At 38.7% G+C, this 288,358-nt stretch overlaps 1 protein-coding gene and 2 pseudogenes across 6 annotated transcripts; 1 reads left to right on the top strand and 2 right to left on the bottom strand.

Annotated features, from left to right (window-relative positions):
• Positions 1 to 42,757: 42,757 nt before the first annotated feature.
• On the bottom strand, positions 42,758 to 66,099 carry LOC122746867 (annotated as a pseudogene).
• A 4,294-nt stretch (positions 66,100 to 70,393) lies between these two features.
• LOC122746861 lies at positions 70,394 to 71,496 on the top strand (annotated as a pseudogene).
• Positions 71,497 to 119,921: 48,425 nt separating this feature from the next.
• On the bottom strand, positions 119,922 to 252,372 carry GCNT2 (glucosaminyl (N-acetyl) transferase 2 (I blood group)). Of its 6 annotated transcripts, XM_043965965.1 has the most exons (4): positions 199,651 to 200,030; positions 198,687 to 199,469; positions 129,900 to 129,992; positions 119,922 to 123,259 (listed from the first exon to the last, which is right to left on the bottom strand). In XM_043965965.1, the coding sequence occupies exons 2-4, from the start codon at positions 199,387 to 199,389 to the stop codon at positions 123,069 to 123,071; spliced, it is 987 nt and encodes a 328-aa protein (XP_043821900.1). In that variant the 5' UTR covers positions 199,390 to 199,469; positions 199,651 to 200,030; the 3' UTR covers positions 119,922 to 123,068. The 6 variants fall into 6 exon arrangements, with proteins under 6 accessions (XP_043821900.1, XP_043821891.1, XP_043821875.1 ...); XM_043965956.1 differs by lacking the exons at positions 198,687 to 199,469; positions 199,651 to 200,030 and adding an exon at positions 251,457 to 252,372; XM_043965940.1 differs by lacking the exons at positions 198,687 to 199,469; positions 199,651 to 200,030 and adding an exon at positions 223,956 to 225,275.
• Positions 252,373 to 288,358: the final 35,986 nt, after the last annotated feature.

The raw sequence follows: 288,358 nt of genomic DNA, 5'->3' as shown, positions 1-288,358 counted from the left end.
TGATAAGCAAAAGATTAAGAAGCTTCTTAATTAAATTATCAAAGCAGAGTTTATTTATAAAAATCAATGTAAAAGATAAGGGTAAAGAAATGCAAGTTATAGACCTGTCTGCTTTTAATATAATAAGGGCTTATGCTGCCTCTTGCCTGACAGTATGCTGCTTAGACTGGTTTGCCTCCAGGCCTCTCCAACTTTCACTCTTTTTCTCCTTCACTCCAGCTCCCCTGCCCTTTAATTGCTCTGCTCCTCTTTTCTAACTCTAAGCCCCCTTCACTTTGATAGCCCCCCTGCATCTTCTCTACTTGCTCTGTCAGTCCGCCTCCCTCAGAATTAACTTTCTATCTCAGGTGAAACCCGGGCTTGCTGCCCCTAGGGCCAGCCAAGCCCCGTGCTCCCTGTGCCAAGCTGGGGGCTGGGCGAAGCAAACCTGGTGTCTCTCCCATTTTTCCTGCGCCTCTCCACTGAGCACATGGCTTCCTCCTGCCTTGCCTGGGGCTTTTCATCCACACAGCTTAGCCCAGCTCAGAGGTCTCCTGCAGCTGAAGCAGAGGGGGAAGGGAAGCTCTGCTTGGGAAGCCTGAGGCTAATTTTTTTGGGGGGGGGCAATGGGGGTTAAGTGACTTGCCCAGGGTCACACAGCTAGTAAGTGTCTGAGGCCGGATTTGAACTCAGGTACTCCTGAATCCAGGGCCGGTGCTTTATCCATTGCGCCACCTAGCCGCCCTGAGGCTAATTTTAATGCCTACACAAGCAAAGACAACACAACAGAGTTCCATCTATGCACCCACAGAGACCCCTGCAATCTCCCTCCAGCCAACCACTCAACCCCTTCACCAGGCTGAGTTCCAGAAGCAGCTGCTACCTCAGCTGATTCCAAGGCTCTGGAGAGCAGATTCTCTAGGGCTAGGTCTGCATGGTGCAACCCTGATCTGCACTCCACTCTCACCCTGGTACTACAGACCTTTCCTGCTGACCTTCTTTTTTCGTTTTTTGTGGGGCAATGAGGGTTAAGTGACTTGCCCAGGGTCACATAGCTAGTAAGTATCAAGTGTCTGAGGCTGGATTTGAACTCAGGTCCTCCTGAATCCAGGACCAGTTCTCTATCTACTGTGTCACCTAGCTGTCCCCCCTGCTGACTTTCTAAGCCATCTTTGGCTGGAAAATTATCTCACCCCACCCTTTTGTGGATTCTGCTACTCCAGGAATTGTCTTATGGCATTATTTGAAGGGATTTGGAGGGATTTGTGGGAGAGTTCTGAAGAGTCACTGCCTGTCCTCTGCCATCTTGGCTCCACCCAGAAAGCTCAAGAACTTTTGAAATAGTGGTTCTTCTAGTTCAATGCTCTCAGTCATCACCCAAGGAAGCAACCCATATGGAGATGCAGGTTAGCAACGGCTCTCATAGGTGCTATGGTCACATATATTAAAGACCAGAAAGGAGAATTTTTGTCCCCACAGTCCTTGGCACTGTCAAATAGTTCAACATTAGATACTGACATGACTTTATCAGTGGAAAGAAATTAAAGAAGTATTACTATCTGCTGTTGCACCCTAAGGACCATGAGACATTTGTATATGACTTGAAGTTGAAATCTTCCGTGTGTGGTTTCCCCCATTAAAATATAAGCTTCTTGAGAGTAGAGACTGTCTTACTTTTCTGCTTGTATGCTTAATATTTAATACTGTGCCTTTCTCCTAGTAAGCCTTCAATCAATTATTAATTTATTAATAGGGGGAAAAGCCTTTACCTTGCTTTCTACAATTAATAGCATGACAATTCATATACTCTTAGGAGTGGTAGTAGTTCGACTTTTGTTGTTGTTTAGTGACTCTTTATGACCCCATTAGGGATTTTCATGGCAAAGATATTGGAATGGTTTGCCATTTCCTTCTCCAGTTCATTTTACAGATAAGGAAACTGAGGCAAACAGGGTAAAAAAGACTTGCCTGAGGTCACACAGCTAATAAGTATCTGAGGCCAGATTTGAACTCAGGTTTTCCTGACTCCAGGCCCAGTGCTCTATCTACTGTGCTACCTAAGATGTCCCAAATTTCTGCCAAAACCTGAGATCAAACCAGGTTTTTAGATGTTCAGTCTAATACTCTCTCAACCGAGCTATTTTGGCTGCAGACCAACTTAGTGTTACTTTAAGCATAAATGCCTGGGATCAGAGGCTCTCCTAAAATGAATTTGCAGGAGTAGCAGAAGAGAGAACTAGGCACCTGAAATAAGATGTGGACAATTTGTGAGGTGGAGGGCATAGGGAGAAAATGGGATAGACAGTGAAAATTTTGCTTACTTAAATCTTATTTTAGGATTATCTTGTCTAGCTTCTTTGTAAAAACATTGCTGATATGCCAACTGAACTAAAGATAAAGAAAAAATTCTGTTTTCAGAACATTCTCTAGCTGTCTGTGACTCTTAAGTATTAACACAAAAATCCACAACTACATTATATGAGATATATACAGTGTACTCTCTCTTTTTTTTCCTTTGGTGAGGCAATTGGGGTTAAGTGACTTGCCCAGGGTCACACAGCTAGTAAGTGTCTGAGGTTGGATTTGAACTCAGGGTCCTCCTGAATCCAGGGCCAGTGCTCTATCCACTACATCACCTAGCTGCCCCTATAGTGTACTCTCAAAAGAAAATCTCAGGTAAGTACAGAATATAATCTCAGAGGAAAATAACAGGTGGGGGAGGGATGGGAAACCTAAAAGATTATTTGCAGAAAGTGAGATTTTAGCTCAGTCTTGAAAGAAGCCAAGTAATCCAGGAGTCAAGGATGAGGAAGGAGAACATTTCAGGCATAGGACAGAGCAAGTGTAAAGGCATAGAAAGAAAAAATGGAAGTGTCATTTGTGAAGAATGACAACTAAGTCAATGCAGCATGATTCATAGTGTATAAAAGGAAGCAAAGTATAAACCATGGATATAATGTCAGATTTGGAGCTATGTTGGTTAATGTTGAATTTTTTTCTCAGTTATAAGGGATGGTTCTCTAGAAGAAAAGATAAAATGGGAGATTTAGGCACTGTAAAAACAAAATTTTATTTTCAAAAAGTTTTCATGAATGAAATTTTGACATCAAATTTTTTTTAAACTTTGTGTTCCAAATTCTCTCCCTCCCTTCTTCCCTCAATAACTCAAGCAATTCAATATAAGCTATACCTGAGCAGTCATGCAAAACATTTCTACGTTAGCCAAGTTGTGAAAGAAACCAGACAAAAACAAAACTTCAGAGAAAGGAACTTACAAAAAAATTATGCTTTCAATATGTATTCAGACACCATCAGTTCTCTCTCTGTAGATGGACTGGATTTTTCATAGGACCTTCAGAGTTGTCTTAGATGCTGAAAGTAACCAAATTCTTCACAGCAGATCATCTTACAGTATTGCTGTTATTTTGTATACAGTACATTTCACATTGCATCAGCTCATGTAGGTTTTTCTGGTTTTTTTCTGATAGTATCCTGTTCATCGTGGTTTTTTAAAATAGTAAACTACATTTATATAGTACTTTAAAGAGAGATTTCCTTACAATAAACCCATGAAGTTGGTTCTTGCAACAACAGTAATAGATAACATTTATATAGTACCTTATACCTGACAAAGAATTTTCTTTACAACAGCCCAGCAAAGTAAGTACCATATGTTTTATCAACATCAATCAATTCTCTTCATCATCAATCTATCCTCCTCCTCATCAATCAATCCCCAGTAGATGGGGATTTCTTAAGAAATTAAGCCATTGCTATTGTGAATTGCAAAGTTCACTGATAATTCTTAAGTAGAAAGAAATGCACATTGTCTCAATAAAAATCTGCAATGAAGGGAAACAGAGGCACAAAAGTCCAAGCATAATCTATTAGCAAGGCTCCAATTGCCCAGAATAGAGGTCAGTGGCCCCTCAGTGACCAAAGACACACCTTACAATCAAAGCAACTTTTTAATACAGTTTCGTGGTTACATAAGGTCCAGTGACACAAACTAAACTAAGACTAGTGATTGGTCCATAGTGATGCTGACTAGCAAAAAGAGGGGAGGATCCTTTAGAATCCATAATAAGAAAGAGAACAAAGAGTTGAACATTCTCTGGAAAGTCACAAACCGGATAGTCCTGCTTTACCAAAGAGACCCAATTGCTAGGAAAAACAGCTCCTGACCGGGTTGAATCATCTTCCGTCTTCTTTATGTCCCACAAGAGGCTGGTCTAGCCTCAATTGTATGCATAGTCTCTTGTGAAGTCTCTTACATAATTTTCTATGCAAAATAAACCCAAGTCTAAGCCCTAGAAATTGGTTTCAGTGATTACTAAAACTCTTAACTATTAAGCAATCAGTTACTATTAATCAATCATCAAAAGCCAATTTCACACTATATAAACAAGAATCAGCTTGTGGCAGTGGTTGTTCATGGAACTAGAAATATTGAAAAAGTTCTTGTTCTGTGATTTAGCTTTACTAGAGTGGCAGCAGAGAATGGTAGAAAGTCACAGGACCTGGGTTCGAATTCCATATCTCCTACCTGTTACTCATGTAACCTGGGTTACTTAAACTTTCAGGACCTCAGTTTCTTCATCTGTAAAAGAAGTAGTTTGTACCAGATGATTTATATGATCCCTTAAAGCTTTAGCATTCCCTGATACTAGGCTGCAAATAAAAGCATCATCATAGAAATAGCTTAATTTCTAGCAGCTCTTTTTTTTGGGGGGGGGTGGCAATGAGAGTTAAGTGACTTGCCCGGAGCCACACAGCTAGTGTCAAGTGTCTGAGGTTGGATTTGAACTCAGGTCCTTCTGAATCCAGGGCTGGTGCTTTATCCACTGCACCACCTAGCTGCCCTGAAATAGCTTAATTTCTAATAATAGTATTATCTAATCTAAGAAATTTCATCAACTTGTAATTTGTGTCCCCCTTTTGCACAATTGCATCTAACATTAGATAATTTTGGTTCCAGAAGTAAAAATGCAAATTTTTACTTACTAGGTAGCTATTATCATTCTAACAAAATTGGATTTTATTTTGAAGTTTGTAAAATTCCCTTTTTCAGTCAGTAGTAAAGAAAGACAGATTGTTGCTTTGGGGCTGCATTTCAAAAACATTCTCCCCTTGAAGTGCGAATTTAAACTGCATAACCATATTGTACAACCCCCAAATAAACACTGTTTATCATTGATGGTGCTTTCAATAGTTACAAGCTAAACAAAGATAAGAATATATTCCCAGATTTTCCCAGCAGGAACAGAAACATTTTGCTCTCTGGAGAGTCCTTAAAAATAAAGAGCCACTCCACATGAATGGCAGAAACCAATTTTGCCTTTAACTTCTGGGAAGCCTCAATCTTTCTTTTAGTATTATCATCACAACAGTAAGGTAAATGATAAAAAAAAAATGCATGCCTTTTATTGTAGAACTGGAGGCACTTTCATATGGATCTTATGTTATATGTTTATTATAATACTTTCCAAAGCATGTTCATATCCATTGTGTTCCCTTTAAAATATTTTCTCAAAGCTTATCCATATATACAATATACTATGGTTCTCTTTCAAAAGAGAGAAAAAATATTCAAGAACAATCTCTCAAATGATTTGTCCTTCTGAAAAGTACATCTGTTGGCAGGAAAGTAAAGTAATCACTGCTCCAACTATAATAATTACTGCCATTTGTGGGGAGGAAACTTCTTTAAGTAATGTTCTAATCTGTGGTGCATCATCCTTTGGTAAGATTGATATCTGACTAATAATCTAGCACTTTTCTTTTTTCAGAATCTTCCCAAGTTCACATAGTCTTGGAGTGGTAATGGTTTAAAGTCGAAACGATATCATAGAAGAAGCATACTATAGTGCAGAGGTGTCAAACATGACAGGTAGTTGCAACATTCCTAAGTGCAGCCAAACCAGATTAAAATGTAATTGGGGAATATTTAACAAAATAAATAAAAATATAATGAAACATAGATAATGTTAATATGTGATTTTCTAAGTCAACCTACACCTCCATGGTTCCATATGTACTGTTCAGTGGCCCATTTGTATTGGAGTTTGACACCACTGTGTGTAGTAACTGGGACACTGGACTTGGAGAACAAAGTATATAGGTTCAAATCTCTGCTCTGACACTAGCTATGTGATCCCTGGCAAGTTGCTTGATCTCTCTGTCTCAGTTTCATCATCTATAAAATGAGGAGGGTAGAGAAGATGTTCTTTAAAATTCCTTCCAGCTTGAAATATGATCCTGTTGTGAGAAAATAATGGGGTTTTGAGGATCCCAGAGCCCCCTCCCCCTTGAGGGCCTAACTGCCTGACCTCTTTAAAGGCCAGCTCGGAGTCAGAACAGAGACAATAGAGATTAAAACTACACCTACCAGAAAGCCTCTCTCCCAACCCCCAGGGTCTGTCCTCTGGACTCTGACCTCAGCATTGTAATGCTCATGGACCACCCTCAAGTCCAGTAAACCAATAGATTTGAATGATGCTAGCAGATTAGCTTGGAGCAGTGTGGAAGGGCCGCCTCTCCTCTGGACTGCAGGGAGCTTATGCTCTCTCCCGCTCTCTTGGCCTGGGATGCCAAAGGAGGCAGCCCACTCTCTCTCTCTTCCCTCTATCCTAGGTATGTAGGGCTTCTGAACTTTTGGAGCCATGTGCTCTCTCTTTGCTAACATTTAATATGATTTAATAAATGCTTAATGCCCAAAACTGATGCTAAAGCCTCTAATTTATAAGTAGCAATATATTAGAAACCTCAGCTAAGTTTCCTAAAACTTGGGACAGAGATAGACACCCCCATATAATTTCAAATGACACACTGTGATCCATTCCTTATCACCTGGGCCATTTCCAAGTGAATCTTGTATAATTTGAGGGAATGTTTTTATTATCTTCAAGTGGGTTTCCTGTACAAGCTAGCCTTGAAAAAATTAGTAATTTTATTTTCATTCTTCCTGTATGGCTATGTGACTTTTATATACTCTTGTACATTTACTGCTTCTGTGTTTTCTTTGAAAGACTTAGGAACTCTGATGATCACAATGACCAACCACAACTACAGAGGACTCATGATGAATAATGCTACCAATCTCCTGATGGATTTAGAGTACATAATGAGACACTTTTTTTTCTTGATGTGGCCAATGCAGAAATGTGTTTTGCTGTACAATACATGTTTATAACAAGTGGTTTGTTTTGTTTTGTTTTCTCATTGTGGAGGGGCAGTGAGATTGGAGGAAGAGAAAACAGATAGATCTTCATTTGAAAAAAAAAATTCCTTGAAAAAAATTTCACTCTTTGGGACATCTATCTATTATTTCTGATTCTGCACTTTTGAATGACACAGAGCTCCACAAAGCTATTTGTTATGAAAATTTTCGGGGTCTTTACTGGCTGCTGTTCAAATAATCCAAGACATGATACAGGCAGACAGGTAAGCTGTAGTTTATTTATTCACAGAAGTATGACACACACCCCATCAGTAGGTAATGGATATGTGTATGTGTTAACTTGGGAGATGACATATACACACCCACACACATGTGCTTATATACATATATGTGCATATATATACATGTGTGTATACATATATCATGCTAGCAACCTCCTGATAGCTGATGAATTCAAAGTATATATTGAGACTGTAAGGGGCTAAAACTTTAGCTATACTGTCTAAAATCTAATGAGTGGTCACCAATAAATTATAAGCTTTAGCAAGAGTATTTAAGTGTTTAAGTATTTATTAAAGAGTATTAGGATCAGAGAGAAAGGTAAAAATCTAACTATTTCTAAGACACCCCATCATCTGACCTGCCATGGTGAGGTCAGGAACCAAAAGAGAAAGAACCCCTCCACCAACATCCGCTTCCTACTTCCTGTCCTCCTCCCAGAAATGGGAGGCTCCTCAAGTTGATTGGCTGGTAGCCTTGATAGACAGTACCCACGAGCAAACGTCACTTCCTGACGCCAAGGACCCTGACCACATGGCTTGCCCTCAGACGCCTTCTCCTCATGGTAGAGCTTTACTACAGTAGCTCTCTAGCAGGTGGCGTCATTCCAATTGTTATAAGACATTGTTTTTGGAAATGGCCAATGTGGAAATATGTTTTGCGGTACTATACATGTTTATAACAGGGTGTGTGTGTGTGTGTGTGTGTGTGTGTGTGTGTGTGTGTGTGTGTGTTCTCAATGCAGGCATAGAAGTTGGAGGAAGGGAAGGTACATCTTCATTAGAAAAAAAAATTAGTTTGAAAAAAAGCTTCTGTTTGAGATACCTATCCAATATTTCTGGTTCTGTCCTAAGTGTAGGTATAGATGAACATATATATATATATATATGAGATCTGATTTTGAAGTTGTCTTTTCAGGATTGTTTTCATATTTTAATTTGTCTTCTTCAGTAACTTTTGTCTTTCAGTTCAACTTGGTCTATCTTTCTTTTCTTTTCTTTCTTTATTTCTTGCAGGGCAATGAGAGTTAAGTGACTTGTCCAGGGTCACACAGCTAGTAAGTATCAAGTGTCTGAGACAAGATGTGAACTCAGCTCCTCCTGAATCCAGGTCCGGTGCTTTATTCAGTGCTTTATTCACCTAGCTACCCCCAGAGAAAGGAAGAAAGAAAAAGACATACAGAATAAAATGGAGTTGGTTATGTCACTTCTTAACAGACCACTTTTGGCTCTTAATCCTCCTTTAACGCCTTAAAACACTTAAAGGTAAATATGATTCCCCTTCCTCCCCCAACCTTTTTTTCTCCAGATTAAGCACCCCCAGGTCCTTCAGTTAATATTCACGAAACATGAATTCAAAGCCCGTCTCTATTCTGGATGCTCTTTTCTGGATTCTCTTGAACTGTGATGGTCAGAGCCTAAAATAATGCATGTGGTCTGACCAGGGCAGACTACCTCCCATTCCTTAAATTATGCCTCTCTCGATGCAGCCTAGGATCTTATTGACTCTTTAGATAGCTATAACACACTGCTGACTTTTTTATTTTGTCATCCTCCAAACTGCCTCCCTCCTCTATATCTTTTTCAGAGTTGATAAGTGTGCCTCCTCCATATAGTACTTGTGAAGTTGATTTTTTTTAATCCAAATATAGAACTTAACATTTTGTCCCTATTGAATTTCATCATATTTCACCTAATGATGTGGCCATAAGATCATTTTGGATTTTGATTCTGCCATTCTCTGTGTTAAATAATCCTCCCAGCCTTTGAGTTATGTGAAAATTTAATGAATACACCATCAATGCTTTTATCCAAGTCATTGATAAAAATGTTAAGCAACAGGAGGCCAAGTGTGGATTTCTGGAGACCTCCTGCCATTTTTATACTAGTCCACTGGTAATTACAAGGACAGCTATGTGGCACAGTAGATAGAGCACTGGGGTTGGAATCAGGAAGTTCAGATCTGGCCTCAGACACTTACTAGCTGTGTGAACTTGGGCAAAGTCTAAGTAACCTGCTTGCCTCAGTTCCTCATCTATAAAATGAGCTGGAGAAAGAAATTTCAAACCATTTCAGTAACTCTGCCAAGAAAACCCCAAATGGGGTCATAAAGAGTTGGACATGACTGAAAAGTTGATTTGACCACAAAATTGATGACTATTCTTCAAGTTCATCTATTCTACTACTTATAAATAAAGTATGAGAAACTTTATTTTTAAAGAACTTTTCTAAAATCAAAGTAAATTGAGGGTAGCTAGGTGATTCAGTGGATAAAGCACTAGCCCTGAATTCAGGAGGACCTGAGTTCACATTTGGCCTCAGACACTTGACATTTATTAGCTGTGTGACCCTGGGCAAGTCACTTAACCCTCATTGCCCTGCCCCCCCCTCAAAAAAAAAGTTTATCATTCAAGATATAGGCTAGGAAAATGAACAGATAGAAAAAGATGGGAACCATAGAAAGTTTCTTTGGTGACAAAGAAGATCAAAATACACCCTCAGAAGTAGATAACAAAGTCAAAGCTCCTACATCCAAGAAAAATATGAATTGGTCTCAGGCCATAGAAGTGCTCAAAAAGGACTTTGAAAATAAAGTAACAGAGGTAGAAGGAAAAGAAAGAGAGGTAGAGGAAAAAATGGAAAGAGAAATTAGAGTGTTGCAGGAAAGTCATGAGAAAAAAGTCAACAGCTTGAAAAGCCAAATGGAAAAGCTCTCTAAAGAAAATAATTACTTCAGAATTAGGATTGAACAAATGGAAGCTAATGGCTTTATGAGAAATCAAGACAGAAAGCAAATCCAAATGAATAAAAAAGTAGAGGGCAATGTGAAATATCTTCTTGGAAAAACAACTGACCTAGAAAATAGATCCAGGAGAGATAATTTGAAAATTAATGGACTGCCTGAAAACCATGATCAAAAAAAGAGCTTAGACATCATCTTCCAAGAGATTGTCAGGGGAAATCTCCCTGATATTCTAGAAGCAGAAGGTAAAATAGAAATTGAAAGAATCCACTGATCCCCTCCTGAAAGAGATCCCAAAAGGAAAACTTCCAGGAATATTATAGCCAAATTCCAGAGCTCCCAGGTCAAGGAGAAAATACTAAAAGCATCCAGAAAGAAACAATTCAAATACTGTGGAGAAGTCAGGATAACACAAGATCTGGCAGCTTCTACATTAAAAGATTGGAGTACATGGAATATGATATTCCATAGGGCAAAGGAATTGGTATTACAACCAAAAATCACCTACCCAGTAAAACTGATTATAATATTACAGGGAGAAAAATGAGAGTTCAATGAAAAGGAGGATTTTTAGGTATTCATGAAGAAAAGACCTGAACTGAATAGAAAATTTGACTTTCAAATACAAGACCCTAGGGAAGTATAAAATGGTAAACAGGAAAAAGAAATCATGAGAAAGGTTAAAAGGTTAAATTGTTTACATTCCTACATGGGAAGATGATACTTGTAACTCATAAGGGAATTGCACTGGGAGAAAGGGAAAGGGAGAGGTGGAATGGAGTAAAGTATCTCACATAAAAGAAGCAAGGAGGGGCAGCTAGGTGGCAAAGTGGATAAAGCACCTGCCCTGGATTCAGGAATACCTGAGTTCAAATCCGGCCTCAAACACTTGACCCTTACTAGCTGTGTGACCCTGGGCAAGTCACTTAACCCTCATTTCCCCCCCCCAAAAAAAAGAAGCAAGGAAAAACTAATGGAGTAGAGGGGAAGATGAGAGGGAGCGGGGAAGTGAATGAGCCTTGTTCTCATCAGAATTGGGTCAAAGAGGGAATAACAGACACACTCAAGTGGGTATAGTAATATATCTTGCTCTGCAGGAAAGTGGGAGGGGAAAAAGATAAAGGGGGAGGAGTGAAGGAAAGGAGGGCAGATTGGGGGAGGGGCAGTCAGAAACAGAACACTTTTGAGGAGGGAAAGGGTAAAGGAAGATAGAAAATAGAGTAAATATCATAGGGAGCAAAGAGGATGGAGGGAAACATAAATAGTAACTGGGAAAAAATTTGAAGCAGACGCAAGAGCAATGTAAAATGGTGGTGGTGGTGGTGGTGGTACTTTGCTGTGCTATTGTGAAGGAAATTCTTTGTCAGGTATAAGGTACTATATAAATGTTAGCTATTATTGTTGTTGCAATAATCAACCTCATTGGTTTTTTGCAAGGAAATCTCCCTTTGATGTACTATATAAATGTAGTTTACTATAAAAAAAAGATGAACAGGATGCTATCAGAAAAACCTGGAAAGACTTACATGAACTGATGCTAAGTGAAATGTACTGTATACAAAATAACAGCAATATTGTAAGATGATCTGCTGAGAATGACTTAGTTATTTTCAGCAATGCAATGATCCAAGAACTGAGGGTATCTGAATACAGATGGAAGTATATTTTGTTGTTGTTTTTGGTTCCTTTTTCTAAAATTTTTTTGTCTGCTATGTTTTGCATGACTGCACATGTATAATATATTGAATTGTTTGAGTTCTTGGGGGGGATAGGGAAGAACGAAGAGAATTTGGAACACAAAGTTTTAAAAATTGGTGTTACAATTTGTTTTTACATGTAAGATGGGGAAAATTCTAAATAAATAAATAAAAGTTTAGCATTCCTACAGTATCCCCATCTCCCCTCCACAAGAGCTAGTTGTTAAACATTGACCAGCACATGTTTGTATCCACTCCAAGTGATGCTCCTGCTAGCCCTTCTTTGACTCTTTGTCTCTCTCCATCTGTCTCTCTCCCTCCCTCCCTCTGTCTGTCTCTCTTCCTCTCTTTCTCCCCATTCCATCTTTACAAGATTTCTGTCACATTCATATTTCTTCTCAGTTACCTGCCCTTAATTCCATATTTTGCAGTTAAAAAAAACCTAAATTGTTTAGGGATTTCCTTATGCACCCATATTGATCTCTTTAGGGAAATCTATTTTACTTCCTCGCTACAATCATTTCCCTTTGGGAGTGCAGAATTTCATTCTTAAGGATCTTAAAACTGAGTAGACTTTCCTTGAAGAATTTTTTTTTGGTGAGGCAATTGGGGTTAAGTAACTTGCCCAGGGTCACACAGCCAGTAAGTGTTAAGTGTCTGAGGCCGGATTTGAACTCAGGTCCTCCTGACTCCAGGGCCGGTGCTCTATCCACTGTGCCATCTAGCTGCCCCCCCTTGAAGAATTTTAGTCCTTAACATCCTTCCTACCTTTCCTTTGAACCTTTTGAAATCTGCTTTCTCCAAATCTAGAGTCCATATCAGACTATTCCAGGATTTCTTCTCCTCTAACATTAACATTAAGCAGAAGTATTCATTTCCTCCCAGGCTTCTGGTCATTTTCACTTTAGCACATATTTATCCTTACTAGAAAAATCAGATTCAGAACAGAATTTCCCTTTGTTGATTCCTCCATATTTTGAAGGATGAAATTACCATCAAAATGAATAAAAAATTATTAGCAGCTCTGCTTTTGGCAGGGAAAGTTCCAGCAGATGTCTGGATAAATGAAGTCCCCCATCCAGTCATGCCTCTGTGATAGGCTTGTTAATCTGTTTCCCAGACTTCTTATTTATTTACTTTCTGTCCATGTGCTCTATAGTATATTCCAGTGACAAAAATCTGGTTTTCATTCTACAGGTTCTCTCCATCATGATTCCCTACTTTGATGGCAGCTAGGTGGCACAGTGGATAAAGCACTGGCCCTGGATTCAGGAGGACCTGAGTTCAAATCCAGCCTCAGACACTTGACACTTAGTAGCTGTGTGACCCTGGGCAAGTCAATTAACCCTCGTTGCCCCACAGCAAAAAAAAAAAAATTCCCTACTTTGTTCCTGGATTTCTTCATATGAATATACTTCTCCCTACCCCACTTAATAGTATTTTATTTTCCCCAATTACATGTAAAGACAGTTTTCAACATTCTTTGTTTTTTAGTTTTCAACATTTGTTTTTATAAGATTTCTAGTTTTGAATTTTCTCCCTCCCTCCCCTCCCTCCACCCTCCCCAAGACAGCAAGTAATCTGATATAGGTTACATATGTACAATCACATTAAACATATTTCTGTGTTAGTCATGCTGTGAAAGAAGAATCAGAGCAAAAAAGAAAAACAGCACCAAAACCAAAAGAAAGAGTAGGGTTCAATGTACGTCCATATTATAGTGGTTTTTTTTTTTTTTTCTGGAGTTGGAAAGTATTTTCCATCATGAGTCCTTTGGAACTATCTTGTACCGTTGTATTGCTGAGAAGAATCAAGTCTATCACAGTAGATCAATACATAATGTCAACATTCATTTTTGTAAGATTTTGAGTTCCAATTTTTTCTTCCTCCTTTCCTACCCCTTTCCGAAGACAGCAAGCAATCTGATTTAGGTTATACAGTACAATCACGTTAAACATATTTCCACATTAGTCATGTTGTTGTGGTAAAAAATTATTTGTGGTAAAGATATATATCGGAAGTTTTAGCTGAATCATTTGAGAGATTGCGCATGCTACTGAAGTGGCTTTTGAAGGACCTCCTTTTTTGGGGAGGAGAATGCGAGGAACTTCCAGGACGTGGAAGTTAAAAGTGAGGGCAGGAATGGAAGTTCTCTCTCTCTGGCAGTGAACAGTGACAGAGCAGGATTGAAAGGAGTGCATGTGTTTTGGTGTTCGGTCTTTTCAGAGATTCGCGGTCTGGTGGGCAGTTTGGGATTCGGGCAGTTTGGGATTTGGTGAGTTTTATAAAGGAATAGACTAAGCTTAGATCTAAAATTATTCATTTGTATTTCTCCTTCCTTATTTCCCTAATTGGTTTCAGCTCTTGTTGTCTAATTAATTCCCAAGCAATAATAAAAAACTGACCCATCACAGATTAAAGCTCAGTGGCTCCTTTTTCTTAGGGAAAGTTAAAGGGGGAGATTAATGCTCCATATATCCAATTTGGCTCTCACATTGTGAAAGAAAAATCAGAACAAAAGGGAAAAACCATGTGGAAGAAAAAAACACAAAAGAAAAAAGCAAAAAAGTATGCCTCAATTTGCATTCAAACTCCATAGTTCTTTCTCTGGATGTGGTTAGCATTTTCCATCATGAGTTCTTTTGAATTGCCTTGCATCATTGTATCACTGAGAAGAGCTGTCTGTCATAACTGATCATCATGCAATATTGCTGTTACTGCATATAATATTCTCCTGGTTCTGTTCACTTCATTCAGCATCAGTTCATTTAAGTCTTTCCAGATTTTTCTGAAAGCATCCTGCTCATTTCTTACAGCACAATAGTATCCTATTACATTCATATAACACAACTTGTTCATCCAGTCCTCAATTGATGGGCATCCCTCGGTTTCCAATACTTTGCCACCCAAAAAAGAGTGCTATAAATAATGAATAGACTTTCTTAATAGAAAATACCACCCTGCCTTTTTATTTATTTCACTTATTTTGACTAAGGTATAACCATCCAAAGCCATGTTCTAGTTATAGGTTTCATTCCACCAAATCTCAGAAACTTCAAAAGTCAAAATTTCCTCCTTTTAAGACATTGAGTTGCTTTTCTTGTCACCTAAATTTGGAGAATTGTATACAGATGTTTGAAGCTAGGTGTTATACCACTGTCTCCTTTCTTGAATTGTGTTTCCTATGAGTTACTAGGTATCTCAATTGCTATCTGTTCATTATTATTACTCACATATGAAAGTGTGTATGTAGATGTATACATATATGTGTATATAGGTATGGTCTTCTCCATCCCCCATCCTCTTTAGTTTAAAGCTCTTTTGATTATATTCTGACAATTACATTCTCAGCAACCTTTGTTAGGCATATTCTGTCTCTTGCCAGGAATCTGTCATGCCTATATTTTAAACTGTGGTCCCAAAGTCCAAATCCCATCATCAGATAACTATATTTTTAAACCAGTTTTTCATGTTCAAAATCAAATTTTATTCAGCGTATCCCTTGTCTTGAATGTATGAGAGTGAGAAAACTATAACCTGTTCCTTTAGGATCTTCCATTTTTGCTCAATGCTTCATAATCTTTGGCAATGTTCTTTAGGTTTCTTTTGGCGGTACCATTTGTAACCCTATGAATCACTAGAAGTGGGTAGTTGTTATCCATTTTGATCAATCAGAGCAAGTTGACTGTGATGTCTTGGATACTTGCCCCAGGAAGACAACAGACCTCTACTGTGTTTCTCAGGGCAACAAATAACTGCCTCAGAACCTCTGAGCAGTGACTATTACTATTCTCAGCTTCTTTCTCAGATCCCCACTGAATGATCTGTCCCCTGATAGCTTCTAAGATATCATTTTTTAGTGGACAAGTACCTGCTTACTTAATCATCACCCAGTTTTCTCCTCTTGCCAGAAAAATCCTCAAATTTGTTTTTGTGCTCTCTGTTTCCTTCTCTTTTTTTCTTTGTGTAATTTTCTTCTACTTTCCAACCTCCTAAAAAGGGTCAAGTTTCCCTTCCTCCACCTCAGGTTATTTTTTATCTTATTGACACCTCACTCCTATGTCCTTTAGGAATGGTGCATTGCCCTACCAGCTTGGAGTGAGGAGATGCATTCCTTGAAGTAAGTAACTTCACATTTTTCTTCAGGAGGAAGATAACACCCACCCAGGTGGGGCAGTAATAAAAACATTGCACCCTTGATGCAAGTGACTGCACAATTCCCCTTGCTCTCCATACAGCTTGACTTGATCTGCCTGAGTATTTTCTTTCTTTTTAAACTGTTAAGAAAAATTATTAAGCCCTTTTGGTCTGAGTTGTAACAAGGGGCTGTGCTGGCAGCAAAACAGTAATGGGTTACTGGGTTTAGGCCCTCCTACTCCAGCTCTCTGGCTTCAACTCTAAGAACCGGCCAACTGTGCAACCATAACAGAATAGGCCATCTCCTTTACCAAGGACTTTCTGGCATTTTTGCTGTTGTTTTCAAGACAGTAGTGACTCTCCTCCAAACCACGCGCGCGCGCACACACACGAGTCCAACTACTTCTGCAGGTATAGCATTCAGGTAAATTACTGCTGATAAGCAGCACAAAAGCATAATGGATTGTAGAGTCCAACTTTGAAGGTGCTTTCTTTCTAGCAAGGTAACTGGTAATTGTCATCAGATATTTCTTTACCCAGGCCCCTAAATTCTTCTTTTAAAGATAAGTATAAAAAACAGGGGTTTTGGGAATGAGTAGCCAAGCACTCACAGACTGGGAGGTATTTTGCTGATAATCTTGCCTCTGGTGGTGCAGCTGGAGTGGCTTCTTTCTGTGTTATCTATTCCTTGAATTTTGCAAAAACTTGCTTGGCAGCTGATGTTGGGAAGTCTGACATGGAAAGAGAATGTAAAGGCCTGAGAAACTACCCCATGAAATCACCTAGTCTGATGGAATTTGTGGCTTATATTGACATTTTTTTTTTAGTGAGGCAATTGGGGTTAAGTGACTTGCCCAGGGTCACACAGCTAGTAAGTGTTAAATGTCTGAGGCCAGCTTTGAACTCAGGTACTCCTGACTCCAGGGCCAGTGCTCTATCCACTGTGCCACGTAGCTGCCTCTATATTGACATTTTAATGTTATAGTATAGGGCATTATTTTTTACAGCTTTGGAATCTGTTATACTACAAAAGGCATGCTTCTAGATGCTAAGAACACTTATATGGTTCTACATTGATTACATGATCGGTGGCTACTGTAGCAATCATAGTCTTCTATCTTTTTATAGCATTACTAGCATTACTACCAGTAGTATTACTTTCATATGACCAGATAAAGTAAAGTGTTGAATGATAATGCAGCCTGAGTCCAAAGGAGCTGATTTCATTTTCACCAGAACTACTGGAGGAAGATTGCTAAAGAGGAAGGCTACATAGCTTTCTTTTTAAAAAATAATAATAAACATTTTTAGTTAAAGTTTTGAGTTCCAAATTCTATCCCTCCTTCTCTACCTCCCTCTCCTTCCCTCTAGCTGAGGCAGTAAGCAATCAGATATGGGTCATACACTGCAGTTATGTAAACCATTACCATAGTGATCATTTTGTGTAAGAAAACTTGAATAAAAGAAAAAATGAAAGAAAGTGAAAAATAGCATTCTCCATTCTGTGTTCAATCAATATCCATTCTTTCTTCGGAGGTGAATAGTATCCTTAGTCCTTTGGGATTGTCTTGGATCATTGTATTGTTGAGCACAGTTAAGTCATTCAGAGTTCTTCATCAAGCAATATTGCTATCACTGTGCACAATGTTCTCCTGGTTCTGATCACTTCACTATACATCAGTTCATATAAATCTTTCCAGGCCTTTCTGAAATTATCCTGCTTGTCATTTCTTATAGCACAATAATATTCCATCACCGTCATATCCTACAGCTTGTTTAGCCATTCCCTAATTGATGGGCATTCCTTTGATTTCCAACTTTTAGCCACCACAAAAAGAGCTACTATAAATATTTCTGTGCAAATAGGTCCTTTTTTCTTTTTTGGGATGTCTTTGGGATATAAACCTAGCAGTGGTATTGCTGGATGCACAGTTTTATAGCCTTTTGGACATAATTCCAAATGCTGCATAACTTTCTTCAAGGGTACCTGTTAGAGGCATAGATAGAGTTTTTGTGCTTGTCGAGTATGATGAACTGGAAAAAGTAATCTAAGTATATCCTAACAAAAAAATTGGAAATTGGATATAGATCATGTGGCATACTTAACTATATTTAGCATTTTGGACCATTGACCATCAAGAAATTCCTGTTTCTAACTTTAAAATAGTACTTTATTCTTCTCCTCTTCATCCTCTTCCATGTCTTTTACCACTTTGAGGTAAGGTCATAGTAGAATCCTTGAGTCAATGAATATGGACATTTTAGTCCCTTTTAAAAAAAATTGTTTCCAAATTGGGTTCTAGAATAGTTGGATTAAATCTCAGCTTCACCAATACTGTATTAGTCTGCATATCTTTCCATAGTACCATGAAGAATCATACTGAAAATAATTCACTAAGAAGACATTTAATAGTTTGAAGACATGTACTAAAGCCCTTTATCAGGGTATGCAAGATTGGAGGAGAAGCATGAAACTGAGAAGAAAACATCTTCCATTCCTGAAATATTCTTTTCAAATCCCTCTTAAGTCTAGTGGAAAATATTCCTTTTCAAGCTTAATCATTCAAAAGATTTCTAGATTTCCCATTCTAGTACTACTGTTAAGGTTTGATATGAATATTCTCAGCCTCAGGGTTTTTTTTCTTTTTCTTCACTGACAAAGACATGCTTTATTTTTTAGCAAAGCTTCTCTCATGCAAAATAATATGTATAACATTTAGCATATAAGATTATAGAAGGAAAGTGGACTTTTCTTATTTAAATGCAACATTGGTACAATAGTAAGGTTTTTTTCTCTCAGAAAAAAATTTAATAACTGAATTTATGGGTTATCATTTTGGATTTTAAATTTTGCTTGAGGTGGTTGGACTTTACCTTAGATGACCACCTTCTGATTACTCAAATTACAACATGGAAGAAACCGATATGGCACTAGAGGGCTCCCTCATTCTCTGATATGGTTACCTATGAATTCTACTCCCCTGGGAAGGTTCCAGCTGAGGCTACACATTTGTGACTCAATGTACCACACAAGGTATATAGATTGTTAATAAATGTTGATTTATTTGAATCACCAGGTACAATCCTTAGAACCTATCTGGACCTGATTGTTTGTATTTTGAAGGAACTGCCATGACCACTTATCTGACAAATAAGACTTACTATACTAGGACCCAATTTCCCTTCAGCTACAAATTATTGAAATTCTTGAAACAAATATTCAGTACTTCTCCCCCTGTGATCTTTATAATAAAAATGTGCACTTCATCCAGGTGCCATAAATCTTAGATAACATGTTTCTAAAATGCAAAAAGAAAAAAAAGTGATATGGCACAAGAATTAAACATAAGAATGCACCTAGGATCCAAACTTCTAAACACTCTATCCAATCCATTCCAATCCAACAAACATGACTTCAATATTTATTCTATGGAAGGCGCAGGAATACAAAGTCAAATGGAAAAACAGTCCCTACCATCAAGGGACTTACATTGTCTTGGAGAACTTGAACTATAATTGGACAAATTCCCTTCCTCAATGGCATTTTAAAATTAAATTTATACTGGGAACTTTTTCTGATTCCAGAACTTTGAAAATAAGTCTGTTCTTAGGCACTTCAGAGTGCCCAAGAAATGTTCACTATCAGGAAACCACCCACATGTTAAGAACCACTGACTTGCTTTCATTTAACTGGGCTGTTACTCTTATCTAAGGGGTAACTTCTTGCCACAGCATCAGGAGTCAAATCTATTCTACACTTTCCACTTTATGAGTTTTTCTCATGAAACTGAAAGGAAAGAATTTGGTAATGTCTTTCCCCCTCCAGGCCCCCAAAATTATTTTTTGCTCAAAGAGGCTCAACACAAGAGAGAAATGTGAGGTTTTTCAAACCTTCCTTATTTTCACCCTTTTTCATTTCCCCAACATTTTGAAGAATTCAATACTATTTTTTTCTAGTGACAGATAATTTTTTTCTTTTTAATCACATGGCAACATTCTCACAAGAAATGTTGAAAATTCAAATATACAAATTAAAAAGTAGATGAATCTATTATAACTGTTTAAATAGGAAATCCTCACCTTCCCCCTCACCTAAATTATGTTGCAGTTAGATTTAGACATATCTAGTTAAATCTTGACAGACATCTGTATTTTTACACTTTGATCCAGACATTTTTGTAACTGCATGCTCTTCCCAAGGGAAAGATCAAGTAAATAGCAATTTCTGCCCCAGGCTCTCTCTCCCATTTTGTAACAGCACAAGTGTGGGTGAATTACTTACCAATGTTATCTTTTCTGAGAGTGTGGTTCTAAAATGCAGAAATGTGTTCTTGGACACATCTGAATGAAATGCAATGTCAAGACTATCTTAAGGGTTCTTCTATCAAACATTTGACTGGCTATGTATTGCCATAATCTTTTCCTAAACTGTTTCACACATAACGTGTTAAAATATGCTAGAATTAACAAATACTTTTTGAACAATTTAACATTATAATTGATTATATCCTGGTTTCTTTCAAGATCAAAGACTATTTTTCTTAGGATCCCCACATTCCTTGGTTTCAAGCTGGTTACCCAACAAGTCTCCATGCAGTGTATCAGAATCTATAGTCTGATGCACCTGTCTTAAAACATTGATGTGCTGGAAGATGTAATTTTTGGTAATGTGATTTTTTTTTAGATTTTCCTGGAATTTGGATTTTCTTTCTGTGGGCTAGTGATGGCAAGAAGTACAAGGAAGGGGGCAGCTAGATGGTGCAGTGGATAGAGCACCAGCCCTGGAGTCAGGAATACCTGAGTTCAAATCCGGCCTCAGACACTTAACATTTACTAGCTGTGTGACCCTGGGCAAGTCACTTAACCTCAATTACCACACACACACACACACACACACACACACACACACACACACACACGAAGTCTCCATACAACTGGAGACAGGGTGCTATGGTTCTTCTAGTCTGTATCTTGAGTTGGGTCTCTGCCAGCTGTTTGGGTAGTGTAGGGGCCTGCATTTTCAGATCATCTCATGAAAGTGACAGCATCTTAAAAGGCATGTGAGAATGGCAACACCAAAATTGGTCCCCAATCTTTAGGGCAGTGATGTTTCATCAGTTTCTTTGCTTTTCTAGGTCAGTGATTACTGCAATTTTTGAGCATTGTGATTTCTTAAGAGGAAGAAGGAAAGAGAAGCAAAAGAAGGAGAATCTGATACTTGTAGGCTAAGTTGGCAAATTTATGGGGCCTGATCACATAGCCTTGATTGGACTGTGGAAAAACACTTATCTGCGTATTTCCCAGAGCTCAGGAGATCATTCCATCACATGACATGAATTTCCAACACTCAACTTTCCTAAACCAGTCCACTTTTGTTCTGTACTTTATTTATTGGGGGTATGCTGCATCTATGATATGGGGAAGGGAATAAGCACTTATATAGCATCTACTATGTGCCAGGCACTGTGCTAGGTACATTTTTTTTTTGTGAGGCAATTGGGGTTAAGTGACTTGCCCAGGGTCACACAGCTATTAAGTGTTAAGTGTCTGAGACCAGATTTGAACTCAGGTCCTCCTGAATCCAGGGCCGGTGCTCTATCCACTGTGCCACCTAGCTGCCCCAGTGCTAAGTACTTTTACAAATATTATCTCATTTGATCCTCACAACAACCCTGGAGGTAGGTGTTATTATTATTATCCCCATTTTACATATGAGAAAACTGAAGCAGACAGTGGTTAAATGATTTGCCCAGGATTACAGCTAACAAGTGTCTAAGGCTTGGACTCAGGTCTTCCAGACTCCAGATCTAGCACTCTATATGCTGTGCCACTAGCTACTTCTGTGGATCAGTAGGAACTACCAGGGGCTAGAATAGTTTCCATTGCCCAGAGGGGGCGGGCGCAAAACATGTATCTGTATCAGACCATCCACTTATATTCTAATATCAGCTCCACTTTGGGCACATACTTTATACTGTAATGTGGATGTTTTCAATACAGATTGAGTAATTGGAAAATTAAATTTATGGCCTATAAAAAGTAAACAAAATAAGGAAGCATCATTGTTTATTCTAGATTCCTGTTTCTTTATTATTTCCTTTGAATTTGGAGTTGCTGAGGACCAAAGATACCAGCTCAACTGCACTGGAATTTTGCTTTGGTTTAGGGCTCTTTCTTGAAGCCACAGTTATAGACATTCCAAAAGAAGTGGGTATGTTTTAAGCTCAAATTTGTTGGCAAACATACTCAGTGACGTAGTCAGTCACTTTAAGATACCTGCTCCATAGACACAAATGCCTTGGACTTACTGGTCTGCAAGAGAAAGATGGCAAGAAGGTCAACAAAGGATGTGTTTTATTAAAGACAAGAAATGTAGCCCTCCACACAGCAAAACAGAGGTAGATGTTTTCCAGAATGGAATCAGTAGGGAGCAGCAGAAAGAACATGATATGGTGTTAGATGATGTGGATTTGAGCTCTGGCCCTGCTTATTGACTACCCATGCAAACTTGGGCAAGTCACCCCTCTGAGCCTCATTCTTTATGTCTGTACAGTAAATAGTCCCACCTTGCTTGTGCTTGTGGGAGAGTGAGACCCAGAGGCATGCCATATTTGAATTTATTCTCTTTATATTTATTCTATACAAGGTATCTCAAAAGCTGTAAGCTCTAATAGTTTAAAACTGCACTAAAACTTTTGGGACAGGGTGTGTTAATATCTATATCGATAGATAGATAGATAGATAGATAGATAGATAGATAGATAGATAGATAGATAGATGATAGATGATAGATAGATAGATAGATAGATAGATAGATAGATAGATAGATAGATAGATAGATAGATGTGTATACCTAAATATAGATGCAGGTACAGATACAGAATAACCATCTACCTGTCTGTTGTATTCCCCACTGGAATGTATGCTTCTTTGGAGTAGGGACTATTTAATTTATTGTATTTGTATCACTAGCACCTAGCTTAGCACCTACACATAATAGACTCAATATTTGTTGAGTCAATTGTTGATTGATTGATTGATGAGATCATAAATCTATCCAAGTATCCATGAAAGGGGACAACTTAATTAACATTCTACTTTGATGTTTCATCATGATAAGGAGGTGACCCTGGATTTCCAAGAATATGTCATTGTCATACTTTGAGCTGAAAAGGATTTTAAGGACAGGCCTTAATTGGTTTTGTGTTTCTACACAAAGTACTTCCTGATTCCCCCAGCTTCTAATGCTCTAATTTATAAATTCTCTTGTATTTGTTTTGTAGTACTTCATTTATTGATAGATATACATATTATTTCCCCTGATAGAATGTAAGTTCCTCAAAGAAAGGGATGTTTTTTCCCCCCATTTTTGTCTTCATTTCCCCCAGGGACTTAATTTATAGTACATACTGAGTGCTCAATAGATGCTTTCTCACTAATTTTGTCCAATAAATGTTTGTTGATCATTGCTCTCTAAGAACCATCCTACCTAAATCTGCAGATCATTACCAGAAGGTTGGACATTAGGTAATGATTCTGGGGGCCTATAGTACCTCATTAAGGGCTAGCCATTTTGTGGAATAGATTATTTTAATTCTAGGCAGGTTTTCCACTACTACACATGATAATTGTGGGCCACTTTTCTGCACCATTAATTGGCTCAACTCATGAAGATTCTCCTCAAATGTGAAGAGGTTGTAATCTGTGTTACTGAAATGATGATAGAACCAATGAAATCAGATCCTTTGAGTACTGAAGAAGGAAAGAGATGTGCACTTTATTTATTAATTTTTTTCCATTTGTTTTTTGGTTTTGTTTTGTGGGGCATTGAGGGTTAAGTGACTTGCCCAGAGTCACACAGCTAGTGTCAAGTGTCTGAGACCAGATTTGAACTCAGGTCCTCCTGAATTCAGGGCTGGTGTTTTATCCACTGTACCACTTAGCTGCCCACGAGATGTGCACTTTATAAAGTGAGGGGTAGGACCTAGGAAGGAAAATAGTGAAGATGATGAACAAGAGAATGACTGAAATGGTATAAGGGGTTGGGATCAAGTACACACATGGAAGGAATAGTTTTGGAAAGAAGAAAGAACTGAAGAAATAAAGATCTGCCCTTTGAGTTTTGCTTCTTTCTTGGCAAAAACAAAGGGAAAGAGCTTCAGAAACTGAAGGGGAAGATGGGAGGTATTTGAGTTGGAGATGAGGGATTCTGGCTTCTGAAAGGGCTGCACCTTAAAGATCATAAGGATATGTGGCCAGGACATTGTTAAAAGAATATTATGGTTTGGCAAAACCATAGCAAATCCATTTCATTGACAGCCTTGAGCCTTGTTCCCAAGTTCTTAAAATTGCCATTGGCTCATCCTTCAAGCATTTGGTTCATTCTATTTCTGTTATTTTTGGTTATACTAGTGAAATGGTTCTCAAAATTTTTGCTCTCAAGACCCCTTTATATTCTCAAAAATTATCTGAGGTCCTCAATGATTTTTACCAAATTAACCCAATAAAGTGTACCCAGCTCCCTTGTTTCCTTGACTTTCTTGCTTTATGTTAACTATATTCAAATTTACCATATTAGAAATTAACATGTCTTAATATTATTATTTTGAAAATAATTTGACATCATGGAACACCTGAAAGGGTCTTGGGGACCCCTAGTGGTCCCTAAACCACACTTTGAGAACTGCCGCTCTAGGGTATCCATCTGGCCTTGATACCTGTGTTCTGCTACTGCTGATGCTTTTGGCTATAATGAGTCTCCTGATTTAACTATGGTTGGACACCATTTTCTTCTTCATCCTAATTTTGATGCCTAGCTCCCTCCTCTAGATAGTGAACAATTGTCTCTGTCAGGAGTGTCTCTAGGCCATCAGCATGTTGTTGAGGTGTGACAAGAAATATGCGGTAGCTCTCACTGAATGCCCTAGATTTTTAGGAGGTTTCATGGTGCAGTGGATGGGAAAGTAGACTTGGAATCTCAGGACTGAGTTCAAATCCCAGCTCTGTTATTTTATTACCTATGTGACTTGAGGCAGACTTCCTGAGCTTTAGTTTCCTCATCTCTAAAATAAGGGATTGGGATAATACTTGCTGATGCCCTTTCCAGCTCTAAAATTATATGAGCTAAAGTGATTTTTGCAAAAATAATAGAGTGTAGGGCAGCTAGGTGGTGCAATGGATAAAGCACCAACTCTGGATTCAGGAGGACCTGAGTTCAAATCCAGCCTTAGACACTTGACACTTACTAGCTGTGTGACCCTGGGCAAGTCACTTAACCCTCATTGCTCCAGAAAAAAAAAAATAATGATAATGATAGGGGCAGCTAGATGGCGCAGTGGTTAAAGCACTGGCCCTGGATTCAGGAGTACCTGAGTTCAAAGCCGGCCTCAGACACTTGACACTTACTAGCTGTGTGACCCTGAGCAAGTCACTTAACCCCCATTGCCCCGCAAAAAAAAAATAATAATGATAATGATATTAAAGTGTATACCCATCTCTTCTGGCTCCTGAGCTGAGACTTTATTCTGTCAGCCCCCAAGAACATCACATACAGAAATGAACCTGTGTTGCATTGCAACCTGAAATCCCCTACCATCCATGACACTTCCATTCTACTAAGGAAATACCAACAGTCAAAGGAATGATGCAGTCATGTACTACCATTGCAGCCTTCCTCATAGTTTTCCTGGAAATTTCACTTTATAGCCGAGAGGCTGCCTTCCCCTGTTTCTTCTGGCATGGAACCAGGGACATCTGCAGTGTTGATAAAGGAGAGAAGCAGAAATAAGAACTAGCAAAAAAAAAAAAATCCCTCAAACAGAGATAATGTGCAAGATGGGATTCTCACCCTGAGGGCTTTCATTACTTATTTATCCTGTTTATTCTAATTTTCCTACATCTTTAAGCAGAGATGAAAGCCTGAGGAAGATCTGGAGGTTTGTGGGGTGAGCTTGGAGACCTCATCTTTACTTTTGCTTCATTCAGTTTCTTCATAATTTTTTTTTGCCTTTTCTTGGAGGGGGGAAGGGCAGTGAAGATTAAGTGACTTGCCCAAGGTCACACAGCTAGTAAGTGTCAAGTGTCTGAGGTCGGATTTGAACTCAGGTCTTCCTGAATCCAGGGCCGGTGCTTTATTCACTGTGCCACTTAGCTGCCCCCCAGTTTCTTCATAATTTAAAGAACTACCCTTCTAGGCCTAATGTTTGAAAGGGCTTGAATAGGGATTTGTTCAAGCTGTAGCCCCAGAATTGGAAACCCATAACAGAGACTTCTGCTGCACTTTTCAGAGTTTTTGTAATTTATTTTTCTAAAAAATAGCACACTAAGCATTTCATTTTTTAGAAAGTCAATATGACCATGAGACTTGGTCACAGGATGTTCATTTGGATTCTGACACAAAACCATATTTATAACCTCCGTGAACTTTAGTTTTCTTTTCTATAAAATGAGAGCCTTAGCCTAGATCATCTTTATTGATGTTCCTTCCAGCTTTCCTTAATTAGATAGAAATCTAGTATTTGTGTGTGTGTTCACCAATCATATCCTGCTCTTTATCCTATTTAAATAAGTGCAAAAAAAAGTGCTTCGTATCAAATGAGTAATTACTTGGTAAGATAGGTAAATGACAATTTATGGTTCTCTTTCTTATTAATTTGATTCCTTTGATAAATCAGGTTAGGGCTTAGCATTAGAATAAAATTCACTTGCAGTGAAGGCTTAGTTCCCTGAATGAAACTGCTAGAGGCCGGTTCACTTTCTTCTTTCTTTCTTTCTTTCTTTCTTTCTTTCTTTCTTTCTTTCTTTCTTTCTTTCTTTCTTTCTTTCTTTCTTTCTTTCTTTCTTTCTTTCTTTCCTTCCTTCCTTCCTTCCTTCCTTCCTTCCTTCCTTCCTTCCTTCCTTCCTTCCTTCCTTCCTTCCTTCCTTCCTTCCTTCCTTCCTTCTTTCTTTCTTCCTTCCTTCCTTCCTTTCTTTTTTTTTATGAGGCAATTGGGGTTAAGTGACTTGCCAGGGTCACACAGCTAGTAAGTGTTAAGTGTCTGAGGTTGGCTTTAAACTCAGGTCCTCTTGAATCCAGGGTCAGTGCTCTATCCACCGTGCCTTTTCTTTCTTTCTTTCTTTCTTTCTTTCTTTCTTTCTTTCTTTCTTTCTTTCTTTCTTTCTTTCTTTCTTTCTTTCTTTCTTTCTTCCTTCCTTCCTTCCTTCCTTCCTTCCTTCCTTCCTTCCTTCCTTCCTTCCTTCCTTCCTTCCTTCCTTCCTTTCTTTCTTTCTTTTTGATGAGTTCACTTTCTTAAAGAAGGGACTGTGGATTTGAGGAGTTAGCTATTTTCATATGATAAAATCATATAGACATTATTCAAAAAGGAAAGTGGGTATAGATAGTAGTAATAAAAATACTATAAAGGGATAAAATGTTCTGGATGCCCTTGGGCCAGGTGTAGATAAGGGGTTGAGGAGCAGAGGCCTCTCAAAAAGGAAGAAGTCTAGGGAGGGATTTAAGTAATGGTCATGAATCAGGGTTGGGTAGGGGTCCTGAGGTTGTGGAAAGTAGGCAATAATAGAAAAAGCAAACAAACTGAGTCCTTTGAGTAGGAGTGGAAGAGAAAATGCGGCAGCTTTGTAGATCCAAGAGGACAAGATCCAAAGGCAGGAATATGTAACAAAGTTCCTAAAGATATTAATGAGGACAGATGTTTTTGGGATAATTAAAGGAAATAAATAGCAAGGACCTATGTCATAGGCCAGGGAGTGAAGGAAGAAAAAATATATCTTAGTGACAGAGCAAAGGGTCCACAAGCTGTGACGAAGGAAGTGGCTATAATGTCAGTGTAGCTGAACCAGGAACTAAAGAGTTATATATGCAGGGTAGTTGTGAGGCTCCAGTGAGATAGAGGAGGTGAAGCACCTTGCAAACCTTAAAGTGTTATGTAAATGCCAGTTATCATTATCATTATTGTTGTTACTCTTATTAGCCTAGAGTCTTGGGCAGTTAAGTGGTGCATTGGATAGAACACCAGACCTAGAGTCAGGAAGACCTGAGGTCAAAATTGGCCTTAGACACTTAGTAGCTGTGTGACCCTGGGTAAGTCACTTAACCCTGTTTACCTCAATTTTCTCATCTGTAAAAGGAGCTGTAGAAAGAAATGGTAAAACACTCCAGTAACTCTGTCAAGAAAACCTCAAATGGGGTCACCAAAAATCAGATACTGCTATGACAACTGAACAACCAGCTTAGAGTTAGCAGGCCTCCAATCTGGTTATGACTTCATTCTCTGAACTTTTTAATACACTCCTGCTAAGCTCAAGCAAATTTATAGAGCAATACAGGTTTGTGCTAGTAAATGTTTGATATCATCTATATTGGTTTTTTTTTTTTAAGTGAGGCAATTGGGGTTAAGTGACTTGCCCAGGGTCACACAGCAAGTAAGTGTTAAGTGTCTGAGGCCGGATTTGAACTCAGGTACTCCTGACACCAGGGCTGGTGCTCTATCCACTGCGCCATCTAGCTGCCCCTTGATATCATCTATATTAATGGACTATAGCTGGGAAATGTATGTATATATGCTTTAAGTTTAAGCTGCTTTATTGACATTTTTTAAAAGTCTAGACAATAAACAAAACAATAAATCAAGCCCTGTTTTATAGTAATGCTGACTTTGGGGGTATAAATTCGGGCTATAAATGCTCACACTGAAAACTTAACAATTGGCTCTGCAAGCCAGTTAGAGCTGCTTCCTGCACACCCTTGTATATATGGGACCAAACTGAATAAAGAATCTCATGTGCTGGGGTTCAGAGAAACTGAACACAGGAAAGAGAAAGAAAAGGACTTAAGTTTTGAAGTAGGTTTTAAGAAGTAGGGTCATTGATATTAAAAAGGTTTGTGAAATGGTAACAGTTTTTAGCAGTCTAGGATTTGAGAAAACTTGAGTTATATTAAAAAAGGAATTTGAAAAATATTAATTGCACATGGGTAGGTTGAACTAATATAATAAAAATTACAATTCTATCTAAATTAATCTATTTATTCATTCTCTTACCAAACTATCAAAAATTATTTTATAGAGCTAGAAAAAATAATAACAACATTTATCTAGGGGAACAAAACCTCAAGTATATCAAGTGAATCAATGAAAAAATTCTAACTGTACCAGATCTCAAACTGTAATATAAAGTGATAATTATCAAGACAATTTGGTACTGGCTAAGAAATAGAGTGGTGGATTAGTGGAATAGAGTAGGTAAATATGACACTGTAGTAAATGACCATAGTAATCTAATATATGATAAACCCAAAGATACAAGCTTTTGGACCAAAAACTCATTATTTGGCAAAAACTGTTGGGAAAATTAGAAAACAATATGACAGAGACTAGGTATAGTTCAACATCTCTCACTGAATAACAAGATAAGGTAAAAATGGTACATGGGTTTACACATAAAGGATGATACCATAAGCAAATTAAGAGAGCATGGAATAGTTTCTCTAAGAATTTAGGACCAAAGAGGATATAGAAAGCATTAGAAAATGTAAAATAGACAATTTTGGCCCTGGTGCAGCTAGGTGGCACAGTAGATAGAGCACTGGCCCAGGATTCAGAAGGACCTGAGTTCAAAACCAGACTCAGACACTTGACACTTTGTAATGATTGGAATGATGCCACCTGCTGGAGACTTACTGTAGGAAAGCTCCGCCATGAGGAGAAGGTGCCCGACAACTTACTAGCTGTGTGACCCTGGGCAAGTCATTTAACCCTCATTGCCCCACAAAAAAAAATAGACAATTTTTATTATATAAAATTAAAAATGTTTTTGCACAAACAAAACCAATGCAACCAAAATTATAAGGAAAACAGAAAACTGGGAAAGAATTTTTGCAACAAGTATCTCTGATATTCATTTCTCAAATATGTAGAGAACCAAATCAAATTTATAAAAATATAAGTCATTCCCCAATTGATAAATTATAAAAGGATATGAACAGGCAGTTTTCAGATGAAGAAACCAAAGAGATGTATAGCCATATGAAAAAATTCTCTAATTTACTATTGATCAGAGAAATAAACATTAAAACAACTCTGAGGTACCACCTCACACCTATAAGAGTGGGTAATATGACAAAAAAAGAAAATATTGGATGTTGGAGGGGATATGGGAAAACTGGGACACTAATGTAATGTTGATTGAGTTGTGAACTGATCCAACAATTCTGGAGAACAATTTGGAATTATGTTCAAAGGGCTATGAAACTGCATTCCCTTTGATCCACTGCTAGGTCTATATCCCAAAGACATACCACCCCCCCAAAAGGGAAAAGTATCTATTTGTAGAAAAATATTCATAAAAGCTCTTTTGTGGTGGCTAAGAATTGGAAATAGAAGGGATGCATATCAATTGGGGTATGGTTAAACAAGCTGAGGTATGATTTTAATGGAATGTTATTATGCTATAAGAAATGATAAGCAGGATAATTTCACAAAAATCTGTAAAGACTTACATGAGCTGATGCATAGTGAAGCAAACAAAACCAGGAGAACATTGTCCACAGTAACAGCAGTATTGTTTGATGAAGAACTGTGAATGTCTTAGCTATTCTCAGCAATATGATGATCCAAGACAACCCCAAAGGACTAATGACAAAGCATACTATCTGCCTTCAGAGAAAGAACAGTTATTGGTTGAATACAAACTGAAGTATGCTATTTTTCACTTTCTTTCTTTCTTTTTTTCCTTTTATTTGAATCTTCTTATACAAAATAACTTATATGGAAACATTTTACATAATTGAATGTGTGTAACATATTTGATTGCTTACCATCTCAGGGAGGGTAAGGAGGGGAGGAAAAGAGGAAGAAATAGAATTTGGAACCCAAAACTTTAAATAAAAATGTAAAAAAAAATTGAAAAAAAGAAAAAAAAAAGAATTTCCTTATGATGAGGCCTGGCCTCAGGGTCTATGAACTAATTTCTCTGAGAACATTTCCCGCTCCCTCCCCAAATCTAAAAAATTGAGGCAGCAAGAAAAATTAAGCCTTTCTTTCTAAATAGTTCTGTCTTCCTGAAATTGGAATGCAGTTGAAGGAAACTGGGAGTAACTGATAAGACTTGAACTAGATTAAGAAAGGGTGTGTTGGGGTAGCTAGGTGGTGCAGTGATAGAGCACTGGCCCTGGACTCAGGAGGCCCTGAGTTCAAATCTGGCCTCAGACACTTGACACTTACTAGCTGAGTGACCCTGGGCAAGTCACTTAACCCCAATTGCCTTGCCAAAAAAAAAAAGGGGGTGCGTTAGGGAAAACAGCCAGCTAGAGATTCAAAGGAATCAATTAGCTCTAATGATGGGCCTATGGTAAGTACCACATTTTGAAAGGCCTGCCTGGATGCCTTCTCTCGCCATCTCCTTTTCCATTTTAAAATTGTTTGACGCCTAGTTGTACAAGGCACTATTCTTACAGCTTACAGGTTTCAAATTCTATGATTCAGTGATTATGTTCATAAGTACTTGAAGATAAAAAAACTACTGTAAGATTTTGTATTTGTGCGTACATATATATGTGTGTACACACATATGTATTATGTGCATACACATATGCATTATGTGCACACATGTGTATTATAGGCATGCACACATGTGTGCATGTACACACATACATGTATATGTGTATTCAGTGATGTGACAAAGTAGATAGTATGCTGACCCTGGACTAAGGAAGACCTGAGTTCAATTGTGACCTCAGACACTTACTGCCTATGTGACCCAGGGCAAGTGTTTGCCTCAATTTCCTCACCTATAAAGTGGGGATCTTAATAACAACTGCTCCCAGGGTTGCTGTGAGGATCAAATGAGATAATATTTGTAGAGCGCTTAGCACAGTGCCTGGCACATAGAGTTATATATATGTGAGAGAAATTATTATTTCTCTCTTGTATTAATAACTAATTATTGAATCAAGACCAAGGGTTTTTTTTCCCCCTTCTACTTTCTCATCAAGAAATAACCAGTGTGGGAAATCTTGAGCAAAAACTTATCTAGGTTAAGATCTAATCAGAAAGTAAAACAAATTCTAAGTTTAGGCTAATGGATGGATTCTTATTTATGGTGTTTGCTCAGACAGGTATGTGGAAATATGGATTCTCCTTTTTGTCAGACAGGTGATGTGGAAATTGATGTCTCTCTTTGACCAAGACTGGGGTCACCCAAGTGACATACCCCCAAGACCCTTACCATAATATAGTCTACTGTCTTTGTAATTCACTCTCTCATTAACTGTTAATCAGAGTTGGTTGCTGTACCCACTCTTTCCAAGGGCATATAAACTATGAGCCCACTGCCATGAGGGGTCTTTGGCATTTGAGAGTGTCACTGGCTTCTTTTTGATTAATAAACATATTAGACTTATTAATAAAATTATTAAATTACCTGGAAACTGTCTCTTGAACTTTTTAATCACCACAAATGTTAGCTTTATTATTTTCTATCATATCTATATAAAATTATTTTTACAAATAACATTACAATCTTTACAAAGTTATTTGCCAAAAAAACCCTTATAAATAAATATAATCTAGAAAGTTCTTTGGTTAATAAAGAGTTTAAGATGATGCCATTTCTCTCCTTGAATTTCTCTGAGAAGTCATTTTGCCCAGTAGAGTATAGTTGCACAAGTAGATTACCCATGCTTTCTGGACCAACTACTAGGTTTTAAGGTCAAGAGGCTTAAAAAAAGCCTGACTTCAAGAAAACCTTGCTCTACTATTTATTAACTTTGTGAGCAGACAGACACACACACAGAGATACACATATATTTGTGTATCTGTGTGTGTCTGTGTGCATTCTCTCTGGGCTTTAGTCTCCTGATGTGTGAATGTATGAAGTAGAAATTATAATACCTTTAATATTTGATGAAAAGGTCAAATGAAATAAATGTGGAAGGATTTTATAAATTTTAAAATTGCTATAGGAATACAAATTTTAATTATTGTAATAGTTATTATCTAATGATAAAGTAGAATATTTTATTCAAGAATGTGATGATCACATAGGATAGACAGGCATGATTGGCTGTGATCTGCATCATGTCAAAGAAAAACTCTGTACTTTGAGTTTGGGGCATAAATATGCCAGAAACAATTTTTATTAAATTAAATTATTCTAATCCTTAGCATCTCTGGTTAGAGAGAGAAACAAAAAATCCAAAGGGATGGTAAACTATCCTCCCTTTGAAAATCTTTCTCTGGAAAATGTGTTTTCTTTTTTCTTTCTTTCTTTTAATTTTTTCCAATTAAACAAAATCTGTCCCCCTTCTCCCCCACTTTTCCTCTCCCCTCACTGGGAAAAAAAAAGCCAAGCTCTTGTAATTCTCGTAACAAATTAGTATAGTGAAGTAAAACAAATTCCCACATTTGGCTAATACATTTTCAAGTTACAATTTCTAGCAATCCCAAACAATAGACAAAAATTGTGCAATAAAATTTTTTTTTTAAAGTTTAGGAAATCATTTCATTCATTAGACTTAACAATAGACATTAAAACATTTTGCACCCAGAAGAATCTAAACCATTCAATCTCTCTTTCACCACTCCCTCTAAGGCAGGGCTTCTTAAACTTTTTCCACATGCAACCCCTTTTCACCAGAGAAATTTTTTACACAACCCTGGTTATATAGGTTGTTGTTATTATTTGTCCTTCATTTTTTTTTTTTGGCAGGGTAATGAGGGTTAAGTGACTTGCCCAGAGTCACACGGTCACATGGCTAGTAAGTGTCAAATGTCTGAGGCCGAATTTGAACTCAGAGCCCCCTGAATCCAAGGCCAGTACTGTGCCACCTAGCTGCCCAGTTTGTCCTTCATTCTTTTTTTTTAAATAAAAGTTTTTTTTTTATTTTCCAGTTACATGTAGAGATAGCTTTCAGCATTTGTTTACATAAGATTTCCAATTTCAAATTTTTCTCCCTCCCTCCCTTCCCTCCCCCCCTCCCCCAGACAGCAGGCAATCTGATGTAGGTTATACATATATATATATACATATATATATGTGTGTGTGTGTGTGTGTGTGTGTGTGTATACTGTGAGATTTAAAATTGGATATTAGATCATAAATCTCCCCTACTTAACCTTTCCCTTAATTTATCTCCCAGACTAGTAAATGGAAGAAGCTTCTGGTTTTCTAGATAGACCTTTTATTGTTATGGTAGTCACAAGGTGATGTTGATTAGAAGGATAGGAAAGTAGAAACACAATACAAATCGTCTTAAGTCTAAGCTTAGTCTATATTCCTTATAAAAACTCACCAAAACCGAAGGCCACCTTTGGAGAGAGAGAGAGACCGTCTGTGCAGCACAGTCAGGAGACCAGCAGAGCAGGAAAAAGCCCCACTTCCGTTCTCTCCTTGTCTTTTAAGCTTGCACCCTGGAAGTCGAGTGCGTAACAGGCAGTCTGACGTGCGCAGCAGGCGGACTGGCGTAGCTCATGCCGTTGGTCTCCTCCCCAAAAGGGTGGTCCTTCAAAAACTGGAGTCTTTCAGTTATCCTAACCGACTGTTAAAAAACTTTCATATTTTTTTACCACAATACACATATACATATATACATATAGATATATATACACATACATATACATACACATATATACATACACACATATATACATACATACACACATAAATATACATCTACATAACAACAGTAAACATATTTCTGCATCAGTCATGCTATAAGAGAAGAATCAGAGCAATAAGGAAAAACCTCAAAATAGAAAAACAACAGCACCAAAAACAAAAGAAATAGGACCATGACATTAGGGTGATGTCATTACTTTGCACTGAATTGGATTTAAGTGAGGAAGGACTGTGTAAGAAAGGTCACCAACCTTACGCTCTCCTTCAGGACCATCTGGGTCCAATGACAAGATATACAGCAGGTCGACTGGGAATGGCCCCAGATGTTTAAGGCAATTGGGGTTAAGTGACTTGCCCAGGGTCACACAGCTAGTAAGCTTCTGAGGTGAAATTTGAACTTAGATCCTCCCAACTTCAGGGACAGTGCTCTGCCACCTAGATATAGGTATATGAAATAGGTATACAATTCAAACATTTACTGCCAAAATTTTCATGACTTCCACATTGAGTTACATGACCCCATATGGGTCACAATCCACAGTTTAAAAAGCTTTGCTTTAAGGATTCTTCTTTCAGCCTGTTCAAAGGTAAACCCAAGAAATACTTCTTATTTCTATTAGTTGAATTGATCAAAGATGACTTCTCTTAGCCTAATCTTCATCTGTTTTAGGAGGAGAAAAGGGATACTGTTCTAATGTGGATTAATCTAGGGCTTTCCTGCCATTGTTCATTAACTTCTTAATTTTATCTTCATGGAGAACAGTTTCTCCCAAAACTTTTAACTAGTTTTCTCTCAGACAGTGGTTAGTCCTTGAAATGTGTAAATGGTGACAAGGTTTTCTTCCTGCAGATAAGTCTGGAAAGGACTTTGGACTTTAAAAATATTTATTAATAATTTTAAAATAGGGAGCAGGAGGGACCTTAGTGTACTGCCACAATTGTTAAAAGGATGTTTCAAATTTATAGGATCTCAGATCCATCTGTTAATATTTGTTAAATACATGTGTCCTAAGGTATAAAAATAATATTGAAGTATAAACACTTCATCACAATTATCAAATTTTACTTCTCTCTCTTTTGGTTCCTTCCTCATACAGAAGTAAAAAGAAAGCACTCTGGAGGATAAAAATGTAAAATAATGCTTTCTCTTGAGGTAGTAGCCAAAGGAGAGAGGAATCAGAGAGCTGGCATTGAGATATATTGTAGTTGTTGAGTTGTTTTTCAGTTGTGTCTGACTCTTCATGGTCCCATTTGGAGTTTTCTTGGCAAAGATAATGGAGTGGTTTGCCATTTTCTTCTCCAGCTCATTTTACAGATAAGGAAACTGAGGCAAACAGGGCTAAGTGACTTGCCATGGTTTCAAAGCTAGTAAGTGTCTGAGACTGGATTTGAACTCAGGAAGGAGTCTTCCTGACTCCACACCTGATATGCTATGCACTGTGCCACCTAGCTGCCTCACTGAGACTTTAGCATCCTGGGAAAGTTCTGAGATGAGCAACCCTGAAAGCTGATTACAAAGCCAGAAGGACTTTTGATACCAAATAAGATTCTGATGAGTTGATAGTGAAAATTAATGATTCAATTCTATTAAACACACATTTATTTTAGATGAGGAATCTACTAAAGTGCACTGTCTTTAAAAGGGATCATCTATGCATTAAATCTTAAAATTGAAAAGGAAATTTAGAAGACCAGTGTTTTGCTAAATAATACAGGAGAATTCAAACAAAGAATATGCTCTATGAGTTAAAGTTAAGGTTAATCATGCTGATGAGATCTACATTTCATGAAACCTCTCCTACCATTTTCTAATCTCCCATTATGCCAGAAGTGAGGGTCCAGGGCATCTATGTCTCAAAGATAGTATCCAACGAGCCAAGCTTTAAAGACTTAGGGTACAGCTATACTGTGCAGATTGTGGGGCTGAAGTGTTTGCTAAGTCTTTGCTAAATACTCTTTATCAGAATATTTCTGTCCTTCCTGGTAATAAATTTTGGGTCACAGCAACTCATTGAACTGCTTACTGAGTTGTAAACAAAACAGCTTATTATCTGCACTGGTGAAGGAGGACCCAAAAGGATAAAATCATCAGTCTTTTGAAGTATGAAATCTATATGCCAAATTGTTTCTTCAATCCTTTAATAGATCTGTGATTTCATGAGTGAGGGGTGTCCTTCCACCAGGGCAGATTATGATTCTTGTCCGTGTTCTTCTATAAATCCTCCATAAAAGATCTACCCAATACCCTACAAGACCTCCTAAAGCCCCTTTAATATGTTGTGACTCTTATGGTAGCTTGGTATAGTAGCCAATTGTGTAGTCAAAATGATCTGAGTACAAGTCCTGTTTCTGGCACATACACACTTTGTGACTAACCCTTGGTACCTCTGGCAATTCTCTAAGACTGTAAATTACAGAATTGTTGCTGGGCTACATTGGTAGAGGGAGCTTCCTCACCAGAAGCTCCTTATCCAGTGAAATCATAGGTCTGAACCCGTGCAATACCTGAGTTATTCATTTCACTCTGGACCAGTGCTTGAGATGTTCAGTCATTCATAATATGTGACTAGACCATCTCTCTTCTAGTAACACATGTCCTCAGTGATTTGTCTAATGTCATTTATTGGGTGCAAGTTATTATTAGTTGAATGTTTTTGTTGAATCATTTCAGTCATATCTGGCTCTTTGTGACCTCATTAGAGGTTTTCTTGGCAAAGATACTGGAGTAGTTTGTCATTTCCTTCTCTAACTCATTTTACAAATGAGGAACTGAGGCAAACAAGCTGAAGTGACTTGCCAGAATCACATAGCTGGTAAGTATCTGAGACCAGATTTGAACTCATGAGGATAAGTGTTCTTGATTCAAAGCTCTATCCAGTGATCTATCCAACTGTACCACCTAGCTGCAGCCTTTTAACCATGTGTCTTTCCATTGCCCCCTGAATTCCCTGCAAATTGTATTCTGTTGAAATCATGTTGCAATGCAGAAGTGTCAAAATTGCTGTTAAGAGCCTGCAAGTATTTCAAAACTTCGATTGTCCAACCCAGATGAAAATGTAATTAAGATATCAAATGAGAGAGCATTACAGGATGTAAAATAGATAACTTTGCACAAACAAAACCAAGACAGCTAAGATTAGAAGGAAAGCAGAAAACTAGGGGGAAATTTTATAGCATATTTCTCAGAGAAAGGCCTCATCTCTCAGATATATAGAAAATTGAATCAAATTTACAAGAATGAGTCATTCCCCAATTGCTAAATGGTCAAAGGATATGAACAAGCAGTTTTCAGATGAAGAAACCAAAGAGATATCTGTCATATGAAAAAAATGCTCTAAATCACTATTGATTAGAGAAATACAAATTAAAACAATTCTGAGGTATCACCTTACAGCCATCAGATTGGCTAATATGACAGAAAAGGAAAATGATGAATGTTGGAGGGAATGTGGGAAAATGAGGACACTAATGCACTGTTGGTGGAGTTGTGAACTGATCCAACCATTCTAGAGAGCAATTTGGAACTACATCTGAAGGGAAATAAAACTGTGATGCCCTTTGACCCAGCAATAACAGTACTATGTCTATAACTCCAAAGAGATAAAAAAGGATAAGGATTTAAATGTGCAAAAAATATTTATAGCAGCTCTTTTTGTTGTGGCAAAGAATTGGAAATTGAGGGGATACCCATCAATTGCAGAATAGCTGAACAAATCGTGGCATATGAATGTAATGGGATACTATTGTGATATAAGAAATGATAAGCATGATGCTTTCAGAAAAACCTGGAAAGGCTTACATGAGCTGAAGCAAAGTAAAATAAGCAGAACCAGAATATTGTACACAGTAACAGCAATATTTTATAATTATCAGCTGTGAATGACTTAGCTATTTTCAGCAATACAAAGATTTAAGGCAGTTCTGAGGTACTATGATGAAAAATGCTATCCACCTCCAGAGAAAGAACTGATGGAATCTAAATACAGATCAAAGGACACCCTTTAAAAAAACATGCCTAATATGGAAATGTTTTGTACGATTACACATGTATAACCTTTATGAAGTCACTTACTTTCTCAATGGTGGGGGGAGGAGAGGGGAGGAGACAATTTGGAACTCAAAATTGAGGAAAAAAAGTCAGGTTGCTTTTATCCTCACATGTAATTGGAAAAAGTAAAATATTAAAACTTTAAAAAAAATATTTCACAGTTAAAAAAAATAGAACAGGGGCAGATAGGTGGTGCAGTGGATAGAGCACTGGCCCTGGATTCAGTAGGACCTGAGTTCAAATCTGATCTCAGACACTTGACACTTACTAGCTGTGTGACCCTAGGCAAGTCACTTAACCTCCTTGCCCCACCAAAACAAACGAATGAACGAATGAACGAATGAATAACAAATAAATGAATAAATAGATGAATGAATAAAAGGAAATATAATAGTTTTTATTTGAGGTTTTCTAAGTCAATGTGCCTTCATAGGGAACCATTTCCATTTGAATTTGATACCACTGGTAAGGGAGGAGGGAGGGAGAGTGAGGAAGAGAGAACACTCAGTTAGTTGGAATTGGTGAATTGTATCAAGTGACAAGGCATGCAGAAGAGAGTGTTCCACCAAATGTAGGAATAAACTGTGAATATTGAGGAGGACATCTTGTAGCAGAAGACCTAGCCTAAACAAGTGTTCTTTTCTCAATTTTTCCTGTCCATCTTTGGATACATAGACACTACATTATATAATCTCCTGTTTTGTTCATCAAACATATCCAGTAAGCTGAAATTTTTCTTCAACCACAAAGAAGTCAAGGGTTGGCTACAGATAGATATAAATGTAAATTTATAAACCTCTGCTTAAATGTTAGCAATTTTCCTAACTGAGGGCTTAGTGCAATTGTGCTGAAACCCATAACTTTTTGTCTAAAAGAAATTCCTTAAAGCTAAAGAGGAGGGAGCCACATGGACCCAAGGGGCCATTATATTTCCAACAGGCTTAAAAACAACTAGTTACTGTAACAGGGTTTTTTATACTTTGCTATGAGGAATCCCAGCGTGCTAATCATTTACACTGGCAACACTAGAGGAGAGGAGGGTGACTGTAGTTTCCCTTCAATAAGAAAAGATATTTTTTATTATGTTCTTTGCAAGTTCATGACCTGATGTGTTTTGAGGTTAATATTTATATATAATAGGCAAGTTTTGTTTGTTCTACAAATGGGTGCTTATCATATTATGTGTGTTGGGAATAAGTACAATTTATACTAAACCAAATTACCTATACATTTTTTTTTATCTTCAGTAACATTACATCCAAAAATTTGTAGCATACCTTACACTTGAAGAACACTACCATACTGTGGCACACCCTTTGAGAACCACTGTACTGAAGATACAAAGACAAAAAAAAAAAACCAAACAACAAAAAACCCAACCCACACCACAATTCCTGCTGACAAGGAAACACATTCAATACAATATAATCTGGTTTAGCAGGAAATCACAACAAGCTCACCACAGGATTATTTTCCCCTCAACTGTTTCTTGCTGATTTGTGAGATGATATTATGCAGTCTTCACTCATCCTTCTTTGAAATGTTTTGCAAATGTTTTTTACTCTAAACTAGTGTTTCTCTTGGCTGCTATGCCTCATTGCTTAGGAAGGAGATAAAATGGATGCTGGCTAAGGTAGTTCCTGGACTCTTTTTGCTTTCTCATTGTGGCAACTATTTAGTATTAGTTGAACTTTTTCAAGAAATCAGTTTCATTTTTTGTTGCAATATTCAGTGCTCACCACCTCTTTTACAGAATCTGTCAAAGCTGGTCCTTCAAAATTTTAGGGTCATCTCCATGCCAAGATGAGTTATTAGAGAAGGGTTTCTGTGTATTGTACATTTCATAAAAAGAAGGAAATGTTATGTGCCTTACAAACATTCTGGAATTTAAGACATTGTTTGGATTGCCAAGTTGTATCACACTGTTACTTCAAGATAGTAATGTATCCAAGTTTATAAGTTAAAAATGTAGATAAGGTTATAAAGTAACAGGTGAGTCAAATCCCTGTTGATTTTTGAAAACAAAATTGATAAATTCCTTTCAGATAGAAATAAATTTTCAACTAATAGGGAGATATATGTATGGTATGCCTTTCCTGAGAGTCACTGAGTGGTTCCTAGCTTCTTCTAGCTTGATAGCTGATAGCTCATTGCCTCTGAACCATATATCCCCCAAAGTAGCACATTCTGCTTGTCTTTCCTACCTTGGTCACCTTCTGCTCTTTTTCTAAGAACACCAATATAACAGGAGTATAGGGACCATATTGTATAAAGTGTTTGCTCCCTCCCGCCCCAACTTTGTGGTTTTAAAAAATATTCATTTATTAATTCATTCATTAGTTTGTTTTGTGATTATTATCATCATTGTCATCATCGTCGTTGCCGTAATCATCATCATCATCAAAGTTAGGTGACTCCACAAAGCATTCTCCACCCTCCCCAAACAAGACTGACCACCAAATGACCTAAGTGTTATGGTACCACTGTCTTCTTTGGATGGCGTTCTTTGAAAATTGAGAAGAGGGAGCCTCAGAGACACCCTCTCAAAAACAAACTTAATTAGATGAGTTTAGCACCAAAAGTAATCCTAACTTGTCTCCTTAAGAGATATGGTTAATCCAGGCCAGACTTCTTATTCGTTCTCACTGCTCCCAGTGAAAAACAGCCCAATGGAATACCCCATGAGTGTTTGCTGTCCTTCTATATCACACAAACCAAGAATACCTTCCTAAGAATAGAACCAAAGAGGCAGATCCCAAGTAAGGGGCACAGACTCATAGACCATATAAGAAAAAGTTGGGTTGTTAGAGTACTGGAGAGAGAGGTTTTCCTGAGAGCAGCAGCATTGCAGAACTGTCCATCAACAAATTTGCATGACTTCACATGACAGGCATTTTGTAGGTAGGAGCAGACAGGCAATCAATTAGCCTTTATTATATCCTTACTGTGCCAAATGCAGAGCTAAGTGCTATGGATATGAGTACAAGCCACAAGAAAGACAACACCTGCCTTCAAAGTGCTTATGTTGGTTGGTTGTTGGACTTTATTCTTGAAGAGAAGCAAAATGACATCAATATGTTAAAGTGAAGTTACAGTGTGTTCAACTGGCTGATAAGACCAATATGAGCTTGGAATGCTCTACCACAGGTCAGGCACAAATAATCCATGTGAACATTTGGATTGGATTCTCTAAATTCGCACATATCTGTTTTCTTTTGAGCTACTTTAATTCTGCTTTGCTCATAGAGAATAGCACCTTCTCTGATGAGGGCATGCCATGCTGGGTAGTCCTGTACCAGTGTCTCCCATGTCTTGCAATCAATTCCAAATTTCTTAAGAGAGACCTTGACAGTGTCTTTATATCACTTTTTCTGACCACCGTGTGAGTGCTTGCCTTCTTTGAGTTCTCCATAAAATAGTCTTTTAGGCAAGCATAAGTTTGGTATTCAAACAATGTGGCCAGCCCAATGGAGTTGTGCCTTCTGTAGTAGAATTAGAATGTTTGGCAGTTTAGTTTGAGAGAGGACCTCAGTGTATGGTATCTTATCTTGCCAGATGATATTAAGAATCTTCCTAATATAATTCAAATGGAAGCACTTCAGTTTCCTGGCACAGCACTTGTATACTGTCTAAATTTCACAGGCATACAACAATGAGGTCAGCACAACAGCTCTGTAGACTTTTGCTTTGGTAGTCAGTCTAATACCTCTTCTCTCCCACACTTTTCTTTGGAGCCTTCGAAGTGCTGAGCTAGCTCTGACAATGTGTCTGTCAACTTCATTGTCAATGTGTACGTGCCTGAAAAGTATACTGCCAAGGTAAGTGAACTTATGCACAGTATTCAAAACTTCAGAAGACAATACATAAAAAGAATCTGTCATTCTTGTTCGTGGGTAGAGGACCAATGACACTGGCAGAGGATGTCTTGACTTGTCCATGAATTGAATTTAAGTGAGGCAGAATTACACAAAGTCATCAGCCTCGCTATCTCCCCCCGAGTGGTCAAAGTTCAGTGGCAGGACAAAAGTCAAGACAACTGGTGCTGGCCCAGGATGCAGGAGATGACCTTGGTGTCTTCAATGCTCAACCAAGCTCTAAGAACTCCATAGCACCTCTTTCATTCACCTTCATGGAACAAATTGTTCTGTTCATTTCCCTGGGGTAAGTCTTCACATTTTGGGGGTAGACATCCTTTAACTCACTAACAGGTTTGAGTCCTATCAGTTGCAGAGAAAGTAGAGGAGGTTCTGAGACTGAAGAATTGTGGCAAAGTCAGAAGAGTTAGAAACACAACCAGGAGAGGGGAATGAATCATGACTGACCCATGCCTGGCTCCAAAATGGAGGGTCCTGGAAGGAACTCACCAATGGGAAAAGGGAGTCAACTGGGATGTTCTAAAGTGAGAAGGCCCCAGACATGGAGGAAAATTTCTGAGTGATAATGTCCTAGGCATTAAGGGAAGTTCTAAGGTGAGAATGCAGCTGAATCATGTTGGTGAATCTGGAGAGTCAGAAGCATAGCTAGGAGGGGAATGTAGTTCTCATATGCATACCTTTCTAACTAACAACCTCAAAAGAGTCAAGTGTGTGCCCAGACTAGAGTAATTAAAGCTGACTACACAAGATAAACAGATTGGAACAAAACCCAAAGTAGAAACCTATTGAAATAACCTAGAAACTTAAAGTTCTCACTCATCTATCCCACCCGCAGTCCACCTGGTGCATTGAGTGTCCCCAATGCAAACAATCTCATAGGCTTGTATTTCTGGGTCTGGTTGTGGGAACTCCTGCATGATTTCCACCATGACAGTAATTCAATGCCCTATGCACTGTCCTCCCCACCCCCAACCTGCCCCTCTCCAACTCCCTAAGAGGTGGAATCATTGATTCAGATCATCCAAGGAAAGGAACAGGAATCCAACTAAAAAGTATGTGTAGAACATGGTGTGTGTAGAGAAGAGAGTAGAATTGAACTGGCCAGAGGAGAAGCGACTTCTGTGACTGAGAGAAATGCTACTAGAAACATAACCGGGGTCAGTTAAATCTCCACAGAATTTACTCTAGGAATGGACTCAGCTCTTGGCTCCCACATTCTCCAACTCAAGGAGATCAAAGATGCTTAGCCTCGAGTATCTATATCAAAGAAAAGGAAATCAATACCATAGCAGTAGAAGGCAGTTGGGCCAAGAGTGAAGAGGGAAGGCAAAGACAAGCTACTAGGAATACAAGAAAAAAGACTGAAGGACAAAAAGGCCAAGAGAGCTAGCTAAAGCAAATAAACCAAAAGAGATATAAGGAAAATTATAAAAATTCAAAAGAAAGTCACCAAACAAATACATCATGAAAGAAAATAAACAAAGAATCTGTAATGAAAAAGAGTTTTATGAACTCACTAGAGATCATTTAACAAGAACAAGAAACTAAAGAATGGTTTAAAAAAGAAACGAATTAAAAATATACATTAGGGCAGAATTACTTAAGAAATCAAAGCATAAAATGGAGAATTAATAAAGAAATAAGGGAATAAATAACTGGGAGGTGGAGCCAAGATGGCAGAGGAAAGACATTAAACACACAGAGTTCCTGATACAATTACCCCCAAAACAGCAATAAAAGAACCCCTGGAGCAGAAAAACCCACAAAAATACAGGCTGAGATTATTTTCCAGCCATAGACAGATAAAAGGGAGCTATTCTGAGCTGTGAGTAAAATCCAACCCTGCAATTGTGCTGACAGAGACCCCAGGCATACCACATCAGAGGAACTTAACCCCCGAGTCTCTGAATCAGCTACAGCACCAGCATCTTCTGGAACTGAGCTTGCGGTCAGGTGAGAGGGCTGAACGGCTGACTGGGGGAGGGGGGGAAGTGCAGGGGTGTCAGCAGGACCTAAGGAGGAATTTGGTTGTCCCACCCCATCAGGGAACCAGGAAGAAATCCTGAGCAGCGGTAGGTCCAGGTCGGGGAGGGGCACAAGCTTGTCGAAGCTAAAAACCACCACAGTGCTCTCTCTGCTGGTTGGTTAACTAACAAGTTGGCTTGAGGTTATCTTCAGACCAGACAACAGGCCAGGTGAGAAAAAAAAACCTGCCCTCCCTCAAACCAAAATACATGGGACCCTCTGAAGCTTGGGACAGTAGTGTAGCCTAGAAGCAGGACCCCCTAGTGGGGAGTTATAAGTCAAATAAAAGATGGCAAGATGAGTAAGCAAAGAAAGTTTAGAACTATAGAAAGTTTCTTCAGCGACAAGGAAGATCAAGGCGCACCCTCAGAAGAAGATAACAATCTCAGGGCCCCTACATCCAAAGCTTCCAAGAACAATATGAACTGGTCTCAGGGCATGGAAGCTCTCAAAAGGGACTTTGAAGAGGGGCAGCTAGGTGGCGCAGTGGATAAAGCACCGGTCCTGGAATCAGGAGTACCTGAGTTCAAATCTGGCCTCAGACACTTAACACTCACTAGCTGTGTGACCCTGGGCAAGTCACTTAACCACAATTGCCTCACTAAAAAAAAAAAGGGGACTTTGAAGAGAAAGTAGGAGAGATAGAAGGAAGATTCAGAGAGGGGGGGAAAGAATGAAAAGAGAAATGAGCGATGCAGGAGAGTCATGAGAAAAAAGTCAATAGTTTGAAAAGTCAAATGGAAAAGGAGATTTAAAAAAAGTTGTCTAATGAAAATAATTGCCTAAGAATTAGGATTGAGCAAATGGAAGCTAGTGATTTTATGAGAAACCAAGACACGGTAAAGCAAATCCAATTGAACGAAAAAGTAGAGGGCAATGTGAAATATCTCTTTGGAAAAACAGCTGACCTGGAAAATAAATCCAGGAGAGATAATTTGAAAATTGTTGGACTACCTGAAAACCATGACCAAAATAAGAACTTAGATACCATCCTCCAAGAGATTGTCAGGGAAAATTGCCCTGATATTCTAGAAGCGGAAGCTAAAATAGAAATTGAAAGAAACCACCAATCACCTCCTGAAAGATATCCCAAAAGGAAAACCTCCAGGAATATTATAGCCAAATTCCAGAACTTCAAGGTCAAGGAGAAAATATTACAAGCAGCTAGAAAAAAGGAATTCAAATACTGTGGAGCTCCAATAAGGATAAAACAAGATCTAGCAGCATTTATATTAAAGGACCAGAGGGCATGGAATATGATATTCCAGAGGGCAAAGGAACTGAGACTACAGCCAAGAATCACATACCCAGCAAAGCTGAGTATAATCTTTCAGAGTAAAAAATGGGACTTCAATGAAAAAGAGGACTTTCAGGCATTTATGATGAAAAGACCTGAATAGAAAAATTGACTTTCAAATACAAGACCCTGGAGAAGCATAAAAAGGTAAACAGAAAAAAGAAATCATGAGGGACTTTAAAAGGTTAAACTGTTTACATTCATACATGAGAAAATAATACTTACAACTTGTAAGAACTTTTTCAGTAAGGAATACACAGAGGACACAGGTCTGAACTGAATATGAAGGGATGGTATTTGCAAAGCGTTTATTTTTGTGGATCCTTGTTCTTTGTAGAGCAAACAGGGTGGGTTGTCTTATGTTTGAGGCCGGATTTGGGCTCTGGTCTCCTGGGCCCAGGGCTGGCACTTTGTGCACTGTGCCACCTAGCTAACCCATGATAACATCTTTAAAATAGGGTTGAGGGATAGGAGGAATAGACTGGAAGGGAAGGGAAGGCGAGAGGTGGATTGGGGAGAGGTAGTTCACATGAAGGAAACAAGAAAAAAGCTTATGGAGGGGAGGGGAGGGGAAGAGGGGGAAGGAGTTGGGGAGTGAGGAAACCTTGCCATCATCAGAATTGGCTCAAAGAGGGAATAATAATATATTTTTGGGAAGAGTAATCTATTTAACTCTATAGGAAAGTAGGAGGGAAAGAGGATAAGGAGGGAAGGGTTAATGAAGGGTGGGTAGAGCGGGGGAGGGGGCAGTCAGTAGCAAAACACTTTTGAGGAGGAATAGGGCAAAAATAAGATAGAAAATAGAGTAAATATCATTGGAAGGGAATAGGATGTAGGGAAATTGTTATGATGATTGACTACAATGGCAAAACGTATGGTACCTACTCTGCTGGGCTATTGTGAAGAAAATTCTTTGTCAAGTTTAAGGTACTATATAAAAGTTATGATGAACAAAATGCTATCAGAAAAACCTGGAAATAGAATAAATAACTTAGAAGACATGATAAATAACTGCTCCAAAATAACAAAGGCTTTGAAAAAATAACTGGCAGATTAGGAACTCAAAAATAGAGAAGTGGGAAAAAATTGAGCAGAAGAAAAACAAACGTTAACTTTTAGTAGAATATGTGAGGTTCAACCATTATGGTAAGAAATTTAGGGTTATGCTAAAAAAAAGTTATTTTGATTCAGAGATTCCACTTCTGGGCATATGCCCCTAGTAGTTTGGTGACAGAAAGAAAAAATTTACATATATAGCAATATATTAATAGCGGTAATTTTGTAGTTGAAAAGAACTGAAAATATAGTGGGTTCTTATTAACTGTGGAGTGTCTAACTAGACTGAAATATATAAATATAATGGAATAGTGTTGTATCTAAAAAAATTACAAATGTGGGAAATTTGGAGAAACACATATGAATTGATATATATGAAAATATGTATATAAACCAATGCCAAGTAGGCACGTAGAACCAGGAAAACAATAAACAAAAAGAACTACAACGATGAAAATGGAAAGGTGTAATGGGATGCTGTGTGATTATAATGACCAAGTATGAACCTGGAAAAGAGATGGGAAAATGCACCTCTCTTCTTTCATTGGGTACACAACATTCCACACCCAGATATAGACAATGTGCTGATTAGTTTTGCTGAATTTTTAAAAAAATCTTTGTTGTAAGGATAGTTTTCCTGAGCAAAGGAAGGGGAGGGTATACTCAAAAATGGAAGTGGTATGTTAAAACAAAAGGCATCAACAAAACTTTTAAAAGCAAAATAAAAAATAACTTGTACAGTTGTGGGGCCTTTAAAATAAGGTGAGGAAAACAGAGGATAATGGATGGTAGGGGGTGGAGAAATAGTTAGGGATGTTTGTGTGTGGAGTGGTGGCAGGGAGAAAATGTTCTCATCTCAACAGACAATCAGTTTCACTTTGTTTTCAGTTTGTTGCTGCCACAAGTGCTGCTATTAATATTTTCCTAGACATGTATCATTGACCTCCCTTGGGGATATGACCAATAGTGGGATAACAAAGTCAAAGGGTATAGTAGAGTTTTTTTAGGTTTTTAGAGACATATTGATTTGCATTCCTGCATTCCTGTAGGTGTTAATTATCCTCTGAATTGAACCTGCATGCTCATGCATTCTCTGTTCCAGTATGTCTCTGCCCTTTTGGGATGGGTATAGCTTTTACTTGCTGTTTACGTTCCTGTTGTCTTCTGCCATGGCAACGGCCTGTGCTATTTTAGACTTCTGGGTTTGATGTGTGTTTTACCACAGACGAGCAATCTGTTGTCTGCAAGTCTGTGAAAGGGAGCTTTCTACCCTATATTATGATGATGATAAGCTACCATTGATATAGCATTTTAAGGTTTATGAAGTTTTACATACGTCATCTCATTTGATTCTTACAACAACCCTGTTATTATTCTCATTTTACAAATGAGGAAACTGAAGCAGACAGGTTAGGCAACTTGTCCAGGGTCACATACCTAATAAGTGCCTGAAGCTGCATTTGAACTGGGGTTGTCCTATGCAAACTCCTTCACCCAATCTACTTAATTTCAACCTAATATCATAGACAATGATAGAAGTTAAATTCTAATTTTTGTAACACTAAAAATCACATTCTGATCCTTATTCATGTCTATCATGCATTTTACATAGATACTATATATATTATACTGATGATTTTTGTTTTGAATTATTATATGTACATATTCCCTGGTATTAAAAAGTCCATATTTGTAATACTTATAAATTATTCATCATATTACCATCCCTTCTTTTTATATTTAGAATTTTACTTTCCAAATTATATGTAAAATACAAATTTTGGCATCAATTTTTTAAAAACTTTGTGTTCCAAATTCTCTTCCTCCTTCCCTCCCTTCCTCTCCCCCAAGAACTCAAGCAATTCAATATAAGTTGTTTTGGGTGGGGGGTTTGGGTGAGGCAACTGGGGTTAAGTGACTTGCCCAGGGTCACACAGCTAGTAAGTGTCAAGTGTCGGAGGTCGGATTTTAACTCAGGTCCTCCTGACTCCAGGGCTGGTGCTCTATCCACTGCGCCACCTAGTTGCCCCAATTCAATATAAGTAATACATCAGCAGTCATGCAAAACTTTTCCACATTAGCCAGGTTGTGAAAGGAAACCGACAAAAACAAAACTTCAGATAAAAGAACTAACAAAAAAAATTATGCTTCAATCTGTATTCAAATACCATCTGTTCTCTCTCTGTAGATGAATTGCATTTTTCATAAGACTTTCACAGTTGTCTTGGATCATTGCATTGCTGAAAATAACCAAGTCATTCACAGCAGATCATCTCACAATATTACTGTTATTTTGTATACAGTACATTTCACTTTGCATTAGCTCATGCAGGTTCTTTCAAGTCTTTCTGATAGCATCATGCTCATCATTTTATACTAAACTACATTTATATAGTACTTTAAAGACAGATTTCCTTACAAAAAAACATAAGGTTGATTCTTGCAACAACATTAATAGATAATATTTATATAGTAACTTATAGTTGACAAAGAATTTTCTTCACAATAGCCTAGCAAATTAAGTACCATACATTTTGCCATCATCATCAATCAATCATCATCCATCATTCTTCACCATCATCCTCAGTCCTCATCATTGTCAATCTATCCTCACCTTCTTCATTCAATCCTCATGATTATCAATCAGTCCTCATTATCAATCAATCCTCATCATTCATCATCATCTTATATTATTCTTGCCCCTGCTTCAAAAAATTTTCACAATTACTATTGTGAAACTATTTTTTAAATGTTTTCCTCCATTCTATTCCCTTCCCATGATATTTACTCTATTTTCTATCTTCTTTTACCCTATCCCTCCTCAGAAGTGTTTTGTTTCTGATTGCCCCCTCCCCTGCTCTGCCCTCCCTTCTTTCACCCCTTCCTCTTTATCCCCTTCCCCTCTTACTTACCTGCAGGGTTAGGTAGATTACTCCATCCAATTGAGTGTGTATGTTATTCCCTCATTGATGAGATTAAGGTCAACTCTGATGAGATTAAGGTATTTGAGCCAATTCTGATGAGAATAAGGCTCATATACTGGTACACTCCTCCCCCATCTCTCCCCTCACTCTATAAGGCCTTTCCTGCTTCTTTTACATGAGATTTCTCCCCATTCTACCTCTCCCTTTCCCCCTCCCCTAGTGCAATCCTCTCTCCCCCTCAGTTTTGCCATAAAGATGTCATTATGGGACAGCTAGGTGACACAGTGGACAAAGCGCCTGCCCTGGACCCAGGAGGACCCAAGCCCAAATCCAGCCTCAGACACAAGACACTCACCAACCCCACGACCTCAGGCATGCCAGGCAACCCCAACCACCCCACCCCCATCACCAACAAAAAAAAGATAAACAAAAAATAAATGCTTTACATATAGCATCCCTTCATAATCACTTACCACCTGTGCCCTCTGTCTAAATTTATTCCTATCACCTGCCCTAATACTGAGAAAGCTCTTATGAGTTAGACATATCATCTTTCCATGTAGGAATATAAACAGTTTAATTTTTTAACATCCCTCATGATTTCTTTTTCCTGTTTACCTTTTTATGCTTCTCTAGGGTCTTGCATTTGAAAATCAAATTTTCTATTCAGTTCAGGTCTTTTCATTATGAATATCTGAAAGTCCTCTTTTTCATTGAAGTCCCATTCCCCCCCCCCCTGAAAGATTATACACAGTTTTTGCTGGGTAGGTGATTTTTGGTCTTAGTTCTAATTCCTTTGCCCTCTGGAATATCATATTCTATGCCCTCTGATTATTTAATGTAGAAGCTACTAGATCCTGTGCTATTCTTACCGTGACTCCATGGTATTTGAATTATTTCTTTCTGGCTGCTAGCAATATTTTCTCCTTGACCTGGGAGCTCTGGAATTTGGCTATAATATTCCTGGAAGTTTTCCTTTTGGGATCTCTTTCAGGGGGTGATTGGTGAATTCTTTCAATTTCTATTTTACCTTCTGTTTCTAGAATATCAGGACAATTTTCCTTGACAATCTCTTTGAAGATGATGTCTAAGCTCTTTTTTTGATCATGGTTTTCAGGTAGTACAATAATTTTCAAATTCTCTCTACTGGATCTATTTTCCAGGTCAGCAGTTTTTCCAAGAAGATATTTCACATTGCCCTCTATTTTTTTATTCATTTGGATTTGCTTTATTGTGTCTTGGTTTCTCATAAAGTCATTAGTTTCCATTTATTCAATCCTAATTCTTAGGCACTGATTTTCTTCAGAGAGCTTTTCCATTTAGCTTTTCAAGCTATTGACGTTTTTCTCATGACTTTCCTTCATCACTCTCATTTCTCTTTCCATTTTTTCCTCTACGTCTCTAACTTTATCTTCAAAGACCTTTTTGAGTACCTCTATGCCCTGAGACCAATTCATATTTTTCTTGGAAGCTTTGGATGTAGGAGCCCTTACATTGCTATCCTCTTCTGAGGGTGCACCTCGATCTTCCTTGTCACTAAAAAATTTTCTATGATCCACATCTTTCTCCATCTACTCATCTTGCCTTCCTATTTCTTGACTTTTAACTCCTTCTTAAAGTGGGGTGCTGCTTCCAGGCTGCACTGTCTCAAGCTTCAGGGAGTCCCAGGTGGTATAATTTAAGGAGGGGCAGGTTCTTCGCTTGCCTGGCCAATGCTTGGTCTATAAATAATGCCAGGCTAACTTGCTAATTAACCAGGCAACAAAATTTCGTTTGCTATGGTTGTTAGCAACAATGAACCTGCACCCCTTCCCAACCTGAGCTGCCACCACTCAATATTTCTTCCTGTTTGGTAGAACAACTGAATTCCACCTCAGCTCCAGCAGAAACCACTTTAGTCTCCACACCCCCCACACCCACACCCAGCCAGCCGTTCAGCCCTCTCACCAGACCATGAGATTAATTCCAGATGACAATGGTGCTGCAGCTTATTTGGAGGCTCAGGGGTAAATTTCTTTGGTGCATCCTGCCTGGGGCTGGATCTCTGTTGGTGTGACTACAGGGTTGGGTTCTACTCCCACCCTAGCACAGCATCCCCCTCCTGCCAAACTGCTAAGTCTTCTTTGGCTGGAAAATTATCTCAGCTGTCCTTTCGTGGGTTCTGCTCCTCCAGGAATTGTCTTATGACTGTGTTTGGAGTTTTTTGGAGTAATTGTGTCAGGAGCTCTGAGTGCTTACTGCCTTTCCTCCACCATCTTAGCTCTACCACCCTATCCCTTCTTTTTCTTAATCATTCCCTGATTGTTGGTCATTTGTATAGCAATTTTTTAAAAAGAGTTAAAAGGAACCTAAGTAACCATCTTGTCCAATTCATTTTTTTTCTTGGTCCAGACCTTTGATTTCATTTTTCTAAGGAGCTCCCTCAGGAGGAATTTCCCTGATCAACTACTGAAGAGTACATTCTCTCTAATTTATATTTTTAGAGAATTACCTGGGGCATGAAAAAATTAAGTGACTTGGGGAAGTAATATGATTTACTGTTAAGAATATTGGGGGCAGTTAGGTGGCGCAGTGGATAGAGAACTGGCCCTGGAGTCAGGAGGGCCTGAGTTCAAATCCGGCCTCAGACACTTAACACTTACTAGCTGTGTGACCCTGGGCAAGTCACTTAACCCCAATTGCCTCACCAAAAAAAAAAAAAATTAAAAAAAAAAGAATATTGACTGGAGTCCGAGGATGTGTTCAAATCCCGTCTCTTTATGTTAACTACCTGTGTGACCTTGGATAAGTCAGTTGACTTCCTGAGTTTCAGTTCCTCATCAATAAAATGACTAGGTCACCTCTAGGTTCCTTTCAACTTTAGAGTAATGATCCTATGGCTCACTCAGGGTCAAATAGCCAGTATGTGATAGAAGCAATTCCTGAGTCCAGGTCTTCCTTGACTCCCTATCTACTAACCCATGTTGCATCTCAGCACTTTATATTTTATAAAAAGCATTCTTCTCCATGATCCTTTCAGGTGGGTAGTAAAAGTATTATCAGTTCCATTTTACAAATGAGAAAAACATTGACATCTAGCTCAAGGTCACCTAACTAATAAAGTGATATGGTGGAGCCAAAGTATCAAAGAAGCTCAGAATCTGAAGGGTTTTCATGGATTGAGTAATCCAATTTACACTTGAACCAAAATCTCCTCCACAACATCCTTAATAATTGCTTCTCCAGCATTTGTTTGAAGACCTCCAGCAGTGGGGAAATACACTGTCTCCCAAAGCAGTCCATTCTCCTTTTGGACAACTCTAAATGCCAATGACTATTTTAAGTCAGCATGATAAAGATGTCAGTAGTACCCAAATTAATTTACAAATTAATGAAATGCCAGGGTGGGCAGTAGGTGGCTCAGTGGATAAAGCACTGGCCCTGAATTCAGGAGGACCTGAGTTCAAATTCAGCCTCAGACACTTAACACAAGGTGTGTGACCCTGGGCAAGTCACTTAACCCTCATTGCTTGGCAAAAACAAACAAACAAAACCAAATTAATGAAATGCCAATAAAAATACCAGTGGGATATTTTGTAGAATTAGATGAAGTGACAACAATATGTATATATATGTATATATGTATGTATGTATGTACAAATTCTCGAGGGCTAGAGGATCTATGCTGAAAAGGACACATATCCTTTCTGTGCATTTCTATGCCTTTCTGCACGTATGCATTCTGTGCAGAACTATCAAAGATCCTGAGCCTTAGGATTCCACAAATACAAGAAGGACCCTTCTTCCAAAGACAGGTAGTTCTCTCCCCATCCCATGCCTGGCAAAGACCCACCTTCTGCTCCCTAAACCCTGCTTTGATGTATATGAATTGTTCCCCCTGGTACCTCTTTCTATACTTTTATCTCTGTCCACCTTTGCACTTCTGTAGCAATCCATGGTCCATCCACATCCTCCTCTGCCTCTGATTCCAATCTGCTCTCTGGAAATGCCACTTGATTGATGAGTTCCCCTTCTTCTCACATCTACTTGAGTTCATGGCTCCTTCTAGAAGATACTGAATCCCTGGCCACATTCTCTAGTATTTGGTGCTCCTTTCCTCAAAATCCCGCACCCCCACCCCCACTTCCACCCTAAACCAGAAGGAAAAGCAGGCATACTTCCTACTCCTTGCTGCTGCTTCCAATTCTACTCATAATTAGTTTAATCCTCTCCTAATTACATTATTCACTGAAGCAGATGTTAGTACATAAGCTATAATTATCTTGAGCCTTCAAAAAATCTTTACTTGACCCTGCTATTGTAGATAGCAAGATTTTTGCTGGCCAAAATGCTACACAAAAGCAACGGGTTTTGCAGTTGACAAATAAAAATAGTAAAGTCAGGTATGTGGGGTAGGTGGGTGGAGAACAAAGACTTTACCTCCTCAGTTTACCTTTTGTTACCTAAGTGTAAAAGTAAGTATAGGTTTAGTAAATAAATCAAATGATCTCACCCTATTTAAAATGTGTCAAGAAACTAAGCCTTAATACTTAAATAGGTAAGAATTAATTATAAGCTTAATACTAGGGGGTAAAGTCTTTGATCAGCTGGAGTAACCTTGCACAGAATGTGTGTTTGGCTGAGGACAGTTGGTCATGTTCTGTGATATATGAAATCACTCAGTTTCCAAGAGATTGGTGAAACTGGCAGAGGAGAGGAGAGAACATTCCAGCTAAATCTTTGATTCAGAAAGAATAGTTTGGAGGGTGAGGGGAGAGAGCAGAGTTCCTAGGCCTTCTCCCTTCCCCCTTGGACAAAGGAAAGCCTTGTAAGTTTTAAAGGGCCCAGAAAATTTTTAACTTACAATCTTCCTCTTGGCATCTTAGGAGTCTCTGGAACAGCTGACTGCAGGGTCCATTAGGTGCCAAGGAGAGACTGGATATAGCCCAGCAGAAAAAAAGCTACACTATACCTAAACGATATTAACACCTGCTGCTGCTACTACTACTACCACTACTACAAAAGGATTTCCAGGAAGTGTGTTGCTCCTTTACCACATCATATATGCTCTAAGCTTAAACCAACTTTTCTATGGTCTTTATATTGATAAGAGAATGTCACAGACTTTGGGGGATGTTTTATATCAACTGTACCAACCATACCACAGTATTTAAAATACCCCTTTCTAAATGCTAATTAATTCTGACTGACTAATTGATATCAATGGATAATCGTGGAGGGAAGCATGCTGCTTGTGAGATATGTGTTTTTTTATTGTTCAATCACTTCAATCATGACTGACTTTTCATAATCCCATTTGAGTGTTTTCTTGGCAAAGATACTGAAGTGGTTTGCCATTTCCTTCTACAACTCATTTTGCAGGTGAGGAAACTGAGGCAAACAGGGTAAAGTAACTTGCCTAGGGTCATATAGCTAGTAAGTATCTGGGGCTAGAGTTGTAATCAGTTCTTCCTGATTCTAGACCTGGAGCTTTATATACTTTGTCCCCTAATTGCCCCTGAGATATAAGATAGAGAATTAGAAAATCACCTCCCTAGCCCCTTATAGTTAGCCCTAAATCCCTGAGGTAGTATGTTAACCACCCTATGTGGACAGCCTAATAGTGGAAGTGAGCAATGGGAAAACTGAGTCTAAAGCCTACATAAGCTTGATAAATTTTGTTGAATTTGTCAAATTCATTTGCACATTAAGCCACAAAGGATCTTGGGAATTTCTAACCTTAAGCTAATTTTTTTTACTAGAATAGAGGGTTATATAATATCTACCCATACACAGAAATTTTTTAAAAAAGATTTCATCTTGGGGGCAGCTAGGTGGTGCAGTGGATAGAGTACTGGCCCTGGATTCAGGAGGACCTGAGTTCAAACCCTGCCTCAGACACTTGACACTTACTAGCTATGTGACCCTGGGCAAGTCACTTAACCCCAATTGCCTCACAGGAAAAAAAAAAAAGACTTCATCTCACTCTGGAGAAATTCTGCCCAATTTTTGTCAGTTAAGTATTTAACCACTTATGGTCTCACCAACTGGAGCTGAGACAATCAGCAGGTGGCCCTGAAGAGATACAGCCAAAAAGCTAACATAAGGGAGCAATTGCTCCCACATACTACATATCCAACAATCACCATGATACCTTCAGAGATCAGTGGAACAATGACTAGCAAAGGCTACTGTCAGGAAAATTTCTAAGTCTGAATGAGGAACAGAAACAACAAAGTCTCTAAGCCCTAGAAAATAGGTTTATTGAGGGAAGGCCACACAATAAAGCTGGTCATTAAGGGGTTGAACCTGAAAGATCAATGTAACTCAAGTTACCAAATCAATGGGTTTTTATACCCCTCCAGAGCTTGAATGCTTCTGTACAATACTAATTAAAAGTATCTAAAATTAAATCATCTTCTTAGGAAATGTAGAAACTGCCTATATGACAAATGTCAGCATTTTCCAATACTCATATCAGCCTTCTTGGGGCAACAGGGTCATAATTCTGCTGCATGACCCCTTCTAATCGAGTGTATCACTAGTGAGCTGCATGACCCCCTTGAGTCAAGCATAACACTTGTGGTTTCTAAAATATAATATTGCTGAATATTGTATCTTGTGATATTACTTAATGCTTGACATTGGAAAGTATCATCTGACATTATTAAGTAGTAAGAAGAGAGACTTAATCTGCTAATACAATTAAAATAAGATATCTAAATATAATAAACCACAATTTTTCAGTTAATATGCTGATTACTATCATAATTAAATCACTTTAAACTATATTAAATCTCTTATAACCAAGGGGTGGGGAAAATCTCACTCACTACCATGCCCAGCGGCTATCATAAGACCAGGAGAGCAATACCCAGAAAATACTGTACACCCAGAAGTAATCAGCAGTCAGCACAATATCAATGGGACCATCAGAATACAGCATACACTTGGGGCAGCTAGGTGGCGCAGTGGATAGAGCACCGGCCCTGGAGTCAGGAGTACCTGAGTTCAAATCCGGCCTCAGACAGTTAACACTTACTAGCTGTATGACCCTGGGCAAGTCACTTAACCCCAGTTGCCTCACCAAAAAAACCAAAAAACAAAACTCTTGCAATTTGACTTTTTGACCCCACCACTCATCAGAAATGGTTGTGTCCTAGTTAAACAATCACCTCCACACTATGAAATCCATTAGCCTTTTCTGAGTTCTCATTCTCTTGGACTTTGAAGTTTTTGATGCTGTTGATTACTCTTTCTTCTTGTATACTCTTTCCTTCCATAGCTTCTGCCACACTGCCTCCTTTTTATTCTTATTATCTTTCTGGCTGGGGCAGCTAGGTGGTACAGTGGATAGAGCACTGGTCCTGGAGTCAGGAGGACCTGAGTTCAAATCCGACCTCAGATACTAACCTTGATTGCCTCAAACATATGGGGCCATCTCTAGTCTTCCTCATGTATATCTTGCCACCGGACCCAGACGGCTCTGGAGGAGAGAGTGAGGTTGTTGACTATGCACAGCTCTCCTTCACTTAAATCCAGTTCACTGAAAGTCTTGACATCACCTTCATGATGCCATGGTCCTCTTTGAGAACAATCTTTTGGGGCCTTCTTATTCATTCTCCTTTGCTAGGTCATCATTCTCCTGTTACCCACTAAGTTTGAGTGTCCCCTAGTGCTCTCTCCTTGGCCTCTTTTCTCTCTACTCTCTTCCTTGGGGATCTCATCAGCTTCTTTGGGTACAATGATCAATGATCATTGATCAAAACAATGATCTTGATAGAAATATGAAGATGACTCCCAAGCATATATACCCAACCCTAATCTCTCCTGCACTTCAGCCCCACAATACATAGGCATCTCCTCTGGATGTCCTGATGGTATCATAAATTCCATTTCCAAAATAGAACTTTTTATATTTTCCCCAAACCAAGTTTTCCTATTTATGTTAATAGCATCACCACTAGGCTTGCAACCCTAGAGTCATCTTTGATTTTTCCTGACCATCAACCACTAGTTACAAATAGTGGTCAGGTATTATTGATCTTAACTCCATGCCTTTCCAAACCATCACCTTCTTTCTAAGCATGCAATTTCTACAGTCGTTCTGGTTCTTATTATCCCTTGCCCATACTATTGTATTAGGCTTCCAATTGGTTTTCCTCCTTCTAGTTTCCAGCTCTTCAATATATCTTCCACACAGGTTCCAAGCAGATATTCCTAAAACATAGATTTTACCATGCACACACTCTCCACACAAATCCAAAAATCTTTAATGACTCTATATTATTTCTAAGATAAAAACATAAACTTATCAGCTGGGCATAATCCACAATCTGGCTCCCACCTAACTTTGAAGTCTTATTTCAAATTACTCCCTTTTACACACTCTCCATCACAGTCAATCCAACCTATCAATACTCAACATCCCACGTTCGGCCTTTGTGTTTTTGCACAGGTTGTCGTCCCTATGTAGACTGCACTGCTTGCTCACTGGGATCTTGTGGAATCTCTAGATTCTTTTAATGGAGGGCCCAAATGTTACATCCTGTTCCCCACAGTTTTTATCACTCTCTCCCTCTTGAAATTCCTTTGTATTTCTTGTTTAAATGTATCCCCTTGGTAAAATGTAAGGCATTTTGAGGGCAAGGCCTATTTCATTTTTTTTATCTTTCTACTGGCAACCCCAGCACAATATCTTACATGTAATTGTTGTTGTTTGGTTGTATCCAATGGGGTCTTGGCAAATTTTACTGGAGTGGTTTGCCATTTCCTTCTCCAGCTCATTTTATAGATGAAGAACTGAAGTGAATAGAGGTTAAGTGACTTACCCAGGGTCATACAGCCACTAAGTGTCTGAAGTCAAATTTTAACTCAGATCTTTCTGATTCCAGGCCCAGTATTCTATCCACTACATTACATAGATGCCTTTTAAGTATGATAATTGCCATAAATACTTAATGAATGTTTGTTGAATTCAACTGAATCAAAATATGGCTTTTTTTGTCCATCTCTATCATGGCCAAGTTTCTTGTGAAATGATGTCACTTTGTAACTTTTGGATAACTCTTCTATCAGCCCGAGGAGCAACTATAAACCATTGATCTTTTAACTGCAACTTCCTTTTTGCTTCTGGATTAATTTAAAGCAAGAATGGGACTCTTGACATAATACAATTTTTCCAGCAATAAGTCAACTCTAGATTGAAGAGGGATCTCACATTTAGACAACCAATAGTTAAATTAATGTTTAAAGACAATCTAAACATTCTGATTCTTAGCACCCTCTGCTCCCTTTTCTACTATACAGCCATCCTTCACTGAAGGAAAAAGTCATACTGATCTGAGGGCTATTTTGTACTTCTCATTGTTTCATGGGCTGCTGTGGGCAGCAAATTAAATCAGCTAAATACCAGCCTACTACTGGTGGTGAGCCTGTTCATACTTAGCTAGGCCATTACTTCAGACAGCAAATATAATCTGTACCTGTAGCCTTTCCAGCATGGGGAATCAGAGCTTTTCTCTGCTGGCATAATTTTGAGAGTACAGAGTCATCTTCCTACCATCATGAGGCACCAGAGTGGAGTACATAAGAAATTATTAGACACAAAATAAAAGCATTTGGTTATAGAAAAATAATGATTCCATGCACAAAGCAATGCATCCTGAATAAAAAAGAAAGAAACAGCTTGGGGGGACAAAATCTTTGCTATAAACATTTTTAAGAAAAGTTTTAACATCAAAAATTGATAAAGAATTGACACAATTTTCTAAGTCATGATTATTTAATAGATAGATGCAAGTTGACAGTTTTGAAAAGCAATACAAATTATCAATAAACACTTGAAAAATTCTTTGAATTCTCTGCTAATTAGAGAAATATAAACTAAAACAACTCTTAGGTACTTCTTTCCACTGACTAATTAGGAAAAGATAGGTAGAATCAATAAAATTCAATGCTAGTTGGGTTGTGGAGAAACATTAACAAGTGATAGGATTGTGAAATGATGCAATCTTTTTGGAAAACGATAAGACATTATATAGTGAAAATTACAAACCTGTTCATACCCTGTGACCCAGTGATCCCATTAATAGAACTGTATCCCAAGAATATTATTGAAAAGTGTTTTACAAATCATTTATACAAAAAATGTTCCAACAACCATTATTCTTTTTGGGGGGGGGCAATGAGGGTTAAGTGACTTGCCCAGGGTCACACAGCTAGTAAGTGTCAGGCATCTGAGGCCAGATTTGAACTCAGGTCCTTCTGAATCCAGGGCTGGTGCTTTATCCACTGCACCACCTAGCTCACCCCAAGCATTATTCTTAATAACAAAAAAAAACCCTAAACAAAACCTATGTATCCAGTGGAGACTGGTTAAACAAACTCAGGTATGTGCATGTGTTATTAAACTATAAAAGATGGATAAGTGTGAATAATACAAAGAAATACAGGGAAAGCAAAACATTAATAATCATACCAATTACAACTATATAAACAAAATCTAGAAAAATGTACAGAAGTAAAAGTTCAGGAATAGACATGGAAACAAACAAAACAATTTAGTTATCATCTTGTTAAAAATTAACATACATTTGGGGCAGCTAGGTGGTGCAGTGGATAGAGGACCAACCCTAGAGTCAGGAGGACCTGAGTTCAAATCCGGCCTCAGACACTTGATACTTACTAGCTGTATGACCCTGGGCAAGTCACTTAACCCCAATTGCCTCCCCCCCACCACAAAATTAATTAATTAATTAACATACATTTATAAGGGGAGATCTCCTAGAGGGCACTGTACCTTGATTTTTGATGTAATAAGAATAATACATTAATATAACATTTAAAAATAAAGTTAATATGTTTATTTAAGAGTAAACTGTACATAACAAAAGGTCGGTTTCATTTAGACATTTTAAAATTCTTACTTGTGTATGTGAATATATTTATATTTATCATTGGTTATTCATTTTATACTTAGTTGGGTGGCACTGTGGATGGAATGCTGAACCTGAAGTCAGTAAGACTCATATTCCTGAGTTCAAATCTGGCCTTAGACACTTACTAGCTGTGTGACCCTTGGCAAGTCACTTAACCAAGTTTGCCTCAGTTTCCTTGACTGTAAAATGAGCTGGAGAAATAAATGAAAAACCATTCCACTATCTCTGCCAAGAAAACTCCAAATAGGGTTGCAAAGAGTCAGACATGACAAACAAGTGAAAAGCAAATTCAGTTTGTAATAAATAATGTTTTTAAAATTGAAGGTCCCTTCAAACTCTAAAGTAAGGGGAGTAGAGTTAAATTTGTCTTTTTTATCAGATATTCAGAGAGAACACCACAAACATCAACTTGATCTATAGATAAAAATGAGAAAAGAAGTCACACACACTTGGAATTTTATTTAGTGTCATCCAGAAATATTTATCCAGACTATAAGTGTCCTTAGACCATTGGAGCAAACCCGTGGCTCGTTCACTCCTAAAAACAAAATTGACAGACTTCCTTGTGAGGGCAACATAAGCAGAACCAAGGTAGATTGCTGGTTTTTGAGAAGGAAAAGACTTTAAAATTCAGGTCCTCATTCACTTTTATATTCTTTGTGGATATACTTTAACCTCTCAATATGATCCCAAGGCCTTGGAATATTTGGGGTAAAGTTTTTTCCTTTGAATTGTTTCAAATAGTCAGTTATTTCCTGTTTGGTTTTCAGGGAAATGCTGCCCACTGTTGTTGATTATATACTTCCACTGATGCTTGGGGGGGCGGTGCAAGGTCTTTCATGCAGTTCAGGTCAGTCTGAATTCTAGATATTCCACCATAGACAACTGCAAGGAAAGCACTGGAGAAGTAGCTCACCAATCTTCACACAGCATATTTAAATCTAGTTGGAACTTTTTCATCCACATGAAGACAGTAAACATTTTGGAGAATGTACACTGCCCTGAAGAGCCTTTCAAAAGTATTAAAATCTTTGTGTATGACCTTTATGTATGCTAAAGGAAATTCATTTTCTTCTTTGAATAGAGGGGTTGAAATATAGTGATTCTGAATCACATATTCCTTGCAAGGGACTTTACCAAATAATGATGTTAACACTTTGTGAAATGAGACCTTTCCTTCTATGGCTTCATTGCAAATGCCTTTTAGTATATGGGAATCTTTGGCTAATGCAGACCTCTGATCACCTTTCAGAAGACATAACTGTTTACTGTTACACAACAACCAATCTTGATCAGAGTAGCAAGGAGATAATACCTCCAAAATTTCATCCTTTTGAGTCCTTAAGAAAAGAAACACCCCTTTACAGTGACTGAGAAATTGTTAGTTCCACCTCTGGGAACTCTTGGATATGGCTTTTTCAACTGTATGCAGTTTTCCAGATTCCAAAGGTGCCGTTTGTTTGTTTGTTTATTTTTTTTTGCGGGGCAATGAGGGTTAAGTGACTTGCCCAGGGTCACACAGCTAGTAAGTGTCAAGTGGCTGAGGCCGGATTTGAACTCAGGTTCTCCTGAATCCAGGACCGGTGCTTTATCCATTGTACGACCTAGCTGCCCCACAAAGGTAACATGTTTTAAGCCCTGTTGGCACACTTTTGGTTCACTTCCTACTTCAATATCTGCTAAGTATTCTTCTCTTTCCTGATAGACATGCTATATATTCAGCTCTGCATGTGTAAGTCTGTGGTACCCACAAGCACCTGAACTGAATCCCTGTTATCCAATTACCATAGGAAAAACCAGGTGATTGAAATGAGCCAATTTCAGTATGGAAGAATACTTCTTCTGTTCCAGTACTTCCACTCTCACCTGTCAAGCTATTTATTCTGTTCTCCCTTTAATTTCATATTCCCCGCCCCCCCCATCTTATATTCCACAGTTCTCAAGTCCCTTAGGTCAGTACCTTTTAGAATATTTTGCTGGACCTTCTTACAATAATGATTCAGAAAATCCATTTAGCGATAATTTTAGCTGATTGGTTGTATTATGATAGAAAGCCTTATTAGCTGGTGAATGAACCTGCCTAGTGGATTTGGTTGTCTTGTATCCATGGCAACCAAGGTTGACTAGTCATTTCCTCTTGACAAATAATAGGATGTTTTCAACTTTCAACATCCAACTAGAGTATTGTCCTTGCTCTGTTCTGTTCTGTTCTGTTCTGTTCACAGGAATTAGTAATTTAATTGTGTTTTCACCTCTTTCTAAGCAAGTAATGGGAAACATTTTTGAAAACAGACATCAAGTGGGCATTTTTCTTGCTTTCTCCTATCCCTTCACAAATGTAAAGAAGCTGGTCACTCAATGGAAAAGGAGGTGAAATGAAGCCAAAGTCCAAAGATACACAATCAGCACAGCTCAATCATTGAACTAAAGTGTTGATTTATGTGATCTTTTTTAAAAAATATATTTTATTTTTTCCTATTGCATGTAAAAACCATGTTTAACATTCATTTTTTTAAATATTGAGGTCCACAATCTCTCTCTCCTTCCCTCCCCTCTCTCCTCCCTGAGACTGTAAGCGATTTGATATACGTTATACACAGCAATCCTGCCAAATATATATTCCATATTAGTCATGTTGTGAAAGAAAACACAAACCAAAAAATTCCACAAAAAATAAAGTGAAAAGTAATATGCTTCAATTTCCATTCAGATTCTATAAGTTCTTTCTCTGGAAGTGGATAAAATTTTTCATTGTGAGTCCTTTGGAATTTTGTTGGACCATTGTACGGCTGAGAATAGCTAAGTCATTCACATTGCTTATTGTAGAATATTGGTGTTATTGTGTATAATGTTCTCTTGGTTCTGCTTGTTTCACTTTGCATCAGTTCATGTAAGTCTTTCCAAGTTCTTCTGAAAGCATGTTGCCGGTCATTTCTTATTGCACAATAGTAATCCATTACAATCATATATCACAGCTTGTTCAGTCAATTCCCAATTCTTTGCCGCTACAAAAAGAGTTATTATAAATATTTTTCTTTCTTTCTTTCTTTCTTTTTGTGAGGCAATTGGGGTTAAGTGACTTGGCCAGGGTCACAAAGTCAGTAAGTGTCAATTGTCTGAGGCCAGATTTGAACTCAGGTACTCCTGACTCCAGGGCTGGTACTCTATCCACTGTACCACCTAGCTGCCCCACTATAAATGTTTTTGTGCCAATAGGTCCTTTTCCTTTTTTTAAAAAAATCTCTTTGGGATACAGAACTAGTAGAGGTATTTTGGGGTCAAAGGTCAAAGTTTTATAGCTCTTTGGACATAGTGCCAGATTGCTTTCCAGAATGGTTGGATCAGTTCACAACTTTGCCAATAATGCATTAGTGTCCCATTTTCCCACATCCCCTCCAACATTTTCCTTTTCTGTCATATTAGTCAATCTGATAGGTATAGGAGAAAGTAACATGGCAAATCTGGCATCACAGTGGGACTCAACGTCCCACTATTTCTCTGGATTTGTCTTGCTCATTCCAACCTGTTTTCACACCAGCAGGTCTAAGTTCCCAGGGATAGCTTACTACCATGGATTTCATTCTGACTTTCAGGGGCCTGGTAACCATGTTGAGGAAAAATTCAGTTCTTCCCCTGTTTCCTATTCTAGCTCTTGAGCCCCCATCCAATGCATTTTCTTTCTACAAAACCAGATATTCACAAAGTAAAATATCCACAAAGTGACTGATATTTGTACAAACAGCTATTCACAATAATGATACTTTGATATCTCAAACATACACTTAACAATAAAGCAAAAGAAATAATATTCTAAATACTAATATGTTAAAGCAAGTGGACAAATAATAAACTATCTCACAATTCACATATAAACCCAGATCATGCTCTACCACCAATGCACTTAATAGGATGAAGAGTGGGCACACATTTATAGCAACTTTACAGGGAAGCACAGGAGGGCAGGAAACTCAAGTGCTTAGAGTAACTGACAAGTCTGGCCTAATGACTGATGTCATTGGTCCATTCAAGAACACCTATTTTTCACGATGGCTTCTCTGTTCACTTCTTGACTGTTGATCCTCACTATTCTTCAGTTAGAGAAATCCCCTTCTTGCTGTAGCATTTGTAAGCTCTTTCAAGCAACTCTCATCTTTAAGGGGGCATTTAGATAGTTAGTTGTAAAAGGGAATAGCAGGTCTAAGGTATAGAACCGCAATGCTCATCAAACTGACTATTTCTGTGGACCAGACCAATTTCGGTCACATAGATGCTGTGTTGTCCAATCAGAATGGAGCTCAGATGACACTGAAAGGCAATACCTATCAGGGGCTCTGAGACTCCAAAATTCTCTCTTTTTGACCAAAGGCTGGAGCCTTCTATTAGCTGACTGCTTTCTACTGCCACAAAACTAAATAGCTTTTTCAATTCCCATCCCCACTATGTGTTTTCAATTCTTTCTGAGTCTTGGTTGACTAACATTTTACTTAAAGTAACAACTCCTCAAATTTCCCCTATCAAATTTATAATCCTTTTAAAATTGATACCTTCAATCTCCAAATATTTATATGATCTCTCATTTTTTTTTGGTATATACTTAAGTCATGGAACATACTAATACAAATCAGATGACATAGCATAATTCTTTGTAGGTCTGAAGTATTCATCATGGTCTTCCATCTCTTTGCTCCTTTACATTCACATGTCTCTAGATTTAAAAAAAAAAATTAAAAATCTTTCTTTGTCTTCATAATATTAAACTGTTCTCACACAAGCAAAGCATCATTCTATATTCTTCACAAAGAGGTTTGTCAGAAAGCTGTTTCTTCATATATATATTAGCAGCACATATTTTTTATTTTTAGGTTTTTTAATTAAAATGTTTTAATTGGTGAAAATTTATCATCTCTTCTCTTTCTCTCTCTTCCTTCCCCCTTTTCCTCCTCCTCCATAAGCTTGAGAAAGAAATAAAAACAAAACCCATGTTACAAAAATGTAAAGTGTGGAAATTTATTATGATTTGGGGACCCTGCCTTTGGGCTGAGATTAGAAAGCCTTAGGCCCTCAGGTTTTTTCTGTGGGGGAGGGGCACCAGCCCCTCCACTTCAGCTGAGCCAAAAAGCCCCGTGGGCTTTTCAGGACTCTAGGTCAGAAGGCTGGGGGAGGGGAAGCCCTAGATCCCTATGCCCTGAGGTAAGCTACCCCAGAGATCCCGGGCTCCGGCTTGTCCAGATGGGCCTCTGTTGCAACCTGTGTGGAGGTCCCTGGGCACACAGCAGGGGGCAGGGGCCTCTGGAGCCCTGGGTGTGGTATGCAGGGGACACTCAAGCATCCCCCCAGCTGCAGCGCTAATACGGCAGGTGGATTAGCTTGCGTGAGTGGGGGCACAGGGAGCCCGAAATTTGAGAGGAGAGAAGGAATATATATACAAGGGAGAAGACAGTGAGAGGGGAGGCTGGAAGATTAAGAGAACAGAAAGACACTGGAGGATAGAGAAAGCGAGAAGAGACTAGAGACGTTGAGAGGTTGGTGAAAAAGGGATGCTAGAGATGCTGAGGGGGAGATGGAGAAAAAGCCAAGAGCAAGGAAGGAGAATGAAACAGTAAGAGGCTTTTCAGGGGTGTCGACAAAGTGAAAGGGACTTGGAGTTAGAAGAAAGGAGCAGAACAGTGAAAACGGAGTGAAGGAGAAAAAGTGAAAGTTGAAGAAAGCTGTAGCATACCCTAAGGTAAGAGGCAGCAAACATGACCCTTATTATATTAAAAGCAGACAGGCTGTATAATTTGCATTTCTTAATCCTTATCATTTACATTGATTTTTATAAATGCATTCTGCCTTGATTATTTAATTAAGAGGCTTCTTAATTGTTTGCTTATCAATTTGGGAGCAGTGTGGAGAAATTTTGTAAATGGCCCATATTAAATTAATAGCAGTCAGATAGCCAGCCAGTCAAACATCCACAGATTAGTCAAAAATCCACAGATTAGACCCCCAGTGAGATTATGCCCAGCTAGCAAAAATACTCTTACATTTGAATGGCGACTGAGGCAGGACTTCCGGCCCAATTATAATTTTTCTAAACTTAGAATTTTTCATATAATTTTATTTTTTCATATAGCCCACGCATAAAATTTTTCACATTGATTAGCTAGTTAATATTTTTTTTACAAAAGTCAAGCAAAAGAAACAAACAAAAAAATAATGGCTAGCATTTGTATAGCATCTACTATGTACCAGGCACATGCTAAGCACTTTGCAAATATTTCATTTAATCCTTACTACAACCCTGGCAGTTAGGTACTATCAGTTATCACCAATTTACAGTTGAGGAAACTTAGGCAAACAGAAGTTAAATGACTTGCTGAGGGTCACAGAGTTAGTAAATATCTGAAGCTGGATTTAAATTCAGGTTTTTCTGACTCCAGGAGTCATTTCTTTAATCACAATTCCTAAATCTTTCAAATTTCTTTATTTTTTATGCTATTATTGTATAAATTATTTTTCTGATTCTGTTCATGTTACTCTTCCTCAGGCCATACAAGTCTTCTCAAGCTTTTTTGAAACCATCCCCTTCATCATTTCTTCCTTCCTTCCTTCCTTCCTTCCTTCCTTCCTTCCTTCCTTCCTTCCTTCCTTCCTTCCTTCCTTCCTTCCTTCCTTCCTTCCTTCCTTCCTTCCTTTCTTTCTTTCTTTCTTTCTTTCTTTCTTTCTTTTTTGATGAGGCAATTGGGATTAAGTGACTTGTCCAGGGTCACACAGTTAGTAAATGTCAAGTGTCAGAGACTGGATTTGAACTCAGGTTCTCCTGAATCCAGGGCTGGTGCTTTATCCACTGCACCACCTAACTGCCCCCTCCCTTCATCATTTCTCATAGCACAATAATATTCCATCACATTCATGTGCCATAACTTGTTTAGCCATTTCCCTATTGATGGTAGTATTGATGTTTCCAATTATATGTCGCTGCAAGAAGAGCTATGAATGTTTTATACACCTTCAGTTAGAGTTTGTTTTGCTTCCCTCCCATAAACTACCTTCCTTCTTATTCCCTTCTCTCCCTTCTCTCATTTTCCTCTTCTTACCCTGTTGAGTGAAATGAATTTCTGCGTCAGCTGGGAAACACACCAACTACACCCCAAGCTGGCACCCCCATGGTCACACACAAAACTTCCCTTTCAGGGAAAAGAGCAAATGCTTCTTTGCAAACAGTTTCTTTGGCACACTTTCAAAAATATTCCTTCATGAAATGCAAATTTAAATTTTTACAAGTCAATATTATATCCACAAACAAATGGTGTTTATCTTGGATTACTTTTTCAATAGCTACCAGCAAAACACACATAAGAATGTCTTCTCATGTTATAGTAGAGGAAATAAGAGATTCTTGCTCTTTGAAGGGCCCTTAACAGAAAGCAATGCAACATGCATGCCAGGAATTGATTTTGCCTTTGACTGCTGGGTGTGTGGAAGATAGTGGTATTATTGAGCTGACTGTGTTAACTACCTTTTCATTGGCACCAATTCATGCTCTGAGTTGTTGCTTTTCTGCTTAAGTTACTGTTTCCCAGGAATTAGCTTCTCTTAATTCCTACAGCCCATTCTCAGATATAAGAAGTCATGGTCCCCTCTCTCCCTGTCTCCCTGTCTCCCTCTCCCCCTCATCCCATCTCCCCCTCTCCACCTCTTCCCCTCTTCCCCTCTCCTCCCTTTCCCCCTCCCCCCTTCCCCTCCCCCCCCCCCCCGATAGAATGTTGGACCTGGAGCCAGGAATACCTGAATTCAAATCCTGCCTTAGACCCTTTCAAGATTTGGACCCTAGGAAAGTCATTTAAATTCTCTTAGCCTCACTTTTCTCAAATGTAAAATGGGAGTAATATCACCCACTTCAGAGGGTTATTATGAGAATCAAATTGGATAATAAAGCACTTTGGAAAACTTAAAGTGCTATATAAATGCTAGCTTTCACAAGCCCTTCATTATGTGACCCATTTCTATCTTTCCAATCTTCTTATTTTATTTTATAACTCACCTTATCTTATATCTTCTTATCTTATCTTATATCTTACTTCCCTCCACATACAGTAAGATCCAGTGGTTTTGTCATCCTGACTGGTTTTCCATCTGCCAACTCTACACTTTCATTGACTGTCCACCCAGTCCTAGAATGTCCTCCCTTTCTCTTTTCTGCCTCCTGACCTCCCTGGCTTCCTTCAAGTCTCCATAAAAGTCCCACCTTTCACAAGAAACTTTTTTCAGTCCTCCCTAGCCTTGGTGTCTCCCTCTGAGATTCCCTCTGATTTATCCTGTACCTATCATATTTGTACAAAATTTTTTACACATTGTCTCCCTCATTAACCTGGGGGATTCCTTGAGAGCTGGGACTGTTTTACCTTTGTTTCTATTCCTAGCACTTAGCATTATGCTTAGTGCAGATACTGAATAAATGCTTGTTGACTTGGCTTGACTATTAGAATTTCCATTATTACTGTTGTCACCATCTTCATTGTCATGATCACCATCAATCAGATCATTATTATCATTACCTATCAGTAGTTGGGAATATTTGGCTTGGGGTGTTGCAGGGATGATTGGGCTGCTGAATTAGATGCTATCATGGCTGCTTCCACTAGCACAAAGGACTACTGTGTGACAACTATTCCTATACAGCCTTTACCTCATTTTATAACTATGTCTCTTATATAGTAATTTCCTACATCTATTATTTGGACCTGAACACTGACTGGTTTGTCCATCAAGCTAAAACACTGGGACATCGCTTTCTTTCTTCCTCTCTTTCTTTCTTTCTTTCTTTCTTTCTTTCTTTCTTTCTTTCTTTCTTTCTTTCTTTCTTTCTTTCTTTCTTTCTTTCTTTCTTTCTTCCTTCCTTCCTTCCTTCCTTCCTTCCTTCCTTCCTTCCTTCCTTCCTTCCTTCCTTCCTTCCTTCCTTCCTTCCTTCCTTCCTTCCTTCCTTCCTTCCTTCCTTCCTTCCTTCCTTCCTTCCTTCCTTCCTTCCTTGTGGGGCAATGAAGGTTAAGTGACTTGCCCAGGGTCACACAGCTAGTAAGTGTCAAGTGTCTGAGGCCAGATTTGAACTCAGGTCCTCCTGAATCCAGGGCCAGTGCTTTATCCACTGTACCACCTAGCTTTCCCCAATCTTTCTTTTAATAACATCCTTTCCATAACCTGTTAAAACTTGACAAATAACAAAATTGTAGTCCTGGTTCCCTTGCTCCAGAAGCTTTATTTGAGTGTCACATGAGGATCAAACATCTTAGCCTGAAATGCAAAGTCCTCCTCTTTTCTACTTCATCTCATGCTACTGTATTGTGTGTTGTCCAAATATACCAGGGCTTTCTAACCATATTATTTTCTTAAGTTTACAATGCTCTCCCCCTGTCATCTTAATTTACTGAAACGATACCCATCATATAAGGCCCCATTTCAATGTCAATCAGTCAATTGGCATTTATTAAGTGCTCACAATGTGTCCAGCACAGTGCTATGTACTAGAAATACTTTGTTGGTGTTCAGTCATTTCCAAATCTTCATGATCACCATTTGGGATTTTCTTGGAAAAGATATTGGAGTGGAATGGCGGCGCTCCGTTCTCAGACACGTCCAGGAGCATGTGCAGAGCTGAGAGAGGCCAGATCTTGGCCTTGGCCTTGGCCTTACTGGGGACCCTCCCCACACCCCTCCTCCCCTTCCACAGAGGCATCCTCCCTCCTTCCCTGGGCCTCCTGCCAAGCTCCGTGGGGGGCCCCCGGGAAAGCTGCTGCTCCTGGATCAGCCGCCCGGGAGCAGGCGTTGTGGTGCTGTGGCCGGAGCCCTGGTTTTGGACCTAGAACCATCCGGAGTGGACCCCTCCCTGGCTCCCGCGTGAATTGGGCCAAACTCAAGAGTTTTCCACCAAGGCAGTGCCGGAGTCTCGCCCCAACCACACCATTTACTTCAATAACCTCAATGAGAAGATAAAGAAGGATGAATTGAAGAAGTCCCTTTACGCCATCTTCTCCCGGTTTGACCAGATCCTGGACATCCTGGTGTTGAGGAGCCTGAAGATGAGAGGCCAGGCCTTTGTCATCTTCAAGGAGATCAGCAGCGCCACCTACGCCCTGAGATCCATGCAGGGCTTTCACTTCTACGACAAGCCCATGAGAATCCAGTATGCCGAGTCATACTTGGACATCATTGCCAAGATGAAGGGCACCTATGTGGAGTGTGACTAGAAGAGGGAGAAGAGAAAACCCAAGAGCCAAGAAACACTGGCTGTTAAGAAGACTGTTCCGAGCTGGGCGGTGGCCCCAGTTTGGCTGCTTTTCAGCTAGTGCCAGGGATGCCGCCCATGACCCAACCCCCTCCCCCCCCCATCATACTTCCAGGGCAGTCACCATATATGCCTCCCCCAGGGATGATCCCTCAACCAGGTCTGGCCCCTGGACAGATCCCACCGGGTGCCAAGCCCCCGCAGCAGATGATGCCGGGACAGATGCCCCCTGCCCAGCTGTTGTTTGCAAACCCACTCAACCATATCCTGTTCCTCACCAACCTATCTATGCTCTTCAGTCAGTTTTCTGGCTTCAAAGAGGTGCGTCTGGTGCCCCGGCACCATGACATTGCTTTTGTGGAGTTTGACAATGAGGTGCAGGTCCGGGCTGCCCGGGACGCCCTTCAGGGCTTCAAGATCGCCCAGAACAGCGCCATGAAGATCTCTTTTGCCAAGAAATAGCCCTGTCCCTGCTGTTTCCCCTCTGCTGCCCCGCCCCCTTCCTCCCTTCTTTCCTTCCAGGGTGGCCCTGCTTGTCTGATTGGGGCTGTCATAGGGGAAGGTAAATCCCTGCTCCCCTCTTTGTCCTATTGGAGTGACTGTGTGTGGGTCTCAGAATTGTACCCAGAGTCTGTCCTACAGACATTGTTACCTGGAGCTGTGGGACAGAAATAAAAGGTTTGGAGGCCTTGGTTTTTCCTATTAAAAAAAAAAAAGGATATTGGAGTGGTTTTCCATTTCCTTCTCCAGCTCATTTTATAGATGAGGAAACTAAGGCAAACAAGGTTAAATGATTTGCCCAGGGTCTGTAAGTGTCTGAGGTCCTCTTCCTGATTCTAGGCCTGGCACTCTATCCACTGTGCCACCTAGCTGCCCCTGGGAAGACAAAGAAAGGCAATAAACAGTCTCTTCCATCAAGGAGCTTATAGCCACCCTTCCTTTAGGAAGACTTTCCTATTCTTTCCGGTGATCTTTTCTTCCCTAGAAGTCTAACAATATATTTTTTTTCATTTCTTTGATGCATTTTTCTCCTCCTTTGTTTCAGTGTCTTATCTTTCATATTAGATAGCACAGTCCCAGTTTCCTAATGTAAATATTGATATTTGTATTCAATACTCATCTTACCTATCTTGCAAAGTTGTTGCCAGGAAAGTGTTTTGTAAACCCTAAAATGCTATACAGAGTATTCCCAAAGTTTAAATAATGACTGGAGTTTGGGAGTAATGATTTTGGAACAATGATTATAGTTTTTGTAGTAAATTCCTTGTGGGATTATTATTCATCCATTATTTAAAGGTAGCTCAATGTGCAGTGTAGAGAGGACTGGACCTGGAATCAAGAGACCAGTGTTCAATTCCTGTCTCAAATGCTTTCTAGTTGTGTGACCCTGGGTAAGTCACAGCCTCTGTCAGTCTCAGTTTCCCCATATGTAAATAGGGCATAAAAATAGCACCTACTTTCCAAGACTGTTGTGAGGATCAAATGAGGTCACATTTAATGTGCTCTGCAAACCTTAAAGTGCTTCATAATTTCTAGTTATTAATTTTTCTCTGTAGCCACCCCCAGTACCAAGCACATAGTAGGCACTCAAAGTTTTGTTGAATGAATGAATAAATGAACAAGGGGCCAATTGAATTATAAGAATGAAGGTGATTTCATCTATGTGTGAAATTGGTAACAATCACTAATACCTCACGTTAGAAAAGTGTTTCATGCTTTCCAAAGTTCTTTAACATTCAATAGAAGGCCTCCTCAAAAACATCTTTTCATGATTCACACACACACACATGTATGTGTGTTTGTGTAAAAATTTTTCTTAGCATTTTAAAATATATTTACAGTTTCTCAAACGGCCTATTCATTGTTGTTGTTTGTCCTTTGTTCTCAAAGAGGACTATGACATCAGGAAGGTGACATCATGACTTGAAATAAATTGGATTTAAGTGAGGCAGGGCTGTGCAAGGTCACCAGCCTCAGTCTCACCTCCAGAGCCATCTCAGCTCAATGGCAAGATATATATCAAGACGACTGGAGATGACCTCAGATGTTTAAGGCAATCAGGGTTAAGTGACTAGGCCAAGATCACACAGCTAGTAAGTGTCAAGTGTCTGAGGCTGTATTTGAACTCAGGTCCTCCTGAACCAAGGCCAGTTCTCTATTCACTTGGCCATTTAGCTGCCATAAAAATGACTAAACAACAACCTCAGACTCTTAATTCGGTGTTTTTCCCATTGCACTATACTTAGTCTTTTTGTTGCTTCCTTATGTTTTCAAATATTTTCCTTTTGCTCTGCATGTTATGTCACTCACTCTCTTATAAGAAGATATCTGGCCAAGACTAGCAAGCTTGCTTGTTTCTCTTTTGCAATTGTTACCCTCTCTAGATTCTCATATGCTTTTCTTGGTTGCTTTTTAAAGCACTACTTATACCCTGGGTTCATCTCCAGTGAATAGTGCGACTGGAGGGTCTAGATTTCTGCTGGGTTGTCTGTAAAAGCCAACCCGTGAATGTTAATCATTCTATTTCCATGGCTCATTTTCTCAGGCAGATGGGTTTTTTTACATACTCAGGTTTTAAATTTGCATCTTTGGGAGCAAGCAGACTTTTCATACACCACATAGTCACATCCCACTCAACTCATTAACATACTTGAAAAATGTGGTCTAGATCCTGGATTTCAAATCTGTGGACCATTCCAAGTGATTTGCAATCCTCCAAGACATGTTATGGGCAGCTAGGTGACCCAGTGGATAGAGTCCTGGGCCTAGAGGCTGGTAGACTTATCTTCCCAAGTTCAAATATGGCCTATGACAACAAGAAGACATATTATGCTTCCTTTTCTCTCTTTATTCATATGAATATGCAACCAGGTTAACTAATCTTTCTGAAAAGAAACAGACATTTAAGTAGATGGTGGGATAGAAAGAAATAGGAAGAGGCAAGTAATTTAGATGCTTACTAGCAATAAAAATAGCTTACATTTACATAGTTCCTTGTAACAATTTAGTAAGAGTGAAAAAAATATTATCTCCTATCCTATAAACTAGGAAATTTCAATTCAGAGAGTGATTTATCCCCATCAGTAGTAGTAGGCTTCCACCAGTTGCAGACGACCATGGATCAGCGCCTTGAAGAGCCACAGGCCACAGTATGGCTGTGCAGTCCAATAGGGAAGCCTCCGCCGCAACGAGGACATCAGAAAACTGCGCTCTCTGTTGCCCGTCACATAGCTGGTATCAGAACAGGGACAGTCTGACTTCAAATTCATTGTTCTTTCCATTAAATCACATTGCTTTGCTATTAATAATATGAAGTCATATTTATATTATGTTTTACAGTTGATAAAACACTTTTTCCTTCAAGCCTTGCAAGGTAAATAGTGATGGTGCTCTTAGTGCAAATAGATTAGTGATATCACTTAACCCTCATTGCTCCACAAACAAACAAACAAACACTATACTTTCAGAATTTGAGACCACTGGAGTAGCCCATATGAGAAACAAACATGTTAGAGGGCCCATATTTTTACATATTAGAATTTAAATTTTGCCATTTTATAAGCAATCAGTAACAAGGATGATTTCTTTAAGACACTGTGATTTTGTTTCATACCTCTTCATGCCTGAAGGACGCTATTGAACGATATCACTATACAACTTTTTTTTCCAGCGACCTAGCTTCTTATAAATTCTTCTGGCTTCTCCATGAAGACCCCTGGCTCTTTAGTTCCAGCTTTCCTTTTTTTACCTATCATCTTTGACTTGGTCTATTTCCCTTATTCAGAGCTGAAACTAACACCAGGCAAATGGGGCTTTGTCACAGGATAGCAACATGGTGGGAAGAGAGTACCCTCAGAAGGTATGCACTTCCAAACTTCCTACTTATAATAATCTCCAGTTCTAAAGGCAACTAACATCTCTATATATTGTCTTTAAAGAAAGTTTTATTGTTGTGCTTTGTTTTTACATTACAGGCATTTATAGATTATTCCCATTTTTGCGAGAGATCTCTTGTAACAAAAAGTTAAATAAAACTATTAATACAGTGACCTTATCTAAAAATGCATGCAACATTCCACATCTGTAACACCAATGCTCCATTAAAATAAAACCAGAAATTTATTTTCTCTTCTTCTCACTCCAACTCCACTGGGGGAAAAAATGAAATTCTTGTAACAAACTGCCTCTGTGGTATCTGAGTGCTAGGCTGTCCCACATATACCGACAGTGAGTCTGTGTTCTGTGCCACCACACCCCAATCCTGTTGGATTCTTTTCTGTGCTGCCATGATCACCCCACAGCCTGTTGGATGCCTTTTGGATTACCATCCTCTCCAACCTCTGTGCCACCATGCTGCTCCAACTACCCCCCACCAAAAAAAAAGTTTGCCTCAGGCAAAATTTGGATTCTACCCTCAGTATCCCTTTCTGGACAATTTGGACATAAACCTAAAACATAAATAAACATAAATCTGGACATAAACCAATGTCTGGTTTCCATTTTTACTTGCTCCCTCAGATTTAACATTTCCCTATAAATTCTACCTGATCTCTCATTGATACCTTTGGTCTACACAACCTTATTAAAGTAATTCTTTATGTAGCCTTCACTTTGACCATAGCTCTGACCATTAACTCTGTATTATTATTTAAAAAAAAACAACAACATGTTTTGTTGATGCTTTTTGTCTTTGCACCACAGTCATTTCTGTAAAAAACAAAAACACCTTTTTTTCCTCCAGGATGAACCTTCTCTTATAATAATAAAGAAAAGTCATTATGCAAAGACATTTGCCAATGTGTCCAACATTCTGCATTATTACCCACTTTTCTCTCATATAAGGGAGGAGGCATATTTTATTATCTTTTCCAAGACCTTCATTACTTTTTTCCATTACTCAAATTTCAATTTCCTTTTAATGAGTTTTCAATTTATGTTTGTAAAAAGCATTGCACCCCATGGAGTACATGAAGAGCTGTCCTGACCAATTCTGGCTGGCTATTTGTGCTGGCTGGGCCCTGAAGTACTCAGGAACTTTTGAATGATGAAGCAATCCCTTTATTGGTCCCTTAGAACTGTGATGATGGCAGGAAAGGAGATGCATTGGTTCAAAAGGAAAGACAACTTCTGGATTTTCTTCCTTTCTAACTCTGGTATGTGTCAAAAAGTACCCTGTTGCTAGGTTGTCAGTCATTCAGTCAATAGACATTTATCAAATGCCTAATATGTGCCAAGCACAGTGATAATTTCTAAGATTACAAAAAAACAAAGACAAGAGATGGGTCCCTGCACTTGATGAATTCCCAATCTAATGGATTACCTGCCAGTTGGGTGATTGCTGGTGGCAGCCAGATCAAGTACTCAGCTAGACTAGCTGAACATCTGAGCCTTGAGACCTTTAGCTGTTTTTTTCTGCTTTGTGCTTCTTTTCTGGAGTACGGATAACCCAGTGGAGATCCTGAGGGACTATTACAGCCTTGAAAGTAACCTTGTGTGTTTGAGAGGTCCAGAAATCTTGGGTACCATGGCTGGACCTAACTGATGGCAGGAGGAATTTCTTCATCTAAAGTGAAGGCCACTGTCAGAGGAAGGAGTTGAACTCTAGACTTTTTTAGAAGTCATGAATCTGAAGAGAATTGTTTGGTCAGTACAGAACTGAGGTTAAATATAAAAGATCTATCTAGCAATTCATCAGCTTTGTTTTGATAGTTTTAAGTCTCAACCCCTTAGGAAAGTGTAACCATATTTGTAAGTTACTCTATCATGTTTTGATTACCTCTCAATTCACCCTTGTGAGGGCCTTTTGTGTTTAGCATTTCTTCAATGTGGAGGAAATAAATAGCTGTCCTATACCAATACATATTGTATATTGAGTACCTTTCTACTGTCCACCTTGGAGAAATTCTAGATATGAGCTAAACCTAAGCTTTAACAAAATTTCCCCAGGTCTTTAAGTAAGACCAGTGAGAATATAAAAAACCTAATTATTACACCTGCTGATGAGGGTGGGAGTGATGAGGGGCTCAGAGTGCTTGTCCTCTCCACTTCTAAGATGTTCTGTACCCACCTAAAGGATGATTGGGTTCTTTCTTAGGGAAAACTAGCCCTTACTGAAAAAAAATGGGTTTCTTTTCTCTTACTCTCTGACTCTTTACATAGAATTCCCTTGTGCCATGACATCCTACTGATAGACTAGAGAATTGTAGTGGAAAGTGTACTAGCTTTGGAGTCAGAAGTCCTAGGTTCAAATCCCACCTGTTATACTTGCTACCTGTGTGACATTGGATAAATCACTTAACTTCCTTGGACCTCAGTTTCCTTATCTGTAAATTGAGAGGGTTGGTTTAGATGGCCTCTGAGGCCACTTCCAATTTTATGTCTCTGATTCTATAATCTTGTAATCCCTTGACCATATAGTCTTCTTTTTGTTTGTTTGTTTGGGGTTTTTTGTTTGTTTTGGGGGTTTTTTGGTGAGGCATTTGGGGTTAAATGACTTGCCCAGGGTCACACAGCTAGTAAGTGTTAAGTGTCTGAGGCCGGATTTGAACTCAGGTCCTCCTGGCTCCAGGGCTGGTGCTCTATCCACTGCACCACCTAGCTGCCCCCATATAGGCTTCTTTAAATCTTGTGCAATGTCACCCACAAATTTAGTGCAGTCTCATGGTTGACTATTATAGAAATATATGTGAGGTCTGCATTCAGTCCAAGGAGGTCATGGAATAGGAAAGAAGGAAAAGCATGCATATCCCCACTGAATATTTGCTAGGTACTCTGCTAAGCACTTTTTACAAAAAATTATCTCATTTCATCCTTACAAAGTAGGTGCTGTTATCCCCCCATTTTATAATTGAGGAAACTGAGGTTGAAAGAGGTTAAGTGACTTGCCCAGGATCACACAGCTAGTAAATGTCTTAGGCCAGATTTAAATTCAGGTTTTCCTGACTCCAGTCCCACTGCTCTATTCACTGTGCCAACAGTTACTTTGGAAAATCTGTGGGCCTGTTTCAGCCTCTACCAATACCCTTGTATCAGTAGACCATAGGCAACAGTTACCCTAAACTATAAACTCTTCAAGAATAGGGATTATTTTGTTTCTCTGTATTTGCATCTATAGCAATTAGCACAGTACCAGGCTTGCAGTAAACACATAAGAAATCTTTGTTGATTGATCATTTTTGTTATGGAATTGTCTTTTCCCAAAGTTTACCATAGCATTCTGCTCATTGTGGACAGTCTCATGAAGATGTGGTACTTCATATACTACTGCAGTTTCCCTGATGTTGCCAAAGCTATACACTTAATTCTGACAGATGGCTTCTAACTACATAGCTTGTCCTCAGTTCATCTATGACAATGAATAATAGTTTATCATATATTTTTTTTTGTTTTTTTTTGTTGTTGTTGTTGTTTTTTTTTTGGTAAGGCGATTAGGGTTAAGTGACTTGCCCAGGGTCACACAGCTAGTAAGTGTCAAGTGTCTGAGTCCAGATTTGAACTCAGGTCCTCCTGAATCCAGGGCCAGTGCTCTATCTACTGCACCACCTAGCTGCCCCTATCATATATTTTTAATATACTATTTTACTACTCTACAAGTCAGGATCCTAGTTTGTCTCACATTGTTGGAATATACTTTTTTTATTATTCTGTATATCAGGGTTGATTTCTTCATTGCTCATCATCAGATGGGCAAACTGTATGCACTGTCCAAACCTTGAGCTATATATACCTTCACTGTTATACCTTTTGCTACTATGATAATTAAGTCATTTTATTATCCACCACTGAATTTACTATTATATTAATGACTACTACAATCAGAACACTCTTTTATACACCTGAATATTATTTTTACTTGAAATGATACTTCTCCCCTCCAGTCCCTTAGGTTGTGGTTCTGGTTATAGATGATATCTCAGGAAACTAGAAGTTACCCAGAGTGATCTCTGGGTCATCCTACAGGAAGCTAAGGTTTATAAAAACAAGTTGTTGATTGGCAGCAAATCTTTTGGGAGCCTCTATAGGTAAGGAACTATGTATAGCTGTCTATCTATAACCTCTACTCTGATTGAAACTCTTAGAATCTAAAAGAACCCTATTTTAGGGCCCTCCTTATTAACCTAGCTGATAAATCTCATGATCCTCCATCTACATATATCCCTGCCTTCTACTAGCCCTGTTCTATGAGACACAATAGTGCTACACTCATGGCCCAAATCCAATTCTTTTTTCTACACTAGTCCTGATTTCAAAAGGAAAGAGGGGTTCATGGGTTATTTTGGACTTTGGATGCAAGTTGGGCAATCTACTAAGAATGGATCAACAGGAAAAGTTATAAGTCAAAGGACTAAGTTAGGTACCAGTAGGGACCTGCCATGTTGCTGGGTTAATAAAAGTGATTAATTGTTGGGTACTTACTAGAAAAATTGGGTCCTAAGTGTGTATAACAAGACAAAGAGTTTGAAAGGATTCACCTGGCTCAGCACTTTACTGCCTGTGTGACTTTTTGCAAGTAATTTTGCTTCTCTGGGCCTCAGTTTCCTCATCTATAAAATGACAGGATTAGGCTAGATGATTTCTAAGGCCCATTCCAGCTCTACTGTTCTGTATTCCTATGATTCTACCAACCTGTTAAAGAAACAAAATGAGGCTTCTGTTCAAGGAGAATGGTGCCTTGCACTGTACTATGTACAAGAGATTGCAGATTGAATCAAATCCTCTGCCTTACTATTTTACTTAATGAACTCTGGATATAATTTTGAAGAGTTGTTTAAAAAGATATATGCTAACTATGCCCAAAGGGCTATAAAACTGTGTATACCCTTTGACCCTGTAATGTGTCTCCTAGGTCTATATTCCAAAGAAGTCATAAAAAAGGGAAAAGGACCCACATGTACAAAAATATTTATAGCAGCTCTTTATATGGTGGCATAGAATTGGAAATTGAGGGGATGCCCATCAATTGAGGAATGGCTGAACAAGTTGTGGTATATGAATATAATGGAATACTATTGTGCTATAATAAATGATGAGGAGGATGCTTTAAAAAAAACCTGGAAAGGCTTACATGAACTGATGCTGAGTGAAGTGAACAGAACCATTATACATAGTAATAGCAACATTGTGCTGTGATCAACTATGATTAGCTTAGCTCTTCTCGGCAATACAATTCCAAAGGACTCATGATGGAAAATGCTATTAAGATCCAGAGAGAACTATGCAGTCTGAATGCTGAACAAAGCATATGATTTTCATCTTTTTGCTGCTTTTCCATTTTATTCTTTTTCTTCTCCACATGACTAATGTGGAAATATGCTTACATGATTGTACATGTATAATCTATATCAGATTGCTTGTCTTCTTGGGAAGGGAAGATGGGAGGGAGGAAGAGAGAGAGAAAAAAATGAGAACTCAAAATCTTTTAAAAATGAATGATGAAAGTGCTCTTTAGATGTAATTGGAAAAGATAAAATACTATTTACCAAAAAGGGGGCTAGCCAGGAATTTCTTTTTTTCTTTCTTTCTTTCTTTTCTTTTCTTTTCTTACTTTCTTTCTTTCTTTTTTCTTTTTTTGGTGGGGCAATGAGGGTTAAGTGACTTGCCCACAGTCACACAGCTAGTAAGTGTCAAATGTCTGAGACAGAATTTGAACTCAGGTTCTCTTCAATCCAGGGCCAGTGCTTTATCCACTGTGCCACCTAGCTGCCCCCTGGAATTTCTTTAGCTTGTCTAGCATAATGATTTGTATATAGAGTCGACTGTCCTAAGACTTCAATTAAAGTTCATGGGAAATGATTGAAAGATTTTTGTTATTAAGGCATTTTTAAGTGGTGTCTGACTTTCCATGATCCCATTTGGGGTTTTCTTGGCAAAGATACTGGAGTGGTTTGCCATTTCCTTCTGTAGCTCATTTTACATTAAGTGAGGCAAACAGGGTTAAATGACTTTCCTAGGGTCACACAGCTAGTAAGTGTCTGAGGCCAGATTTGAACTCAAGAAGATGAATTTTCCTACGTCTGGGTCTGGCACTCTATCCACTGTGCCACCTAGCTGCCCCACGACTGAAAAATACTCTGCCTGAAACCTTAAATAAGTTAAATTGAAAGCCTGGGAGAAGGGAATGAATAAGTTTCCTACCACTCATGATACAGAAGCTTTAATGCACCTGCCAACCATGTGAAACATGAACTTAATGCTTCTGGCCTAAAGATAAACATTTTATCCTATTGAATGACTGCTTTAGTGAATCAATAGCCAAGAGCTGCATGTACCTACATCTGAAAATGCAATCAACCTGTGCTATATTGAATTACAAAGAGATGGTCATTTCCAAGGTTGAAAGCCTCCCACTAGCTGAGCATTTGATTTGGCCATGGAAAAAGGAAATGGGATTCTCTAGCCATAAAGTTTCTAGGGGGAAACTGAGATTATCAGACCTCAAAGAGCAGGGAGATTTCCTAATTGAAAAGTCAACACCTTAAAATTGATTGTGGAAAGGTCAGGTAACACTCTGCCAATTTGGTCTCCTATTGCCAAACCAGGAAAAGGGCTATATACATGTAAAATTGTTCTCTCTATATTTCTATTCATCAATTCTTTCTCTGGATGTAGATAGAATCTTTCTTCATATGTCCTTTATAGTTCATTTGAACATGTATAATAGTCAGAATGACGTATTTGCTTGAAGTCGTCTTAAAATAATATTGCTGTTACTGTGTGCAGCATTCTCTTGGTTTTGCTCATTTCACTCTTCATTATTTTGTGCAAGTTTTTCCATGTTTTTTCTAAAATCATTGAGCTCATCATTTCTTATAACACAGTAGTATTCCATCACAATCATACAACATAACTTGTTCAGCCATTCCCCAATTTATGAGAATCTCTGCAATTTCCAGTTCTTTGCCACCACAGAGAGAGATGCTATAAACATTTTAGAACAGAGAGGTAATTTTCCTTTTTCCCTCATCATCTTTGGAAGTAGACCAAGTAGTGGTATTTCTGGGTCAAAGGATATAAGCAGTTTAATAACTCTTTGGGCATAGTTCCAGATTCTAGAGCAGTTCTTACCCTGGGACTCACAGATAGATTTCAGGAAGTCCATGAACTTGGAACTTTCAATGTTTTGATAGTTGAATTTCAATACATTTAGTTTCCCTTGAAACCCTATATATTTTATTTGGTGCATTTAAAGATATTCTGAGAAGGAGTTAGTTCATAGGCTTGACCAGCCTGCCAAAGGGGTCTAGGATGCAAAAAAAAGTTAAGAACCCTTGTCCTAGAGGCAATAGGAGCCACTGAAAATGTCTGAGCAGGGAAGTACCATAAATAGAACTATTCATTGGGAATATGATTTTGGCAGTCTGGTAAAAGAAAGATGGGTTGGATTTGGGAGAAATTGGAAGCTGGACAGCCAATTAATCTAGGCAAGAAATCATAAGAGCCTGAATAAGGGGGAGGTCAGCTGTCTGAGAGGAGATGGGTGCAAGGAGCAGAAGCAGAATCGACACTTGGCAACTGAGTGGAAATTGGAGGTGAGAAAGAAGGAAGAGTCAAGGGTAATAATAGTGCATTTATATACTAATTTAATTTAATAATAAAAGTACATTTATCTAGCACCTTAAGATTTGCAAAGCACTTTATATATGTTAAAAAAATTTAACCCTCACAACAATCCTGGGAGACAGGTACTATTATCTCAAGTGACTTGCCCAGGGTCACATAGCTAGCATCTGAGGCAGGATTTGAAATTAGTTCTTCCTGATTCCAAGTCAGGGTGACTGGGACGATGGAGATGCTTTCAACAAATATAGAAAAGTCTCAAGGAGAGCTAAGCTTGAGAGTAAAGGTGAGGGGCAGCTAAGTGGTGCAGCGGATAAAGCATCAGCCCTGGATTCAGGAGGACCTGAGTTCAAATCCGGCTTCAGACACTACTTGACACTAGCTGTGTGACCCTGGACAAGTCACTTAACCCTTATTGCCCCACCAAAAAAAAAAAGAGTAAAGGTGAATTCAATTTGGGACATGCTGAATTTGGAGTGGCAACAGGACATCCAACATGTTGAGCAGGCAGCTGAAGATGTGAAGATGGAGTTCTGGAAGGATATCTGGGCTCTATGTATAGATTTGGTTATCTGACTTGAGAGGATGTCTGAACAAATGGGAGCTAATGAGATCATAGAGAGCGTAGAAAGAGAAGAGGGCCCAGGACAGAACTTTGGGAGTGTGAGAAATGGTTAATTGAACCCCTGCTTCATTCTAATCAGTATCAATCAATTTGATGAATCCATAGGAATGGTGACTATAAAGTTCTCTATATTAGGCCCCAGAGCTGTGAACTGCATGCAGATTGTATGTTCACTTGTTTAATCATAGGAAGCTAACTAGAGGAGCTCAACCCTTGTTTTTCCTTATTATAGTAACCCAGACCAGTGTAGTGGAGGTGACTCAATGACACTGAAAGTCCTCTAGATATCATCGTTGCCTCTCTATTCCTTGTCACCCCTCTATTGCCCAACATGGGGAGATGGCCATGAGCATTTGGCCAATAAGTAACCCTATTTGTTGGCCTGTGTCCTGCCTTTCTACTGGTCCCTCAGCCCATCGAGTTGTTTAGACATCTGTTTATCAATCCAGCCCAAGGGTCTGGTCGGCTTGGTAGGACCTCCTAAAAGGTTAAGATCATTCTGCTAAGGTCTGTTCATTGGCTCATTTATCAACCAATGGGATTCTGTATTTTGGTATAGACCCTCTTGGAGGATCAAGGCCAAGATCTATCAACCAATAAGACTCTCTATTCAATTGTACCTCTCTTGTGTATCATCTGGCACTACAAAACTAAGTCCCTGGAAGAAGGGAGCATCTCAGACTGTGAGGAAAATCTGAGGTTCACTTCATTAGAGGAGGCCACAGACCTTTTAATAAAGTGCCATTGGCTTGGGGCTCTGCCTCAGTTTCTTTTATTGTAGATTGTAGAATTTCAGACACCACAGGAGACCCCTCCCCACTTGGGGGCAAGAGATAGATCATAATCCAGCAAAGGTGATTGAAAAGGTGTGGTCAGATAAATAAAAAGGACATGAGAAGAGGGTGGCATCATGAGATCAGAAGAAGAGAAAACGTTCAATAGGAGGAGGTGCCTAATGATATTAAAAAAAAACCTACTCAAAGGTCAGGGCAGCTAAGAATTTGAGAAAAGTTCATCAGATTTAACATTTAAGTTATTACGGGTAACCTTTAAAACAGTTTAAATAAGGTAGTGGGGTTGGAATCCAGATTCCAAGAGGTTAAGAAGTGAAAGGATGGATGATGAGGAGTGGAAGCAATGAATGTAGAAGACTTTCTAAGGGTTTAAGCAGGGAAAGCGTTCAGTTTAGTTTTTTAAGAGTTTAGCAGGGAAAGAAAAGATGGAGGCAGGATGATTACTTGAAGGATCAAGCCAAGACTTTTTCAGGACAGAGGAAGCTTGAATCTGTTTTTAGGCATTGAGCAAAGAGACAGTACTTAAGGAAAGATTGGAGATGAGAGAGGAGGAGAGCATAATCCCAGGGTAAACTCACAGAAGAAATGGGAGGGTGTGGGACTGATGTCACAAGTAGCAGAGTTGGCCTTGGGAAGGAGAGGAGCCACCTCATCCCGAGATCAGACCTCATTCTATTTCTCTTTGGCTTATCTTTGGATGTATTGACATCATTTTGCTTTGTTAGACTTGCTTCCCTTCAGTTCCTTTGTCTCTCACCCTAACCCCCAATATGAGAACCACAGTACTGCCATGTCACCATGATGCTGCTATGCCCACTAGAGTCCATGCCCTGAAGAAGCCAACTCACTTGCTTTGGAATTCCTATCCTGTAGCAGTGCTGACCTAATTTATGAGAACTCATCATATCTCATCCCAAGCCTAAGATGGTTCTTTTCCCAGGCCATCTTCCTGCCCCACCCCCCCCCCACTGAAAGCCACCCTTCCCACCACCACCCCTCATCTCTGCCTCTTACCTTGGAAACAGCACTCAAATCAACACTACTATTGTTTCTGGATAGCGCATGTTCATTCAGCTGCCCAATGACTCCATTCACTCTCTATTATTTCCCAGATCAAAATACTCTTTCCAGCCACCATTTTCCTATATATGCTACCTCCCCTTACCAGAATGGAAGCTCTGTAAGGGAAGGGACTGTCTGACTCTTTGTACTTGTATCCCCAGCACTTAGTGGGGTATCTGCCTGGATGTGGCAAGTGCTTAATAAGTATTCATTCCCTCATTCCTTCATTCCTTCCTTCCTTCATCCTAATGTGATAACCACTTCTCTAGGGATAATTCAAAACTTCAGAACTCTCAGCAACTTCATGTAGGAAGTCACTCTTCCCCCCATAAAGGTGCAATGGAAAGAGAAATGATTGGAGATTCATAGAACCTAGGTTCACATCCTAACTGATATTTATAACCTTTTTTTCCTTGTCTCTACAGGTGAGTTCTAGGTCCCTGGGTCCTTTTCTTAGGGCATTTACTGGTGTTTTATAGAGCAGGGGCATTGGGGTTGGCAACCTCCAAGATGCTAAGCTTACATTTTAAGGAACTGAGTACACTTAAAATAGAAAGACCATTCCATTATACTAGGTTTTTCAGTGTCTGCTTTTTTTTTCCTTATCTGTTCCCAAGACTACCTCTCTTGCAAGGTTGCTTTTAGGGGGGAAAGAAGCAGGAGGTACTTAAGATCCAGAAATCAGTTTTTCTTTGGCAATATTTCTTTGTATTATTTTTCCCAAAAAGAACAGCAATTCTACATATACCAAATGTATATATTTCCCCAAAAAGGAATTTAGATTTTAAACCAGACACACAAAGTTTCAAAAGTCCATTAACCAAGACTAATAAATAAATTTAATAAGTTTCAATAACTTTTATATACTTTTAAGGGGAAAAAGTATCTGTTAGAAGCCTCAATATCTTTCCAACAGGCAGGCCTCGGGTTCATTTAGCCAAATGATGAGTAAGCCTGGCCCAGGGTATCTTAGAGGGGAAGGCTATTACTCACTATTAAATGGGCAAGACCAGGGCAGATTGATCATACAGACTTCTGAATTCTTTAAAGGGCTCAAGGGTCCTTTTTCTGAATTCAATTCAATAAACATTTATTACCCAGAAACATTATTTACTCTGTGCAAAGTTCTGTGCCAGGCTCTGGGGATGCAACGATAAAAAAGAAATATTTCCTGCCCTGAAGGAACTTGCTTCTTTTTGGAGGGATACAGCCATATACAGAGAAGCTAAATTCAAGATAATTTGAGGATGGAGAGAGCACAAACTGATGGAATCAATACAAGCTTTCATTAGGAGAAGGCTCTTTGTCTCTGTCGTAAAGGATTTTATTTTTGTTTTTGTTTTGTTGTTGTTGTGATTTTTTTGTTTTGTTTTGTTGGGCAGGGCAATGAGGGTTAAGTGACTTGCCCAGGGTCACACAGCTAGTGTCAAGTGTCTGATGTCGGATTTGAACTCAGGTCTTCCTGAATCCAGGGCCGGTGCTTTATCCACTGCACCACCTAGCTGCCTCTCTTAAAGGATTTTAAGAGGCAGATTTGATGGAGTGCATTCCAGGCATGGAGGGCAAACAGCCTCTATGAAGGTTCAGAGATGATGAAAGGAATGTTTTCTTTAAGGGGCAACTAATAGGCCAGGGTGATGAGAACATAAAGTTTTTGAAATGGAAATATGTGCCATAAGGCTGAAGAGGTAGGTTGGAGGGGGAGGGCAAGCAGGGTCAAGGTCAAGAAGGTGAAGAAGGCTCCTTAAGGAGCTTGTATTCTTTGAAGCCATCAGGAACTAGAGAAAGTTCTGAGCAAGGCTAAAAAGTCAGTGATGCAAAGGGGAGACTGGTAGATTTCTACAACAGGTTGGATATGGCAGGGTGAGAGGCTTTGTGTCAAAGATGACACAGGTTGGGAGCCTGAGGATCTGGGAGGATGGTGTTGCCTCTACAGTAATAGGGAAGGTAGGAGGAGGGTGTGGTTTAGGGAGAAACGTGAATTCAATTTTGGACCTAGTGAGTTTAAGATGGCTACTAGACATCCAGTTTGAGATGCCTGAAAGGCAGTAGGAGATGTGAGATTGGAGATCATCCGGGCCTAGATGGGGTGAACAGATAGGTAGGTTTGAGAATTATCAGCATAGAGAAAGTACTTAAATCCATGGGAGCTGATGACATCACCAAGTGAAGTAGTATGGGGCGAGAAAGAAAAGAGGACCCAAAACAGAATCTGGAGGGACACTCATAGTTAAAAGGAAAAGATAACTGAGAAAAAGGAGCTGAAAAGGTGGCAGAGGTTGGGGGTAAGAGGTTTTGTGGTGCAGAGAATAAGGAACAGGGGCCAGAGGAGATTGAAAGCAGGCTGGCCTTCTTCATATAGAGGGTCCCGGAAGAGTTCACCAGTGCGAGAAGGTAAGACCACAGGGATGGTAGAGTCTTCTAGGGCAAAGAGGCCCCAGGCACTGAGGGATGTTCTAAGATGAGTCAGCAGTAAAGAAGGTGTGGTTTTGAAGTCCAGAAAGTCAGGAACAGGACTAGGAAAAGAAAGAGGGCAGACCCACCTGGGCCTTTCCACAAAATGTGAGGGAAGAGTCAAAAATAACTGAAAGGATTTGGTTCCTTCTTCAGTAGAAAGACTATTTAAAAAAAAATAAACATTTTCATTTATAGTTTTGAGTTCCAAATTTTGTCCCTTCTTCCCTCCCTCCCTTTGCCCCTCCCCAAGGCAGTAAGCAATCAGATATAGGTTATTCATGTGCAATTATGTAAAACATTACCATGTTAGTCATTTTATATAAGAAACCTTGAATAAAGAAGCAGAGCTCTTTAGAGGAAAAGTGGGTTTAAGGGGTAGGAATTGAGATGCCCAGAGGCCATCCAGGTATAGACTTCTGTGATAGGAGCAACATTTGTTTCATGAAGGCTGGGCTAGTTTTTCCTTAAAGGATATTCAGACAGGTAGGAAGAGGACAAAGAGAGTGAACGGGAAGAAGGGGTAGACAAGAGCATAAGAATTGTGGAGAGGTTAGGTAGGATTAACAGTGAGAAAAGACTATCAAATCTAGTAGCTAAGGGATGTGTGAGAGCTGTTTCAGCTTAGTGGTTGAATGTGAAGCCAGATTGCAAAAGACTAATACATAGGTGTTAAGTTAGGAAATAAAAACAACTTCAAATTACTTTTCATAGGAGTTTGGCTTTGAAAAGAAGCAGAATAGGATGATATATTAAGGGAATGTTAGGGTCAAGTGATGAGTTTTTGTTTCCTTCTGTGATTTTTTAAGATGTAGGGAGACAGCTAGGTGGTGCAGTGGATAAAGCAATGACCTTGGATTCAGGAGGACCTGAGATCAAATCTGCACCACCCCCCTCCAAAAAAAAAGATGTAGGGAGACCTAAATATGTCTGTAGGCAAAAGGAAATAAGTCAGCAGATAAGGAGAGATTGGAGAAGAGAAAAAAAGGAAAATAATTGAAAGACCAAGCTTCCAAAGAGGATGGCAAAGAAGGAGGTCAAGGGCACAAACTGAGGGGTTAGCCTTGGCAAGGAGAAGGACATTTCTTCCTCAGAAGTCATAGCAAAGGACTTGAAAATAGGGGACAATATAGACTTATCTTGAAGGTTGTTATTGTTGTCCATTCATTTCAGTTGTATTCGACTCTTTGAAACTCCACTGGGCTTTTCTTTTTTTCTTTATTTTCTTTTTTTTTTTGGTTTTGGTTTTTGGTGGAGCAATGAGGATTAAGTGACTTGCCCAGGGTCACACAGCTAGTAAGTGTCAAGTGACTGAGGCTGGATTTGAACTCAGGTCCTCCTGAATCCAGCACTGTGCCACCTAGCTGCCCCCCATCGGAGTTTTCTTGGCAAAGATACTGGAGTGGTTTTCCAGTCCCTTCTGAAGCTCATTTTACAGGTGAGAAAACTGAGGCAAACAGGGTTAAGTGACTTCCTCAGAGTCACACAGGTAGTGTCTGTCTTGAATAGTGCAAAATAAGGAATGTCTTCTCTCTATATAATTCTTTACTTAAGAAAAAAGAAATGAATAAAAAACTTTTCCTAGTCTGTTACCCTCTATCTGGCCTCACTCCCTTCACAGTCCTGACCTTATAGTCAACTATGCTCTGTCCTCTATCCTTGAATCCCTTGCCCACTTGTTCCATTCACCAGTCAGACCTTTCTGCTCTCCGTCCCAGAGCGGCCACACCTCAATTTTTACAGCATGTGTCACATCCTATACATGGTGATTTCCTGAGGGAAATGGGCAAAGAAATGGTGTAGAGGTCTAAGAGAAGGTTTAGAATAGCTGCTGGGAAGAGTATGGTAGAGAGTCATTCAGTAAAAGATAAAACAATTGTCATGCAGCATCAAGGGTCCATTGGAGATTAAATAATACAGATGTGCAATGGATCCAGTTGGCTCAGTTTTATGAATTCCAACACTCATTTTTTAGCAGCACATATCCTGAAGGCCTCATCCACAAAGCTTTGGAGCCAGGTGAGGAAGGAAAAAGCTTACGGGGGTAGTGAGTTAAAAGAGGGAGCAAACTGGACATGAGAGAATTGGTGGAATGGTGCTTGATTTACTGTGAACTTGTACATTCTTCCCTTCCTCTTGACGTGCAAGAGAACAGATGTGCGCTTAAGTGAGGTTGAGAATGTGAGAAAACAACTGTGGGATTGAGGAGTGAAGGCAGATCACTTGGACAATGTTTTTTTCCAGATTGTTGGAGCCTAACCTGAACCCAATCCAATTAACAAGAAAGAGAACAGAAGAGCCCTTGGTTCCTAAGTTACCTGTATTGGGTGGATACTAACATTTCCGGATGTTTTATTGTGAATGGGAAAACCTCCTTACTAGCTCCTTCTGGGAGTGTCTCCCAGGGAGGGACTGAGGGCCTGAGTTTTTAGTTTAGTTGCCAAAAGTGAGTTTTAGCCTAAACCCAGGGATGGCTGAATAGGCTAGGTGCATTAATGTATTTCTCAAAATTCACTTTTAATATTGCTATTAAAGACATACATTCATTAATGCATGTGTGGATTAACTCAGCTGAAATGCTTCAGGAGTATGATAGGGGGAAGAGTTTAGACAGGGATTGAGCTATGATGGACAAATCCATGCCAAAGCCTCGCCACTTACAAAAGCAGTGCAGCTAAGGGAAAGGAGGCACCCAGATCTCTGAGAGCTCAAGAGAGGTTGGTAGCTAAGCAGAGTGTGATCTCTGATGTTTCTGGTATTCTGGGAGTGATTGTCAGCCTGATAGCTGATAGGTTCAGGCATTTCTCCACAGTGTCATGGGACTGGAACACATACTTAAGAACAGAGAAAGCATATGACAACTGAGAGATAGAGTATGTAAAGGCATGGCTGGTGATGGACCAAATAGGCAAAGGGATTCAAGAACAGAATCTAGAAGCATGGCTGGTGATGAACATTTCCAATCAACCAACAAATATTTATTAAGGGCTTACTCTGTGGCCATCTCCAGTTGTTCTGCTCTGTATCTTGCCACTGGACCCAGATGGCTCTGGAGCAGAGAGTGGGGTTGGTGACTTTGCACAGCCCTCCTTTACTTAAATCCAATTCGTTGCAAGTCATGACATCACCTCCTGATGTCATGGTCCTCTCTGAGAATGAAGGACTAACAATGAACAAAGATTAGCCTTGTAAACTTGAGAAAAATGCATATCACTCCTTCACCTCCTCACTTGGTAGAAAATAAAGGCCAGAGGAGAATCTATTCCAAGGTTCTCACCTTTTCTTAATTTACCTATTAAATCCTTCATTTTCATCCCTTGTGCTTACCAGAGTAGATTGACATTTTCTGCCTGCCCAGCAGCATCAAATGGTATGTGCAGTAAGGTTTTAAAACCCTGGGGTTTTTGAAATCCTGGGGTTGATCAGCTCTCAGGGCCCATAAAAAGTATAGTTCTGAGAGAACAATGCTTAGGTTTATTTTCCAACACCTACTACCTCAGTCTGAGGTCCCTGAGATGATGCATGCTATCTTGCAAAATGAAGACAATCCCCAGAGCTCACAGCCTTAGATACCTTCTCATTGCATCATAACTATAATTACAGTTTGCAGAAACAAGCCTCCCCTCCTGGGTCTTTCTTTGTTTAGAAAACAACTCAAGACAATAGGAACATCTTATCGCCTCCATTTGTGCCTAAGGGTTTGACTCCCTCAGATTGACCTATAAACTTGTTTTTATCTTCAGGTCTAGGATTTTACTTGTCTTCTAAACAAAGATGGTAGAGGAGGGTGGAGAGGAAATTGGGGACACCTTCAGGCTTGGTTGGCAAAAAGTTCAGGAGTTAGGGTAATAAGGTAGAAATTTCACCAGCAGTCTCCATTATTAGAGCCCAGTGAAGTGGTATGACAAATTCAAATTCAACTGATAACTTTTAAGTCTCCAGTCTGTGAGAGGCCATATGACAAATGGATAGACCTCTAGACTTGATTCCAGAGTGTCTGATCCTTATTAGTTGTGTGGTAATTGCCATTTTAAACTTTGAATATCAGTTTCCTCATCTGTAAAATGGGATTCATAATACCTATAGTCCCTGTCTCACAGAATGTTTGTAATGTTCAAATGAAATAATGTATGGAAAACATTATATGTATAGACACTGGTTATTGTAACTCTGGACTGGTCAATGTGGGCTGTTTTGCCCATTTGGTGAGTCTGTTTCTGGAAGCCTGTTCACCTGAAATTGGTGGGGATTGGTTGTGTGTGTGTGCGTGTTCGAGCTACTTCAGAACATATTCAGGTATGCTAGTACCTTCCCCTGAGACTGCCTACAAGAAATTAACAGATGAATAATATATGGGTAGATATATAGAATATGTATATACATAGATGTTTGTATACACATGTACATATATGCACACACATATATAGGTACATAGGTTTTTCTCATGGTGCCTCCCCTTGTGACTTCTTGAATGTAAGGACCATTGTCTCCTGTCTGTGCATCCCTAGTGCTAAGCCCAGGACCTGGCACACAGAAGGCACTTAATAAATTCTTGTTGACTTTTCTTTGACTATTTTTAGTCTGACAACCTTATGGTGAAGAAATAGCCTCTTGATTGACTTCTGAGTCAGAGTTTCACAAGCATGCAAAATACTCCAACAACTAGATCTTGATCTCTGTCTGGTTGTATTCATGGGAGGAGGCAGGGAAAACCATAAGTTCCCAACATGGAAGAAAGAGCCATTGTCAGTGATCTACTGTCCCAACTTGGATTGACATGAATCCATGAGCACTTCTCCCTGCTGCATCTGTCCCTGTTCTGTCTATTCTTTCCCACTCAAAGGAAGGTGTATTAGAGATGTCATAGATAAGACTTTGACCTTGTGAGTTTTGAAAGGTGAGGAGAGGACTAGAAGTCCAGAGATTGGATCATGCCTGAGTTTGTGGTCAGTTGAGCCCAGTGAGGAGCAAAGTCCCCAGAAACCTGTTTGACCCAACCCAACAGGAGCTTCTCATTCATTCATTGGGAAGTGAACTTGGCTGGTCAATGCTCTGTAGCCACTACTTTAAGTTTGAGCCCATTGGGGACTGAGATATTATAGGAAAAAGCAGCAGTTTTCAAAGGGTGACCCAAGAAATCAGAACTATTTTAATGAGAATATAAGATATTACTTGCCTCTCCAGTATCATTATCACAAGTATACAGTGGAATTTTCTAGAAGCTGGTTGGTTGGTTGGTTTTGTCCTTTGTTCTGGAAGAGGGCCAAAATGACATCACTGTGTTAGAGTGAAGTTACAGTGTGTCTGACGGTGGCTGATCAGACCAATAGGAGCTCAGAATGCTCTACTACAGGTCAGGCATAAAGAAGCCATGTGGGGCAGCTAGGTGGCACAGTGGATAAAGCACCGACCCTGAATTCAGGAGGACTTGAATTCAAATCCAGCCTCAGACACTTGACACTTACTAGCTTTGTGACCTTGGGAAAGTCACTTAACCCACATTGCCCTACAAAAACAAAACAAAAAAGAAGCCATGTGAATATTTGGGTTGGATTCTCTAAATTTACTCATCTCCCACTTCTTTTGAGCCACTTCAATTCTGCTTTGCTCAGAAAACACAGTACATGTCATGCTGGGAGGTCCTGTATGAGTGTCTCCATATCACACAATCAATTCCAAAGTTCTTCAGAGTTTTTTCTAGAAGCTATATGACCTGAGAATGAAAGATTTAGCTAAAAATATGACCACCGAGTCAATATCTCATCTGCAGAATTTTATTTTTACCTTACAAATGGGTGAATCTACAGATATGGCTGGACCGTTTTTGCTCATGTTTACCTGGTATCAGTACCAACTCATCATTGAAAAAGGCCTTTTATGTGAATGCTTGGCAACAAACACAAGTGGTGTTGAAATATCCAAAGTGTTGAATAACACTTTTGAATCTCACAGCTTATCCTGGAGCAACTGTGTTGACATTTGCACTGACAATGCAAAAACACTGATGGGCAAAACTACTGGCACCTTAGCATGAAACAAGACAATAGCACCAAATGGTACTTGCAATAATTGTATTCTTCACTGCCAAGTACTTGTGGTGAAAAAAAAAAAAAGCAGGTTTCACTGAAGAATTTCCTTGATGTAGCAATGTTATTAATTTTTTTAAAAGGCTTGACCCTTGAGTATCTCTTTAATAATCTATACTACAAAATGGGAAGTACACATAAAGCATTTCTGCATACCAAAGTAAAATCTGCTTGTCAATGTACAATGTATTGAAGAAGAGCACTTGCTTGTTTGAGGTGTGAGCTAAACCAGCTCCTTTTTTCATATAATCTAATTTCATGTAATCTAATTTTCACCTGAAAGAACAATTTAAAGATAGAGTTATTCATACTTGGGTATTTGCAGATTTTTTGGGGAAATGAATAAAATAAGCCTGTTGTTTCAAAGTTAAAATTTGAGCTTTCAAACAAAAATGAGAATTTTAGAAAACTTGTTATTCACCACTGTGAGCTTGACAGCTTCCCAATATTTAATGACTTTTCCAGTGCGATTGGTAGTGATTTTAATGAATGTAATTTTTTTATATTGTATAATGAAACGTGTCAACATTTGGTGAACCTAACTTGGTGAACCAATAGTTCCGAATGGCTAAATGCATGACATTCCAAAATCATGCATAGATAAAAGATCCATTCAAAGTACAAGAAAGACCAATGCATTGTAATTCAACAGCTTACAAAAAGTTCATTGATATGGTTTCAGATTTCACATTGCAACTTACAATTTAAAATTACCATCTATCAAGTTTTGGTGTAAATCAAAGAATATTCACAGTTATCTAAAAAGACTATTAAAATATTCCTCCCTTATCCAACTACATTATCTATGTGAGGCTAGATTTTCTTTAAGCAGAGCAACATATGGAAACAGAGAATAAGGGTCAAGATAAAGACACCTGGCATATATAAGGATTACATATTTATGTGCAATGTACTGTGCTAGTCACTAAGGGCACTGGAAAATATATTCACTCTCACAGCATCTCCACCATAGCATAGGGTTCACTACCACCTTCCTGAATTATCACAATAACTTCCTGATGAGTGTTCCCACATATTCTCTGTCTTCTATCTGTTCTCAGCCAGTTTTTGAGGCTACAATCCATTCTTTGAGAACTGTTAGACTTCCCTTCTTCTTACATACATCTGGTTATATCACTCCTTTGTTCAAAAACTTCCTATTACACCAAATAAAGTTAAGATTCCTCCCTTTGATCTCCAAGGCTGACTTGAACCTAGCACCATTTTACTTTTGCAGAATTTTCTCATAACACTCTCCCTCCACAGGCTTAATGCTCAAATCATACCAGTCTATTTGCTGTCTCCCCGACATATCCCTTATTTTTCTGCATCCATGACTTTGAATACATTCTTCCTTATCCCTAGAAAGTCTTCTCCCCCCCCCCTCCTTTTTGTTGTTGAAATCCTGACTATTCTTTAAATCCTAAATCCAATGCTACCTTCAGGAACCTTTTTTTTTTTTTTTTACTTCTCAGAGCAGGGACTGATTCTTTTCTATACTTGTTATCTACTCCCATGCCTGGCATAGTTCTCTTCACACTATAAGTGCTAAATAAATAAATTTTGGATTGTTGAACTTAATTATTCAGTGTGCAGTCACTGAATCTGAACCATGCTTGCTGTGTAATTTTCTGGCAAGAATACTCAAACTCTGAAGACCGCCTGATGAAACATCCTTCCCGCCTCTCAGCATGGTGGTGGACTATGAAGGCAGCATGTTGTCTACATTGTCTAGCAATCACTGCATTGGGTGTTTTTTGCTTAACTCTTTCTTTGTTATAAGGGAGGTTTCAGATTTGAGGGTGAAGGTAAGTATTTCCAGAAAAAAAAGGCATTGATAAAATTTATTTTGGAAAAAAATACATTCCTCTTCCCCCCCCTCTCCTTAACTTTACCTACAATTGTGAATGACACTTTATCATTGTAAATTGGGTTTCCAAGTCAGAGCCTTTGCTACTAAGCTTTTGGTCAATGGCTTGCTACAGTAGTGTCTCCTGTAGATTAGGTTCCTATTGTAGACTTCTGTTGGTTTACATGCAATCTCCTATGGGGGTATTCCTGTGTGAGCAGAGCCCTCGGCAAGGAAATGTTAATGATCAAACTGTCTTGTCTCAGACAGAACAATCCGAGAACTACCTTTATCTGTAAATAGATTAAAGTAGATTCATACTGGGCAGCTAGGTGGTACAATGATAGAGGATAGGGCCTAGAGTCAGGAAGACTCATCTTCCTGAGTTCAAATCTGGCCACAGACTCTTACTAGCTCTGTGACCCTGGGCAAATCACTTCACCCTGCTTGCCTCAATTTCCTCATCTGTAAATTGATTCAGAGAAGGAAATGGAAAACCATTCCAGTATCTTGGCCAAGAGACCCCAGAAAAGGGGTAACAAAGAATCAGACTGCTGAAAAAGAAACAACTCAAGAACTGGAAGATTTATATCCTCATACCTGGGGGGAACAGGACAGACATTGCAATGGTTAGAAGCAATTGCCAGGGCCTGAGGGAAGAGCCTTCAGGGGGAAAAAATGAACATGATCCATGAAAAGATAAACCCAAGACTAAGCCTGCAGAAACTAAAGATCCTCAGTAATATAGACTTCAACAAGGGGAGATGGGAAGTATGAATGGAGTCTAAAGTTAGAAGAGTTAGAACAGAGTTAAATAGAATTTGATACAAAAAACAGGTAGATTTTAGAAAGTTAGAAAGATGGGGGCAGCTAGGTGGCGCAGTGGATAAAGTACCGGCCCTGGATTCAGGAGGACCTGAGTTCAAATGGGTCCTCAGATACTTGACACTTACTAGCTATGTGACCCTGGGCAAGTCATTCACCCAAAAAAAAAAGTTAGAAAGAGGGCACATAAAGCAGAGCAGCTGTAATCAATCAAATCTTTATCTGAGCCATCATTGCTAATAAACCAGAAATAGAAACAGGTTTAAAGCACAGGAAAACTTTGTTCTTAAGATATATTCTCTCTGCAACACCAGGGGAAGGTAGGCAAGTACTTAACCACCTGGTCAATGACCTGTAGTATAACTTTGGCATCATCTCCTTGGTGCCCCCAACTGTCCCATGTGGCTACTGAAGATAGAGGGTGGGTACAGTACACAGAGACCCAGCAGTGGGCCCACACAGGCTGGGCAGCCTTCCAACACCTGCCATCTTTCCTTTCCTTCAGGCTCTTAATTTGAATTTCAACTTCTCCAGAGGCTACAGTGGGTTGAGATAAAGCAAAGTAGAATTAATGTTGTTGCTGGCATTGTCTTGGCAAAGGTACTATATAAAATTGTTTCTGTTTCCCTTAGCTATTAGAGCCTTAAGAAATACCTTGGGGGGGGGCGGGGCAGCTAGGTGTGCAGTGGATAAAGCACTGGCCCTGGATTCAGGAGGACCTGAGTTCAAATCCGGCCTCAGACACTTGACACTTACTAGCTGTGTGACCCTGGGCAAGTCACTTAACCCTCATTGCCCTGCCCAACCCCCCCCCCCAAAAAAAACCCAAACAAACAAAAAAGAAATACCTTGACTCTTTTCCATATCTATGTTGCATATGCCTATACATATATTTGTTGTTCAATCTTTTCAAAATGTATCTGACTCTTTGTGACCCCATTTGGGGTTTTGGTTTTTTGTTTTTGGCAAAGATATCGGAGTGGTTTGCTATTTCCTTCTCTGGTTCATTTTAGAAATAAGGAAACTGAGGCAAACCGGGATAAGTCACACAATTAATGAAAGTCTCAGGTTGGATTTGAACTCAGGTCTTCCTGACTCAAGATCCAGCACTCACAACTGTGCCACCTAGCTGCTCCTAGTAGAATTAATAGCCAAGACCTGATTATATCTTCTGAAACTACTCAACTTCCATTTGCATTCAGATTTATACCATTTCCCCCTTTTTCTTGAATTGAACATCCAGAGACGTTTTTCTTTCATTTCTGTATTCTGGTGCACATCTAGTCATTCTGGGATAGTTTCTCCTCCAGGTGAGGGGAAACAGCTCTAAGTTTTTAACATTCAGTCCAGTCCTCTGTCTTCCTGGAGCTCACATAGTCAGTTTCTAGGGACTCTTCTGGGAGAATTTTTTTCCCCATTGCCACAGAAATACATTTGTGTCTAAGAAGTGCTGTAGTTCTAGCCTATAAATGTTGTATTTTTGTATTATTATTGTCATTGTCCTTGAAAATCTTTTTACTATATCTGTAATTTAATCTTAGACTCAGTCATATGAAGCACATTGTTTCTTAGCTGCCATTTAGGGCTGCTTCTTTTAATTTTCCCTTATTGATGGCTATTCTAACAGTATGATGGTCTATAAAAATAATATTTTAAAATTTGGCCATAGGATGAAAATAATTTTTATAAATATTCCATACACATTTGAATAAAAATAAAACTGTTCCCATAAACCCTTTCAATATTTGTCATCTCTTTTTTAATAAAAGTATTTTATTATTTTCCAGTTACATATAGTTTTCAACATTTGTTTTTCTAAGATTTCTAATTTCAAATTTTTCTCCCTCTCTCCTCTCTCTTCCCCCCCCCAAGACTGCAGGTAATCTGATATAGGTTATATATGTACAATAACATTTATTTAAAAATAAAAGTATTTTATTATTTTCCAGTTACATGTAGAGAAAGTTTTCAACATTTGTTTATATGTGATTTCCAATTTCAAATTTTTCTCCCTCCCTCCCCTAGACAGCAGGTAATCTGAAATAGGTTTTATATATATATATATACATATATATATATAATAACATTAAACATATTTCTGCATTAGTCATGTTATAAGAGAAGAATCAGAGCAACAAGGAAAAACCTCAAAAAAGAAAAACAACAGCACCAAAACCAAAAGAAATAGTATGGTTCAATCAGCATCCATATTCCACAGTTTTTTTTTTTCTGGATTTGGAGAGCCTTTTCCATCATGAGTCATATATCTCTTAAATCTAATTTTTCTAGGCTTCTATTGAATTAATGATAAAAATAATGATGATAGCATTTATATACCATTTTAAGGTTTGCAAAGCACTTTACAAACATTCCCTCATTTTATCCTCACAACAACTTTGGAACATAGATGTTATTATTGTCCTCATTTTTTTTCCAGGCAATGAAGGTTAAGTGACTTGCCCAGGGTCACACAGCTAGTAAGTGTCAAGTGTCTGAAGCTAGATTTGAACTCAGGTCCTCTTGAATCCAGGGCTGGTGCTTTATCCACTGCGCCACCTAGCTACCCCTATTGTCCCCATTTTATAGATGAAACAGAGTCTGAGTGAAGTCAAGTGACTTGTCCAACACCTACTAAGTATCCGAGGCCAAATTTCAACTCAGGTCTTCTGATTCCAGATCTATCCATTCTATCTACTGCACTACCTAGCTGCAATCCTATAGCTTCTTTCTTGTTTGTTTCTCTTTGACTTAACAAGTATCAGCACTTTCAGAAGTGAGGATTTCATATTATATCCTGAAAATAATAGGAAGCCATCAGATTTTATTCGGGGGTGGGGTTTCAGTGGCTTGTTTGGATCTGCATTTTAGGAAAATTACTTTAGTGGCTGAATGGAGGAAGAACTGAAAGGGGAGACTTGTGGCATGCAGAGCAACCTGTAGGCTATTGCAGTAGTCCAGGTGTGAGGAGATGAAGGCTTGCACTAGGGTGGTTGAATTATCGGAGGAGAGAAAAGGGATTGTAAGAGAGTTGTTCCTGAGTTAGAAATGATACAACTTGACAACTGATTGGATATGGGAGGTGAGAGATACTGAGGAGTCAAGGATAACACCTAATTTGTGAGTGTGTGTAGAGTATGTTGGGACCTTCCACAGTAACAGGGAATTTAGAAATAAGGGAAGGTTTGAGGGGAAAGATAATGAGTTCATTTTCAGACATGTTGAGTTTGAGATGCCCATAGGATATCCAATTCAAGATGTCTAATAGGCAGTTGGAGATATGAGACTGGAAGTTGGGAGTGAGGTTAGGGCTGGACAAGTATATCTGTGAGTCATCTGCATAGAGATGATTGCTGAAATCACCGGAGCTAAGGAGATCACTAAGTGAAATAGAAAGGGAGAAGAGAAGATCTAGAAAAGAGCCTTGGGACACAGAGACAGTGAGCTAATGTTATGTAGATGAAGATCCAGCAAAGAAGACAGAGAACTGTCAAACAGGCAGGAAGAGAATGAAGAGAAAGTAGTGTCATGAAAACCTAGAGAGAAGAGAGTGTCAAGAAGAAGGTGACTGAGAAGGTGTCAAAGACCACAGAGAAATCAAGAAGGGTGAGGATTGAGAAAAATTCACTAAAGTTGGCAATTAAGACCTCTCCAGTAGCTTTGGAGAGAACATGCAGTTTCACACTGAGGTCAGAAACCAGACTGCAGAGAGTTAAGAGAGTGAGAGCAAAGGAAGTGGAAGCAGCAGTTCTCCAGGAGTTTAGCCACAGGAGGGAGGAAGGTTATAAGGCATTAGCTAGTGGGGATGGATTATTTGATGATGGAGGAGACATGGCCATGTTTGTTGGTAGTTGGGAAGAAGTCAGTTGACAGGGAGTGATTGCAAATTAGTGAGAGATTGAGTATGATAGAAGCAGCAATCTGCTGGAGTAAACGTGATGGAATGAGATCACTCTCAGCTCTGCTAAGATTAACTCATTCCTCTCCTGATCAATTCCATTCTTGCTCACCCCTCACCTAGCTTGTTTTACTGTGTTCTTTGGCACCTTTCTGCTCTGAACATACTTAATCTTTTTTTGTTTGTTTTGTTTTGTTTGTTTTTGTTTGTATTTTAAATTTTTTCTCAAATACATGTAAAGATATTTTTTGAGTTCCAAATTTTTCTCCCTCCTCCCAAGGCCAGTAAGCAATTTGATAAAAGTTATACGTTATTATCATGTTAAACATATTTCCAAATTAATCAGAACAAATGGGGGAAAATGCAAGAAAGAATAAACAGGAACAATAACAAAAGAGCAACAACAAAAGTAAAAATAGTATATGCTTCAGTCTGCATTCAGACTCCATAGTTCTTTTTCTGAGTGTGGAGAGCATTTTCCACCATAAGTCTTTAGGCACTGTCTTGGATTGTCTTGGATCATTGTATTGCTGAGAAGAGTTATGTCTATCACAGTTGATCATCACAAAATGTTGTTGATACTTTGTACAATGTTCTCTTGGTTCTGCTCATTTAACTCAGCATCAATTCATACAGTTCTTTCCAGGTTTTTCTGAAATCCATCTGCTTATCATTTCTTACAGCACAATAGTATTCAATTACATTCATATACCACCACTTGTTTAACTATTCCCCGATTGATGGGTATCCCTTCAGTTTCCAATTCTTTGCAACCACAAAAAGAGCTGCTATGAATATTTTTGTACATGTGTCCTTTTTCCTTTTTTTATGATATCTTTGGGATATAGACCTAGTAGTGGTATTACTGGGTGAAAAGGTATGAACAGTTTTCAAGCCTTTTGGTCATGGTTCCAAATTGCTCTCCAGAATGGTTGGATCAGTTCACAGCTCCACCAACAGTGCATTAGTGTTCCAATTTTCCCACATCTTCTCCAACATTTATCATTTTCCTTTTTTGTCATTTAATCTCTTTATTTGAATAGTATTTTATATTTAAATTACATGTAAAGATACTTTTCAACATTCATTTTTTATAAGATTTTGAGTTCCAAATTTTTGTCCCTTTCTCCTTCCCCCTCCCCACAAATGGCAAACTATCTGATATAGGTTATACATGTGCAATCATATTAAACATATTTCCACATTACATACTTAATCTTTAAAAAACAAATCTCCTTTTTCCTTGTTTAATTGGAACTTCTCCTTTAAGGATAATATCCTTTAAAACATTCTTCATTGTAGGTCACTTGTTTCCCTCCCCACAACTCACAAGATCAGGAGGAGAGCTCAATGTACTCCATGCTTCCCAGACAATTCTGCCACTTGTCTCCTTCAAAATTTAAGTAATAAGATTTTACTATCTCATTCATGTCATGTTATCTCCCCACCCCTAATTTATTAGCTACTCTCTTTGAAGACTTTAGCACCTTTCTTACTGTGTATAATGGGCTGTCTCAGAAGTAGTGAGGTTTCCATCATGTGGATGCTAGATAGTGATTTTTCAGAGTCTGTAGGAGGAATTTCTGTTAACTTATAGATTAGCCTTGATGACTCATGATTTTCCTTTCAGTTCTGAAATCCTATAATTCATTTCCACCCCACCCTCTGGCATCATCTTTGGGAAGTTCTCATTTATAGTGAGGTTTTCTCTATATTACTGTTACTTTTCATCTCTACTGACTTTCCTATTGACTCCTGCACTGGCCTGATTAGAACTTTGTTCTCACTAGCATATGAAACTGTACCAATTTCAAGGCCCTGACCTTTGAAATTTTACTTTCCAACCACAACCTTCAATCTTTCTACCTTTCTCACTCTCAGGAACAAAACCTCTATTATTATACCATATGTTCCCTTTTACCTTTCATTGTTCTCCATGTCTGTCTATCACTTCTTTTGTCTGCACTTACTTTTCCATCCAGTATTGAGGCCATGATCAGTCACTTCAGTGATTTGCTAGCAGTTACTTTAGATCCCATCACCTTGTCACCCCCGCCCCCTAATCTCTCTAACCTTCCATAATTTCCATTCAGCTAATCTTCAATCATATGTAACTCCCACTATCAGATTTTTTCAGTATTCTTTCTGTGTAAAGTCACAAGAATATGCTGCTTTCATCCTAACATCAGAGGAGTAATTATTGCTTTAATCTGTCTTTTTGTCATTAAGGACAGCATCTTTTGCGGGAATCTCTGTCCGACTTTGGGTCAGAAGTTTTACATAAGTTACTATTTCATTTCATATGCTAAACTCAATACATATTTAGAGGCAAAATTCCAAAGAATTTTTAGGTTTGGAGTCACCTAGTTTCTCAGTTCCAAAACTCCGTTTTGTTATTGTTTGGTCATTTTCTGACTCTTCGTGACCCTATTTGGGGTTTTTTGGGCAAATGGTTTGCCATTTTCTTCTCCAACTCATTTTATAGATGAGGAGGAAACTGAGGCATAAGTGTCTGAGGTTAGATTTAAACTCAGGTCTTCCTGGCACTGTGCCACCTAGCTCCAATGAAAATATGTAGAAAAGGGAAATGACTTAGGAACAAAACTAAACAGAGCAAGGTTTGATGTCCTTCTCCTGTCTGGCTACATTCCTGTCCTTTCATATGTTTTTGTGGCTGGCAAATTTCTCTAGGCTTTCAGTTCATTTATCTTCATCCTTTTCTTCCCTTGTCCACTTTGTCCTAGTTAGCCATGACCAAGTCTAGTTTCTTCACAGGGTCAAATTCCTTTGCAAAAATTCAGTTTTCCACTAATCACTGAGTACTAAAGATCTTTGTGTAGTTCTCAGGTAATTAGTATCTACTTGCTTATCTCTTATTTGTTCTACCTATTTCACAATGAAGACTTCTCCTCTTGTACTCAACAATCTCCAATACGAAATCTCTACGTATCCCTAAGAGAGGTAGTCCTAATATTTCCCAACATTTTAATTTTTTTATTTAAAAAAATAGACCGGAGTGGGGGGCAGCTAAGTGGTGCAGTGGATAAGGCACTGGCCCTGGATTCAGGACAACCTCAGTTCAAATCCTGCCTCAGACACTTGACACTTACTAGCTGTGTGACCCGGCACAAGTCACTTAACCCTCATTGCCCCGCAAAAAAAAGGAAAAGAAAAAAGAAAAGAAAAGAAAAAGAAAAAGAAAAAGAAAAAGAAAAAGAAAAAAGGGGAAAAAAAAGAAAATAGACCCTGACCTATTTCCCTTCCTTTCATGATCCTAACACCTCCCAGCAGCCCAACATGGTGGTTTCTTGTAATGTCTTTTATCCAATTAATATTGCTATCCAGGATTACAGTTGCTCTCCCACAACATAGGCCAAGCACAGAAGAGGAAGTAGCAATAGTACATGTAATCCCAAGCCTGAAACTCAGACCCAAATAGTCAAAATCATAATAGTACAAATTCTACTTTGTCCCTCATACCACAGTCCCATTCCTTACTGATAGTCTTGGTACTTGACTGAAAGAAAAGTTAATTTCATGATGGCCAGGCATAAGAAAATAAGGCAACAAAAACTCTATAAACTCCAAAACAATTTTCCAGAGATCAAATTCGGAGGACAAATGAGTTTTCAGTCTTCCCCATTTTGAACCAACCATGTTGGAATTTCCCAAAGGTTGTTTTCTTTCTCCAGCTTTTAAAAAAAAAGAATTGATTTTTTTAAAATTTATGAAATAAAACAAGCATTTCCATAACATAGTATGATTAAAAAAGATGATTGGGCTTGAAACTACAAATCTATTGTATACAATTTGCTATCCTTTTAAATATATAATAGTTATCATGTAAATTTATTTCCCCTCCCCAGATGGCCATCATCAGACACATATATGTGTATGTATGTATGTATACATATATATGTAAAATCATTCTATATATACATCTATTTCTCAGTTTTCTCTGGGTGCAGTTAGTATCTTCCTTCATAGTTAATCTGGGTATTTATAATAGTTAATCGATCAAAGTTGTTCTGAAAACAACATTCCAATTTCGATATACAATGTTCTCTTGGTTTAGCTCACTTTGCTCTTCATTTTTCTGTGTGAGAGTATCCATATTTATCTAAGATCATGGAGCTCATTATTTCTTATAGCTCAGTAGTATTCCTTCACAGTCATATACCACAACTTGTTCAGCCATTCCCTAATTGAGCATTTACTTATTCCCTCACATAAAGAACCAGAAGTAGATGTGATCAGCTGTTATAAGCAGATCCCCAAGCATTACAGGAAGACTGTAGGGCTATCAAAAGGGGAGGGGAGCAGGATAGCTATCTTCAAATCTTTAAAGGGCTCTCATACGGAAGAGAGATTGGACTTGTCTTGTTTGGCCCAAGAGGGCAGCACTAGGAATAATGAGTAGAAGTTACAAAAAAGAGCATTTAGGTTTACCATCAGGAAAAACTTGCTAACAATTAGAGCTATACAGAAATAGAATGGGCTGCCTTCAGAGGTGATGGGATCTTTCTCTTTAAAGGGCTTCAAACAGCAGCCAGATGATGCTTATTGGATATGTTAGGAGGAATGAGAGAATTTTTGTTCAGGTATGGGTTGGCCTTGCTGGCCTCTGAGATCCTGTGCCCTTTGACCCTTCCCATTGTTAATTATTTCCTATATATAGCTTGTTTGGACATAATTGTTTGCATAATGTCTCCCCTATTAGAGTGTCAGCTAAAAACCTATTTTTTTTCCTTTCTTTCTTTGTATGCTTAGCACAAGTACTAGGCACATAGAAGGCATTTAATAAATGTTCATTGACCTAACTGACTCATTTGCCTGTGGTCTGACAGCTAATTAGTTTCTGAGGCAGGAATGAATCTGAGTCCCCTGACTCCAAAGCCGAGCATTCTTAAAATCATATCTCCCTACCTTTGTGGATGGCTAAAAATAAAACCCAGATTAGGATGGGGCAGAATAAAAGCTTGTCCAGGATGGTATTATTATCATGATTTTATAGATGAAAAAGCTGAGACTGAGGGAAGTTGAGAGACTTTCCCATGGTCACATAGCTGTTAAGTGTTAGAGAAGGGATTTGTACTCCTGACTCCAAACCTAGCACTCTCTCCATTATATATTACACTACTTCTTCATGATAGTTTCTCAAAGGTTTCCCATATAGACACACACACCAATATACACATAATTAAACTAGATATATAACATGTTTATATAAACACATACATACAAACACAAAGATACACATAGAGATTTAACATTGATCATAACAACCAGCTTTTCTAACTCCAACCGGTCTTCTACCATCTTCAAAACAGAACTCATATATCATTAGGAAGTCATCCTTCTCCATCTCAGAGGGCTTGAACACTTTGGAAAATATATCCTGTGATGGGACATGGTATCCAGAAGGCTCATGTCTGCTGGCAGAATGTAAAGCCTTGAAATTGGGGCAAATTCAGTCTCCAGGTTGCTGCTGATGGACAATTCCTTTCTGAAAGGACTCATCCTTCACCTTCTCTTTTAAATTCTTTCCACAACCAGTTAGATTCCTGCATACTTGATTAAGCTGAGTCTTGGGGGGTTGGCCGAGGGGCACAGTTCTGTCACACTCTTGCAGATGAGATGCCCCACTCTTACAAGTTACAAAATTCATGGTCTTGTATTTCTAGCAGAACCAATCCCTGACTCTTTTTTCTGTGCCTCTCTAATTTGGGAGGTTCCCAAGGCCTTCTTAACTCTGTACTCAAAGCTTTTTTTGCCATATCTGATCTCTAGGCTGTCTCCTCAGGCTAGGGGGCTTGGGTCTTCTTACATCTGTTAGACTTCTTCCCAAGGAGGAATTTATCATTTATTCCCAATCTTGTTCTTCTGTAAAGAACAGTGCTTTGTAAATCTTAAAGCACCATACATGTAAATGTTGGCGGCCATCATCATCATTGTCATTGTCATTGCCATCACCACCACCACCACCATCATCCCCATACCTTCTCTAGGAGCTCCCTCAGGGAGAACTTAACCTGTGTCATTAAAGGCTCAGATTGTTAAACATTTTCTCTGAAAGTAACCTCATGTGAGTTGCAGAGTGAGAAAAAAAATTGCATCATTTCTATCTATTAAAAGTATGATTGGGCAGCTAGGTGGCTCAGTGGATAAAGCACCAGCCCTGGATTCAGGAATACCTGAGTTCAAATCTGGCCTCAGACACTTGACACTTACTAGCTGTGTGACCCTGGGCAAGTCACTTAACCCTCATTGCCCCACCAAAAAAAAAAAAAGTACGATTTCTAGGATCTATAGTGCATTAGCACAAATATATGACCAAGAGTCATTCTCCGGTAGATAAATGAGCAAAGGGTATGTTATCTTAGCACAAGTTTATTATCCTTGATTGCTTTTCTTTGTTATGAGGTAGAACAAGGAGGATAGTGAGGGGAACTCTTTGCCAGGGCTCTGGCACCTCACGTCATCACCACTCGCCATCGCCTACATGGGCCTGGCAAAATTATAATGATTGGAAGCCTAGTGAGGGTAGTCATGTGACTGTCAGAGCAGCCATCCCATTGGCTGGGACTGTGTGGGGTGTTTCTAGGTTTGGGGGAGGAGAATTGGGCATTCTAGGTGGAAGCTGGAGAGTGACAGGCGTTCTGTTGCGTATTTTCAGCTGATTCCTGGGCAGTGGTATTTTTCAGGTATTATAATTTCCCTTTCCCCATTGTTATTTCCTTTCCCTTGATCCTACTGATCCTGTTTGCGTTTTTTTTTTTTAAGTTTGTTCTTGTTAAAATAAATCTTGTTCTGTTTTGAGGGAGGCTGCCGGTTTCCTTCCTTGCCCCAATATTGCGGCAAGTCGCTTAGCTAGCACTCCTCAATTAAAAATTGGTCCCCACAGGGGCAGTTAGGTGGCGCAGTGGATAAAGCACTGGTCCTGGGTTCAGGAGGACCTGAGTTTAAATCTGACCTCAGACACTAGACACTTACTAGCTGTGTGACCTTGGGCAAGTCATTTCACCCTCATTGCCCCACCAAAAAAATTAATAATAAAGAAATTAATACAAATTAAAGTGTTTTTAAAAAAAGATCCTTCATGCCTAACTTTCCTTAACATCCCAGGCTTTCCTCCTTGTTCAGCCAGGTTTTGCAGAGACTTCCAATCAGAAACAGAATTCACAAACTGCTATAACTATGACGTTAGCCTATCAAAACAAACAAAAAAGCTTCTCTTGTGCTTATTTTGGATATCATGAGTTTCTTCCTCTCATAACTTGTATTCAGTCAGTAATAGCTGATATTCCCCTGTGGATGGTAGCTTTTTGGAAAATGCTTAAAGGATTTCAATCAGGCTCTGAATGAGAACAGGTAGTGAGAAGGATGCCATTGACTCAGATGATTTTAAGGAACTCCCTTTGAATGTTTACGCATACTGATATCCATCTCAATTTACCCTGTTCCTAAGTTACCCTCTCTGGCAAGGTCAATGAACTGTATATGTGTGATTCATGTGTGGGTGCCCTTATCAAAATCTCATATAGTGTAAACTTTCCAGACAGATGCACGCCTCCTTTCTAGTTCACTCTCCTCTAATAAATGACCTAATACATTTCTTTCTTTCTTTCTTTTTTTTTTTGCATGGCAATGGGGGTTAAGTGACTTGTCCAGGGTCACACAGCTAGTAAGTGTCAAGTGTCTGAGGCCGGATTTGAACTCAGGTACTCCTGAATCCAGGGCCAGTGCTTTATCCACTGCGCCACCTAGCCGCCCCTATACATTTCTTTCTAAAACGTTTTCAGATTTTGGGGGTTTGCTGTGGTGAACAACAGCTTGTTTATATAACACTAAAGCAAAGCTAAACCAAACACTAAAATAATGGAGTAAAATTACAATGACCAGTCTTGCTCCTAGAGGAAAAATGCACCTTCTTGCTTTCCTTGGAGGTATATTTGAGGGTGGAAGGGGGAGCAAAGGACTACGACTACGGAGTATAGCACTGATTGTTGGATTTGGTTGCTATGGTTGGTTTTGCTTAACAACTTTTCTTTGTTAAAAGGGAAGACCCATTACTTTTGTTGGTGTTGTTCAGCTGTGTCTGACTCTTTGTGACCCCATTTGGGGTTTTCTAGGCAAAGATACAGAAGTGATTTGCCATTTCCTTCTCCATCTCATTTTACAGAGGAGAAAACTGAGGCAAACAGGGTTAAGGGACTTGCCTAGGGTCATAGAGCTGATAAGTGTCTGGGGCCAGATTTGAACTTAGGAAGTTGAGTCTTCCTGACTCCAGGCCTGGTACTCTACCCAATGAGCCACCTAGGCGTCCTAAAGATGTCAACAAAACTTGAATAAATAAGACCTATAATTCTTACAAACAATAATTCAAGACAACCCAGCCAACATTTATTAAGTTTTTATTAGATGTCAGGCACTGGGCCAGACTCTAGGGACACAAAACCTAAACAAAACAAAGAGCTAACAGTCTGAAACAAAGACACATACTGACTCTGGAGTCAGAGCACCTGGCTCCAAATGCTGCCTCTAAGGCTTACTAGTTGTGTGACTTTGGATAAGTGGCTTAGCCTCCCTGGCTGTGTTTTATTATCTATAAAATAAATGGGCTGGATTAGATGGCCTTCGAGGTCACTTCTACTTGCAGATCTAGGAAGGTCAGAGGTGGAGGAAGAAGTTAGAACATGGACAAATTCCAAAGTATGTTTTAGGGGGAGGGAGGGAAAGGCTTTAAGAACTAACCACTGAGAAGATCAGAAGAGGCAGCTTAGAGGTGTCACTGGAGCTGAGGAGTCCAAGAGGCAAAGGTGAGGAGCAGAGGAGGCATCAGGGACAGCTTGTGGAGGAAGGAGATAGAACAGCATTGGTGCCATGTAGCATGAAGGCCATCTCAAGCCATGATAGATTGTAAACTAGCTATTTCCCTACGTTCCCAGCACAATGCCCTGCACATAGTAAGTGCATTAAAAGTCTTTGGTAATGTTATAGAGAAAAACAACTTTGAAGACTTTTTAGAACTCTGATCAATGATAAACCACGGCTCTAGAAAAACAAAGATGAAGCCCACCACTTGCCTCCCGCCAGAGGTCAGGGACGTAAAAAGCAGAAAGAGACATATATTTTCAAATATGGCTGATGTGGACATTTGTTTTGTCAGACTGCATAGATATGTGTATTGAGGGATTTGAAAAAAATTGTTCTGTGGTGGTTGAGGAGTAGGGAAGATAATGGGAAAGAGACAGATACTTTTATTTTTTTTATTTATTTTTTTGTTTGCAGGGTAATGAGGGTTAAGTGACTTGCCCAGGGTCACACAGCAAGTAAGTGTCAAGTGTCTGAGGCCGAATTTGAACTCAGGTCCTCCTGAATCCAGGGCTGGTGCTTTATCCACTGCCCCACTTAGCTGCTCCAAGACAGATACTTTTAAAAACTATCCCACACAAAGAAGTGGTTTTGAGAAACATTGCTCCTTGGGACTCAAGAATGTCTTATATGATAAGCAAATGCTAAGAGCAGAAATAATTGAGAAATTTCTTGTTATTTTGACCTTAACTTTTTAATTAATTAATAACTGTGGTAACTCCCTCTTTAATCATTACCCCATTTTGGGGAAGCTAAGTGGAGCAGTGGATACAGCATTGGCCCTAGGGTCAGGAGGACCTGACTTCAAATCTCACCTCAGACACTTACTAGCTGTGTGACCTAGGGAAAGTCACTTAACCCCAATTGCCTTAAAACATCCAGGGCCACCTCCAGTGATCCTGATCCTTATCTTGCCACTGGATTCAGATGGCTGTGGAGGAAAGAGCGAGGTTGGTGACCTCACACAGCCCTCCCTCATTTAAATCCAATTCATTGCAAGTCATGACATCACCCTGATGTCATGGTCCTCTTCAAGAATGAAGGACAAACAACAACCACCATTCCATTTTAGGGAATAGCTAATTTTGGACGTCCTCTGCCTAAGGGTAGAAGTGAATACCTTCTAAGAGGGTGAAACAGGCTGAGACTCTTCCTCCCAAGTCCCTAGACCCAATACTTCCCTGCTGCCCCCTTTCCCATTTTTCCTGAAGTATCTCTCTGCCTTGCAGATAAACTAAGGAAATCACCCTCTTGTTTCTTTTCCATTGCATGAGGATTGGGCTGGAGCAAGCTCAAGCCAGTTTACAAACCCATTGTTAGATTTTTCAGTCTGAGCATTTACACCTTAGAAATCAGCAAATACTACAAATCAGGGCTTGAATTATTGCTTTATTCATTGTGGAGATGAGAGTAATGGGAAAATGTCAATAATGAAAATAAACCTTAAAACTGTGTATTGTGTATCTTTTTTTTGGAAATGTGCCTGTTGAACATTTAGCACAACACCCTATTTCCTTTTGTACCACATTTCATTTCTCCTAATTTATGTAATCTCCCAATCTTCCCACAGTAGACACTAATTCTTTGACACTCCTATAAGGGAGTGTCAAGTTTAATGTCCATGGTGTTTTGTTTCTCTTTCTCCATATTCACTTATATCTTTGAATTCCTCTGAAAACTTTCTCTCCTTTTCTGAAAACCTTTTAATGATTCTTCTTTTTCTATTTTTTAACCCCACAAGTAAATATTTCTCTCTGTCTCTGTCTCTCTCTGTTTCTCTCTGTCTCTGTCTCTTTGTGTGTGTGTGTGTGTGTGTATCTCTTTTTGTCAAGGCAATTAGGGTTAAGTGATTTGCCTAGGGTTACACAGCAGTACATGCCAAGTGTCTGAGCCTGCATTTGAACTCAGATTCTCCTGACTCCAGGGCTGGTGCTCTATCCACTATGTCACCTAACTGCCTTCAATATTTCTCTATTAAAAAACCAAAATTTAAAATGAGATGATTGATTTTATTGCTTTTTTTTCCTTGATAGTTTTACTTAATTAGTTTTTATCATATTTCTGCTGTATGGAGTGTTTGCAGGCTGAATTGTCTGCTCATAGGTAGGTTTTTTTCCCCTCAAGAATGCTTCAAATTCCTCTCTTACATAGTTATTTAAGTAGGTTAAGGAAGCCTTAAGTAGGTTAAGGAAGCCATTCGAATGTCAGGTATTGAGATGATACAAATGACTGAGCCGACACAAACAAGGACCTTGTAAAAGAGTAAGATTTACTTGGCTTGTAAGGATAGTGGTCAAGCATGGGACCAGGACACATATAACATCAAACCAAATAACAGTTGTAGTCAATGGCAAGGATGAATCCCCTTGCAGCTGGCTCTCTATGGCCCTCCATGGCAAGGCTCATGCAAATTAGGGCTTCAACCCTGATCCGTATCATTGTTTTTACCCCCAATTTGTGGATTCTGCTTTACTCTGGAGTTACTCCAGGAAATGATACCCTAAGGATCTATGCACCTCTGTTGTTGTACGGTCTGTTTCACAAATTTTTACATGTCTATTTTATATTTTTTTCCTGACTCTTTTCCTTCCCCTCCTCTATTTTTCTCACTTTGTTTTCCTGATCTCTTCAAGTTAAATTCTTACCGTACCCATTGCCCTCTGGGTACTCATACACCGCAGTGGACTCTTTGAAAGGGTTGCTGGAAGGTTGGGACAAAGACCACAACACACATCTAACTTTTTTTTTTTTTTGTGGGGCAATGAGGGTTAAGTGACTTGCCCAGGGTCACACAGCTAGTAAGTGTCAAGTGTCTGAGGCCGGATTTGTACTCAGGTCCTCTTGACTTCAGGGCCAGTGCTTTATCCACTGCGCCACCTTGCTGCCCCACATCTAACCTTTTTGATCAATGATTAGGCTAGGATTGCAGGAAAGGTCATTTTAGGCTGCAACTAGAGTACCATTGTTGTTCTGTCACATTTGATTCTTTGTGACCCCATTTGGCTTTTCTTGGCAAAGACCCTGGAGTGGTTTGTGTTTCCTTCTCCAGCTCATTTTACAGGTGAGGAAACAGAGGCAAACAGGGTGAAAGTGACTCACCCAGGGTCACACAGGGAGTGAGGCCAGATTGGAATTTAGGAAGATGAGAACTCAGGTGTCTAGGCCTAGCACTTATTCCCCTGTGCTGCCTAACTGCCCCTTGGAGCACAGCTTCTTCAACTAGGGGTCATGATCCCATAAGGGGTCATGTAACTGAATGTGGGGGTCTCGAGAAATTTGACAATAGTAAAATGTTATATGTAGTTATTTTATATACCTATATACCTGGGGTCGAGTATAAATTTCTTGGGCAAAAAGGGGTTGTGAGTGAAAAAGTTTTAAAAGCCCTGCCCTAGAGTACCATTGCTTTTGTAATATATTATTCCATTACTTTCTGCAATTTCACATAGTTTATGGAATAATCTTGTGCCATTCAAATTTCTTTTCTTTCGTATTTGAAGGTCTTCCTCCTGGCTATTTAAAGATTTCTCCACTGAATTTGTTGTTTGATAATTATATGTCTGTCTTGGAGTTTGAAATGCGTTTTTGTGTATTCTCTTTACTGATGTTTGTATTCGAAAATTCTGGAGTAGTCAGGTTTTGATTTTTTTAAGTTTGTTATCTTTTGGGAGAACTATGATCCTGAAGTATCTCTGTGTATCCTGTCTTCAAGGTCAGACACTTTGGCTTATATAGAATTCATGCATTTAAAAAAAAATGTTGTCCTTTGTTTCTCTTCTTCCCTATCAGTATTTTTGCTTTATAATCTTCTGCTTTCACTTTTTACAAGAAATTATCTACCACAGATTAATTTTGCCCCTAATCTCCTGATTGAATTTTCAGATTCTGCATTGACCTAAATTCATTCCTCATTTCTTCTTTTATGAATTTCATTTCTCTTTAGGGTAATTCTGTAGTTTCCTGTTGTTGTTCATGCTATCTTGGGAGTCCCTAGGATTCTATATTTCTTCAGGCCTTGGTTTACTTTCTTTTGTATTAATGTTTGTTGAGAGCTTTATGTTCTCATAGAAGTTTCATTTGCTGCTTCATTCTTCTTTTTGGTTTTAGGATTCTCTTTGTTGATTTATCAACTTTTGCCACTAGGCTTTTATTTAGGTATTTAGTTTGGAATCACTGATGTTTCCAGTTTTGTTTTGTTTCATTCTACTCAATTTCTGGCCCTTTCTCCTTTGCTGGTGGGTAGACCCTCAAGGTTGATCTGCAAGGCTATCGCAGCATACTAATGTTGGGGTAATATAAGGTATGCTGGCCTTGGCCATTGTCCCAAGTACTCTCTGGGGGGACAGGCTTGACTCCAGCTGGGTCAAGGTTTTGTGCTGTCTCCCTATCTTGATTCCTTCTTCTATTCTCATTTCTTATGGCTAGGCAGAATCAGTATCTCTTACTTTTTACAGGGTGTGCTAAGAATGTGTGAGGTGATTTGGGGGTGGGTGAATGAAGGTTCTAGTCAGTCTCTGACAGCTTATGAAATGCCTCACCTTGGGCTGGGCTCTAATCAAAAGACAGCCTGTTTAGCAGTAAGAAGCAAAACACTTTTGAGGAGGGATAGGGTGAAAGAAGATAGAAAATAGAATAAATATCAAAGGGAAGGAATAGGATGGAGGGTAATACATTTAGCAATAGTAACTGTGGGAAAAAAAACACAACTTGAAACATGTTTGTCTGATAGGCCTCAGTTCTTAAAACATAAAGAACTGAGTCAAATTTGTTAAATGAGAGTCATTCCCCAATTGATAGATGATCAAAAGATCTTCAGATGAAATAATCAAAGCCACCTATAGCCATATGAAAAAATGCTCTAACTCACTATTGATTGGAGAGATTCAGGTCAAAATAATTCTGGGTACTACCTCATACCTACTAGATTGGATAATAGGATAACAGAGGAAAATAACAAATGTTGTGGGGGATATAGGAAAAATTAATTACATTCTTGGTAAAGTTGTAAACTGCTTCAAACATTCTGTAGAGCAATTTGGAACTATGGCTTAGGGGCTATAAAGCCATACATACTCTTCAACCTAACAATACCACTACTAGGTTGATATCTTAAAAGAGATTTTTTTTAAAGGTTGAATTCACAATTGGGGTGATGCCCATCACTTGGAGAAAAGCTGAACAAATTGTGGGATGAGATTAGGATGGAACACTATTGTGCTGTAAGAAATGATGAGCAGGATGCTATCAGAAGGACTTATGAAAAATGTAATCCATCTACAGAGAAAGAACTGATGGTAGTTGAATACAGATTCAAGAATAATTTTTTTGTTAGTTCCTCTTTCTAAAGTTTTTTTGTTTGTTCTCTTTCACAGATTGAGTAATGTGGAAATGTTTTGCATGACTGCACATGTATGACTTATATTGAATTGCTTGAGTTCTTAAGGGGATTGGGAAGAGAGGGAGGAAGAGAATTTGGAACACAAAGTTTTAAAAATTGTGTTGTTTTATTTTACCACAAAATCAATGTGAAAATTTCTTTATACATTTAATTTGGGGAAAATTCTAAATAAATAAATAAAATTTAAAAATAAAATAAAAAAAGATAGCCTGTTCATTTCCTCTTCTGCTTCAAGCTTCATGTAGATGGGCAGATCAAAATGGGGAGTGGACAGCAGAGTGTTCCAGCAGTCTGCATCAGTGGGGACCTCCCTAATGAACCCTAAGTAAACACTAAGGATTATAGTTAGGATTATAGTTCTTAGATGTTAATTCATAAGTATTTTAATATTGGCAGGCTGACTTCTTTTGTGGACTTAACTAAAAATTCTCTATATCTGCTACATAATTCCTTTGTTGGGGAAGGTTAGAGAGTCAAAGTGGTTTGGAGAAAGTGATTAATCCAGCTTACTCATCATATGACTTGGAAATCTCAGATAAAATTCTATAGATACAATAGAAGATACAAGGCACCAAGAGAAAACTTCTAGGTAGTAAGGTGACCTGGTTTCTGAGATTTTATGAAATCATTATTTAGACATATTCTGAGTCTAGGCCTCAGTTTCATTGTCCATAAAATGAGGGGAAAGATATTACAAAGTGTCAAATTTAGGTTTGATGTAGAGGTATCCAAAAAAGTAGAATAGGCTTCCTCTGGAGGTCGTGGGTTTCCCTGTATTGAAAGAATTCAAGCAGACTTGAAATGTTGTACATGAGAGAACCCTCATCAGGTATAGTTTGGTGAGATGGTCTCCAAGATGATTCTATGATAGCAAGCCCATTTTTCCAGAGCAAAAAGCAATACATATTGTTTTTCTAAGGGATCTTTCTTTTGTAAAACCTCATTAAAAATACAATTTATTTGATTGTAATCAGAGTGAAACAAAAAAGTCTGGGATCCATTTTAGCTCTGATATTGTAAAAACTGGCCAGCTGAGATCCTATGTTCAGTTTCTATTGTTATTCTGTTCACCAAAGGAAAGATGCAAGGAGACCTGTGGTTTCCTTGGAAGCTTTGGATGTAGGAGTCATGATGTTGCTATCCTCTTCTGAGGGTGCACCTCGAACTTCCCTGTCACTAAAGAAGCTTTCTATGGTCCACATCCTTCTCTGTCTGCTCATCTTTCCTGTCTTATACTTGACTTTTAACTCGTTCTTAAAGTAGGACATTGCTTCCAGGATGTACTATCCCAATCTTCATGGAGTCTAAGGTGGTATGATTTAAGGAAGGGCAGGTTCTTCACTCACCTGGCCTGTTCTCTGGTCTGTAGATAACCCCAGGCCAACTTACTAATTAACCAAGCAGCAAAACTTTGTGTGCTGGGGTGTGCCCCTCCCCCACCTGGGACACTGTTACTCAATACTACTGTGGTTTCCTTTTGTAGCTCACTCGATTGACATTTATAATTAATGCAGGTTCAAACCTTGTCTGAAATTTAAAGTCTGAGAGTTTCTTAGAGCATTGATAGATTGAGTGACTTGGCCAGGGTAACACAAGACATTTATATACCACTAAAATTCACAGAATTTTTTGCATATCTTATCTCATTAGCTCTTCACAAACAACCCCTTGTGGTAGCAAAGTAGTCCTTTTTATAGATGAGGAAACTGAGACATAGAGAAGAGAATTAACTTGTCCAAATTATCACAAGGGTGGCAGAATTGGGATTTGCAGTCTATTGTGATTCCAAATCTAGAGCGAACACCCAAATACTTATTGATTTCTGACGTTGGGCAAAGGCAGCTAGGTGGCACAGTAGATAAGAGTGCCAGGTCTGGAGGCAGAAAGGCCCAAGTTAAAATCTGGTCATAGACAGTTACTAGCTGTGTGACCTTGAGCAAGTCACTTATCCCTCTTTGCCTCAGTTTTCTCATATAAAAAATGAGTTGAGAAGGAACTGGCAAACCACTCCAGCATATTTGCCAAGAAGACCCCTAACTGGGTCATGAAGTTGGACACAAATGAAACAACTAAACAACAAACATTGGGCAAGTTGCTTTGGGGAAGAAAGAAGTATAAGGCAAGGTCCCTGACCTTAAGAATTTGAAATCTATTGGGTGACAAGTCTAATATATAATAAGATAGACTATAGTTATATGATGCAGATTATTGGTGCTACAGTTGTTCAATGAGAAACTGAAATGAGATAAATGTGGGCTATTATAGCTTGGAAGATAGGGGATTTGATCTGAGACTTAAAGAACAGGTAAAGTTTGATTAGACAAAGGGGAGAGAGCTGATTCTGTGGAGGAGGATCTATATGGATGATGGCATAGAGATAAAATCTAAGTATAGTACAGTGAAGATACTGATGAAAAGAGTGGAGAGGTAATGATGGCAAAAATGAACTTTAAAGTCATGCATAGTCATTTTGAAAGTTAGTCAGATAACCTGAGATTTGCGCAGTGTAGGAAATAAGAAACCATGGAAGATTTGAGTGAGGGAATGGTGTAACGGAATGTTTTAAGGAAAATGAATCTACCAAAAGCATCTAAATATTGCCTTAACTCAGGTTTTGTTAATGTTTTTGTGTTGAGGACCCCTTTGGAAGTCTGGTAAAGTTTATGGATCCATCCTCAGAATGTTTTTTAGAAGCATGAAGTACATAGTATTACAAATGAAGCCCATTATATTGATAATTACCAAAAACTTTTAGAAATTTCATGTTCTCTTGTGTAAAGGGGCTAAAATTCTAGCTAGTCTGTCTAAAATCCAATGAGTGGTCGCCAATAAATTATAAGCTTTAGCAAGAGTTACTTTTAAGCATTTATTAAGGAGAATAAGAATTTGGTAAAGAGAGAGAGAAAGGCCTAGATTCCTTTATCTATTAAAGGGAGAGAGCATTCCTACCTCCACTCTCCACCAGAGTCCACATGAAAGAGAGCAAGTCAGAGCGCCAGCTTCCCCCTTCTTCCTCCCACTAGCAAACATCACTTCCTGATGCCAAAGAAAAGACACATGGTCTTGCCCTCAGAGACCTTCATGGTCATGGAAGAGCTTTTCTATTGTAAGTCTCCAGCAGGTGGCATCATTCCAATCGTTACACTTGTTAAGAACCCCTGCTTTAACTGAAATATGTAACCTGTGCTCCATATTTTTTTTTTAATCTGTTAAGACAAGGGAATTCAAAGGCCATGGCATTTCAGTGTTATGGGAAATTCAACATAAGGAACTTCTTCCACCAGTGCAGGCTATCAACTTCTCTGCAACTTGTAATTTTAGCACCATATGGATATACTTTAAATATCTTCATGCACAATGATTTAAGCCCAGACATAATTACTAATTCATATCAAGTTCATATCATGTTATTTAAAGACTAAGTGATTTTAAAAGGCCATTTGTTGTTGTTCAGTTGTTTTTCAGTCATGTTGCACTCTTCCTGACCCCATTTGGGGTTTTCTTCACACAGATAATAGAATGGTATGTCATTTCCTTCTTCAGCAGAGTGCTGGGCCTGGAATGGAGAAAACTTATCTTCATGAGTTCAAATCTGGCCTCAGACACTTACTAACCGTGTGACCCTGAACAAGTAAGTCACTTAATCCCATTTGTCTCACTTCCTCATCTGTAAAATGAGCTGGATAAAGAAATAGCAAACCACCAGATCTCCAAAGTGGGGAAAAATGTAGACAGGACACACTTTTAAGTTTAATCTGCATTATTCATATTTTATCAGTCACTTTTTAAAATCTAGATAATCAATGAAACTATAAATCAATCCTATTTTATTAGCATTTATTAATTTCTGAGATGTAAAGGCTCACACTGAAAATTGAAAATTAGTTAGAGCCAGTTCCAGTACACTATTGGTTAAAGTTTGAAAAGCACTTTACAAATATTATCTCATCTTGTTGTCACAACAACCTTGGGAGATAGGTGGCCCTCTATACATAGGTGGCTCCAAACAGGTTTCATTTATTCATCCTGATCTTTTCTACCATCCCACTTTGTAATTCAGGAACCATAATCAAATAAATACCATCACTGCTACTGGAAAATATGAGGCAACCTTCTCCCACTATGGCTCAACTCACCATCTCTTTACCTTTCCAAATCAAAATACTCCTTCCTTGCCACCACTAATTAGAATGTAAGCTTCTTGAGGGAAAGGCTTGTCTCTACTTTTGTATTTCTATCCCTAGTGTTTTGCATATTGTAAATGCTTACTGATTTTTAATTTGTTTATTCAAAGACCAGAGCACCAGAACCCAAACTGTAAATGGTTCTCTCTCAAGGTATAAAGGTTCCAAATAAAGATCCAGTAATCTATGGTACCTGCAATCTGAGGACCAGTCTAGATAAGTTTGGAATGCTCATCATTAGACGGTTGGTCACCAGATAAATTTTTAGCTCCAATTACTGAGTAAAAAAAAACCCAAACCCCAAACAACAACCAACCAACCAAAACCAATAAATAAATAAATAAATCAAAACCCTTCCCTCCCCAAATACCTAATGTGTGGGACAATTATGGATTTGAGTCAGATTAAACTCTGAGGATGGAGTATGAAAGATACCTAGCCACCCCCCACCCCCAATAGCTAGCCTCTTGCTTTGCCTAAAAGTTAATTGCTTGTCAAATTCTCACTGTCTCCTTTTAGTTTTATTGTTGAGATAATGGACTTGGGACAGTTCTGTAAACTTTGGGGATGGGTCTGGGAGATATCCAGTCCCCCAGTAAGTTTTATTACTTGTCACAGTTCTACCAATTAGCACTATTTACTTTACTTCTGCTTAGTTCCCACATGCCAGCTACACCTTAGTTTATGGCCTGTAATAAAAAACTCCCCTCTCACAGGTCAGAACCCCACTCCCTGTCATGATAAATTGCAGTCAGATAAGGGAGTGATTTCTGCCTCCCTCTTTCTTTGACATTCCTCAGACTTGTACCCTTTCCCCTTCTCCCCTTTGTTCTTGGACATGTCTCCATACATGGATCACGAGCTGGGTACACATCTTGGGTGAGACAGGATTGGATGTTATATTGTGAGCTCATCCACCCTAGGTGTACGTGGGGACAGTCCTTTTCAAGATTACTATACAAACCTAGAGGATTGGGCATATCTTTGCAAGACTTCAATGTGTAATTGGGTTTTACCCATCCTCATGAGGATGTAATAAATCTGTCTCTGCTTGACTTGGTGGTCTCCTCGAGTTATTTGGGTAAACTGAGGCAGTTTGTCCCAAACACCTAATGATACATAGATTGCTTGAAAGATCCTTAAGGTAATTTTGAAATCATTTGGGACACCAAGGGATCTGTACTAATAATTGCTTGCTAGCATTTATAGAGCACTTTAAACAGGAGTGTGCTGATAAATGTTTAACAACCAGAGCTCTGAAAAAAAAAATGGAGACAGGACACAATTTTAAGTTTAATCTGCATTATTAGCATTTTATCCATTACTTTTGAAAATCTAGACAATCAACGAAACAACAAATCAATCCCCTGTTTTATTAGCATTTGTTGATTTCTGAAATGTAAATGATCTCAGTGAAATTTTAAATTGGTTGGCGTGAACACCAATACACCACTGGTTAAGGTTTGAAAAGCACTTTACAAATATTATCTCATTTCATTGTCACAGCAACCTTGGGAGATAAGTACTATTATCCCTGTTTTACAGATGAGGAAACTGAGGCTGAGATGTTAAGTGACCTGCCCAGGGTCACAGAGCTAGTAAGTGGCTGAGACTGGAATTGAACTCAGGTCTTCCTGATTTTAGATCCACTGTACTCTATCCACTTTGCTACCTAGTTGCCTAAGTTCTATGAGTTCATCAATGTGGTTAATTCCCTCCAGTGATGAAGACTGATACCCATTATTATACCCCCCATCCTGTTTAAGTTTCTTTTATGTCCCCCCCCCCCCTTAATTTGCCAGGAGGTCTAATCAATATGCTGGGAACTGTCCTCATGTTCTCTTGACATTGTATGAATTCTAATGGACCATATAGACTTTCCCAGGGCTGTCCCTTGTTCTTGCCATATGACTGGCCCATCTCTTTTTTCCAATTAATTATTTCTTTGATGACATCTTTCAGGCCAGAGGTGTCCAAAAGAGTGACATTTTTGCAGCCTGAACTAGATAAAAAGGTAGTTGGGAAATATTTAACAAAATAAATAAAAACACAATAAAACAGATAATATTAATAAGGGGTTTTCTAAATCAATATGCATCCCTTAGGGATACTTATATTTGGTCTAGTGACCCACCTCTTTCTATATGAGTTAGACACCACTGCTTTGCTTTGAATTATTCCCAGCAAATTTCCTTTCAACCTTTACTTTCAATCAATGAATGTGATCACTTCCTTCATGTAATGGCCTTTCTCAAAGGATTTTAATCAACCAGCCAATTAATAACACCAGCAACTTTTATACGTTGTTCTATAAAGGTGAAAAGGCAATATATTAATTTATTTCCATGAAAATATAACACAAAAGTCATTCAAAAGAAAGATGTAATCAGTAGTTTATGGGCATGCCAAGCAGGCCAGTGATTATCTATCAGCTTGAGGCTCCCCTCCAACCCATTCCCCCTGAAAAGTGTGTAGGAAAGCTATAGCTGAAGTGTAAACATCTATTCCTGAAAGAATTCTCCTGGCAAAGTCCAGTGCATAAAACATTCTTTTGTTTCCAGCTTATTCATTTAGCTCTTCAGAATCTATTTTCAGATATCACTGGTTACAACTTGGTTGGTTTTCTGTCTCTGATCAGTCACAGTTTATTGTTTAACAAGGAAAAGTCACACTTTTCCCTTTGGCAAAGTTGGTCCCCTTAAATGTGACACAGGTATAATAACATTGAACAAGCATAAATTACAGAAGAAAAATAACATTTTAAAATCTAAATATACTATAGATTTATAGATTACTATAGAATAGTAATAAAAACATGTAACAATCCAAAAGATTGATGGGATGCCAACACATACTTCAATCAAATGTTACTGAGCGGGGAGGCTTTTGTCAGAGTGGGAACACATTCTCCTGATCACAGTAAAATGACCTAAGATGACACAGCAGAATACAAAATGATCGATTCTTCCTCTTAAAAAAGATACTGTGGCTCCTACTCCCCTTCTGAGTAGGTTCCAGCTTCAGAAATGAATGGAATGTTTTAACAGGAGGAACCAGTTACCCAAGAACCTGTAATATTTCCTTTCAAGGTGATTGGCTGGTTTCCTTACATACTCCCTTCAATTCTTAGTCTCAAGCTGGTCCCCTAACCTGAAGCCTCCATGGTCTGAAAACAAATCTAGGAAACTCAGGTGTGGATACCTTAAACCCTGACTGCATCACACTTAAAGAATGAGGTTCTCCCATTCTCTAGAACCGCTATAATTTCTAACACTGAGCTAACTGCTCGATTGTTTTTCAGGCTCTTAGAATCTTCTTCCTGTGAATGAACGCCCAGTCACTCTTTTTTGCCTTATTACAAGGAAGGTAAAAAGGAGAATGAAAACAAAATCTGTACTGTTTTGTATTATTATTAGCTGACACTATCTGACAAAGCTATTTTATACTGGCCCAAGGTAAAGCTCTGCTAGACAGAGTACAATCTATTCTCTGGGATACTATTATTAAGAAGGTATGGAAGGAATCACAGAAAGGTGTAGTGATTAGCTCTGATTCCAGAGAGTACAAGCAGCACTTAAGAATTTACTCCTTTGCAAATCACACAAAATATAAAAAGTGCACTGTCTTCCCCATACACACAGAGAAGAAACTCATGCTTCAGTGAAGTTGAAATTTTCTTCATTTCACAGCTGCTCTACAGCAAATACCCAGGCTGGCATCACAACTCCATGCTCATTGGGTAAATATAAAAGAGAGCCAAGGACACAGAAAATCCTAGAATTTGTAATGGAGAAAGAACAATTTCACAGACTTTCTTTTTTCAATGAAGCAGACATCATTCAGTGTTTCAAGCCTTGCTCTACCCTTTGCTGGAGACATTAAAAATACACATTCTCTATAGATTACAGAAAACCAAAGACACCCGAACTAAAGAACTAATGTATGGCCCCAATTCCATCAGCCTGGGTTTGGGGAACAGAGAGCCAGATTATCTAGTTATTGTTAAGCATGTAGAAAGAACATAGAATCTGTCTTTCTCACTGTGGCACTGTTATAAACCAGAAATAATTCCTTCCTGGAGGTGAACTCCTTCTACTTTGTCACACATGCAGGAACAGGAGCATTAGGCTTTTCCCTTTATATTCCACCATGCTTTGGATATTTGATGATGTGTAGATATAACAACAGTTGTAGTATCAAAAAGTCACAGACACCCAACCAATCTATCCTCTTTGTTTGGAAACTGGCTTCTGCTTTGGCCAGTGTTTCTTCTTGGGTGGCCAAAATGTAGTCATTTTAGAGCTAGTTCTTGAAAACTGTGACTTGCTAAAGACAGCTCTTTAGGGAATAAAGAACTTCCTTTCCAAACAGAAAGTCATTAATTAAGCTTTTGTTTCTGTCTTGACTCTCTTGAATTCCAAGTAAGGGAGGATCAAAGATACCAGCTTGATTGTATCCGAGTTTCACTTTGGTTTAAGGCTCTCTCTCTGAGCCTCAGCTCCAGGCATTCTAAAGTAAGTGGATATGTTTTAAGCTCGAACTTGTTAGCAAACATATTTGGGGAGTCATAGAGCCACTTTAAGTCACCGTTTCCAAAGATGCAAATATCATGTATGTAGTGGCCTGCAAATGAAGAGAGAGCAAGAAGAAAATAGTTAAAACCCAACATTTGTTTTCAAAGGATTTTTTCTTGGTTTGTAGAAGCATTTTTTTTTTTACTCCTTGCCCACTTGGTGCCTAGCACCATTTAAGGTACTATGCAAATACAAGGGAAGTACAACATTATGATCCATGTCTATGGGAAGCTTACAATCTTAGAAAAGACATGGGTTCACAGATTAAAACTTAAATAATATAATACAATAAGCCAATGGCTTTTGAGTGGTGCTTGTTAGAAGTACCTAACAGTGTGGAGAGGGGGAAAATCACTATAGACTAATGTGTCCAGCAAAACTAAATGGGGGGGAGTGATTTTCTTAGAGGATTGAGAGTATCTGGCTAGATGGGAAGGGTATTGGGGAATGACATGACCAAAAGCCAGGGGGAATAATGTGTATAGAGTTATAGGGCAAAAAAAAGTACATTAGCATTTAATATTTGGAAGGAACTTGAAACAATGTATAACTTAATGTTGTATAAATGTCAGCTACTACCGTTATTCTTATAGGTCATCTGGTCTAAAACCTTTAATTTGCAGGAAAAAAAATAAGCTCAGAAAGAGTGACTTGTCCAAGGTTACATAACTATTAGTGCATTCAGAATTTCTGGACCATTATAATTGTGTAGAATAGTAGATGGAAAGGCAAGCTGAATCTAGATTGTAAAGGGCCTTAAATGTCAGACTAAGGAACCTGAATTTTATTTTGTAGATAATAGCGAGCCATTGAAGGTTTTTGAGCAAGAGAATTTTAGGAAAGTGGTATTTTCAGAAAATGAGTTTGTCAGGGCTATATAGCTGGGAAAGACTGAGAATTCCATTACAATAATCAAGGTTGGAAATAATAAGGGCCAAGATGGGTACATCAAGAATAGAAAGGAAAGGATAGATGTAAGGAAAATTATGAAGAATAAGACTTGGTGACTAATTTGGTGACTTATCCCTGGAGATAAGTAAATGGGAATGTAATTCAGTGGAGTAATAGGGACTGAAGTTAGATTTGATAGTAATGAATTAGACATGAGAAAAGGAAGCAGAACATCTTAGGAATTTGGTGGTAAATGGGAGGGAAAAATAAGATGACAGCTTGAGAAGCAGTAGAGTAATGATTAGTTTTTTTAGAGGGGCTAAAGACAGGGACACTTGAGCATATTTGAAGGCAGAGGGGAGAAACTAGAGGCCAGAAAAAGAAAGGTCAAGATTCCAGAGTGTATGAGGGGAGACATGATTGGTAAAATGGATATTGACAGCCTGAGAGGAAGAGGGATATATCATCTGTAAAAGCAGAGAGGACTGAAGCTCTCCCTACATCAGTGCATGCTCCACAGTCACCAAAGTGATTTTCCTGAAACACTGATCTGCATCACTCACTCACTCAGTAGCTCCCTGTGCTACTGAGGATCAAATATAAATTCTCTTGTTTCTCTTTTAAAGCTCAATCACACGGGGCGGCTAGGTGGCACAGTGGATAAAGCACAGGCCCTGGATTCAGGAGTACCTGAGTTCAAATCTGGCCTCAGATACTTAACACTAGCTGTGTGACCCTGGGCAAGTCACTTAACCCCAATGGCCTCACTAAAAAAACAAAAAAACAAAAAACCAAAACAAAACAAAAAGCTCAATCACAACCTTGCCTCAACCTAGTCCCATTGGATATCATACCGTTTCCTGCAATTGAGGTAAATTGGTCTAATCTATGTTTTACATTCAAGATGCTCTTTCTCTTGCCTTGTGCTTTTGCACCACTTGTCTCCCAGATCTCAAAGGCAATATTTCTGAAACCTCTTGCTTCACAGAATGCCCTCAAGCATGATCTATCACCTGAAGCCTTTCTTGGTCTCTTCAACTGCTAGAGCCCTCCCTTCCAAACTCTCCTGTACATAACTACTTTTTAGTTCGTCATTTGTTCTCTTCATATTTATTCTGTATACATTTACATATATTTACTGGTTGTGTCCTCTATTAGAATGTATGCTCCTTTCAAGTGGAGATTGTTTCATTCATTGAGGCAGCTGGTGACACTGTAGGTAAAGCAGCAGGCCTGGAGTCAGGATAGACCTGAGTTCAGATTCAGCCTCAGACACTTATTAACTGTGTGATGCTGGGCAAGTCATTTATTTCCATTTGCTTCAGTTTCTTCAACTGTAAAATGGGAAAAATAGTAGCTTCTTCCCGGGATTATTATAAGAATCAAATGAATTATTATTTAGCATTTAGCACGATGCCTGGCACATGGTGAGTGCTATATAAATGATAGCTATGATTATTCTAATTACTAATTGTACTGGTATCCCTAGCACCTAGCCTGATACTGTCATTTTTCTGTTGTGTCCAATACTTTGTGATCCCTTTGGGGGGGGGGGTAATTCTTGTTTTTTTTTTTTTTTTTCAGGGCAATGAGGGTTAAGTGACTTGCCCAGGGTTACACAGCTAGTAAGAGCCAAGTATCTGAGGCTGGATTTAAATTCAGGTCCTCCTGGATCCAGGGCCGATGCTTCATCCACTGCACCACATAGCTGCCCCCATGGGCAGTATTCTTTTGTTGTTGTTGTTGTTGTTTGTTTTTTGTAGGGCAATGGGGGTTAAGTGACTTGCCCAGGGTCACACAGCTAGTAACTGTCAAGTATCTGAGGTCGGATTTGAACTCAGGTCCTCTTGAATCCAGGGCTGGTGCTTTATTCACTGCGCCACCTAGCTGCCCCACTATGGGCAGTATTCTTGACAAAGCTACTGGAGTGGTTTGACATTTTCTTTTCCATCTCATTTTACAAAAGGTAGATACATAATAAATACTTATTGAATGATTGCCTGGAGAAATACACTGGGGAAACAAAAAAAGTATGTAAAATAGCTGCTGAGCATCAATGAGATCTCATTTGAAGGCAATGGCCCATCTCTGAATGGGTTTGATAAGAACAACAATGAAGCTGACCACTATGATACAGGCTGTATAAGAGAGTCAAATATATTCAAAAGTGAGTTAATAGATTTCATAAATCTAGAAGAATTGGATTATAGCACAGACTATACTGAGTATGTGTGTGTGTATGTATGACAACAAAGCAGGAGGAAGTGTTAATGGCACAGCCTTTTAAGTGTAGAGAAATGGACTATTGGTGGTGGATTAGGGGCAGCTAGGTGGCACAGTGGATAGAGCACCAGACCTGGAGTCAGGAAGACTCATCTTTGTGAGTTCAAATCCAGCTTCAGACACTTACTAGCTCTATAACCTTGGGCAAGACATTTAACCCTCTTTGTCTCAGTTTCTTTATCTGTAAAGTGAGCTGAAGAAAGAAATGGCAAACTACTTCAGTATCTGCCAAGAAAACTCCCAAAGAGGTCTGAAATGGTGGAACAAGAACAGCAAGCAATGCTAGGGAACAAGGAGCAGTCTAGTATTTTCTGTTCTCTCTTTGAGGTTAGGGTTGACAGAGAAGATGAGTCTTCTACGGCAGAGAGTAGAGAGTTACTGTGTATCTATTGGGGACAGCCAGTTCTTGTGATGTGAGGAAAAGGTTGAGGGTCAAGGTGTGGTTTTCCACAGTGTAGTAGAGTTCTTCAAGCTTCAATAGAAATGGCAGGTAGGACTGGATGCCTAACAGGTGAGGCTGAGTGGAGATAAGGCTGGTTTGGATTAAGAGTGTGGTAGAGGGGAGAGAGAAGAAAAAGAGGAGGATAGGGCAGGGTGGGGTAAGGTAAGAGAACCAGTAAGTATGAATATCAGGAATAAGGAAACTAAATTTGGAGGCAAAAGAGGTCATAGTTTTACTTGAGGAAATTAAACAGTAAATCTGAAGGGTATTTGGGAGAAAGAAGTACACACACAAACACAGATGAAGTCCAAAATTAATATTCTGAACAGAACAGTCATGATGTTCCCTTTCTGTATAGTTGGTTATGTAATGGTCCTTTCTTCATTGTTCCTAATTCCAAAACTTCCCCTCTCCCAATGCCATAAACAAAGCTAGTTCCAAGGAACCCTATGTGCCACAGGCATTATATCACCCTGTGCCAACAGGATCACACCAGCATCTTCCAAAGCACATTTCCTGTTCTAAAGGTCCACAAAGGAAGTGACTGAAAGAAGGGGAGTTCCTGTCACTGAGAGGAACAAAGAAAAGTCATTAATAAAAATGGAGAAGGGCTTCATGACTGGCTAGATCAGGTAGTGTGGTGGAAAAGAAAAGAACTGGATCTCTTATTCTGCCCTCCAACCCTGCCCAAGCCTAATGGCTACCTAAAACCTACAGAGGATAAGAGGGGAAGAAAAAGAATAGCAAATCAATCATGTATCTCAGAAGCAAGTGATCAATTGTAGTCATCTCTAGGTATACACATTCAAGGAGAAGAATGACCTGAAGCACTATTTTCCTGGTATCTCCCTAGAACTTCCAGGCCTTTAGAGACTGTCTTTTCAAACTATGAATTAGAGTGATGGATGATTTGGTTGAAAGGCATTGACTGGTAACTCAGTTCTTCCGATATCTACTTTGGTGTTTTATTCTACAAACCCCATTTCTGCAAATATATCAAAAGGATGCACTTTGCTCACACACAAAATGCCTCTTATATTTGATTATATCATGTCTCCATTATAACATAACATATTATATTATATGTTACATATTAATCACACAAAAATGTCTATTATAATCAATTATATCGTGTCTATTATATTTTTATTATATGATAAATTAATAATACTAATATATTATATTAATGTAATAGATTGCCTATTGTTCTATATTATACATGTTGTCTATGTATTATATTATAAAATGTCTCTATTATAATCAATCAAGGAATCAATATGTATTTATTGAGTACCAACAGTGAAAGGCAATGTGCCAAGTTCTAGGGTCACAAAGACAAAAGTAAAATAATACCTGCTCTAAGGGAGTTACTCTAGTGGAGGAGACATGTACATTCATAGTAGGTATATACCAGATAGTTACAAGCTCCTTTTGAGGATAAGACGCTGGTAATTGGAGGATATCAGAGAAGGCATTGTGTAGAAAATGGTGTTTGAGATGAGTCAATTTTGATTAGTCAATTTGTCTAGCAAATTGAGGACTCTGTAAGAAATTAATATTTGTCTCTTGGGGGCAGCTAGGTGGTGCAGTGGATAAAGCACCAGCCCTGGATTCAGGAGGACCTGAGTTCAAATCCGGCCTCAGACACTTGACACTTACTAGCTTTGTGACCCTGGGCAAGTCACTTAACTCCCATTGCCCCACCAAAAAAAAATTTGTCTCTTATATTTAATGACTAATTATTTTATTAGGACCAAAGTTTTTTCCCTTTTCTACTTCCTCATTGAGAAACCAACCAGTGTGAGAAATTTCTCTTAAGAGATTTAGACAGGCTAAGATGTAATCAGACAGAGGGCGGCTAGGTGGCGCAGTGGATAAAGCACTGGCCTTGGATTCAGGAAGACCTGAGTTCAAATCCAGCCTCAGACACTTAACACTTACTAGCTGTGTGACCCTGGGCAAGTTACTTAACCCTCATTGCCCCTAAAAGGAAAAAAAAATTAAAAAAAAAAAAGATGTAATCAGACAGTCAAAGAAATTCTAGGTTTGGGATAATGAGTGTACTTTTCCTCACTGTGTTTGTTCAGACAGGGGCCAAGGGAAAATGTTGATTTTCCCCATTATCAAGACAGGTGATATGGAAATTTATGGCTCTTTGTCCAAGATAACCTAAGTCATGTACCCCAAGATAGTCTACCTCCCATTTGATTAAACAATCAGAGGTGATTAGGAATCCCTCAGGATCACCTCCTCTTTGAAGGGCATATAAACTGTGACCCCATTGACATTAGGGGTCTTTGTTCTAAGAGAGACCTCAAATGACCATTCTTTTATTAATAACCTGCTGGCCTTATTAACAAAATGATTAAATTACCCAGAAACAATATTTCTTAAATTTTTAATCATTATAACCCTAAGAGGCAGAGGTGAAGAGAGACTGAGTTCTAGGCACGAGCGATGGCTATTGCAGAGGCACAGAGATAGTAGATGTAATATCATATATAAAGAACAGTGAGAAGATTAATTTGGCTAGACCAAAGGGTATGGGAAGGGGAGTAATGTGTAGCAAGACTGGAAAAGTAGGGTAGTGCCAGGCTGTAAATGGCTTTAGTGCCAAATAGACAAGTTTATATTTGAATTTCTGAAGTAACAGATAGCCCCTGAAGTTTACTGAAAATCACTTTGGCAGCTAACTATGTGGAGGAGGGAATGGAGAAGGGAGAGAAACAATTAAGGAGACTTGCAATAATTTAGATTGAAGGTGATGAGGGCCTGAATTAAGGTGGTAACTTTGTGAGTAGAGAGGATTGGATGATAGAGGTGTTGAAGAGGTAGAAATTATAAGATCTGAATGAAATCTATATATAAGGTGAGAGTGAGGAATGTGAGGGTGAGGGTGACTGAAATAGAGAACCTGGTTAACTGGAAGGATGGTAGTAAAGAAGGAGCCCTCAACAGAAATAAGAAAGTTTAGGAGAGAGATAGGTTTGAAGATGAGGATAATGAGTCCCATTTTGAACATGCAGAATTTGAGGTGCATGATAAGAAAATGCAGTTAAGATGACACAATTACCATGACAGCCTCCATGCTCTTTTTCCATGTCATGCCACTTTATAGCTCTGAGGTTTCCTTCCCAGGATGCATTTGGCATGGATCCAGGAACACCTGTAATGTGGATAAAGGAGAAAATCAGAAATAAGACACTTGGGGGGGGGGGGGAAAGATGGTTAAAGATTAGAATCAGGCTATAGAAAAATGGAATCTGCTTCTTTACACTCTTCATTAACCAGAATATTAATGTTTCACTGATGACCAGTAGAAAGTTTATGAAATAAACAGACTGAGATGTAAGGTTCTAAGCTTCCTTTTATACTATTGAATTGTTTTTCTTTTCAGGGGTAGAGGGGGAGGAAGGAGGAAGAGGTGGACTGGACCTGTGCTTTCATAAGCATAGTGATGAATTCTCATGATTGATGTAATGACTAGCTTATTGTACCCTTTAAAAAACTTGCATTATATGCGACCGAAAAAAAATGTCTTGAAATCCTATGTTTTGGTTAAAAACTTGAAATTCTATGGCCTAAAACCATAATACAGACAAATAAGTGGTGAGATTCTGCTTAGTCTTTGACTAATCTCTTCTCATAGTTACTTTCAGTCCTATTAGACATATTTCAGTGCTGGATGGGGGTAACAAATAGGTTATAGGAACCTATAAAGCTGGAAGTAACCTCCAAGGTTATGTAGTATAACTTCCTCATTTAAAAGGTGAGAATACTGTGGCCCTGGGAACTCAAGTGAAGTGCCCAATGTCACACGGAGGGAAAGGGTCACAGATGAGATTTAGTCTTTGAATTTAGAGTTTTTCACGGTCCCACACAGCCTGTATAATATACTCTTCAATTCAATAAACTTTTACTAAGTAGCTACTATCTACAAGGCCCTGTACTAGGTAATAGGGATAAAAGATAAAATAAGAGAAATGGACTGGTAAAATGGGAAAAGGTGCTGGTTCTGGGGACAGAACATTTTGGCTCAAGTGCTGGCTGTATGTCCCTGGGTGGGTCTTTTAATGTCTGAGACTCATTTTTGTCATGTGTGAAATATAGGAAGCTATTTGGAATATATAGGTCAAAGGGATATGAAGAAGAAAATGCTTTTCAAACCTTAAATACTGTAAAATGTCATTATTTTTAAGATATAGATCCTGCCCTCAAGGTACTTACCGCAAAATGTGGCATAATCCATGCACAAAAAGAAAAATTATAAAAGGCAGAATGTGCTAAAGAAGTACAGATTGTGCTATGAGGAGTCTGAAGAGGGTGTAATGTTAAACATCATGACTAGAATAGGATGCTGGTAAAAGTTTGAACTAGGATTTGAATTCACATCTTCCAAGACTCAAAGCCTGGCACTCTTTTCATTTTGTCAATGCCTCTATGGTGCCATTATTCCAGAGAGAGACAGAGACAGAGAGAGAGATGGAGAGAAAGACAGATAGACAGACAGATAGACACATACATACATTGATCAAAAAAAAAAAAGGTTAACCTAACAAATGTTTCTTGCTCATCTTGTTTAAAAATAATCTTGAGAGTACTATATCAAGACCTATATTACAAAGCAGAAGTCAACAAAACCATCTGGTATTAGTTATAAAAAAACCAACATACATGAGCGTGCCTGAGCACAGTGTGTGTTTGTGTGTGTGTACGTGCACATGCGCACGCATGCATAAATCAATAGAATCAGAAACAATATAAATTACTTAGGAATAATCTCAGTATTTGATAAAAACTGCCAGGAAAAGTGGAGAGCAATCTAGCAGAAATTAGGTCTTATAAACATATTCCACAATATATTCTAAATGGATATGCAACCTTAATATTAAAAAAAATAGAAAAGAAGCAGATCATTACTTGCTCACAATTATAGCTAGGAGATGTATCTCTCTCTCTCTCTCTCTCTTTTTTTTTTAGTGAAGCAATTGGGGTTAAGTGACTTGCCCAGGGTCACACAGCTAGTAAGTGTTAAATGTCTGAGGCCCGGATTTGAACTCAGGTACTCCTGACTCCAGGGCCGGTGCTCTATCCACTTTGCCATCTAGCTGCCCTGAGATGTATCTCTTTAACCAATGAAAAGATAGAAGTAATTACCAAAAATAAAATGGAAAACTTTGATTACATGAAACTGAAAAGCTTCTATACAAACAAAATTAATGCAACTAGGAAAAGAAGGGAAGTGGTTGAATGAGAAAAAAAAAACAAATTTTTTTGTTAAGGGTTTGATATCCAAGATACATAAACAATTTATTCTTATATATGACCAAAAGCCATCCCCCAATAGGTAAGTGGTCAAAGAATATAAACAGTTCTCAAAAGAACTGCAAATTATTAACATTATGAAGGAAGGCTCTAAGTTATTACTAATAAGAGAAATGCAAATCGGAACAACCTTGAAGTTTCCCTTCACACCCTGCAAATTGGGAAAGATGACAAAAGATGGGAATAGTCAATGTTAGAGGAATTGTGGGAAGGAAAATAAGGGTGCTAGTACAATGTTGGTAGAATTATAAACCAGTATGACTGTTTTGGAGGACAATCTGAAATAGTGCAAATAAAGAATTGAAATTTCCATGCCCTTTGACCCAAAGATTCTGTTGCTATACTTGTGCCCCAAGGAAGCCATTGAAAAGAGAAAAGTCTCCATATATACCCAAAATGTTTATAATAGCACTTTTTGTGATGACAGAGTTGAAAACAAAAGTTGGTGCCCATTTATTGGGGAATGGCTGAATAAACTATGGTACATGAATGTGATGTTCTGTAAGAAATAAAAAATGATAAATACAGCAAAGTACAGAAAAGTGTATAATGAAGTTAAGCAAGGCCAAGAAAACAATAAGCATAATTTCAATAATGTAAAAGTAAAGAACAACATTATATATATTAAAACCGAATGTTGGGGCAGCTAGGTGGCACAGTGGATAGAGCACCAGCCCTGGAGTCAGGAATACCTGAGTTCAAATCCGGTCTCAGACACTTAACACTAGCTGTGTAACCCTCAGCAAGTCACTTAATCCCAATTGCCTCACTAAAACAAAACAAAACAAAACAAAAAACAAACAACTGAATGTTGCAAAATTATAAAGAACAAGCATTATTGAAAAGAAGACTCCTAACCCACTTTTTTTGTAGAAGTGGGAGGTGTAAGATGCACAAACATGGCATATTACACCTATTTTCAGACTTTTTCAGCATATTGTTTTAACTGATCCTGATTTTTTTTCCTCATCTTTGTCATTAGAAACACACTATTCTATATGAGATGGCTCTCTGGGAGGGATAGGAGAGGGATGCTGGGAAAAAACTATGATGATACAAAAGACATCGACAAAAATTTATTTAAATATATTATGTCTAGATTCTTGACTAATTTCATTTCTTGACACTAAATGAGGTTGGGACTAAGATATCTAATTATGGCATGAGGCACAAAAGGGGAAAAAACATATGTACTAAAGACAGACCTCTGAGAAAATTAAACTTAATAATAATAATAATAATAATAATAATAATAATGTGTGATCCCTAGCACTCCTGAAACATTGTTGGTAAGGAATGTGCTTAGAATTATCTTTTTCAGGGGCGGCTAGGTGGTGCAGTGGATAGAGCACCGGCCCTGGAGTCAGGAGTACCTGAGTTCAAATCTGGCCTCAGACACTTGACACTTACTAGCTGTGTGACCCTGAGCAAGTCACTTAACCCCAATTGCATCACTAAAAAAAAAAAAAAGAATTATCTTTTTCAACAGTAATATACAAAGAAACCAACCTCTCTCAATCTGCCAGCTGAACACTTACTCTTCCTAGACATTGGTTCACTAATCCCTCTCATCTAGTTTCACCTCTTTTAGATGTAGATTAAATGCCCTCATTGCTGCCTCACAAAACCCTCATTCTTATTTCTGCATGCAGCTGAAGGGTCAGGTCTGAAGCTCAACAGAAATGCCAAGATTGGAGGTATAGATCTGAGAGTCATCTACAAAGAGATTCATGCAACATGGTTCTTTCAGGATTTGGAGAAAAAAACTATTGGACATGCTACAAGGTTTGGATCATTTAATGCAGAGTAGACCAAGGATAGAGGTATTTGAATCCCATCAATCACAAGTTCATCTACTGAGCCTCCTATCGATCCCAGAGTTAAAATCCTTAGGCCCAGAACAAATGCAGGCTTATTTTTGTTAGGGACATCACCACCCTTAAGAGTCATACTTGACTCCGTTTTCCTTGACCTCAGTCATCAGTTAGTTCCCGGTTCTTACACCATAGATTCTACAAAAGAGCTTCTAAAGTTGGTATCTTTAAGTCAAGACTATCTGCCCATATAACCATCAGGCTTCAGAAGCCCAAGTGGCTCCCGGTGGTCTCTAAGACTGGGGTTCTTAACCTCTGTTGAGTCATGCACCCTCCCACCCCAGCCCCAGCCTTTGGCAATCTGGTGAAGCCTAGGAACTCTTCTCAGAATTATATTTTCAAATACATAAAACATACAAGATTACAAAGGAAACCAGTTACAATGAAATTAATCTATCTATCTACCCATTCATACCCACACTCACATATTTTAAACAGTTTCCAAATCCCAGGTTAATAACCCCTGCTCTAGGATAAAATACTTTTACTTGACATTTTTTTTCTTAAACCTTAAATTGTTTTTTCAATTACATGGAAAAACAATTTTTACATCCTTTAAAAATGTTTTTAGTTCCAAATTTTCTCTCTTCCTCTCTCCCCTGGCCCCTCCTTAAGAAGGTAATCAAATTGTACAGTCATGCAAAACATATTTTCATATTAGTAATGTTGTGAAAGAAAACACAAAAAAACCCTAAGAAAAATAAAGTAAAAAAAATGCTTTGATCTGCATTCAGATTCCATCAGTTCTTTCTCTGGAGGTGGATAGCATTTTTCTTCATAAGTCCTTCAGCATTGCCTTGGATCATTGTAATACTAAGCATAGCTAAGTCATTCACAGTTGATCATTTGTACAATGTTGCTGTTACTGTATACAATGTTCTCCTGGTTCTGCCCACTACGCTTTGTATCAGTTCATGTAAGTTGTTGGCATTTTAAATGATCCTAGCCTATTTTTCCAGTCTTATTACCTATTATTATGTTATTACCCATTCCCTTTCATATACTCAATTTTCTAGCCAAACTGGCCATCTTGCTGTTCCTCACATGTAACATTTTATTTCCTGCTCTGCCCCTTTGCATAGGCTATTTTTTATGCTTAGAATTGCATTTTCTCCTCACATCTGCCTCCCACAATACCTTACTTCTTTATAACTTGGTTCAAGACCACCTCCTATGTGAGGCATTCCCTAATCCTCACAGCTGCTAGCTTGAGGATTAATAATTACTTGATTTGGGGCAGCTAGGTGGTGCAATGGATAGAGCATCAGCCCTGGAATCAGGAGTACCTGAGTTCAAATCCGGCCTCAGACGCTTGACACTTACTAGTTGTGTGACCCTGGGCAAGTCACTTAACCCCAATTGCCTCACCCCCCCCAAAAAATTACTTGACTTATGTAAGGTCTAAAATTACATGTCTAAAATCTAATGAGTGGTCGTCATAAATTAGAAGCTTTAGCAAGAGTTTAGCCTTTTAAGTATTTATTAAAGTGTATTAGAAGTTAGTGAAGAGAGAGAGAGGTAAAACAGCCTTTGTCTAGCTACCTAAGAGCCAGCATCTGTCCTCCCACCAAGCCCCAAGTCTGGAACCGAAAGACCCTTGCTTCTCCCTGGCTTCTCTCAGAAGTCGCCTGTGAAACAGGAAACAGGGCCATCCACACACACAGCTCCAAGCTAATTGGGTGGTAGCACCAATTGACATGACCCAAAGGCAGCAGACATCACTTCCTGACACCAATCTGACCTTTGAAACCTCCAGAGGTCATCTCATGCTTTCTCCTCATGGCGGAGCTTCCCTGCAATATCTTTCTCAGCAGGTTGGTAGTGCTCTGATTCTCACACTTATTATCATCAAAGACTAAGACATTGAGGAAACAACTGTTAAATTTGTGAAACTGGCCTTTTCCAAAAAATTTACCTTACTACCTGTCCATGTAATAAGCCATTTCCTCCTCCCCCTTCATTGATTCTAGGGACCCACTGTAGTTTAGCAAAGGGACACTACTTACAAAAAAACAAGCACAGATGTCTTGCACAGGGCATCATATATACATATACATATGGACAGCTAGGTGGTATGACGATTAAAAATATGAGACATAATTTCTGGCTCATTTAATCACATTATTAATAGGCCATCAGGTTATTAATAAAAGGATGATCATTGGCCATCTCTCTCAGACCAAAGAACCCTCATGGCAGTGGGGTCACTGTTTATATATCCTTTTAACTGTAGGAGATCCATCACATAATAATCAAATCTAATTGGTTGACATGATTTGGAGGTGTGACATATTAAAATGAATTCTAGGGATATATGACTTAGGTCTCTCACATCTTTGCAAGAATGACATCAAAGAAAGAGCCTTAAAAAAAAGAAAGAAAGAAAGAAAGATCCTAGACCCCACCCAAGTTGATGGGGACACAATGGTTCCTGCAGGCCAAATCTCATCAGTAAAGTCCTACGGCTATCCACACAAACTGTCTCCATCCAAGATCTGTCGCCACCCAAGACTCCTTTTACCTGGATGGATCTTACTTTCTTGGAGAACTTAGACTTTCAAGTGGGTTGGTGGGAGAGAACGAATTAATAAAGAAAGATGGAGAGATCACTGGGTCTCCTATGATATCAGTTATTAATAATTATTTGTCACAGTGGCACAATGAATACAGTGCCAGGCCTGGAGTCAGGAAGGTGATCACAAATACTTACTAGCTGTGTGACCCTGGGCAAGTCACTTAACTAAGTTGTCTCAGTTTCCTCATCTGTAAAATGAATTGGAGAAGGACATGGCAAACCACTCCAGTATCTTTGCCAAGAAAACCCCAAATGGAGTCATGAAGAGCCAAACACGATTGAAACAGCTGAACAGCAACAAAAACGCAAAACTGCCTTCACAGGACTGTGATGAGGAAGGTACTCTGAAAGCCTTAAATTATTTTAAAATGTGAGGTATTGTTGTGACTAAGAAAGAGGAAGTCAGTTGAAGCAATTCTTCAAGGAAAAGGTGCTTCCTGGAGATAGCCACCCAGGGAAGGGAGGGAGCTCTAACAATTGAGGGGATTAGAAAAGGCCTCATGGAGAAGATGGAACCTAAAATGAACCTCAAAGGGAGTGTCAAAGAAATAATCCAGTGTAGCTCTTCATCAGCAAGGTGGCTGATGGGAGGAAGAAGCCTTCCAGGATGGGGACAAAAAGGCAAGTTGCTTCAACATCATGAAAATGTGGAGCTACCTCTGATCTCCCCCAGAGGAAACTCAGGGATTAAGAAAATATAGAAACATAGACTTAGAAATGGAAGAGATCTTGGAAGCTATCAGATCTGATCTCACCCTTTTATAAATGAGAAAACTGAGGTACGGGGAGGTTAAATGATTTGTCAAGGCTTAACACAGGTGTTAAGTAAGTGTGTGAGGCAGAATTTGAACTCAAGTCTTCATGGCTCCCAATTCCAGGATTTCAGCCATCTATTTAGACCACTACCACTGCTGTTGGGATACAAGATAAAGATGTGGCCCCCAATAAATAACAAATAAACTCAGGCCTCTCACAGACCTATTGAAGTCAAATGGGTAATAATACAATTCTGGCTAATCAGATGCTGCTCCTGTAGTATCTCTGGATATGAGCCTGCCAGGCAAGTCTGTATGTCCAAAGACCAAGCTAGGACTGGGAGAGAAGATTCACCAATGTCTCCCAAGCAGTAGTACTAGAAATGATCTGTCAGAATGCTTCACCAGTGTGTTTTCCAGTAACCAACACAGGCTCTTCTCCCAGACTCCCTTTTTTCTATATAGACACACCCTTTTGGTGACCTCATCAGTTCCCATGGATGCATGGATCATTTTCTTTGCAAATCACTTATCTATACATCCAACCTTAGTGGTCTTTCAGAGCTCGAGTCACCAACAGACTAGTGAGCATTCTAATCAGATGCCCCATAGGCAACTCAAACTCAAATGTGTTAAAAACAGAACATGTTCTCTTCCTTACAGCCAACCCTTCTTGCTAACTCTCCTAGTTCTTTCAAGGGGTTAAATCATCTTTCTGGTTCCTGAGATTTACAACCCTCAGATTTATTTATTATCATCACTCTTCCCCAGCCCCACATTCAGTCAGTTGCTAAGTCTTATTGATTCCATCATGTGGACACTATTTTAGTTCAGAATTTCATCACCTCTTGCCTGGAGATTTTAACAGCTTTCTAATGGGTCATCTTGTCTTTCGTCTCTCCCTTCTCCAAATCCATGTGCCACACAGCTGGCAAATTAAAATCCCTAAAGCTCAGGTCTTGACCATGTTACTTTCGACCCTGCACAAAAAGCTCTGTTTTGGGGGGTTTTTTGGATAAAATACCAACTCCTCCATTTGGCTTGTTAAAGCCCTTCACAACTGGGTTCCAGACTATCTTCCCAGGATTACTGAACTTTGTTATTCTTCTCACATTCTACATTCCAGCCAAACTAACCTACTTCTTATCACTCACCCACAACATTCCATCTATTGTCCCTATCCATGCCTTTGCATAAGGTGTCTCCGTGCGTGGAATATACTTTCTCCTATATGCTAGTTCTATATGGAATCAAGATTCTAGATCTTCTGGATCCCAGGCCTACTATTTCATTGTTCTACATCTAGAAGCCTGGCATTATTACAGAGCCATGGGTAGATCAGACGATGTTGTCCTGAAGAAGAAGAGGAAATCTTGCAGCCTTCAAGCCTCTTTTAAGCATTTCTTTTAATAGCTTGCCTGCAGCTAAGTAAAATGCATCAATAACCTACATGCTTGTGTAAATTACCAAAAAAAAATCAATTTATCCATTAATGTATCTTTCTTTGCAAATATTCAGAAGGCTTAATGAGAAACTTTTGAACAGCATTTAGACTCTGAGGCTGTGCTGAGTTTTCTCCCTTTTGACCAAAAGACAGTAAAGAAGAATGATTTGATCAAGCAAATCATTGCATCTCTGGAAACAGAAAGAGAGCTTCAATCTATACAGGCTTGAGGTTAAGCTTTAAACCCTTGGTACAGGAATTCCCTTTTATGTTTCCAAATATTATGACACTTGTTCACAATGCAATAAAAAAACAGCTCATCTTTATCTGAAGAGAACCTATTATAAAAATCTCAGCAAACAGCAAGATTTAAAAAAGAATGGGAAAGGGGCAGCTAGATGGCGCAGTGGATAGAGCACCGGCCCTGGAGTCAGGAGTACCTGAGTTCAAATCCAACCTTAGACACTTAACACTTACTAGCTGTGTGACCCTGGGCAAGTCACTTAACCCCAATTGCCTCACTAAAAAAAAAAAAAAAAGGAATGGGAAACTCCCTAGGTTATGTGTTGCTAGTTTGCTAGGTTATAGTGAAGTCAGAGGAAGAGGAAAAAACAGAGAAAGGTTAAATTCCCTAGGTCCCAATGCAGCAGTAAATTTTGTCCAGGTCCTTTGTTGATCCACATAACTGGCTGTACCCTGGGACTCCAAAGTTTTCCCCTACCCTAAATCCCTTTCCTCTTCTTGAATAATTTTTAAAAACCTTGTTGATGGAAGGTATTGCCCATAAAACAATGCACCTGCAAGGTTTTCTTAGTAACCCCAGGAAAATGAAAGCTCTTTGAGGTATGGACTTTGTTCTTTTTGTCTTTGCAAATATAAGGCCTAACAGAGTGCCTAGTATAGAGTTGTTTGAGTTTAAAAAAAAAGCTTTGTGAAACCAAATCAAATGTTTGGTAACAAAATGACTACAATTTTTTTTTTTTGGCCTCAGAGGAACAATGTCTTTATTAAGGTACTTGGCATCAAATAAGGCACAGGATGTCATAAAAAGTAAAGTAGTTATAAACTTCTACAATAATTTCAAATAATAGTTGTGTTTCAAGTCCTAGAAATTTGGCAGAAATGTGTTCTACATAATGATTATACAGGGAGGCCCAAAGTGCTATCATATATACACAACTGCTTCATTTAAGATAAGTATGCCAATTAAAATAAACTTTAAATAAACATTTAATTAACAGATTTTTTTTGTCTCTGAGTTTTAAAGGTTATTTTGATGATAGTTTGAATGGCCCTGATCCCTTGAAAAAAGAGTGCAGATAAGTCTAAAATGAAGACTTCCTTTTTCTCTTGATAAAAATTTCCCTGTGACCAACAGGATCATTCCAAATCCTTAAGTGATTTAGAGTCAGAATCAAATTTGGAATCATTCTTTTTGAAAATAGACATAACAGCATCTAAACATTTGCATATCCATCATTCTTTTGATTCTGCTCCCCTTGCCCATTTTCTTTTTTTTTGTTCCCTACATCAAAAACAGGATTCGTCTAGGAGCTGGTACCATTCTATCCAAGAACACAAATCCCTGTCAAGGGTCCTTTCCTCTTGACCAAGGTTCTAAGCCAGCTTCCTGAACTTGGTTCTTTTTGGTTTCTTTGTTTGAATATTTTAATAACTGGTTGTCATTCTACATATTTTATTCTGGGAAGGGGACCATAGGCTTTGCCAGGTTGCCCAAGGGGTCCAGGTTACAGAGGTTAAGAACCTCTTGGGTTGGAATATATACCTTGAACCTTTCCTTCTGGCTCCTCTTTCTCTGTCCCAGAATGGACAAAGTCCTTTCATCTAATTGGCTCTGAGGTCCTAGTATTGCCAGAGCTCATCCTCAAAAGCTTTCTTTTTTTTTAACTGCCACAATTAGAGAAAGTGTTTGGGACTTTCTCACTGTACTTCTAAAGCAATGGGAAAATACTGTCCTTTCCTAGGTAGGTAACCCACAGCTTCGTAGAATTTCCATTGTTTTGGGCCTCAGATAACAAAAATATCAAGAAGCTAATTGATGGATTTTAGGGTCCCTCTTGACTCTAAATCCATGATTCTAAGATCTTTATCAAATAGGGAAGAAAAGGAGGTCATTTAAGGGAGAAAATGATCCTAGGATATAGAAGAGAAATAGGGAATTCAGATACAGAATTTTATCATGTGTATCAGTGCATATGTATGTGTGTGATGAGGATTAAACTGTACATGATATCAGGGAAATTGGGAATAGATACTAGACATCTAATAAAGAAAAGAAACTAGAAAATAATTGGTTATTATATATAAAAGTAATACTAATTGCAGAATGGATTGCTTGCTATTTTTATATTATCAGTAGCAAAATCACCACAGGTCAGTGCAGTGAGAAAAGTACTGTTTCTGGAATCATAAGGCCTGGGTTCAGATCCTCCCTAATGTGTGACCCTCCAGCAAATCACTCAACCTCCCAGAGCTTATCTCAGTTTCCTCACCTATAAAATGGGGGGTTGGGCTTCATAGCTTTCGAGATTTCTCCTATCTCTACATATATGATCCTGAGGTCAGATTAATTTTGGGGTTGTTTATAGGCTGAGACTAGTAGAATCTAAACTCTCTGAAGGTAGAATTGCTCTCATTTTTTATCTCCAGTGCCTAGCCCAAAGGTGGTCTGTAATAAAGGTTTGTTGAAATACAGTGGAAGTCAGGTGGGCCTTCAGGGAGAGCTATTTCTTTCTTTTCTTTCTTTCTTTCTTTTTTTTTTTTTTTTTTTTGGTAAGGCAACTGGTGTTAAGTGATTTGCCCAGGGTCACACAGCCAGTAAGTGTCAAGTGTCTGAGGCCGGATTTGAACTCAGGTGCTCCTGACTCCAGGGCCGGTGCTCTATCCACATTGCCACCTAGCTGCCCTGAGAGCTATTTCTTGAGCACAGCCAACAGGTCACAACTTTAAAAGATTAGAGGGCATTTGATTCACATCTCTCCACTGTAGCTTTCATGGTTGGAAAAAATCTGGTGAGACAAAAGGATGTTTTATTTCTAATGTGAATTTAATCTGAACTCAAATGATCAGAACCCCTAAGGGAGCAGTTGCTATCTGGCCTGCCTCCACAAGACCATGAGCCAGCACTGACCCCCATTAGCTAGGAAGCTTGTCCAATGCCTACAATGTTCTTTGTCAAATATGTCTTGACTGACTGCCAGGATTATATCACTGGCATCCAGTTGGTATCCTACCTAAATGTCAAGTCTAACTCTTCTTTGGAGAAGTGAATTTGGTCTTTCAGGAAAACTGCTCTGAAGAATGAATTTTTAAGAAACAAGTCAGTGTCACAGAAGGGAAAAAAAATTAAATAGCAGGTGTTTCCTGGGTGACCCTGAGTGGCTTCCACTGGCCTGACAACTCAGCTTTGTTGAAACCAAATTCCTCTTGGAACAGTAGGTTTTACAGCTCCTGCCCCAACTGGCTGCCCTTCTTGCCCCTTTCCCAAGTGACATATACAACCCCTGGAGCCTGCCTCTTGGTAGGCTTTATTTCCAAGGGTCAAGAAATTTCTTTCTGCTCATGCCTGTTTTCAGAAAGGGAATCAGTTTCAAATAGCCCAAATGTCCTTGTGATATTAAGTCCTCAAATCTGGGAACCTCTTTTGAAAACTATGACAGAGGGGATGTGTGTGTGTGTGTGTGTGTGTGTGTGTGTGTGTGTGTGTGTGTAGGGTGTCGTATTGTTCCTCATATTGTCATACAGACACACACATATGTGCACTGGGGAAGTATGGGACATGTCAGCATGAAGTTATCAGGAATGGGGGTGGGAAGAGGAAGACAGTTTGCCTGTAGCTTTAGGTAAGAAGCTGTGTTTTTCCACTGCATACCTGGGAAGTTTTTTAATTGTGTAAAGATAATTAGTACTAAAAAAAAGGAATTTAAGTCTGATCTTTTGGTTTGTTTTTTCTTTTTCTTTTTTTGTCCACAAGTGCCTGGAATAACTCAGGCCCATGGCCAAATCAATGATAAACAATTGAGAAGTCCGTACTATATAAGGACAAAGACCTGCAAAACAGAATGGAGGGGGAGAGAGGAGAGACAGGCTCTCTTAGAAACAGGAGGTTTGCTGCATTATCAAGAATGGAGCCCATATGGGGCAGCTAGGTGGCACAGTGGATAGAGCACCAGCCCTGGATTCAGGAGGACCTGAGTTCAAATCCAGCCTCAGACCCTTGACACTCACTAGCTGTGTGACCCTGGGCAAGTCACTTAACCCCCCAATTGCCTCACTTAAAAAAAAAAAAAGAATGGAGCCCAGAACTAAATATCACATGTTTTCTGTTCAGGCCTGCTAAGGCATAAAATACCCTTGTAGATTTGTCACATCTGATCTCAAATTGAGAATGTGGCTATGTCCTGAGACTAAATTCAACCTAGGATCTCATACAAAGAAGAAACTCTAGTTATTTATCATATGAGTATAGAGCCAGAGTTGGGAGACACACTCAGGGTTCATTTAATCCATTTTCCTCCTTTTATACATGAGGAAGCTGAATCTTAGGAAGGATGCACCCAAGGTCACAGAAGTAGTGTCAAAGGTGTGATTTGGCCCCAGTCCTCCAACTCCAGAGAGCGTGCTCTTATCCCTGTGAATGTTTTGTCCTTGACAGGTCTGACATAAAGTGGTCCCTCCCACACTTGACACTTCAGAGGGCCCTTCCTATACAGCCTATCAGGGTTAGCTACACAAGCTTCCTACAGTTTTCCCAATCTTGCCTGATAACAACAAAAGGAAAGAATGTTGGAGTAGACCTAGAAACAGAAGCAGAAAAGGGACATTTGCAAACTAGTGGTCAGAAGGCTAGAAAGCACCAAAGGATCCGTACTTTTTGGTGACTATTTTTGTAACATGGGTGAGTAGGGATGGAGAAAGTAGAATAATATTCATGAGAGTGATTAACTATATATAGAACAGGGGTTCTTAATCTGAGGAACATGAACTTGTTATTTTAAAAAATATATTTTGATAACTATTTTTAAAAAATTTCAAAAACATATTTTGATAACTATTTCCCTTGTAATACTATGAGGCAGCTAGGTGGTACAATAGATAGAGCACCTGGCCTGGAGTGAGGAAGACAAGACCTAAGTTCAAATCCAGCCTCAGACATTTACTAGCTGTGTGACCTTGGAAAAATCACTTAGCCTCTGTTTGCCTTGGTTTCCTCATGTGTAAAATGGGGATAATGGGGGGCAGCTAGGTGGTGCAGTGGATGGAGCACCGGCCCTGGAGTCAGGAGGACCTGAGTTCAAAGCTGGCCTCAGACACTTAACACTTACTAGCTGTGTGACCCTGGGCAAGTCACTTAACCCCAATTGCCTCACTAAAAAAAAAAAAAATGGGGATAATGATAGCATCTAGCTGTTAAAGGTTTTAAGTGCCTGATACACAGTATGTTCTATATAAATGTTGGTTATTATTATTGTTATTGATTTTATTTTATGCATTCAAAAACATTATTCTGAGGGGTCTATAGGCTTCATCATCCTGCCAAAGGGTACTACAACATAGAGAAGGCTAAGAACCCCTGTTATAAAATGTAGAGTTTAGCCATCCACCAAAGAGACCAAGGAGACGGGCTTGTCACACTAATATCTTCACTTTACTGGTCACCATTCTCTGCACTTGTTTTAGTTTGTCAATATCCTTTCTCTAACGTGACCCTCAGATCTGAGAAAAATACTTCAGATGTGTTCTAAACGATTGTTGTTTAGACATTTTTTAGTCATGTTCAATCCTTCATGACTCCATTTGGGGGTTTCTTGGCAAAGATACTGGAATTGGTCTGCCATTTTCTTCTCCAGCTCATTTTACAGATGAGGAAACTGAGGCAAACAAGGTGAAGTGACTTGTCCAGGGTCATACAGCTCGTGAGTGTCTGAGGCTGGATTTGAACTCAGGAAGCAGAATCTCCCTGAGCTCTATCCATTGTGCCAGTTGGCAATCCTAGAGGAGTCTGACCATAGCAGACTACAATAGGCCTAAAACCACAGTCCATGAGCCTCAGTTCCCTCATGTGTAACAGGGAGACAAGATGGCTACTAAGGACCTGTTTAGCTCTAAGAGAATATAAAGCACAAGACTTGAAGTCAGGGCAGACCTGAGTTCAGATATTTATTAGCTGTGGGATGATCCTGGGAGAATCATTTAACTTCCTTCAGCCTCAGTCTCCTCATTTGTGAAATGGGAATAATATAGCATCCACTTTCCAGGGTTGTTGTGAGAATCCAATGTGATTAACATTTGTAAAGCGTCGGACACTACGCTTGGAGGACAGTAGGTACGCTTTCATTCCTATTCATACAAGCCAAGATTATTTTACTTTGTGCCCTTGAGAATAGAGATTTCTATTTCTACGAGCCTATGAGGTTTCTGGCACATAGTAGGCACTTCATAAAAGCTAGCTGATTGATCTGCACTGCTCCGTCACACAGCTGGCTCAAATCAATACCATAAAGTTTCTTAATCTTTTTTATATGACCCATCACAATATTACATCTTGCCCTTCTCTACTCACGCAGCTTATTTTTTTGAAGCTCAAATTGAAACTAAACCAGCAAAGCCCAAAGTGGCCTTTGCGCTACAAAATGGATCTCTTCACTTAATGATTAGACAAATCTGGCTGATCAGGAGAACGTTACAGATGCCTCCTCTTTGTTCACACCATGCTCTCCTGATTAGGTGAGAGAGCCTGACTTGCGGCTTACTGTTAGAGAAGAAAGAATTGAACAAGGGGAAGAGGGCCTGAGTGCTCATTTGTTGAAAAAGAAGAGGGTAGGAAGATTAGAGGATCCCATCAAACAATGCCAAATTTTCTAAATGCCAAAGCTTATAATCTCACCTTGATCAAAAATAAAGTATTCTAAAAATTAACACACAATACCCTTCCCCACCACTACAGGTCCAAACCTCAAGTGACACAATTTTGGATTTTCATTTTATACAAGGCCTACTTCATTATAATGGAGTTTATTGTTGTATAGGATCCACTAAATGAGGCATAATACTGCGTAGAGAATTATTTTATAAAAATACATGCTACCCAAAAAAGTAAGTAAATAAAGAAATAGATAAATGAATAAATAAGAAATAAAAATGAATGAATGAATGGATAAATAAATGAACGGATGAATAAATACATGCTACCTATTAGAAAACTGGCTGATCAAAATTACAAAGGAGTTTGCTGACTGACGACAGTTATTAAAACTAATATATGCGGGGCAGCTAGGTGGCGCAGTGGATAAAGCACCGGCCCTGAATTCAGGAGTACCTGAGTTCAAATCCGGCCTCAGACACTTAACACTTACTAGCTGTGTGACCCTGGGCAAGTCACTTAACCCCAATTGCCTCACTAAAAAAAACAAAAAACAAACAACAAAACAAAACAAAAAACTAATATATGCTACTAAAAGTTAAAAATGAATATTTCATTTAAAAGTTATTCATATTGGTTATTACACACATGGTCCTAAGAATTCCTACTACCAACAGCACAGCTGTATATTTCACAGATATATACCTTACTGACATCTGGTAGTATTTCCATAGACCAGAGACTTGGGTTTAGGTCAATCTATCAAAATCACACAAAACCATACTCCAGTTTTCCCTTACCCATTTTGTCAAATAGCTGTTATGCCAAGACACAGAAATTAGCCTGGTCTTTTTGTACATGAAATAAAAACAGACATACCCAGGATCCAATTGAGTGTCACACAGAAGTGCTCATTAGGATTGTACGTGTTCTTAGACGACTGGAAAAATCTATGGTTCTATCGCCTTGGAAAACAAACTTTTAACTCACTCCCTTGGGAGAGTAAAATAAATGAGTAGTTACTGGGTGATAAGGATCTTAATGTATTGGTCTTCTGTACATGTGAGGCTCACATGAATAGATATACTTTATTCATTGATTCATTCATTTATTTGTTTTTGAGGGGCAATGAGGGTTAAGTGACTTGCCCAGGGTCACACAGCTAGTAAGTGTTAAGTGTCTAAGGTCGGATTTGAACTCAGGTCCTCCTGACTCCAGGGCCGGTGCTCTATCCACTGCGCCACCTAGCCGCCCCCTCCCCCATATATACTTTAAAAACATGTATTTTTGTTGTTGTTTGGTTGTTTCAGTTGTGTCTGACTCTTCTTGAACCTATACAGGGTTTTCTCAGCAGAGATACTGGAGTGGGTTTGCCATTTCCTTCTCTGGCTTGTTTTACAGATGAGGAAACTGAGGCAAACAGGATTAAGTGACTTGCTCAGGGTCACGTGGCCAGGAAGTATCTGAGACCAGATCCGAACTAAGGAAGATGGGTCTTTCTGACTTTGGCCTAGTGCTCTAACACTTTGTACCTACCTGCCCCTAAAGTCCTTTTAATAGTGTGTACAGGAGGCAGCCCCCCAGGGAGTGATATTTTCCCCTTTAAATCCTTTCAAATGCTAGATTATTTCCTTGTGATTTTCAGGGGTTGATGAGCACTGAAGTTCAGAATTTACAAGGTCTCTCATTGCAGGTCAGCCTGGAGTCTGGATAGACATGGTATCTTAGAAGATTGACGTCACACTGGAGGTGAGGAAAGGGCTCAGCAATCACTCCAAAGTCTTTTTAAACCCAGTTGTATTTTTTATACATGTCAACACAAGAATCATTTGGGGGCATGTAAACTGCCTTTGTGTGTGATCACTAAGTAAGCCAAAAGAAATGGGCTTCTTCTTTACAGAAAGGAGCTGTTATGTGGCAACTTCTAATTGAATATTTCTTACAAGATCGTCTTCAAAATATGGTGCTAATTTTTTCCTGTGTAAATGCTTTATTCCTTCCTTTGAGAGCATTACAGGAATGAGGTAGTATTTGATGAGCAGATGTGGTCCTGGTCATTTTTTGTTCATTTACCACCTTACCATTGTACGACATTACAAAAAGGACTACACACACCACGAAAATGGCAAAAAGGTAACATCTACAAAATTTCATTATTTTAATTCCTTGAGGAAAAAAGAAAAACTCAATCCTTTTTCAGGGAAAACTATACTATTCACCCAGCTTCTAATTTAATTCTTTTGAAGACCTTGGATTTTAATTTCTTCTCAATTTTGTGACATTATCCAGAATTGAAATTAGATGGGTTTTAAAAACATTTGTATTTTGTTTAAGCATTCTGTTCATTCCATGCCTTAGCATCAAATAAGTAATGATTTTCTTTCCTTACAATGAGTTTTTTGAACAAGATGCTTAAGCCCAACCCAGCCCAGCCCAGCCCAGTTGACCTCTGACTCAGTATAGGTGGTGCTCTATGTGGTCAGTCGCCTCTGTACCAACTCTAGACTAGCAGACAGCTGGACCCCTGACAAATGTTATTTCTCTTCTTCCTGTAACCTTCTGCCTCTTGGGATCTTGGGATTTCTGGCTTCCTTCAAGACTCAGCTCAAACACATTTGGCCTGAGGCTGTTCCTGGTCCCTTCCCAGAATTTAGCACTTTCTTTCCTCCCATTCAACCCATAGCCAAAATGTTACCTTGTATTTACTTTGCATATGTTTTATATATAACTATCTACATGAAGGTTGTCTCCAATTGAACGTAAACTCCTAAAGCATCACTTTGCTTTTGTCCTTGTGACTTCAGTGCCTAGAACTATGCACAAATGAATATAGCAGGCACTTAACAAATACTAGTCGATTTGACTGGTGAAATCACATGATCGATTTTGTTCTATTCCATCACCAAAAGGTAAGGGGATCTCAGAATCACAGACAAGAGTTCAAAGGGACCTCAGTGGACAGATTCACCCACCCATATTAGAGCACATATTTTCTCTTTACATCTTCCCCAAAAAGTGATCATCCAGTCTTTGTTTGAAGATGTCCAGTGAGGGGAAACCTACTACCTCAAAAAGCAACCCATTCCAATTTTGAAAAGTTCTCCTTGAGAAGTTTTTCTTTATGTTAAGCTCAAATCTGCCACTTTGCAAGTTGCATCCGTTGCCTCAGTTTGGATTACTGCAGCAAGCGCCCATGACTATAGGGGTGAAAGGAGTGGGAGCAGGGATGGGGAAGGCTATAGCGAGGAAAGTCAAGTGGGAGAGCTGGGAGTGGGACAATATTTTTATACAAAAAAGACCCTAAAATAAAGAAGGTCACTCAATAACCTGTTATCTATCCAAATTTTACAGCTCATGTGTCATGTTGCCCAGCACCCAACATAACCGGTAAAGATTTTAGCATTGATGATAAACATTTTATGGGAAATGAAGATGGAAAAATGATGAGCCACAATTTGCCTTTAGCTAAAGGCAAGCAAAACAAGTCTATTCCCAATTCCACAAGCACTTTATTTTATTTCCTTCTCTCCTTGATTGAGGCCTTTTCCTTTTACATTGCTCATTTCCAGGTATACTCCTCTTCCCCCACTTTTTCCAAAACCTTTTATTATAAATGAGCCTTCATTTGTAAAAAGAAAAAAAAAAGAAATCTATGAATCACTTTACACATTAATAGTGTTTGCAGCATTCCACACCCAGAGACAGATACATTTCTTCATTTCCAGGAGGAAGGCTGGTCAGTATAATTTCACAGTTTTTTATTTTCACTTTGTTCTTTCCATTTTCATTATTGTATTCATTGTGCATAGGTGATAAAGCACTGGGCCTGGAGTTAAGAAGACTCAGGTTCAAATCTGGCTTCTCACATTTACTAGTTGGATGACCCTGGGCAAGACATTTTTTAACCTGTTTGCAAAATAAGATATGTAATAACAGCACCTATTTTCCAGGGTTGTTGTGAGGATAAAAGAGATAATATTTTTTTAAAGATGAGCTTTGTAAACCGTTAAGACCATATAAAGGCTAGTTAGGTATTATACTTTTCTGATTCTGATTATTTCATTTTGCATCATTTCATATAAGTCTTCCAATATATCTTTCCAGAATTCTTCACATCTGTACTTATAGCACAATAATATTCCATTATATTCATATATCACAATTTCACAAATTACATAATTTGAGAGTGTGAAGGGACCTCAGTAATAATCTAGTTCAATCATCCCCAGAAGGAATCCTTACTATAATTTATTTAGCAAGGAACCAACTAGCCTCTGCCTGAAGACAGATGTCTGAAGCCAAGGTTTCCTCCCCCTTCTTTGCCTCCAAGTTAGGCAGGTTCTTTTCTACAAAAATTGCCTCAAGACTTGACTGGCCCAGGGTCTGGAGGTTTAAACCTCTTAAGCAGTTTACACAGCTTCATAGGCAGGCTTCTTGCTCACCAAAGCCAATGGCCTTTTCTCAGTCCTCTTCCTCCTAGATCTCTCTGCAGGCCTGGACACTTTCAGTCATTCTCTTCTCTTAGATACTCTCTTCTCTCCAGGTTGTTGGAACACAACTCTCTCCTAGTTCTCCCCGGGCCACTCCTTCTCTGTCTTCTTTCCTGGATCTTTATCCAGGTCATGCCCACTAACCGTGGGTGTTGTTTGCATGCCATCTCTCCCCATTAGACTATGACTTATTTGAGAACAGGAGCTGTTCCCTCCCCACCTTTTTTTTTTTTATCCCCAGAGCTTAGCACAGTTCCTGCCACTTTGTAGGTACCCAATAAACGCTTGTTACGTTGACTTTTACTCACTCTACAGGCTTTACAGATGTCACTGTGTGGAATAGATTGCAATAAGCCATTCTATTTCCTCTTGCACCTTTTGCTTGTGATTTGATCCTAATGAGGTTATGACTCAAAACCAGATGTCATCATTTAAGATGGGGAGTCTTAAGCTTTTTTGGTGTTGTGGACTTCTTGGCAGTCTCTCAAAGTCTACAGAGCCCCAGAATAACATTCTTAAATGTGTAAAAGTAAATGCGTCGTAGTATAAAGGAAACCAATGATAATTGATCCCAGGTTACATATCTCTTTTTAAAAAGTCACTGACTACATTCCTGCTTTCCCAAGCTTATCTCACATGATTCCTCTCTACATATAGAAAGTACCTGCCAAACTGGACTATCTGTCATCCCTTGTGCATGTCTCACTCATTTATTCTCTGCACCTGGAATGTCCTGCCCTTCCCTCTGCTATCATTCTGAAATCATAGCTATCTTTCAAGGCCTGTATCTAAAGTTCAATTTCCTTACTGGATCATTGATCACTGATTTGGAACTAGAGGTGATGTTTGAAGTTTTGTAGTTCAATAGCCCTCATTTTACAGATGAGGAACTAGAGATACCCAGAGAAATTAAGATCCCACAAGATCGCAGAGGGAGCAAACATAACAGTCAATATTTGACTGAAGATCCTACTTTTTTCTTTTTCCCTTCTATTCTATGAGACATTAACTACTCTGATCTCCCCAGCAAAGTACTCAGTGTAGAAACTAAGGCAAAGAGAAATTAAAAGGACTTGTCTAGTGTCACCTAGTTGCTAATTGTCTGCAATAGGAATAGAATTCTGGCCTTCCTCACTCAAAGTCCAGCTATCTATTCACTACACTCATCACTGCATATAAGAACAAAATGGAATGTTACTACACTGTAATTAACAATAAATGTGAAGGATTCAGAGAAGCATAGAAAGACGTATGAACTGATCCTGAGTGAAAGAAGTAGAACTAGAAAAATCTATACATAATGGCAATAATAGAAATGGGAAGAATAATTTTAAAATTGAATACTATAGAATCATGGCCAAGTTTATCTCTGAAGAATAAACGAGAACATGCACTTCCGAAATTCTCTGAAGCAATGAGTAACCATGATTAGGGCATACTGCATATACTGTCATACTTGGTTGATATTCTTGTTAATGTTGCTAAACTACTTTTTTCCCCTTTTTTCTTTTTTTGTCACGTCTGTTTATGTATAAAGTATATAAAATTGCTTGTCTTCTCAAGGGGGGATGGTGGGGGGGAGAGAATCTGGAATACAATTTTTTAAAATGAATGTTTAAAATTATTTTTATACATTATTGGAAAAAATAAAATAAAAAAAAATTGTCAGAAGTGAAAATTGCTTGGGCAAAATTCATTAAGGAATTTTCATTTCCAGAATAAAACTGCATTCTCATTATTTGTCATACTGTTATCAGAGAATAGTAGATTTAACAGTGGGAAGGGACTTTAGTGGTCACCTAGTCCAATTACCTCATTTTACAAATGAGGAAACAATACTAGAGAGGTTCATTTACTTTGCCCACAGTTGTGCAGCTAAAAAGCAGCACTTAGGATCTGAACAAAGAACCTCAGCATCCAAATTGTGTATATTTTGCAATGTACCATCCATTTTTCTTTATCAGCTTGCTATGGTGATGCAGTCAAGGATATAGTTCTCCAAACAATCAAAGGCACTGTGGGTTTCTGTCATGCATGGGGACTGGTTTGTTTTATGAGAGCCTTCTCAGAGCATCACTCTATGGTTCATATTGCCAACAACTGAGTATGCTTTCTTTACCTTTTGTCCTATTTATGGTTTATTAATAAGGTTGCCAAGAAAAAGACTGTAGTTTATGCCATACCAACTTTTTAGAACTTAAATAAGAATGCCCTTTCTTATTGGTGGGAAACGAAATATAAAAGGTGACTTTGGGATAAAGTTTTATTTGGTTAGAAAGAAAAGGTGGGGGGGACAGGTAGGTGGTACAGTGGATAGAATACCGACCCTGGAGTTGGGAGGTCTTGAATTCCAATCTAGCCTCTGACACGTACTAGCTGTGTGACCCTGGGCAAGTCACTTAATAGAAAGGGCAGTTACTGAACAGGTAAAAACTCAGCAGATTACTTCTGAACTTTGGTTAGATGGTCACACTTGTGAGAATACTCCCTGACAATTTATCAATATTTAACAAGACTGTTTGCTTAGATTATAACATTAATATAAATTCATGGAGAGATGTGGCATGTTATATAGAGGTCCTGCCTTGAAGTCTAGAAGACCAGAATTTAAGCTATGTCTCTGACAGATACTAGCTTGTGATCCTTAGCAAGTCAATTAAACCCTCAATGCCACCAAGCAACTTACTAAGACTGAATTGCTAAATATTTATATAGCACCTACTATGTGCCAGGAATTGTTAAATGCTTTACAAATATTATATCATTTAGTGCTCGGAAGAGCCCTGTGAAGTAGATGCTATTACTTGTCCCATTTTACAGTTGAGGAACCTGAGGCAGAGGTCACCTGGGATTACATAGCTAGTAGGTTTCTGAGAACAGATTTGAGTCTTCCTGACTCCAGACTGAGTGCTCTACCCTCTGTACCACCCCTAGGAGTTCCCTACACTAGATGATGACATTACAGGTCCAGATCAAATGAATGAATGTCATCTAAAATATTTCTTTATCAAGACTCCCCTTGAATCTTCCAGCAAAATGAAATAACAGAATGAAAAGGTGTTTCCCCACTCTTCAATGCCATAAATAATGACAAACACATTTTTTTCTAATTTAGGCACAAAATGGACCTTACAGTTCATGACATTACCTTTAACTCCCCCCACCTATTGTCACTCACGTGTACATCCTGAAATCACAATGAAAGGTTAGGGTCATTTCCAAAGTCTGCAGAATTACCTCTCTTCCCTGAATTAGTACTGTATCTGTATAATAAGATTCAAAAAATAATCTGAATATTCTCATCCAATGTCATCTAGCAAGGTGAGCAGAGGGAAAACTGTTGGACAAGCAAAGTTGGTCTTAAGAACCCTGGTTTTTTCAGTGTGTCTGAAATCATAACTGTCAGAAATTTTCATCAAAAGTTCCTGTGCTGCCTATGACTATGTTTTAGACTTTCATGAATGAAACAGAGTGCCTTGAATTCACATGGCAACCTAAGTTATGGCACACATTTTAAAACTGGGCATCAATATATCTTGGAAATGTTTCTTCTACCCCTTCCATACTTCAGTTTTCAAATTTTGGGGTCTCAGAACCCCTTCACACTTTTTTGTGCTATGATAACTTGTTTTTATGGTACAAAAGAACAGATGTAGGAAACAAAAAATAACAGACAAGAAAAAAAGACAATTTGTCTAGAAATGGCAAACATTGCACTTCTTTTCTTTACAATTGATTCTTTATTGAATTTTCATTACAAACAAAAAATCCCCTTTACACTATTAAGAATTATTGTGAGCCCTCCCCGAAGAACTGTGTTATCGATCAGTATTTTTGTTCAGTTGTGTCTGACTCTGTGATCCCATTTTGGGGGCTTTTCTTGGCAAAGATACTAGAGGTTTGACTTTTCTTTCTTCTGCCCATATTACAGATGAGGAACTGAGGCAAACAAGGTTAAATGACATGCCCAGGGTCACCCAGCTAATAAATGTCTGAGGACAGATTTGAACTCATGAAGATGAGTCTTCCTGATTCCAATTGCAATGCTCTACCCACTGTGCCACCTAGTTAGCCTTTTAAATATTTACCAAAATAAAAATGAAAATTAGTATTCTAAAAATAGTTTTGACCTCATGAAACCCCTTGAAAGGATCTATGGGGATACTTTTCAGCTCACAAACCACACTTTGAGAACCTGGACCTTACAGCAACAACTTGGGGAAACCTTGGGCCCCAATTCGTCCCTTGTGTCTAGCAGGGGGAGAAGATTCATTGTCAGCTTCCTAGTGACAGTTTTAAAGAATAAACTCAGATCTGGCTATATTGCTACTCCTGTTTGAATATTATATTGAGGGAATGCTTGCTACTAAAACGGCCAGTTAATATTTTGAAAGCAAGCAAATGAAGCGATGTGCTCACTCCTCTTTATGCTACAAAATTAGGCCTTGGTTGATGGATATCTCATCAGGAAACAACCACAGTCAAAGCCTCATTCATACTCTGCCACCAACTAATCAGAAATGCTGTTCTTTTACTTCTTCAACATGATACAGTAACATCTTTGCTCTGAGTCACTTGCTTGTGTCTCCCACTAAAAGTGTAGACAAGAAATGGGTGAATAAAAAGAGCCAAAATTATGGGAGCAGCTGGGTGGTACAGTGGATAAAGCACCAGCCCTGGATTCAGAAGGATGAGAGTTCAAATCCGGCCTCAGACACTTGACACTTACTAGCTCTGTGACCCTGGGCAAGTCACTTAACCCTTATAGTCCCGCAAAAAAAAAAAAATAGCCAAAACTTAGCTGCCATTTTACAGTTACTTTATACTACAACTTTGTGAGAGGTATTAATGCTAATCTTTGTCTCTGTTTCATAGATGTGAAAGTGAAATTAAGCAACTTCCCCTGAGTCATATTAAGTGTTTGACTAGAGGAAAGGGCAGGAAGAAGAGAGATGGGGAAAAAATGTGCAGCCTCTGAATTAAGTTTATCTGACTCCAAATATAGTGTTCTTTCCAGAGCAATTTCAGAAGTGTTGGGCAGGGAGGAAGGATATTAGAAAGGTGAAGCCTATATGCAAAGAAATGGACCCTTAAGCATCAGTATTCCAGTGACCCCAAAGAATTGAAAGTCCATCACTTCTCCTTGGCCAAGTAGGAGAAAAGGATCTGAACAATTGCCCAGGAAGGTTCCTGACCTCTGACTGGCCGTGTTATTCTACCAATGAAGACCAGACAAGCCCACCCTTCTTTTTCACCATGAGTGAAATGGTAAGACTGGAGGAGGTGATATTATCGTTGTTTTGTTTGTTGATTATGAAGTGACAACTGAGCCTCATCTAGGAATCATTTGATTTTACATTTATCTAATGGCAAAATAATTTCACCTATTGTTGGAAAATGAGCTGGAGAAGGAAATGGCAAACTACTTCAGTTTTTTTTTTTTACCAAGAAAACCCCAAATGGGGGCACAAAGAGTTGGATATGATTAATTCACACACACACACACACACACACACACACACACACACACACACACACACACACAGAGGCAAGTCACTCAGCCTCGATTTCTTTATCTGTAAAATGGGGACAATAAAAACACCTACCTCTCAGTGTTGTTGTGTGGATCAAATCAGATAATAATTGCAAGAAAAAGTCCCCCACAAGAAAAATGCTGTTATCTCAAAAAAAAAAAAAAACAAGACAGGGAGGGAGTCTTGGTAAGAAAGGAGGATTGAAGGAAGGGACTTTAAGGCTAAAAGATAGTCTTGTAGGTACCTTAAAGTAGATATAGAAGTAAACTTCAAGGCTAGTAGTCTAGCTAGTCCAAGTGTGCCAAAGGTTAAAGCTGGTTTGTAAAGCGCTTGCTTAATTAGCTCATGCATATTAACTGCCAACACCCCAAAGGCAGAGACTGCCAGCATTTTCAAACATGTGATGTATGTAATGGGAGGGGGGACATGTTAAGGGGAAATATGTAGCGGCATTCTGGGAAGATTGTACAGCTCTTAGTCCTCAACCAATGAGGTAAAGAGAGGAGGCACCTTTGTGAGACGATTAGGGATTAAAAAGAGGAGTTTGCTGTGGCAAAGCATGCCACTCTTCTAGTGTGTGGCCATTCTTGCAAGAATGTAATAAAGTGGGGCAGCTGGGTGGCGCAAGCACCAGCCCTGGATTCAGGAGGACCTGAGTTCAAATCTGACCTCAGACACTTGACACTTACTAGCTTTGTGACCCTGGGCAAGTCACTTAACCCTCATTGCCCTGCAAAAACAAAAGAACACACACAAAAAGCCACACAAAAAATATATATATGTAAAAAAGTCTTTTAAGCTTTAAAATGTTATATAAATGTCAGAGGAATACTTTGTAATTCACAAATGTAAAAAGGTGCTTCTGAGTTTGTCTTTATCATAAACTAATTGGAAACAATGATCCCCACAAAAATGACAGCCATTATGGGAAACACCTTTGGTACTGCTTTAAAAAAGCTTATACTAGATCCGTCCACACCCAGATTGGATTTTGCCAAGCCTCCAAAAACCATTCTGTAGTGTACGCATACCTTTTAAATTATGCAATGTTTCCATTCAGTAGGTAGTATATCTTGTGAAAGGTTTCTGATTTCTTTCGATTAATTTCATAGCCATTCTTTTCTTTTCATCTATCCAGTACTATGCCCTTTCCAACACATCATGCTGTATACTCTCTTCCCCTCCCCCCCTCCTCGAAGGCCTCTTTCATGTTGGACAATGTAATGTATCATAAATTTCTGCCATGAGGCTACTGACTACATAGATAAAGATGATGCAATAGGTAAATAGATAGAGTGGCAACATAGGTACAGAATCCAGATTCTTCCCCATCCAGAGTATCTCTGGGCATGACTCCCTGGGAAAATTTTTTCCATTCTACCTCTTTCCCAAGCGACTCTTCATGGCTTCTAAGGTAAAATGCAAACTTCTCAGCCTGCTCTTCTACAATCTGGTGGAACAGTGGATAAAGCTCTCGGCCTTGAGTCAGAAAGACTCATCTCCCTGAGTTCAAATCTGGTCTCTAATACATATTAGCTGTGTGACCCTGGGCAAGTCATTTAACCCTGTCTGCCTCATTTTTCTCATCTGTAAAATGAGCTGGAGAAGGATCTTTTCCAAGAAAACCCCTAATGGGGTCAAGGAAGAGTCAGACACAACTGAACCACAATAATAAGCTGGCTCTTATCTTAAATGAAACTTTATTACCTTCCCTGCCGTCATAGATACCACGTTCCCACTAATCAGTTTAATTATTCCCTGAACTTTATTTCCCTCTCCCACAAGTTTGTGTCTTCTGTGTCTGGAATGAACTCCTTTTCCATCTCTGCCTCTCAGAATCCTTATCTTCCCTCCAAGACTCAGCCCAGGAAGTATTCTCCTTCTCCAATGCCCTCAGCTGTGTTTTTCTTTCCTGATAAAATTTTCTATTTTTTTTTAATCTGTATACATTCTGGTTCTCCTGATTGAATGCAAGTAAGGCAAGGCCTTCTTCATTTTCTCCCCAGAACCACGCCTCACATAGAATATATGCTTAATAACAATTGGCTGAATCAAATCAAATCTAAACTAGAAACCAGGGAAAGCCTTGCATCAAAAGCATGGAAGAAGGTACCCAATGAGTATGTTAAAGAAACCAGAATAATTTAGTAATGTTATATGGAGCAGGGCTGAATGGGTACTGAGTAGTAAGAGAAACTCAAGTACTTTAACCGACTTAATTATCATAAAGACCACAAAATGTAAGAACAGGAAAAAAAACCAACACATAAGATTATCTAGTTCAACCTACTCAAGGTGCAGAGGGAAACTGACTCACCCAAGGCCATGTGGCAAGTAAAGTACAAAGCTAATCATCACATCCTGATCTTCTGTCTCCTAATGAAAACTTTTAGGTCCCCCCCCCCATTAATATAAACTTGGGTGCCTTAGATTGGCTAAAGCAAACAGTGCTGGATCTGGAGTCAGGTCAGACCTAAATTAAAATCCAGCCTCAGACACTGAGCCAAGTGTGTCACCTTAGCCAAGTCACTTAATTTCTCTCAGCCTCAGTTTCCTTATCTGGAGACAATAGCACCTTCTTCCAGAGTTGTGAGGATACAGTGAGATAACATAAAATACACTGTAACCCTTAAAGAGCTACATAAATGCTCACTATTGTTGTTCTTAGCTAAGAGACTAGGAACTGGAAAGGAATTTGTGGTCTTGTTCATTCCTAATAAGGAAAAATAAAGAATACATTACAAACCCTCTAGACATGGAACAAAATGCTCTTATTGCATCACACAGGCACATGCTACAGAGTAGACTGGGACACAGTCCAAGCACAAACACCACTTTGTATTGATCCTTAACAGAGTACTTTGCTCTTAAGGAAAAAAAAAAACCCTCTAAAAACCCCAAACAGAGTGAAATGAAAACCCTGAGGTGATTGGAATCTCACATAGAATTAAATTTTCTCTAATCCAGATTTGCTTCCCAACCTCTTTTATTGTGATTGGAGATGCAAAGACGGGGGAAATAATGAAGGTGAGTAAGGAAGGGAAGGAGAATAGAGGAAAAGGGTTAAGGAAAGGCAAATGTATCCAAATTATCTATGCAAAACAAAATCACATAAGAAATAAAAGTTGTAATGAGTACCTGGCTAGAACTACAGTGCTTAAAAAATGACTTATCCTTTCCTAATGTACCAAGAGGTTCAAAGTCTGCTTCTGACACTTAGTAGCTGTGTGATCACAGAAAAGTCCTTAGCCTCTCTGAGATTTTCCTCATTTGTAAAATGAAGGGATTGAACTAGATTCCTACCTTCTTAAATTGTGGGTTGAGACCCCATATGGGGAGGGGTGAATGTGAGGGTTGTGAAAAATTTGGCAACAGTAAAAAGTTATGAATACCTATTTTATATATCTATGTACCTGGGGCCATAGGTGAAAAGGGACAGAGAGTGGAAAAAGTTTTAGGAAGTCCTGGACTAGATGACCTTGAAGGTTCCTTCTAGCTCTAAATCTATACTCTAATTCATTAAGCACTTGTTATGTGCCAAGCACTGGGGACACAAAGACAAAGTGAAACAGTCCCTGCCCTCAAGGAGCTTACATTTTAACTACAGACAAGACATACAGATATTATCTACAAGATACATAAAGGGAAGGGAATAAGCATTTGTTAACCATGCATTGTGCTAAGTGCCTTACAAATATTCAATTTGATACTTTTAACAGCCCTGTAAAGTGGATGTTGTTATGATCCCCCATATGTACAGTTGGGGAAACTGAGGCAAACAGAAGTTAAATGACTTGTTCAGTGGCACACAGCTAGTAGGTGTCTGAGGCTGCATTTGAACTCAGGTCTTCCTGACTCCAAACTTAGCACTCTGCCTTGTCATCACCTAGCTTCCTTACAAAGCATGTACAAGGTAAATAATGATGGAGGGGAGGGCACTAGCATCTGAAGGGACCAGAAAAGGCATCATGTAGAAAGTGGAACTTGAAATAAATCTTGAAAGGAACCAGAGATTACAAGAGGAGGAGATAAGAAAAGAGGGCATTCCAGGCTTGTGGGGCAGTTAATGCAAAAGCATAGAGATGGGAAATTAAACATCATATGTGATAAATAATAAAATGACTAGTGTGGCTGAATTGTAGAGTACATGAAGGGGAGGAAAAAAAGAAGACTGGAAGGGGGCCAGGTTGTAAAGAGCCTTAAATGCCAAATATTAAATGTCTTTATATTTGTCCCTAGAAACAACGAGGAACCACTGGAATTCAATTCATAAGGGCGATGGTGCTGGTGGTAGTGGCGGTGACATGTTCAGACCTTTGCTTTATAGAAATCACTTTGGCAACCTGTATAAAGAATGGGTAAAACCAGAGACTTCCAGTCAGAGATAACAATTACAATGCTATTCTTATCATTCATGCAATGGTTGTTCTGTAGATTGGAATGATAAAAGACTTGGCAACTGACTCACTGTCAGTGAGTGAGAATTAAGAGTCAAGGATGGGGGCAGCTAGGTGGCGCAGTGGATAGAGCACCAGCCCTGGAGTCAGGAGTACCTGAGTTCAAATCTGGCCTCAGACACTTAACACTTACTAGCTGTGTGACCCTGGGCAAATCACTTAACCCCAACTGCCTCACTAAAAAAAAAAAAAAAAAAAGAGTCAAGGATGACATCAAGGTTGTGAACCTGAGAGACTAGAAAAATGTTGTCTTCAGCAATGGGGAAATTCCAAAGAATAGGGTGTTGAGGTGAGGGGAGATAATGAGTTCTGTTTGGGCATACTGAATTTGAGATGCCTAAAGGACATCCAGTTCAAAATGTTCTTTAGACAGCTTGGTGATGAGGGACCAGGACTGAATATATAGATCTGGATATCATCTGCAAACAGATGATAATTAAACCCATGGGAACTGATTAGGTTACCAAGTAAGGAAGTAGAAAGAAGACTCATTCAGGAACACCCATACTTAGTAGAAGTGGCATGAAGGTGATCTCCTTCCTTCCTTTTTCAGTCCTCTTACAGTCCATATACTTTTTTTTTTTTTTTGCAGGGCAATGAGGGCTAAGTGACTTGCCCAGGGTCAGGGTCATATAGCTAGTAAGTGTCAAGTGTCTGAGGCCAGATTTGAACTCAGGTACTCCTGAATCCAGCAGTGGTACTTTATCCACTGCTCCACCTAGCTGCCACCCCCTCATACTCTTCCCCCACCCCCCCCCATACGCTTAAGATCCAACAGTGACATCTGTGTCTATCTGTATCTCTCCCTCTGTCTCCACAGGCCAGGTTCCATGCCTTGGAACATTTTCTCCCTCCTCACCTATACCTCCTAGATTCTCTACCTGACTCCCATGTCACTTTCCTTCAAGCCTTATCTCAAACAGACTCATTTTAAATCCCATCTTCTGAAAGAAGCCTTTCCTAGTTCCTTCCCCAACCCCCCATCTCCCCTTTTCCTCTTAAGAGTACCTTGAATTTTAATATTGTTGTGTGTACGTTCACTCACTCACACACACACACACACACACACACACCTAGCAACACCATGAACACTAACCTGAATGATGGGGCAGAGTGTAAAGGTGTCAAAAACTGCTACTTTTTCTATTTCTCAGGTGTTCACTAAATACCAATCCATTGTTATACTGGGCAATATCAGCTGCTTGTTGTAGATAGACATTGCCTTTGGGCTGAGAATGATTTCACCTCTTTTTGTATGGAACTCATTGGATGTAAGGATCAACTTTCATTTATACTGAATATCTTGTATGCACATAGTTATTTTATGTGGTCTCCTTTGACATGTGAGTTCCTGAAGGTAGGGGACTGGATTTTTCCCATTCTGTTCTAATCTCAGGATTTAGCAGAGTACCTGGCACATACTAAACTATAACACATGTTTGTTGACTGACATTTTGGAAGGGGACAGAGCTGGTATGGTTTGATGGATCTGAAATTAAGAGACCTCAGTTTTGAGTCCCAACTCTGCTACTTTATAATTAGCAGTGGGCCCTGCCGCATATGGTTTGAACAAATCACTTTTCCCCAAAATTTAGCTTTCTCAAGTCCAAACAATTTTGGGGAAGCATCGAAATAAGCCATGATTCACTCACTCTTCCAACTTTTCCATTATACTTCAGTCTGACTCTTTGGTCCCCTTTCTCCTATTGGGGAATTTGTCTCAAAATCTCCATTTTCATGAAGGGACCAGACTATTCATCCTTCATCTTCTTTGCTCCCACATAACCTCCACTTTTCAGCTCCCTTCAGTGAGGATCTTTCCCCATTAAAAAGCAAGTTACAGGAGGACGGAGGCTGTCTTTCTTTTTGCTTCTATTTGCATCTCCAGTTCTTAGCATAGTTTCTGACACATAGTAAGCTTTTAATAATATTTTGGATTAGATGATCTTCTAAACATTTCTTCTGATTCTAAAAATCCCATTTTCAGATTTGTGATGCAGAATTGTTGTAAACGCTTACAAATAACAAAGATCCCCAGATTCTCATGATCCCCAGAGGCTGGTGCTCTTTCCCCTCCCTTTACCCTGGGAAGTGGACTTGGAGAGCAGTATACCAGGATAGGAAACCTATTTGACACTTCCTAGTATTGTAAATATTCACTTCCCTATGGGCAACTAGGTGGTATAGATAGAGCACTGGCCCTGGAGTCAAGATGACCTGAATTCCAATCTCACCTTGGATACTTACTAGTTGTGTGACCCTGGGAAAGTCACTTAACCCCAATTGCCTTAAAAACATCTAGAGCCATCTCCAGTCGTCCTGATGTATATCTTGCCACTTGACTCAGATGGCTCTGGAGAAGAAAGTGAGGTTGGTGATTTTACACAACCCTCCCTCACTTCAATCAAAGTTAGTGCAAGTCATGGCATCACCCAGATCTTCTCTTTGTGAACAAGGACCAACTCATCTCACTTCTGGGGCCTCATCTTATTGGCAAGATGTTGATAATACCTCCACCTCCTGGATTATATTGCAGTGTTCATTAGCTTACCTCATACAATGTACTTTGGAAACCCACATCAATGTCAATTATAAGCAAGAGGTGCTCTTTGTATTACTAGGAGCTTTACCTATGGACGACTTCATAAGTGTGTGCTGACATGAATAGAATGATTTGGTATTGAATTCATAAGCCCTTCAAAATATGAATAATTGACTTCATTAAAGATAAGTTTAGCAGTTTCTTAGCCTTTTTCATGTTGTTTATTTAAAAAAATATGAGGGGCAGCTAGGTGGCACAGTGGAAAAAGCACAGGCCCTGGATTCAGGAAGACCTGAGTTAAAATCTGACCTCAGATACTTGACACTTACTAGCTGTGTGACCCTGGGCAAGTCACTTAACTCCAATTGCCTCACCAAAAAAAAAAAAAAAGAAAGAAAGCACTCCTGGTAGAATGCTATTTTTCTCACATGAGACTCCTATACAGACATAGGCTAGGCATCCAGTTGAATTCCTTAATTTTAGAAATGAGAAAAATAAAACCCAGGGAGGTTCAATGTCTTACACATGGTCACAGATATAAACACCAGAGGCATGATTTGAACCCTTTGCCTCCGGAATCAGGACTTTTCCCCTCTAACACGTCTAATGCAAAGGCGTTAATGCACCTAAGTATTCAAGTGCTCTATATGTTATTTATTATCAGTGAACAAGCATTTATTAAGCACCAAGAATACAAAAAAAGTCAAACCCCAAAGAACAAACAAGTCCTCAGAGACATATACACTATAAAATGGGAGGTAATCTCAGACGGAAGGAACTAGCAGTGGGGGAGGAAGGTGGGAGACAGACTGGGAAAGGTCTTATGCAGGTGAGCTTTTGAGCTGAATCCTGAAAGAAAGCCAATGGAGGCAGGAGGTGGAGGTGAGAGACAGATAATATTTTTTTAAATGTTTCAAAAAATAAAAAAATTTTATGTCTCTTTTCATGAGAAAGTTTGATTTAAATTTATTGATTTTAGCTAAGGGTATTATTAACCGGTTTCACCATATACAAAAGAAAAGTTATTTAACAGTAAACTGCTTAAGAAGTATAATTTAATAGGGGGCAGCTAGGTGGCGCCGGCGCTGAATTCAGGACCTGAATTCAAATGCGAACATCAGACACTTGACACTTACTAGCTCTGTGACCCTAGGCAAGTCACTTAACTCTCCGCCAAAAAAAAAAAAAAGTATCACCTAATATACCTATTAAGTAAATAATGCTTAATAATGTGACTTAAAACTGAAACAAATATAATTAGCTGTAAAGTTGTTGTTGGTAGTGATAGGTTTAGGGTTTGTGTTTGTTGTTGGGTTTTTGTGTTTTTTTGGTTTTTTTTTTGAAAGAAAAAATCCCCAACGACAATTTTATCCTCACGGAAGAGAAACAACCTCCTCGGGGAACTTCATTTTTCTTTCTTTTATAATAACTGTAGCCTTATTTTTTGTACCTGAGACTAGCTTAGTGTTTCTTTATCCTCCCAAACCCCTCCCCTGCTGGGATCATTCTTTTCTCTTAGCAACGCAAATCCATTTACAAGAGAATAAATCTACCGAAGGAGGGAAAGACACAGCAACAAGGGCTTCCCCAGTAGTATCTCATAAAAACCCTCCATGAAGCCCCTCACTTGGCAACCGTAAATAGGCCACATGTTTGATACAGTGGCAATGATCTCTGAGCATACATACTACACGATCCTACGGTTTCTCTCACAAACTATGCAATCCAATTAATCAATCAACAAGCAATTCGGTGCTTACAAGGTGCTGGGCACAAAGCTAAAGGCTAGAGATCGGTAGAAAGGCAAAAACAGTCCCTTGCCTTCAGAAAGTTGACCTGTCTTTCCATCTAAGAAGGGTAGGGTGGGGCTTAACCCTCCTCTTCCTCCCCCACCCCCACCCCATTTCTTTTCTACTTTCATTTCTTCTCCGGGCCATTGCTTTAGATATACGATACATAAAAATGAATTATGAATCAGTCCCTACCTAGGAGCTTTGGAACCATTCCTAATCTTGGTGGGAGCAACAGCTGACAGTGAAACCAAATTCCTTACAATGTTATGAATTTCACTGCCTCTGGCCACTTAGATCCATCTCAGCCCTTTTCCAAAGGAAAATTCAGATAGTATCTATCCACAAGATACACATCTATGTTGTGTTTTCAGGGGCTGGCAGATGAGGGGCTACTTTGTGTTTGCTTTAAGGTAGGAAGTTTCAAATAACAATCAAGTGTCCCTGTGATACTACAGCAAAAACAGGAAGACCTGTGGTTAAAACAAACAGGTGAGAGACTGAGACAGAGACAGACAGAGACAGAGACAAAGAAAGAAAGAAAGACAAGGGGGTTGGGTGTGGAGAGAGAGGAGTGAAAGGTAAAAGGAGAAGGAGTCACACTGAGGTACAAGCATCTGCACTGGGGTGACATGGGACAACCTACCAATCAATCAATAAACATTTATTAAGTGCTTACTGTGTGCAAACACAAATGTGGAAGCCAGTAGTGTGTGATTCCTTTAACTCACTAAGGACTTTCCATTTTATACATAGGAGTTGGAGAGTTTAGGAAAGATAATCAGTGCTTAGAAGACTTTAAGTCTGGTTTTTGGGGGGTTTTTTTGCCTTCAAAAGCCTGGAATTATTTGGGACTTTGGCCAAATTAGTTATAAGCAAATGAGAAGGCTCAATACTATAGAAAGACAGGAGGAGCCTACAAGACAGAATTTCTAAAAAACAATTCCTTCTTGTCATCTTGAGCCAGCCCAGAAGTAAATGTTTGCAAAGTATTATTCTTATTCTGTCAAGAACATTTTTATCTTTAAGTCCAAATATTTAGCACCCTTAGTTCTCCTGCTTAAAGTGTTGATTTGAATAAACTATCAGATTAAGTTTTCTACATGGTAACTCAAACCGAAGGTTGCAGATATTAGACAAGGCCTTAGATTAGTCTGTTGAGGCCAACTCATATATGGAAGAAGAGGAAGTGTTTAAATAAATATATCTGTTGCTCTTACTGTCTGGGACCTTTTGGAGAAGCAATGGGGTGGAGTGGGTAAAGGGCTGGTTTGGGAGTCAAATGACATGGGTTCAAATTCTTAGACACAAAGGAACCATTTGACTTTGGGTAAGTCACTCAAACTCTTCAGTATGGCAGGAAAAACTTTAATACAAAGTAACCAGTTTGTTGCTGATAATACCAAGAGCTAGCATTTATATAGGGCTTTAAGGTTTATAAAGCACTACATATCTATTGGCTCATTTGATTCTTAAAACAATCCAGGGAATCCATCAGGTTCTATTACTATGCCAATGTTACAGAAGAGAAATTGGGGCTAAGAAAGGAAAAAAGATCAGATCTGCATCTGGCAGAGAGACCTTGGGCACTTTACCTCTAAGCCTCAACTCCTCATCTATAAAATGGGACGACAAGGGTTGAACTAGATGGGTTCTAAGATTAGTTTTAGCCCTAAACCTATGATTCTATAATCAGTGGAGGGTATCTGCACACCCTGCCATCTATAAATTCATGAAATCATAGGTCCTGAGAGAAACAATATTTTTGGAGATCTCCAAAAGAAGTTTCAAAAAGGCCTTGATTGATGGCAGTATCAATAATATAAGACTAAATAAATGAGCTCTTCCCCCAAATGATCAAAATACAAGCCCTTCTTCTGTTACTTAAAAACAATTATTGTTATGATTATAAAATAATGAGAAAGATTTTCTTGTGTGACTGGTAACCTTACTTATAAAAAAATTGTAAAGAGTTCCATTTTTTTTTCTGGGCAATAGAAGCAGCACAGAATGTCCCAATATGATTGACTTTTTTGGACCAAACATAGAGGTGGAATTTTAAGTTCACATTTGCTGAAAACATTAATCTTACTAATTTATAATCAAAACTCCTTAAAAGAAAGTAACTTTGGGAACTTTAAATAGTTATAATAGCCTTGAAAAGTACTACTATCAAGTTTGACCTGTACAAGTCTATCACATATCTCTAAGGATTTTTTCTTCTTAGTTACATGTCATATATAAACCTCTAGAACGGATACCTAGTCATATAACATATAAACATATAAAATCATGCTTATGATGTCTTGGGAGCTGGAAGATTTTTCCTCCTTACGTTTTCTAAAGGCATCAATTATTCTGATGGCTAAAACACCACAGAAATCAGTCTGGTCTGCATGCAGAACTAAGAAATCACACGTACCAGAGATCCGATTGAGTGTCACCCAGAAATGCTCATCAGGACTGTAGGTGTCCTTAGACCAGTCCAGTAAATCAGTGGCCCGAGGGTCTTGGAAAACAAAGTTGACAAACTCCCTAGTGAGGGCAACATACGCCGAGCCAAAGTAAATTACTAGTTGATGGGGAGGTAAGGATTTTAAAGCACTGGTTTTTTGCATATATGAGGCCCGAGGACCCATATGTTCTTTGAAGACATATTTAGTCCTTTCAATAGCATGTGCAGGAGGCAGCACCCCTGGGGTGATATTTTTCCCTTTAAATCTTTTCAAATGCTGGACTATTTCCTTATTGGTTTTCAGAGGGAAATCTTGCCCACAAGTGTTAATAATGTACTTCCACTGAACCTTAGAGGCTACAAGGTCTTTCATGCAGTTCAGGTCAGCCCGGAGCCTGGATATTCCACCGTAGACAACTGGCTCCATCTTGGAGGTAAGGAAAGCATTGGGGAAACAGCTCACCAACCACTGAACAGCATCTTTAAACTCAGCTGTTGTCTTCTCATCCACGTGAATACAGTAAACATTTTGGGGCATGTAAATTGCCCTGAAGAGTCTCTCAAAGGTTTCAAAATCCTTATGTATGACCATTGCATACGCCAAAGGAAACTGGGCTTCTTCTTTCGACAGGGGAGCTGTTATGTAGTGACTTTGGAGCAAGTAGTCTTGGCAAGAGACTCTTCCAAATGAAGGCACTAATACTTTCTGCCACATAAATGTTGGCCTCCCCTCTATGACGGCATTACAGGACTGAGAAAGAGAATATCGCTCATTAGATACATTTAACCGCTGATAATTCTTTGGCTGATGGAGTTGGTGGTTGTACAGTAGGACAAACAAAGCCACGCTCAGCAAGGGAATGGCAAAAAAATAATACCTCCCAAAGTTCATTCTTTTGATTCCTCAGGGGGGGAAAAAGAATCCCTCTCCAGGGACTGTGAAATGATCGGTTCCGGAAACCGTAAGTCACCCAGCCTCCAACTTACTTTTCTGAAAGATCTTGAACTGGGATAGCTTCTCAGCTGTGTCTGCTTGTCCAACCTCCAAAGAAGACATGTGGTTTAATTACGAGTTGCTCTTGGATTCTGTCTCCAGTCCATCCCCCCCCCCCCCCCGGCTTCGGCATCAGAAAGCAAAGCTTTCCTCTCTTTACGTGCGGTGTGTGCTCTGAGCCTTCAGCTCCCTCGGTGTGGTAACCCGGCTATAAACAGCGAGCTAAGCTCAGCCCAACCCATTCGGGCCCAGCCCTCTGTTAGCTTTTGATTTGCATATGAAAGCGTGGGGTTGATCTTAGCAAATTTCTTTAGGGTCGAGTAGGAGACCTTTCTTTTGTAGGAGCTTTTTGTTTCTGGGGATTCACCGTTACCACCTACTCCCGTTCACCAAGCTATTTATTCTGCTTTCTCGGATCCTCCTACCCTTGTCCCACCCACTTAGCTCATCCAGTTTAACACCTCTTTCTTTCAGCACCTGCAAAAGTGCAAAAGTTGTGGCAACTGTTCTCATAAATTCGGTCAGCAATCTGTTCCTCTTTTTTTTTCCTCCTGACTCCTAGCCACTTCTTACTCATTTAAATGGTATCTTTGCCTTCTGGATACTATCGTAGGTAGGCAGGGAATATGCACCTGCACTCTGGACTATATTCACAGTAACCTCATGCAAAAAATTCAGGAAGAATTTCATGGGTCCATGGGGAGGCGGGGGGGGGGGGGGGGGTGGCGGGGTGTTCCCAGCCTTTTAGTGGAAGGCTGGGCTTTGCAGTAGTAGGCTTTGCAAATACATCCTCTACTGGAGTGGAGAAAATCCAGTGTTTGGAGAGGTTTGGGTTTTTTTGTTTTGGAACCTAGTGTTTTCATTTGGAATTTCTAACAACAAACACTAAGAACTGTGATTCGTGGAGTACAGATTAGCTCCTGTCAGTCAGTTAATAAAGGTTTATTACGTACCTATTATGTGTCAGGCACTATGCTATGCACTGGAATATGATGGGGAGATGATTACTCAAGAGGCTACCACTTTATCCTGTACAGGTTATGGGGGATGGGCCCTTTGAAAAGCAGAGGTTTGGAAATCTCTTCGTTTTTATGCTTTTGGAATTTCTCATAAAATTTACTATGAGAGCCTTGAATTGAGTGTCTTAGAATTCACCTACTCTCTTTCTCCCTACTCTCCCTTCCTCTTTCCTTCAAAGAAATACAAAGCGCCCATAGTAACTTGAATTAGCAGTGATTTTAGGAGGAAAGACAACCTACCAGATCTGCTGGTAGCAAAGGGATCTCAAACTTTCTTGCTGCTGTATTAAAAAACCCTTTTATTTTCTCCTAAAACCATGTCCACCGTTAAGCATCATAGTAAATGGACCTGAAGTCAGGATGATCTGAGTTTGAATCCTGGGTCAGATACTTACTTAGCTGTCTGACCCTAGAAAAATCACAGTCTGCCTCCCTTCAGTTTCCTCATCTGTAAAATGAAGATGATAATAGCACCTGCCTCACTGGGTTGTTGTAAGATTACCTGAGATGAGTTCACATATGTAAGAGTACTTTGCAAACCTTAATGTGCTATATGAATGTTAAGTATTATTATTGTTTATTATTAAATGAACAGAGATATCCTTATCTGTGATCCTGTAATTTTGTATGGGGGCAGCTAGGGAGCCTAGTGGTTAAAGTGCCTAGCATAGAGTCAGGAAGACCTGTCTTAGACATTTACTAGCTAGCTGTGTGACTCTGGGCAAGTCACTTAACCATGTTTGCCTCAGTTTCCTCATCTGCAAAATGAGCTAGAGAAGGAAATGTTAAACCACTCCAGTATTTTTACCAAGAAAACCCCAAATTTGGTCACAAAGAGTTGGACATGACTGAAAAAATGACTGAACAGCAGCAAAAAAAAAAAATTGTATCCCTTCTGCAGGAGTTCTTCCTTACAGTGATACATTCTATAAGTGCCTATAATATTTAGACAGTTCTTACAATAGGCAGTATTTCTCAATCTCTTTTTAAAAAAAAATTTCCTGTAGCTATTTGGCAGATCTGGTGAAGCCTATGAACCTTTTATGAGAAGAATGTTTTTAAATGAAGAAAATAAAATACATATGAGTAGGGTTACAAAGAAAATCAATTATATTGCTTTTATATTTTCAATTGTATTGAAATTCACTTATGAAAATATTAAGCACTAAGTATCAAATTAAATATAAAAATATTTTTAAAACAAGTTGATGGATCACAAGTTAAGAACCTTTCCAAGGGGATCTTCAACTTTATTTATTTTCATGTCTTCATCCTTCATTTTCATGGGATTTTTTTAGATTTTCAGAAATTTTGGCTTATTTCACTTCATTGGATCCTCTCAATAATTCTGTGGCATAGGTGGGGCTGGTATTATCCCTATTTCACAGCCGAAGAAACTGAAATATCAGAGATTCAATAATAGCCTGAATGGGGCCTGAAAGGATTTTAGAGATCATTTAGCCCAACTCCCTCATTTTGTTAATGAAAAGGCTGAGGCCCAGAAAGGTCAGGCTACAGGGAATGAACTAAGTAGGCCTCCTGAAAGTGGCCCTAAAAGCTCATGAGTTCCAAATACCTTGTTACTGGAAGAAATTGAAGCCCCTTGAAGATGGGTGATTTGTCCAAGTTGCCCAAGATACAACCAGTTGGTATTAGAATTGGGACAATGATAAAAGTCTTTTGTTCTCTTATGCAACTGGAATTTTGAACAAGAAAATGGAACTTTACGTGGGGGTGGGAGGGTGGGGGAGGGTGGAAGGAGGGAGTTGCTGGTAGAACCTGTAGCTTCATCACTGGATGGAACTACCTGATGTGGAATTTCCCTCAAACCAAGAATAAAGCAGCTGCTCTAACCTCCCTCCCCACCATTGCTTCTTCCCACTTAGTTCCTTCCTCTAAGTACTTCTTGTTTTTGCTTATTTCCTCTTAGTATCTATAAAGAGCAGCTAAGGGGTACAGTGTATGAAGTCTTGAGCCTGGAGTTTGGAAGACTCATCTTCTGAGTTCAAATCTGGGCTCAGACACTTACTAGCTGTGTGACCTTGGGCAAGTCACTTAACCCTGTTTGCCTCAATTTTTTCATCTGCAAATGAACTGGATAAAGAAATGGCAAACCTCTCCAGTATCTTTGCCAAGAAAACCCCAAATGGGGTTAGGAAAAGTCAGACACTACTGAAAATGGCTGAAGAACAACAACATAAAGGGTTACTCTAACCTTAGAAAGTTGCTTGGGACAACAATAGTTTAAGACTGGTTCAGTCATATAAACAGGACTTGAACCCAGGTCTTCCTGAATCTGAAGCCAGCTCACTAACCTTTAATAAGATACAGTTTTCATTGTTACTATTGAGAAAAAAGGGGTTTGGGGGATTGTTGAAGAGAAGAAAATGTAGATCTAGCACCAGGCCTGTGGGCTCCCAATCCACAGGGCAATGTCACTCTGGTGTCTTATCTGTTTCCCAGGCAACAGAACATACAATAAAATCTAATCAGTATTGATTTGGCAGGCAAAGCCTCAAGTTCTGTTTGAAAAATGCCCTGGTCTAAGTGTTTTCTCCTATTGTACCATCAGAGCTGTACTATGAAATCTTTTTCTTCCCCAATCCCACAGGGAAAAAGAGAAAAAAAAAATCCTTTCCTTCCCAAAGGCTTTAGAAGTGGATTTTTTGCTGCCTTTTCTTCCATCTTCTCCTTGCTCCTCAGGATCAGCTCAAATAGAGTGGAAATTAGGGTTCTGGTGAAGAAAGAGTTGAGCAGTCTACTCTTGCTTTCACTTCTCCCTTCCTGCCTCACAAACATCCTCTTCATTTGCTGACATTTTAGGGAAAATGTACAGTGGGCAAAAGAGATGTAGGAAGGAAGAAGGAAGAAGAGAGGCAAGGACTTTTAGTGCAGTCCTAGTCTACATTTTTCTTTTGTTTGCCTTCAATTGTGCTTCTACAGTAGAGAATCTTGGTGATTTGCCAATGAGGACATGCTCAACAAACCATCTAAATGTGAATGATTCAGTCAAAGTAGAATTGTAAATAGGGTATTTTGCAGCATTCTTTGTAGACTTTCAGATTTACAGTAGCAGTTCAAGAAAAAAAAAAATTTTTTTAACCTGACTGGGCCTTTAAAAATGATTTCGATGAGCAGCAGCAGCAGAACATTTCGCTGATAGAAAGAATCATGATGATGTGAAGCCTTTTAAGCAGATGGCTGAACCCTGGGAATGTTTGGCCAGTATCCATGGTAACCAGGGTTGAATGGGCATTTTCTTCCAGCAAATGAAAGAGTAGGTTAAGTTATTAATTTCCTACTAGAGCTTTAGTTGATGCGAGTGGCTCAAATATGTTTTAAGGACCAATATATTGAATAATGCACATCATGTAGCCATTTTTTCCTGCCACACCCTGACTATCCCTGTCCCATTGCAAATTTAAAAGCAGCTCATCATTCAATGGACCAAGAATGACATAAGAATAAAATCCTAGGAGCTGTGCATACCCTTTGATCCAGCAGTACCACTGCTAAGTTTATATCCCATAGACATCCCAAAAGAGAAAAAAGATCTATTTGTACAAAAATATTTCTAGCAACTCTTTTTGTGGTGGCTAAGAATTGGCAATCAAAGGAATGCCCATCAACTGAGGAATGGCTAAACAAAGCTGTGGGATGTAATGGTGATGGAATATTATTGTGCTATAAGAAATGACAAACAGGATGATTTCAGAAAGTTCTGAAGAGACTTATTAACTGATGTATAGGGAAGAGAACAGAACCAAGAGAATATTGTTCAGAGAGACAGCAGTATTATTTGATGAAGAATTGTGAATGACTTAATTATTCTCCCAAAGGACCATTGATGAAACATACTATCCACCTCCAAAGAAAGAACTGATATGATTGAACACAGACTGAAGCATAATATTTTTCACTTTCTTTCATTTTTTTCTTTTGCTCAAGTTTTCTTATACAAAGTGACTAATATGATAATGTTTTACATAATCATACATGTATAACCTATATCTGATTGCTTACTACCTCAGGAAAGGGTGAGGGGAAGGAGGGAATGAGGGATAAAAATTGGAACCCTAAACTATAAATAAAAATGTTTATTACTTAAAAAAAAAAGAAAAACAGAATACCTAATGTTAACTATTAACTGTTGGTCCAGCTTGGTCCTATAGAGACACATATGCATTGTTTCCTGTCTTCTTTTCACAATGACTTGATACTCATTCAGTTGTGGGGAAACTCCCACAATCCCACACCATATGTTGGGACCTTAGCAGTAAATGAGGATACAAATGGAGCTAAAAGGGACAAGTAGTGACTTTTACTCTTATTGTCACCACTCTATTATTGTGAGAACCAACTAAAAGGTAGTTTTTTTTTCTGCCTCTGTTCTCTATTCCTTCAATTTATCCCTCATACCATTACCATACTCATGTGATTTATATGTAGACCTTAGTATGTCCCTATAAAGATCAAAACTCTTTAAAGACTCCATAATGCCTATAAAATTAAGTTCCCATTTCTTTGCCCTCCACAAGGGATCAGGGCCCTCTACAATATGACACCATCTGATTTTCCTACCTTAGCTTATACTATTTCTCCTGGGCCCCATGCTTTTGCTGCATAAGGTCACAGATCTAGAACTGAAGGGAACTCAGAGGCCATCTAATCTAACCCTTTATTACACAAGACAAAACTGAGGCTCCAGAAGTTTAATTGACTTGACTATCACCTCATCAGCATTAGGATTTGAATTTAGGTCTTCACATTCCAGAGCCAAGGCTCTTTCTATTGCCTCACACTGTTTCTAGCACTGGGAATTTTCACCCTCTACTTTCTACATTTTGAATTCCTACCTAGCCTTTAAATCTCAACTCAACTTCCTTCAGGAAGTCTTCCTTGTTTTTCTCAAATAGGGCCTTCCCCTCCCAAACCAATACCTTTCTGTTAGTAAATTGGGCCATCTTTTGTCTCAAGTATTACCTAGCCCTTAGTCACTGAATGGGTGTGGCCTCAGACAGACCAAGACTTGGGAAAGACCTTAATTTAGTCACCTACTGCATCCTGGACCATCTCCAATTATCTTGACCTTCTGGCCCCTGAACTTAGATGACTTTGGAGGAGAGAGTGAGGTTGATGATGACTTTTCCCTCCTCTGCCTCAAATTAATCCAATTCACTCACAAGTTAAGACATCACCCTCAAGATACTACCCTTATGATGCCATTGTTCCTCTTCTAGAACAAATGATGAACAACAACACTTGACAATAACCTTCATTACTCTTTCATACACTTTTCATATGCCGGATATGCTATAAGCAAAAACTTTCAAATAATTAAAGATGTCCAAAACAATTAGAGTAAAACTGCCTCTGGAAATAGTGGGGTTTTCCTCACAGCAAGTCTCCAAGCATAAGCTAGATGACCACTTGTCAAGCAAGTTGTAGAGAAGATTCTTGCTTGGCTATGGTTGGGTTAAATGACATGTGAAGTTCCTTACAACTCCAAGTTCTGGGATTGTAGGATTTTGTACTCTAGTACTTTATTTATTTTGGTGAGGCAATTGGTGTTAAGTGACTTGCCTAGGGTCACACAGCTGGTAAGTGTCAAGTGTCTGAGGCTGGATTTGAACTCAGGCCCTCCTGAATCCAAGGCCAGTGCTCTATCCACTGCACCACCTAGCTGCCCCACTCTAGTTATTTCTATGTCATCTCCCTCCACTACACTGGAAACTCCATGAAGTAGGAGAATGTATCTTTACTAAACCACGGATCTTCCTGATCCCCTAATACATTACCCAACATAAAGTAGATATTAAATGTATATTGAATTGAATTGTATAAACTTGAAGACTGGTTAGATTGGAGGCATTTGAAACCTGGGTCTGCCAATTACTACCTGTTTATATTCAGGCAAATCACTTAAATGTTCTGGGCTTCAGATTCCTTATTTATAAAAGGAGGGGGCTATGCTAGATGACCCCTAAAGGTCCCTTCTAGTCCTAAATCTATGATCAAATGATATTCTAAATTGCTGTCCTTTCCTTTTAGCTCCAGGAACCAGGAAACCACTGTGCTGCACAATTCAGTTTTCTTAGAAGCAGTACAGGGTAGTGGACTGGATAACTGAATCAAGATTCAGATTCTGACTCTGTGACAACACCTATGTAATTTAAGCAGGTCATTTAAGGGCAATTTTCTCATCTGTAATTTTATTAGTGTTGTGGTTGTTGTTATTTTTACAAGGGATTAAAATAAATAGTTAAGTTCTAAGGTCCGTTCCAACCATAATCCTATGATATTGCTTTGAACCCCTTCCTCCCTTACTCTCTTTTGGTTCTAATTCTTAAGCAAATAGTTACCCAGAAGAAATAGATTTGGGGAACTATCAAGGTAGTTGAAAAGGAGTAGCAAGGAACATGTGACCTAGTACCTTTATGGAGGTACTTCATTAGAGCCCCTTGAAATGTGTACTCCTCATATTGTGCTGCCTTGCATTTATAGTGTTTTGCTATTAGAATACATCTATCCTGGGGCAGCTAGGTGGTGCAGTGGATAGAGCACAGGCCCTGGATTCAGGAGGACCTGAGTTCAAATTTGGCCTCAGACACTTAACAATTACTAGCTGTGTGACCCTAGGCAAGTTACTTAACCCCAATTGCCTCACCAAAAAAAAAAAAATACATCTATCCCTTTCCCACACCACAACCCTATAAACATTTGAAGAATACTGTTATTTCTCTAGGCTAAACATTCCAAGTTCCTTCAACTAGTTCTATGACATGATTTCCAGAACCTTAACTATCCTCATTGCCCTCTGTACTTTCCAGACTATGATGAGGCAAAATAGTTGAGGAACAGCTCTTTTTTCTCTGTTATCTGTTAATGTAGACCCTGGACAAATGAGGTATCAACATATGTTTTAGGACTACTTTCCTTATTCCCATTCTGACACCTCTCAGGAGTTTCTACTGGGTCCTGTTCAAGGAGGTTGTCACTCCTGGACTTTTCTGAGTGGGAGAAAAAGACTGACATGGGTCTGGATCCAATGGCCTGATCTTTGAGGAAGTGGTTTATCTTTGTTAGAAGATTAGTATCCCTGGTGGTAACAGATGGCCTGATAGCTAGCAACAATTTAAGTTCTTTCTTTATAGTTATATATGTATATATATATATATATAGTTATATATAGTTTATAGCAGAGATTGTCAGGTTTTCACAGACTAGGTTCAGAACAGAATATAATAACCTGTAATGAGCTAAGCTTGGGCCAACATTCTTCTAGCAGCTGTCAGACACTACAACCATAATGGCTGAGATACCTCAGGGAAGCAAGGGTACAGGTGAATAGAAATCTAGAAGCAGCCTCTTAAGTGCTACAGTTCGCTCCACGCTTTTGATCAGCTACCACCGGGTGTGTAGAAAAAATTAGACCAGAGCTATTGCAATCAGCATCAAGAAAGAGTCAGATGGCTGTAATGTTGGCTCTGTTTGTTTCTATAACTGGGACCTATTTATTGGATCTTTCATTCCCAAGAGTTCTATGACAACATCCAGGATCTCATCCTTAACTGATCCTGTGTGTGAATTGGTGTCCTTCCTCTGGGACAAAATCTGTAACATTAACATAGGGGAGAGTGTTGCATCTTTGTTTTTCCTGAGAGAGCAGGAACCCAAAGAGGGGAGTTCTGGTGGTCTTTGTTGTCAATCTGTAGATAGTCCAGGAGTCAGGACACTGGCCTGAGATGGTCAGTCTTTTTCCAGGCTAGGCTAATGATTCTATTCTGAGACTGACTTTGGCTCTTTCCCTGTCTCCCTTTTCACCTGTTGAAGAAGATAGATAGCACCCTCTCAAAATGAGTAAAACTCTACCTCCAGGGTTTCCTGTGACTGCTGGGGCACAATTCATGTCCCTGGGCCAACATTTTATGTACAAGAGTGTCAGCATCACTGTATTTTCTGTTTATCCCTGTGTGTTTTTAGAAACCAAAGGGCCACAAATGCATAACTATTCAACTCATATAAGTCACCCAACACAAAAGCAAAAATCACTGACTAGCTAGTGCAACTCCTTCTCACCGACAGCTCCCATCTCATATAACTCATTAGAATTGTGTAAGATCCTTTTCTTTACAGTTATCTATTTTTATTGCTGAATCAACTCATCTTTCATAATTATCCCCAACTGTGTTCCCTCCCCAGCAAGAAACAGCTTCCTAGAGTGGTCTGGCCCTGTTTCAGAAGCATGATAGATCTAGTGGCAAGAATTTGTGAGAGCTTTTCTTTTCTCCCTCTTGTACTACCGTGAAAGATTCACTTTCCCCCCAAAATGTGTGTGGACTAGAGATGTGAAGTAAGAGAGAGAGGCACAGAGGATCAAATGCAAATACGGTCTTTGGAGAATATTCATTCTCTATGGCAGTGAATGTAGGCAGTGATGGAGATTTGAAAAATTCTAATGTGCAACCAAAACAGCATCTCTGTAATCTCAGAGGATGGAAGTGGAGAAGAAGGAATGTGAACAATGGAGGTTGTTGGGAAATAGGAAGCAAGAAGATGATGAAGACAATCCATGGGAAAATATCACTCAAAGGATGCCTCAGGGTATTGGGGTTCCCCATTTTATTGCTGTTGAGTTGTTTCAGTCATGTCCAACTCTTCATAACCCCATTTCAGGTTTTCTTGGCAAAGATACTGGGGTAGTTTGCCATTTCCTTCTCTAGCTCAGTTTACAGATGAGGAAATTTAAGCAAACAGGATTAAATGACTTGCCCAGGGTCACACAGCTAGTATCTGAGAGCAGATGTGAATTCAGGTGGATGAGTCTTCCTGACTCCAGGCATGATATTCTATCCACTGCACCACCTAGCTGCCATACATTTAGCAAAAGAATTGGAAACTATTAATAATTATGAAAAAGAATGCTTTAAATCATTAATAATAAGAAAACTGTCAATCAAAACAACCCTGGGGGGCAGCTAGGTGGCGCAGTGGATAGAGCACCGGCCCTGGAGTCAGGAGGACCTGAGTTCAAATCTGGCCTCAGACACTTAATACTTACTAGCTGTGTGACCCTGGGCAAGTCACTTAACCCCAATTGCCTCAACAAAAAAAACAGAAAACAAAAAACAAACAAAAAAACAACTCTGGGTTTCACGTCATGCCCAACAAATTGACAAAGATGACTAAAGACAGGAATAGCCATTGTTGACAGGGTTATGGAAACACACACAAAAAAATACATTGTCAATAAAGCTGTGAATCAGTACAACTATTCTGGAAAGAAGTTTGGAATTAGGCAAAATAAAGTGTTTAAAATGTCATTTTTTAATTTTTATTTTTTTTAGTGAGGTAGTTGGGGTTAAGTGACTTGCCCAAGGTCACACAGCTAGTAAGTGTTAAGTGTCTGAGGCCGGATTTGAACTCAGGTACCCCTGACTCCAGGGCTGGTGCTCTATCCACTGCACCACCTAGCTGCTCCTAAAATGTCATTTTGACCCAGAGATTACACTCCTAGTTACATATCCCAAGAATTTCATAAATTTTAAAGAAAGGCTCCATAAACAACAAATAGCAGCCCTTTTGGTAGTAAAGAATTGGACACAAAGTAGATGCTCATCGTTTGAGGAAATAGATAAACAAATGATGGTACATGAATTCAGTAAAATACTTCTATGCTTTATAAAATGATGGAAATATGGAAAAACGTGTATCAGCTGATGCAAAGTGAAGTGAGCAGAGTCAAGAAAACAGGATACATGAGTATGCTAATAGATGAAAATCTAGGTCATATAAAAACTAAAGATATCAGTAAAATCTATATTTCTCTCTCTCTCTCTCTCTCTCTCTCTCTCTCTGGTTTACTCAAAGAGGAAAGGCTGATTTGGAGTTCTGTGAATAGAGTCCAAAGCTGCTACTGAGTCAGGGTTTGGAAGGCTTTGAGTATAGCAATTTTGATCTGAGTGAGAAGGAATTTTCTGTCCAGGCAAAAGAGGAATTTGCTTCCTCAGTGATCAAAGAAAGTAAGAGAAATGACTAAGTCCAGCTTTGTTTTGGGGAAAGTAAGCTAGCAAGCATTAACAGAGTCCCAACATCTGGGAGTCGAGGAACTGGAAGGTTTCAAGGGCAGGAATAGACTGATCAATAATTATTCAAGATAATATGCCTGTAATTTCCAGACAAGGCTAATGTATGAATTTATTTTGTTTGATTATACATTTTATGAGGAAGGACTTTGAGTTGGGAGGGAGAGTTGATATGGAGTGTGAGGGAGTAATGCTAGTGACGCATTAAAAAAAAGAAAAGAAAAGTGTCAATGAAACATTTTAAAAATATGAACAAAAAAAAGTCATAAGGAAGTTCACAAGGGGATCCAGGCAAGGAGGACAATGTTAGTACTGCGACATTAAGTTTAATAGGGACTGGGATTGGATTGATTTCATCAATGTAGGGAACTCCGAGCTGATGAAACTCCCTCTTATCAAAGTAGCTTGGCACATTGTCTGTAATGAATTGTCTTAGAAAGCTGTTTAGAACCCTTAGAGTTGTAGTGACGTGCTCAAGGTCACACAGATAGATGCCTAAGAGGTAGGACATGAATTTACTTCTCCCTAACTTGGAAGCTAGCTCCCTATTGACCATGTCATGTTGTCTTATTAATTTTAATATTCATACTTTTAAAAGCAAACTGTAAAGAACGGATACTCACAGTTTCATATATAATTCTCTTCTTTTGTTTTTTGTATATCAAAATATTAATATTTATTTGTTGTTGTTTGTTCAATTCACAATAAAATTTTAAAAGGTGACTAACTTATTTTGTGTATAGTTTGACCCCCTCAGTCCCTCATACTATGATGTAATAATTTGTCCACTTTGGCTGACTATGCGTGTGCTATAGTGAGTGCTGTGGGAAGGATTACTGTAGGACAAATGAAAGACATTGGGTTTTGAGAGGAGAGAATTTCCCCTTTTCCCTCGGGTTGGTTTCAGCAAAAAAATTATTCAAGCAAGTGGAAAGACAGCTTGCTAGGGAACTTCCTGTTAGGGAAATGCTCTCAAAGCCACATTTTGTCCCAGCTCACCAAACTCTTCCCAAGTCACGGAGCCCTCAAAACATCAATCCTTAATGAGTTGAAAGAGAAGATCACCTATCAAATGACACTGATGCATCTCTCAGGCCTTTGTCCTTATTCCTATTACTTGGTTATCACTTCAGGTTTGACAAAGGAAAGGGAATAAGCATTTATATAGTGTCTACTGTGTCCCAGATACTGTTTTATGATATTATCTCATTTAATCTTTCTGACAACCCTTCGAGATAGATGCTCTTATTGTCTCCATTTTACACGTAAGGAAACAGACAAACTGTGACATGCCCAGGGTTCATGTTGCCAGTGTCTGAAGTCAGATTGGAAACTCAGGTCTTCCTGACTGTGCCTCCTATCTCTGAAAGGCCATTCCTTCAAGAAAGGTTAGGTTTTAATGTACATACATACATATACATATATGTGCATGCATGTGTATATATACATAGAGGAAGATGGAATAGATGGGATATTTGTATGTGCACACATATGTGTATACATGTAAACATATATACATATATATTCTACCCCCAATTACATGTTAAACCTATTTTTAAACATTTTTTTACTTTAATGTTTTGGGTTCCAAATTCTCCCCCCACCCCATGGTAACCAATCAGATATAGGTTGTACATATGCAATCATGTAAAACATTTCCATATAGTCATTTTATATAAGAAGACTCAAATGAAAGAAAGTGAAAAATATCATGCTTCAGTCTATATTCAAATAATCCACCTCTGGAGCTGGATAGTATAGTTAATCTTTAGTTCTTTTGTATTGTCTTGGATCATTGTCTTGCTGAGAATAGCTAAGTCATTTACAATTCTTAATCAAACAATATTGCTATTACTGTGTACAACATTCTCCTGGTTCTGTTCGTTTCATTATACATCAGTTTGTGTAAGTCCAGGTTTTTCTTAAATCATCCTGGCTTGTCATTTCTTATAGCACAATAATATTCCAACACAATCATATACCACAGCTTGTTTAGCCATTCCCCAGTTGATGGGCATGAGGTGTTAGCTTTTTTCACAAGTGCTGTACCTGCAATTTGGCTACCTTCTGCCATTGAATGATGGTGTTGTACAGATAGAGCTATTATGAAACAATCAATAAACATTTACTAAGTGCCTATTATTAAGTATGCCTATATGACAGGTACTAGGCTAGGCAGATGGAGATACAAAGACAAAAGAAATAGCCCTTGACCAGTAGGAGCTTACATGTTAATGGAAGAAACAGCATACAGCCATTTAAATAAATAAAAATGTAGGGACAGGCATAGAGACTAGATGTGTAATTTTGGTGCTAATAGGAAATTCCAGGGTAGCTATTTCCCTCTTCCAATGCAAGTTAACATGCTCTCTGCTATTTAGTTTTTTTGTTTTGTTTTGTTTTGTTTTTAGTGAGGCAATTGGGGTTAAGTGACTTGCCCAGGGTCACACAGCTAGTAAGTGTTAAGTGTCTGAGGCTGGATTTGAACTCAGGTACTCCTGACTCAAGGGCCGGTGCTCTATCCACTGCGCCATCTAGCTGCCCCTCTGCTATTTAGTTTTCAAGATTTTCCTACAGCACTGAGGTGAAGTAAAACTGTCCAGGGTCATAAAGTGTGTATATGTCAAAGGTAGGCTATGAACTCAGTTCTCCTGGGTTTCAGGGTCAGCTCTCTAGCCCACCACACTTCTCCAAAATGCACAGTAAATATGATACAAGGTAATTTTATGGCAAGGAATCAGGAAAGGCCTCTGGTAGGAGGTTGTACTTGAGTTGGGCTTTGAAGGGAGCAAGGAATTCTGAGTTGAAGGTGAGGAGAGAGTAAATGCCAGGCATGGGTAACAGCTTAAGCAAAGACAAAGAGGTTGGAGATGGAATGTTGCATGTGAGGGATGGCAAGGAGGCTAGTTTGACTGGATTGTATATCGTGTGTGTGTGTGTGTGTGTGTGTGTGTGTGTGTGTGTGTGTGTGTGAAATTAGGTGTCTGTTGTATTACAAAGGTAGGCTGGATCCAGAAGATGAAGGCTATTAAATGCCAAATGAAGAAATTTGTATTTGTTTCCAGATGCAAGAGGGAGTTAGTGGAGCTTTCTGAACAAGGAAGTTCAATGGTCAGAATTGTCCTTGGGGAGAGGCTTGATGTAAGAATAGTCCAGATGGGAAATGATGACTAACTGAACTGGGGTGGTGGTCCTGTGAGTGGAAAGAGGGAGGTGGTTTTGAGAGAGAGGTTCACTGATTGACAATGAGAGGTGAGGGAAAGTGAGGAGTGTAAGATGACCTGAGGCTACAAAACTGAATGACTAGAATGATGTAGATACACTCAACAGAAATAGGGAATTTGGGAAGGGGGCTAAATTTGGGGGCAAAGACAATGAAGTCTGTTTTGTACATATTAAATGAGATGAAACTGATATGCAGTTGGAAATGTCCAATTAGCAATTGGGAACTGTGGATTGAAGCTAAAAATGAGAAGAGGGATATGTGGATCTGGGAGTATTCTGTATAGAGATGGTAATTGAACAGGGGCTGCTGGTAAGATTAGCAAAAGAAAAAGCATAGTTGGAGAAGAGAGCCCAGCACAGAGTTTTGAAGTACACCATTAGAAAGGGAAATGAGGGTGATGCAGGAAAGACATGAGAAAAAAGTCAACAGCTTGAAAAGTCAAATGGAAAAGGAGGTACAAAAGTTCTCTGATGAAAATAATTGCCTAAGAATTAGGATTGAACAAATGGAAGCCAGTGACTTTATGAGAAACCAAGACACAATAAAGCAAATCCAAATGAATAAAAAAATAGAGGGCAATGTGAAATATCTTCTGGGAAAAACTGCCAACCTGGAAAATAGGTCTAGGAGAGATAATTTAAAAATTATTGGTCTACCTGAAAATCATGATCAAGGAAAGAGCTTAGACACCATCTTCCAAGATATTCTCAGGGGAAATTGCCCTGAAATTCTAGAAGAAGCTAAAATAGAAATTGAAAGAATTCACCGATCACCTCCAGAAAGAGATCCCCAAAAGAAAACTCCTAGGAATATTATAGCCAAATTCCAGAGCTCTCAGGTCAAGGAGAAAATATTGCAAGCTGACAAAAAGAAAGAATTCAAGTACTGTGGAGCCCCAGTCAGGATAGCACAAGATCTAGAAGCTTCTACATTAAAGGACCAGAGGGCATGGAATATGATATTCCAAAGGGCAAAGGAAATGGGATTACAACCAAGAATCACCTACCCAGCAAAATTCAGCATTATCTTTCAGCGGAAAAAATGGGACTTTAATGAAAAAGAAGACTTTCAGATATTTGTGATGAAAAGACCTGAACTGAATGACAAATCTGACTTTCAAATCCAAGACCCTAGAGAACCATAAAAAAAAAAAAAATTGGAGCTGGGGGACATACCTGGGGTTGTACAGGGAGTGACTGTCTTGTGTCTGAGGCCAGGTTTTAGCTGGGATCCCCCTGGGTCCAGGGGTGATGATTTGTCCACTGTGTCACTTAGCTAGATGATAACATCTTTAGGGTTAAATTAAGGGGTGAAGGGAATTCATTGGGGGAGGTGGAAGGGCAGAAGTGAAATCCTACATGAAAGTAACAGGAAAAGGCTTATGGAGTGGGGGAAGAGATGGGAGAGGAGCAGGGCAGTAAATGAGTTTTACACTCATCAGAAAAGGCTCAAAGATCTTAAACTCATCAGAGCTGCCTCAAGGAGGGACTAATAGACACACCCAACTGGGTGGAGTAATCTATTTAATCTGGGCAGTAAATGAGCCTAACACTCATCAAAATTGGCTCAAAGACCTCAATCTCATTAGAATTGGCTCAAGGAGGGAATAATGTACACACTCAATTGAGTGGGGAAATCTCTATAACCCTGCAGGAAAATAGGAGGGGAAAGGGATAAAGAGAGAGGGGAAAAAGAAGGAAGGGCAGAGTGGGGGAGGGGACAGACAGAAGCAAATCCCTTTTGAAGAGTGATAGGATGAAAGAAGATGGATAATAGAATAAATATCATGGGGAAGGGAATAGGATGGAAGGGAAACTGTTAACAATAGTAAGCATGAAAAAGAGAAAAGGGGAAAAAATTGTACAAAAAATATTTATAGCAACTCTTGGTGGAAGCTAAGAACTGAGAATCAAGGGAATGTCCATCAATTGAGGAATGATAGGAAAAGCCATGTTATATGATTGTAGTCGAATGGACTTGTGCTACAGGAAATAACAAACAGGATGATCCCTGAAAAACCTTGAAAGACTAATGAACATCGATGTATAGTGAAGTGAAGTACACCATTAGAGGGTGATAAAAGAATGATGGATAAGCAAAAAAGAAAAAAAAAAAACACTAGGGGAAGGCCATACAAAGATTAAGAAGAGAGGAGAGGAGGACAGAGGAGGGGAGGGGAGGGAAGAGGAGACAAGAGACAGAGACAAAGAGACAGAGACAGTGCAACAAAAACCTAGCAAGGAGAGAGTATCCTGGAGGAGAGGGTAGTCAGCAGTCTCAAATATTAAGGTAATAAAGAGATCACTGTTAACTTGTTTCATTTTTAAAAAATAAACTTTTATTGGGGGCAGCTAGGTGGTGCAGTAAATAGAACCCCGGCCCTGGATTCAGGAGGACCTGAGTTCAAATCCAGCCTCAGACACTTAACACTTACTAGCTGTGTGACCCTGGGCAAGTCACTTAACCCCCGTTGCCCTGCAAAAAATTTTAAAAAATAAACTTTTATTATTATCTTTTGTTTTTACACCACTCCTATATCTTTTCTCTTTCCATTTGCAGAGAGCTCTCCCATATACATACATACACACAAAGAATTTTTAAAAGAAAAAGAGAAAGAGAAGAAAAACAGCAAAACTTATCAACACGTTAAACAAATCTGACAATGTTTTATATCCATGGATCCCCTAACTCTGCAAAGAAGTTGGGAGAGGTATCTTCTCACATCAAATCTTTAGGATCCAGATGACGATGATGATGGGTAGTAGTAGTAATAGTAATTTTATGACATTAACATATGGTTGTTTTGTGTTTTGTTGTTCTTTTATTTGCATTGTAATTATAGTGTATATTGTTTTCTTGGCTCTGTTTACTTCAGTTTGCATCTGTTCATGTTAAACTTCTCCATGCTTCTCTATATTAATCATATTCATTATTTTTTACAGCACAGTAATATTCCGTTACATTCATGTACTACATTTTGTTGAGCCATTCCCCAGTCAATGAGTATCTACTTTGTTTCCAATTCTTTGGTATCACAAAAAGTGCTACTACAATCATTTTGGTATATTGCATGTATTTATACACACATATATGCATGCATGTATACATATATGTCTGTATATGTGTATGTACATACACACAATTTTTAACAGGATTGTTAAATAGTTAACTCTTTCTGCTTGTGGGTCATTATAATAGTTAGCTTTTTAACTATGTCATAGAAAAGCCCATTATTTCCTAGAGTTTGGATAATTTGTGAGATAAAGGTTATACAGAACCAAAAAAGGATAAAAAGTCATGTTGGTACCTGGATAGTTCACACAAAGCTGAACTGTTCTTCTGTTTAAGTTATTCATGTAACTGCGGCTTTATCTGCTACTTTTGAGCTAAACTCTTGCAAATACCTCCCATTGCTCAGTGATTTTGAATTCTAATCCTGCCTTCTGAGAAGTCCTCCCAGATTATTGATCTACCACAGAATGAAACACAGTAAAAGTTTTAAGTAGCACCAGCTGAGGCCAAGACTCAATGGGTCTACACTACACTACAGTGCAAGATTACTTTCCCCAGTTTGTTTGATTAAATAGGTTGCCTGTGGTAGAAAACTGGGATGAGAAAAGCCAGACTACCCAAGTCTACATGTTTACACCTTCATGTCATACAAATCTTATGCTTCTCTCAGCACATGCCCCTAAGTGGATGAAACATGGGAACAAGAAGAAAATGATTAACATCCATGGGTGGCTTTAACAAGGAACACAGCCCTCTCCCTTCTTTGCAGAGGTGGGACACTATGGATGTGGAAGACTGCACATATTGTCAGACTTGATTTATGTGTTGGCTAGTTTTGCTGAACTGCAGTTTTGTTCTTTCTTATTCTTTGTTACAAAGGATGGCTCTCTGAATGGTGGATAGATATACTGGGAAATTAACCTATTGAAAACAAAAGCTATTGATAAAAAATTAAAACAAAATAAAACACTGGAATTGGGTATGTTTAGCTAGAAGGGATCTTAGGATAATAGAGTTAGAGCCAGATGGAATATTATAAATCATTTACACCAACCAAATCATTTTACAGAAAGGCAATAAGGAGCAGATCCCCTTTCCCCTCTATTCCCCAATAAAGACAATAATAAATATTTCAGCAATAATATTTCCTTTGTATCTCCTATGGGAAAATTGTAAGAAAATAATTAATAATCAATTTCTGGGGGGGGGGGCAGAGATCACTTTCTCAGTCCTTTTGCCCCCTTTCCTGCCCCAGCCACTTCAGAAAGCCCAGTTCTCCTTAAGAAACTTCATCAAGTCTTATCTGGGACAAACCCAAGGAAACAAAAAGAATGGAGATTCTTTCGTCTAGATGGGTGAAAGACTATAAAGTTCATTTTAATGTCAACCACCTCCAAGTCATGTCAACCAATAGAATTGAATGGTGCTAACCAACTAGATTTGTTTGATACAGAATGATCCAGTTAGCTTTGATCAATGGATGATGACCCACCTCTATCAAAAGAGGATAAAAACCCGTGGAAAATGCCACACAAGGGTTTCTGGGGCATCTTTTGAGTATTCTGGGGTTTCTCTTGATTCTTGGGGAACACATGGTCCCTTGTCTTTCTTGCTGTCTCTTTTGGGTCTTCTTGAGACCAAGTGCCGTCTCTCTGGGAGATGGCATAGGTCTTTGGGGGCTTTTCTCATGCTTGGGCAAACTGGCATGCTGAAGCTCTCTCCCTGCTTTCTCTACCATATGGCCAGAGATCATGAGAAATTAGGGAGACACGGAGTCAATTCTTTACTGGCATAATATTGATAAATTAATATATGTTTGTCCCAAACTGGTGTCAATAGCAATTTATTTTTAAACACACACACATACACACACACACACACACACACACACACACACACAAATCACACACTTTTTGGTCTCAGTCTCCAACAGTACTCCTTATCCAGCAACCCAAGGAGATACACTGGAGACATATGTGCAGAGAGAAATAAACAAGTTAAAGTTAGTTTAATCATACCCCTAGACCTCAGCCTCTTTGGGCAACTGTGAATTAGTCTGGAATGTGGGGGAAAGAGGAATGTCTCCTGTGTGTACAAAACAGGGCTCCTTTTCTAGAATTTCTAAGTGCACCTATATAATTTGTACCTTTCCCCTCCCCTTCCAGCAGGTTACCCATAGGTGAGGATTTAGCAGGGTGAAGGACTCTCCTCAGCCCCCTCCCTTATCACCTACATATATACACACAAAGACATATAAACACAGACACACACAGACACACACACACAGATACACACACACACACACACACATCATCCAACCCCAGCCAGATTGAAAACAGTCCAGGCAAAAGAAAATAGAATATAGTTTAGAATTATGAGAATTAAGAAAAGATCTAAATGGTTTCACCTCCCAGTCTAACTAAAATATTCTCTTTATTTACCCATGACCTAATCCAAAAGACCTAGACAATTAATTTTTTCATGGCCATGTGAATATATTTATATACACACATATACACATGTGTATGTATGTGTATGTATATATATATATATATATATATACACATACATACATATATACATATATATATATTTTTTTTCTACCCAGGGCCTAAATTTCCACAAAGATTATTTCCTTACACAGAATTTGTTATTACCTTGCACGTAAAATGAGGGGGGTTAGAGGTTATTCTAATGTTCCATCTGGCTCGTAATCTATGATCCTATTTATCTCTTTTCCAAGATAAATATTCCCAGTGCTTTTGACCAATGCAAACACTTGATAAGTTGGTTTTCCTTTGTATATTTTCAAATCTTCTCCTGATTCTTCCTCTGTATCTGCTGCTCTCAATGTACTCTCAGTGTACTGTCTAAACTGTGGTACCTCGAACCAGACATGATTGTCCATATGTGATCTGATCTGCTGCTGGTCCAGTGGGATTATTAGCTCTCTTGCCCTGAACACTACATTCTCACCTGGAGTACTGAAATACTATCCTAATTAGTCTCCCTGCATCCAGTTTCTTTCCTCTCCAATCCATCCTCCACCCAGCATGTTTGGATATGCCAAACATATATGTCTGATGACATTACTCCTCTACTTAAAAAGCTCCACTGGCTCCCTATTGTCTCAAGAATAAAATATACAAACTCCCCTATTTGGCATTCAAAGGCCTTCCCAGCATGGCTCTAATGGCTCTAGCCTACCTCTCCAGGTTTATTGAACATTACATTTTCTCATGCACTTTACTTTCCAGGCAAATTGTCCTGTTGGTTATTCCTAGTACAAGACATTCCATTGCTTGTCTCCTTTCTTTTGCTCAGGTTGCCTCCCCCTAGCACACTGTAACAATTGGAATGATGCCACCTGCTGGAGAGTTACTGTAGGAAAGCTCCGCCATGAGGAAAAGCCTCATGGCTTGCCCTCAGATGCCTTCTCCTCATGCCGGAACTTTCCTACAGTAACTCTCCAGCAGATGGTGTCATTCCAATCATTACTATATGTGTGTGTGTGTGTGTGTGTGTGTGTGTGTGTGTGTGTGTATAGGGTTTTTTTTTGTGTGTGTGAGGCAATTGGGGTTAAGTGACTTGCCCAGGGTCACACAGCTAATAAGTGTTAAGTGTCTGAGGCCAGATTTGAACTCAGGTCCTCCTGAATCCAGGACCAGTGTTCTATCCACTGAGCCACCTAGCTGCCCCTATATATATATATCTTCACCTCAGAATCCCTAATTTCCTTCATTACTCTGCTCAAATTCTACCTCCTACATAAGACCTATCTTGATCCTCCCAGTTGCTAGTACTCTCATCCTTAGAAATTACTTAGTATTTTTATAGTGGTATTTGTGTATATACATATGCATATGTATATGTACATATCCACACACCCAAATATATGTATATGTGTATATATATATATGTGTGTGTAGATAATAGATATAGAGTATTTTTTTTGGCAGTTAGGTGACATAATGGATAGAATGCCAGGCTCCTCTTCCTGAGTTCAAATCTGGCTTTAGACATTAGCTGTGTGACCCTGGGCAAGTCATTTAATCCAGTTTGCCTTAGTTTCCTCATCTGTAAAATGAGCTAGAGAGGGAAAGGGCAAATCACTCCAGTATCTTTGCCAAGAAAACTCCAAATGGAGTCACAAAGAGTCAGACATGACTGAAAAATGACTAAATAAAACAGTAGTTTTATATATTGCATTTACTTTATATTTATGTACATATATATTATTTGCTTATCTGTGTGAATGTGGTAATACCCCAATGGAATATAAGCTCCTTGAGGACAAGGACTGTTTCATTTTTGTATTTGTGTCCCCACTGCCTAGACAGTACCTGACATGTGATAGGTACTTAATAGTGAATATCAATGAAGCCTCAATGAATATCAGTGAATATCAATGAAACACAACAGCCAAGCTGCCACATTAAGCTAGCATTACACTGACATTCTGGGGCCTTTGTGTGTGTGTGACTTGCTTTGCAGTTGTACTTATATGGCTGACTTTTTTTAAAACCTAGGGATGGGATTTTGCATTTATCACTATTAAATGTCATCAAGTTGGGTCAGCCCAGTGATATGACTCCTGCAAGTGTGGATGGATCAGTGCTGGAGAACTTTCCTACCAATAAGAATGACTGAGGAGGAATATATGTATGTGTGTGTGTGTGTATATATATATATATACATACATACATACATACATACATACACACACACACACATATATATATGTATGTTTGTGTATATATATATGTACGTATGTATGTATGTTTGTATATATATGTGAGTGTGTGTGTGTGTGTGTGTATATATATATATATATATATCTCAAACAAGGAGTATAGGGAATTGGGAGCATGTCATTTATGAAAATGTTCCTACTAATCCTTCCTAGGGTTGTCTGCAAAGTTGTGCTTTGGAAGTTGTAAAGTATCATATAAATGTAAGATATTATTGTTGTCAGAATTAAATTTTGCATCAATATATGTAACAAGCCCTCACATATTTCAAGGAACATTTCAAGGTCTAAATGAAATTCAGAGTCATTCAAAAGATTATGCACACCGAAAAAACAAAATATATAGGGACACCTTATTGTCCAAATAATGACATACAGTTGGATGGACGGTCTATAGGCTATTATATCAGGAAGAGACATTGCATGTGAATTTAAGTCTAGCTGGTCGTAGAATTAAATTGGAGAAAGATAGTGAGATAGATTGCAGTTAGGAAACTTTCAAGTGCTTTCCATTCAACTTAACAAGTAACTTGTGGCATGTACTGAGATTATAAATGGAAGCAAAAAGACAATCCTAGACCTCAAGGAGCTTAGATTCTAATGGGTGAAGACAACACATAAAAGGAAGCTGAAAAGGGGTGGAGAGGAAGACATGAAAATGTGGTGGAGGTAGTGGTGGGGTTGAAGGAAAAGAATGGTGAAGAGAGTTGGAAAAGTCAGGAGTGCAGCCTGGAGAGGAATAAGTGATACAAGCCCACGCTTCTTCCAGAAAAATGAAAACCCCCACATCTTTTTAACATCAGTAATATGATAGTGTTGGGAGTCACCAAATGCCTGAAATCTTTTAAAAATAGGAGCCATAAAGTCATTGTAAATAAGCCATAGCATATTCCCAGTTTCAAATTTTATGTGAGAAATGGTATAAAAGATATCAGAGAGATGCATGATCCAAAAAGGGAGAGGGCTGGCAAAGTTACAAAAATGAGGAATGACAGATGGACAGAACTCTTGCTGCTGTGGTACCCATATGTGAAGACACCTTAAAGAAGGATCCCAGGGCATGAGATATATCCCCAAAAAGAAGAAAGACATGGACAAGATAATTACAGGATGGGTGGTGATCACTCCATTAGAAGGAATATCCACAGCCATGAGATCAGAGATCCATTTAAGTGTTGTGGATGTAAAATATTACTAGCATATTCAGTACAACAAATGTTTGTATAGGCTTCTGCTATGTGTCAGGCATTGTACTAAGCACTAGGGACTCCACAGTCTTCTAGGTCCTTATTTTCTACTAGGTTAGAATGGGTATACTGTGTAAATATAAGTGCTAATACAGAATTTCATTTGAGAAGAGGAGGGCAGTGTAAATCTAGTGCTCTAGTGGCCCACTGATTCACAACCTGAGAGGCTGGGGGGAACAAAAGGGTCCTTTTGGTATTAATAGGAGTCCTGTTTCCATAGCTCTTAGTTTCAATTGAGAACAGTGGCTTATGTAATACAGAAGCTATCTGAGGCCCAATTCAGGAGTCAGAAACTACCACTTTTGAAAGAACTGTATAATCCATTGAGAAACAAAATTCTCTAAGAGGGATTATAAAAACAATGAACTTCTACATAGCTGGCAGTGGAACAGCCTTTAAAAAAAAAGTTCAAGTTGAAGGTCCTTCCTAATGCTAAATTCAAGCTTTAAAAATTGCCTTCTCTAAAGTACTGTAACTCCATCTGGGATACTAATTAAAGGGAATGTTAGAATGCCCTATTTCTTTAGGTTGCATTCCCCTATGACGTATGTACCTGGTAGATTTCCTCATCGAATACTTACTTCACCCCAGGACCAGGCTAAGGGTGTGGATTTATGTTGAAAACTCAACTGCAAATGTCTACAGCCCCAGGAATTAAGGCTAAATAGTAGGGTTAAGTTGTAGGACAAAGGGCAAATTTTTGGCTAGTTCAGGAATACAATTTTGCCCTTAGGGCAAGAATCTTTACACACATCCCAGTTGCATATGAAAAGATAATGCAATGTGTGATAGTAAAGAATGACAGTAACTTGGCACAAATGCATCCATGAGAACCCAAAGTTTCACACACACACAAAAAAAGAATCAAAGAATTTTAGAGTCATAAGGAACTGACATGATCTAATCCAGTGCCCTCATTTTGCACTGTAATGTACTTTTGGGTTTTTTTTTCTTCTAGACTTTTACCTAGTTGGGCCATCCAGTGACTTTCTGATACCAGAAAGGTCTAGTAGAAACAAAAACTGAATTCATACATTTCACTTGAAATGAAAACCATTGGACTCCACATAAACTTAAGTTATTCAAACAAATCTCATTAGGAAAAGGATTTACATTCCCAACATGGAATTTTACTACTCCATGTTGACATTAAGGTATTTATAATACTTAGTTCAAAATCAAATTTCAAAAGACAAAATAAATGAAGCAAGGTAGACAAAACATTGTAAGCTGGAAAGAAGAGGAAGAAGTGGTCATTTCTGTGATCAAGGTAATTTCTATGATAAAAAGGGGAACTAAAAATAATTCGGCAAACACAAAAGTATGCAGGAACAAAAAATCCAGGTGAAAATATTGTTCTGACAAGGAACTAGGTACTAAAGTTTTGAAGAATGTGGTGGGGGGAAATTATTGAGCTGCTGTTGACTTTAGAAAAATTATGGAGAGCAGAAGAGATGCCACTTAATGACTAGAAATAAGTAGATGTGGTACTAATTTTCAAAAAAGTAAGGGTGAATTCTTCTAACTACTTATTTGTATTAAAATACTGTCATTCTTCACTGTAATACATTGCATTATCAAAATAAAAATATTCTTGCCCTAAAAGCAAAATTGTATTCTTGAATTTGCCCCCCCAAAATGTAATTTCTTCTTCAACCCAACCCTATTTCTGGTTATTCAGTCATTTTCAGTGTCATTGTGACCTGTTTGGGTTTATCTTGGCCAAGATAGTGGAGTGGTTTGCCATTTTCTTCTCCAGCTCATTTTTACAGATGAAGAAACTGAGACAAAATACAGTTAAGTGACTTTCCCAGGGTCACACAGCTAGTAAGTGTCTGAGGCCAGATTTGTATTCATGAAGATGAGTCTTCCTGACTCCAGGTTCAGCACTCTCTCCACTGCACCACCTAGTTCCCCTATTATTTGAGGCATTTTTAACAAAATTCCAGAACATATTATTCAAGGGATCCTTTGCGGAAAGTTAGGAAAACTGTGATTACAAAAAGCCCATGTGAATTCATCAAAAGTAAGTCATATGAAATTATCATTATTTTCTGTTTTGATGGGGTGACTGAAGAGGACTGCCATAGACATGTAATACCTAAATGTCAGAAAGATATTTCACAAGCTTTCATGATATTCTAGAGGAAGATGGAGAGATTTAGTGTGGATAGGAGAACAGTTAGATAAATGAGTGGACCCAAAGGGGAGTTAATAATGTAGTTATGTAAATTCAGTGGGAAAGTCTCTAGTAGGCTGTCTATACAAGGGATCTGTCCTTGGTCCTAAATTTCAAAATTTTTATCCATGGCTTGGTAAAGGCATAGATGGCATGCTTATCCAGTAACATCCGGGAATCTTAAGAAGGCTAAAATGATGAAATTAATCTATTAAGAACAAAGCTAAACAGAATCAGAAGAACATTATACACAGTATCATCAACATTTTGTGTTGATCAACTGTGATAGACTAGATTCTTCTCACCAATACAATGGTACAAGAAAGTCCCAAAGGACTCATGATGGAAAAGGCTCTCCAAATCCAGAAAAAAAAGAACTGTTGAATATGGATGCTGATTGAACCATACTATTTCTTTTGTTTTGGGGGCTGTTGTTTTTCTTTTTTGAGGTTTTTCCTTTTTTGCTCTGATTCTTCTCTTATAACATGACTAATGCAGGAATATGTTTAATGTTATTATATATATATATAAAACCTATAATCTGATTTATATGTATATATATATATATATATATATATATATATATATATATATATATATATATATATATAAACCTATATCAGATTACCTGCTGTCTGGGGCAGGGGGAAGGAGGGCAGGGAGGGAGAAAAATTTGAAATTTGAAATCTTATAAAAACAAATGTCGAAAACTATCTCTACATGTAATTGGAAAATAATAAAATACTTGTATTTAAAAAAATAACAAAGCTAAAAAGACCTCGTAGTTTTAATGGATCATAAGCTGTGTGATATGGCAGTTGAAAATGCTAATTGAATCTTCATTGCAATTCAGTAATCACTTATAAAATGCCTACTATGCTAGGTACTCAGGATACAAAAATGAAATGACTCATTCCCTCTTTTCAAGAGGATTACAGTCTATTGGTGGGGAGACAGTATGTTTGCAAACAAGTATGACATAAGGAAAGATGTGATAGGGACAACCTCTTGGGGTTAACTCTATACACTGGAGGAATGTAGCAGCCTTGCTATGCAGGCTCAATTTGCCATGTATCAGTGGGGATTGGGGGAGTAAATGCAGAGTAGGTGCTGTTGGAGGATGGAAATAGATTCTGGAGGGCTCAAGTGCTAGACTAAAGAGCTGTTTTAGTATAATTGTGGGCTTGGAAGGCAGATGATGAGGGGTAATGAAGTGAGGGACAAGTAAAGGAAGGCAGAGAATGAAGACTACTCTTGACCTTAATAGAATAAATTTTAAGTTGAATTAATAGGCATTCATTGTAAAGAAGATAATGGTTCTGGTGTACTTTGACCTGGATAGACCACATATGAAATATTATTTTCAGTTTGGGGACCCTAGTTTTAAAAAGGAAAGTCATATGGCTATAGTAACTATTTCCTTGAGAATTGACTGTTTATATCTTTTGATATATCACTTATGATGATCAATTGATTATCAATTATGATCTAAAATATATCCTAAGAACATTGAACAGAATGGCAAAGGGACTGAAAACTAAGCTTCATGACCTAGGCACCCAGGCAGTTAAATGGTGTGGTAGATAGAGCACTGGACTCAGAGTTAGGAAGATTTGAGTTCAAATGTGACCTCTGACACTTACTATCTCTGTGACTCTGGGCAAGTCACCTAACCTCTGTTTGCCTCGATTTCCTTAATTGTAAAATAGGAATAATAGCACCTACCTTCCAGAGTTGTTGTAAGGATCAAATGAGATAATATTTGTAAAGGACTAAGCATAGTGTCTGGAACATAGCAAGTGCTTAATAAATCCTTCCTTCTTTGACCTTATGGAAATCATTTAACTCCCCTCAACCCCAGTTTCTTCATCTGTTAAAATGAAAATAATAATAGCATCTGCTTTACAGGGTGATTTTAAGGAACAAATGAGATAATATAGGTAAAGTGTTCTATAAGCTTAAAAGTACTATACATATGTTAACTATTATTATATTATGATCGTTTTAAGGAAATAAGTCCATTTGGTTTGTAAAACAAAAGATTTGGAGGGGGGCAGCTAGGTGGTGCAGTGGATAAAGCAACGGCCCTGGATTCAGGAGTAACTGAGTTCAAATCCGTCCTCAGACACTTGACACATATTAGCTGTGTGACCCTGGGCAAGTCACTTAACCCCCATTGCCCCACCAAAAAAAAAAAAAAGATTTGGGTGGTAGAAGACGACAAAGACTTATCTGTCATCAAAAGCTACCATTTGCAAGAGAGCTTAGGTTCATTTCTCACAGAACCCAGAGCACAGATCTACAAGCAGTGGACAGAAGTTGTAGAGGGAGAGACTTCAGGCTTAATGAAAGGAAAAACAGCAAAGGCTATCCAAAATGTAATGGGCTGTTTGGAAAGTGGTGGGCTCTGTCTGCCTCTCTAGAGGTGTTCAAGCAGAGATCAGATGAACACCTGTTAGGAAGCTTAACAAAGGGATTCAGTTTCAGGTTTAGCTTACATTAGATGACCCCGTAGTACCTTCTCACCCTGAGATTCCAGCTTTCTATTCAAGTCTGAATCTCTGATGGAAGAACCAGAAAACAGCCCCATATAACTCCCTACAAAATTCTTTAGGGGTTTGGTGAGGAAGAGTATAAAGCAAGCTGGCCTGTTTTCTCCCATTCTTATAAACATGCCAAGTAAGATGGCACATGGTTGATCTGCTTAAGCTTCTCTTGTTGGCTGTGGGTGTGTCACCATGGCATCCACCACTGGCTCCTCCCTCCCCTTCTCTAATGAGTCCCTGGATCTTTTTAGAAGAATTGCAACAAACCAAGGGATAAGAAACTCTTGCAGTGAAATGATTCTTTATTTTTTAGTGATTCTTTCTATCATTTAGCACAATCCCTGGCACACAGTAGGCATTTAATAAATGCTTGTTGATTTTATCTAAGCATAAGTCAGGATTGCCATGGATGAGTAGAGAAAAGACCACTTTTCTGCCCACATTCAGGGAATGTGTACTGCCTGACGCTGGAGAAGACAGTCTAGTCCTTGAGGACACAAACTAATAAAAGCAGCTTAAACAGTACACAGATACAATGAGAGAACAAGATGTGTGCAATAAACAGTTTTGTTCTATGGCAACCATATCCATTTGTTTGTTTTTTCTTGAAAATTTCAATTTCTTGGAGTTTACCTTCTTACACCATTTAAAAAAATGAGCACTAAACTTTTCTTCCATTGTAGTCAGGGGAATGGGGGGCAATGTCAAATTCATCTGATGGTTGTTTTGGAAGAGGTGGAATGGCAATGGACTGTCTGACATTAACTAGGTTTTTTGGCTTCTGAGGGAGGAAAGAAAGGGACAACACTGCTTGTGGTATTAACTGTTTTTCAAGATAGACTTTTGGTATACAGTGAGTAAGCGGGTTTGCAGAAACTAATGCCTAACATTAAAAATAGAAGAACTGATATGATTAAAGATATTCTGTTAAAGAAGGACAGACTTGGAATTATGCCTAAGCTGGCTTGAATCCTACAACATGATGCTGTCATCTATCCTCTGGCCTAGTGTGAGAGAGAGCAAGAACACTTGTGGTTGGAGATCAGTTGTATGTAACTTGATAAGGTATTTGAGGAGGTACATACATAAAACCAGGGATGGTGCTGGTGGGTTTTTTTTTCTAATTTGTCTTTTCTTTAGTATCTTGCATAATTCAGATGCATAATAAATATTTGTCTTTTTGAATTGAATTGAAATTCTATTAGCTGCATGAACTTTATCCTTTTTTTGGCAAAAGTACCTGCAAACCTAAGGGAAAGTGGGAGGGGAGCACCTACTATCTGCTAGACACTGGGCTGAGTTGACACAAAAAAAAAACCCAAAAAAAAGCAAATGAACAACAGTTTCTGTTTTCAAGCAGCTCACAATCTGATGGAGACAATAAGTAAACAACTATGTACAAACAAAACATGCACAGTATAAATTGGAGATAACAAGAAGAGAGGGTGATGACAGATGAGTGGAGAGAGAGGGGGCAGGATCAGGAGCAACAGTTTGCTAGCACATCCTGGACCATTTGTTGCAGATAAGTGTATTCAGTCGAAAAGACTACTGAATTCAGATTGGATGTGATAACCAAGTTGGTTCCTGATGACTGATGCTAAATCATACTTTTCTTTCCATAGATGAAGGATAGAGAGAGAATGGTTTGGAATGTTACATAAATAAGTATACTGTCAGCCATGCCATTGGATGGGATAGTTTTGCTTAACATGTGTTGTTATAAGAAAAGTTTAGTGTGTTTGGGAAGTGGTATATTACTGTGTTCAAAAAAGCACCAAAACGACATTTTAAAAAGCCAAACAAGTACAGAACAGCTGTGAATTAACTCAGAGATTTTGGACTCCAACATCTTGTTCTCTAGGGAGAACAGTCAAACAGAACAGTTAAGGTCCTGTGTCACATCTTAAATACAGTCATGAGCTCTTCCAGGTGGTACAATGACTGAATTGATGGACCTGGAGTCAAAAAAACTTGAGTTCAAATCCATCCTTAGACGCTTACAAGCTATGTGACCTTGACCAAGTCCCTTACCCTCTATTTCCTCAGATGTAAAATGGGGATAATAATAGCACCTAACTGACAGTGTTGTGGTAAGAATCAAATGAGACAACATTTTAAAAAGCTTATAGTACAGTGCTTTAGTACATATTAGGCACTATACAAACACATTCTTTTCCCCCTCCCCTCTTCTCCTTTCTTATATGACCTGAATAAAGGTCAGTTTTCTCTTACTGTTGGCAAAGGTGGCTAGTTCAGTTGGATCTTTCCTGATTTTCTTATCTACTGAGCCTTAAATAAACTCCTTCCTTCAAAGAGCAAAGGTTAGGAGAAGGGGGAAAGTGATTTGTGAGAAACTCCCAGAAACCTCTTATCTATCTCAAATGAAAAGTGATATTACCTTGATTCAAGGAGCCTTGCTGAGAGTATAGGTACAGTTCAGTCCAGAATGGTTTCTCTGATCATTACTTTCCCATATTATGTAGAATACTGGAAGTTTTACAGTTTTCTAGCACAAAGCCCATTATTTCATATTATGCTCATGAAATATTAGTTAGGAATCTGAATGGGATGAAATTTACGTTCCATCTTGGACAAGAGGGAAAAAAAACCCAGTTCTTCAAAAGATCTTTTTAGCATACTCTGTCTTGTTAGCAGAAACGAAATGATACACATACCTGGAATCCTATTGAGTGTCACCCAGAAATGCTCATCAGGACTGTAGGTATCCTTAGACCATTGCAGTAAATCAATGGCCCGTTGATCTTGGATAACAAAATTGATAAACTCCCTTGTGAGGGCAACATAGGCAGAGCCAAAGTAAATGGTCAGATTGTGGGGAGGTGGGGTTTTTAATGCTTGGGTATTTATTACATAAGATGCTTCTGGACTCAGATGCTCTCTATGGATATATTTTGTCCTTTCAATAGCATGTGCAGGAGGCAGCACCCCTGGGGTGAGATTTTTCCCTTTAAATCCTTTCAAATGTTGGATTATTTCCCTGTTAGTTTTCAGGGGAAAATCTTGCCCACAAGTGTTGATGAGATACTTCCACTTTACCTCAGAGGTTACAAGGTCTCTCATGCAGTGCAGGTCAGCCTGGAGCCTGGATATCCCACCATAAACTACTGGCTCCATCTTGGAGGCAAGAAAAGCATTGGGAAAGCAACTCACCAGTCTCCCCACAGCATTTTTAAACCCAGCAGGTGTCTTCTCATCCACGTGAACGCAGTAAACATTTTGAGGCATGTAAACGGCCCTGAAGAGTCTCTCAAAGGTTTCAAAATCCTTATGTATGACCATTGCATATGCCAAAGGAAACTCAGCCTCCTCTTTGGAAAGAGGGCTAGTTATGTAGTGACTTTGGAGCAAGTATTCCATGCAAGATTTCCCAGACACTGTTATAGTGTTCTCCCATAGGAAAGATGTTTTCCCTCTGATAAATGAATTGCAGACGTTCGCTAGAACCAAAGTATTTGTTATATTTAGCCTCTGAAGGTTTTGGTCACCATATAAATTAAACACGTAGAACATGATAAAAATGACTACAGTAAAAATAGGAACTACAAAAAGATAATGCATCAAGGAAGGCATGATGTTTCAAAGACAGTCAGAATCATGAAGTGCTTGCTCCAAACTTACTTTTCCACCTGAGCTGGTATTTTGGTCTGAACAGCTGCCTCTTCTGCCCGGAAAGACCCGGAGTGCTCACTTACCATCTCCATTCACCGAGCCTGGCTGCTGTTTCCCTCCCTGGGCTGACATTAGGAACCATTCCCTCCTCTTTCCTCTGCCTCTCTTAAACCTTCTTTGTCTAAATCCCAGTAGCAGGTTGCTTAAGCCCAGCCTATTTTTCCCCTGGCTCCCCCGGTTTGCATCTGCAAGCTGTTTTCCCGTAGTTCGAAGCAACTCTGAACTCCCCGGACCCGTTTTTCCTTTCCAGATTGCGCTTCTCCAATATTTTTCTTTTGATATCGGCCTTTTGAGGGGAAGGGGAAGTGGGGGAGGCTACCCTTTAGGGAATTAGCATAGTGAAAGCCAAAATCCTAATGCCGAGTTCTGGCAAGCAAGCCCATTTCCTGCTAATCATTGAACAGGCTGTAGCGTTTCTCCCCCGAGCCCCCACCCCCACCTTTTCTCACAGTGCTGCCGTCACAAATAACTTATCTTCCCCCAAGTCGTCGCACAGGCAAGCCGACAATTGCACAGACAAGCAGCTCGCTCACCCTACAGAGTGTGAGCCAGTTTTCATTTGCAAACTTCCTCTAAAGGATTTGTCAAGGAAAACAGAACTATCACTGAGATGCAACCACGAAAACTTCATTTAAATATTTTCTTTTCCTCTCTTCATCCAGAACAAGAACAACACAAATTAAAGGTCTATAGAATAACTTGTGCAATGACTTGTTTATGTTGGCTAAATAATTCACGCCTCTGGTAATTTTCATGGAAAAACTCCCCTTGAAGTCTAAATGATTACTGGAATAATGCATGGAACATAAATTGCCACATGCATAACAACTTCTAAGTTTCGGTTGAGTACCATATTTGTCTAAATATTAGGTTTTTTCAAAGGTATTTGCCACCAACTTTTTGTGCTTCTCAAGAGGCAGTTTCCTCTAAGAGAAGAGAACTGGTCTCTAAGGAAAATGTGGACCCAAAAGCTAGGTGGCACAGTGGATACCGTGCTGGGCCTGGAGCCAAGAAGATGGAAGTTCAAATCCAATCTCAAACACTGACTAACTGCGTGGCCCTGGGAGAAGCACTTAACCACCATTAGCCTCAGTTTCCTCAACTGTAAAGTGGGAATAATAACAATACATATTGTTAGGGATAAAATTCTAGCTATACTGTCTAAAATATCTAATGAGTGGTCACCAATAAATTATAAGCTTTAGCAAGAGTTAGGCTTTTAAGCATTTATTAAGGAGAATAAGAATTTGGTAAAGAGAGAGAGAAAGACCTAGATTCATCTATCTATTAAAGGGAGAGAGCATTCCTAGCTCCCTTCTCCACTAGAGTCCTCAGGAAAGAGATCGAGCCAGCATCCCAGCCTCCCCCTTCCTCCTCCCACAATCCAACTTCACTTCCTGATGCCAAAGAAAGCCCCCGTGGTCCTGCCCTCAGAGACCCTCTCCTCATGTTGGAGCTTTCCTACAGTAAATCTCCAGCAGGTGGCATCATTCCAAGCGTTACAATATCTTGCAGGATTGTTGTGAAGATCAAATGATATGATATTTGTAAAGTTTGCATACTATAGAGCCTGGATACTATATAAATGATTATTCCCTCCCCCCTCTTCAAAATCATTCTACTGACATGCTAGCTGTGTATCCTGGGGGAAGTCATTTACCTTTTCAGTGTGCCACTGTGCCAGTCAACGATCTAAGAGGGTTATATAAGTTTCAGAGCAGGTGGTGACTTGCACTGGTGGAAGGATGTTCTTTCTTTCTTTCTTTTTTTAATATGGAATATGTGGGTGGCATCCTCTTTTTTTAAAAAAAATATTTAGTATTTTATTTTCCCTTAGTTACATGTAAAAACAATTTTTTTGGTTTGTTTTTTAGGGCAATGACAGTTAAGTGACTTGCCCAGGGTCACACAGATAGTAAGTGTCAAGTGTCTGAGGTCGGATTTGAACTCAGGTCCTCCTGAATCTAGGGCCAATGCCTTATTCACTGCGCCACCTAGCTGCCCCCAAAACAATTTTTAACATTCATTTTTATTGAGTTCCAAATTCTCGCCCTTCCTCCCTCCCCTTTGAGAAGGCAAGCAATTTGATATAGATTATACCTATGTAGTCATGAGAAACATGTCCATATTAGTTATGTTGTGAAAGAAAACATAGACCCAAAAAATCCCCAAGAAAAATAAAGTAAAAAAAAAAAAAGCTTCAATCTCTATTTAGATACCATCAGTTCTTTCTCTGGGGATGGATAGCATTTTTCATCATAAATCCTTCAGAGTAGTCTTGGATTGCTGAGAATAGCTAAGTCAGTCACAGCTAATTGTCTTACAATATTGCTGTTACTTTATATACATTTCACTTTGCATCAGCTCATGTGTTTCCAGGGTTTTCTGAGAGTATTCTGCTCATAATTTCTTTTGGGGGGGTGGTTTTTTGGGAGGTAGGGCGATGAGGGTTAAGTGACTTGCCCAGAGTCACACAGCTACTAAATGTCAAGTGTATGAGGCCGGATTTGAACTCAGGTCCTCCTGAATCCAGGGCCGGTGCTTTATCCACTGCGCCACCTAGCTGCCCCCTATGTCTCTTTGTTTTATAAAGATTAAGAAAGGAAATGATATATAAGTCAATTCAAGTGATATAGAAGAAAATGAGTATAGTATGTAATCCTATTCATAGAGGGGATATCAATATCAGTGTTTTCCATTTAAATGCACACAATACACACACACACACACACACACACACACACGATATCTTCCACCCTGAAGAAATTTAAATCTTGATGGAAACTAATTTTTTAGAGAAAGTCCAATATTGTGTTGTATTATATCTACTTGGTTTAAAGTGGATACTTGTTGATATTAACTTTATAATTCAAATCAAAGTATTTTGTAGGATCTTAGGTTTTAGAGCTAGAAAAGCCCTCAGTGATCATCTAGCCCAACTCCCTCCTTTTATATATATATATATATATATATAAGAAAACTGAGGCACAAAATAGAGAAGTGACTTTCCCAAGGAATGAGTAGAAAAGCTAGGAAGAAGTGGGTTTTGTTTTTTTGGTTTTTTTTAAAGCTTGAATTTTCCAAACTATCAGTCTACATAGAGCAAGTTCATTGTAGAACAGTGGTGGGTAGCAAACAAATCCATGGATTTGGGGTCAGGGAGAACTCACTAGAGACATTTACTAGCTGAGAAATCTTAGATCACTTAACCTCTCAGGTTCAGTTTTTTCTGTTTATAAAATGGAGATAATAATAACAACCTCCTTATGTAGTTGCTCTACACATCTTCAAGAGCCATGTAAATGCAAGATATTATTGTTACTGCTGCTGGATAATGGCCAGATCCCCATTTCACTTTCTGTGTTAAATCTCTCTTTTTTCAACCTAGGCTAGATTAAATCTTATCAAAACATTTTCCTTAATGAAACCACAGTAATCACATTTTTTATTCTCATAAAGCAGAACCACATGAACAATTTGGAAATTATGTTCAAAATGTACCATAAGTTAGAACTAAATGTAAGAGAAATCAAGAAAAATCCATTCTTCCATTATTCTTCACTTTGATCTCTAATCTTCCTTGAGCAGAACTTTACCAGTCAAAATAGTATTCTCCTTTTCATGCCAACTAGTTACATCTCAGTATTTTCCCTCTATACATTTACACCAAAAGATGCAGGATCTATTGACAAGTCCTGTTGACTCTACCTCCATAATATCTTTTGCAATTATGCCTGTCTATTCTGTTTCCATGAATAGAGCTCTAGGCCTGGAGTCAGAGAGATCTGAGTTAAAATCTTGCCTTAGACACTTACTAGCTGTGTGACCCTGGGCAAGTCTCTTGACCTGTTTGCCTTAATCCACTGGGGAAAAGGAAATGTTAGACCACTCCAGTATTGTTGCCAAGAAAACCATGGGGTCATGAAGAGTTGAACCTGACCAAAATACTGAACAACAATCATTTTATTCTTATAGTTACCATAATTCAGCTCATGACAGTTCAGGTCATTACATCTTTTCTATGCTATCAATATATCCTATCCTATAGTTTCTGTACTTCCAGTCATTCTCCTCTGCAAAATATTTTCTACACAGCTTCCAAAATAATCTTTCTACATACACAGGAATTATGTGAACACAACTACAAAATATTTGTTTTCAGAATCAAAGACATATAATTCAAGGGCTATGGCAATAGAACAAAAATGACAGATAATACTATTTAAATTAATTTACAGTTTCAGTAAAATGAACTACCAAACATACACACACAAAAAAGAACTACCAAAAAGCACTTTTTGTGGAACAAGAAAAAAATTAATAAATTTCCTTTAGAGTAACAAAAGATAAATAATCTCAAATTAAATAATAAGTTTTAAAAGGTGGGAAAGGAGGAAGTCTAATAGTACTAGATCTCAAACTGTGCCTCAAAGAAGTAATCATTAAAATTATTTGATTCTAATTAAAGAATAGAAAAGTTGATTAGTGAAACAGATTAGGTACACAAGACTTGGAAGCAATCATACATACTGGTATAGTGTTCAATAAGCCCAAGGACTCCAACCACTTGAGTAAGGAACAAGAACCAGTGGGAAAACTGGAAGATAAGTTTGACAGAAATTAGGTTTAAAGCAATTCTCATGCCATATAAGCTTTATATGTCTCTTTCTCTCCTAAACACCATGTTATAAACAGATTTGTACAGAGAAGGAGATACATTTTATGATTATAGATATGGAAGACTACTTGACCAAGCAAAGAATAGAGAAAATCAGAGGAGAAAAACTGGATTATTTTGATTAAATAAAATTGAAACTTTTTTACACAAACAAAATTAATTCATTTAGAATTTAAAAGGGAGGGGACAGCTGGGTGATGCAGTGCATAAAGCATCAGCCCTGGATTCAGGAGGACCTGAGTTCAAATCCAGCCTCAGACACTTGACACTTACTAGCTGTGTGACCCTGAGCAAGGCACTTAACCCTCATTGCCCTGCGCGCGCATGTGCGCGCGCACACACACACAGAATTTAAGAGGGAAACAGTGAGCTAGGAAAAAAATAATCTTTCCAGTAGAAGTATCTAGTCAATTGATAGAGGTATATAAGAACAAGAGCCATTTCCCAGTGGATAAATGATCAGATAATATGAACATAGAATTCTCAAAAGAAAGGCAAATTATTAACAATTTGAAAAAAATCAATATGAGATACAAAATTAAACCAAACTTGAAATTCTACTTCATACTTATCAGCTTGGCAAAGGATACAGAGAGAGTCTTTGGGAGGACAGGCAAACTAAGGTCTTTTATTTTTGCCTTTCTTTGTATCCCCAGTGATTAGCACAATGCCTGACTAATAGTAAGTGCTTAATAAAGGTTCATTGAAGTATTGAACCATAAGAAATAACTAAAGAGATGAGTTAGAGAAACTATGGGAGGGGGTCTTGTATGAACTGATGACTAGTGAGGTTTCAGGAGAACAATGTGTATAATGACTACAACACTGCAAAGGGAAACAATTATGAAAGAATCAAGAGCACTGATCAATGAGTACAATGGCCAGTCAAAATTCCAGAAGATGTCTGATGGATTATGTTTCCCAACTGTGGGCAGAAAGGGAATGAGCCAGAGGTACAGAATGAAACACACATTTTCAGGTATGGCCAATATGTGGATTTTTTTGTGGTTGGCTATGTGTATTTGTTTTAAAGGATGGCTTTTATTTGTGTGTGTGTGTGTGTGTGTGTGTGTGTGTGTGTGTGTGTGTGTGTGTAAAGGGGAGCAGAATAATGGGAAAATTCATGTGTGGGAGGAATAGTGATAGTGATACCAGAAAAAAAAAAAGAAAAAAGAGAGCAGTCAGCTAAAATAATACACAGAGGAGAACAGGGAGAAGTTCAGAAGAGGACACAGACAAGCAGGGAAGCATTGCAACTATCAAGTTAAATCTAAAATATACTTTTGTTTTTTGGGTTTTTTTGATGAGGCAATTGGGGTTAAGTGACTTGCCCAGGGTCACAAAGCTAGTAAGTGTCAAGTGTCTGAGGCCACATTTGAATTCAGTTCCTCCTGACTCCAGGGCCGGTGCTCTGTCCACTGCGCCACCTAGCTGCCCCAATGTGCTATCCTTAATAAATCAGCTCCTATAGGATCATAGCTTTAGAACTGGAAGGTATCTTAAAAGTCATCTGATTCAGCTCCCTTCATTTTATACTTGAGAATCTTAAGTGGCTATCCAGGATGCCTTACATTTAATTGACAAAAGAAATTGTCATTGGCTGGGAGTAGCCCTCTAGGTTTCTTTTTCTACAGGCAACTTTTTAGCTGCCCAGATGGGCCAACTGCTGTGATCTTCAGCAGATTATGCTCTTTTATACTTTATGTTAGACACAGAATATCATAGATCTAGAGTTCAAAGAGAATTCAAAAGTCATCAGGTCAAACCCCTTCATTTTACATATGAGGGAATTGAGTCTCAGGAAGCTTTTATAACTTGCCCAAGGTCATCCATGAAGTAAATGTCAGAGGCAGGATTTGAATCTCTTGTCTATAATGCTAATGTTCTCCCATTGTACCACCTTCTACCTTAAAAATTCAGCTAGATGTAATGAATTGTAACTATACTAACATTTATTTTTTTTTCTTTCTTCATTCCTATTTCTTTTGTTTAATTGCCTATGCTAGTGTGAAATCTGTTATGTTTGGGGGCATATTTTAGACCTTGTGGTGGTACGATGAGAAGGATACTGGTTAAAGAGTCTGAAGAGCTGAATTTTGATATCTACAACCTGTGTGATCTAGGATGAGACAACTTCCCTGGGCCTTGGTCTCCTCAATCATAAAATGAAGGGGCTGGACAGGATGGTTTTTTGGGTCCATTCTATCTTCTAGATCTAGACCCCAATGATGTATCAGTCTAAATTAACCATCATTACCATATGGAAAGGAAGGTAGGATAACTGACTTTCATAAATTTGAAGGGAAAAATCTTTTAAATTCATAAAGTCAAATGTGGTTTTTAAAAATTTAAGCTAAAACTGTGTTTTTAAAAATTAATTGCTATTGTACCAGTTTGGACTGTAAACATATTATGATTTATTAATATTATGAACCAGTAGGGGGCAGCTAGGTGGTGCAGTAGATAAAACAGCAGCCCTGGATTCAGGAGGACCTGAGTTCAAATCCGGCCTCAGACACTTGACACTTACTAGTTGTGTGACCCTGGGCAAGTCACTTAACCCTCACTGCCCTGCAAAAACAAAAAACAGAAACAGAAAAAAACAAAACCAAATATTATGTACCAGTAAAGAATTGACCACATGGCAGTTAACATGAGCAGAAGAAAAACCCCCAAAGACCCATGCTGTCTCTCAGAGAGACAGTATGTGGTCTCAAACAGAGTTCAGAAGACCTATAAAACCTATACTGTCCTAAGAGGGAGAGCACATGCCAAAAGAGCGAGAGAGACCTTGGCATGGCCAAGGGTTTTATCCTCCTTTGATAGATGCTGATCATGATACATTGATCAAAACTAATTGGTTACCATCATTTAATTGCATTGGTTGACATAACTTGAGGGTGGTCTAAATTAAAATGAACTCTCCAGATGACATCAAGGAGAAGACCCTCACTCAAGTTGCCCAAGGCAAAATCCATTTTCTAGGTGTGGTCCTTCACTGAGATAGAAAAAAGAGTCTATCTCCATTTATTTTGTTCCAGACAAGGAGAACAGGACTTTCAGAGGAGAAAGGACTGAAACTGATCTCTGGGTCCACCAAGAAACATTATTAATAATTATTTCTCACACAACGAGTGAGAAAAGTACATTTGGTAGGGCTGACAGGCTTCAGGCAAAAATAAATAATTTGTCAGAGTAGCACTAAAATCCAGGGTTACTTAGCTGAATGTGATTAAAATTAGACTCATTCTTATGATTTATGATTTCTCTGTAATAGTTCTGTGTTGGAAGACAATTTTAATGGAATTCTTGTCAGAGTTACTGAAGCAGCTCAAATGATTCAGGATTTGTTTGTTTGGGTTTTTTCTCCCTTAATTGCATATTATAGGGAACTTTTCCTAAAGTACTAAGAACTGTTACACATACTATTCAGGGAGAAGTTGGCAATGGTGGTAGTTCCCCCACTCTAACAGCTAAATGATTCCATTCTCTTTGTCTAGATAACTTATTAATGAAAAATTATGAACTTGAGAACTCTGGTTATGATGATGATACTTCCAAAGAACACCTTTCCTTAAACAGCAACTAACATATATCAGTGGAACCCTTTCCAGGGGTTCATTAGGGAGAACCCAACTCCTCCTGGGGCCTAATCATTTGACTTTCCACACTAGTTCAGCTAATTGGCAAAGAAGCAGGTGCGAGTTGGTGCATCTCCCATTGGCTGAAAGGCTCTGAAACATTTTTACAGCTCTCATGTAAAGGCTTAACTTTCACACACAAAATCTGCAAGGAATTTTCAGGGCAAATGCTGATATTTTGAATTTTCAAGCCAAATCCCCTCCCCCAGCTGAAAGTGATTTCTTCCTTCTCAAATTTCTCATAGCACTATGTCTAGACTTCTCTTTTACCCCCATCAGAGTCTGCCTTAGAGAGCAGTTCTTTGCAAGCATGTCTTCATTTCCTTCTATTAGATTGTTAGTTCTAAGGGGGTAGGGACTAGGCTATTATTCTAACTTTTGTTCCTAGCCCTTTAACACAGTGTCTTGCATGTAACAGGTAGTTAATAAATGTGAATGCAATACCATGGCATGTCACAGAGGCCCAGGATTGAACTGAATGGCATTGAATTGAATTAACTGGCCCAGTGGAAAGTAAAGCTAAGTTTATGAAAAGAATGCTTAGTTTTGATGGAGGAAAGTTAACATGCAAACACAAGTCTGAATGCTGAATGCTGTTAGGCAAATATTTGCAAAGAACTGTGTACTGAGCAAAGCAAATAAACAAAAACACTGAGGCAAAAGCAAGTCACGACAGTGAATGTTCTAGAAACATAAGCAGTTATACAAGTCCTGGAACCAAAGTTAAGGTTTCAATGATTCTAATATAAAGTTCTAAAAAAAAAGTAGAGAATGGTACTTAGAAAATAGTGAACAATAACCAAGATTCTACCACTAATTGGTCATTATTACATCACAACAAACAAATATTTGGGGCAGACATTTACCAGGGCATACAGCTTTTCAGATAGAAAACTAATTCTGATATAAATTGTTTTTACCAAAATATTTCTTTCCACTGAGTGAGTTCAGCCAATAATATCCACATGCAGTATACATGGCTCAAGTGAAAGCATTACAAAAAAAAATGCTTTTTGCTTCCACCCTTGGCCTACACCTAGTCTATTCTTATGTAGATACATATTAGAGAGAGTAAGGCAAAAAAACAAAACAAAACCCAAAACCAACTTTGAACAAATAAGGCAGTGTGCTGTGGTGGAAAGCTCCCTGTATTTGGAATCTGGAAACCTGAGTTTGAATCCCAACTCCAGCATTATCTATGGTGGATGACAATGGGCAAGACAATTGGGAGGCAAAGTGGATAGAGTGCCCTACTTGGAGTTACTTCAAATCTTCCCTGAGACATTTACTGGCTGTGTGACTGTTGGAAAGTCATCTAACCTCTCTCAGCCTCATTTTCTTCATGCATAAAAAGGAGGTATTAATAGTGTATACAACATCATAGGTTTGTTATGAATATTAAATCAAATGTCATAATATATGTTAGGTGCTTTGTAAATCTTAAGTTATATAAATATTAGTTAGTCTTACTATTATGAACTTCTCTAAACCTCAGTTTCTCATCTGTAAAATTGGGATAATATCTATAGTACTCTATCTCCCAGGTGGTTATGATGAAAGTACTTCATAAAACATAAAATACTATGTAAGTAGGAACTGTTATTATTACTTTGGGAATCCTTGACTCAGACTCCCTAACTGTGACTCTAAAGTGCTTCTCACTTCATAATTAAGGGCCTGATTTGACCTTTAGGAAGAGAGGAGAGTGGCTTTATACAGTCTTCAAGTCTACTGACATTGTTAGAAGACATAGAAAAAATTCCTTTTTCATTTTCTCCCCAATCTGCTTTTCAGAATCATGTTTTTAAAATGTAAAAATACCTATGATCATAAGGGAAACCAATTATATCAAAAGAGAGTTATCAAAACTGTTATAAGGATACCGTGAGCCCCTACAAATCGATGTGGATACTAAGTTAAGAATCCCTACTCTATTCCAAAGAAGGAAAGAAAACCAAAACCAAGTGCCCCTCTCCTCTGTTCCTTTGAGATTCACAGCCCCATTTTTGTCAGTAGATAAGGACAAGCCAAAACATTCCATTCCTGCCAGTGATTCACTTTCTGGCTCTGTATCTTGTAGTAACCAAGGCTTATATAAAGAGTCAGAGTTAAGCTCACCAGCTTATGATTTGCTAAGTCTATTTTCCCTCATTTGAAAACTGGACCTACTCCAATTCTCCTTAATTCTAGTAGAAAATATGGTTTGTAATAGTAGCCATCTGATTCTACTTTTTTTTTTCTAGGATTCTTTTCCTCTATATCTCCAAAGTACAGACATTTTCTGGTGGTAAGGGTAGAAAGGGGCTAAGTTAATATCTGTTTTATGGAAGTGGTACACAGATTAACTAACATACTTCACATAATTTGAATACAACAAATAATATAGCAATAATTTTTATATTATATTATAACAAAACATTATATGACATATAATATATAGAGCTTTAACTTTGCAAGGGACATTACAAATATTCTCAAAACATGTTATTCTCATAATAACCCCGAGAGGTATGGCTGTTTTAATTATCTTGATGGAACATCACAACAGTTGTACTTTCTAAACCTTTTAAAATAGTAAACCTATTGCTTCAGTGTTTAGAAAGGGGACATCAAGTTACTGGGCAAAAGGGAATAAATCATAAGAAGTATAGGAGGTCTGAGAAATGGGGATTTTGGTCATTCCAAGGCAGTATCTATATGTATTTGCTCTGGTATAACTTCCCAGCCACCTGCAGACATCTGTATGGTCATCATCCTTATCCCCAACTAAACCCTGAACTCTGCTACTGGGATACTGAGCTCCAAAAGGCAAGTTTTATCTTGCGCAGGCCTCCATGTCACTTTCTGGAAACAAACACTGCCCCCTCCTCCCCCATTTCCCCTTTAAGTATTGGCTTTCTCCTTTAGAATCAAGAATACTCCTTCAGGGCAGGGACCACCTTGTTTGTATTTATTTGTATACCCAGTGCCTAGTACACAGTAAGTGCTTAATAAATGCACACACACACATGCAAGCTCTCTCTCTGTGTCTCTCTGTCTGTCTGTCTCTGTCTCTTACAAAATTAAAAGTAAATTTACTAGGTAATTAAATTTGGAATTAAAAAATTTAAATGGTAACAAAAATTCCAAAATATTGCATTACTGATTCTTGAGGATTTTATGTCACTCCAAAATAAATAATTAATTAATTAGCACGCCTCCCCTGGCTGTTGATTGAAGAAGGGGCATTGGTGCCCAGAAATTTATAAGTTAAGCTCAGGATGAAGATATCAAATATTACCAAGTTAGAAAGTCCTAGACCATTGTAAATTCAGTGTTTCATTTCCATATCTAAATTTAGAACAGTTTATCCTATAAACATTTACAAAGTTAGCAAAGGCACTTCACTTTTGTCTCTATGAGAAGCGATGTCATCTTGGAGGCCTCATCCCAGGCTGTTAGCTAACTCACAACCAAGAACCATTCTTTATCAATTTGCCTGTGTTAGCTGACATGAGCAAATCAAATCAACCTAACACATTGAGGTAAAAGCAGGCAGACATGTTATACTCCCTAGCAACATAAACACAACAATTGGATAAAGAGCTGGAGTTCCAAAGAGTGCCTGTATTTATACTCTCTGCTGAACTCTTCTGTATATTTATTGTAATGTCACCAATATGCTTTGAGAAAAATCAGATTTTATTGTGGAATATTTAATACAGTACAGGTATTTAAATATAATGCTGTTCATAACCAGACCATATTCCTTAAGTGGGTTGGCTGCTAAATGCTTTTCTATTGGTCTAAATAGCTATCTACCCTCCCTGACCTTCCTTCCCAATTCCCCCCATCCCTAGGCTTCCTCCCAAAGCTTGCTTTCTATAACCAGAAGACCTGAGAACCCTGAGAAAATAAATACTAAAAACTGCCCTGGCACAGGGTTCATGAGATTATCCTGGGGTTTGCCTGTTGGGAAAAGTGTGTAAGACTTACCAAGAAGATAAACGGAGCTGGATTCACTTTGCACAAGCTTATTTTTCTCCTATACCTGTATTTCTTCCTTCCTCTCTAAGTCTCTTGATTTTATTCTTTCCTCAATTCAAGAAACATCTATGGAATGACAGGGATGTATGTAGGAATTTTGTAGTAATGGGAATTCAGAAATAGTTAGAGATATATAAAGAGATGTATAAGAATCAGCTGGGACAGGCTTGGAGAGCCATTTTTTTTTTCTTCTGCTCTATTGAGAAAAACCTAACAAAAGGGTGGTGCCTGGATCCCAACATTATGAAGCCAGCTTCCTTTCTTTATTTCTTCCTCCCTCCCTCCCTCCCTCCCTCCCTTCCTTCCTTCCTTCCTCCCTTCCTCCCTCCCTCCCTTTCTTTCTTTCTTTCTTTCTTTCTTTCTTTCTTTCTTTCTTTCTTTCTTTCTTTCTTTCTTTCTTTCTTTCTTTCTTCCTCCCTCTCTCTTTCTCTCTCTTTCTTGATTTATTGTTTTGTTGATTGTCTATCAAGACAAGAAATAATGCCAATTAAATGTAAAAGTATGTCTTGCATATATTTCTTTTCCTAGAAAGCTGGCTGTTAAACTTCTACTTGCACACTGCTGGATCCGTACAAATATAGGCAACTAGAATTCAAGGAAGCAACTAGGTGGTACAGTGGATACAGTGCCCAGCCTGGAGTCAGGAAGACCTGAGTTCAAATCTGGCCTCAGACACTTACTAGCTATGTGATCCTGGGCAAGTGATTTAACCCTGTCTGCCTCAGTTTCCTCATCTGTAAAATGAGCTAGAGAAGGAAATGGCAAACCACTCCATTATCTTTGTCCAGAAAACCCAAATGGGGTCATGAAAAGTCAGACATGACTGAAAGGAATGAATAAAAACAAAGAACACAAGGAAGGGTGGAGAGAGAGAGAGCAAGACATGCTCAGAATGTGGGCTTCCCCCATTGTGCCATTTCCCCAAATGTGATGATTTTGACCATGTTGACCATCTACTAGAAGTGGAACAAATTTTCTCTCATCCTACTAACTTTCCTGCATTCATAGAGTAGAAGCAAGGCTACATTGGGGGTCAAGAGACTCTCTGATAGTTACTAGATGTATGACCATAGAGAAGCCTTTTTACCATCTGGGAGCCCTTGTACCATCTGCTCAGCACCCCTTTTCCCCACTTAAAATATTAAAAAAGAATTTTTTTAAACAGCATAGTCATTTCTGGATCCAACCCCCCAAGCCTCCAATGAGACTTGGCTTATAATGAAAGAAAGCAATTAAGCAAAATAAATCAATACAAATCATATATGATAGTATATGCAACATTCTTCACTGATAGTAGCCATTTCTCTAACAAAATGCTGGAGGTGCTTCCTAATCCCTTCTCTTCAGTCAAAATTGGTCAAAAGTCACTAACAACCAGTCTAGAAGGGTGAAAACAAAAGCAAATGCAAAATTAAACATTAGGACATAATCTCAAACTCCCAGATCCATTTTTTCCCCTGGGTTAGGGAGGAAACAAAGATTATAAGGGACTTTAGAGGTTATTTAGCTTGATCCCTTATCTTATGGATTCAGAAACTGAAGCTCAGAGATGTTAAGTGATTTGCCCAAGGTCTCACAGATGGTAAATAACAGTCTGAATTTGAACCCAGGTATCTTGACTTCCAATTTCATGTTTATTTTACTTCCTTTGCACTACAGCTGCCTCCTCCCACATCTTAAACTCATGTCCCATAGACATCTTAAATTCAACTTTTCCAAAACTGAATTCATTATCTTTCCCTCCAGGCTCTCCCCTATCCCTAACTTTTTGGGGTGGGGTGGGGCAATGAGGGGTAAGTGACTTGCCCAGGGTCACACAGCTAGTGTCAAGTGTCTGAGGTCAGATTTGAACTCAGGTCCTCCTGAATCCAGGGCCCGTGCTTTATCCACTGTGCCACCTAACTGCCTCCTTCTCCTTCTCCTTCTCCTTCTCCTTCTCCTTCTCCTTCTCCTTCTCCTTCTCCTTCTCCTTCTCCTTCTCCTTCTCCTTCTCCTTCTCCTTCTCCTTCTCCTTCTCCTTCTCCTTCTCCTTCTCCTCCTTCTCCTTCTCCTTCTCCTCCTTCTCCTTCTCCTTCTTTCTCCATTACTGTGGTGTGTGGAAATTTATTTTGATTTGGGGACCCTACCTTTGGGCTGAGATTAGAAAGCCTTAGGCCCTCAGGGTCTCTTCTGTGTGGGAGGGGCTCCCCCTCTGCTTCAGCTGAGCCTAAAAGCCCCGTGGGCTGTACAAGACGCCAGGTCAGACAGCTGGGGAAAAAAAAAGCCCCCAGCTCCCTCCGACCTGAGTGGAGCTATGCTAAAGATCCCAGATAGCCTGTGCTGAGGCACGTGAGGCTGGAGCCCCCCCCCCCCCACCAGCCACAGCTTGGTTTGTGGGGGCACAGGAAGCCCTGAGATTTGAGTGGAGAGAAAAAAAGGTATATATAGACCTGGGAGTTAGACAGCAAGGGGGTGCAGACGAGAGAGGCTGAAAAGAGGTTCAGATGGACAAGAAGAGGTCAAGAGGCAGCTGAGGAGACAGCAAAGATTGGAGACTAGAGACGGGTCTACAAGGACGCAGGAGAAGATGAGAAGGACTAGGAGCAGAGAAAAGAGAGGCCGAAGGGCAGGCTGACGGAACAGACAGACAGAAGGTCGGTGAGAGAGAAACACAGGGGTTCAGCAGTGGCAGTAAGGAGAGGAAAGTTAGAAGCAGGGGGATTTACAAAGTGAAAGGGGCTCGGAGTTAGAATAAAGGACTGAGTGCCCTAAGGCAAGCTGGCTAAGGCCCCTATTGTATTCAAGAAGTTCCAAAGAGACCCAGTGGAAAGAAAAGTGCTGCAATGCAGTCAGGTTGTACATTTTATTTCCCTGTATTCTTAATTTAAATAGTATCTCATAAATCAACTCTGCTTTGATTATTTAGTTAAGAGGCTTCTTAATATTTTGCTTATCAATTTGGGAGTGGAGCAGTGTGGTGGAACTTTATAAACAGCCCATATTAAATTAACAGCAGTCAGATAGCCAGTTAGTCAACAGACCCAGAATTAGTACCCCAGTCAAATTAGTCCCCCCAAAATTAGGCTAGTAATAAAAAATATTTCTACACAGGTGGGTACCACTATCCTCCCAGTCACCCAGGCTCAAAACCTAGGTGTTATCCTTGCCTCCTCACTCTCTCATCCTGTCTACTGAATCTACTGCCAAATCCTATTAATTTTACCCAATATTTCTTAAATATGGTCCCTTCTCTCCTCTAATGCTGCTGTCACCCTAGTGCAGTCTCTCATCACCTCACACTTGAATTATTGCAATAACCTGTTGGTGCATCTGCCTGGCTCAAGTCTCTCCTCATTCTAGTTTGTCCTACACTAGACTGTCAAAATGATCTTCCTAAAGCATTGCTCTGACTATGTCACTCACCTGTTCAGGAAACTCTAGTTGCTCCGTATCACCTCCAGGATCAAATATAAAACCTTCTATTTTGTATCCAAAGCTCTTCATAACGCCCACCCCCCACCTCCCCCCACCCCCGCCAGCCACCTTACTTCTTATTCATTACTTCCTGACATGTACTCTGCAATGCAGTGTCTCTGACCTCCTTGCTGTTCCTTGAATAAGACCCATTCCGCTTCCTGAATATGAGCATTTTTTCTGACTGTCCTCCATACCTGGAATGTCCTCCCTCCTCATCTCTGCCCCCTGGCTGTCCTGGCTTTCTTCAAGTCCCAGTTAAAATCCCATGATTGTGGATAGATGAAAATTTCTCATAGAGTCAGGTTTCCTCTTCTCCAAAAGAAGCGGGTTTTATTATTCGACCTCCATAGTCCCTTCCAGCTCTCAATCTTTGACCCTATGATCCTTATGGTCAGGAACCACATCTTAGCCTCTGCCACAACATTTAGTACAATGCTTTCCAATAGGAAAGTTTAATAAATGGTTATGGAATGGATGTTGAGCAAAACTTTGGAACCCAGAACTCCACAATAGTTTCCTGGTTGGAAGTTTCTTTATTATTATTTTTTGTTTGTTTACATGTTTGCTGTTTGAATCAGAGCTAATTGTAAAAGTTCCAACTCAGGAGACAAGAAACCTAGATAAAAGTTAGGCCTTGTTATTATTATTATTTTTTTTTTTTTGCAGGGGCAATGAGGGTTAAGTGACTTGCCCAGGGTCACATATCTAGTTAAGTGTCAAGTGTCTGAGGCTGGATTTGAACTCAGGTCCTCCTGAATCCAGGGCCGGTGCTCTATCCACTGCGCCACCTAGCTGCCCCTATTTCATCATACTTTTCAGGCAGTAATAATGTTAGGAAGCTTTTCCATCTATCTGCCACTGTAACATCCCCAAGTTGCTTCAAATTCTTCCCTCTGGGACCAAGAAGAACAATTATAATCCCCCTTCCACATATGAAAACCATTTAAATACTTGAAGAATGCAATATGTCTGTGTCTCCTCCCCCGACATTGTCCCCTCCTTCCCCCTTCTATTTTCCAGGCTAAATGATCCTAGTTCTTTCTTTTTTTTGGTGTTTTTTTTGGTGTTTTTTGGTGAGGCAATTGGGGTTAAGTGACTTGCCCAGGGTCACCCAGCTAGCAAGTGTTAAGTGTCTAAATCTGGATTTGAACTCAGGTCCTCCTGAATCCAGGGCTGGTGCTCTATCCACTGCACCACCTAGCTGCCCCAATCCTAGTTCTTTCTACTGAACCTCATAGAGCAACATCTCAGTTTTTCATCATTCTGGAGACCCTCCTCTAGTTTATCAACATTCTCACTCAAATATGGTGCTCAGGACAAAACACAATATGTGGGATGTGGTCCAACAAGAGCAGAGTATAGAGTATATTTTCAGCTTACAAAATAAAAAAAAATTCCCTTATCCCCATTCCACAATTCCCTTTATAATAGGATTGCTTTTTGAACTTGGGCCAGAATTTAGTTCTCATAGAGTGAACTTCTTTGCCCCTCTGAAAGATATTTCCTGGGAGCCAAAGGGAATTTTGTCTTTGTCTCTAGAGAAATGTTTTTATGTATATCTAGTACTTTCTTCTCCCTTTTTGCCCTTAGACTGAGCACTAGTGAAAGAAACTTGGCCAGGATCATGACTTTTAGAGGTGAAGGAATGCTGTGTTCCACACCTCAGAACATACAACTGGAAAAGTGCAGCTAAACATGGCATAGCAAAGATTATATCTACCAGCCACAGGCCATCTCTAGAGTTTCTAGCCACCAAACACTTGTCAAAAGGCAGGTATGGTTCCACTATGTGAATATGAGCTGGACCTACCTTTCCTACTTATTCTGTGTTCATAGCTCAATAGTGGTCACTATTTTGCAGGCATCTGCCATATAAATTAGAAGCAAAATCAATGGGCTTATATACTATCACATTGGTAGTCAATCAGTTGGTAAACATTTATTAAGCATCCACTATGTGCCTGGCAGTATACTGAACACTAGGAGTTCAAAGAAAACCAAAAAAAAAAAATAGTCCCTGCCTTTGAGAAGCTCACCATCTATTAGGCACTAGTGGGAGGTTCCAATAAGGCCTCTGCTTTGGATAGATTAGAATCTATTAGAGAGCTAAAGTTATCCTTGAAATAGCCTAAGGGAGGAGATTGGTAGTCTAATATTATTACTTATTTTCATTTATAAACTGGGCAATTAAGGCCTAGGTGACTAATGGTGGACCAAGGTCACAGAGCAAATCAGTGATACATTAAAACCCTAGGTGTTTGGGTTCTTGTATTAGTTTTTTGTTTTTGTGGGGCAGTGGGGGTTAAGTGACTTGCCAAGGGTCACACGGCTAGTGTCAAGTGTCTGAGTCTGGATTTGAACTCAGGTGCTCCTGAATCCAGGACTGGTGCTCTATCCACTGCACCACCTAGCTGCCCCCTTGTATTAGTTTTTATAGCTTGGTGAACCCAAAGGTTCAGAAGAAATCAGAGAAAATGCCAATATCAATTTAAGTAAAAATTTGTCCTTGATGTTGACAGCAATGTATGTCTTCGAGTTATACTCAAAGGTATTTATTGCAGTAAAATGGAAGATGATCAAAATGTCACAGAAAGGTATAAAGTTTGGTGAACTGGATGAATAAAGGATGTGAATAGGGCAGTTAGTCAGTCAATAAGTATTTATTAAATACGTACCATGTGCCAGACACTGTGCTGGAGACAGAGAAGGCAAAAACCAGTCCCTGCCTTTGGGAGCCCGCATTCTAATATTCACACATAAAATATATAAAGGATAAATTGGAGATAATCTTAGAGACCAGCACATGACCATATCAACAGCTCCATCAAGAATGTCACCAGAGGGGGCAGCTAGGTGGCGCAGTGGATAAAGCACTGGCCCTGGATTCAGGAGTACCTGAGTTCAAATCTGACCTCAGACACTTGACACTTACTAGCTGTGTGACCCTGGGCAAGTCACTGCCAAAAAACCAAACCAAAACAAAAAAAAGAATGTCACCAGAGAGATAACAGGCAGACAGCCTGTTATCTGGTGTCCATGGATACCAATAACAGGTGAATAACAAGCAGTTAGTTCATGTGCTCCACTGGGATATCAAGAGTTCTAGAAGGAAGAACCCTATTGAAGAGATTTCCTGTGTAGAAGATTTCCTGGGAAGAAGTGAACAAAGGTCATACAGTTTGAGACAGTGTGGGTAGATTGCAAATCTTCAGTGCACGAGGGAATGTTAACATCAATGAGTGCATTGACATATTTGAATAGAGACAGATCAAAACAGGAAGCAAATGAGCATTTATTAAGTGACTACCATGTACCAGTTACTGTGCTAAGTGCTTTACACATTTTATCTCATTTTGTTCTCACAACAACTCTGGGAGGTAATTTCTATTATAATCCTCATTTTTACAAATGAGGAAACTAAGGCAGATCGAGGTTAAGTGACTTGCCCAGGGTCACACAGCAAGCAAATGCTTGAGGCAGGATTTGAACTTATCTTCATGACTCTAGGTCCAGTATTCTATCCACTGTGCCACCTAGCTGCTTCTAAAGAACTAAATATAAACAATTTTAAAAAATTTTAAAACTATTTCCTAGCAGAAGCCATAAATTGAAGAACTACTTCCGTAGATAGGAAATGGTACATGATATCTGATTTTGAATGGATCAAGTGAGTGAGTAGGATATTTTTCAGGGGAATAATAAAAGAAAATGTCCTTTATCATATTTATTGTACATCCTCAATTGTGGGCCTTCCCCTTAAACACATTCTCCCCCAACATAAACACTAACACCAAGATATAATTTGGACCAGGAAAGACATTTTTCTAAAAATGGGCACAGGACCTGCATAACTGACCAAACCCATTCAGGGGAAACTTCGGTGTTCACTGAACCTTTGTAAAAAAAACACCATGAGAAGCACAGCTGTACTTTGTCTCCCTTCCCTTAATTGTGAATGTCATCCAACCTGCATCCTTTCAAGACAAATAAATGATCAGACTTGGGAAACATTTTCTAACTCTCAACCCTAGGAAAAATACCTAAGAAACATCCCGCCTCGACTTGACTAAGACTGATTTTAGTTTCAGTTGGGTAAAACCTTCATTTTTTTCCCCCTAAAGTTTTCTCATCATGAACCTTACTTGATCTAGTCCTTTATCAAATAATTACATATCAGTTTTGACTCTTGTTTGGAAATGTGTGATGAGACTGAGGCAATACAGTGGAGGTGGGGGTGGAGAAAGGGAAGCCAGACCACTTTCTTGGGTGAAAGAGAACAGATGGGATAGGAAACTGGATAATTATATCACCTCTTCTGTCCTGCTTGCTTGCCAAGGTAATTAAGGGAAGGAAGCAGAGCTAATGGGGTTGGATCTTTTCAGAAAACGAAATAACCAAACAGTGCAGTTTGCATAGAAATTGCATATGAGGGGAGACAGAGTGGGGGGAGGAGGGGAGAGAAGGAAGAGTGAGGGAGAGAGATGGAGACAGAGGACAAAGAGAGAGGAGGGAGAGAGATGGAGACAGACAAGGAAGAGAGCGATGGGGAGAGAAGAAAGAAAGAGAAGAGGGAGAGAGAAATTGAGAGGGGGGAGGGAGAGGAGGAGAAGCAAAAAGAGACAGAAAGACAGATATTGAATGAAAGCTTGAACCAGAAGCAGGTGGGACTTTTATATGGCTGGGTAACAGTTTTGGTGCATGATTTAGGGACTTGGTGTGTATTTGCTCTGTTGGTCTTCCATCTGGGGAAGGCAGTCAGAGGGATCAAGATGTCTGTTTCCTGTTTCTCTGTCTATTGTCTCAGTCCATTTCCCTACCCCAGAGCTAGATAGTTAACAGTTGGGGTGTATGATTGTGATAAAAGATGTACTGGATTGTTATGGAGAATATTTCTTTCCTAACCCTTTCTGAGCCATTACCACTTTCTAGAGGCATTCCTGAGCCAGGATCCCTTACTAACAATGATTCCTTATTTCCTGGAAGTGTACATATGAATACAACTGACACATTTATGGTACAAATTATTTATTCTAATAATATATGTGGAAAGGAAGCCTGGTATAATGGGTAATTCTAACTTCTCTGAGTCAGGATCATCTAGGCTTACCTAGGTCTCTGAGACCCTGGGTGTGATACCTAACCCTCTCAGTGTCCCAGGATACTACCCAAATCTAGAAATTACAGGGCGAGTAATGAACGGCAATGATAGAGGAAGTGCTTTACCATAAGCTTCCTAAACCAATGAAATCACAAGTCCAGTTAAAAAAAAAAAAAGTCTCAGAATGATGTATCCTGGGAAGGTACTAGAATGAGAAAATAACCTAGGTCCCAGTTCCCCCTCTACTGACAATAACGATAATATTAATAATCATAGCAGCATTTCTATAGCACTTTAAGGTTTTCAAGGCAGTTTGCATATATGATTTCATCTGAACCTCACAACAACCCTGTGAGATAGAGGTAGGTGCTATTACTATTCCCATTTAACAAATGAGAAAACTGAGACTGAGACCATTTAAGTGACTTGCTTAGGGTGACAGAATTAATCATTAGAAATTAAAATTGTAAAGTTGATTTTATGCCCAGAAGATAGGCAAATATAGCAAAAAAAAAAATTAGGAATAGTCAGTATGGGTTGGGTTGTGAAAAGACAGGCAAATTAATATGCTGTTAAAAGGACTGCAAATTTGGACCAGCCTTCTAGAAAGAAATTTGGAATTTTGCCTAAGGAAGGACTAAAATATTCAAAGAACAAATAACAAATCAGAGTAATAATTTTTTTTTTAAGTGAGGCAATTGGGGTTAAGTGACTTGCCCAGGGTCACACAGCTAGTGTTATGTGTCTGAGGCCGGATTTGAACTCAGGTACTCCTGACTCCAGGGCTGCTGCTCTATCCACTGAGCCACCTAGCTGCCCCAGAGTAATAATTTTTTAAAGGGAAAGGAGGCAATATCTTCATCAACATAAACAGGAACATACACCCCAAGAAACTGCATAACAAAGAGGAAAGAGCACAAGGAGGGAGGGAATAAACATTTATCAAGGGTCTACTATTTGTCAAGCATTATACTAAGTGCTTTACAAAACTAACAAAGGATGTGACACTTGAACTGAGCCTTGAAGGCAGCTAGGACTTCCAAGATATTGGAGGTATAGAGAGAGAGAGCATTCCCAGATATGGAGGACAACCTGACAAGTCAGGAAGTAGAATGTTATATATGGGAAACATGAACAGGCTGGTTTGGATGGAATGTTGAGACTACAGAGAGCTAGCATTTATAGAACTCTTTAAAAGTTTTCAAGGTGCTTTACAAATATTATTCTCACATTTGATAAACAGAACAACCTTGGGAAGTAGGTATTAGTATTAGTATTAGTATTAGTATTAGTATTAGTATTAGTATTATCCCATTTTACAGATGAGGGAACTGGAAATGAGTAAAAAAAACATTTAGTTGTTTGATCAAGATTCCCATAATGTTCTTTTTTTTTTTTTTTTCAGGGCAATGAGGGTTAAGTGACTTGCCCAGGGTCACACACCTAGTAAGTGTCAAGTGTCTGAGGCTAGATTTGAACTCAGGTCTTCCTGAATCCAGGGCCAGTGCTTTATCCACTGTGCCTATAATGTTCTTACAAAAGAAGGTGTGGGGGGGAGGCAATCAAGCTGACCTCATTTTCCTCTTTTTAAAAAATACATCAAAATACAGTTTTGAAGGATTTAGTTGTGGGGGAAGTAGGGAGCAGAGGAGAGGAAGGATTTGGTTTTAAAAAAACAAACTTCCAAATCATCAACCAACAAGAATGTATTCAATATCTACTATATGCTAATAATAATAAACATTTATATTAGTGTTTACTGAAGTCATATTTGAACTCAGGTCTTCCTGGCTCCAGGCTGTTGCTCTATCCACTGCATCATCTAGCTGTCTGGCACTGTGCTAGGTGATATGGGTAGATATATGAAGAATTAAGCAATACTCACTCTCAAAGAGCTTACAAAGAGCTTCTGTTGGGGGGAGACATGAAGTATATATGTATTTACAGAATAAATATTAGATAATAAATAAAAAATAAGACAAAATGGTTGACAATTAAGTAGTCTGGGAGAGAGGGCACTAGTAATTGGGGGAGGGGAAAATGAGGAAAGGCTTGTCCTAGAAGGTGGTGCATGAACTACATAGTCAAAAGGAATGTTTCGGGACCGGTAGGTAATACAGTGAATAAAGCACCGGCCCTGGATTCAGGAGGACCTGAGTTCAAATCCGGCCTCAGACACTTGAAACTTACTAGCTGTGTGATCCTGGGCAAGTCAGTTAACTCTCATTGCCCAGGGGCAGCTAGGTGGCGCAGTGGATAGAGCACCGGCCCTGGAGTCAGGAGTACCTGGGTTCAAATCCGGCCTCAGACACTTAACATTTACTAGCTGTGTGACCCTGGGCAAGTCACTTAACCCCAATTGCCTCACTAAAAAAAAAAAATACACAAAAAAACCCAAACAAACAAAAACTAACCAACCAAACAAAAAACTCTCATTGCCCAGCCAAAAAAAAAAAAAGGAATGTTTCTATAAAGTGGAGGCCAGGCATGGCAAACTGGTAGCACCAAAGTATGAAGACTGGAGATGAATTGTCATATATTAAGAAGACAAAAAAGGCCAGTTTGGCTGAGAGGACAGAATTGTTAAGTACAAGGAGGCTGGAAAGATGGGCAGGACAAGGCTGTGAAGGGCTTTAAAAGCTAAGTAGCTAATACTTTATTCTAGAGGCAATTAGGGGAGCCACTGGAGTTTAGTAAAGGCCTGAGAGGCCTCATGAAAATCACTATAGCAGCAGTGGGGGGGGGCTAGAATGGAAAGACATGAGGTGATGAGGGTCTGAATCCTTGTTCCTAAATTCTAGTTGTTGTTGTTCAGTCGTGTTCGACTCTTCGTGACCCCATTTGGAGTTTTCTTAGCAAAAATACTGGAATAGTTTGCCATTTCCTTTTCTGGCTCATTTTACAGATGATGAAACTGAGGTAAATAGAGTGAAGTGACTTGCCCAGGATCACACAGCTAGTAAGTTCCAAGACTCATGAAGATGAGTCTTCCTAACTCCAGGCCCCGCTACAGTAGCTAGCTGCCCCAAATTCTAGTATCAAATTATAAGTGCCCTCATGCTGGAGAGAGAATAAGCTCTATAGCTACATACCAATGGTCCCCAAATTCCTTGAAATAAGAGCATCTTAAGACAGAAACAAACTTTGAAAATAGGTATATTTTACAAAGACATCTGCTCATTTTCCTATTCTAAGAAGTTTCACTTCCATAAGAGATCGTGTTTTATTCTAGAAGGAAACACTTTCTGTATATCACTTTGTGTAGTATCTATCATTGCTGCAACATAAAGCTTTTCAGCATTCTTTTGTTCATGTTTCTTTATTCGAAGTAACACTGAATATGAAGCACACGTACCTGGATTCCTATTAAGAGTCACCCAGAAATGTTCATCAGGGCTGTAAGTGTCCTTAGACCACTCAAATAAGTCTATGGCTCGTTGGTCTTGGAGGACAAAGTTGACAAACTCCCTTGTGAGGGCCACATAAGCTGAGCCAAAGTAAATGGTCAGATTGTGGGGAGGTGGGGTTTTTAATGTGTTGGTTTTGTTAATAAAAAAGAAAACTGGACCTGAATGCTCCTCATGGCTATATGCAGTTCTCCAAATCATATACTCAGGAGGCAGCACCCCTGGGGTGAGATTTTTCCCCTTAAATCCTTTCAGATACTGGACTATTTCCTTGTTAGTTTTCAGGGGGAAATCTTGCCCACAGGTGTTAATAATGTACTTCCACTGAACCTCAGAGGCTACAAGGTCTCGCATACAGTTTAATTCAGCCTTGACCCTGGATATTCCAGCATAGATCACATATTCCATTTTGGAGACAAGGAAAGCATTGGGAAAACAGTTCAGAAATCCTTCCACTTCTACATAAAACTCAAGGGCAGCCTTTTTATCCACATGAACACAGTAAACATTCTGAGGCATGTAAACCGCCCTGAAGAGTCTCTCAAAGGTTTCAAAGTCTTTGTGTAGAAGCATTACGTAGGCCAAAGGAAACTCGATTTCTTCTTCCGACAGAGTTTTTGTTATATAGTGATTCTGAAGCAATTGCTGGCTACAGGTGATCATGGTGTCTGAAGTTGTTAGCACACTTTTGTTAAAAAGAAAGGTCTCCCCTTTTATGATTTGATTACAGACTTCTGCTAATTCAACAGCATTCGAGATAGTTGTTTTCTGAACCCTTTTTTGCACCAGCAACTTATGATTGTAAAAGAGCACAAAAGTCAGAGTTATAAGGAGAACCAACACAAAAAGACATTTCTTCCAAGGTCCCATCCTTCACAATAAGGAAACAAAAAATGATGTAGGGCTGCCCTCTAACAGGATCCCAATTAATTGTTGAACTTATTTCTGGGAAGTCATAATCTAGGTCCTCTTGGCAGAAGCATCTGGAGGGGCCCCTACCTCCTTTGCCCATTTGTCCATTTTCCAGTTTCTTTCTCTTTCTCCCCACCTGTCTGATGAACACAAGAAGGAAGTCTGCTTGTTAACTGAGCTCCGCTTAGCCTTTTGCTAACCTGTTCCATCATCAAAGGAGCCTGCCTCAGGTGGATGTGAGGATGCACCAATGCTTCTCCAACATTCCTATGCTGAGATAAAATCATTTGTGTGAGATGTGACTATTTTTAAAGTCACATACTGTACACTCCAGCTAGCTTTCTCTCCCAGCTGGGGTCTGGTAACTGTGTCAGCAGTGCTGCTTCCTGTTAATGGTATTCAGTTGTCCTCAGGGTTTGTTTGCTTAAATAGCAGCCCTGCCAAGTTAGCCGCATTGGTCCTAAACAAGGGAACATTGCCTGGACAGTCATTTCATGAACACATGTTTACAACGCAAATAGAAAATCACTTAACCCTTTATTTTCTATTAAATCCTCATCTGTCAGGGCAGCTAGGTTGGCAAAGTGGCTAGAGTGCTAGGGCTGAAGTTAGGAAGACTCCTTTTCCTGAGTTTAAATCTTATCTCAGATACTTACCAGCTCTGTGACCCTGGGCAAGTCACTTAACCCTGTCTGCCTCAGTTTCTTCATCTGTAAAATGAGTTGGAGAAATAAATGGCAAACTACTCCAGTATCATTGCCAAGAAAACCCTAAATGGGGTCACAAAGAGTCAGACACAATTGAAGCAACTGAACAACAACAAGCATCATTCGTCATGTTGTAAGGCACTGAGTATTACTGGAACACTAATCCACTGTTGGTGGAGTTGTAAAAAGATCCAACCATACTGGGGAGCAATTTGGAACTATGCCCAAAGGGCTATAGAACTGCGCATACCCTTTGATCCGGCAATACCACTGCTAGGTTTATATCCCAAAGATATCCACCAAAAGAGAAAAAGACCTATTTGGACAAAAATATATATAACAGCTGTTTTTATGGTGGCTAAGAATTGGAAATCAAAGGAATGCCCATCAATTGAGGAATGGCTAAACAAGTTGTGGTATATGATGGGGATGGAATATTATTGTTCTACAAGAAATGACAATCAGGATAACTCCAGAAAGGCCTGAAAAGACATGTATGAAATGATGTATTGTGAAGTGAGCAGAACCAAGAGAACACTGTGCACAGAGATAGCACTCTTGTTTGATGAAGAACTGTGAATGACTTGACTATTCTCAACAATACAATGATCTAAGACAATCCCAAAGGACTATTGATGAAACATACTATCCACCTCCAAAGAAAGAACTGATATTGATGGAACAGACTGATGCATGCTATTTTTCACTTTCTTTCATTTTTTTCTTTTAATCAAATTTTCTTGTACAAAATGAGAAATATGGTAATCTTTTACATAATCATACATGTATAACCCATATCTGATTGCTTGCTGCCTCAGGGAGAGGAGGAGGAGAGGGAGGGAAAGAGGGATAAAAATTGGAACCCAGAACTATAAATAAAAATGTTGCTTATTATTACTGTCAAGCACTATTTTCCCTAGGGCTTATTTTATTCCTTGGCAATGTGGGAATTGAGTGAACTACACTAACTCCATCTTGTGACTCAATTCTGGGTCTAGCTCAGTTCCCTTTCTATTAAGTTATGGATCTAGTCAAGTTTCTGTCTTGTGAGAAAACTTTATTCAATTATGAGAATTGTGAGAAAACTTTATTGCATTGTTTGAACTTAGCCCAGCATGGCTGGGAAGCTGGACCACCTCTACCTGTTACTTACAGACCCTTAACTAAGGTGCTAGGTTATATGAACCAGAAATCCAGTCAGATCCAAAGATTGATGCAAAGAGTTTCCTCAAAATTATACGTCTCAATCAACCCTTTATTGTTGTTTGTCCTTCATTCAGGAAGAGGATGGTGACATCGAGGTGTTGTCTTGACTTGCAGTGAGTTGGATTTAAGTGAGAGGAGGGCTGTGCAAAGTCACGAACCTCACTGTCTCCTCTAGAGTCATCTGGGTCCAGTGGCAAGATATAGATCAGGATGACTGGAGATGGCCTCAGATATATAATGCAATTAGGATTAAGTGACTTCCCCAGGTTCACATAGCTAGTAACTGTCTGAGGTCAAATTTGAATTCAGGTCCTTCCAACTACGGGGCCAGTGCTCTCTCTTCTATACCACCTACCTGCCTCCAAATAACCAGTGGGTCTTACCTAAAAACTGGTCCTGTACTGGTCAATCAATCACTTCTCCTGCGTCCTGTGATTGAATACAGACACTTGGCAGGGGGTGAGTGTGGGGGTGAAGCACCTCTTTTTCTGATTTCAGGGAAACACATGTGTTTCTTCATCAACCTCCCATCTCAGAAAGCCCTAATCTTTCCAATTACAATGATCTCCAATTAGAAATCAGATGACCTAATTCTGTATCCTGGTCTATATCCTGTTACTTGTTTTCTTTCAATGCATAAAAATCTGCCTCCCCCTGATTTCAGGGTCCAGTGCCAAGCTGATGAGACCTGATCTTGGTTTGTTATACAATTGACATTGTTTAATAAATTGATATGATCAGAAGTTCAAACATTTGTTTTCTTAGTTATTTTAGGCTTCACCTGACATAGCAATAAGTTAGTTGTTTAAAAGAAGCTATTATGTTTCACTCACCCCTAATTCATGACAGGGTAACAATACCAACACTGAAGAGTATATAGTGTTTATCTTGTTTTACAGATAAACTTTATAGGAAGTTTATCTTATTTTACAGATAACTACCAAAAATTTACTAGCCAAGCTTGTACAACAAAATATGCATAAGTAGGTGTGTTACAGAAGGAAAAGGAAAGAATTCAGAATTATGTTGCTTGGAGATGCCTAAGAAAAGTGTGGGGAGTGCTCCATGGTGCCTCGTTAGGGCATTTCTGGAATCTCCTTTATAAAGTTTGCTGAGGACATAGATTTTAAACCAGTGTCTTGAGAGTAGGACAGCTTAGTTTTCCTTAGTCAACACTGGGATGATGAAAGTGGATAGTTTTGAGGGTGGGGCAGCTAGGTGGTACAATGGATAGAGTGAGAGGCCTGAAGTCAAGAAGACTTCTTCCTGAATTCAAATCTGACCTCAGATATACTTAGTAGCTGTGTGACCCTGGGCAAGTCACTTAACCCTGTCTGCCTCAGTTTCCTCATCTGTAAAATGAGTTAGAGAAGGAAATGGCAAACTACTCCAGTATCTTTGCCAAAAAATACCCTCAATAGGATCAGGAAGAGTGGAATATGACTAAACAACAGTAACAATCCCCCAAAATAGTCACTTTCAGTCAAAAATCTGGAAACCATCCTTCCTTCCTTGCTACTTGGTAGAAAACCAGGATCCCAAATGAATGAAAACTAAAACTGGAAATAATTTATGATTGATTTACATTTCCCTATGGGCCTAACCATGGTAGAACAAACAATTGTGTCTCCATCTTTGCCAAGAAGCAAATAATTTAGAGAAATATGTCATTATTAAAATTCTTAAGTTGTTAAGAATGGACAGCCTAAATCACTTAGAATTCTCTCCTCCCTGTACACCCCATTCTGTGTTTCAGAAATGGAATGAATGAAACTAGTGGGTAAGTATGCCTATTCAAGGTTTTAGGACTGGGACATCCCTCTGCATGTGAACCCTCAGGCATACATCCATGTGTACATGAGCAGGGTAATTACTGCAGGGGAAAGAGAACTGAGTCAGTTAAGCTTTTCAACGTATACAAACTCATTTACACCTGCCCTCCACACACATACCCCATACCCCCCCAAAAGTTTCTGTCCCTAGTGGTTAGAGTGCCAGAACTTGAGTCAGGAAAAACTCAGCTTATATTTTCTAAGGTGTCCCTCCTTGTCCTATACTCACACACATACACACACAAATTAGTTTATGTGTGTGTATCTATATCTATATATGCACATCTATATATGTGTATATATATATATATATGTATACACATAAACATACATTGTCTTCCTCTATTAGACATGTAAGTTCTTTGAGGGCAGCAACTGTCTTGATGGTTTGTATTAGTATCTCAGGCAGATAGCACAGTGCTTGGGCACATAATTTAGTGCCTAATACATGTGTTTTTCACTCATTCAACCCTTCACTCTACCTTCAGACATACTCCCCAAGAACTGATCTTTTATTTCAAATGGAATTATTTATCAGTCCCTAGGACACTGTGGGATGCTTGATAAATGTAATTTTCAAATTCAGGTGAGCAAGTTGTACCCACTGAGGAAAGATAACAAGATACCCCAAAGCCAAGCATGGTTGCCCTCAGTGAATGCCTAGACATATACAGTCACAAAATTGTAACTAATTACAGTCTCTCAGCTGCAAATCAATGTTCACTGAAGCCCAGCTTTCACTAGGTTAGGCCTTGGTGGAGGGAGAATGGATGACTGAAGGGTGCATGAGTTGCTATATAGTGGCAAGTAATGAAAAGTCTCATTCTTTACCTAAGTACAGAGAAATTCAGAGACGTACTTATCTAAGACCAGAGGAAAACAGCATTGGAAACCAGGAATCATTATTCCCAGGCTAATGCTCTTTCTACCATACCCTGAGCCATTACCAGGAAGCCCAGTGTTAGAAAATTATGCACACTTATTCTTTAGTGCCTTGAAAAACTGTTTATTTTTAAAATGTGTCAGATGGAAGTATAACCAGAGCACACCTCAAACAAGAATCTCCCCATAGAAATAGTTTGGCCGTTGGAGGAGAAATTCCCCAGTTTAAAAATTCCTTCTGATGGTATCAGAAAATCATTCAAGGCAAATGGTGTCAGGAAATCAGTTGGGGGTACTTTATCTCTGTTTTACTGAAGTGGAAATGTGTACCTCTAAGTCACTTCATTTTGGGTGCCCCCACAAGTAAAACTGGGGCAGTTAGAAGGTACAATGGATAGAGCATTGTGTTTAGAGTCAGGAAGATGAGAATTTGATTAAACAGTTGAATTAAATTGAACAATCAGTTATCAAGTGCCTACTGTGTGCTAGGTGCTGGTTATAGAAAAGATAGAATTGTTACAGTCCCTGCCTTCAGAAAACTTGTAGTATGAATATGAGAGAAGATTATGATAAATGAAAAGAAAAGGTCTACCGGGTTTGGTTGTTTTTTTTTTTTTTTGGTTTGGAGGTAGGGTAGGTAATTTTTCCTTAGGGAATGAGAATTTTAGAGTTAGAAGGTCATCTATTAATTTTATAGGCTAGGAAAGTAAGCCCCAAAGAAGTAAAATAACTAGAGATCATTGTTCTCATTATTTATGCTATATCAAAGTAAGGAATCATCGTCATCATCAATTTCAGAGATAATAGCCCTTTCCCTTTTTATTCTAAATTTCAGAACCCCAGAATCTCAGAGATGGGAGGGACCTCAGAGAGACATAATCAAATTTAGATGTGAGCAGGAAGGAATTCCCCTTTACAACATACCAGACCAGACTATAGAGTCCAAAGATTCCTAACACCCCTCATCATGCTAAGAAGTTGAAGAATGAATGGAAAAACATATGGCAGGTTAGTCATTCTGAGTGCAAGGACAACCACTTCACTAGAGATCTAAGAATTTAAAAGGATACCTAGAAGAGACACAGTCCTTCCTATATGCTAGAGGGTCACAGGCAAGAACTGCACAGGATGAAAAGGTGTGAAGAGATTGTGATCCATATGAGGAATGTTCAGTACCCAGAATTTTGAAATCACATGTTTACCAAAGAATGGAAAAAATTAATATCAGCTGGTAGCGGGTTGGTAGAGTGACTTATAGTTATCCTTAGGAGACCTTCAGGACTTTGCAAGAGACTACAGATCTTAAATAATTTAGTTACAGGCATACCTCATCTGACATCATTAATGGCTCAAAAGAAAGCATGATTTAGATGAAACAAGGTTTATAAAGGCAGGTAATTCCATAAGAATTATGTCCTAAATGGCTGAACAGCTTAAAAGTTACAGCATGGTTTTACAACATTGTCATGGTTGTTGATCATAATGTATGTGACAGGTGCCATGTTCTGGGTATACATTCCATAGTGTTGCTGAAGCAAAACCAGTCTTTGTTCCCCTGGTTTCTGGAAGGCTATAGAAAAGCAGGCTGTTAACTTAATTAGCCAGCAAAGGAATGTAACATATAATTTGTTCACCAGGTGGTGCTGGATTTCAGCCATCAGACAAAGGGGTGTCTTTGACCAAGTCTCTTCAGTGGATAGGCAAGAGAGCTACTTCCCGTGCTGCTTTCTCCACTGAGCAGATTTAGCTAGCCTTGCTGGCCTGATTCAAAATTTAGTCTAGGGAAAAAGAAAATGGAAAATTGTTCTGAATTATGAGTCTGAGGAATTGCTTCCAATGAAATTAAATTTCTAGATTTTATATCATTCCACAGATAATTGGCATCCTTTGAATTGTACAAGAAAATTAATAAGATGCTCGGAAAGGCCTATCCTGCAGACTCCCCAGTTCTGCTATAAACTGTCCCTCTCCCTCCCCCATTTATCCTCATCTCCACGATCATTTAGAGAAAACCTCCTGAGCACTCTTTTTTAGGTGGTAGAAGGATTGGGGGCAGGAGCTATGAATGTGAGACCTCTTTTCAGAGGTGTTGGGACTTAGTCAATGGGAGCAAAGAAATACTGTGGGAAGGGAAAGCATGTCCTGACTTCATCTCACCATCTGATAAGATTCCCAGAAGTTGTGAGTCTAGTTGCCCAGCCTGTTTCTGTTTCAGATTTGACTCCATCACTGATTCAGCATACTCCTGGAAGCCAGTTAGCATCTTTTGGTTTGGGTCTTCATTCTTGTGCTGTCCTTGTTACAGCCTATAAAGATTCAGGTCCCAGCTTTGGTGAGGTCCATAACTGAAAATGCCAGTCTGAGCATAGTGACCCTATGTTTTCTGTGGTTGACAGGGCATGTCAGCCCTTCCTTCTCTTGGGGAAGAAAATCTTTTCATTTCATTTTATTTTTTAATCAATTTTTTGTGGGCTAATGAAGGTTAAGTGACTTGTGCAGGGTCACACAGCTAGTAAGTATCAAATGTCTGAGGTTGGATTTGAACTCAGGTCCTCCTGAATCCAGGGCCGGTGCTTTATCCACTGAGCCACCTAGCTGCCCTGGAAGAAAATCTTTTTAAGAATAAAGGAAATAGGGGCAGTTAGGTGGCGCAGTGGATAAAGCATCGGCCTTGGATTCAGGAGGACCTGAGTTCAAATCCAGCCTCAGACACTTGACACAACTAGCTGTGTGACCCTGGGCAATTCACTTAACCCTCATTGCCCTACAAAAAACAAAACAAAATAAGAATAAAGGAAATAGAAATTCCGGGATTTTCAGTGTCTGTATGCCCACATACAACTTTCCTTTTCTTCCCATGATTCCTCACCAATCTTCTTCCCCATGAGCACCCTTAAGAGGGCATTAGAAACAATTGTTACATGATTAATAACAGTTGTGAAATAGCACAGTTTGAGCAGTTATGCAGGGTATGCCTGTAGAACTGTTCCCAGGACTCTAATCCGAGAAATTCCTACAATATTTCAGGTCTAATACCGTTAAGGTCTTGGCAACAACAAAATGCTATTCTTTTGTTCTATTAATTGAGATAAAACTCAGATAAAGGGAGCAGAAAAAAATTAAGTCATTTTTAGTCTGTGTTTCAGTAAAGACAACAGGTTAATAGGCTTTTAGATCTAGAAGGCATCTTAGAAAAAATCTAATCTGACTCTCTTTTTCTAGAAGGAAGCAAGGTGGCTTAGTGGATAGAGCTGAACCCACAGTAACAACAACAACAACAACAACAAACAACAATAACAACAGCTAACATTTATATAGCATTTATTATGTGCTAGGTTTTTGGTCCTCTTGGAGAATGAAGGGCAACAAGCAACCATGTATCAGGCACTTTGCTAAGTCCTTTACAATTATTACCTCATTTGACCTTCACGATAATCCTAGGAGGTAGATAGTTATTATTACCCCGATTTTACAGATGAAAAAACTGAGGCAAATAGAGGATAAATGACTTGGTAAGTGTCACCCAGCTACCAAGTATCTAAGGCTGGACTTGAACTCAGAACTTCCTGACTCTTAGCCTGATGTATCACCCAGGGTTTGAATCCCTCCTCTGACATTGAATAATTATGTAACTGTACGTATGACTAAGTGACCTTTCTAAGCCTTAGTTTCTTCCCGTAAAGTGAGGATATTAATAGCACCTACCTCATAGGATCACTGCAAGGATCAGATAAGATAATGCATGTAGAAGTGGCAGCACGGTGTAATATATGTTGTTGTTCATCCTTGGTTTTCAAAGGATAACATCACGGGGAGGTCTTGACTTGTACATGAATTGGATTTAAGTGAGGCAGAGTTACATAAAGTCTCCAGCCTCACTCTCTCTTTCAGACTTATTGAAGTCTAATGCTTCAACAAAAGTCAAGATGACTGGCAATGGCCTGGGATGCAGGGGATGACCCTGGCATCTTTGATGCCTGACCTAGCTCAAAGTGCTCTGCAGCGCCTACTCAGCTGCCTTCATTGTCTTTGGAACAAATTGTTTTCATCTGCCCATTTCACCTGGGGAAGTCTTTACATGTTTGGGGTAAGCATTCCCCTAACTCATGACGAGTTTGAGGCTTGACAGTTACCCCCTCCCTGGTTTATCCTGCCTTAAGAGAAGGTTTTACCAGGGAGTAGCTCCTGAACAGGCTACAGTTTCTTGGAGTCACATGTGAGAGTTGGCGAAGATGGACATCGAAGATAGATGAGCAGTCCTGAAAAGGCCTTGGCAAGCCCATCTATCTACCTATCTATCTGTCTGTCTGTCTGTCTGTCTGTCTATCTATCTATCTATCTACCTATCTATCTATCTATCTATCTATCTGTCTGTCTGTCTGTCTGTCTATCTATCTATCTATCTGTCTGTCTATCTAGATATAGTGATATCGATATATAGATATCAACATATCTATATATACATACACATATATACATATGCATGTATGCATATATATATATATATATATATATATATATATATATAGAGAGAGAGAGAGAGAGAGAGAGAGAGAGAGAGAGAGAGAGAGAGAGAGAGAGAGAGGTCTGGACTTGGAATCAGGATGAGCTATATTTGAATCTTATTTCAGGTTAGTATTAGGATGACCTTGGGTGAGTCTGAAGTTTTTTTTTTTTTTTTCAGGGCAATGAGGGTTAATTGACTTGCCCAGGCAGGGTCACACAGCTACTAAGTGTCAAGTGTCTGAGGCTGGAAGTAATTTCTTCCTCTGTAAAATAAGGGAGTTGGACTCAGTCTTTTAGCTCTAAATCTATAATTCTAGGACTTTATGAAAAGTACCTTAAAGCTATAAAAACGTGAGCTATTATAAAGAAATTAAGACCCAAGGCATTGTGGAGGGGCTAGAGGCAATGATTTGAGTCTTTGCATCATACATATTGTACATAGCTGTGCCAGGATCAGAATATCCGCATGTTAGACATGGAAGGGACTTCATAGATTGTCTAACTCAATTTTCTCATTTTACAGATGAGAAGACTGAGTCCCAGAGAGGTTGTGACTTGCTTAAGGTCATGTAGGAAGCAAATAGCAGAGTGAGGATTTGAACTAAGGCTCTCTAATCCCATATCTAGAGGTATTTCTCTGAACCTAGATTTCTGATTCCAAATTTTAGAATCTTTCCATCATCCCACACTCAGGCCTTGATTCGCTAAGTAATGATGCAATGATCTGCATGTCATGGGAGCGAGTGATTTTGTCCCAGTTTTATCGATGAATGTATAGGTGAGAATGTTTGGAGTGTGAGATTAAAATTGGATATATATCATAAATCTCCCCTACTTAACCTTTCCCTTAATTTATCTCCCAGACTAGTAAATGGAAGAAGCTTCTGGTTTTCTAGATAGAGCCTTTATTGTATGGTAGTCACAAGGTGATGTTGATTAGAAGGATAGGAAAGTAGAAATACAATACAAATCGTCTTAAGTCTAGGCTTAGTCTATATTCTGTATAAAACTCACCAAAACCCAAGGCCACTTTTGGGGAGAGAGACCGAGTCAAGCGCATGCTGTTAACCGAGAGCCGGGCCGAGTCAAACTCTAGTCCGCGTCTGTCTGTGCAGCACAGCCAGGAGACCAGCAGAGCAGGAAAAAGCCCCCACTTCCGTTCTCTCCTTGCCTTTTAAGCTCGCACCCCGGAAGTCAGAAGTCGAGTGCTCAGCAGGCAATGCTGTTGGTCTCCTCCCCAAAAGGGTGGTCCTAAAAAAACCCCAAAACTGGCGTCTCTCCATTATCTAACCGACTGTTAAAACTTTTTACCACATTCCCCCCTTTTGTTCCTCAAGAAACAAAATATTTCCTTGACGGAACAGAATATAATAACTATTGCTAACTAATAATATGTGAACAACAATGTAGAAAAGGAAGAGAGGAAAGTTTTGTCCAGAGGGGTGATTTTTTTTTTTTTGTCCTCATGAACTGACGCTTTGACATTAGTCTTGCAAAGGGAGAGCCTCTGCAGAGAGTACATGTTACAGATAGTGTATATTATAACAGAAAGGAGATAGTAAAAAACTAACAAAACATATAAAGTCTCTGAGTTCTCTTGTCTTCTTGAAGTGGTAAGATGTCATCAGGAGGAAACTGGATTCTGGTCTGGAAAACTGGATTCTGGACTCTGCTCTGGATTCTGGTCTGGAAAAACTGGATTCTGGACTATGGTCTGGAAAACTGGATTCTCTTCTTTAACTGTTTGAATTGTTGTATTTTTACTAAACCTTAGCATAGCATTGTCAATGATCAAATTAATAAATTCCATTACAGGAGACTGAACTATCCAAATAATTTGCCTCAATTTTCCACTTCCCTTGGCATGTGCAGACAATGCCTAAAGCATGGGTTCTGAACTTTTTTGTGCCATAGACCCCTTTGTCAGTCTGGTGAAACCTATGAACACCTTCTCTGAATTTAAAAAAGAAAAAAAAATATATATATGTATGTATTTTTGCGGGGCAATGGGGGTTAATGACTTGCCCAGGGTCACACAGCTAGTAAGTGTCAGGTGTCTGAGGCCAGATTTGAACTCAGGTCGTCCTGAATCCAGAGCCGGTGCTTTATTCACTGTGCCACCTAGCTGCCCCCTAAAATATATTTTAAAAAAACCAAACCCCAATATAATATTATGAAGGAAACCAATTGAAACTATATTGAAATGATTATATATACATGTGTGTGTGTGTGTATATATATATTTATATGTGTGTATAAGTATATATATGCATGTATGTGTGTATAGATATTCTTTCCATCCATCCATCTATCTATCTATCTATCTATCTATCTATCTATCTATCTATCTATCTATCTATCTATCTATCTATCTATCTATCTATCTATTGTTTGGGTCACCTGATTAAGAAACCCTAGGTGGGGGGCAGCTAGGTGGCACAGTGGATAAAGCACTGGCCCTGGATTCAGGAAGACCTGAGTTCAAATCTGGCCTCAGACACTTGACACTTACTAGATGTGTGACCCTGGGCAAGTCACTTAACCCCCATTGCCTGGCCAAAAAAAAAAAAAGTTAAAAAAAAGTAAAAAAAAAAAAAAAGAAACCCTAGGTTATGGGTTCACTGAAATCAGGGAAGATCCTTCGGAAGAATTTTGTGCATTACTGCCGCAGAAGGGAATACTCTAGATGAAGGGCAAAGATATAAAATCTTCAAAGGGATTATACCCATACACATAAATGAAATATAATTGCACATGAATATTTAAAGAGAAGGAATGCTTCTGAGGGGAGGAGCTAATGCAGTTTAAGCTATATCCAGATGAAGTATATTATGGAATCTGGGTCCTAGGAAATTAAAAAGATGGTTGGACTGATTCTGAAGAAGTTTCCTGGATCCCTTCCTTAATTTTAAAATGTCATTGATGTCTTTTTACTTTATTTTACATTGCTGTCACTTCCCAAGGACCCTTTCCTTTTCTTCCCTCCTGGAATCAGAGAACCCTTCCTTGTAAGAAGCAATTTCAATTAAGCAAAAGAAATCAACATATGTTGGTATGTCTGAAAATCTCATTCAGCACCTATAGTAGTATGCTTACCTCTTTGACAAGAGACAGAGAAATGTTTCACTAGCCTTTTGCCATCATGATTAATTACTGCATTGAACAGATTTCTGAAGTCTTCTAATGTTGTTTTCCTTAATATTATTATAATCAAGATAGAAGTTTGCCTCCTATTTCTCTTTCCTTCTCCCTACATCAGTGTGTACACATCTGACAGTTTCTCTTAGTTCATTTTCTTTGTCATTCGTAGAGCATAATACTCCATTACGTTCATTTAATCACAGTTTGCCAGGCATCCCATAATTGATGGGCATCCCCTTTCCTACTACTTCCTTCACTGATGCTACAAAAAATATATATATATGTATATATTGTATATGTGTATATGTATATATATGTATATGTATATATTGATCCTTCTCTTTTCATCACTACCTGTGATTCTGGCAGAGCACTAAAAACACTTGGTAGCTCTCTCATTGTTGCCTGTATTTTCAGCTAGGCTAAAAAGCAGGTGAGTTCCATAGTACCGGAGTCAATAGGAAAAATGGTTCAGAAAACAGTGAGCCCCCAAAACAGGGACTCTAAAAGTGCTGGTCCAGTGGTTCTCGAAATCTTTTGGTCTCAGGGTCCCCTTATACCCTTAAAATTATTGAGGACCTCCTCCCAAAATATTATGTAGTTTATTTCTATGGATATTTACTATTTGCTGTTGCTCAGTTGTTTCAGTTGTGTCTGACTCTATGACCTCATTTGGGGTTTTCTTGGCAAAGCTACTGAAGTGGTTTGCCATTTCCATCTCCAGTTTATTTCATAGATGAGGAAACTGAGGCAAATAGGGTTAAGTGATTCTCCTAGAGTCACACAGCTAGTACGTGTCTGAAACCAGATTTTAATTCAGGAAGATGAGTCTTCCTTACTCCAGCTTGGTACTCTATCCACTGACCACCTAGCTGCTATATATTTACCATATCAAAAACTAAAATCTTAGTATTATTGTTATTATTAAAATAGTTTTTGATCTCATAGACCACCTGACAGGCTTTCAGAGACCTTCAAGGGTTCTCCAACTATACTTTGAGAACTGCTATGCTAGCAAATACTTATATGCCTGCATGTATTCTGGATTGTTATTACTCAACAATTAACACTAATATGATTAGGGGAAAGGGGGAATTCATTTTTTTTTTGTGGGGCAAGGAGGGTTAAGTCACTTGCCCAAGGTCACACAGCTAGTAAATGTCAAGTGACTGAGGCTGGATTTGTCCTCCTGAATCAAGGACTAGTGTTTTATTCACTGTGCTACCTAGCTGCCCCTCAGGATTGAAATTTTAATGTTGGAAACTATCAGATCATCCTCCTCCAACATAATTTCCATTTAATTAATAAAAAACTTCACTGCTTTTTAAAAAGAGCTCTTAAATCTTTCCTGATGCAAATCCCTGTAATGATGATAGTTATAATTGTTATTGTTAATAATAATAATAATAAAAAATTAGCCTTCATCACTAACCTACTGAATAGACTCCAGTGCCTCCACATTACCTATTGGATAAAATATGTCAATACCCCTGTTTGGCATTTAAAGCCCTTTACAACTTGCTTCCAATCTACCTTTCTGCCTTTTTTGCACATTACTTACCTCCATACACACTGTGAACTATTTAAACTGGCTATCTTCTTCCTATTTTTCACACATAGCACTCCATTTCCCTTACCTTTTGGGGTATACTTTTGCTGTTAATTTTTTTTTCTTAATTTTTTTTTTTTGGTGAGACAGTTGGGGTTAAGTGACTTGCCCAGAATCACACAGCTAGTAAGTATTAAGTGTCTGAGGCCAGATCTGAACTCATGTCTTCCTGAATCCAGAGTTGGTGCTCTATCCACTGCACCACCTAGCTGCCCCAATGGGATATACTTTTGTGATGCTGTTGTACTGGCATTCTCCCAAGGTTAGAATGCAGTCTTCTTACTTCCATCTTGTACAATCCCTGACTTCCTTCAAGGTTCATCTCAAACACTTTCTAACACATGAAACTGTTTTTGATTCCCTTAGCTGTTGGTACCTGTCTTTTAAGAAACACTTTTCATCTCTTTTATATCTTCATTGTATATACACATATATTTATTGTTATTCAGTTGTTTCCATGGAATCTGATTCTTCATGACCCCATTTTACATTTTCTTGGCAAAGATATTGGAGTAGTTTGCCATTTCCTTCTCCAGCTCATTTTTATAGGTAAAGACACTGAGGGAAATAGGGTTAAGTGACTTGCCCAGAGGCACACAGCCAGTAAATTCTGAGACAAGATTTAAACTCAGAAAGATGAGTCTTTCTGAATCTAGGCCTGGCACTCTATACACTGTACCACCTATCTGCTCCTTAAACATGTATTTATATATGCAAATATGCACACATGTATCTATGTACACACATAATCCTCATGTATGGGCATATACACATACACATATTGCATTCACCATCTAAGCTTCTTAAAGATAGGGACTGTTTTCACTTTTATCTTTGTATTCCCAGTGTGGGCAAAAGGTAGATGCTTTATAAATGTTTCTCAGATCCCTCAGAAAAGCTTTTTCCGAGGCATTCACTGTAATGTCGTTGTAGTTACACCTAGCTCTAGTCTCTTTCATTGTTCTACATCCTCCTTCTTGGGGTCTCTGAAACTCTCTTCCCCATGAATTTTCATTATCAAAGTGGGACTTTTTTCTCTCTCCCAAAGGGCCTTTTTATCTTTTTGATTGCAGACATTTTTGGGATAGACAAAGGAACATGTTGGACAAGTAAGATTTATTTCAGAGGAAGACTTGGACTTTCTGTTTCTCATGAATTTTCTCTCTCTCTCACACAGACACACGAGAAGAGAAGAGAAGGGAAGAGAAGAGAAGAGAAGGAAAGGGAAGAGAAGAGAAGAGAAGAGGAGAGGAGAGGAGAGGAGAGGAGAGGAGAGGAGAGGAGAGGAGAGGAGAGGAGAGGAGAGGAGAGGAGAGGAGAGGAGAGGAGAGAAGAGAAGAGAAGAGAAGAGAAGAGAAGAGAAGAGAAGAGAAGAGAAGAGAAGAGAAGAGAAGAGAAGAGAAGAGAAGAGAAGAGAAGAGAAGAGAAAGTATAAAGAAAAGGAAAAGAAAAGGAAATTTTAAAATAGCAGCTCTTTTTGCAATGGCAAAGAATTGGAAATTGAGAGGATGTCCATCAATTGGGGAATGGCTAAACAAATTGATTATATGATTGTAACGAAATACTGTTGTGTTGTAAGAAATAATGACTAGACTGATTTCAGAAAAACCTGGAAAGACTAACATGAACTGATACAAAGTGAAGTGAGCAGAACCATAACATTGTACATAGTAACAGCAATATTGTATAATGAACTGTGAATGACTTAGCTATTCTCAGCAATACAAAGATCCAAGACAATCCCAAAGGACTTATGATGAAATATGCTATCCACCTCCAGGTGGGAGGAAGGGAAGGAGGGAGAAAATTTGGAACTCAAAATTTTAAAAACTGAATGTTAAATTTTTTCATGTAATTGGAGAAAAAAATAAAATATTATTAAAAATAATAGCACCTACCTTACAAGGCTGCTATGAAGATCAGATGAGTTAATATATGTGAACTGTATTATAAACCTTAGCTATCATACTCAGATACTTTGTTCCTTGTAGCCTCACTCTGCTAGACAGACATATGATCCCTTTGATAAGCCATCTGTCAAGGAGTTTTCCAGCTAATTTCTTGTGCTTTCTCTAGAACCTAGAATTCCTACCCTATGGGTCCCAAAAGCCTATTTTCAAAAATGCTGTGATAAGTTTATTACATTATAACTGATGTCATTTGTAATCCTATGTTATACATTTTATTTTATGCATTTAAAAATTATTCTGAGAAAAGATACACAGGGGTCCATGACATAAAAAGGGTTAAGAACCCCTGAACCAGATGATTGGTCTAGACCTATCATAGTAATGATGTGGGTGGCATAATGAATAGAACAATAGAATTGGAATCAGGAAGACCTGAGTTTGAAACCCAAGTGGACACTACCTATGTGACCGTGGGCAAGAACAAAACCTCTAGTTGGAGGGAAATATCAATAGCACCTACCTCACAGGGGTATAGTGAAGACCATAAGTGATAAGGAGTGCAATTGTAAATGTTAGCATTATTATCTTAACAATGAACCACACTGAGGCAGGAGAATAACTGTGTGCTGGCAAGGGTTAATTGGTGGCAACTCTCTTCAATGCTTCAGAGAAATTAAGAGGAAGGAAAAGGAGTGGGGTGGTTAATAAAATGGACAAAACTAGGAAAGAGTCTGGTTGGGGAAAAGAGAGTTAGTAGCATTAGCTTCAACAACCTGTTTTCAGACTCAATCAACCAACCAACACTAAATGTTTCCTCTGTTCCAGGCACTGTGGGGGAATATAAAGGAGTATTAATCATGGTTTCTGTCCGTAGATTGTTAGATTTAGTTGAAAAGATATGGTATTTACTTCTTTTTTTTTTTTTGTGAGGCAATTGGGGTTAAGTGACTTGCCCAGGGTCACACAGCTAGTAAGTGTTAAATGTCTGAGGCCGGATTTGAACTCAGGTCCTCCTGAATCCAGGGCCGGTGCTCTATCCACTGCGCCACCTAGCTAACCCTGGTATTTACTTCTAAAAGGCCCCTAATGACATTAGACAATCTAACATCCGTGTCAAAATAATAGTACAAAGTTTTATACTATTTTTGTACAAGATAACTTGATTAAAAGAAAAAAATGAAAGTGAAAAATAGCATGCTTCAGTCTGTTCCATCAATATCAGTTCTTTCTTTGGAGGTAGATAGTATATTTCATCAATAGTCCTTAGGTATTGTCTTGGATCATTTTATTGTTGAGAATAGTCAAGTCATTCACAGTTCTTTATCAAATAATATTGCTGTCTCTGTGTACAATATTCTCTCAGTTCTGATCACTTCACAATACATCATTTCATACATGTCTTTCCAGGCCTTTCTGAAGTCATCCTGCTTGTCATTTCTTATAGCACAATAATATTCTATCACCATCATATACCACAGCTTGTTTATCCATTCCCCAATTGGCGGGCATTTCTTTGATTTCTAATTCTTAGCCACCACAAACTGAGCTGCTATATTTTTGTACAAATAGATCTTTTTCTCTTTTGGGGGATGTTTTTGAGATATAAACTTAGCAGTGGTATTCCTGGGTCAAAGGGTATGCACAGTTCTATAGCCCTTTGGTCATAGCTCCAAATTGCTCTCCAGAATGGTTGGATCTTTTCACAACTCCACCAAGAGTGGATTAGTGTCCCAGCTTTCCCACATCCCCTCCAACATCCAATATTTTCTGTTTTTGTTATATTTGCCACTCTGAAAGGTGTGAGGTGATACCTCAGAGTTGTTTTAATTTGCATTTCTCTGATCAATAAGGATCTAGAGCATTTTTCATATGATTGTAGATAGCTTTGTTTTCTTTGTCTGAAAACTGCCTGTTCATATCCTTTGACCATTTATCAATTGGGCAATTACTTGTGTTTTTCTAAATTTGACTCAGTTCTCTATTTTATTTTATTTTATTTTGGTTTTTGGGTGAGGCAATTGGGGTTAAGTGACTTGCCCAAGGTCACACAGCCAGTGTCAAGTTTCTGAGGCCAGATTTGAACTCAGGTCCTCTTGACTCCAGGGCCGGTGTTCTATCCACTGTGCCACCTAGGTTCCCCTCAGTTCTCTATTTTAATAACATAAAAAACAACTCACTTAGATAATGCAAAACCATGATAGCCAGGACCAGTGATATTGATGTTGTTGAGTCAGGTCTGACTCTCTGTGACCCAATGGACTTTTGTCTGTGGGGTTTCTTGGCAAAGATATTGGAGTGATTTGCCATTTCCTTCTCTAGTGTGCCCCCATTTTATGGGAAGAACAGAAAAAATAGGGTTTAAGTGACTTGCCCAGGGTCATACTACTAGTAAGTATTTGAAGCTGGATTTGAACTAGATCTTCCTGAATCCATACCTAGTACTCTAGCCACTACTCCACCTAGTTGCCCTATGTGATAACATGGTACTTAACACTATATCAGTTTAGTTACTATTGCATTATGGGCCAAGTGGGCAAGGAATGGGTAGAAAATAATTTCCTTAATGGTAGGGTTAGTAAGACCCTAGAATCATGGTTTCCGTTTTTCTTCACCTTTCACCGCTGTTGGCACCTTCAAGAAAGAAGTATTAGAGGCCCAAGAAGTCAAGAAAATAAGGAAAAAGAAAAGTAGATTCATTTTTGGTAAGACCTAATTTGGTCAGGTGATAGTTCATTTGGGTTATCCACAACAGATAGCTTTAATTTTCTGAGAACTCAGAGGTTCTTAAATTGTCTCAAGGCCTCAGGCTTTGTTTTGGTTCCACCCTCTATAAAATGGGAATAATCTCTGCTTCACAGCATTAACTAATTAATGATTAAAAAGTACTTTGAGGGGCAGCTAGATGGCCCAGTGGATAGAGCACCAGCCCTGGAGTCAGGAGTACCTGAGTTCAAATCCGGCCTCAGACACTTAACACTTACTAGCTGTGTGACCCTGGGCAAGTCACTTAACCCCAATTGCCTCACTAAAACAAAACAAAAAAACAAAACAAAAAAAAGTACTTTGAAAACATACAGTACTTTACATTTATTAGATCAGTTGAAACATTTCCTTTGGCAGAAGGCTACTATGGAGCATATTCAAAGTACAAAATGAAACCTCAGCACCAGATCCTTAAGAAGCAATTCTTTCTACTGGGGCAAATTCAGTTAGGGGTGGAGGGACAGTGGGAGAGAGGACAGTCTGATTATAAGTATGGTTAAGCTGTGAAGGGAAACAGACCATTTTCCTTTCTTTTTAAAAAAATTGAAATTAAAAAAATATTTTCTAATTATATATAAAAACAATTCTTACTGGTGGTGGAGTTGTAAACTGATTAAAAAATGCTGTAGAGCAATTTGGAACTATGGCCAAAACCATTCATGCTCTTTGACCTAGTAATACCACTACTAGGTCAGTATCCAAAAAGAGATAAAACCCCAAAAGTTAAAGGACCTATATGTATTAAAAATATTTATGGCAGCTCTTTTCTGGTGCAAAGAATTCAAAATTGAGGGGATGCCCATTATGATGGAACACTATTGTGCTATAAGAAATGATGAGCAGGATGCTCTCAGAAAAACCTGGAAAGACTTAGATGAGCTGATGCAAAGTGAAAGGTACTGTGTACAAAGTAGCAGCAATATTGTAAGATGATCAGCTGTGAATGACTTTTCTATTCTCAGCAATACAATGATCCAAGACAACTCTGAAGGACATCTGATGAAAAAAGAAATCAATCTCCAGAGAAATAACTGATGGTGTCTGAATACAGATTGAAGTATATTTTTTTTAGTTTATTTTTCTTGAGTTTTTTTTTGTCTGTTTTCTTTCACAACCTGACTGATATTGAAATGTTTTGCATGACTACACATGTTTGATTTATATTGAATAGCTTGCCTTCTTGTGGGGGAGGAAAGAAGATAATTTGGAGCACAAAGTTTTTTGAATGGATGTTAAAAATTGTTTCTGCATGTAATTCAGGAAAAATAAAATTCTAAATAAATGGGAAAAAATCTAAAAACAATTCTTAACATTCATTTAAATTTTTTTTGAGTTCCAAATTCTCTTTCTCCCTTCCTCCCTTTAATAAAGCCTATATATGAGTAGTCCATTTTCTAGGCAGTTTAACCCATTCTGCTTCAGGAGTAGGGGGAGGAGGCTAAAGAGGCATGCCACTCAGGGAGTGCTGGAACCAGCTTAAACTGGCTGGTCAATTGTTTAATTTTTAGTGTGTGAGCATTTAAGCCTAGGAAACTGGCAAACAACAAATCAGAGAGTGATTGATTGTCTAGACCTAAAAAAAAAGTGATGGAGAAAATGTTAATAATTCAGGTTATACTTAAAAGTGTGTCCTATGTACATTTTTTTTAGAGAGCTTGTTAAAACATTAACCACCATGCCCTTGACTACTACATGCCACCTTATAAAGGGGTTCCAAAGTGATAGGACCCTGGTTACTCTATGCTAGTTATGAGTATATGTTAGACTAAAATCTACAACAATAGTTCTGTGGTATTGAAAGGAGAACTGGACCATGCAGGTTAAAAACTAAGGTAGGGGGGCAAGCTAGGTGGCACAGTGGATAGAGCACAGGTGCTGGAGTCAGGAGGACCTGAGTTCAAATCCAGCCTCAGACACTTAACACTTACTAGTTGTGTGACCCTGGGCAAGTCAATTAACCCCAATTGCCTCCCCAAAGAAAACAAAGCAAACCAAAACCAAAACAACCAACAACTAAGGTAGGGCCAGCTAGGTAGTGCAGTGGATAGAGCACTGTCCCTGGAGTGACACTGTTGTGGGAAATTCCGATGGAGAAACCCAAATGGCACTCAGGAAAAAGGAAGAGCAGTTTATTGACGTGCTGGCCCAAAGCAGAGTAGCCTCTGATACTCTGAGCAGCCACTAAGTGTCCAAGCTGCAGTTTTTATATCTCTTAGGCGTGAAAATGCATTCAGGTTTTCACAGGTACATTGTGGTGAGCTACTTGGCAGACAGGAAGGTATATTTCAGTAAACAGAGGCTTATGTCAGGAAGTTGGTACTAAACCACAGACTTCAGGGGAACAAACAGTATGTTCTACTTTCATTTTGGGGGTCTCAGTTCGAGCCTCAGTTTCATCCCCTGTATTTTCCCATATTGACTGGATACATCATTTAACCTGGATTGCCTCAAAAAAAAAAAAAACTAAGGTAAAATTGGTGATTAAAGAAAATTTGAGGAAAAAATATTATAGTTCACAAGGGGCCTGCATCACATAATGATATATGATAATGAATAATCACTGGATCGAATGGATTAAAGGATGGATTTTAGGGGAGGTAGGTGAGAAGGGATAGAAGGGGGAAGAAGGGAAAGGGAATAAGCACTTCTTAACTCCTACTATGTGCCAGGCATTGGTGCTAAGCACTTTTTACAAATATGATCTCATTTGAGAGAATAGAACACTGGACCTGAAGTCGGTAAGACCTCAGTTCAAATTCAGCCTCAGATGGTTATACCAGCTGCGGGACCCATGCATGGCAAGTCATTTAACCTCTATCTGTCTCTGTTTCTTCATCTGTAAAATGAAAATATTAATATCAGCAGGGTTAGTTTGAGAAAAAGATGAAATAATATAAAAATACTTTGTAAACCTTAAAGCTCTATATAAATACTTGTTGTTCAGTCCTGTCTGACTCTGTATGACCCTATTTGGGCTTTTCTTGGCAAAGATACTGGAGTGGTTTGCCATTTGCTTCTCCAGCTCATTTTGCAAATGAGGAAACTGAGGCAACCAGGGTTAAGTGACTTGCTCAGGGTTCATACCTAGTTAAGTGTCTGAATCCAGATTTGAACTAAGGAAGCTAAATCTTCCTGACTCTAGTCCTTGCACTCTATCTATTGTACCACATAGCTAGCCCAACATAAATGCTAGATATCATTATATGTAGAAATCATACATTTATATTTGGATGACCTGATGAAGAAGAAAGAGCAATGGTTTTGAATTCAGATGAGCTGGTTTTAAATTTTGATCTTCCACTTATTACTTGTGTGACCTTAGATGAGGCATTTAACCCCTTTATCTCAATTTTCTCATTTATGCTGTGATTTCCAAACTTTTTCATCACTCACAGCTATCAGTAAAAAATTTTAGCCTATGTCTCAATTTGTGTATAAATTATATACATTTACAGCTGTCCTTATGTTTATATTTATGGAAATAAACAATTTAAATAATTTTTACTTTATTAATGGCTCAAAAAATCTTCTTGCTTATCACTAAAATATAACCCATAAATAATAGGTTTTAGTGAGAACAATATGATTAGATGTGCTTCATTCTTTTTGATAATCTTTGCTTAATGTTTTGTGACATCACAATACTTTGCAATTTTTAGAAAGCAAACAGTCAGCACTGCCTTTCTGTAGAATTCTCCCTCTTCCCTTCAGGATAGCTTGTGTAGCATTTGTGATATGGCTGACATACATACAGTATAGTTTATGGTCTGTTTTTTTATATAGATAGAGTGAGGGAACCAGTGTCAATCTGTTGAATATCATTAAAGCTAATTTTCTTCCTCATTTAGAAGAAAATTACCAGCATTTATCATTTATTTTTCTCCAGATACATACAGGCAACACTCCTACCTTGTTCTTCCCCACCCCACCCCCCACATTCTGATAATCACCAACACCTGATTTGCTATAAACAAACATTAGGAATGAGTTGGTACCTGGATCTTACTACTGGCAGTTGGGGGAATGCAGTGTTTTGTGGGGGGAGAAGTGTAGAGGGAATAGCATTTTGCTTGCTTAAGGAAGTCAAGTTAGTAGAATTCTAGTCCAAAAAAGATAACTGGAATGGGGTTCTTTTATTATTCCATCTGTTGTCAGAAATGCAGAAGTCAGAGGATGGCAGTGACTGGGTTGGAACATGGATTTAGCAAGGAAAAGTTCTTCCTGGAGTATTGCTTTGTTCTGTGACTCTCCCTCCAAACATTAGACTGTAGGTTCCTTTAGGGCAAGGACTAGCTTGACTCTTTTTGTATCCCCAGAGTTTAGCAAAGTGTCTATGGCATTTAGTAAGCCCCTAATGTTGATTGACTGATCAATCAACTAATAATCTTTAGACACTTTTTTTTTTCCTTTAAGAAATCTCTCCACCAAGCCAGTTTTCAGCCCCTTCCTCTGTTAAATTTTTGAGAAGTACTTGCTGGTTTCTCAGTTTCAGCCAGGTGACATGGAAAATAGAGCACTGTACTGGAGATGAGAAGACCTGAGTTTGAATCCTGCCTGAAATACTTGCTGTGTGACCCTAGACAAGTCACTTAACCTCTAAGATTAAGTAAATGGGGATATTAAAGCACCTACCTCACAGGGTTGTTTTGAAGATCAAATGAAATAATACTCCTTGTTCTAGAAGTCTTATTCTAAGGTATTAAATTTTAAAGCTGCACTAAGACTTTTGGAGCAATTACAAATATTATCTCATTTGATCCTTGCAACAACCCTGGGAGTTAGGTGCTATAATAGTCCTTTTTTTACAGTTGAGGAAACCGAGGCAAAGAGAGTGAAGTGACTCACCCAGGGTCACACAGCTAGTAAGTGGCTAAGGTTGGATTTGAACTCTAGTCTTTCTAATTCCAGACTCAGAGCTCTATACACTGAGCCACCATCTGTCTTAAGAAGATACTTCAGGGGCAGCTAGGTGGCGCAGTGGATAGAGTACTGGCCTTGGATTCAGGAGGACCTGAGTTCAAATTCAGCCTCAGAAACTTAACACTTACTAGCTGTGTGACCCTGGGCAAGTCACAACCCCAATTGCCGAAGAAGGAGAAGGAGAAGGAGAAGGAGAAGGAGAAGGAGAAGGAGAAGGAGAAGGAGAAGGAGAAGGAGAAGGAGAAGGAGAAGGAGAAGGAGAAGGAGAAGGAGAAGGAGAAGGAGAAGGAGAAGGAGAAGGAGAAGGAGAAGGAGAAGGAGAAGGAGAAGGAGGAGATACTTCAACCAGCAGGGAAAGAAATGTGCATTCTCTAGAAAGACACAGGCACAGAGAAGCAGTATATACAAATCAGGAAGCAGCTTCAAGGAGTGACACCTCTGGCAGCAGAAAAGGACCTAAATATGAATTCAGAAGAGGACCCGCCATGGCAGTTGGGAGTTGAGACCGGGCCAGGGATCCCAGGTGAAAGCCCTTCCATGCATAGAAGGCAATAGTGGGAGGATTCCATGAGAAGGGAAAGGGGCCCTGGGTCTTACAGGGTGATAGCAGTTTCCTCAGATCTGTGTGTTCACTAGATGTGAAGGTGCACACACACACTACTTGAAGTGTGTGTTCAACTTTTCCAACAAATGTTATGTGTATTTGTGGGAAAGCGTACCTCAGGTCGATGAGGGGTAAATAGCTCCTGGAGGGAGTGTTTCCGTTAGAAATACTCTCAATCTAAAATTCTATGAATTATGTTTCCAAGGAACAGGATTAGTGATGATCATTAATTTCTACAATTGGCCAACCCCTCACTGGAGAAGAGCTACTGGGATTATCTCTTTGGGACTACATTGTAATCATGTAACATCTCTGGGCCTCAGTTTCCTCATCTGTAAAATGAGAGGGCTGGACATAATGACCTCTAAAATACCATTCTGCTCTAGATATATGATCCTATAATCTTTTTTTTTTTTTTTAGTGAGGCAATTGGGGTCAAGTGACTTGCCCAGGGTCACACAGCCAGTAAGTGTTAAGTGTCTGAGGCCGGATCCGAACCCAGGTCCTCCTGACTCCAGGGCTGGTGCTTTATCCATTGTGCCACCTAGCTGCCCCTGATCCTATAATCTTAATTCATCATGGTCACTCTTTTTTTGTTCACTTGTTTTCAGTCATGACTGATGGATTCTTCATGACCCCATTTGGGGTTTTTTGGGAAAAGATACTGGAATGGTTTGCCATTCCTTTTCCAGATCATTTTACAGATGAGGAAACTGAGACAAACAAGGTTAAGTGACTTGCCCAGGGTCACACAGCTAGTAAATGTCTGAAGTCAGATTGGAATTCAGAGAGACGATTCTTCCTGACTCCAGGCCTAGTGCTCTACCACTGTACAACCTAGCTGCTCTATGTTTACCATTTCAGAAACTAAGACATCTTAGTATTATTATCCAAATACTTTTTGACCTCATGCTATACCTAGTTGCCCCATCATATTACTCTTAGATTCCTCATTAGTTGATCATCATTATTCCTTATTAAAAGATTGCTTATTAATCTATATTATTGTTCCATATTATATTATATTATATTATATTATATTATATTATATTATATTATATTATATTATATTATATTATATTAATCTGCATTATAGTGAATCCCAGTTTCCTCATGTGCCTCTGAGTCTGCTCTATAATAAAGCAAGGGATATAAAAACCCTGATAGTTCACAATTTTCCCAGAATAGACAATGGAAATATCTATTCTAACTCAGGGGCAATGGAAAGAGTGTATCTGTTTGTAGTTAGAGGACCTGGGTTCTCAAAGGATTCCCCACTCTTCCACTTAATACCTGTGGGTAAGTACCTAACCTGTCTTGGTCTCAATGAGTTCATCTGTAAATGAATTGGTTGGCCTAGAGCAGGACTTCTTAAACTTCTGCCCAAGAAATTTTTACATGGCCCTGGGGTGACATTTTTCCCTTTAAATCTTTTCAAATGCTGGACTATTTCCTTATTGGTTTTCAGAGGGAAATCTTGCTTACTGACTACTTGTCCTCTTAATCTTCCTCCCAGTCCTTTTGGCTTTACTTCCCCATTCTTTTTCTTTTTCTTTTTGGCAGGACAATGAGGGTTAAGTGACTTGCCCAGGGTCACATAGCTAGTAAGTGTGTCAAGTGTTTGATCCTGGATTTGAACTCAGGTCCTCCCAAATCCAGGGTTGGTGCTTTATCTACTGCATCACCTAGCCACCCCTTTCCCCATTCTTTTTCAAATAACCTCATTGGATGATCAACCATGATTCCAGAGGACTCAAAATGAAACATGCTACCTACCTTCTGATAAATGATGGACTCAGAGTGTAGATTGAGACATAATTTTTTTGGACATGGCCAATTCAGGAATTTGTTTTGCTTGACTATACATGTTCATAATGGGTTTTGTTTTTTTTCATGCTCTTTCAATGGGGACAGTGGTGGTAAGGAGGTAAAACTGCATTTGAAAAAAATAATTAGTGAAAAAAACTTTTTGTGTCTTCTACTTTACCCCTGCCTTACTCATTTCTGTTCCTCTTATAAAGTAGGCTCCTTGTGAGTAGGGATTATTTCATTCATTTATATTTGTATCTCCAGTATCCAGCACAGTGCATGACACAATCAATACTTAGCCAATGCTTATTAATTGATTTCTTGATCTAACAATAATTTACCTCCATCTCAATCAACTTATTTCAACTCTAAATCCATCATCCACAAATCCGCAAACAAATTCTGTATCTCCCATATGAATAGTATATAACAGTGGTATTGATCCTCCATACAACATTTAGCTTGCTTTTAAAAATGATTACATATGTCATCAGGGATTTATGACATATAAAGTAATTAAAATTTCATAGGCACATTTTAGGAGCATTCAGTGTACCTTATTACAATAGTTACAATTATATAATTTCTTTTCTACAATGTCCCCTGAACTTAATAATAGGTTAAAATAAAAATAAAAGTTAGCTATACCTGGAATCCTATTGAGAGTCACCCAGAAATGCTCATCGGGACTGTAGGTATCCTTAGACCACTCCAGTAAATCAATGGCCCGTTGGTCTTGGAGAACAAAGTTGGCAAATTCCCTTGTAAGGACAACATAAGCTGTGCCAAAGTAAATGGTCAGATTATGGGGAGGAAGAGTTTTCCTTCTCAAAGTCCACAGCATGAAAGAAAAGAAAATATATCTCTGCTCCTTATAGATATATTTGGTCCTTCGAATAATATGAGGAGGAGGCAGCACCCCTGGGGTGATGTTTTTCCCCTTAAATCTTTTCAAATGCTGGACTATTTCCTTATTGGTTTTCAGAGGGAAATCTTGCCCACAAGTGTTAATAATGTACTTCCACTGAACCTTAGAGGCTACAAGGTCTTTCAAGCAGTTCAGGTCAGCCCGGAGCCTGGATATTCCAGCATAGACAACTGACTCCATCTTGGAAGCAAGAAAAGCATTGGGGAAACAGCTCACCAACCACTGAACAGCATCTTTAAACTCAGCTGTTGTCTTCTCATCCACGTGAATACAGTAAACATTTTGGGGCATGTAAATTGCCCTGAAGAGTCTCTCAAAGGTTTCAAAATCCTTATGTATGACCATTGCATACGCCAAAGGAAACTGGGCTTCTTCTTTCGACAGGGGAGCTGTTATGTAGTGACTTTGGAGCAAGTAGTCTTGGCAAGAAAGATTTCCAGATGAAGTTTTTAGGATAGGTTGTTGAAAAGAAATCATCTGTCCTCTGATAATTGAATCACAAACTTCAGCAAGGACTGAAGAGTTGGTCACTTTTAGTATCTCCTTTGTTTCTATGAACACATTGTTGACATAAAAGAAGAGGATTGTCACTGTGAACATAAGCACCACTAAGAAACTAAATTTCTTCGAATTCATTTTTTTTAAAGACATCTCTGTTCTTTCTAAATGTCCTGTGGCTTTAATCTGTTTTCAAAATCAGTCTTCAAGTTTTGCTACTGGTCTTGTAGGTCTCATAGCTGCAATTTCTTGTTCTGAGAAAGAAGAGTTTCCATTCGCTCAACACAAAATATGGTCCTTCCTAAAGGTGCAGTGACACTGCTTATCTTTGGGCTTTAGATGAAGTTCTTTGGGAAGCAAGCTGACTGGCCTGCTGAATGCCTGCCATAGACAGACCAGCAGTTAGTTCAATTATAGCAAAACAGTTTGGGTAACTCACCAGATGAGAAAAGTTCCATAGCAGCAGACTGTGATGTGGTCTTTCACTGGGAAGCGGGGAAGAGTTGCCCATCCCTCATAAGTCTTTTTAGGGTCAAGTGCTGATCACAAGAAAAATCAGTAGACGGGGCCGTGGGATACTGAAGGGTAAAATGTATCTCCAAGTTCTTTGTGCTCTTCGTTTCTTAGCACCAGCTAAGCAAGAGGATCTAGGCAAACACAACAGCGACTGCTCCCCAGCCCCTATGCTTCTTTTCACCTAAAGATAAAGAATCAAGAATTCACTTTACTGAATCTAGACTTGGCAAAATGTCTCCAACCTTGTTTTATGTCATCAACAATCTTGCTCTAGGTATGAATGACAATGTAGTTTCCCCAGCCCCACTTCTGAGCAGGAAGTGCCTGAACTCATTTTATCAGCCCATCATAATAATGCTCATGCTTTGGGTTCCTGAACAAAGGCAGGTTGATACTTTAGTATCTGTGAGGATATCAGTTTGAAGGGGTAGAGATGTCATATGCCAATCTATGTAGTTACCTATGACAGCAGCTAAGTGGCACAGTGGATAGAATGCTGGGCCTGAAGTCAAGAAGGCTCATCTTCCTGAGTTCAAATCTGGTCTCAGACATTTACTAGCTGTATGACCCTGGGCAAGTCACTTAACCCTGTTTGGCTCAGCTTGCTTATCTACAAAAATGAGCTGGAGAAGGAAATGGCAAGCCACTCAAGTATCTTTGCCAAAATGGGGTCACAAAGAGTCAGACATGACTGAAAAATGACTGAACAACTACAACAACAGCTTTGATATGAGTCTTAGGGATGGCCCCATACATAAACAAAGCTGGCAGCTTCCTATATATGGTGTAATTTGAGGGGTGCTGGGAAGCCTGCCCAATTCCCAGCTGTTATTACCCCTTTAATTGCCTATTTCCTTTTCCTATTACTTATTTCTTCAGCAATTACCCTTGTCACTTCTTGAGCAAAAGTAATCACCAGAAACATGCTGTAACCCATCTGTCTCCACTATCTATCACTCCATTGATTCTGGGTCATTTCACTACTTGGATTCCTCAGAGATTGTGATTTTCTAAGAATCACAACCACACAGTATAATTGATGTTACCAACAACCTCTTAATTGCCAAATGTGATTGCCTTTTATCAATATTCATCTTTCCTTTTTTGTAACTCTGCAGCAGTTGACACTGTTGAACATTCTCTATTCCTCAATACACTCTACTCCCTGCATTGTCATAACCCTGCTTTCTCTTGACTCTCATCCTGACTGGTCTTTCCTCAGTCTCTTTTGCTGATATTTCTTCTGTGTTCCACCCCTATGCATGAGTATAGGCTGTGTCCTGGGTCTTCTCCTTCTCCTTCTCTAGACTCTGTCTCTTATTTATTGAATCAGTTTGTATGAGTCCAACTATGTAGACAACTATATTCAGTCCCAGAATCTTTCTCAAACTTTATTCCCAAATCGCAAACTGCCTATTCAATATGTTTGGCTAAATTCCCCATGAGTTTCTCAAATTCAGCATATCCAGAAAACTCATTGTCTTGCCCTGAAGTTCTCCCTTCTTCCTATTTTTCCTTTATCTATCTGAGAGTACCACCATTCTTCCAGTCATCTAGTTCACAACCTCATAATTACACTCAATTCTTTCATCTCCTTTGTATCTAATTTGTTGCCCAGTCTTTTTGGTACTACCTCCACAATGCATCTTGAATCATCTTCCTTCTCTCCATTCACACAAATAGCACCATTGCAAAAGCCTCCTAATTTCAGGGACTAGGCTAAAATAGGTAAATTTTAATCTCATCTTGCCTCAAATTAGTCCTCCATATTACTCTCCAGCTACCTCTACACCTTCCATGCCATGCTGCCTATAATTCAGCCATTATCCTCAAGTCCTTCCAACAGGAACCTTGAACTGTATCCCTGGGATGCTGTGCTTTTCTAAGTGAGTTTTTGCCTCAACTTGCCCAGAATTTGGCCTTTATTTCTCTTCCCAAACACCCCCATGATCCATGTAACCTCTTTTTTTTTTAGTGATGCAATTGGGGTTAAGTGACTTGCCCAGGGTCACACAGCTAGTAAGTGTTAAGTGTCTGAGGCCGGATTTGAACTCAGGTACTCCTGACTCCAGGGCCGGTGCTCTATCCACTGCGCCACCCAGCTGCCCCTCCATGTAACTTCTTACTCTTACCCCTTTCCACCTTCCCTTTATATATTTTCTTCTTTCCTTAGAATGTAAGTTCCTGGAGGAAAAGGACTATCTTGTTTTCTTGTATTTGTATCTTTAGCATTTAGCACAGTAAATAAAGTAAATGCTTAATAAATGCCCATCTACATATCTATTATCCATCCATCATCTTCCCTTTATAATCTATCCACATGGGTACAAAGTTGATACTCCTATAACATAGGTCTTGTCTTATTCTGACATTCTTCTGCTTAAGAAGCTTTATCAACTCCTTCTTGCCTCTAGGATCAAATACAGACTTCCCTGTTTGGCGTCTTTCACAATCTGGCTTCAGACAACTTTTCCAGGCACATGACTCCTTTTCACACATTCTATGGTCAAGTCCTCTTCCTCACATATGAGATTCCATTAGTGGTTGCCCAGGCTTTGTATAAGTCATCTTCCATGCCTGGAATATACTCCATTTTGAATTCCATCTAATGAAATCCTTGGCTTCCTTCAAGAATTAGTTCAGGTTCTACTTCTAATAGGGCCCTATCTTAATCTCTCCAATTGCTAGTAGTCTACATCTAAAAGTTATTTTCTATGTGGAGTCTGGCTTTTGATCTCATCACTCACCTGAAATTCCTCTCTCTAAAGTTAATGATCTCTCTTAATTGCCCAATCTAATGGATTTTTCTTAATCCTCATTCTTCTTGACTTCTTTGTAGCTTTTGACACTGTTGATCACCCACTTCTCCTCAATACTCTCTTCTTTCTAGGCTTTCATGACGCTGCTCCCTCCTGGTTCTCATCTGACCTGTCTGATCACTCCTTGTCAGTTTCCTTTGCTGGTTCTTCTACCAGTTCATGCCTGTTATCTATAGGTACCCCCCTCCACCCCGGCCCAGGGCTCTGTCCTGGTTCTTCTCTTCATATATATTATTTCACTTGGTGATCTCATAAGATTCCATGAATTCAATTATTACTTTTGTGCAGCCCTAACCTCTCATGTGATCCCCAGTCTTGCATCTCCAACTATTTATTGGACATCTTAAACTAGTATCAATATTAGTAGCCAATCAGTTAGTCAATAAGCATTTATTAAGTACCTACTATTTGCCAGGCACTGTGCTAAGCATGGAGGATACAAAGGAAAACAAAAATAGTGGCTGCTCTTAAGGTGCTCACAGTCTAATGGGGAAGACAACTTGAAAAATAACTAAGTACAAATTATATATATATATATTAAACAGGAGAAACCAAAACAAGGGAATCCACTTGATTTGGGGCATCATAAAAGGTTTCTTATTAAAGATGAAAATTTTAGCTGGGACTTGAATGGAAAGAAGCCTTTTTTTCTTCTTTTTACACTCTTCCACTTGAGATTCTTGACCTTTCATTCCTCTAGATTAACTTTGTTTTTATTTTATCTAGTTCTAGAAACGATTTCTCTGGTATTTTTGTGTCATACTAAATCTCTAAATTCATTGAATATTATTATATATTGACATGTTCCAAGCATAAGCAGTGAATATCTTTTCACTAATTCTTGATTATTTCTATTAAAAGTGATTTAAAGTTGTGTACATATAATTACTGTATGGGTCTTTATAAGTAGATTCACAGATATTTTACACATCCTATGGTTATATTGAATAGAATTTCTTTTTCTATCACTTCCTGCTGGATGTCATTGGTAATATACAGAAAGTCTGAAGATTTTTGTAGTTAATTTGTATACCAATACTTTACTGAAGTTATTGTTTTAATGAAATTTTTAGTTGAATTTCTAGGGTTCTTAAGGTAAATCATTGTCAACATTAAAAGTAATAACTTTGTTTCTTTTTGCCTATGCTTATATCTTCAATTTCTTTTGTTTTACAACCATATGTAGTAATAGACATCCTTACTTTATTTATTATCAGTAAGACCTTTATTATTTCTCTATCCCAGATAATTCTTGCTCTTGGTTTTCTATGGACACAATCATATTGGAAAAAAGAAAAGGTCCAATTATTCTTATGCTTTTTGTATTTTAATGGAAATAGTTGTTACATTTTGTTAAAAGAATTTTCTATACCTAATTTATAGAATAATATTAAAATGATTTTTCTATTAATGAAGTCAATTATGCTTATGTTTTCTTGATATTGAAACTACCTTTAATTTCTGTTAAAAATAATATAACTGGGAGGGAAGCTAGGTGGCGCAGTGGATAAAGCACTGGCCTTGGAATCAGGCGGACCTGAGTTCAAATGTGGCCTCAGACACTTGACACTTAACTAGCTGTGTGACCCTCGGTAAGTCACTTCACCCTCATTGCCTTGAAAGGGAAAAAAAACAACAACAAACAACTGGGGCAGCTAGGTGGTGCAATGGATAAAGCACTGGCCTTGGAGTCAGGAGGGGGACCTGAGTTCAAATCCAGGCTCAGACACTTGACACTAGCTGCGTGGCCCTGGGCAAGTCACTTAACCCTCATTGCCCAGCAAAAAATAAAAATAATAATATAACCTACTCATAGTGCATAATTTTAAATATGTTTCTATAACCTCTTTCTAAAGGTTTATTCAATTAAGTTTTCTTTCTCTGCTTTATCTCTCTCATGTTTCAATATCAGGATCAAATTTGTCTCATAGAAGGAGTTTGTTAAGATGATTTCTTTCTTCCTTTTTTCAAATAATGGATGTAATATTGAAGTTCACGGGTTTTTGAATGTTTGATAGAATTCACAAGAAAATCCGTCTACCTCCCTCCCTCCCCATTTTAAAAAGAACTTCATTTATGACTGTTTCAAAAAAAAAATTTTTTTTTTGTAGTTGAGTTACTGAAATTCTGCACTCCTTGTTCTATTAGTCTAGGTAATTTCTATTTTTATAAATATCTATCCATTTCATTGAAATGTTATGGGGTTTTTGCATATAATTGAGCTGTTTCTAATTATTTCTTTAATTTCTTTTCCAACTGTTGTAATTCTTCTTTTTATCTGTGTGATCATAGTCCTTGGAGAATCCAATGATTCTTAAATTTTCTCTTCTTACCTTGTTTTTCAAATTCAGTTTATTTTATTTTTAACTTTTGTAAAAGGACATTTACGTTAAAATGTAGCAAGGACAAAAGTATAAACATTTCCTCCCACATGGGGCATATTCTATCTTATATGACCTTGTTCCCAGAAGACTAAACTATGAGTAATGGGTAGAAACTAGAAAGAATTGGGTTTTGTCTCCATATGTGGAAGAAATTTCAAGTAATTAGAAATGTTCAAAACATGAATGTGCTTCCTTAGGAGATAATTGGTTCCTTCTCACTGGAGGTTTTTAAGTAGAGGCTGGATGACTATTGGTTAAGAATGATGTGAAGGAGATTCCTGCTCAATTATGAGTAGGACTAGATGACCTCAGTGACTCCTTCCAATGATGAAATCTTTTGAAGTGTCCTTCTCAAGTCCATATAACCAACTTGTAGTCTACAGGCACAAGAATTCAGGTCTAGATTAGAACACATGTGTCCAGACTCTCAGGCACCTTCTATTATGCTATCTTGCCTCCCTCCTTCTTTCATTCTATCACAAATAGCTGGAAAAACAAAATGTCTTAAATTATTTTGTAGATCTGGCTCATTTCACACTTAAAAGTCAAATTAAATAAACTTTGAGATTCACTTACTTGTATAGGGCTTGTTCTCACATTCAACTTGTACACTCACACACCTTCAAGTTAAATATAATATTTGTACTTTTAAAAGAGGCTGATCCAATATTTGCACTTTGAAAAGAGAGAGTGATAACATTTATTCAAGCTAAGCTTATCAAGACTGAGTAAATATATCTAAAGGAAAATGTATTTCTGAGAGTTCCTTACAAAGGCCACAAAGTCATCAGAAATGCACATTAAAAACCTTAACTTCAAACAAAATTTCATGACTATTCTTTAAAACCTTAATTATCTCCTAGAAATATAATAGCCTGACCAATTGAATTCACTATCTGTATTTAAGAACTTAGAATCACTCCTCCTTCTCCCACATAGAAAACTACATGAAATAATGATTGACTATATTGCCTTTCTTGATTTCTCTAAAGCATCACTTTCTTCTTTAGTTTGTCTGGGTTTCTTTAGACAAATTCTTGGATTTCTTTCAAAAGTAAACAGGAACAGAATAATAGTGCTTTTAAAAAGTTTGAGTATTGTTTCAGAAGGACTTGAGCCTCTATCTGACTCCTGGAGTCTTTATCAGTCTCCTATAAGTATGTGGTTGTTGTCCATACTCAAAAAGGACCAAAATGACATCACTATGTTGGGGTTAATATACAGACTGTGACTGATCAGACCAATAAGAACTCAGAAGGCTCTACCACAGATTGGGGACAAATAGCCCAAATGATCATTTAAGAGGGAGACAGGGACAACTAGGTGGCACAGTGGATAAAGCACTGGCCCTGGATTCAGGAGGACCTGAGTTCAAATCCAGCCTCAGACACTTGACACTTACTAGCTGTGTGACCCTGGGCAAGTCACTTAACCCTCACCACTCTGAAAAAAAAAAACAAAGAGGGAGATGTCTATAAACTTGCACATCTCACATTTCTTTTGAGCTACTAAAATTCTGCTTTCCTCATAGGGCACACCACCCTCTTTGATGTGGGCATACCATACTGGACAGTTCTTTGCTGTGTCTCCCATGTCTCCCAATCAATCAATACCAAAGTTCTTCAGAGAGACCTTTAGAGAGTCTTTGTTTCTCCTGATCTCTTCATGAGTTCCCCATAAAATAGTCTTTTAGGCAAATGTGCATTTGGCATTCAAACAATGTGGTCAGCCCGTCAACGTTGCACTCCCTGCTGTAGAGTTTGAATCATGGCAGTTCAGCTCAAGAAAGTACCTTATCTTGCCAGGGGATCTTCAGAATCTTGCTAAAACAGTCCAGATGGAAGCAATTCAATTTCTTAGCATGGTGCTGATATACTGTCCAGGTATCACAGGCATGCAACAATGAGGTCAGCACAACGTCTCTGTCAATCTTCAATTTGGTAGGGTTATAAGTATGTAACAATATTCAATATATAGTACTGAAACTGTGAAGGACTGAGCTCAGGTTCTGAAAGTGACCCTAAGCTTTGAGAATCTGCTAAAGCGATTGGGGCCAGAGTGATGAAGGGTATAACCACAAGCAATAAATTGACATGATTCAAAGGAAACTAGTTCAGTGACAAAATGGAAATAATAATAAAATGTTAAGGATTGCATTTCACAAGATTATATTGTATTTACACTATTTCATTTGAGCCTCATGCTGTGTGGCACACAACAATTTTTTATTAGGTGAGAAAACTAAGGACTTAGGTTAATTTATTTATCCATGGTCATACTGCTACTAAGTGATAGAGCCAGAATGCTGTTTTGTTTTTTAAAATAATCACTAGTCCAATTCCCTTTATAATACATTGCATTACCTCAGTGTCTTATTTAAATGAAAGCCTACAGAGATATCGGTGAACAGCAGGTAGTTTACATGGTTCTAAGCAGGTAATACTAAGAAAATTATTGCCTAAGAAAATGCCAATTCATCATTTTATTGTATGACTCGACTCTCCTGATCACCTGGACTTTTCTGTATGGAGCCTAAAATGTTTCCCTTATGTTGTCTTAGCAGGGTCAAAATTTAATTTTTCATACGCTAACGATGTGTAATGTAAAGAATTAATTATTATTTGAGGTTTTTATGCTTCAGCGCACACTGGCCTGGGGCTCCGCAAACCGCACGGTGCTCTACCCACTGGTTGTAGCCATTGCCAAGGCTCTGGCACCTCACGTCATCACCACTCGCTGACGCCTACATGGGCCTGGCAAAATTATAATGATTGGAAGCCTAGTGAGGGCAGTCATGTGACTGTCAGAGCGGCCATCTCATTGGCTGGGACTGTGTGGGGTGTTTCTAGGTTTGGGGGATGAGAATTGGCCATTCGAGGAAGCTGGAAAGCGACAGGCGTTCTGCTGCGTATTTTCAGCTGATTCCTGGGCAGTGGTATTTTTTCAGGTATTATAATTTCCCTTTCCCTATTTTATTTTCTTTCCCTTGATCCTACTGATCCTGTTTTTTTTTTAAGTTCATTCTTGTTAAAATAAATCTTGTTCTGTTTTGAGGGAGGCTGCTGGTCTCCTTCCTTGCCCCAATATTGCAGCAAGCCGCTTAGCTAGCACTCCCCAATTAAAAATTGGTCCCTACAGTTGGCATGTCACATTTATGCAACTCTCCCTGGGGACACCTATTGAAGGTCACTGGACCAGAAAGGCACCATGTATGCACCAGGTTATTAGTCAACTCCTCGTGCCCCCAGTCAGAGATCTGACCAAGACAGTCTAAGCACAGAGATCTAGAGAAAATTAGCCAGGATCCTTTAGGTCTCTCTTTGAGGTAGTTAGAACACCAAAAGTCAAGTCATGAAACAGATCTCAAATTTTTGGAGCTGTCCCAGGTATTTTAGAAGTTCCAGGATTGACTTGAACTCTATGTGTGCCCGTTTCCTGCTGGCACAAATGTTACAGCCCAGGTGCCAGACCAAGCATGAATTAAACATCTTGGTTGAAACACCCTAACAGAAAAAGAAGATCTATGCTATTATGCCACCTTCAGGACAGAGAATGAAAGTGCCCAAACAAGGAAGCTTGTTGAAACTGGACAGCTGGATATCAACATGATTCAGTTATGTAAAACTGGATGAGGAAAAGGTATGGGAGCCAGGAGTCAGGAAACATGGATTCTAACCCTGAGGCTGCAGCTCTGATGAGTTTTCTTTGGGTAACATCTTCTGATTTCCTTGGGCTTTGGTTTCTCCACCTAGTACTTTCCCTCTGTTGATTATCTCCAATTTATACTGTGTATAATTGGTTTGTACATAGTTTTTTGCTTGCATGTTGTCTTCCCCATTAGACATTGAACTCCTTGAGGGCAGACTGTCTTTAACCTTTCTTTATATTGTGAGAGTGCTTTGCACAGTGCTTGGCAAGTCACTTAACCCTCAGCACTCTGAAAAAAAAAAAGTGCCTAGTAAATATCTATTGACTGACTTTATTTGCTAAAGGAATTAAAGACTTCTCCTATCCAAGAGAGCTCTGTGAAAATAAAATGAGATAATAAAAAGGAAAGGACTTTGTAAGTAAAAGCTTAATGCAAATAGAAAGCATTAGTAGCATTATATTTTTAAAATGTTAATAGCTCTTCTCTGATATTCACTGACAACTACCTTACAATAACCTGTTTATTGCTATAGCTGTTGTTTCTGTAGCAATCCATTGATGGTGTGGCACATGTTCTATAATGATTGTCTTCAGAATCGGTGACAAAGCATGATCTCTCTCCACCCAGAATCCTCTAAGAGACCTGACCTAGTGGCTGTTCATAAAATTGTGCCTGAATCTTTGTAGCTGCTTTATATGATCTGGTGAATTAATTTGATTGGATGTAGGGCTTAGAAAAATATATATAGACACAAACACACACACACACACACACACACATATATATATACACACATATACATCTTTTTTTTTTTTTTAGTAAGGCAATTGGGGTTAAGTGACTTGCCCAGGGTCACACAGCTAGTAAGTGTCTGAGGCTGGATCTTAACTCAGGTACTCCTGAATCCAGGGCCGGCGCTCCATCCACTGCGCCATCTAGCTGCCCCTACATATACATCTCTTAACCAAAATCTAGAGAACAAATGTCAAATCTGCCTCTTATGAAACAGAGTTCTTGTTCCCTCTCAGTACTGCGCATAGATTGGCACTTGTGCCCCACAGAATACCTAACTTTCTTCAAGGCTCACTTTAAGGACCACCTGCTCAGTTCTCAGCCTACCCCCATACTACTTTGTATGTATTTTATACATCTGTTTTGTATTTACAAAAGCTGTGTTCATTTTTCCCTCCAATAGAATGTAAGCTCATTGAGGTCAGACATTCCTTTTCCATTTTTGCTTTTGCCTTTGTATAATTAGTACCTAAGACACAGTGCCTGACACATGTAGGCATTTAATAAATGTTGGTGGAATGAATGAAAAGTCCATAAGAACTGCCATGATCATAAACAATATTAATAACTACATACTGACATTTAACTAGACAAAGTAGCAAACTTGCAAGAGTGATCATCATATTGGAAATCCAAATGATGTTAAGAGTGAAAACTTCCTTTAAAATAGAGAAAGAAACCATTTCATTAATAAATATGGATGCAAAAATCCTAAATAAAATACTAGCTAAAAGATTATAACCATACATTACAAAGATTATACGTTGTGCCAAGTGAGAATTATACCAGGAACATAGGGATGGTTTAACATAAGGAAAACTATTAACATAATTGATTATGTCAGTAACAAAAGAAAAATCATATGATTATATCAACAGATGCAGCAAAAGCTTTAAATAAAGTACAACACTCCTTTTTATTAAAAACACTTGAAATTATAGGTATAAATGGATTTTTCCTTAAGTTGATAAAAAGTATTTATCTAAAACCATTAGGAAGCATTATTTATAACAGGATTAAGCTAGAAGCCTTCCCAGTAAGATCAGGTGTGAAATAAAGATGCCTACTGTCACCAATATTATTCAATATTGTATTAGAAATCCTAACAATAGCAATAAGAGAAAAAAAAAGAAATAGAAGGAATCAGAATAGGGAATGAGTAGTAAACCAATCTCTTTTTGCAGCTGATATGATGATATACTTGGAAAATTCCAAAGACTCAATTAAAAAAGTTAGTCAAAGCCATTAATAATTTTAGCAAGGTAGCAGGGTATAAATTCACATACATCGTCAGTACTCCTATATATAACGAACAAAATCCTGCAAGAAGAGATAGTAAAAGATACTCTATTTGAAATAATTGCTGACTATGTAAACTATCTGGAAGTATATCTGCCAAGGCAAACCCCCAAACTACACGAACATAATTATAAAACACTTTTTATACAAATAAAGTCAGGTTTAAATAATTGGAGAAATAGTAATTGTTTATGGGTAGGCAGGCCAATATAATAAAATTATAATTTTACCTAAATGAATATATATCTTCAATGTCATCCCAATTAAATCACCAAAAATAATTTTACTGAATTAGAAAAATCAAAAATATCAAAAGAACTAATGAAAAATATAAAGGAAGGAGAGTTAGCAGTACTAGATCTTAAACTATATTAGAAGGCAGAAATTATCAAAACAATTTGGTACTGGTTTAAGAAGTAGGAAGGTAGATTAATAAAACAGAATAGACATACAATTTATAGCAGTAAATAAATATAGTAACTTGTATTTGACAAGTGAAAAGACTTAAGATTTTGTATAAGAATTCATTATTTGGTAAAAATGGTTGGGAAAATTGGAAAGCAGTATGACAGAAACTGAACATAGACCAATGCCTTATACCATTTACCAAGATAAGGTCAAAATGTATATTTAGCCTAGATAAAAAGAGATATTACGAGACAATTTGAAGAACATGGAACATATTACCTATCAGACTTTTGGATAGTTGAACAATTTATGAATAAGCAAGAGATAGCAGAGTGAGGTATAAAATGGACAATTTAAATTACATTTAATTAAGACATTTTTATACTGATGGTATACTTAAAGAATCCTAAAGAATCAACTAAAAAAACTACTTGAAACAATTAACAACTTTAGCAAAGTTGAAGGATATAAAATAAACCCACAGAAATCATCAGCATTTCTATACATGACCAACAAAGTTTAGCAGCAAGAGATAGACAGAAATTCCATTTAAAACAATGGTAGACAATATAAAATACTTGGGCATCTACCTGCCAGGACAAACCCAGGAACTCTAGGAACACAATGACAAAACACTTTTTACACAAATAAAATCAGATCCATATAATTGGGGGGGGGGGGAAGAATTGCTCATGGATAGGCTGAGATAATATAATAAAAATGATAATTCTACCTAAATTAACTTACTTATTCAGTGCCATACCAATCAGACTACCTAAAAATTATTTTATAGAGTTAGAAAAAATAATAACAAAATTCATCTAGAAGAACAAAAAGTCAAGAATATCAAGGGAACTAATGGAAAAAATGCACAGGAAGGTGGGCTAGCCATATCAAATTTGAAGCTATACTATAAAACAGCAGTCATCAAAACTATTTGGTAATGGCTAAGAAATAGAGTGGTGGATCAATGGAATAGGTTGGGCACACTAGACACAGTAGTAAATGACTACAGTAACCTATTGTTTGATAAACCCAAAGACTCCAGTTTCTGGGATAAGAACTCACTATTTGACAAAAACTGCTGGGGAAACTGGAAAATAAGATGGCAGAAACTAGGCATAGACCAACATCTTACACCATATACCAAAAGAAAGGTCAAAATGGGTACAAGATTTAGACATAAAGGGTGGTACCACAGAAAATTAGGAGAGGAAAGAGTAGTTTACCTCTCATATCTATGGAGAGGAAAACAATTTATGTACAAACAGGAGGTAGAAAATATTATGAAATGCAAGATGGATGACTTTGATTACATTAAATTACAAAGTGTACAAACAATTTTTTTTCAGGAGGACCAGAGTTCAAAACAGCCTCAGACACTTTATACTTAATAGCTGTGTGACCTTGGGCAAGTCACTTAACCCCAATTGCCTCACCAAAAAAAAAAAAACAAAAAGCGTACAAACAGAAGCAATGCATCCAAAATTAGAAGGGAGGCAGAAAGCTGGAAAACAATTTTTACATCCAGTATTTCTGATAAAGGCCTCATTTCTAAAATATATATAGGGAACTAAATCAAATTAATAAGAATCCAAGTCATTCCCCAACTGGGAAATGGTCAAAGGATATGAACAGGCAGTTTTCTGATGAAGAAATCAAAGCTATCTATTGCCATATGAAAAAATTCTCTAAATCACTATTGATTAGAGAAATGCAAATTAAAACAACTCTGAGGTACCACCTGATACCTATCAGATTGGCTAATATGACAAAAGAGGAACATAATAAATGTTGGAGAAGCTGTGAAAAAATTGGAACATGAATGCATTGTTGGTGGAGCTGTGAACTGATCCAACTATTCTGCAGAACAATTTGGAACTATGCCCAAAGAGCTATGGGATTGTTCATACCCTTTGACTCAGTGGTACCACTAGTAGGTCTGTATTCCAAAGATAGCATAGAAGAGGGAGAAGGACCCACATGTACAAAAATATTTATAGCAGCTCTCTTTGTGGTGGCAAAGAATTGGAAATCAAGGGAATGCCCATCAGTTGGGGAATGGCTGAACAAGTTGTGGTATATGAATGTAATGGAATACTATTGTGCTGTAAGAAACTAGCAGGAAGACTTCAGAGAAACCTTTAAGGACTTACATGAACTGATGCTGACTGAGAGGAGTAGAACCAGGAGAACATTGTACACAGTAACAGCAGCATTGTGTGTTGATCAACTGTGATTGACTTGGCTCTTCTCAGCAGTGCAATGATCCAAAACAATTTCAAAGAACTCATGATAGAAAATGTTCTCAACATCCAGAAAAAAAGAACTGTGGATTATGAATGCAGATTGAACCATACTATTTGTACTTTTAGGCTGTTTTTTCTTTCCCTCTTTTTTGAGATTTTTCCCTTTTGTTCTGATTCTTCTTTCACAATGTGACTAATGCAGAAATATGTTTAATGTGATTGTACATATATGACCTATATCAGATTGCTTTCTGTCTTGGAGAAGAGGGAGGGAAGAGAGGGTAGAAGAAAAATTTGTAACTAAAAATCCAATGAAAACAAATGTTGAAAATAATCCTTACATGTAACCAGAAAATAATAAAATACTTTTATTAAAAACATTTTTTAAAGTTTTTATACAAATAAAACAAATGTAGCCAAGATCAGAAGAAAGGGAATTGGATATATATATATATATATATATATATACCATTTCTCAGATAAAGGTGTCAAATCTCAAACATGTAAAGAACTTTGTAAAATCTATAGGAATATGAGTCATTTTCCAACTGATAAATGGTCAAAAGATATGAACAGGTAGTTTTCCAATGAAGAAAACAGTTTATACTCATATGAAAAAATGCCTTGGGGGGCACCTAGGTCGTACAGTGGATAAAGCACCAGCCCTGGATTCAGGAGGACCTGAGTAATTCCAAGTACAGAGATGGCTGAGATTGGCAGATCTTTTGAGGTCAAGAGTTCTGAGCTGTAGTGGGCTAGGCTAATCAAATCAGGTATCCTTCAATCAGCTGTCTGCAATAATCCTGCCATTTTGGTGAACCTCCATGAGCAGGGGATCAGCAAGTTGCCCAAGGAGGATTGAAACTTCTTGGGGCAGAAAAGGAGGTCAGAATTCCTTTGCTGATAAGGAAGATCGAGCCTTTGAGTTGCCTCTACTCAATCTGGAGAAAATGGGAAGATACAGTCTTAAAAACAAAACAAAACTGCCTATGTCTCCCTTCTTTAGACGTAGAGGGGAATATGGGTATGGAACGTTGCAAATACCATAAAACATGATTGGTGTGTTGGTTTTGTTTTTCAGTTTAAAAGAAAGAGAAAAAACTCTTTTCTATTTTGTTGTTGCCAAGTACAGCTTACTGTGGAGGGGAGTGAAGGGGAACAGGATAATATGTATTCAGAAATGAAGGTTATATAAAAATAAAATGTATCAGCAATAATAAGATTCTAAAAAGCAAGACTTTTCTCAGAGAAGGAGAAGATGCTTGTCCATGGATGCTCAGCTTATAGTTGGAAGACAAAAGTCATATCATGCAGAGCCAGGAGAGGTTGATCTTCCATGACATTGTTATAAGTTTCTCAGGGAGAGAAAGTCTAAAGTGGAAAATATTTGTTCAGCAGTCCTTCAAAGTGACTTTATCTTCTAGGGAAAGTTCAATGGGTGATTTTGGTGTTTTAGTTATCCCTTTTACATTTGAATTTCCCCCTCATGGTTTTGACATATCAAGTGTAGGCCTAAGAATTTAATGTTAATTTTGGGGGAGTTTTGAAGATGACATTTGAAGGCCAGCAGACAACACAGAAAAAGTTTAGAAACTCAGAAATGCATAAAATATTTGTGTAATCTTATAAAATATCAACCAAAATTGACAATGTTACTGTAAACAGCCCATAAAAGAAAAATAAAACATTAAGACTTCTTCTCCGGCATAAAGAAAGGGCCAAAACAATTTATGCAGATTTTCCATATCATAGGGGCACCATACCCCTAACAGTGCCCCCCCTCCTTTCCCCGCCATGGCCCAATGATGTGGAAGAGAACTGTATATTTCTGGATGTATTCACACTGTAGAAGGTGACTTAGTTTAAGTACTTTTCTTTTTAAAAAATATCTTTCACGAGGCTTAAAGTGAGGGAGTATATATTATGGTTTTTCTTTCTTGGCTATAACTGAAAGTTGTTCCATGTCTATAGTTACAGACTATACAACATAGATTGTTGCACTTTTTTCTGCATTCAGGAAGGTATTACCCATTGTAGATATTGGATTACTTAAGTGACCCTCTCAGTGTCTGTGTTAGCTCTGCAACTGCCATTATTATGGACAAGTTGGAATTTGTGGATTGAACTATGAAAGAACACTGACCTCTAATTAGAATGCAACTAAGCTATCAAATGTAAACATCAATCCATTAACTTAATATAGAATAATCCTGCAGGCACATTTGTGCAGTGAAATTGTAAGGCTTCCCATTGATATGGCGAACATTGCAAGAGTCTTCAGTGGAAAATTGTGCCTGCATTTAAAAATTTTAACAACCCTCATTGAATTCTAGAAAGAGATACAAATGATTTTGTTCAATGTTGTTTTCTTTGGCCACAGTAGAGTAAAACTGCATTAAGATCTATCTGATGGAATATATCTTAAGATACACCTATATCTCTGACCAACTTAGTATATGCATCATCTCAAGTTATAGTCAGAAAAATAAGGAAACACACCTTTATGAAAATATTGAAATAAATTTGTAGACATTTTGATTTTTCTGTCATTTGGTTTTATTTGGGATCTTTGATTTCTTATTGTACATAGAGTATTCTCCTTGAAATTTAGATGGTAATGACAATTGTGAAGTATATTACTTGAGGTATGAAGCAAGCTATCATTATTTTAGCTCTATAGCATTTGCAACTTTCCTTGCTCCACATGCCTACTTAGAGATTCTCAAGCCTGAGAAATAAAACTACTCCCATATGGTAAGAGAAATATTTACCAAGGTCTCCTGCCATATTGTCTAGAATTGTCCTTTTCCTTTTTGGTCCACCCATGAGATTTGATTAGATCATGTACATGCTTGAATTAAGCTTTACTCAAATGGGGGGGTAGTAAATATTAATCTTTAGTTTCTTATTCTTCTTATGAAATACAAAAAAGCCCCTCATTTGCCTCATGTTAGTCATGTGATATGTAGAAGTACAGTAAAATAATGAAGCAACAGATTACCTTTTTAACCTTTATGTATGAAATTGTTAGTTATTTTAAGACAAAAAAAACTAGTTAGGTGTAAACTTTCAAAATTTGCTAAACTAATTTTGTAAGATACACAAAGCTATTAACTGTCTCTTTAGATTATATTTTGTGCCAAGGGAGGAGACTTATATCTCATTCAAATAGGGAAAACCATTGCCCCACTTGTTCCCTATGCAAGCAGTCACACATGTCATTATCTTATTTGGGCAAATGCACTAGAAAATCTCATCTCCAAAGCAATTCCTACTACTACTACAAGATCAAAGAAGAGCAAATGTCCTAATTTTCAAAATGGAGAACAATCTGCAAACTTTATAGACCAGAATTTACACTGATTCTGGGGAAATTTCTTTTTTGTAATTGATCACATTTGGGGCAGCTAGGTGGCGCAGTGGATAGAGCACCTGCCCTGGAGTCAGGAGGACCTGAGTTCAAATCTGGCTTCAGACACTTGACACTTACTAGCTATGTGACCCTGGGCAAGTCACTTAACCCAATTGCCTCACCAAAGGGGTGGGGGGGGGGGGAAGATAAATATAATTGATCACATTTAGCAAAAGTCTGAAAGATAAGGCCATCAAGCCCTAAATATACTAAGTTCTGGGGACACAAATATAAAAGGAGTAAGATAGTCCTTGCCTTTGATGAATATAAATTCTGTTAGGGAAAGATAACATATATTTTGTTGTTGTTTAGTCATTTCAGTCATGTCCAACTCTTTGTGACCCCATTTGGGATTTTCTCGGCAAAGATACTGGAGTGGTTTGCCATTTCCCTCTCCAGCTCATTTTACAGATGAGGAAACTGAGGCAAACAGATTTAAGTGATGTGCCCAGGGTCACACACCTGGTAAGTGTCTGAGGCCAGATTTGAAGGGAATTTTGGTCTACAGAGTCATAGGAATACTAAGCTGACCATTCCAATTGACACTTTCTTTTCAGAAGTAATAGTACTTACTAATTATGTTACTATGCCCAGAGCAAGAGATGGAAAGCAGGGATAAAAGAGCATGTCACAGAGAAGGTTCAAGCATATCAACAAACCAATAGCAGGTGCCATCATCTGGTGTCTGGAATAAGCATTGTATATAGCAAGATTTCTTAAACTTTTTTCCATTCGCAATCCCTTTTTGCTTAAGAAATTTTTACATGACGCTGAGTATATAGGTATATAAAATAGGTACACATAACCTTTTACTGTTGCCAAATTTTTTATGACCTGGGACCAGCTAGGTGGCACAGTGGATAAAGCACCAGTTCTGGATTCAGGAGAACCTGAGTTCAAATCTGTCCTTAAACACTTGGCACTAGCTGTATGACCCTGGGCAAGTCACTTAACCCTCATTGCCCCAAATTTTTATGACCTCCCCCCCACATTCAGTTATGCGATCCCATATAGGGTTGCAACCCACAATTTAAGAAACTTTGGTATAAAGTAACAGCAGTAGTGTTTTAAGACTGACTAGGTGAATAAATTATTTTGTCTATTATAAATACCCAAATTAATTATAAAGAACATGGGAAGAACGACACTATATCTGCATGCAGAGAAATAACTGATAAAGAGAAGTATTTGTAGAATAAATTTACATACACACACACACACACACACACACACACATACACACACATATATATATATATATATATATATATATATATATATATACATACACCTATTTGTGTCTAATGGTAGTCATCTCTAGGACAGGGGGTGAGAAAGGGTAGAAAAAAAGAAATTTACATAATTTTAATTTATATTTGAAAGAAATCATAAGTTGTGGAGTTTCTTGTATAATCATCTTTTTTATTGTACTATGTTATGAAAATGCTTGTTTTATTCCATAAATTAAAAATAATTAAAAAAATAAACTTGTACAGTGGTTCTCAAAGTATGATTCAGGGACCCCTGGTGTTTCCCCAAACCTTTTCACAGTGTTTATAATAACTGCTTTCTTAATACTGAGACATTAATTTCTTTTTTTGTTTGTTTTTTTGGGGTTTTTTTAGTGAGGCAATTGGGGTTAAGTGACTTGCTCAGGGTCACACAGCTAGTAAGTGTTAAGTGTCTCAGGCCAGATTTGAACTCAGGTACTCCTGACTCCAGGGCCGGTGCTCTATCCACTGCGCCACCTAGCTGCCCTGAGACATTAATTTCTAAAATGGCAAATAACAATAGATATAACATTTATAAACAAAACCTCTTTGGGGAGTGGGGTCCTCTGTAATTTTTAAGAGTCTAAAGATTTGAGACCTTCTGGGTTGGGATCTGGAGTAGAAGCTCCAAGGATTCATTCTGAAAGTGAAGTAGAAACAGGAAACTGAATTGCATGGATTTGGAGGTCCAGGTGGGGATAAACAAGGCTTCACAGAATCAGTGCTTAACGTTTATTGAATTTAATGGAATCACCAAGTCCAGAAAGTAATTATCAAGGTTTCAATGTCAACTTGGAAAGTTTCTAGTAGAATGTCCCAAGGAGGGCAGCTAGGTGGCACAGTGGATAAAGCACTCACCCTGGATTCAGGAGGACCTGAGTTCAAGTCCAGCCTCAGACACTTGATACTTACTAGCTGTGTGATCCTGGGAAAGTCATTTAACCCTAACTGCCCTGGGGGAAAAAAAAAAGAATGTCTGAAGGATATGTGCTCTTTCACATTTTAAAAATTATTTAGGTAATAGCATCGATGGCACTTTTCCCCCCCAAATTTGCAGATAAACACAAAACTTTAAGAAATATCTAATATATTGGGTGATGGCTTCAAGGTCTGAAAAGTTCTTGATAGGATAATCAAATACGATAAATTTGGGTAGTGATAAATGTAAAGCTTTATACTTATATTTTAAAATCACTTACATAAGTACAATATGGAAGAGGCATGGATAGAAAGCAGATTTTGTGGTTTTAATGGACTTTGAGCACAATATGAGTCAATAGCTTGAAATATATTTGCATATATGTATACACACATACATACATAAATATATATCATCTTAAAAAGCAAATGAAATCTTAGGTCATATTATTGAAGAGTTCTATTCTCTCCTCTAGTCAGATCACATCTGAAGTATTGACTTCAGTTTTAGACATAGCATTTTCAAAAGATCTAGGTGGGGGCAGCTAGGTGGTGCAGTGGATAGAGCACCAGCCCTGGAGTCAGGAGTACTTGAGTTCAAATCTGGCCTCAGACACTTAACACTTACTAGCTGTGTGACCCTGGGCAAGTCACTTAACCCCAATTGCCTCACTAAAAAAAAAAAAAAAGATCTAGGTGGTTGAAGAGAAAGAATCAGATATGCCCAGCTAATATCAATTCTGAAGGAATATGGGAAATCATCTAACCCATATGAAACTTTGCTTTCTCTAGGCAGAAGAAATAATTACTCACTTTGGTTATATCCATACCTTGTTTAAATGTTAAAATGTTACCGGTTTTCCAAATGTCCCACAATTTGTTCACTCTTTCCCACCGACCCAAATCAAACTGCTCTCCCTCTTTTTTTCCCCTTCAATCCAGTGTATTAAAAATAAATAAATAAATAAACAGACAGACAGACAGACGAAGGAAGGAAGGAAGGAAGGAAGGAAGGAAGGAAGGAAGGAAGGAAGGAAGGAAGGAAGGAAGGAAGGAAGGAAAAACGAAAGAAAGATTGGCTTTTACTCATTTTAGTAAATGATTTCTTTCTGGCAGTAAAACTATTCCTCCACTGGTGGTGCTTGCAATACATAAAAATGTCTTGACCTTGAAGAATGAAGTTTATTTCTTTCACAAGAATAAACAGAATTAGAAAAAGACTTGCGGAGAACTTGGTTTATGAGTTTAGGGGTCTAATCAACTTGATCAATCAACAAGCATTTATTAAGTGCTTACTATATTTCTAGATCCTCTGAACTAGAAAGCAGTACTCTACCAAGGGGAAGACCCTGACTTGACTCCAATGGTTCCCTATCACCTCTAAGATCAAATATAAAATGAGGGTATTTTCCTGGATTTTCTCTGTAGAGTTCATTTTAATTTAGACTACCTTTCAATCATGTCAATCAATTGTGAGAATTGGAATGACAACCCCTGCTGGGAGGGACATCATGAGCTCTGGCTCGAAAAGAAACCATATGACTTTAGCACCCGGAAGTGACTTTTTCTGGGGTATCAAAGGTCAGATCAGGGGGCAGCTAGGTGGCACAGTGGATAGAGCACCAGCCCTGGAGTCAGGAGGACCTGAGTTCAAATCCGGCTTCAGACACTTAACACTTACTAGCTGTGTGACCCTGGGCAAGTCACTTAACCCCAATTGCCTCATCAAAAAAAAAAAAATTAACCAAAGGTCAGATCAGCATCAGGAAGTGATGTTTGCCATCCATGGGTCTTGTCAATCAGAGCTACTAACTAATTAGTTTGGAGCTGTGTCTGTGTGTGTGGACAGCCCTGTTTCCTGTTTCATAGGAGGCTTCCGGGAGGAGCAAGGCCTTTTCGTTTCCAGGACTTGAGCTTGGCAGCAGAGGGGGCAGGGACAGATAGAATAGGGATACTTTATCCATGTGTTTCTCTTTACTAACCCCTAATATACTTTAATAAATACTTAATGCCCAAAGATTGATGCTATATGTTTTCTAATTTAAGGCTATCACTCATTAGATTTTAGACATCACAGCTAGAATTTTAGGCCTTTACACAATGTAATTTAATGATGCTAACCAATTAGCTTTGATCAATCTATAATGACCTGCCTCTATTGAAAGAGGATAGGGGACAGCTAGGTGGTGCAGTGAATAAAGTACCAGCCCTGGATTCAGGAGGACCTGAGTTCAAGTCTGACCTCAGACACTTGATATTTACTAGCTGTGTGACCCTGGACAAGTCACTTAAGCCTCATTGCCCTGACCAAAAAAAAAAAAAAAGAGAGAGAGAAAGAGAGAAAGAAAAGAAAGAGAATAAAAATCCTGGAAAGAGGCCTGAAACTCTCTTGGCTTGGCTCTCTCTTTTATGACAGTGTAGGTTTTTGTAGGTCTTATGAGTTCTCTTAGGTCTCCTTGAGACCTCTCTGGGAGGCCTCTCTGGGAAACAACATGGGTCTTTTGGGACTTTTCTCCTGCTCATGTTAACTGCCCCAGTGAAGCTCTCTCACTTCTTTCCCTACCCACATGGCCTGAGACCATGAGAAGTTAGGGAGACACATAGTCAATTCTTTACTTTTATGTGTATATATATATATATATATATATATATACATATATATATGTATGTATATGTATGTATATATATGTATATGTATATATAAGTATATGTGTGTGTATATATATATATATATATATATATATATATATATATATATATATATATAAAATATGCTCACCACCAAACCTGTTCTAAATAGCAATTAATTTAAAAAACAAACAGCTAAAATCTCACCTTCTATGGGAGGTCTTTCAAAATGCTCCGAATTCTGATGCCTTCCCTGCATTGATTACTTCAAATTTATCTTCTGTATGGCTTGTTTGTTTATAATTGTTTGTATGATATCTCTCCCTCAATAGACTATGAGCTCCTTGAGAGCAGGGGCTGTCTTTTAGCTTTCATTGTATCCTTAGCATTTAGCAAAATGTCTGACACATAGTAGGTGCCTAATAAATATTTACTGACCAAGATTGACTAAGGCTTTTGTGCACTCAACATTCTTTCTATGGGTAAAATAAAGACTGTCCTTTATCTATCTAATATACTTTATAACCTTCTGTATTAGTATAGGAGCCCTTTTATGCACATCTGTATAGCCTTAGACGCAATTATATTTTGTCGGTCACAGGGCAATGAGGGTGAGGGTAAAATAAACCAAAAGAAGTGATTTTTGAGAAAAGTCTCTGTGGGTAAACATATAGTAATCACGGAGGCAGCTAGGTGTCACAGTGGATTAAGCACCGGCCCTGGATTCAGGAGTACCTGAATTCAAATCTGGCCTCAGACACTTGACACTTACTAGCTGTGTGACCCTGGGCAAGTCACTTAACCCCCATTGCCCAGCAAAAAAAAAAAAAAAGAAAAGAAATGGAGGGTGGTGTGGAGGAGGGTTCTTGCACAGGTATGGAATTACCTGGATTATCTGGAATGGTAGTCTTGGAGATTCCTTCCAACTTTAAGAGTCTGTGAATCTTAACCAAGGGTGCTTAAATAAATTGCAGGTGTGATTGTCTTTACTGGTAATCTTTGGGAAACTTCAAAGATGGGAAAGATGGTTTGGGATTAGAGATAGGCAAATTCACTTTAATTTGATTCATTGAGTATTCATTAAACATCTACTGTGTGTCCCAAATTATGCTAGCTACTGAGAATACAAAGACAAAACAAAACAAAATAACCCCAAGACAGCCCTTGTCCTTCCTCATGGAGCTCACATTATATTGGGGAAAACAACATGTAATAGATAAGTAAAACCAAAATACATAGGGGCAGCTAGGTGGCACAGAGGATAGAGTACTGGCCCTGGATCCAGGAGGACCTGAGTTCAAATCTGGCCTCAGACACTTGACACTTAGTAGTTGTGGGACCCTGGGCAAGTCACTTAACCCCAATTGCCTCATCAAAAAAACCCAAAATACATAAAGTTATTTGTTCTATTTGTCATTCAGATCCCTTTATAACCTAGTCCCTTTCTACCTTTCCAGTCTTCTTAAACCTAACTTTCAACCATATATATTCTGTGATCTAGTGACATTTGCCTCCTGGCTTTTCCATGAACAAGAAGCTTCTCTGGTCTTGGGGCATTGTGAGGAAAATAATTATCGATAATGAACTTTTGGGGGACATAGGGACCCATCCACTTGAAGGCTTAGCTCAAAAACTTTAGCTAATCTCTTTGGGGCCAGCCCAGGAGCCCATGTGTAGATCTATAAAAATGGAAATCAGACTAATTCAGTAGAGATTAAAATTACACCTATCTGAAAGCACCATTGCCCTTAGGGGGTCTGTCTTTCACTAGACCCAGACCTCAGCATGGTACAGCTCATTTTAATATGGACCACCCTCAGATCACATCAACCAATGGAATTGAATGATTCTGGCAAATTAGCTTTGAGCAGTGTGTAAGAGCCTTTCCAGGGAAGGAGGAAATGGGGTGGACCACAGGAGGCCTGAGTTCTCTCTTGGGAAACCCTGTATATGAGCCACACTTTCTCTTCTCTCTGGGACTCCATGATGGGTATTTAATTGCTTAGGCCTGTAACGAATGGGGAGGTTAGTCAGACACATGGTTAATACTTTAGTCATTTGTAATCTTAATTAACAGTAAATGCTTGCTATCAAAACTGGTGCAATGGGGGCAGCTAGGTGGCGCAGTGGATAAAGCACCAGCCCTGGATTCAGGAGGACCTGAGTTCAAATCCGACCTCAGACACTTGACACTTACTAGCTGTGTAACCTTGGGCAAGTCACTTAACCCTCATTGCCTCGAAAACAAACAAACAAAAAAACAAAAACTGGTGTGATGGCCTTTAATTTGAAAGTAGCAATATATATCTTAGAAATCCCAACCTAGTTCCCCAATTATTTAGAAGAAACAGGCTTCCCCCCAGTATTTCAAATGACACACCTCTATGCCTAGTATTCTCTTTCTCCTGCACTCTGCCTACATGCCTCCCTGACTTCCTCTATGTCCCTAAAATTCCATCTTTTACTGGAAGCCTTGCACACCCCTCTTATTTCTAGTGCCTTCCCTTTGTTACTTATTTCCTTTTTCCTTTTCTTTCTTTCTTTCTTTCTTTTTTTTGTTTATTTTGTTTGTGTTTTTGTTCGTTTTGGGCTGGGCAATGAGGGTTAAGTGACTTGTCCAGGGTCACACAGCTAGTAAGTGTCAAGTGTCTGAGGCTGGATTTGAACTCAGGTCCTCCTGAATCCAGGGCTGGTGCTTTATCCACTGCATCACCTAGCTGCCCCCTACTTATTTCCTATTTACCCAGTATAGAGTTTGCTTTGTATATATTTGCATATTGTCTCTGCTGTCAAATTATAAGCTTCTTGAGAGCAGGGACTATCTTTTGCTTCTTTTTGTACCTCCATGATTTAACACAGTACCTAGCAGGTGCTTAATAATTGTTTATTGATTGATTATTTCAAGGGGGAAGGCACTCCAAAGAGAGAAGGTAAAGGCTGGGGCCACTGGAGGGGAAGGACATGTTCAGAAGGACTTTAGGACTTTCAGTTGTGCTCCTTCAAGGATGTTTCACTTTTGTCTTTGTGCACCCCACCCTAGTATAGTGCCTCATATCTGGCAGGTCCTTAATCCATGTTGATTAATTGATCTAGTCTAATAACTTCATTTTATAGATGAAGAAACTGAGGTCTAAATAGGTTAAATGACTTTCTCAAGGTGGCAAGACTGGCATTACTGATTCTAAGGTCAGTGTTTTGAGTCCCACTTCATTCTTCATGGTGCCATGTTGTCCATGGGTGAGACTTAAGTCCATGAGAACAGACAAGATCACCAAAAGAAAATAAACAAATAAAAAAAAAGGACAGAGCTCCAGGAGACATCCATGTAGAAGTTCAAGGATAATGATACTCCAAAGGCTCATGGGATCATAGATTTAAAGACCAATTAGGAGAAGAGCCTGGAGAGAATGGGGTTATGAAAATGCAGGGCCAAGATAATATCTGAAAGCAAGAGGGTGGTCATCAGTGTCAAATGCTGTGGGGAGCTTAAGAAGGATAAAAACTGAGAAGGGGGCAGCTAGATGGTGCAGTGGTTAAAGCACCGGCCCTGGATTCAGGAGTACCTGAGTTCAAATCTGGCCTCAGACACTTGACACTTACTAGCTGTGTGACCGTGGGCAAGTCACTTAACCCCCATTGCCTAAAAACAAAAACAAAAACAAAACAAAACAAAACAAAAGGATAAAAACTGAGAAAAGGCCACCAGATTGGTCAAGTAATAGATTATCCATCAATAAACATTTGCTAAGGTACCTACTAAGTGCCAGGCATTGTGCTAAGTGCTGAGGATACAAAAAGAGGCAAAAGACAGTACCTGCACTCAAGGAGCCTTCAGTCTAAAAAGGCAGACTATATATATATATATATATATATATATATATATAAAGATTATGGATAACCTTGGAGAAATTTAGTCGAGTGTTGAGGTTGGAAGCCAGACTGACTATAAGAGTTTGAGAAGTGAAAGAGAAGTGGATGCAATGAATGTAGACAATTTTTTCTAGGAATTTGATTCTGAAAGGGAGGAAGGATATATAATGGTATCCAGAGGGGGTAAGAAGAGAAGGGAATAAGCACCTCTATAACACCTAGAATGTGCCAGGCATGCTTTATAAATATTATCTCACTTAATCCTCACAACAACCCTGCAAAGTAGGGGCTATTATTATCGCGATTTTATAGGTGAGAAAACTAAGACAAATATGGCTTAAGTGATTTACCCAGGATCATACAGCTAGTAAGTGTGTGAGGCTGGATTTGAACTCAGATCTTTCTGACTCTAGGCCCAGTGCTGGAGCCACTGATTCACCATTCATTACCTGTAGCCAAGCAGGATTAGCCTCTCTAGACTTCTCTAGTGTGGTATCAGGACAACAGACAGGGAACCCAGAACAGTCTTTTCCCCATTTCCCACCAAATACACTGTCTTGGGATTTTGTTATTTCCTCACCTTGCTGCTGTTGAAAGTTCTTTCCCATTTTCAGCTTCCTTTTGTGAAATGTCTTCCTCTTACACAGTAAACCGCTTGAGAGAGGGACTTTCTTTCCTCTCCTTTATATTTGTATTCCCAGCTCTTAATATAGTGATTGGCACATAGTAAGTGTTTAATAAATGTATATTGACTAACTCATTCACTGAGTTGACCACCAGGTCAATAGGCAGCCTTTTAGCTCTGTAAGTAGGATTTGTCAGAGCTTGTGGTCCATAGGCTTTTAGTCTGCATTATTTTCATGTCAAATAAGGCATCAGATTGGGATTTTAGTGGAACAATAATAATAATAATTAATAATAAAAACAACTCAAAACCTTTCATATTTAATTGTTTAGAAAGTGCTCTACACACACAAAAAAAAACCCTGTGAAGTTGATGGTGAAATTATTATTTTTTCCCCATCTTATAGAGTTCTTAAGGGGATTAGAAAGGGAGGGAGGAAGAGAATTTGGAGCACAAAGTTTTAAAAATCAATGTGAAAATGTATTTATACATGCAACTTAGGGGAAATTCTAAATTAATTAATTAGTTTTTTAAAAAAAGCAACCTGTTCCTTTCTTCTTCTGCTTCAAGCTTCATGTAGATGGGCAGAGCAAAGTGGGGAGTGGACAGCAGAATGTTCCAGCAGTCTGCATCAGTGGGGACCTCCCTAAATGATCCTTAAGTAAACACTAAAGATTATAGTTAGGATTATAGTTCTTAGATGTTAATTGACAAGTATTTTAATTTTAGGAGGCTGACTTCTTTCCTTTGTGGACTTAACTAAAAATTCTCTACATCTGCTACATAATTCCTTTGTTGGGGAAGGTTACAGAGTTGAAGTGGTTTGGAGAAAGTGATTAATCCAGTTTACTCATCATATGACTTGTAAGTCTCAGATAAAATTCTATAGATACAATAGAAGATACAAAGCACCAAGAGAAAACTTCTAGGTAGTAAGGTGACCTGGTGTCTGAGATTTTATGAAATCATTATTTAGACATATTCTGAGTCTAGGCCTCAGTTTCATTGTCCATAAAGGACAAGGGGAAGGATATTACAAAGTGTCAAATTTAGGTTTGATGTAGAGGTGTACAAAAAAGTGGAATAGGCTTCCTCTGGAGGTCATGGGTTTCCCTATATTGAAAGAATTCAAGCAGACTTGAAATGTTGTACAGTAGAGATCCCTCGTCAGGTATAGTTTGGGTGAGATGGTCTCCAAGATCATTCTATGATAGCAAACCCATTTTTCCAGAGCAAAAAGCAAGACATATTGTCTTTCTAAGGGATCTTTCTTTTGTAAAACCTCATTAAAAATACAATTTATTTGATTGAGATCAGAGTGAAACCAAAAAAGTCTGGGATCCATTTTAGATCTGACATTGTAAAAACTGGCCAGTTGATATCCTATGTTCAGTTTCTATCGTTATTCTGTTCACTGAAGAAAAGATGCAAGGGGACTTGTGGTTTCCTTGGAAGCTTTGGATGTAGGAGCCCTGCTGTTGCTATCCTCTTCTGAGGGTGCACCTCGATCTTCCCTGTTACTAAAGTAGCTTTCTATGGTCCACATCCTTCTCTGTCTGCTCATCTCTCCTGTCTTGTACTTGACTTTTAACTCCTTTTTAAAGTGGGGCACTGCTTCCAGGATGTATTGTCCCAATCTTCAAGGGGTCTAAGGTGGTATGATTTAAAGAGGGGCAGGTTCTTCACTCACCTGGCCTGTTCTCTGATCTGTAGATAACCCCAGGCCAACTTACTAATTAACCAGGCAGCAAAACTTTGTGTACTGTGGTTATTAGCTCCAATGAACCTGCGCCCCTCCACCACCTGGGCCACCACTACTCAAGCCTACTTCCTGGTTCCCAGTAGGGGCGAAACACCCAAGTTCCATCTCAGTGCCAGCAGAGACCCCTATAATCTCCCCCTCCCCCCGGCCAACAGCTCAGCCCTCTCACCAGACTGTGAGCTTAGTTCCAGATGATACTGGTGCTGCAGCTGATTCAGAGGCTCCAGGGGTCTCTTTCTCTGGCTTAGCCCTATAATTTCTAAAACTTTCCAGACACCACTCTCCCATATTTTCCATCTCCCCTTATTAGAATATAATTTTCTTGAGGGTAGGAACTTTTGCATTTGTACACCCAGGACCTAGCACAGTACTCAGCAAATAGTAATCTTTTAATAAAGAGCAGTTAGGTGGCACAGTAGATAGAGCACTGGGCTGGGAATCAAGAAGGCTTGAGTTCAAAACATAGCCTCAGACACTTACTAGTAGTGTGACCCTGGAAAAATAATTTAAATCTAGGTGCTTCAGTTTTCTCATCTGTAAAAGGAGGTGGGGAAGGAAATGGCAAATTGCTCCAGCATCTTTGCCAAGAAAATCCCAAATGGGGTTACAAAGAGTCATACACAACTGAAACAACTCAACAATAACAAATACTTATTCATTATTCATTTACTCATGCAAAACTGAAAAGGATCCTAGAATCCATTTAGTTTACCCCTGTTTTTTTTTTCAGAGCAATGAGGGTTAAGTGACTTGCCCAGGGTCACACAGCTAGTAAGTGTCAAGCATCTGAGACCAGATTTGAACTCAGGTCCTCCTGAATCCAGGGCTGCTGCTTTATCCACTGGGCCACCTAGCTGCCCCAGTTCATCCTTCCCTTTACAGATGAGGAGTTGAGGCCCAGAGAGATTAAGTGGCTAGCTCCAAGTCACCTGTTAATGAGATCAGAAGCAAGATTTAAACCCAATTCTCTAACTCCAGAGCTGTTAATCTTTGTTTGTTGTATCTGGGAGGGAAATTGAATACATTATTTCCAACTATAAGATTTCATGATTCAAGGAATACTTTATAAAATAATAATAGCTAGCATTTATAGTGCATTAAAGTTTGCAAAACCCTTTAATAAATATTATTTTGTTTGATCCTCACATGTATGTGAGGTTGTATGTCCTATTACCCTTTTTCTTTACAAAAGAGGAAACTGAGGCTGAAAGGTTAAGTGTCTTGCCCAGAGTCACACAGCGAGCCCTGTCTAAGTAAATGTCTAAGTGCAGTAAGTGTCTAAGGCAGGATTAAAACTCATATCTTCCTGACTTTTAAGTTCAGTGCTCAATCTACTGTATTTCCTAGTTACAATATTTCAAGGATCAGTAATTTTGTAGAAAGAAAGAAAGGAAAGAAGGTAGTTAGGAAGAAAGGAAGGAAGGAAGGAAGAAATTCATCACTCTGTAAAGTGTTGAAGGACTACCTGTCCAAACTTAGTTAGGCTGGTCCTTAGGCACCAGGCATGTAGCCCCTCATCTGGACCATAGTCAAAGCCTTTCTTCCATCCTAGGAGGACCTGCCAAAGTTTGCATTCTCAAGACATTCTCAGGCCTTTGAGAACCCAAAGTCACCTCCATGCAAAGAAGAGGAATCAAAGAAGGATAGGAGAGAAGTTTGATGAGTATGTGAGCAAAACAATGAGGTGTGGACTTGCAAATGACAGTCCTTCAAAGATACCCTTTATATATCTGCTTGTCACAAGATTGTACATTCCTGAGTACAGAGATCCCTCTCTTTTCCTTATTCCCCATGGTTAGAGCATTCCACTGTAAGGAAAAGCTAGAAGGTAGGGCAGAGCCTGGGACATTCCAGACTTTTATTATTTACATGTGAACAAGAAAAGTAACTTTAAAAAAAATTAACGAGACATTTAACATTTATAGTTGGGCAACCTGACAGTAAGCAAGGAAGTCCATTTGTGATAACAGTGAGCAATTGTTTGGCTGGGCTGGACTGGACTGACAAGAATAAGCAGTATTTCCTAAGCAACTTCCCACACCCCAAAGAAATATGTGTCTTGAATGTGTCACATTAGTTCTCCAAAATAAGGAGGTTTTTTTTAAACCACACTTCACTGTAACAAAATGGAGCGAGATTACAAAATGGTTTTGGTTTAGTATGGGAATTGAGAGAACCAATTAGATTCTGTCTCATGAATATTTTTTTTTGTTTTACTGAGGCAATTGGGGTTAAGTGACTTGCCCAGGGTCACACAGCTAGTGTTAAGTGTCTGAGGTCAGATTTGAACTCAGGTCCTCCTGAATCCAGGGCCAGTGCTCTATCCACTGCACCACCTAGCTGCCCCTCTATCTCATGAATATTGGCTCCATTTTGTGATGCCACATGTATTATCCTCCATCTTTTTATTTTTCTGCAAATCATCTGTGGGAAACTAGAGGTTATAAGCCATCTATTGTTTCATAAATGCAGATAGATGGAATTAATCAACATCTCTCAATTCTGGGAAAAGAAAAACCCTGAAACCTACTTGCCCCCCTTTCAACTTGACTGAAACTCATTCTCCCTCCCCCTTTGGAAAACCCCTAATCTTTCCTCCAATTAGAAATCAGATTACCTAATTTTGCATCCTGGCTTTGACAAAGTAAAATGTAAACTCTCTACTTTCCAGAGGTAAGGTCCAGCAAATAAGTTGTGCCTTGAGCTTGGCAGGAAAACAGTCCTTTGCTATCACCCTCTGGATGATCTCACCCTCTGGACTAGTCACATGATTCACCAGATAATCTCTGGTTAAAGATAACCACTGGACAAAACTGGAATGTCCTGCAGTGAATCAAACTCATCACACGCTTGCTCTAATTCCTGACTCACGTGTCTCTGGCCTATTCTGTGAAGTTAGGGCCATACATAGGTTAGAGACTAGTTCTGGAAAAGTCCAGTTGAAAGCTTATATCCTGTTAATAATTTTCTTTTAATTAATTAGTCTTTTTGATTAATTGTTTTTAATACAGGACAATTTGCATTAGTAACATCATTGGTGTGGAGAGAGTAAGAGACCTTACCACTACCCAAAAAAAGCAACCAAATAATTTAGGGGAATTCAGCAGGAAAGTATGTAGGTTAGAAAAATCAGCAAAGTATTTTTACAAATATCTCATTTGAGCCTCACAATAAGCTTGTGAGCTTGTATATCCTACTATTACCCCTATTTTACAGAAAATAATTTCATTTATTTAGAATTTTATTTTTCAAAATTACATGTAAAAAAACAATTTTTACATCAATTTCTAAAAACTTTGTGTTCCAAATTCTCTTCCTTCCACCCTCCCCACCCCCTCATTCAAACAATTCAATATAAGTTATACATGTATAGTCATGCAAAACATTTCCACATTAGCCAGGTTGTAAAAGAAAACAGACAAAAGCAAAACTTCAGATAAAGGAACGAACAAAAAAAATATGCTTCCATTTGTATTCAGATACCATCAACTCTTTCTCTGTAGATGGGTTGCATTTTTCTTAAGTCCTTCAGAGCTATCTTGGATCATTGTATTGCTGAAAGTAACTAAGTTATTCATAGCAGATCATCTTACAATATTGCTGTTATTTTGTATATATCCCTATTTTACAGAATAGGAAACTGAGGCTGAAAGAGGTTTAGTGATTTTCCTAGTCATTTAAAATGCAAGTGTATATTAGGAAGCCTAGAAGGGAGAAATAAACACAAAGAAGTTCCTAGATGCCAGGGAGTGGGGTTTTTATTTGTTTGGTTGGTTTTTGGTCTTAGTTTCACAGACCTACACTTAGGCACATAATGAGATAATTGTTGAAATATTTTCTCAAAAGACTATTGTAAGATAACTTTTCAAAATGGAGGCAGAACTGGTAGAACTGAGAGATGTGGAGAGAGTAAGACCTAAATTTGACTCTACCCTGAGCATCTCCAGTTCAGATTGACCCCAGACAGTCCACAAGAATTTAGTAAACTTGAAAAATATCAATTGCTCATGAATAGACTGAGCTAATATAATAAAAATTACAATTCTACCTAAAATAATTCACTTATTCAGTGCCATACCAATCAAACTACCCAAAAAATATTTTATAGAGCTAGAAAAAATAATAACAAAATTTATCTAGAAGAACAAAAGGCCAAGAGTATAAAGGAAGTTAATGGAAAAAAATTCACAGGAAGGTAGACTAGCCGTACCAAATCTAAAACTATATTATAAAGCAGCAGTCATCAAAACTATTTGGTAATGGCTGAGAAAGAGTGGTGGATCAGTGGAATAGGTTAGGTACACTAGACACCGTAGTAAATGACTACAGTAATCTACTGTTTGATAAACCCAGACTCCAGTTTCTGGGATAAGAACTTAATATTTGACAAAAACTGCTGGAAAAACTGGAAAATAGTATGGCAGAAATTAGGCATAGACCAACATCTTACACCATATACCAAAATAAGGTCAAAATGGGTATATGATTTAGACATAAAAGGTAATACCATAGGCAAATTAGGAGAGGAAGGAATAGTTTAGCTCTCAGATCTATGGAGAGGCGAAGAATTTATAACCAAACAAGAGATAGAGAGTATTTTGAAATGCAAAATGGATGATTTTGCTTACATTAAATTTAAAAGGTTTTGTACAAACAGAAGCAATGCTTCCAAAATTAGAAGGAAGGCAGAAAGATGGGAAACAATTTTTACAGTCAGTGTTTCTGATAAAGGCCTCATTTCTAAAATAGATAGAGAACTGAATCAAATTTATAAGAATACAAGTCATTCCCCAATTGAGAAATGGTCAAAGGAAATGAACAGGCAGTTTTCAGATGAAGAAATTAAAGCTATCTATATGAAAAAATTGTCTAAATCACTATGGATTAGAGAAATGCAAATTAAAACAACTCTGAGGTACCACCTTACACCTGTCAGATTAGCTAATATGACCAAAAAAAAAAAGGAAAATTATAAATGTTGGAGAAGGTGTGGGAAAATGGAACACTAATGCATTGTTGGTAAAGTTGTGAACTGATCCAACCATTCTGGAGATCAATTTGGAACTATGACCAAAGGGCTATAAAGCTGTGCATACCCTTTGACCCACCAATATCACTATGGGTATTCCAAAATATCATAAAAAGATCATAAAAATTATTTTATGATCCAAATAGCATAAAAAAGGGGAAAAGACCCACATGTACAAAAATATTTATAACAGCTCCTTTTGTGGTGGCAAAGAATTGAAACTGAGGGGATTCCCATCAATTGGAAATGGTTGAACAAGTTGTGATATATGAATCTAATGGAATACTATTGTTCTGTAAGAAATGATGAGCAGGAAGGAAGATTTCAGAAAAACCTGGAAAGACTTAAGTGGACTGATGCTGAGTGAAGTGAGCAGAACCAGGAGATCATTGTACACAGTAATGGCAATGTTTATGATGATCAGCTGTGATAGACTTAGCTCTTTTCAGCAATATAATGATCCAAGACAATTCCAAAAGATTCATGATGGAAAATGCTCTCCACATGCAGAAAAAGAACTGTGGAATCTGAATGCAGATTGAAGCATATTATTTTCACTTTGTTTAGAAGGTTTTCCCCTTTTATTGTATTCTTTCACAACATGATTAATGTGGAAATATGTTTAACCTGATTGTACATATATAACTGTATCAGATTGGTTGCTGTCTTGGGAGAGGGGAGGAAAGGGAAAGAGGGAGAAAAAATTTGGAACTCAAAATCTTTAAAAAATGAATGTTGATGACTAATGCAGAAATATATTTAATGTGATTGTACATATATAACCAATATCAGATTACTTTCTGTTTTGGAGAGGGAGAGGGAAGGGAGGGAGGGAGAAAAATTTAGAACTCAAAATCTTATCAAAAACAAATGTTGAAAACTATATTTACAAGTAAATGGAAAAAAAATACTATTAAGTTTGGGGGGGGGATTTAGTAAGATTATTATGTCCAGGCTCTGTGCCAAGCAGTTTATTTTCAAGATGGTCACATAGGGGAGAAACTTATAAACTGCCAGCGTGGGGGCGGCTAGGTGGCGCAGTTGATTAAGCACCAGCCCTGGATTCAGGAGTACTTGAGTTCAAATCCAGCCTCAGACACTTGGCACTTACTAGCTGTGTGATCCTGGGCAAGTTACTTCACCCCCATCGCCCTGCCAAAAAAAAAAAAAAAAAAGATCTAAACTGCCAGCGTAATACAAACCATATACAGGGAAAATGGAAGATAATCTCAGAAAGAATGCAGTAGGAAGTAGGAAAGTAGGAACAGGAATCTGAACTTCATTATAACCTCTTTGAGTCTCTTTCCTTATTTGTAAAATGGGGATTATAATAGCACCAACCTCACAACATTATGAGGATCAAATGAAATAACTTGTAAAGCATTTGGTCCTTGAAAACATAGGATTTCACCCCAAAAAGGGGTCAACAAGGAAATGTTAAACTATCAAAATTTGTCTAGGCCTTGGGATATTTTTATGGGGTACAAATTAATTTCTCAGTAAATGATAAGGGAAGCAAAGGACAGACAAGTCAGCCTTCTCCCCATCCCTCTTCCCCCTCCTAGGTGACCTTTAAAAGTCAATTCAGTTTTGAAGCCAGAAACCCAGCTGAACTCTCTCAATAGTCCCCATTAAACAATTTTACAATAATGTCTCAAATCAAATTCTGGACTGGTAGAAACCAGAGTCCAAAAGGTTGGGGTGAGACATTTTTCTAACCCAAGACAACTTACGAGAGGTCTATGACAATGGGTTTTGGGACTGGCTATACATAAGAGACAGCTTCAGAAGCTCTCCGCCTGGACACAGTAAGGGGGTCAGACAACTGATAAAAAGAGAGTACAGGGGACCCTTTGCTGACACTGGGTGCAGCTGATGCTGATTGGTAACTCCATTACTCATCACAATTATGGGTCTCAGTTCTAGGGTGGAGAGAAACACTTCTGGTTCGTCATATAGAAGCAAGGGCTCTGGTCACAGTTTCAAGCAGAGGAACTAGTGCTTATGGCTACAGGGTAGCAGGGGCCCTTTTTGGGTAAAGACTAGAGTGCAGACCAGAAGAGCAATGACCATACCTCTCTCTGTATCATAGCACTTTGGAAATACCAAAATCTTGCAGACCCCAGAAGCAGTTCTGTAAAAAAAAAAAAAAAAAAAAAAAAAAAAAAAAAAAAAAAAGCATGAAAAAGCCTGAAGCTTAGAATAGTACTTCAAAACCCAGATGAGCAGAGCCCAACTTAAACATAAAATTCAAAGTCAAGAAATAAGCCGGGAAAATGAGCAAACAGCAAAAAAATTTTGATCATAAAATGGTACTGTGGTGGCAGGGAAGAAAAAAAAAAGATGTGAAAATAGCTATAAACAAAACCTGCCCACTCCCCAAGTAAAATGCTAATTGCCCTCAAGCTCAACAAGAATTCCTAGAAGAATTAAAGAAAGAGCTAAGAGTAGTGGAGGAAAATTTGGAAAAAGGATAGTGATGAAAGAAAATTG

This window comes from Dromiciops gliroides, chromosome 1 (assembly GCF_019393635.1).
Source record: "Dromiciops gliroides isolate mDroGli1 chromosome 1, mDroGli1.pri, whole genome shotgun sequence".
Classification (NCBI taxonomy): Eukaryota; Metazoa; Chordata; class Mammalia; order Microbiotheria; family Microbiotheriidae; genus Dromiciops; species Dromiciops gliroides.
The sequence above is the reverse complement of the archived record's forward strand: the minus strand, read 5'-3'. Positions and strand labels throughout refer to the sequence as shown.

Excerpts from the sequence above, each read along its gene's own strand:
- GCNT2 (XM_043965934.1), bottom strand. The coding sequence starts at position 167,842 with ATGAACTTTGGGAGGTATTATTTTTTTGCCATTCCCTTGCTGAGCGTG. Across the intron at positions 129,993-166,917 it reads GACACTCAATCGGATCTCTG|GTGTTCCTGGATCCATGCCA; the intron begins GTACGTGTGATT and ends TCCACATTACAG. Across the intron at positions 123,260-129,899 it reads AGAGCATGGAGGCTGTCATG|GCCACTACATACATGATATT; the intron begins GTAATTGTGTCA and ends CTTCATTTGCAG.